Source organism: Schistocerca piceifrons, chromosome 4, assembly GCF_021461385.2.
Source record: "Schistocerca piceifrons isolate TAMUIC-IGC-003096 chromosome 4, iqSchPice1.1, whole genome shotgun sequence".
Classification (NCBI taxonomy): Eukaryota; Metazoa; Arthropoda; class Insecta; order Orthoptera; family Acrididae; genus Schistocerca; species Schistocerca piceifrons.
This window is the reverse complement of record NC_060141.1, coordinates 756399866-756688223: the sequence shown is the minus strand read 5'-3', so window position 1 is coordinate 756688223 and position 288358 is coordinate 756399866.

Here is a 288358-nt window from a genome sequence, read left to right as displayed (position 1 = left end):
ATCATCTACCTTCGTAGATAAATTAGTGACCTGATCCGAAAGTTCGGCTACTTTCTCCGATAGTGAACACATTTCCTCAGTGTGTTTTTTTGAACCAAGTTTCAGAGTGTCCATTTGTGTTGAAATCGAAACTACTGTGTCCTTTAAGTTTTCTTGAGTTTTTGCAAGTTGCGTAACCGAATCGGTAGATGCAACTGAGTCAATTTTAGCTTGCAAGGTGTCCCGATTTTCATGAACAATAGTTTGCAGTTCTTTTATGGCTGCTTCGTGATTCAGTAATGCATTTTCATGACGCGAAAAAATAGGTTGGAAATGCTCACAAATTTGTGTTTTTACATCATAACAGACTTTTTGACATTTGGATTCGATGTTATGTAACTCAGTAGTTAAATCTTCACGTGTGAGTTCAAGCGTGGTGTCTAACTTTTGAAGATTTTGTTCCATTGTGTCTAACTTTTTAAGATTTTGTTCCACTGTGTCTAACTTTTGAAGCTTTTGCTGTGTTTGTCTCTGATTTTGTTCCATTGTGTCTAACTTTTGAAGCTTTTGTTCCATTGTGTCTAATTTTTGTAGCCTTTGTCCCATTTGTTGCATTAACTGTAATAACAATGCACTGGTGTCTGAAACATGTTCCTCAGTGCTTTTCGGCAGTGAAGTTGCACCAGCAACATTCACATTTTGACAAGCAGAAAATGTTTCTTGACTCATTTGAGAAAACGGTGAGAACCCAAAACCTGAGTCTACAGTATTTGCAATATTGTGTTCTGTCATTCCCGATTCCTGAGGCGAGCTGTTGCCGATCGATCGATCGATAATGCTTCCCTGTTCACTAATTGTTTCACTGCCTACGCCATTGTTTGCCGCCCGCTCCATTTCCCTATGCACAATTACCAAGTTACTATGTTGAACATTCGTTAATTCATTACACAGTGTAGCTAACACACTGCTTTCGTCTTCGCTGTCATTTCTCAGTTTACTTTGGAGCCTAGTGTTACGTTTTTCACACGCCATTATTGTCACAATATTTCACACGACAACACAGAAAAACACCATTTCAAGAGCAAAATTAGGGGAACACAATAACATAGCACTGAAAATAATATCTAGTTAATGGCAAGCGCAGCTGCGAAATACTTCCTGCAAATCAACATGCATGCCACAACTGTTTTACTGTACAACAATGAAAGACTGCAACTACAAAGGAGATTCTCTCTACAATTACGCGCTAGCAATAAACAATAGCTACACTAATTACACAAACTACACGAAAAAAATCAGAAGATTCCAGTGAGGTATCCTCGGCTAAGGGTCGACATATGGAACGTCCCCTTTTGAACAATTATACAAGACTGTGCTTAAACTGACACACAATATTTTTAGCGCAACGCAATCTGACTTTCAAAAAATCCCTACGAGAGAATGGCCCTGACTAACATTAACCTATACCCTTCACAAATCACTTACCTCACAAAAATCTTCGTTACTGGAACTACTGCAATACAGCGAGCGCCACTACTGCCAGCTAAATAAAAGATTCAAACTACGGAAGGCACTAACTACTGATAGGCATAGTTAGCAAATGAAAGATTTTAATAGAGAACAAACAATGTATTTACCTTAATAGTCATAATATATATAGCAGTTCATGACAAATTACAAAACTCCGCCATATCTCTCCCCATATCCACCACTGCTGGCGGCTCACCTCCAACTGCACAACGCTACGCGCTGTTCACATCCAGATGCCCAACACTGCAATGGCAGACAACAATGAAAACTAGCCACAGACTGCACACAGCACAGTCAGTGATTTTCAGAGCGCTACGTGGCCTTACCAATATAAGAACCTAAACAACCCACTTACAATAGATACTGCACAAGCCACCGTATGTTGCGTGGCGGAGGGTACCCTGTACCACTACTCATTTCCTCTCCTGTTCCACTCGCAAACAGAGAGAGGGAAAAACGACTGTCTGTATGCTTCAGTATGAGCCCTAATTCCTCGTATCTCATGTTCGTTGTCCTTAAGCGAGGTGTATGTTAGCGGCAGTGGAATCGTTCTGCAGTCAGCTTCAAATGCCGATTCTCCAAATTTTCTCGACAGCGTTTCTCGAAAAGAACGTTGCCTTCCCTCCAGGGATTCCCACTAGTGTTCCCGAAGCATCAGCCTTGTTCGTACCTTCCAGTAACAAATGTAGCAGCCCGGCCCTGAATTGGTTCGATGTCTTCCTTCAAACCGACCTGGTACTGATCCCAAACACTCGAGCAGTACTCAGAAACAGGTCGCACCAGCGTCCTATATGCGGTCTCCTTTACAGTGAACCAATCTTCCTTAAAGTTCTCCCAATAAATCTATGTCGACCATTAGCCTTCCCTTCTCACATGCTCGTTCTACCTCACATCACTTTGCAACGTTAAGCCCAGATGTTTAAAAGACCTGACTGTGTCAAGCAGAACACTAGTAATTATCCAAATATTACAGTTTTGATCTTCCTACTCATCCACATTGACTTACCCTTTTCCCCATTTAGGCTTAGCTGCCATCCATCACACTAACTGAAAATTTTGTCTGCGTGTTCTTGCATTTTCGTAGTCACTCAACTTCGACACCTTACCGTAAACCACGGCATCATCAGTAAACAATCTCAGATTGCTGCCCACCCCGTCAGCCAAATCATTTGGGTATACTGAGAACAACAGCGGTCCTATCACATTTCCCTCGGGCTCTCCTGACGATATCCTTGCCTCTGATGAACACTCGTCGTCGAGGACAACATACTAGGTTCTATTATATAAGAAGTCTTCGTGCCACTTACATATCGGTGAATTTATTCCACATGCTTGTACCTTCGTTAACAGCTTGTAATGGGGCACCGTGTCAAATGCTTTACGGAGATCTAGAAATATGGAATCTACCTGTTGCCCTTCATCTTGTGAGAAAAGAGCAAGCTGTGTTTCGAACGATCAATGCTTTCTAAAACCATGCATAAGGTTCTCAGTCTTACGAAAGTTTGTTATATTCGAACTGAGAATACGTTCAAGGATTATGCAGCGAACAGCCGTTAGGGCTTTTGGCGTGTAATTTTGCGTGTCCGTTCTTTTACCCTTTTTATATACTGGAGTCACCTGCGCTTTTTTCCAGTTGCTTGGGACTTTGTGCTGGCGAGAGATTCGCAATAAATACAAGCTGGAAAAGGGGTCAGTGCCGTAGAATATTCTTTGAAAACTGGAACTGCGATTCCAGCCGGACATGGTAATTTATTTGCTTTCAAGTCTTTCAGTTGTTTCTCTACGCGAGGCACACTTATTACTCCGACGTCCATACAGGAGTCCGTCCGACCGTCAAATGATGGTATGTTTGTACGATTCTCCTGTGTGAACGATTTCTTGAACGTAAAATTTAAAACTTCGACTTTCGTTCTGCTATCTTCAACTGTCACAGCAGATTGGTCACACAATAAAATGTTAACAACACCTGCATAACTCTCACATTTTTTTCAGTCTTTCTTTTTTCTTAAATATTGATAGTCCATCCGCCTGAACTCTTGATAATGTTAATTACGCGTCACCACGACTTTATTTTCCACGTTTTCAGTGAGAGACTGCTGCGTCTTGATAAACTGTGCAGTCGTTATACTTTGTTAATTGGTATCTTGCTCTCTGCTTGTGAGAATGGCATCCGCCATCTTTGGTAGGGTATCAGTATATTTGCGTCGTCTTTAAAATCTTACGGGTCTACGAACGTTATGGGAATCGCTAAATGGACAGAAATCACATTTGAAATTACGCAAGTAACTCGTTTTTATGTAATAATCGAAAAAGAACATGTTTCCACCGGCAGTGTATTTGTGGAATGTTTGTTCATCAATATTCCGAATAGCTGAATAGTGTAGCGTAATCACGTTTCAATTATGCAGAAGTCCCTGTTTTACGAAGTCTCACAGTAGCTATTAATATAACAAAAATGTCTGTATACCTGTTATTGCACTACTATACATAGGCAAAAGGGTGAGGAATAATGTAGTATTTTACGAAAAGCCAGTAAACATCTCACAAAGTCATGTTTTTTTTTTTATTTTGAGTCGTAATCTTTGTAATATGAAATGCTGTAAACGCATAATTTTCCTGACGTTGGCAACGAGGTAGGAATGAAATCAGGGACAAGCTTCACCAACAAAAACACCTGCGCAATGGTTGAATTTTCCTGTTGACACTGTTGCCAACATCGTTTTTATATTTTCTGTGAAATTTGTTATTGCTGAAACACCTGAACTTGAGACATTACCGAAAACATTTTCTGACGCGTTAAATCAGTCTAAAATTTTGAACATCGGAGCAGTCAGTAACTATAGAATTGTGGGAATCGTACAGCCAACTAGTTGCAAGTCAAAAGTTGCTTAAAATACGATAATGGCAGATGTGTTCAAATGGTTCAAATGGCTCTGAGCACTATGGGACTTAACATCTCAGGTCATCAGTCCCCTAGAACTTAGAACTACTTAAACTTAACTAACCTAAGGACATCTATGCCCGAGGTAGGATTCGAACCTGCGACCGTAGCGTTTGCGTGGTTTCAGACTGAAGCGCCTAGAACCGCTCGGCCACCAGAGGCAGGCGGTAGATGTGTCTTTGAGAAAAGTAACATCTCAAGACATCGCGGTAACCCGATGCAGCTGCTCTGTCAATTTAATAACAGGGAGAAAGCCATCGAAAAAGTTTCTTTTTTTAAGCTGTAATTGATCACTAAGGATAAAGCCTCTATAAATGAAATTTTGCTCAAAAATCTGAAATTCCTCTACCCTATGCAAAGTAACCTTGTCATCCAATTCAAAAGGAGAGTGTGCACAGTGTATGAGATGCTCGACATAAGTAGAGACTTCCTTACCCAATAAACGTTCTTTGAATCTAACTTGGGCTGCTTTTCCTCTCTGGCCTGAGTAGAAACGGAGAAAATCACTACACCGTATTTTATTGACGGTATAATGAGAAAATAGTTCGTCATTACGCATTAAGGCAGAATTAAATTTTTCCCAAGACTGTTGTTACTTGAAAACTAAACTTTACAGCCATATTTCTTAGCAAGAAGGCGGTTTATCTCACATGAAATGTTTCCTAGAAACGGTACAGAAAAGAAATTCCCTTTCTCTTTACCGTCGTTTTCCAGTTTATAATTTCCTAGAATGGAATATTTTTAGCGGTTTTATCATCCAATATTCGGAGTAGTAATGACGGCTCGTAGTCGTTGTTACTGGCTATGGTTTTAATCAAATTTATCTCTTCCTGAAAATTCTCCGGGGATAGCGGGCTAACCAAAGCACGATGAATCTTAGAATGGGGGAAAGCCAATTTGTATGCTTCTGAGTGAGCCAAATCAACCGAGATACTGCCATTTGAAAAACGTGGCTTACGAAAAATTCTGAAGTCAGTTTTATTGTTTTTTACACCCAAAGTAAGATCAAGGAAATTCATCTCTGTATTTTCGATCTGTAGTTCTTTAGGGAACAGTATTTTCTCATGAAACTGACTGAAAGTATGAAACAGTTGATGTAATTCTCCTTGAGTGCATTCGAATACAAAAATTAAATCGCCAGTATACCAAGCATTGAAGGTTGACATTATTTTTTATCTCAGGACTGTCTTGATGAAATCTTCATCGCGGGAATTTATGAAAATGCCAGCCATAATGTCGGCTAGGACAACACCCAACGCCAAACCAAATGGCTGCGTACTTAATTCGTCGTTAAACACAAAGTAATTGTGTTTAACCACAATTGGAAGCAACTATATAAGTCCAGAAATTTCATGAACTGTTAACTTTTTGTGAAGAAATCAAATTATTTTATACAATTTTCAAAACAGTATCAAGCGGAAGATTGGCACATAAACTAGTGATATCAAAAAACGCTAGCTATGCCTGAGGAGAACATGTGATAGTTTTCAACTTGTTAATCAGATCAATTGAGTTTTTAGTGGGAAAACTATTTTCATTTGCATATATCATATTATTGTTGACTAAGCCCTATGACTTCATTTCTCTTATCACGCAATATGTGACCCGTCAGTTTATTTTATGTTTCCACTGAATATAATTTTTGTTGTTTCTTTTTGCTGCAGATATGAGTTCCATTTACTGGTTGTAATGTATCCCGCCGGCCGGTGTGGCCGAGCGGTTCTAGTCGCTTCAGTCCGGAACCACGCGACCGCTACGATCGCAGGTTCGAATCCTGCCTCGGGCATGGATGTGTGTGATGTCCTTAGGTTAGTTAGGTTTAAGTAGTTCTAAGTTCTAGGGTACTGATGACCACATATGTTAAGTCCCATAGTGCTCAGAGCCATTTGAACCATTTGTACTATATCCCGTTTTTGGATGTTGTTTGTTCCTCTGGGGAACACAGGTTTGTGTCTGTCGAAACCTAGGTAAGGTCTGACGTGCAACTGGTTGGCTGTATGATTCCCATTCACAGCTGGCTGAATAACTTTGTATGCTTATTACGAAAATTCTCAAAGTTTTTCTATTTCGTACAGTTTTTTCGTAGTCGAATAAAGTTTATTTCATTTTACAGTCGTAGGAATATTACTAGAAGAGAAGTTTGGGTACGCGATAATGCCATGTATTTTATTTGAGTGGAGTAGCCAATCAAAACAGAATACCTGGAGTGTAAAGTTTTGGAAAAGTCAATGACATCTTTTGCCAGGGACTAAAAAGAATTTGGTTGAAGTGCTTGTATAGCACAAAAAAGTGAAATATCTTCCACCACAATATATCAAACTGGACTTGACGAGCAAGTTTGTGAGAATTCTTCCTCAATACGGATGCTGCTTAAGTACCTATGTAGGAGATTTCTCTTCGTCAACAAGAAATATCGACAGGTCAAACGTTTTTGGTCTTCAGGTCCAGAAATTGATGAAGTATCGCCTATTTGAGAGTACAATGAATATTAGGGAAACAAATGCGTGGGCCTGTTACTGAAAACCTTATTTAGACTAAAATACAACAAAATTACGGAAAAAGTGTTCAAAACTATGTTAGAAAATTTCAAGTAGTTGGGTTCCACATGAGTGAAAAGTCAATTTCCTACAATCACATATTAACTACTTTCCTGAAAATCTGAGACACTGTAGTAAAGAGGAAGAAGAACGCATTCATCAGGACATTAAGAACAAGGAGGAAGAAGAGGTACCAGGGAAGTTGAAATAAAAATATAATCACTGATTGTTACTGGATGTTGAACAGTGACAATAAATATGAAGGTTCAGTGAGAGAATCAAGTTTGAAAATTAAACGTAACATTGTGGTGTCACCGCCAGACACCACACTTGCTAGGTGGTAGCTTAAATCGGCCGCGGTCCATTTAGTACATGTCGGACCCGCGTGTCGCCACTGTGTAATCGCAGACCTAGCGCCACCACCAAGGCAGGTCTCGTGATACGAGAGAGCACTCGCCCCAGTTGTACGAGAACCTAGCTACCGCCCAGTTGTACGAAGCCTTTCTCTCTCATTAGCCGAGAGACAGAATAGCCATCAGCTAAGTTAATGGCTATGAACTAGCAAGGCGCCATTGGTATCAGTGCCTATAGCTTACGAGTATTCAAGAGAGATGTATTCCAAGGACTAATAAAAAGATAAGTAATAAGCATCTACATACTTTTCTTCTTATTCATTTATAAGTTCTCATGTTCCAGACTTCACGCCCGTCTGCTTTAGCCGTGCGTGCACTATCGGCTACAGCGTTAGTCTAGAGTTCATTTTCAGCAATCTCAACTTCCCGGTGTCGGCCCAGCTACCGACACAACAAACATAATGTTGCTTTGTTTTGGCTATGCCCAATATATATAATTATAAAAATATAGAACTTGACTAAAATTGTATTTTAATATTTGTGCTTCAATTAAATCTTTAAAATATTTGACGTTATTTTCTGAAAAATATTGACATTACAGAACAAGCTGAAGATATTTTCCTGAATCAGCGTTGCAAATTTATTGTAGAACACGTGTTTTACTGAAACCGTGAGATTAAAAAAAAATTAGTTTCCCTTGTTTTTCCACTTGATGTCTGTTTTGGTTAAAAAAATTGCTCTGAGCACTATGAGACTTAACTTCTGAGGTCACCAGTCTCCTAGAACTTAGAACTACTTAAACCTAACTAACCTAAGGACATCACACACATCCATGCCCGAGCCAGGATTCGAACCTGCAACCGTAGCGGTCGCGCGGTTCCAGACTGTAGGGCCTAGAACCGCTCGGCCACTCTGGCCGGCTGGTGTCTGTTTTATCCTAGATAATGCAAGTAGTGTATTTTCTGCTCTCAGTCTGTGCAAGTTTGACGATTGTGAAACCTTGCAAACCCAAATATCATTCTAAACGGGATGCAAAAATTTAAACCTCATTGTGAGTTAGCTGTTGTATTTCACTTCTTATCTCCAGCCAGCGCTTTGTAATTAGGTAGTTGAGAGGTTAATACATTTCTGAAAACTAGTGAAACGTTGCAGTATTCAGTTGAGACGATACTGACAGATTTCGCCTGTCCTGCTTCATCAAGAGAAACTGCAGTTGGCACATAGTAACAGAAAAGTGTTTTCATTTTAAATCACTATCCGCGCGGGGTCATTGTGATAGAAAATTTGTTGATCGTAAGTTGCTTCTAATGAATCTCAAGACAGTTGGCAGAAGCACTAACGAGATGCTTTTCATCCGCATTCAGAGCATAATATAACCAAATTCTTGTTATTATTAACGACTGCTGACAACGCCGTACAGATATAAATGAAAGCTCCCCCATCAGATAATATTTATGTTTATAGCACGGCTTATCCCAGTGATTTGCGAAAAGTGAGAGGTCGAAGTATTTCTCATGTTGTCTTCTCTGTCTTAATTTATTTCCGCGCGCTCCCAACGGGTATTTGTCTACCACCATCATGTCAGCAATCATGATCATTTATTTTAGTTTTCCAAAAGTGTAATCTGGCAGTTGCCCTTGATCTCTGATTGATGTACTTAATTCTGACATTTATATTGCCATCTGCGGTATGTAAATGGACGAGTCTGATTAATCATCAGTCTTATATTCATGATTAAATGCAAAACGAAACTGATGCAAAGATTGTTTAGTTGAATGAACCTTCAGAATGCTACATTCAATGAATAAAACGGTATCATCCTGAATGTTGTTAGATATTCTGCTATATTTTGCATTTTATTTTCAGTTCCGTTTTTATTTCGAAACCTAAAACTGATGCAATAACATTGTTTACTTTAAAATATGCGAATAAATTAGACCGGAACTTGCATCGTTGGAAATGTTTGTTGTAGCTGGCCAGCAGTTTTACGTTACTGTATTTGCAAGAGCGCCTGTATTGATGTTTCTAGTATTAAAACTTCCTGGCAGATTAAAACTGTGTGCCAGACCGAGAATCAAACTCGGGACATGTGAGGACGGTGCGTGAGTCGTGCTTGGGTAGCTCAGTTGCTAGAGCATTTGCCCGCGAAAGGCAATGGTCCCGAATTCGAGTCTCGGTCCCGCACACAGTTTTAATCTGCCAGGAAGTTTCAGATCAGCGCATACTCCCGCTTTAGAGTGAAAATTTCATTCATTTTTAGTATTACTTTCTTCCGTCTACAAACAGGTTCCAAGTTTTAAAATATTTCTATCCAGTATTTCCTCACCACCCAGTTGAGTCTATAAACATAAGTTATTGTTTTTCACCGTAATTTGCAATGGATTTAAAAACTTTAAATAAGAGTGGCCACAGCTCTGAGTCCTAGCAAAATGGATCTGAGCACTATGCGACAACTTCTGAGGTCATCAGTCGCCTAGGACTTAGAACTAATGAAACCTAACTAACCTAAAGACATCACACAAATTCCATGCCCGAGGCAGGATTCGAACCTGCGACCGTAGCGGTCACGCGGTTCCAGACTGAAGTGCCTAGAACCACATGGCCACACCGGCCGGCTGAGTCTTAGCAAACTGAAAAGGAACATTGTACAGTTTTCCAAGCACCTGATGATTTCTAGTGTAGGTGGTAGCATGTACTGCAAAAGGTATCGAAATAATACACAAAAGCACCGTTCTTTACAAACACCACCAGGTTCTTCACGTATTTGGAGATTCACAATCGCACTCTCATAAGTACATCTAGTGCTAGCAAGTGGTTTTTTTTGTAGCATTTCGCGTAAACGCGTCACAAAATGGGCTATTTCCAGTTTTCAGCTGAGCCATCTTTGTAAGCAGTGATGCCAAGCGCTCTCTTGGAAAGATTAGTAAATTATATTGGTCTCTCCATTCTTTTGTTTTCTCTGTAGGAGTAATGTCACTGTCTGTTATTCTCTTGATGTTCCTCTGGTGCAACAGCGCCTCTGGCAAATGTTCACTTTAGTCACACATATATTCAAGATAGTTTTATTGGAAAAGTCTGTAAAGTAGCCCTTCTGTTCAAGCCACGTTTTAGTTCCCTATTTTCCAGTTTTACAGGCTTGTATCGCTTCTGCAGATATCATGTAGCATTCAGTTAATAAAACGCTACCGCAGAACGCGCATAGTCGGAAGTTCAGATTTCAGCTCCCACGCTGGCTGAAGGAGCCGGTGGACCATACGGCGTTGCCAGTGGATGGTGGTGTGAGGCGCGGTGGCTGGACATGAGAACGCGCATTACGTCAGCAGCGAGGTACGTACCAAAGTACAGTTATTCTCGCGTGGAGGAAATAGTCTTGCTTAATAAATATTTTCAAATAAAAATCGCTTTTTCCAATACATGTACTAGGAGAAGCCAACAGGTCCTAACTACTTACAACAATACTACAACGTCAGAAATCAATTATCTGAATAAATAAATGAATAATGACTAAGCTAACGAAAATGTACGAACAGCTACGAAATATCACGATTTAAGTATGAGGTGCAGGCTGTGCGCCATAATCGTCAGTCGCCGAAAGGACACCTTCCGATCTAATTCTGTCGTAAGGCCTATATTGTCTCTTTTGAAGTATTCAAGCCGATATATTTGAGGTAAATATTAAAAGGACTCTGAATAATATTATATGGACATAAACGACAAATTAATTATGAAAATGTATTAAATTAGCTTAAAAAAAGACTATATCGATTGCAATGTTATAAAAAGACATTATTTATATTAGATGAGATCGTAGTGCATAACGTTCTCGAAACTAACATTATTATCTTTGTCGTTATATATAAGAGAAAAAAGATATTTAAAATCACTTCGAGTCAGATCATTTCTTCTGCTGTACGTAAGGTACGATACGGGTAGCTTTTGCTCTCTTTGTTCTCATACGTAGCGAATAAATCAAGTGTGTATTCTGTGCTTTGTGGAAACATATTTACAAAAAGTGAGTGCATTGTCTTACTTAAAGAATCCATGAATCAATTCTTCCTGAATTAATAACTGCAAGAAATTATGTAGCATTTCTTCAGTTTCTGCGAAGCGAGCGGCGGTGATCTTTGACTGGCAACAATTAACCGCCATTACGCTGCGCATTTAATTTATTTTTTTGTGTAACATATCACCACAGCCGGAGCAGAATGAAACATTTCAAGTTATTCAATTAACTAAAGTGCAAAGCTTCACTAATTTTATATCGTCAAAAAATGCATACTTTCAAAGATACGATTTATTCTAGGTCAGTGAACTTAGCCTGCATTACATTTCGCCGAAAGCATTCGAAATAATTTGTAGGGAGCCTGGCGCTTATTTGAAACATTTATCTTTGCCCACCTACAAATCAATATATATACAGGGTGAGTCACCTAACGTTACCGCTGGATATATTTCGTAAACCACATGAAATACTGACGAACCGATTCCACAGACCGAACGTGAGGAGAGGGGCTAGTGTAATTGTTTAATACAAACCATACAAAAATGAACGGAAGTATGTTTTTTAACACAAACCTACGCTTTTTTAAATGGAACCCTGTTAGATTTGTTAGCACATCTGAACATATAAACAAATATGTAATCAGTGACGTTTGTTGCATTGTAAAATGTTAATTACATCCGGCGACATTGTAACCTAAAGTAGACGCTTGAAACCTCCAACGTTCAGTTGCGTGTTGTAACAAACACGGGCCACGGTCGACGAACAGCATCTGCAGGGACATGTTTACGATGACGACCATGTTTACGAGTGTGGCTGTAGTGCACTGTTGTGGTTTGGTCTAGCTGTTGCAGTGTCCGCATGTAGCGCTTGCTGCTATTGTTATTCTGCATTCGTCTCCGCACGCAGACCAACTGTAGTACACCGTGTTACCAGACGTCTGTGATAGTGTAGTGTTGTAGGAACTGTGACCATGGTGTATTCGAACTCTGAAAAGGCGGAGATGATACTCATCTATGGCTAGTGTCGACGAAATGCAGCTGAAGCCTGCAGGGTGTATGCAGAACGGTACCCGGACAGAGAGCATGCAACGTGCCGCACATTGCAAAACATCTACCGCCAACTGTATGCAACAGGTATGGTCGTAGCACGCAAACGGTTCCGTAACAGGCCCGTCACATGAGAAGCGGGTGCAGTTGGTGTGTTAACTGCTGTTGCCATCAACCCACACATGAGTACACGGGACATTGCGAGAGCCGGTGGACTGAGTCAAAGTAGTGTCATGCGCATACTGCACCGCTTTCACCCGTTTCTTGTGTCGCTACATCAGCAATTACATGATGATGACTTTAATCATCGAGTGCAATTCTGTCAATGGGCATTAACAGAGAATGCGTTGCAGTTCTACCTGTTTACCGATGAAGCGGGTTTCACAAACCACGGGGCAGTGAATCTATGGAACATGCATTACTGGTCCGTGGATAATCCTCGCTGGCTCAGACAGGTAGAGCGACAGCGACCGTGGACTGTAAATGTATGGTGCGGAATCATTGGCGACCACCTCATTGGTCCTCACTTCATTGCAGGGGCCCAAACAGCTGCAACATACATCGCGTTTCTACAGAATGATCTGCCAACGTTGCTCGAAAATGTCCGCGTCGACGTATGTGGTTTCATCATTATGATGCACCTGCACATTCCGCAATTAACACTAGGCTGACCCTTGACAGGATATTTGACGGACGTTTCATAGGACGAGGAAGACGCATAAATTGGTCAGCCCGTTCTACTGATCTTACACCTCTAGACTTCTTTCTGTGGGGTACGTTAAAGGAGAATGTGTACCGTGATGTGCCTACAACCCCAGAGGATATGAAACAACGTATTGTGGCAGGATGCGGCGACATTACACCAGATGTACTGCGGCGTGTACGACATTCATTGCGCCAGAGATTGCAATTGTGTGCAGCAAATGATGGCCACCACATTGAACATCTATTGGCCTGACATGTCGGGACACACTCTATTCCACTCCGTAATTGAAAACGGAAACCACGTGTGCACGTGTACCTCACCCCTCAAGGTAATGTACATGTGCGTCAGTGAAAAAGACCAACAAAAAGGGGTTAGCATATGAACGTAATGTGCTGTTCCAGTCTCTTCTGTACCTAAGGTCCATTACCGTTCCCTTTGGATCCCTACGTAATTCGGTGCTCTCCGATACACACGATCGAACAACGGAGGAGTGGTACTCAAGCGTCAACTTTAGGTTACAATATCTCCGGATGTAATTAACATTTTACAATGCAACAAACGGCACTGATTACGTATTTGTTTATATGTTTAGATGTGCTAACAAAACTAACGGGGTTCCATTAAAAAAACGTAGGTTTGTGTTAAAAAACATACTTCCGTGCATTTTTTAATGGTTTGTTTTAACCAATTACACTAGCCCCTCTCCTCACGTTAGGTCTGTGGAATCGATTCGTCAGTATTTGATGTGGTTTACGAAATGTATCCAGCGGTAATGTTAGGTGACTCACCCTCGAAATATATCCCGGCGGCGTTCTACTGCTTCTGCGAGACATGTAAATTTCGAGAGCGTCTCGACAAAACAGGTAGAAAGAATCCTACACTATGACTCTCTGAGATAGTCCTAGGACGGATTGTCTTGATCTCCGCAAAAACCGGATGGACCAGCACGGCCAGTCAAACTGTATGCTTCTTGTACCATCCTCTACGGCTCAACTGAGGCATTTCTAGAGGCTTGGTGCAAATCAGAGTCTCTTGCCGATAGCCACCGAGACTCTAATTTGGAAACAACTGAATGTTGCAAATGATACATGTGATATGACGGTAGTTAAAACATGAGTGCATTAATGTCTGTAAAGAGTTCTCATTCGTAACAAAAGTAGCACTCGGACAACTTAAAGTACATAATTCGAAATGTACGTCTGTCGTGATTACAATCATGTGTTGCTCCTATACTGAACATACAGCGTTTCCGAAACTTGGCTCTTCCACAACAGCTTACGATTACTCCATCAGAAAAAAGTCAAGCTTTCCTTGAAACGCTAAGCCAAAGTAGACACATCAGGAACTTGGGCTATCAGGAAGCAGTCGGAATTTGCGTCCTTCTTTGTGCAGACTACGCCGCTGAATTGACCAATCAGGTACGCTTCTCCCTCCGCCCCTGCCCACTCACGTCGTCCCCCCCTCCCCCCCCACCCCACCCCCCCACTCCCCTTGACCGAATAACTACCTACATCACTAATCGCATAGCTTAATCAATGTATATTACACAAGTAAGTGTACAACATGTGTGACGCTAAAATTCAGAGATGACACCGGTACGATCAAGGGAATTATATGGTGTGATAGCCGTCTATTCCCTATCCTTGAAGAAGGTTCCCGTTTTTACCTGAAGGGTGTGCTTTTGAAGATTATAAGGGCTGGGAAGTTTAGCGCTCTAGAAATTTCTAAAATATTCCAGAACTATCGAGAGTATTCGAGAACATTCCAGAATATTAGATAGTATTCGAGAGCATTCGACAACATTCCAGGATGTTGCGGAACATTGGATGTGGGACGTTCTGGAATGTTCGAGAATTGTCTGGAACATTCGAGAAGATTCCAGAATGTTTTGGGACTTCCCAGAACATCCCAGAGTATTGTGATTCGTTCCAGAATACTCTAGAACGATGTGGAACGTTCTGGAATATTATGGACCATTCGATGCCTTTTTGGTATGTTCTGGATGCACTCAGTCGCAAAAGTATTCGGACAGTGGGAAGTTTCACAATGAGTACTCGAGAAACACAAACATATTTATTAGCAATATATTTGCGTAACAACATTAATTACAAAAGAATTATTGTATTATTTCGTTTCCAAAACATAAATAAAAGAAAAATTAACAACAAAAATGAAACGTGCTGCACACTCTGCTGCTACAAAAGTATTCGGACACTGTCCAATAAATGTTCATAAGTTGTACGACGAAAATGTCAATACCTTGAGGGTCCACCTTTCATTTTCAATACCTTCTGCAATCTACTAGGCATACTTTCCACAATTTTTTTTGTGAAATCTGGGCCTATATTTACCCATTCTTGGCGCAGTTTCTCTTTCAAGGTCTCCTTCGTATAGATGTTGTCCGCGCGGAGGGTCCGTTTCAAATTATCCCACAAATGTTCGATTGGGTTAAGGTCTGGTGATTGGGGAGGGAGTGCAATACTTTCGGGCAATTGAAGAGCAACCACATTTGTACAATATACATTGTATGCTTGGGATCATTATTCTGATAAAAATGGGAGTTGTTCGCAATACCTAGATGTCGTGCACTCTGATTCAAATGTCCTCGCAGTGTATTCAAATACGCTTCCTTGTTCATCGTGTCATCAATGAACACTAAATCACCCACACCATTGCCGGACATGCATCCCCACACCATGATGCTCCCAACTTTACTGTTGGTTTGAGGTTCCTGGGATTCAGCTCTTCATTACTCTTTCGCCACACGTTTGCCTTTCCGTCGCTTTGCCATAATGTAAATTTACATTCGTCAGCAAATATCACCCGATTCCACCAAGCCTGATCGTATTCGGCGTATTCCCTCGCAAACTGCATACGTTTCTTCTGGTTCGCTGCATTTATGAATGGCTTTCGCCATGCCACTCGACCATGGTACTGCGTTCGTCGTAGTACTCTCCGCACGGTTTCGGGATGAACTTTTATACCAAGGTCTCCCTCCACCTCACTTGCAATTCGTGTGGCAGATATTTTCGTATTCTGTTGTACCTTTCACACAATCACACTTTAATATCTCTGTACTTTTCTTCATGTTCACTATTGCGACAATTTACCTGCAGGTTTTCCAATTCGCGTGATGATAAACGACAAGTTGCCTTTGCTCGAACGTAGAACACTTCCCTCTGCGTCCCATCGTCGACCTGCACAGGCTCGCGATACGTGTTTACTAATCATCGATATCGTGTCGCGGAAATGTCGGACACACTGCAGTTGCTTCACCCTCCGTGCGTCTCGGAATAAACTATTCTCTCACATTGTCCGCCTTGTCCGAATACTTTTGTTCCACCTTCCCATGCCGTTTTCAGAAAATATTACCTAACAGACACATGTCCAACAACAATTCTTCGTATTTGACGCGTGTTTCACGTTGCGACATCGTACCCAGAATCCCATATACATTACCAAGTGCAATTTCTGTATTTGTTCATGCGGCAAACTGCAAAATTATGCCCAAATATACAAAGTAAGTCCCGTTGTGGGTTAGAGAGTCAGTTTCTTTGTGGAAGGGAGGAACCGAAAGAGTAGAAGATGGCCGCTGCAACCGTGGCCGAAACGTTGTTTTTTCCTCCAGTAGCAGTAGTTTTATACATTATGACGCTGTACCATAACCAGAAAACTTTTATGTCGAAGATTAAACATGTCTCAACGTCTGGGAGAAGAGGGAAGAGGAGATAGACACAGGGAGAGGGGGGACACAAAATGGACGTAGGGAGGCAGAAGGAGGAGATGGACAAAGAGAACTGGGACGAGCAGATGGACGGGGGCAGGAGGAGAGAGAACGAGAGGAAGAGGTGACGGACTGAGTGGGTGGGGGCGGAATGAGGAGGAAATTGACCAAGAGGGGGTGAGGAGGAAATGTACAGAGAGATGTAGGAGAAAGAGATTAGAATGTCACCCAGTTCCCACACATATTCAGCAACTCCGAAGCATTGCCAGGTTCTCTAGTCGAAACAAAGTTTGAGGCCTAGTAACTGGATTTCGCCCTGCTTTGAAGTGCCTTCTAACAAAAAGTGTCAGCCATAAATTGGGCTTCAGTCTGCTAGGATTAAGTATAAACATGACCACAGCAACCTTATACCATTCTGTTTGTCCTGTTTAATTGCTCTTTCATCATTCACAACATTATACTGCCATCAATATTTACACTACTGGCCATTAAAATTGCTACACCAAGAAGTAATGCAGATGATAAACGGGTATTCATTGGACAAATACATTATACTAGAACTGACATGTGATTACATTTTCACGCAATTTGCGTGCATAGATCCTGAGAAATCAGTACCCAGAACAACCACCTCTGGCCATAATAACGGCCTTGATACGCCTAGACATTGAGTCAAATAGAGCTTCGATGGCGTGTACAGGTACGGCTGCCCAAGCAACTCGATACCACAGTTCATCAAGTGTAGTGGCTGCCGTATTGTGACCAGCCAGTTCCTGGGCCACCATTGACCAGACGTTTTCAATTGTCGAGAGATCTGGAGAATCTGCTGGCCAGGGCAGCAGTTGAACATTTTCTGCATCCAGAAAGGCCCATACAGGACCTGCAACATGTGGTCGTACATTATCCTGCTGAAATGTAGGGTTTCGCAGGGATCGAATGAAAGGTAGAGCCACGGATCGTAACACATCTGAAATATAACTTCCACTGTTCAAAGTGTCATCAATGCGAACAAGAGGTGACCTAGACGTGTAACCAATGGCACCCCATACCATCACGCCGGGAGATACGACAGTATGGCGTTGACGAATACACGCTTCCAATGTGCGTTCACCGCGACGTCGCCTAACACGCATGCGACCATCATGATGCTGTAAACAGAACCTGGATTCGCGCACCCAGGTTCGTCGTTGAGTACACCATCACAGGCGCTACTGTCTTTATGCAGAATCAAGGGAAACCGCAGACATGGTCCCCGAGCTGATAGTCCATGTTGCTGCAAACGTCGTCGAACTGTTCGTGCATATGGTTGTCTTGCAAACGTCCCCATGTGTTGACTCAGAGATCGAGACGTGGCTGCACGATCCGTTACAGCCATGCGGATAAGATGCCTGTCATCTCGACTGCTAGTCATACGAGGCCCATCGGGATCCAGCACGGCGTTCCGTTTTACCCTCCTGAACCCACCGATTCCATATTCTGCTAACAGTCACTGGGTCTCGACTAACGCGAGCAGCAATGTCGCGATACGATAAACCGCAATCGAGATAGGTTACAATCCGACCTTTATCAAAGTCGGAAACGTGATGGTACGCATTTCTCCTCCTTACACGAGGCATCACAACAACGTTTCACCAGGCAACGCCGGTCAACAGCTGTTTGTGTATGAGAAATCGGCTGGAAACTTTCCTCATATCAGCACGTTGTAGGTGTCGCCACCGGCGCCAACGTTGTGTGAATGCTCTGAAAAGCTAATCATTTGCATATCACAGAATCTTCTTCCTGTCGGTTACATTTCGCGTCTGTAGCACGTCATCTTCGTGGTGTATCAATTATAATAGCTAGTAGTGTATTTTCCAACGACTAAAGAGAATACTCCGAATCGATTATAGGTTCTGTCACCAATGGGTTAGGGACTGTTGTGATTAGTGGAGACTGCATTTCTCTGAACGTTGACACTGTCAGATGTTTTTAAATAATTTTTAATCAGTGGAAGCTAAAACCTGATGCAGTGAGCTGTATTGTTTATCATCGTAAATACAGTACACCCCGAAAGATAAGAAGGGATGTGGAAAGCCTCTATCCTGCGACGCCATTAGCAAAAACAGTGCTGCCATCGACGGAGCTGGAGACGCAGTTGTCCTAGCCGTTTCAGACATAGACAATGGCGGACGTTCTCTAAAATGCTGCTAATATGAGTCCACCATGAAAAATCTTCATTGGCAGATTGCTAATGAAGAACGATTTTGATCGTTTGCACAGAATTGCATACATTCATATTCAAGAAGAGCCCTGATAAGTATGCCGCAGAATGCCCTAAATATCATCATCGTCATCACTGTGGAATGGACCCCAGTCCTTGAGTGGTGGTACTGACCCTAACTTGGCATTCAATTTTTGGAATATAGTTCCAGCTCGTTAACAAGGTGATTAAAGTATGCAATGCTGACAAAACGTATGGAGTCGAAAGCTGAACTAGATCTTGCAAAAGGCTCCTGTGATTTCGACTTCTAAAAATTATGTATGTAAGTAGCAAGTGTTTCTCTCGACCACACCCAGTGGCAGAGCAATGAAATTATATACAATAAGATGTTTAGTTTCTAAATCAACTATTCCACTTAAACAATGTTCCAGAGTCCTTTTCGGACGTTCTATCATTTACTAAGTCATGAAACATTTGACTACCGATATTATTTAGTAGCCTATATGTGCTAAGACCAGTTTCAGTAATAGAGAATGAAAATATTTCTTCTACAAGTTTTGTGATTTGAGTTACTGGTATGCCTTCTGAAATACAGTTGATTGTTACAGCGAATTCCCAAAGGAATATACCTACAATGATAGTGCAGTTAAAATACAGAAGTCCCTAAACAACGTTCTACAAAATTACTTTGGTGAGTACCTCGTGTTACGCTTAAGACATGTTCAGCGAAAAGTTTCATTCTTTCTTGAATGAAAAATATAAAAATTTGATTTTCACTTATCCCAATTTTACAATAAGTCCAGTTGCTGAAGTTTCTGTACAGAAGCAGCAAGCGAAAGTTGTTTAAGAATCTCTGTATCTTTACTATATAAAGTCTCATCGAACACTGTACACTTTTGCTTCTCTATTACTTATTGATCCGGTTTAAATCTGTCATCTGTTTCGTAGCCAGTGGTGTCAAGCAGTAAATGTGTTAATACTCTACACATCAGTTCCAAAGTTTTACTGTCATATGAAAAACGATTACCTACTCAATAAGTGTCATATATAACATAATTTGAAATGAGGAACAGTGGGGGATCCAAGGCAGAATCTTGAGGAAATCCATTAGCTGTCTGTAGTGTGAGAAAAATTTTCTTACAATTTCTATTCTGTCTATAAAATATGAATGCCATCAATAAATGGATAATTAATTGTATACAAAAATAGATACAATATCAATTCCTTAACTAAACGGAATTTACACAATGAAATGAGTTGGCTAGTTCAGGAAAAGTACGAACTGTCTAAATCTTATCAAGTGACACCCTTAACACAATTCTGTTAAGTAAGCGAGAAAAAGATCCCTTTAGTTGAAGTAGCTCGTGATCATAAGGTGTAGACAGCACATCCATCACGCACATATGTTAAACTGTATTTTTCTTTAAAAAATAAATCATTAGGAGGATCAGTAGTTACAGTAATACGGAAGAATTCTTTCCGCTATTTATTCCTGTGTCGAACCGTAATGTGCGTTGTGACTTCCGTCTGGTCCGATGTTCCCCTCTGGGCTTAGCCTATTTTCGTACACGCTGCGGCGGTGTAACTTGGCATTTGCCGCAATATGGTGGCCGCAATTCCGCTACGGAAATAACCCGCAGTTGGGCGGAATGCAGCTCGCGGTTAATTACAGAATCTGACGCCAGGAGCGCTGCACTAGCCGGCATTAAAAATAAACCACTAAACGCAGATGTTACCCTTTTTTTAATTTATGTTTCCCTTCGTGTTTGTATTATATTGCCACACTGAGTCTCGGAAAAAAGCACAAATAATATTCGTTACGGAAATGGCATTTTAGCTGTACGTCTACCGCAACAGTAATTTACTAGTGCGAAAAAAGGGTCGCTGCGGGAATGTATTGATTTTGTGTACATTAGTCAATGCATTAAATGGTTTTGCTCAGAAACGTATTTTAGAGCTATTGAAAATGGTCCACCTCTCGGTCTTTATTACTTATTTGACTAAAGATGACGACGTTATAAAACCTATCGGTATTTATTACTTATTTGGTTAAGAATGACGTCGTTATAAAACAAGAGTCATGAAATATAGAGGGTGAACCGTAATAAAACTATAGAATACATACCTCTCTTACACCCTTTCTAAACCGAGCACTTCCTTCTTGTTCTCCCACTCTTGTTGTCCACCATTAGTTCTTGTACATGTTTACTCATCTTTCCCTGTAGCTTATCCTTATTTGTCTCATAAATTCAAACACCTTGCACCGTGTTACATTGTCGAAGGCTTTTTCGACAGAGTATATGTACGTGTCTTGATTTTTCTTCAGTCTTGCTATGATTATCAAATGCAACGTCGGAACTGTCTTTGTGGTACATGTACCTTTTCTAAAGCCAAACTTATTTTCATCTGACGGATCCCCGGTTTCCTCTTCCATTCTTCTGTGTGCTATTCTCTTCAGCAACTTGGATGCATGAGCTGTTAGGCTGATTATGCTATAATTCTCGTACATATCAGCCCTTGACATCTTCGGAATTGTAAGGATGATATTTTTTCAGTCTGAAGGTCAATCGCCGGTTTCATACATTCTACACGTCTTCCAGAATGTTTTTAAAAATTCCGATGAAATGTTTTCCATCCCTTCTCCCTTATTTGATCATAAGTCTCGAAAGCTTCCATAAATTCTGACTAAAATTAAAATCCACTATATCTTCCCTTTCGACTTGTGGTTCTTCTTTTGCTACGTTGTTAGACAATTCCTTCGCCTCATAGAGGCATTCAGTGTGCACTTTCCACCTATCTGCTCTCTCCTCTGCATCGAACAGTGGAATTACCATTGCGCTCTTAATGTTACTGGACTTACTTTTAATATTACCGGAGGATATTTTGACTTTCCGCTATGCTTATTCAGTCCTTCCGTTAATCAACTCTTATTTGATTTTTTTTCACCTATTTCGTGCAGCCATTTTGACTTACCTTCCCTGAACTCCCTATTTATCTTATTGTTGTGTGACTTGTATTTCTGTATTATTGAATTTTCCTGAGCGTTTCTGCACTTCCTTCTGTTGTCCATCAGCTCAAGTATTTATTCTGTTATTCATGGTTTCCTCGCAGTTACTTTCCTCGTACCTATGTTTTTCATTCCAACTTCTGTGACGGCCCTTCTTAGTGACGTGTATTCTTCTTCAACTGATTTGTCTAGTGAGCTGAGAACTTCAAGCGTACCTCTTCATTTCTTAGCATTTCCGTATCCCACTTCTTTGCACATTGTTTCTTACTGAGGTGTCTCTTAAACTTCAGCCTACTCTTCCTCATTACGAAATTGTGATCTTAGCCTGTATGTGCTTCTGGGTACTCCTTATAATCTAATATCTGATTTCGGAATCGCTGCCTGGCTATGATGTAATCTAACTGAAACCTTCCGACATCACCCGGCCTTTTCCAACTGTGCTTCGTTCTCTTGTGGTTCTTAAAGAGAGTACTTGCTGTTATTAGCTGAAATTTGTTGCAGAAATCAATTATTCTGTGTTGTTTTACTATCGACTCTGAAGAGAACAACCCTATCATTGAACTGTTCAAACTCACTCCCTGTCCTACCTTCCTATTAATAACGAATCCTACCTCCATTATACCACTTTCTACTGCTGTTCATATACGCTACAGTCATCTGACTAGAAATAGTCGTCTTCTTTTTATTTCACTTCACTGACCCCAGTATATCTAGATTATGGCTTTTCATTTCCATTTTCATATTTTATAGCTTTCCTGTCACGTTCATACTTGGTTATTCAAGCTTTTTGTCATCAATAGTTCCCGCTTGGCAGTCCCCTTCTGGATATCTGAATGACGGCTAGTCTGGAATCTTCTGTAGTTGGACTGATCGTCATGCCACTTTTTCAATTACATTCCACTTACGTCCTGTTTGATACAAGTTATGTGTCTTTAATGCAGTGATTCCCTTTGCCTTCTTCCACCTCATGGCCTTGATCACTGCTGATTCTTCCGCCTATTAGAGGCTGTTTCCCACTCATAGGTCAAGAGAGTGTCCCGAAGCTCTGCTCCTTCGCCTTCTTAGACAAGAGCAATGGTCAAGGATGGTGACTTTATTTCGGAAATCTTCGACTTCAGTTTCTGATTACTTTTATGCAAAATTTAAGCAGTGGCGATTGCATGTTATGTAATATTAAAGATTTTGTAATGATTCATTACAGTAGTTAGTAATACCTGTTACAACCAAGTGTGGCCTGCATCGAAATAAGCAATGTTTATACTATGAAAATTGAAACACAAAGATTATATTAACTGTAGGGCAAATATCATAACTGTTAGTTTTCTATAGAGTTTTACTACATTTTACTGTGCACAAAAGAAAGTTCCGTCATGAATTTCTGTTCAGGCAGCACTTACACATAAGTTCGTGGCACGGAACATCGACTTTGGCGATGGGGAACAGGAATCATTGTTTGTTTCTTATGTGTACGACGTCGTACACAGGTCATACACGACAGCAACAAGGAGGAGGCTCTCTGAACTAAAGTACGAACCGTGATGCTGGAGCCGCACTTTGGCATTGTGTACGTAACAACACATAGTAAAGAGGCTCCAGGTGCCAATGGGCTGATGGGCTGTTCGGCTGCCACCGCCCGTCCTGTACTGTGACGGCAGAGGACGCTCATTGTCCAGAGTCACTGGAGGTGTGGCTCAGTGGATGTGCTCCATTGGGTCCCCCGTATACCACATGACTGCTGTCGGCGTCTGTCACAAAATTACAATTCGATTGGCAAATTAGACGCCGGTGGGGTGGTATCGATTTGTGACACCACCGTTTGGTCATGGTTATAACAACAACAAAACATTAACCTGGCAGTCTGCTGAGCACATGGAAAGGATGTGTACCATTCTCCAGTAATTTAGTTTCCAGCAAGGAAGGCGTTGCTAATAGACAGCTTTCCAGAACATTGATGTCGTTGACCCAGTACTCAAAAGTTCATCACAAGTCTCGAAGTCATTGTGTGGAGATACAGGCATTGCTTAGGATGGGTTCATTGACACGCTGGACCATTCACTCTTTCGGATTACCTGTGTGAAAATGAAAAGGTACCGCTATTGTACATGCCTACCCTTTCCTGTCACAGCTGACCTGTTCGTGCATCCCACAGGTCATGTGGGTGTCGGTCGTGGGCCTCCTCAAAGCGACGACCATCGCATACAGTCTGGCACTGGTCGAGGGCAGAGCATAATCGGGCGTCTACTTACAGTGAACTGGAGACCAGTCTTTCCTGAGGCTGACCAGTCTCTCCTGAGGTGAACGCAAGTGGCCCAGCGTGTGGCGTAGTCGTTGGCAGGTGGGTGGAACCTCATCAAGCCGCTCCTCGGTCTAAAAGGGCTGCGTGTCTGGTCAACGACTCGCTTCTTACCACAGGAGCCAAAGTCCTTGTCTGAGTAGTTTTGTGCAGCTCTCGCCTCTACGATCGGGTGGCGGTAGACTGTCAATTTGTTGTCACCGTCTGCGGAAAGGCTGAGACTCCACCAGAGGATCCAGGTCATTAATCGTGCCTGGTGTGTCTGTTGTTGAGGTCCCGTGCCTCTTCGTTCGACGGGCTGCTTGTAACGCTCACGCTTCTGCACATATACTGAGCGAAGACATTATGACCACTGTCCACCGCGAAGTTGTAAGCTACCCAGTGGCTCTGAAGGCTCGTGAGACGGCAACAGAAGTATTTTAGCAGAGCAGATACGAATGGGGAGCGACTTTGTCAAAAGCCAGATTGTTGTGGACCAGTGTCTGGGAGCGAGCATGTGGGAGACGTTGAAGATAGTCGGCTGTTCTCTTGCTACTATCGCGAGCGTCTATAGAAAGTGGCTGAAGAATGGTAAAATCACGACTAGGCGACAAGAAGTTGGACATCGCGGGCACATGGGGATCATACGGTTACCCACTCTGTACGGCAGGATAGGTGGCGATCTGTGGCAGATCTACATCTACATCTACATTTATACTCCGCAAGCCACCCAACGGTGCGTGGCGGAGGGCACTTTACGTGCCACTGTCATTACCTCCCTTTCCTGTTCCAGTCGCGTATGGTTCGCGGGAAGAACGACTGCCCGAAATCCTCCGTGCGCGCTCCAATCTCTCTAATTTTACATTCGTGTTCTCCTCGGGAGGTATAAGCAGGGGGAGCAATACATTCGATACCTCAACCAGAAACGCACCCTCTCGAAACCTGGCGAGCAAGCTACACCACGATGCAGAGCGCCTCTCTTGCAGAGTCACCCACTTGAGTTTGCTAAACATCTCCGTAACGCAATTACGGTTACCAAATAACCCTGTGACGAAACGCGCTGCTCTTCTTTGGATCTTCTCTATCTCCTCCGTCAACCCGATCTGGTACGGATCCCACACTGATGAGCAATACTCAAGTATAGGTCGAACGAGTGTTTTGTAAGCCACCTCCTTTGTTGATGGACTACATTTTCTAACGACTCTCCCAATGAATCTCAACCTGGTACCCGCCTTACCAACAATTAATTTTATATGATCGTTCCACTTCAAATCGTTCCGCACGCATACTCCCAGATATTTTACAGAAGTAACTGCAACCAGTGTTTGTTCCGCTCACATATAATCATACAATAAAGGATCTTTCTTTCTATGTATTCGCAATACATTTCATTTGTCTATGTTAAGGATCAGACAGAGGACAGATGGTGCAGGCAAAAGCGTTTTGGAGCACAGTGTTCAGTCCACAGGGTTGACTATGGTGTTCCGCATCTGAGAACACCCTACATGTTCGCATGTTGGCCCAACAGCATCGTCGGTTATGGCTACAGTGGGCACGGGATCATAGAGACTGCAATCGTCTCGCTTGATCGGATGACTCGCGTTTATTGTTCAACCAGGTCGATGGTTGTGTCCAGATACTCCGTCATCCAGGATAGGGGTTTCGTGGGACCTGCGGTGGTAATCAGGCTCACAGTGACAACTGCGTACTCCACGAACATCATCAGGGACAAGCTGTAACATCTTAGGCTTGGTGTCTTCCCCAACAGCGACAGCATCTGCCAGCAGTACAGGGCTATTACAAATGATTGAAGCGATTTCATAAATTCACTGTAGCTCCATTCATTGACATATGGTCACGACACACTACAGATACGTAGAAAAACTCATAAAGTTTTGTTCGGCTGAAGCCGCACTTCAGGTTTCTGCCGCCAGAGCGCTCGAGAGCGCAGTGAGACAAAATGGCGACAGGAGCCGAGAAAGCGTATGTCGTGCTTGAAATGCACTCACATCAGTCAGTCATAAGAGTGCAACGACACTTCAGGATGAAGTTCAACAAAGATCCACCAACTGCTAACTCCATTCAGCGATGGTATGCGCAGTTTAAAGCTTCTGGATGGCTCTGTAAGGGGAAATCAACGGGTCGGCCTGCAGTGAGCGAAGAAACGGTTAACCGCGTGCGGGCAAGTTTCACGTATAGTGATGTGAAAGATTCAGTGTTTAAACCTCCTCTACGAAGAAACGTGCCAGAACTGCGAGCTCGCATCAACAATGCTTTCGAACTCATTGATGGGGACATGCTGCGCTGAGTGTGGAGGAACTTTATTGCCGGTTTGATGCCTGCCGAATCACTAAATCGGCCAATATCGAACATTTGTGAATGCCTAAAAAAACTTTTTGAGTTCTTGTATGTGTGTGCAAAGCATTGTGAAAATATCTCAAATAATAAAGTTATTGTAGGGCTGTGAAATCGCTTCAGTCATTTGTAATAACCCTGTATAATTGCCCGTGTCACAGTGCCAGAAACCTAGTGCAGTCGTTTGAGGAGCATTATAGTGAACTTACGTTAATGTCTTGGCTGTCAAATTTGGCTTATCTGAATCCGATGAAACACAACTGGAACTATATCGGATGCCAGCTCCTCGCCCACAGACTAACCGCCTGTAAATTACTGGAAGTGTGTGATGTGTGAGTAGGTATCTGGTGCCACAAACCGCAGGAAACCTATCAGGTACTGTCATGCACGCGGAACCACTGCTGAATTGCTTTTCAGAGATGGACCAATAGGCTTTAAGGGGAGACGGAAGGCAAGTGGATTTCAAAAATTCGATTTTTAGATTTCATCGTATTTGAAATGCTTGGTCTTTCCTGCTTGAAACAGTTTTTTTTATATAAAAACGACAATTTTTTCGTGAGAAAATGGTTTTCCTGATGCTCTGTGCAATCTGGCATTTAAATGCCACGCCTTCTTGTTTGCACCATGCAGAGATAATTCACAGCATTTAATTAAATTAAATGAAATTAAACCCATATTTAGAGACCTTTGTAAAGATACCTTGTTGAAGAAATGCCTTTATGGGAAAACCCAAAATTTAAATGAATGTGTGAATTCTGTAATTTGAAACCATATACAGAAAACTGTATTTCTTTAGCTTAAAACCCACAAATTTGGTGTTTATGATGCTATTTTCTGCTTCGGTGATGGTGTAATTAAAAAACTGAATGTTTTGGAATTATTGGGCATAAAATCTAGTGGAAATACTGCATAATTCTTGGTGCAAATAGATAAAGAGAGAATACGCAAAGCAGATATTGCTAATTTAAAATGCAGGAAAGGAGCCAGACAGAAAAGAAGGACCAAGAGAAGAAAAGAAGTTCTGTATGATTCAGATGATGCTCAGTATGGACTATGGTGCAGGAAGATATTTATGGTAAGTAATTCTCATCAATAACTATACTAGAATTGCAATATTAAACTTGAAATGGATTTTTCTCAAAGCAACATTTTTTTTTTTTTTTTTTTTTTTTTTTTTTTTTTACTTTCAGGTACCATTACTTGATAAACAAATGGGGTCAAAAAAATGGTTCAAATGGCTCTGAGCACTATGGGACTTAACATCAGAGGTCATCAGTCCCCTAGAACTTAGAACTACTTAAACCTAACTAACCTAAGGACATCACACACATCCATGCCCGAGGCAGGATTCGAACCTGCGACCGTAGCAGCCGCGCGGTTCCGGACTGCGCGCCTAGAACCCCGAGACCACCGCGGCCGGCCAAATGGGGTCAGAAACACGAAATTTGGTCAATTTGTACTGCAGATAGTAATAAGTTATTACAAGTAAATTGAGAACCACCAAGCAATCAGAAACTGTTTTATAATAAGTAATGCACAAAAAATTTTAATTGTACTAGTGAAAGAATAAATTTTTTTTTGATCAAAACCATGAGAGGCATTATGTTCATTTTACTTGTAAATTGAGGCATATATATGCAGCAAAAATTTCATTGTTTTATCACTTATAGTTATTTTGAAAAGAGTACCTATTCAAAGGGTAAAATAGCATTAGCTGAATAGGGATAAAAATTGTCTTCCGTCTCCTCTTAAAGTAGGTGGTCATAATGGAAAATTGTGGTAAGTTACTATGGGACCAAACTGCTGAGGTCTTCGGTCCCTAGGCTTACACACTACTTAATCTAACTTAAACTAACTTACACTAAGGACAATATACACACCCATGCCCGAGGGAGGACTCGAACTTCCCGACGGGGGGAGCCGCGCGAATCATGGAAAGGCGACTAAGACCGCACGGCTACCCTGCGCGGCCAAGGTCATAATGTTTTGGTTCAGCAGTGTAGTTATTTTACATAAGATATTAAAACATATTAACAGTCTAAGCATACACAGAAGTCGGCCTCTGGGACCGAGCGGTTCTAGGCGCTTCAGTCTGGAAGCGCGACCACTATGGTTGCAGGTTCGAATCCTGCCTCGGGCATGGATGTGTGTGATGTCCTTAGTTATGTTTGAGAGGTTCTAAGTTCTAGGCTACTGATGACCTCAGATGTTAAGTCCCATAGTGCTCAGAGCCATTTGAGCATACACAGATCAAATCTAATTCCATCTCTCCCTTTGTATATAAGGTATACAGACAGTTTCATAGTGTAGTAATCTAACATAAGAGGTTAAAACATATGTAAGTAGGCTGTTTATGTTTTCTTATTGGCAACGTTACGTAGCGCTCAATATGAAAATCACTGGCTGTGCTGTGTGCAGTCTGTGGCTAGTTTGCATTGTTGTCTGCCATTGTAGTGTTAGGCAGCTGGCTGTGAACAGCGCGTAGCGTTGCGCAGTTGGAGGTGAGCCGCCAGCAGTGGTGGATGTGGGGAGAGAGATGGCGGAGTTTGGTAATTTGTCATGAACTGATATATATATTATGACTTGTGATGATATTAAGGTAAATACATTATTTGCTCTCTATTAATATCTTTCATTTGCTAACTACCCCTATCAGTAGTTAGTGCCTTCAGTAGTTTGAATCTTTATTTAGCTGGCAGTAGTGGCGCTCGCTGTATTGCAGTAGCTTGAGCAGCGAAGATTTTTGTGAGGTAAGTGATTTGTGAAAGGTATAGTTTAATGTTTGTCAGGGCCATTCTTTAGTAGGGAATTTTGAAAGTCAGATTGCGTTGCGCTAAAAATATTGTGTGTCAGGTTAAGCACAGTCCTGTATAATCGTAATAAGGGGACGTTTCATATGTCGACACTTAGCCTAGGATACCTCACTGGAATCTTCTGATTTTTTCTTGTAGTTTGTGTATTTAGTGTAGCTTTTGTTTATTGCTAGCGCGTAATTGTAGAGAGAATTTCCTTTGTAGTTGCAGTCTTTCATTGTTGTATAGTAAAACAGTTGTGGCATGCATGTAGATTTGCACCAAGTATTTCGCAGCTGCGCTTGCAATTAACTAGATATTATTTTCAGTGCTATGTTAATGTGTTCTCTTATTTTTGATCTTCAAATTGTGTTTTTCTGTGTTGTCGTGTGAAATACTGTGACAATAATGGCGTGTGAAAAACGTAACACTAGGCTCCAAACTAAACTGAGAAATAATAGTGATGACGAGCGTAGCTTATCAGCGCCGCCGAGTAATGAAATTACTAATGTTCAAAGTAGTAATTTGGTAACTGTGCATAGGGAAATGGAGCGGGCGTCAAACAATGGCGTGGACAGTGAAACAATTAGTGAAGAGGGAAGCATTATCGATCGACCGGTCGGCAATAGCTCGCCTCAGGAAGCCGAAATGACACGACACGATCTCGCAAATACTGTAGATTCAGGTTTTGGATCTTCACCGTTTTCTCAAATAAGTCAAGACACATTTTCAGCTTGTCAAAATGTGAATGTTGCCGGTGCAAATGCACTGCCGAAAAGAGTAGAGGAACAGATTCCAGACACTAATGCATTGTTATTACAATTAATACAACAAATGGGACAGACACAGCAAAAGCTTCAAAAGTTAGACACAGTGGAACAAAATCTTAAAAAGTTAGACACAATGGAACAACACCAGAGACAAACACAGCAACAGTTAGACACAGTGGAACAAAATCTCAAAAAGTTAGACTCATTGGAACAAACTCTCGAACAAACACGTGAGGATTTAACTGCTGAGTTACATAACATTGAATCGAAATGTCAAAAAGTCTGTAATGACGTAAAAACTCAAATTTGTGAGCATTTTCAACCTATTTTTTCGCGTCATGAAAATGCATTACAGAATCACGAAGCAGCCATAAAAGAACTGCAAACTATTGTTCATGAAAATCACAACACCTTGCAAGCTAAAATTGACGCAGTTGCATCTACCGATTCGGTTACGCAACTTGCAAAAAGTCAAGAAAACTTAAAAGACACAGTAGATACGATTTCAACACAAATGGACACTCTGAAACTTGGTTCAGAAAAACACACTGAGGAAATAAGTACACTATCGGATAAAGTAGCCGAACTTTCAGATCAGTTCACTAACTTATCTACAAAGGTAGATGATGATCTGAATGACACAACACCTGTAGCCTTCACTGACACAGAAGAGTATGAACAAATTAGGAAATTCAAACAAAATCAGAATCGAATTAATACACAACACCAAGGAGAAATCCGGGAAGTACAAGATCAGCTGACACAGGTAATACAAGAATTACGTATTTCAGAGAACACTCGCGCTCCAACACGGGAAGAGGGACTTAGAAATACGGAACAACCACAAAATAATAACACAGGACACTTCGGAAGTTATGAAAGAAATTGGCAAGGTGCACCGAATTTTGAAATGGAACCGCCGAAACGACGTAACAATGACCGATATGCGACTCGCCGACATGATGACTTTGACTATAAGCTGTTCATTACTACACGTAAATTCAAAACATTTAAGAATTCTGGGAACGACATTCATCCACAAGCATGGCTCCATCAATTCTCTCATTGTTTTCCTCCCAACTGGTCGTTGGAACACAGATTAGAATTTATGTGTGGCTACTTAGAGAATGAACCAGCTGTAAGAATGCGATCGGTAATTCACGATTGCCACAGTGAAGGAGAGTTTTACCATGCCTTCCTCTCAGCATATTGGTCTCAAGCTACACAAGACCGTGTAAAACATAGCATCATGATGATGAAACACTTTGAACAATCTGAATTTTCCAGTCTTGTCAAATATTTTGAAGACATGTTGCATAAGAATCAATATCTTTCAAACCCATACAGCCCCTCAGAACTCATCCGCATTTGCTTACTCAAATTGCCTGAACATTTACGACATATTATTTTAGCAGGACGTTGCAAAGATGACATTGAAGCATTTCAGGGTCTGTTACAAGAATTGGAAATTGACACTGACAATCGGGGAACGCGGAAACAGGAGCACAACAATTACAGGTCACATCTGTCACAATTCCACGATGAAAGAAATAATAACTGGACACGACAAGGCTATTCTCACAACACATATCGTGACCAAAACAGACACCACCCGTATGACAACCGTTGGCAGAGTAGTAATAATTACAGGGAAAGATCACCTCTCCGTGGTAATGACTATCAGAGAGACAATCAGAGAAACAGACAATATGGGAACCAAAACAATTATTATCAAGGGAGACAGAATAACTTTAGACGCAACGGTCCAGCGCGCAGTTACGATTCAGGGAGAAATTCTCCACCACTTAACCGACAAGAAAGAAACTACAGGAGCTATCGACATGACGACAGACGATGTGATCGTAACGACAGACCTGAATTGCATCAGAACTGGCGGGATTCAAACAGAGCAGGGCCTTCTCGTCACGGTGAATTTGTAGAAGTTAGGTCTCCAAATCCCAATAACGACGCGCGCCAACAAAGAGACAGACAATGACTCGCACAGCAGGCAGCCGCGTGCGCCCGCTGGCTCCGAGAAAAATAACATAAGACGCTAGCCTGGAGAAAAATTTTAGCATTCTTTACCGATGTATACAACATGATAATTGCTTTGAAGTTGAAACTCTGTGCACTAGGAAGAGTAATGGTTTACACCACATTTCTCATGTAAAACCATTTATTGACAGATAATTTGCCTTTTAACTTTGTCTTTGCCATAAAACGTTTCACTTCACGTTACTAGTATGCTTTAGAAACTGTTACCATGCAACAATGTTTGAAGTTAAATATCCAGCCAAGAACCAAGAGAACTTATTTAAACAGAAATTACGAATGCATTGTTATTGTGAACAGGAGACACAGTGTTATTGTGTGTGTACATTCTTGCTTGTTAGTTGCACGATTATGTAACGACTATAAGGCTCACATACTTAGAACATACCAGCACTGCTAATGAAATTTTCATGCAACATTTTGGTTTGCTTGAGAGTGGATCCTGGATTTGAGGTGCTTTCTGTGAAATGCCAGATGACACAGTGGTTAGTTTATGTGACAGCTACACGATTTTATCACGACGCTGCTAATGCGTGACAATTTACAATGTTGCTTTTGCGGTGTATCTGTTTTATATCTGCACAGTTTTTTCTGAATTCTTCTATAAAGTGAGACATGTTTTAGTGGTGACTATTGTGATATAGCTACAAGGAAACAGCCTTTTCTGTAGCACAACAATACGTTACAGCACAGTACTTTCTTCATCACGGCAATAAGCGTAATAAGTATGATATCTATACGCAAAGCATTTCACTTTGTTTATCATGAGGTAAGTACATTGACTTCTGCAGAACTTAGCTTTCGGAGGACAATAACTACGACACTTCCCAGAGATTATCTTACAGCTAGACGCACATTTAGGGCTACAGGACATGTATTTGAGTGATTAATTTTGTACTTAAAACATTTATTTTTAGAGATTTTTGAATTACAAAGAAAGTTTTTTGTGATACATTTCATTCCATTGCTGTAATTTGTAATACCTGAGGGTACAATTACAATAATCCTCAGGGGGGTATACGCCTACTTTGTGTACCATGTGTTTGGCAAGCACAAGGAGCCCTAGCTAATATGGTATTTGCTTATACAACTTTACACATCGGTACCATATTTCTCTAACACATAAATTACACAGCTATCTGATCATTTAACTGAGAGAGACAAACCTTTTTACTACGTTAGTGACAGATGTTTACGCAATTACACAGTTGGGTAACTTCACACTTATGAAATTGTATTTTGTCTGTACTGTGTGAACTCTTCATATTTTTTCGGAACCATTGTGATACTATGAGAGCTTTGAATGATGTATTTGGTAAAGGGATTATGATTTTTAAAGTACGTTTGAGGCAGATGACACTTTTGACATGAGCAGAGAATTTTTTTAATTATTGGAGGAAGCTACGACGATTTTGAGATTTGACTGAGGTGTTATGATGTTATTTTTACGACGACGATGTGTATTATGCTGCTGAGGTATGTTTACGATTAATAGGCTGAGGCTACTATATGAGTTATTTGATTATGCTTCATATTTATAATGACGAAATATTGACGAGTGTCGATGGATACGTATATGTGTAATAAGGTAAGGAGTAATGAATAGTGGGTAGGGACTCTTGACTTGTGAAAAAGGATGTTGGAAACCAAGAATCGTACTTTAAGAGTTATGACATGTGTGAATCATGTGTGAATGTATCACAATGCCACTGAACATTTTTTTGGACACTGTTATATTCATAGGATTTTGTTTCTACAGATTTGCAACGCTAATTCTTGACCTGTGAAGTATTTTTAGGTGAGACTGTCACTTTAGCGAAAATTGCTGTCGTAAATATTTCCGTACGAAAGTTAAGTGACCACCTGCACGTAATGCGTCGCGGGCACCCAGTTGTGTCAGACGCCTGGAGAAAAAGTCATTAGCGCGTGCCTTTCAGAGCACAGGAAGAAAAAAAAAAAAAGGAAGGGAAGGCCATTATTCTGGCCATTGTCATTCCTTTAGAGAAAGCATCGCAAAAACGACACGGTCGAACTTGAAAACATATGATTACACTAGCTCTTAATTTACGATATTTACTGAAATGCCTAATAAAATGACAAGAAATATTTTTACATCTGCACACCTGATTATGACTAGCGTCTTTCTATGAGAGTTGAGAGAATTTCTACTAACTTACGAAATGTCACATGACTACTGAATGATATTTTTATGCTTTGCTTTTCATAGTTGCTTATTTCATTTGATATCTGGTTTCCAGCTGTGTTGCAGCATTGCTTTTATAAAATAAAATGCATTTGCTAATGTGAACACTTTCTGTCAACAGATCTATTAAATAATTATTTTATGATCCACATTCTTTAAAAAAGGAGCACTTGGAAAGGAAAGAACAATAAGAAGGAACTAGTAACTGCATACATAATATTCTTTTCAAGTACATGGTAATATTTCTTTTTACAATCAGTTGTTGTGGTGCACCACTTTAATTACATAGACATTAAGATGTGAATATACATTTCCCTTGTCTGCATTGTTGTTTAGTGTAATATTTTTTCTGCTTGCGCTATGTCATGTTTAGGTATAAGTTGCTGCTGTTTGCCAGGCATATTGTTATTGAATTTGACTTTTGCTCATTTATGCTGCTAGCTTTGCCAATTTGCATTTTTTTGCATTGCTGTTTGTGTTGATTTGTTATGTGATGCTGCATTGCCTCGTCCCTTAGTTTAGCATCTGAGCTCAGTAGATTTAAGTTAGCTTAAGAGGGGGTAGCCTCTAAGAGAATGAGTTGCGATGAGTTGGAAGAAATGCATTGAGAAAACAGGTTTAGGTAGGATTTTCTTGGAAATAAATGTTGAGGTAAGAAATGTGTGAACATATAAATACAGAAAGCATGCTTAGATAGAATTTTTTTTGGTGGAAACAAAGGATGAAATAAGAGGAAAGATATATGAAGTTTTGGGTTGGACTGCAGTACCAAATGTTACACTGAAAACGAACCCTGTCCTTTCCTATTGGTGTTATCCCACTATGTGTTTGTGTACCCTTGAGTATTTGTTTTCTTCCTGTCTCTGTGTACTGTTTCATAGAATTTTTTTCTCTTCTAATACTAAGCTGTATTCACTATGAGGAGGAATACTGTTATCCTCAAATATAAGTTGCATTAATAATATGTTATTTTCTTTGTAAAGTTGTTTACAATTCTGTTCTGTTTCAATGTTCATGTGTGAAATTAATGTTTCGAAAACTATTCTCATTATTTTATGTATGTACTTATGTCACTATTTTTGTAACACTGGTGTATTTGTTTATTTCTATTCTTTTGTAAAGCCTGTACTACAAATGTTATCTGTATTATTATGTTTTTAATGATATATTTTGTACCTTTTGTAATTGTATTCTCATGTTATAATATTGTAATTGACACCAGTTCATCAAATTAAGTAACTTGTAAGCATTCCTTTCACTGCACACGTTTCTGTTGGTCATAGTATATGGACAATATGTGAGAAGTAGGGACTGTTAGTGTTTGCACGTGTGTTAATAATTCAGCAAGGGACTGGATAACAGCATTGCTGGTTCTAAGGACAATTCCAAAAACTTTGTGAGTGCACAAGTGGTGGTTTATGGACTTGCTATATTCTCCGCAAGACTCTTCAATGGTGAATGTGCACCTGCACAATCGCAACAGATGGCTGCTGGCCATCTCTACAAGGACTACAGTGGGTCTGCACCTCTGGTGGCCCACCAATACCATACTCTCTACCAGGACTACAGTGGGTCCGCTCTGTGATGACTTACCTACCAATACTCTTCAAAACTTCGAATGACTCTGCTGTGGGTTTGCTCCATTGTGGCCCATTACCTGTCAGCATGTCAAGAGCCAGCACTGTCTTTCCGTTGGAAGGACAACACTACTTCTTCAAGAGCATGGAAATCCACTACTTCTGTGTGCAATTTCTTTTACTAATGAGACTTTGTGAAAAAAAACCTGTGATTACCGTAATGAATGATCAGGACTGTCTTTATAAACTGTGAGAAAATTTTAGCTTTTGACCAACATTGTATCAATAAGTGTGTGCATTTGATTTCTTTGTTATTGTAATTATGAAAAATTTTATCAAACCATTATTGGCCACTGCCCAAAAAAAATTTTGTAAAATTTTTTGTGAGGAGCATGGGGGCTATGTAAGTAGGCTGTTTATGTTTTCTTATTGGCAACGTTACGTAGCGCTCGATATGAAAATCACTGGCTGTGCTGTGTGCAGTCTGTGGCTAGTTTGCATTGTTGTCTGCCATTGTAGTGTTAGGCAGCTGGCTGTGAACAGCGCGTAGCGTTGCGCAGTTGGAGGTGAGCCGCCAGCAGTGGTGGATGTGGGGAGAGAGATGGCGGAGTTTTGTAATTTGTCATGAACTGATATATATATTATGACTTGTGATGATATTAAGGTAAATACATTGTTTGCTCTCTATTAATATCTTTCATTTGCTAACTACCCCTATCAGTAGTTAGTGCCTTCAGTAGTTGGAATCTTTATTTAGCTGGCAGTAGTGGCGCTCGCTGTATTGCAGTAACTTGAGCAGCGAAGATTTTTGTGAGGTAAGTGATTTGTGAAAGGTATAGTTTAATGTTTGTCAGGGCCATTCTTTAGTAGGGAATTTTGAAAGTCAGATTGCGTTGCGCTAAAAATATTGTGTGTCAGGTTAAGCACAGTCCTGTATAATCGTAATAAGGGGACGTTCCACATATTAACAGTATATGCATACACACTTCAAATCTAACCCTACCTCTGAGTTTACATCAAAGGTACATACAGTTTCATGGTCTGAGACGCGTCTGAACTTTACATCTCACCTGTTAAATCTGTCACATTGTCAAGAAAGTAATCTTAAAAAAATTATCATCTTGCGAATCGAGAATTTCAACTATGTTTGCCTGATCTCGCTATCGATACTGGCAAGATATTGATCCTGGGAATTCTAAGACCATATCAAAACTTTCACAGTAATTCCTCAGACTAGCCAGTAGTACAAAAACAAGTGAGTATGGGACTTCGGTTTACGTATGTAAACAGAGAAGTAATGTTCGTCTATCATCCTTTTGACGAATAATGAATGCAGCATACGTTCAAAAACCAAAAAGACATTTTTATGTAAAATAATCACAAATTAACACTTTTCGAAATTTTTCTTTTATTTATACCACGAAACGTTGCTTCTGGCCAAACGTTATGATTCCAGGTTAACGGGAGGCATCTATCGGTTTTAATGAATGATTTTTCGAGTATAGAAATATGTAACATAAATGGCCGTGTATTTTGACTGAAGTGACTTATAAGCTTAAAATCTTTACAGGGCCAAGGGGCCATGGTTCTTAACATGCGACATACATTTGCCAGTGATGCGTCTACCAGTTCCTGAGAAAAACGACTTTGAACAGTCTGGCAGACCGACTGAGAGCACAGCGATTGTATAAGAGGAGGGTCGGCAAGTAATTTTAGACGGTGTCCGGATACTTTTTTTACCGAGGTGCAGAAGAAAAACCTCACCTTTATTACTAATTTTTTATTTTAATTTTCACTCACACGATAATATGAAACACAACAGACCGGCATATGGGTATTTAAAAAATCAATGGGAATAATTGCATTTCCGCTCTTGAGCCAGTTTCTCAAAGTTAGATTCATGTGGGGAGCACCTTATGCGACTAGTGTCTTCGAGGTGTGAGGCCGTTAATCTTAAGTGACACTTGTTCTCCACTTTTGAAAATGAAATTTCCCAAATATGTGTGGAGGCAAATATAGCAGTCAGGTATATGGCTAATTTTTGCAATTTACATATTTTTCTGAGACATGTTCACTCCAAAATTCTTCAGCATTTCGTTTGGAACAAAGGCTTTGAAAGTCAGATAAACTTCCCAGCGACATTCGTCCATTCTGCCGCTGGAGGAACTTCAATAGGCGATTTTAAGAATCACGACAGGTTCTGTACCTCCGAAAAGAACTCTTGCTGCAAATTTCTTCTTAAGAGCTGACACAACATTTGAGAATATTGGAATGTCTGTTTCACAATTTTTTTATATCCAGAAATTGTTGGAAAGAGAAAAAGTTCTTTACTTGCAATGTCTTTTCCAAAGATATCCAGCTTGCGACGGAAAGAAGACACACTTCATACCAGACGACATAAAATTAATTTTCCATTTCCTTGTAGCTCGGTATTGAGCGTATCTGAATGTTTCAGAATGTTTTTCAAGAAAGCCAGTTAGCGGGTTGAGTTCGTTGACTAGAAACTCCAATTGGTTTCTCGCTTCTTCTGAAACTAGGTTTTTAATAAGGATATTACTTATTTTATTTGCCAAAACCGTTCAATCACTTGACCTTTACTTAGCCAACGAATATTGTTGCACTGCAGTGAGTCATAATGCGCCGAATCACACTCAGAAAGAAACTCTCTGAAATGTCTATGCTGAAGAGCAGAACGAAAATTCATAAAACAAATCAACTTATCAGAAAGTCCATTAGTTCTTTCAGAGTCACACTAAGTTTTCCACATAGGACTGCCTGGTGAATTAGCACTGGTAAGATAGTCGTCCAGCAGTCTTATCTTTGATTGTTTCTACTAGTGCTTTTTCTTTGCCTGTCATTACTAACTAACGGAAGAATTTCTCATGAGTCATCAAAAATCTTGACTAACTCTTCTCCGCGAGTCTTGCCTCTGAACGGCAATATTCTTAGCAATTCTTTGCTAAATTATTCACTTTCAATATCCGAAAATAGCACGAAAATGGACAATTGTTTTTCATCAACAACGTAGCATGATTCTTCTAGTGCTATGGCGTAGCAAGGTGCCTTCTTCAGAAATTTGAGCAAACTGCAGGATGGGGCCAATAAGCGTGGCCTGGACGAGTGGATACGATTGGAGGTGAATTTGTGGTAAGATTAACGGAGGAGGAAGAGGCCTACAGTTACTTCCAAGAGGATGGAGCACCTGCCCATACAACGGGATGAACCTTGGAGCACATTTACACAATCTTCACACCTGACAGAGCTGTTAGCAGGGGTCGGTCTGGTCTCGGCTCTAGCTGGCCACTCTGGCCACCCGGTCTTTGAGTGTACGATCACTTTGTGTGGGGAGCCGTGAAGTTATGGTTTACCGCAACAACAGGGCTTATCGCAACAACCCTCACAGTCTTCAAGAACCGCAGTAGATTTCGGGTGAGACTGCAAAAATTCCAGCTGTCAAGCTTCGATATGCGTTCAGCAAATAACTGATCAGGGCCCAAAAGTGAAATGGGATGGACGGTAGACACTTTGAACATCTGCTATAGTAAGGTTGCTAATGTATTTTCTTTCCTCTGCTGTGTTTCTTTGTACCACAGAACTCTGTTTTTCGGAAGACTTGTAATTTCCATCCTGTACTTTTATTGTCAGCAGCCAAAATTTCGGTTCTTCTTGTATTACTTCTTTCCGACAATGGAATACCCTGAACTGCGGCAACAACCACCTTTTTCTCTTCAAAAAGTGCCACGGCCACTTCCAACATACATTTGTTTTTACTATCTTAGAGTCTGAAAATGGATAAGCGTCCAATATACACGCTCCGCTGCTTCTGCAGATTTTTCTTGCTTGTTCATAATGGCAACTAGGAAGGCCGTACTTTTTTTGTAAGAAGCTAGATATGCCTGGAGTTGTTCTTGACGAGCTTCACTACGCACAGAAAATTTTTTATGGACCTGCTGATGCATTTTTTGGTAGTGTCGCTTTAAATTGGCACTTTCGACAAGAACGACACACCTGTTGCATATGAGGCAATCTGGAACAGCTCGAGGCCTATCAGGCAGCGTTAAACAATACTGTTCAGCCCACTCAGTTAAAAACTTCATATTTTCACTATCAACTTTACACTTTTTAGGATCGTTATCGGTGCAAAAGGAACGTTAATAACGAAATGCTCCGTACGACATCGCAACAAGTTCTGACGAAGCAGTGAAAAAATTTGTGTAGTTTATTTAGACATGTTCTTTATATAAAAAAAATACCGGCACCTAGCACACATCTCGTGGCGACGCACTGCAGAGAAGCCACTTGTGTGTCAAAGTGCGTGCTGCCGCACACCAAAGGAGTCGCACCGTGAAGGGGGCGTTTCGCTGTCAAAGATCGCCGCCGCCCAAAATTTCATAGAGTAGCTTTAAGCTGTTGTTCGAGTCACGAGCACAAAAATATTGTCTTTAAATGAACATGCCTTCTCCAATTTAATGGGTATTTCAAATGCTGCTAGACTGTGAAATCGAATTATAAAATTTTCTTGTCCATTAAATAAAAGTCTTGTGTTCCTCTTTGTGTGGAGAGCTTACATGTGGATCGACATGACACGCAGCGCCGGCCTTCCAGCTTGCTCCCTTCCGCCCCCGCTCTCCAGGCCACTGCCCTGCGCTGCACAGCATAGCAGCTGTGTATTTACTCTACCTGTAACTTACCATTAAGAATTGTAATTATTCAGCAGTTAATTTTACACTACCAGAAAAGGTAATAATGGTGTCGCTCAAACGATTTTTCGTCTACAAAAAAATAGCTTTTTATATAATTCGGGTACGTAATTTATACTTTCAAAATATTTTTTGACCTTCCGCAGTCCGGACGAGAACCGCGTCCAGCCAGTGGCCGACCGCTGGGGGTAAGAGTTACCGTTTTACAGACTGACTTGCAGAATCCTAGAACTCGTAACTGCTTTCTTCGTAATTTGTAACAAAGGTAATAAAGACTGTACTTATCACTGTCCATTATGAAAATATTAGCACTACCCATAACGCATCCCTTGTTACATCTCAAAGTTTTTATCCCTTACTCTTTTTTAGGGCAACAACTGCTCAAACTGTCCATTATTAATTTCTGCTTGCTTAGCTCCACCATAACCCTTCTCTGACAACGCAACATGCTCTAACGAAATACGAGAGAAGAGTAAAATAATTTTCATTATTTTGAGTAACTTCGTGTTACCGTACCATTTCTTAACTGTCTCCACATCTTCTCACGAGACATATAACTCAACAATACGTGAGTGATCATGGAATCAACTCCTTTCTGGGGTCTACTATGCAGAGTGAGGGAGATCTTTACAGGCAAAACATCATAAAGAGCAAAAGAAAAAAAAATTGCACCATTATCACTACCATTATTTGCAGGGGATTAAGGTCTAGTGAGAACAGAAGATTTTACCTTCTCCTGTCCACATGTTCCTCACCTTCTTGTCTTACAATTTTTTCGGGATTGTCTCATGCCTACCCATCGTTCTCTTCCGCGTGATTTCACAGCATACCCGAAATGCTTTCTGTTATATCGGTTAACATGCTTTCTGGCTCTGTTCTTCGTATTCTCAGCGTCGTCCTTGAAAGTAAGCAAGTGTTTAGGTTAAAAAGAAATGGCTCTGAGCACTATGGGACTTAACGTCTGAGGTCATCAGTCCCCTACAACTTAGAACTACTTAAACCTAACTAACCTAAGGACATCACACACATCCATGCCCGAGGCAGGATTCGAACCTGCGACCGTAGCAGTCGCGTGGTCCCGGACTGAAGCGCCTAGAACCGCTCGGCCACCACGGCCGGCGTTTAGGTTATTTACGTATTTTAATTGCCTTTGCAAATCAAAATAACTTCTTCCAGATCATCCTTATTAGGTTCTGGTCTCTCTAGTCTCCCTTTCAATTGACTCCTGAAACTTATAACAGTGTTTATAAACGCGATTAATCGCAAACGTGCAATAGCTACCGACAAAAATATCCCATACCCGACAATCCTAGTCCCTCAGTCGTAAGGTCAAAATATATACAAATCAACTCTATATAGCATCACTTAATTAGTATATTGAAAAAGACACAGGCTCACCCAAATAACCATACCTGTAATGTGTTAAAAATTAGCACACCTTCCATCTCATTCTTATAGGTTCATGGCCTTGACCAACTCCCAACTTGATCTTCTCACATATAGCCTCAGTCAAACTTTGGCCTGAAGCTAGCACAGTGATATGTGCAATACCAAAACAACAGGCAATTCAGTGTTTTAATGAAGGTACATTATCATCTAAACATCATTAAGGCAAAGACACACCAATATTCATGATAAGTTTATCCTCGAATTTCCGCTTACACGCAAAGCCTGACATGCTGGTTCACTAACTGTGCACACATTAGAATACTGCATCACTACAACGAGAGAAGGGTCATTCCAAGTTATTAAATTTAGTACTCACCATTTACATACTCTGAATTTTATGGAGCCAAAATATTAACTCAGCGATAAAGAAAATAAGACTTTCACATCTCATTCAGGTCCAGGTTCTTATGTCGGGGTTTCGTCATATTGCTGTTGTGCTTCTCCAAGCCAATGTTCGATATTTTCTGTGGTGGCTACACTTATCCTTCTACAAATTCCATTTCTGTTGCTCATATTTAAGACATCGTGACTACACTCTGGAAATTAAATCTGTTAGCTTTCTTACAAACTTACAGTTGTACATACTTTGATTAGTGGCGGAGCTTAAGTTGTAGAAATGGGTTATTTATTCTTTCTACAATGTATAATACTCTCTCTGCATCCGCCTCTTCATGTAAACGAATTTCCTCCTGTAAGCTCTCTCGTAATGAACCCACCATGGGCAAGAACTACAAACAACATCCATGGGCAAATACTACAACAACCTCCATTGGAAAATCTCTCAAAGCTTTCTTAAGGAACCAGGAAAAAAAAGAACTGGAGAAAACAACACCTACTCTCCCTTGGCGCCGGTTGAAATCCTACACATTGCTTGGAGATACTCATCACTCTCAACAAGAAGAGAGCCAAGCACCACATATTCCTAAAGATAGTCACCTAACATAAACCACAACAATACACATTACCTGACGCAACATTTGTCCTTGGTAAAACCAATAATCCTCTCAAATTCCTCGTTGACCTGCAACTCAACACATAAAACTACCCTTTATCAACCTCTGGATTGGAGGGAATTCATAACTATGCAAAACTCGCTTTAAATAAAGGCATAATCACAGTACTCAAGCACAGTCACAAACGAAGTTATCACATCATTTACCACAGAATCTTCGCACTTCTCACCACACTTTGGAGACATCATCAATCGCCTTTACTGGACAAAACCCAGCTCATGGTATCATTCACTAATATTCATTCCCTGATAACTACTAATGGTTCGCGATCTTCACCTCAAGGATTTTTACTTTTGTTATCTACACATACATTTTTATATACAAGGTATTCCTCAAAAGATAACATCAAGTCAATCAGCCTCAAAAACTTTATCATAAAATTTTCCTGGTTAACACAGAACTAATTCTATTTTCATCTCACATTGACTGTCATCCTCACAGGGAACTCACAATAATCTCGTCACATACTTCTTACGATATGCACAAAACAATTAGAAAAGCCAGAATTCATTCGACAAACAAGAATAACAGCCTCACTTCATCTAAATATCTGAAAAAACATTGATTAAGACTAATAAAACAGCAAACTTTACCTCATATGAGCCCATTTCCAATTAACCGTGCTGCGACAGCTCGACTCACGCTCCAGAGTTCCACAGATATTACTCTCGGGTGTATTCGCCGGGCTCCCCTGCCCTGCTGGGAGACCGAAAAGCAGCCCGCATCTCGTGGTCGCGCGGTAGCGTTCTCGCTTCCCACGCCCGGGTTCCCGGGTTCGATTCCCGGCGGGGTCAGGGATTTTCTCTGCCTCGTGATGGCTGGGTGTTGTGTGATGTCCTTAGGCTAGTTAGGTTTAAGTAGTTCTAAGTTCTAGGGGACTGATGACCATAGATGTTACGTCCCATAGTGCTCAGAGCTATTTGAACCAAGACCGAAGAGCGGGTCAGTTTGGGGTATTGCTTGCTCGCCTGAAGACGGTAGCGCCATGGTCCGAGTTCGCTTCTTCCAACTGTGTCCGAGGTTCGCTGTCCAAATTCTGCTAGGCGTGCGGAATTAGACGGCAGATTGCAGTTAGTTAGGTGGAGCAGTGAGGAGCTGACCACAAGGATAGTCCGTCTTTAACAGCCGAGGCAGGAGGCCACGAACGTGCGCCATGGGTTGGTGCTGAGCGTGGCCAATGGCACTGACGCGACCCCTGGAGCACATCAGATGGGCGAGACGCGGACAGGATGTAGTGTAGGCAGGGAACCATCGCCAGTGTCCGGCTGCTTAGCTGGGTGGTAACGTGTTTGCCTACTATCCAGGGGGTGCAGGTTCGATTCCCGACCGAGTCAGAGATTTTCTCCGCCTGTGGACTGGGTGTTTTGTTCTCCTTACCATCCTCATCGCCGACGTGCAAGTCGCCCAATGTGGCGTCACCTGTAATAAGACTTGCAATCCCGCAACCGACGTTCCCGGAATGAGGCATCCCGCCCATCAATGCCACACTATCACTTCATTTCATTTCCTTGGCAGTGAAGGCACTGCCACCAGATCCATGCCAGTCTTCTACCAGTGACAGGCTCCTGCGAAAAGATTAGACGGGGTGAGCGCGTTTTTGAACTCATTCACATCACGGGCGCTCAGCTGTTTTGTGTGACCCGGAATGAAGTAACTACAATTTGGTATTTCGTTTTGGTGGGCATGTTGTGAGACTGACAACAAGTCATTTTTTTAGAATTGTACCCATGCTTCAGCGACGTTAGCCTGCGGTTCTGTGTGTTGTTTGAATGCTTTAAAATCGATACAGGTTTATTCAAATGTTCATTCGTTTGGTGTAGAGTACAGATCAGATTCTCGTGATGAATGTTTGCTAACTAGTTTCGTTCTTGTTTTCAGTGTTAAATAATAGATTCGGAGGGTTATTTGAATAGTGATATCGTTTTACACCAAATATTAAGTGGATCTTCTTAATGACGTTATTTCTGGGTCAAGGCTAGTTCGAGTGTGATTAATAATCTGTTCTTCCGAATATATTTTACTGCTTGGTCATCAAATTGTGGCCAATTAGGAAGTTGTTGTTCAATTGTAAGTTTTCCAAGACATTATTGAACTGTTGGTGTTCATCCATTTAACTGTAAGGTTGAGGCGTTATATTACAAACTTGACACCTGCCTGTTACGTGAATTATACAGATTGCTGTCATTTTAAGGAAGAGCTTAGATTTTATTATATGTCATGACCTTAATACTGTGTTTTTGTTTTTCTTTTTGTAAAAAAATCTTGGTTGTTGTCCGTGCAATACTTGGAGTATTACGCTCACTGTTCCCAACGGACAGAGCCCCAACAGTTGTTAATTTTAACTTTACTCGCTAAAATCTCATTCACTATTTCTCGGTTTCTGACTAATTCCTCTTCAGAAACACACTGGCCAGATGTCAGCCCTGGCTACATATTTTGAACAGGTGATTCATGGTATATCGCACGTTCTACCAACTGATTTGAACGTCCAGTACTCACAATCACATTTACTTCAATGAAACATCTTCCTTCATTACTTTCCTGGCGCTCTTGAACAGCTGCATTTACTTAACTAATACACTGTCGTTCATTGTCTTCCTGACGCTTTTCTGATATGGTTCAAATGGCTCCGAGCGCTATGGGACTTAACATCTGAGGTCACCAGTCACCTAGAACTTAGAACTACTTAAACCTAACTAACCTAAGGACATCACACACATCCACAGCCGAGGCAGGATTCGAACCTGCGACCGCAGCAGTCGCGCGGTTCCGGACTGATGCGGCTGGAACCGCTCGGCCACCGAGGCCGGCTGCTTTTCAGATACATTTAAATTGTGTAACCCTCCAAAAACCTGTTACCTTCTGCTTCTCGTTTAGTTACTACCAAAGATTCTGACTTAAAATTTCGCTCTAGTACTTGGTAATGTGTACAGTGTGGGCTGTAGGTCCATTCACACGACACTGTAACTTCTAACTCACAATCATTGATTGGTATCTAGTCTTCTGAGCTTGCTAAATGCTAACAGTTTGCTGGTAGTGACTGGTTCAGCTTCTGTAACATCCTCCTTCACCACATTGCACTCACGAATTTGTTTACAACTTCCTCAGCAGCTGTGGAGTTCTCTTCTTTCATAATCTGCTCCTTACTTTTCTACTGTGTGACTGCTAACTTTTGCATAATACCTCACTTAGAATCTTGCTTCTCACTTCGTCGTTTTCACATTTCGACTCATCTTTGCCATTTGATCCTCCCCTAGGTCGAATCATCTGATTCTTCAACTCATCAAATTTCCTCGGTATCTCTTCAATTTTGTTCGCGAGTTCCTCTCCAGTTTCTCGATCATTTCTCCCCAACTCTTAGATTTTATTTCTAAGTTTTTGACACATACTCTGATTCTGTTTCTGCATTTCTCGCAATCCCTCCTTCTGCCTCTCATACTGTTTCTGCAGTTCCTGTAGCTGGTCACTTAAACCGGAAATTACACTGCGTATTCCCACCGTTATGGCCTCATGTTCAGTAGGCTTATCAACCTGCACGAACTGTTCACGCACTTGCGTCTCTATAGCAACGGAACCCTTACCCGGAAAGCCAAACAAATTATTTGCATTTTCGTTAACTGTCAGTGGAGTGGCTTGTGAGTTGCTTAAGTTTAGTACGTCACATACACTGGTGAAATCTGGTTCCGGGTTCCCAAACACTGACCCTTGGAGATCATTAGAATGACCTATTCGCTGTTCATTATGCAAGTATGACGGCCCCACTGTCCATTGTCTCAAATTCGACAGCAGATTCGTCCTCTCGCGTGTCTATTTGCGCATTCTCATTTCCAATTTAGCCCTTCTTGAGCTGGTCTTGGAGCGAGTACGACAAATCATATTGAACTTTATTGGTGCATAGAATCACGCTAACGAAATTACACTCAGAAAAATTAATAGAGAAAATGTTAACACCCAAAAGGAGCCTAATACTAGTTCACAGCAAACATACTTTTCATCAGCTGCATAAATGTTAAAGTTCTCCAATTACTGATGCGCTACACAAGGTCCCTAAAAAAAACACACAAAAACATAATTGGATTTGCACAGTTTGCCCTAAAATACAAGAAACATAAAGACTTAATTCAGCACATTTCAAGCAACGCTGCTGGACGCAAACGGAATTGTATAACTCCCTGGAATAAATTCATTAATTAGACATCCTACTGCGTCTGCCCACTTATCACAAAATCCCTACGATTAATGAAGCCCTATGCTATTTATAGCATTTTTTACTGTTTATTGATACTGGTGAACATGGGGAAGGGACATATGTATGTGAATAATCCTGCAAGGATTTTACAATTTCTATCGTCTTTAGGGAGGTCTGGATTATCTCAATACGTTATTATTTCTGAAATTTCTAGTGGAGATGTCGCTGAAACCATTTGCTTAAAAGGTAGGGGACTATAATATTTACGGAAAGTACACTAGTCGTTTATGTATTCATACATCTTAAGATTGAGCAATTAAGCAGGTGGGAGTGGCCGAGCGGTTCTAGGCGCTACAGTCTGGAACCGCGCGACCGCTACGGTCGCAGGTTCGAATCCCTGCCTCGGGCATGGATGTGTGTGATGTCCTTAGGTTAGTTAGGTTTAAGTAGTTCTAAGTTCGAGGGGACTGATGACCTCAGAAGTTAAGTCCCATAGTGCTCAGGGCCATTTTGAACAATTAAGATGTACAATATTACACAACGTTGGTACATAAATTATGGAACTACAATCATTAATTATCCTTTAAGGGATTTCCCGCACAAACCATCATCATCTCAGTTGTGTGACTCCAAAGGGGCAAGTGTGTGGGAAAAATTTAATGGTATCACCGCCATTAATCGTAGTCACAAGGCTGATACATATCGACAGGAGCAAATACAGCTCCTAGTTACAATAAAAGATTATTTATTTGTCACACGACCGGTTTCGGGCTTGTACCCGTGCTCAGGTATTTACGCATTCATGTACATGTTTATATTGCTGGAAACCACTGTATAAATACAAAGAAAATTATTTGTATTTGTTTAGCCACCAGCAAATAATAGGCTACGTTCTTTTCTCTTCATTGCAGGCTGTTTGACGCAGAGAACGTGACCTTCTTCTAAATTTAGAAACTTTGTTAAAATAACTGCCTATAAGGCAGCTGAGATTTTTAACGAAGCGTACTCAATAGTAGCTACTGTTTGTAAGGCCGCTAGCGGATTTGTAACAACAAGGATCCATCCTCTCAGTACAAGGACATTTAACAGATGACGACTTCTTGGTGTTTTTTTTCAAATGCCAGCTGACGTACAGTTGCAATTGATGATCCAGTAGGCCTAAACACAACGTCAGGTGACTCTCTGTCGAGTACAAGAGAACCAAATAGAAATGACCAGATCAGCGATTCACCTACGCCTGGGCCTTCTTAAAAAAATATTGAACAACGTGTGAGTCAGTAGGCCTAACGAAGAGTAGCATTGTAGTGGCAATAAAAGAAATTTCTCCGTTATCTGGTTGCAACACTCGGGCGGATAATTCGACTTCCGAGACACCGAGACAAATACAGCACTCAGAAATTGTCACCTCAAACCCAGTGAAGAACAAGCGTGAAGAGAAAAAGAAGGTTGTAATATAAGAAAAAAGCTATCCTGAAGAAGCCAAGTAATCCTCAAAATGTTGACTCCCACTGAAAAACTAAAAGGAGAAGGAATAATAGGCCTAGGAAACGATTGTGCGGTGAATTTTTCGACTCCGATGATCCTACAGACGGAAAAATTTTCTGTCTAGATGGCTCTGAAAATGATTAAAATTTCGGTGACAATGAAAAAGTTTGTTTTTATTGTGGGAGGATTTGAAATAGATCTTTGGTCTAGATGTACATTTTGTGGAATATGGGCTCATGTGGCATGTTCAGGACGGGATAGCTCTGATAGCGTGTGACTCCTGCAGAGAGTACAAGCAATGCGGCTTCTTTTTATCAATCACATTTTATGTATCATAGTATGAAAGCTTTCACGACCGGATGACATATCTTCTGGTAAACCTTCCGGGATATAAGGTCGTGGACCATGAAACTCTTCAGCTCCTAACGTTTCGTCCAGAGCTGCGCTGGACATCTTCAAAGGGGTGTTTCTCCTCCGGTAAGTCTTGCCGACTGACGGGTCGGACGTCTGAAAGCGACTTATATATCGTAGAAAGTGGGCGTGACCAGAGTTACACGTGATATGCAGGGATAAACTTTGTCAGAGATAAAACTTAACTATCGATCGTAATCACGTCAGGTATAAAACTGTCTAGCAATTCTGTAGTGCTACTGTCCAAATATCACTAAGTTTCTTCGGAAAGAAGGAGGAGAAGCACCCCTCTGAAGATGTCCAGCGCAGCTCTGGACGAAACGTTAGGAGCTGAAGAGTTTCATGGACCACGACCTTACATCCCGGAAGGTTTACCAGAAGATTTTATGTATCCTTTCAGTTTGATTTCTTCTAACACGAGCTCCACTGGACCCATGGATGCCCACGTGAATGTTCCCCAGAGCATAATGTAACAGCCGCCAGCTTGTCTCCTTCTCCCGGTAGAGGTGTCAAGCAACTGTTCCCCTAGAAGACGACGGATCCGCGCCGTCCTATCGGCATGCTGAAGGTATCGGTATTCATCAACGACGCAACGCTTTGCCACTGCTCCGACTTCCAGTGACGGTAGTAACATGTTCAGTTCAGTCATAGTTGTGCATGTGTCGTGTTAACTTTGAAACATGCGTGGGTCGTCGGCTTTTAAGGTCCATCGTTGGAGTGCTCGGTGCACTGTGTGTTTAGACACACGTACTCTGTCCAGCATTGAAGTCTGATGTTAGCTCCACCACAGTTCACCGCCTATTCTATTTTACCAGTCTCCCCAGCGTACGACGTCCGACATCTGTAATGAGGGGTAACCAACTAACTCGACCTGTGGACATGGTTTCACCCTGCTTTTTCCACGTGGTTGAAGACACACTGCACTGCTCGAATACCCGACAAGTCGAAAAGTTTCCGAAATGGTAGTGCCGGGCCTCCGGACCATCACAGCCTGCCCGCAGTCATTCCTCGCCGGGTGACGCTCTTATCGCTTTGACGGGTTTATATCGATATCATACCGGTGCTCATAATGTTCTTTCTGTTCAGTATAGACTTGTACAGTACAAAGTTCCTTAGGTGATCTCCGTTACCTCAGTCCCCCCTACTTTTAGCTATGCTTTATTCTCTTTATTGAGGGATTGGAATTGCTACTGCCTTCTGAAGTCTTCTGAAGCAGGATCTGATAATACATTTTTGCTTCTTTCCTGTTCCTCTTCCGACTAACTTGCATATTGTGTATTGAACCGGGGACCTTTGTTCCATTGTAGCCCTCAATGGGTCACAACCCCACAACATGCCATAGCAGTCCACCCACCTTACCCCCCCCAGTGGACCCCCCCCCCCCCCCTCCTCAGAAACGATTTGCGTGGTAGAGTAATTACGGTATACGCGTACGTGCAGACAGTCTTTGCGCAGCAATCGCCGACACAGTGTAACTGAGGTGCGGTAAGGAGTCCGGCACGCCTCATCGCTCGGGAAGCAGCGCGATACACCGCGTGGCTAGACGGGCGGGCAACTTGCACATAATCAGACATGTCTGATTACGAAGAACTTTTCCCTGCAACTGTACTGTGTGAAGACTGCGGTGCCATGCTCCGTAGTAAAGAGTCAGCAACGAGAACGCTCCCAGTGTGTATTTCGGAAGCCGATAGTCTGATAGGGTGACTGTCCGTACGTAATGAGGGGTGGGCTGGAGTCACCCTGCGCTCCCGACGAGTATGATCTCTGTGTCTTTTGCCTGCAGCAAAACAATAAATCATGTCAGTTTCTATGTCAAACAGATTTTACCACCTAAAATATAGCAGAGGCCCAAATTATTCTCTGTGTATTATTTTTGTCTCCCTTTTTTCAAAGACGGAGATAATGGCACAGAAGTTAGTTCTACTTCGCCATTGATAGCAATAACGTGCTTTTTGTCTACTAGTGGTCCACACGATCAGATACACACGATTACAAGAATGTATTAATGTAAGAGAAGAAAGGTACACACATCAAAAAAGTTCTGCATCAGCTCGGTTCAGAGAGTTCCGAAACCTGTACACAAAATTGTAATAGAGATCAACATAAAACGTCATCTCCGCCCTTTTTATCGGTCATGAAAACCACACATTGTATGTAGTAGCATCATATAGCGAGACCATCAGAGGTGGTGGTCCAGATTGCTGTTCACACCGGTATCTCTAATAGCCAGCAGCACGACCTTTTGCATTGCTGCATCGTGCCATACTATCCACAAGTTCATCAAGGCACTGTTGGTCCAGATTGTCCCACTCCTCCACGACGATTCGCTGTAGATCCCTCAGAGTGGTTACTGGATCACGTCGTCCACAAACAGCCATTTTCAGTCTATCCCAAGCATGTTCGATAGGTTTCAAGTCTGGAGAACATGCTGGCCCCTCTAGTCGAGCGATGTCGTTATCCTGAAGGAAGTCATTCACAAGATGTGCACGAAGGGGGCGCGAATTGTCATTCATGAAGACGAATGCCTCGCCAATATGTTGCCGATATGGTTGCATTATCGTTCGGAGGATGGCATGCACTTGTCGTACAGCCGTTACGGCGCCTTCCATGAGCACCAGCGGCGTACGTCGGCCCCACATAATGCCACCCCAAAATAGCAGAGACCCTCCACCTTGCTGCACTAGCCGGATAGTGTGTCTAAGGCCTTCAGCGTGACCGGGTTGTCTCCAAAGACGTCTTCATCGATTGTCTGATTGAAGGCATATCCGATACTTATCGGTGAAGAAAACGTGATGCCAATCCTAAGCGGTCCATTCGGCATGTAGTAGTCCTTGGGCGGCTTGAGTGACGCATGACATCGACAGTTCCTGTTTCTCTGTATCTCCACCATGTCCGAAGAGTATCTCTTTCGTTCACTTCGAGACGCCTGGACACTTCCCTTGTTGAGATGCCTTCTTAGCAGAAAATAACTATTCGGACGCGATCTAACCACGGTATTGACCGTCTAGGCATGGTTGAACTACAGAAAAAAATAGGCGTGTTCCTCCTTCTTGGTGGAATGATTGGAACTGATCGGCTGTCGGACCCCCTCCGTCTAATAGACGCTGCTCATGCGTGGTTGTATATATCTTTGGGCGGGTTTAGTGACATCTCTGAACAGTCAAAGCGACTGTGTCTGTGATACAATATCCACAGTCAATGTCTGTCTTCAGGAGTTCTGGGAATCGGGGTTATGGAAAACCTTTTGGATGTGTGTATTTAAGTGCAAGTGTATAGTAGGAATAATATTATGAAGCAGCGAAAGTAAAAGCATTAAGGTAATATTGAAAGCTGTTCCGTATCTTCTGTACGTTAGTAAGAATTTTATGTCTTTCAGAAATATATTCACAGAAAACCAAACGATGTATTTTACTTTTATGCTACGTCAGAGGCGACAAAGTACATAACCGTGTTGGGAATGGTCAGTATTCAGGTATATGATAGGAATAATCATCTGAAGCAAAAAACCTGATGCGCACATGCCCTATTAAGAATGGTTTCCAACACACACAGTCCAGGTACGCTACTGTGATCACCACCTACGTTCGACTTGAATGTGCAATAATCACAGGCTGCAGGACTACCGGTGGAGGGTGTATAATGCGTGTTGCAATGCGGAAACGGAGCAATTGATCTCACGTCTACAAGGCGTGACCATTTGCTTCCGGACTAAGGGCTGAAGCCGTTAGCGTGCAGCCATGCTTAAAGTATACTGTGCATGGCAGAATGACGCTATCTAATACCAGTGTCGAGGCAATTGCGAAGCACCACTGGCCGTAAATGGCAGGGCCTAACGACGGCTGAGGAGATGTGTGCGGACGAAGAGATGTGCAACTGTTGAGCACCTGACAGCTCAGAGGGGACACCAGCAGTTCACCTCAACGACAGTTCACTGAACGTCGCTGCTTGTGGGCCTCCGCAGCTGGCACGTGGTTCATGCATCCATGCTGTCTGCCCACTGCGATGATGGTTGGAGTCTGCACGCCAGTACCTCAAAAAATGGTTCAAATGGCTCTGAAGACTATGGGACCTAACTTCCGAGGTCATCAGTCCCCTAGAACGTACAAGTACTTAAACCTAACTAACCTAAGGACGTCACACATACCCATGCCCGAGGCAGAATTCAAACCTGCGACCGTAGCAGTCACGCGGTTCCAGACTGTAGCACCTAGAACCGCTCGGCCATCCCGGCCGGCGCCAGTACCTCAGCTGGACGTCCACTGAATGGGGAAGGTGCCCTTTTAAGATGAACCACGTTTCATGCTCCATCGGACGTATTACCCTTGACGTGTACGACGTGACGTTATGATCTGGGGATGTTTTCATGGCATTCCGTAAGTCATCTTATCATTCTCGATGACACAATGGATCAAGACAAGTAAAGCTCTACCGTGGGAGATCAAGCCCAGTTTGTTTTCCCTCGGCACGATGCCATCTACGAGCAGGAGAGTCCAACGCGTCACACAGCCCGCAGTGTTCGCACATGGTTTGAAGAGCACCAGAATGAGTTTACCGTACTCCCTTGGCCATTAAAGTCCCCCAATTTAAGCCCAGTAGAGACTCAATGAGACAGGCCGTTCGCATCATGGAACCTCAACAGAGAAACCTAGCGTATCTGGACACGGCACCGGAGCCGGCGCGACGCCACAGCCTTTTCGGTACCTTCAAGAAACTCACTGACTCTATCCGTTCACGTGTCACACCGTTCCCCGCTGTAAAATGTGGTTATTCAAGCTTTTGGCAGGTGGCCACACAAATGTGACTGAACAGCAGGATGTCCCTTATTTTTCATCTTCCTAAAAGTTTAGCTCCCACCCCCCCATTTTGTTCCAATCAGCCAAAATAAAAAAAAAAAAAAAACGATAGACTAAATGCAAAACTTTTGCTCAATCGGACAACTACAAGAGGATCCTCGTCGACCATGATGTTTCACATTTTTGCTGTATGAATTTTGTTACCCAATCTCTCATAATTATTATGCTGGCCGTTGTGGCCGAGCGGTTCTAGGCGCTTCAGTCCGGAACCGCGCAGCTGCTACTGTTGCAGGTTCGAATCCTGCCTCGGGCATGGATGTGTGTGATGTCCTTAGGTTAGTTAGGTTTAAATAGTTCTACGTCTAGGAGACTGATGACCTCAGATGTTAAGTCCCATAGTAGAGCCGTTTGAACCATTTTTGAACCATTTGATTATTATAATAGATACTTATTTTTACTAACCAGGTTTTACGATTTTAATCCAAATATTGTAATATAACGTAATACATATCTACATCTACATGAATGCTCTGCAAATCAAATTAAGGTGCCTGGCAGCGAGTTAATCAAACCACCTTCACAATTCTCTATTATTCCTATCTCGTACAGCGCCTGGAAAGAATGAACACCTGTATCTTTCCGTACGAGCTCTGATTTCCCTTATTTTATCTTGGTGATCGTTCCTCCCTATGTAGGTCGGTGTCAACAAAATATTTTCGCATTCGGAGGAGAAACTTGGTGATTGGAATTTCGTGAGAAGATGGGGTCGCAACGAAAAACGCCTTTCCTGTAATGATGTCCAGCCCAAATCCTGTATCATTTCTGTGACACTCTATCCCATATTTCGCGATAATACGAAACATGCTGCCTTTCTTTGGACATTTTCGATGTACTCCATCAGTCCTATTTGGTAAGGATCACACTCCGCGCAGCAGTGTTCTAGAAGAGGACGGACAAGCGTAGTGTAGGCAGTCTCCTTAGTAGGTCTGTTACATTTTCTTAGAGTCCTGCCAATAAAACGCACTCTTTGGTTAGCCTTCCCCACAAGATTTTCTATGTGTTCCTTCCAATTTAAGTTGTTCGTAATTGTAATACCTAGGTATTTAGTTGATTTTACGGCTTTTATATTAGACTGATTTATCGTGTAACCGAAGTTTAACGAGTTCCTTTTGGCACTCATTTGGATGACCTCACAAATGGTTCAAATGACTCTGAGAACTATGGGACTTAACTTTTGAGGTCATAAGTCCCCTAGAACTTAGAACTATTTAAACCTAACTAACCTAAGGACATCACACACATCCATGCCCGAGGCAGGCTTCGAACTTGCGACCGTAGCGGTCGCGCAGTTCCAGACTGCAGCTCCTAGAACCGCTTGGCCATCCCGGCCGGCAATGACCTCACATTCTTCGTTATCTAGGGTCACCTCAACTGCTACTTTTCGTACCAATAAGATACATTTGCTAAATCTTTTTGCAATTTGTTTTGATCTTCTGATGACTTTATTAGTCGATAAACGACAGCGTCATCTGCAAACAACCGAAGACGGCTGCTCACATTGTCTCCCAAATTGTTTATATAGATAAGGAACAGCAAAGGGCCTATAAGACTACCTTGGAGAATGCCAGAAATCGCTTCTGTTTTACTCGATTACTTTCAGTCAATTACTATGAACTGTGACCTCTCTGACAGGAAATTACAAGTTCAGCCACATAACTGAGACGATATTCCATGTCGTAATACTGCATAAATAGTGTAAGTATAGGTGGCTGCAGTAGCCAGCGGGGATGAAACTGACCTCTTCCTTTTACTGATTTGGAGAGTGATGCAGCTAGCGGCCAGCACAAAAGAAAAGCACAAAAGCTAACTATTATGCAAATCACCACAAGGAAAAGGACATATGAAAACGTAGAACAAAATTTTGCTACGAGATTTATTCGGCAAAATGTGGCTATTAAACATCAGGAAAGCAAGAAAGTGATAGTAGTGTCGCCAGCGAAAATCCCTATGTCGTGACTCAGCAAATACCATCAAGAGAAGAAACTGTAGCGGTAACAAAAACTCGATGAACTCTGCAGTTTCTCACTCTTCGTCTCTCTGAAGTGGTGCAAAATTAGTGATAGAATTTGCGTCTAGGTATTGGTGGTAGGTATTAGAGGCTGCTGCAGAAGTTTTCGGTGATGAAATTTAAAATCTGATTGTTACTCGAGCTTCTTTTTAAATTTAGAGAAGCGAGAAATGCAGAAATTCATCACAAATTTAACCTAAATGATTGCTAAGAATTTGTGTCGCGCTGGGATGCAAAGTTGTTGCCAGCACTCAGAGTTGAAAAAAGGGTAGATAGATTGGCAGCATTAATAACGTTTCAAGACAAGAAACAATTTTTGGGAGTCACTGGAATCCCTAATCTTCTGGATACGATGAAGTCATTGCTGTTTACAAGGCAGTAGACATGTCGGGGTGTAGCTGACAAAGTTCAGGTACTTTGCTGTGATACGACAACAAGCAATGCTGGTTGAGTAAATGACAGCTGTAGGAACATAGAAAAATTTTTCAGTCGTGACCTGTTATCCTCTAGCCGTAATCACGTTCTTGATTTGGTATAGAGGACCGGTTTCGACTCACTGATGGGGCAACTTCTGGCCAGACACGAAACTTTTCAAGAAATATAGAGTAACTTGGTCGAAACTCGATAAGAACGCTTACATAACTGGTAGCTGTAAAGTATCAGATGAAGCGCTGTCTATTATTCTCGGATTTAGAGGAAACCAACTTCCTACGCAGAAACAGTAGGGAGATGTTTACAGTGAACTGCTGGAGCTAACGGTGACTTTCTTCCTGGCATAACGAGTAGTGGGACATCGCTTCGTATCCCAAGAGCTGTAACTCGTTGGAGGTAGGTGGCAAGGGCCAGCTACGCATTCACCTTACACATGTTTCAAGATCAGTTTCACTTACCTGTTATAGAAACTCATTAACAAATATATGTTCTTTTCTTGCATGCCTTTTCATCTGAGCCTTTGTTCTGGCAACAGAAGCAATTAATGCACCTTACGGCAATTAGTAAGGCTGCTACAAGAAAATTTTCAGGTAATGCGTGGTACGTAGTTCTAGAAAACGTGGCTTTAGCTTTCTTTGATGACAGCATTCCAATAAAAGACAAGGCAAATACAGCTCAAATTGTTTTAGAATTAGGAAAAGGTGAGGAAGAGGAAAAAGAAAAAAATCAAATGAAAAGATATATTGTACACAAAAATTGTCTTTTTTATTTTACGAATATTGTCTTTTCATCTTTTATAACACCTTTTACGAAAACTTGCTTCACGAGATTTCCTCCCAGTAGCGATTTTCTCCACAAAGACCCTTCAACAATGAAAAATGACTCCCGCTGCAAAAGTGTAATCCAAAAACTTGAGATGTGGAGATGGCTGTTGTGAATGACGCTGAAAGAGGTGCCAAACTTGTTTAGGACCACAAAAACATTCTCACAAAAGAGGAAAGTGAGAAACAATCTGTTTGACAGAGTGTTCGTGAAGACCGTAAAAAATACCGAGGTACTAGTTTCAGCAAAGTTATATTGCCGATGTGTGTGGCTCATTGCCAACTAGCTATTGGAAACATGGAGGTAAGCTCACATCAAGACACTCCCTTGCAACAATAGCTGCATTAAAATAAAAGCCATAACTGCATCAGGAAGGCATAGAGGTGTCAAATACATAAGATAGAGCACATCTGCTCCGCCCACTACCTTTTCGGAAGCTTTTTTGCATTGATGTGGAGATGTCTCTCCTTCTGACAGGTCAGGTAAATACACCAATGTATAACGTTCAGTGCTCATTCAATCAAATTATCTTTTGGTTCTACAGAAATGAATGTTGTAAGACGATGCTCTCAATAAAATAGTTTCTCAAACTGAAAATGCGTGCATTAACGAAAATAAATTTGATATTTCTAATATTTCTTGTGTTGTTTTTCTGAATTCTTCGAATTAACTTTTCAGTAGTGAGTCAAAATTATTTCAAACAACTGCTGGGTTTGCTTGAATATGTGACATACATTACTGTCACAAACGACGAGGATGCAGTGGAGATAAGGAATTGTACAGTGCTTTATAACGGAAATAGATGCTGGTGATCCTATGCTCCAATTTCAAGGCGTTTGTGGGTTGTTTAGAATATGTTGGATTTAGATGAAAAGTTTCACCGGCTGGTTTCTGTCATTTGGAAGAAAAGTGGGAGGGGGCGAGGGAGAGAGAAGCAAAATTATAACTTCCATAAAATTACACATAGCTAAGAGCCACCCTATTGGGCAGTGGAGAACACATATAATGCCTTATTTTCGGTATTGTTCAGTACAGTGTCATTGTTTAAAACGTACCACAGTAGTGTCGGAGAAGTCGAGACGAACAATTTGATGCAGTACACTTGTGGTCTATCGATTCGGCAAACTACATTGATTGACCTACAAAACCTCCCTGCGTTACAGCGCATACGCATCTTTCGCGGTTTTCAGTGTATTCTTTCCCCCTTCGTGCCAATCAGTAGTCGTAGGGAAAAAATTAACAGGGATGTTTTTGTAGCAAATTTAATGTAGGTTAATTTTCCAGTATGACGTGTTTTCAATAGAGGCCGCCCCTTCTATTCCAGAAAAACGTACAAAAGTGACATTAAGTGTGTTCTATCACGGGAACCTTTAGGAGTAGGCCATATGTCCGTATGAACTTTTATGCTTCAAATGAGCCTTCATCTCATATTCCTGAATATTAATCATTCATCCTGCGACACCCTGTGTAATTTATGTGGGAAAATATTCATACGCAAAATATAAGGTAGCAAAAAGGAGAAAGAGAGAAAGTAATGAGTATCATATAGGAGTACACATGGAAAAACATATTCAGTACAGATTATTAAAAGCTGCTGGATATAATTCGTAATTAAAGACAAAAAAGTTAGTGCAGAATTGAAAGATATGGATAAAGATCTAGAAAATTAATTATTTGAAAATAATAATGTAGTGACTATAAATTAAAGAAGAAGTGAATGTTGAAGGGACAGACAACAGAGCAGAGAAATACAGGGTGATTGAAAAAGAATACCACAACTTTAGGAATTTAAAACTCTGCAACGACAAAAGGCAGAGATAAGCACTATTTGTCGGCGAATTAAGGGAGCTATAAAGTTTCATTTAGTTGTACATTTGTTCGCTTGAGGCGCTGTTGACTAGGCGTCAGCGTCAGTTGATGCTAAGATGGCGACCGCTCAACAGAAAGCTTTTTGTGTTATTGAGTACGGCAGAAGTGAATCGACGACAGTTGTTCAGCGTACATTTCGAACGAAGTATGGTGTTAAACCTCCTGATAGGTGGTGTATTAAACGTTGGTATAAACAGTTTACAGAGAATGGGTGTTTGTGCAAAGGGAAAAGTTCTGGACGGCCGAGAACGAGTGATGAAAATATAGCACGCATCCAGCAAGCATTTGTTCGCAGCCCAGGAAAATCGACTCGCAGAGCTAGCAGAGAGCTGCAAATTCCACAATCAACTGTATGGAGAGTCCATTTCAGCAGGATGGAGCGCCACCACATTGGCACTTATCTGTCCGCAACTACCTGAACGTCAACTACCCGAGGCGATGGATCGGCCGCCAGGCAGCCCGTGACAGAGCACTTCATCACTGGCCTCCAAGAAGCCCTGATCTTACCCTCTGCGATTTTTTCTTATGGGGGTATGTTAAGGATATGGTGTTTCGGCCACCTCTCCCAGCCATCATTGATGATTTGAAACGAGAAATAACAGCAGCTATCCAAACTGTTACGCCTGATATGCTACAGAGAGTGTGGAACGAGTTGGAGTATCGGGTTGATATTGCTCAAGTGTCTGGAGGGGGCCATATTGAACATCTCTGAACTTGTTTTTGAGTGAAAAAAACCTTTTTAAATACTCTTTGTAATGATATACAACAGAAGATTATATTGTGTTTCTTTCATTAAATACACATTTTTAAAGTTGTGGTATTCTTTTTGAATCACCCTGTATAGAAACAAGAAGGTACCTGTTGAGGTACAGTCAGAGGCAGACGAAATCTGTCATTCCTCAAATTGATATAAGCATAACAGTAACCTTGTTAGACGGAACAGGCAGGTAAAGCATATTTCTGAAAGAGCAGATGATGATGACTGAACTGGAAATTACGAGAGAATATGCAAGGACATTACAAGCTCAACACTTTAGCTCTACCTGTGGATCGGTACTAAGACAAACAGTTCCGAATATCAATGCGAATGTTCGGTGTTCCGAGTTTCACGTAAAAGGGCAAGGCTGTGGACGATACGAGACGGTCGTGCAGCAGTTTCACGGGTTGCCTCGTTCCGCCGTCACTGCGACAGCGGCCGCTTTCGGCGCCTCGCCTCCTTACAGAACGCGCCCACTGCCGGCAGCAGCAGTCGCTGGCCGAGCGGCCGTTTAATAATGCAGCCGGCACTCACCGCGCGCGCCATCGCTTTTCATCCCGGCAGCACGGGAGGCCGGCGGCGCAGCGAACTGCGTGTAGCACGGCGGAACGCGAATCTCTCTCGCTACTCGAGGGCCAACACCCAGCTAATATCAGAAGACGCGAGCTTACATCGAGAAAAGCAAAAAATAATGTGTGATACAGTGCAATTTAATTAAAGCGATCGATTGCAAAGCTATTGGATTAGGAAATGAGACACTGTAAGTAGCAATGAATTTTGGTTTTACTGCACCGGCAAGCGAAATACCTGAATATTAATAACTTGAATACAGCGTATTAATATTCCACAGTAATATTTATTAGTTCGTTACTAACCGGCTGTCTGCTTCTTAGGCCGTCGTCAGACAACTTAATGTTGAACAGATGGTCCACACAACGTCAGCGAAAATTCATAACTGTACAAAAAATGCTGTACCAAGATATGCGACATTTGATGAGTATACCGATACGAAACATATGCATGATGCTGTGCCTAAAGAGACACTGAACAAATAAATCTTACATTACTGTATATTCAAATATTAAAACTATGTGAGTATATAAAACAGAAGTGTTCTACAAATGAGTAATGGTACAGGCTACCTTGTCATGCAGGCAAACCAGTGAATGTGATGAACAGACCGAATAAAGGGTGGGGATAAAAGACGTTTATGGAATGTGGGTGTTTAACAGTTATAACAAGCTTATTAGCTAATGGTGAGAGGAATAATGACTCACTGTTACTTTAATAAGTGTGAGTAATGAAACTGAGTTTGGACACTAAGGATTAGGTCAAAAAAATGGTTCAAATGGCTCTGAGCACTATGTGACTTAACTTCTGGGGTCATCAGTCGCCTAGAACTTAGAACTAATTAAACCTAAGGACAGCACACACATCCATGCCCGAGGCAGGATTCGAACCTGCGACCGTAGGGGTCGATCGGCTTCAGACTGTAGCGCCTAGAACCGCACGGCCACCACGGCCGGCGATTAAGTCAGGATTCTTTGATTGGTATGTACTAACGGCCAGAATTTCAAGATAATTTTAGTTTTCTATCTTCAGTTCCTTTATGGAGAACATCACATTGCACAACATATGAATAACATTTATTCAGAGCATGTTCAGCACAGGTGGAATCTTTCTTTCTTTGTCTCCAACTCCTTTCATGCTCAGTCAGTCTAGTGGTTATAGCCCTACATGACTGGCCCACACATAATTTGGCACATAGATTGTTTAACATGATCTCAATAAATGTGATTCATATGCCGCGAAATGTGATGTCCTCCATAAACGAACTAAAGGGCGAAAACTGACATTACTTGAAATTCTGGCTAATAATAAACATCAATCAGAGAATCCTGACGTGGTCCTTAATGACCAAACACAGTTCTACTACTCACCATTATTAAACTAACAGACAGTTATTATTACTCTCTCCATTTGCTAATAAGCTTGTTACAACTGTTCCCACACCCACATTCCACAAACGTCTTTCTTCCTCTCCCTTTATTCGGTCTGTTCACTACTTTTACTAGTTTGTCCATATGACATAGTAGCCCGTGCCATTACTCACTTGGAGAACAATTCTGTTTTAATATTTGAATATACTGTAATGTAAGATTTATTTGTTCAGTGTCTCTTTAGGCACTAAATCATGCTTCTCTTTTGTATCGGCATGGCCGTAAAATATCACATATCTTTGTGCAGCATTCTTGGTACATCTCTGAATTCTCGCTGAAGTTGTATGGACTATTGTTCAGCATTAAGTTGACTGGCGATGGCCTAAGAAGCAGAAATCCTGTTGATAACGAACTAATAAATATTATTGTGGAACATTACACATTGTAATCACGTTATTAATATACACCCATGCTCATAAATTAAGGATAATGCTGATACATGGTGAAACAACGCTGTGGGCCGTTTGCGGGTTTAAATCCCGTCGGGGTATGGCCATGCGGTGCATTTGACCAGCGGTCGTCCCACGGCAGCGTGGCGACGGCAGCAGTCCACACACGCAGAGGTGAATTGGTGCATGTCAGAGTACGGTGCAGCGAGTAAGTGTGCAGACGTTTTAAGACGTGATAATGGTGACTGTGTGATGAAAATGGCTCAAAGAACACATATAGATGACGTTGTGAGGGGTAGAATACTAGGGTGACTGGAGGCTGGTCAAAGACAGCAGGTCGTAGAACGGGCCCTCCGTGTGCCACAGTGTGTGATCTCAAGATTATCGCAACGATTCCAGCAGACAGGTTACGTGCCCAAGCGCTACAGTACGAGACGTCCACAGTGCACAACACAACAAGACCATATCTCACCATCAGTGCCCGCAGACGGCCACGGAGTACTACAGGTAGCCTTGCTTGGGACCTTACCACAGCCACTGTAGCAGTTGTCTCCAGACACACAGTCTACAGACGACTGAACAGACATGGCTTATTCGCCCGGAGACCTCACTGACCCCTCATCACAGGAGAGCCCGTAAAGCCTGGTGTCAAGAACACAGTACATGGCCGTTGGAACAGTGGTCGCAGGTTATGTTCACGGACACGTCCAGGTAGAGTCTGAACAGTGATTCTCGCAGGGTTTTCATCTGGCGTGAACCAGGAACCAGGTACCATCCCCTTAATGTCCTTGAAAAGGACCTGTATGGAGGTCGTGGTTTGATGGTGTGGAGTGGGATTATGGTTGGTGCACGTACACCACTGCATGTCTTTGGCAGAGGAACTGTAACTGGTCAGGTGTATCGGGACGTCATTTTGCACCAGGCCGGCCGATATGACAGAGCGGTTCTAGGCCCCTCAGTCTGGAACCGCGCGACCGCTACGGCCGCAGGTTCAAATAACGCCTCGGGCATGGATGTGTGTGCTGTCCTTAGGTTAGTTACGTTTAAGTAGTTCTAAGTTCTAGGGGACTGATGACCTCAGATGTTAAGTCCCATAGTGCTCAGAGGCATTAGAACAGTTTTTGTTTTGTTTTTGCACCAGTATGTTCGCCTTTTCAGGGATGCAGTGGGTCCCACCTTCCTCCTGATGGATGATAACGCGCGGCCCCACCGAGCTGCCATCATGGAGGAGTACCTCGAAACAGAAGATATCAGGCGAATGTAGTGCTCTCCAGAACTAAACCCCGTCGCGCACGTCGGGGATGCTCTCGGTCGACATATTGCCGCACGTCTTCAAACCCACCACGACACTTCAGGAGCTCCGGCAGGCACTAGTGCAAGCATGGGGGGGCTATACCCCAGCAGCTGCTCGACCGCCTGATCCCTAGTATGCCAACCTGTTGCGCAGCCTGTGAGGTCGCTATCGGACAACAATGCGGTGGCGCTCGGCGTGGAGGTTCAAAAATGGTTCAAATGGCTCTGAGCACTATGGGACTTAACATCTTAGGTCATCAGTCCCCTAGAGCTTAGAACTACTTAAACCTAACTAACCTAGGGACATCATACACATCCATGCCCGAGGGGCGTGGAGGTACTCCACCTCGAATCCTAGTGGTGAACAAAATGTTGACTGCCAGTATTTGGCCGCTAAGGGGAGGGGAGACGGCGGCATCAGGTTCCGGATCACCAGTTTTCCTAACAACGTCCTGGTTTCAATTCCAAAACACTCTGCAGTATCTCATGAAGGGAGGCCATGTGACACTTTTGATTATCCATCCGTTGGATGGTGAGGTTTAGCTTTGTCGCCGTTTGGTGCTATTCGAGAGGAGAAAGCTACGTGTGTGCCATCTTTTTCCTCTCATCATCATCATCATCATCATCACCATCCAACATAAATATAACACTACATTATATACGTATCTGTTACACTCATCTACACTCCACAAGTACACATACTACGTAAGTTGGAGGGGAGAAAGGAAAGCTGCATCGGGACTTTATGTGGAATCAACAGTGATTGCTCACTAGGCGATTGCATTGACCGATGCGCCAACCGCACACAGTGTCTATCGCAGATGCGCGGAGTATCTCACTAGAATGCCTGGGCGACTCACATTTTCACCTAGGGTCGCCTGTCCCCAGTCTCCATCCATGTCCTCCACGGTTGTTAATTTTCGATTCTCGTTGGAGGTCGACGTAAATTGTGCATCCACACTGGAGGTTGTCGATTCACTGTCCATCAATCCATTATATGAATACATGGTGTCTGTTCACACGGTATCCAAAGCTGTGTACATATTATATAAACTGAAAGTGGAGGGGGGAGATAGGAACGGAAAGAGAATGAATGAAGGATATCAGCTGCAATGGGTCTTTACGCGGAATCAGCGCTGATGAGTGAAAATGTGTGCCAGATGGAGCTCGGGCCAAATGTCTCCTGTCTGCTAGGCTGCTTCATTAACCAAAGTACCTCCCGCACATAGTGTTTGTCGTAAAGGCGCGGACTGTGTCAACATGCTCCCCGGCTGACTCGCATTGGAACCTAGCGCCACTTGTCCATAATCCCCGTCCATGTCCTCCTTGCTTGCTAATTTTCAATTCCCACTGGAGGTCGAATGCAGATGTGCATCCGCATTGAAGGTTGTGGACTCATTGCACATCGAGGTGAGTCGAGTATATGTGCGGTGTCACCACCAGACACCAAACTTGTTAGGTGGCAGCCTTTAAACCGGCCGCGGTTCGTTAGTATACGTCGGACCAGCGTGTCGCCACTATCAGTGATTGCAGACCGAGCGCCGCCACACGGCAGGTCTAGTCTAGAGAGACTCCCTAGCACTCGTCCCAGTTGTACAGCCGACTTTGCTAGCGATGGTTCACTGTCTACATACGCTCTCATTTGCAGAGACGACAGTTTAGCATAGCCTTCAGTTACGTCATTCGCTACGGCCTAGCAAGGCGCCATATTCAGTTACTATAATTACTATCTTCAAGAATGTATTCTGAACGGATAATATTGTGAATCTTGTACCGTCAAGAGCGACGTTCATCATTAATGGATTATAGTTAAGTATCAAACTAATTACGTCTGCTTTCTGAATTCTCATTTCTTGTCATGTTCCAGACCTCACGTCAGTATAGTTCTCCCCTCCTCACGCCAGCCTGCGTGAGCTAAAACGCGTGCATTTCGGCCTCCACTCGTAACACGGTGTTGGCTCTTCTGCTAACACAAAAATATGCATCCGTGATATCTTCTTTTCGACATAATAAATATTCGGAGCTGGTACACCAAGTCCTTTCATCCGTACATGTAATTTTTCATCATTACTAACTTTACGACAGGAGTGGGTATACAATGTAAAAGGCATATTACTATATACATAACTAGGTCTAGATTGGGTCTTAGCATCTATTACACAATGCCAGGTCTTGTAAGCGATGACATCTCGGTCGGCGAATGATTCCAATCCAGGTAGAGAGGCATTCTCACATCGGCCGATAGCGAGAGTAAACCATCCACTTCCAGTACTCCCTGTGCCAACGTCCAGACTGAAATTAACTCGACATCCACGAAAAAAAAATCGGTCCATTCAATACGACACTTTGTGCTGTTCCATTAGTCCCAAGTTTGTTCTCCAGGCTTATTATGTGTTTGTAGGCTGGCATGCGATGGCGACGTTGACGATAAACACGTCGACGAGGCATAGTGCTTCAATGCTGTTGCAGATATAGCTCACAGCGGAATGATTCGGCTGGTTTTTTTAAATAGAGGTGGAGCCCCTCCACGCCCACACCGGCATGATGGCCAACACAAAAGGTGTACTGCCATCTCTGCATAAGGGTTAGTATTCACTAAAGTGAGGTGTCGCAGGATGTGGGTACTGCGATGTTTGCGTACGTCTGGTTAGGATTAACCATTAATACGTGCTCATCTGGAGATAGATTGGTCGAAATCTGACGAAGGGCAGCGGTTTGAAGGGCAGAGGAAAAAAGTGCCAAGGCAAGGGCCAAGGGAAAAAAAACCTCTGCGAAAGTTAGGTCGGGCGGCAAGAGCAGTAGCGGTTGTCTTGCTGCCTGCGATAGGTTGTGTAAGGATAGGCTTTGTTAGTAGTGGGTATCATGCATGTCGATACCTTGACGTTGTGCGTTTGTGCTGCTCGGCGACTGGCGCTGGGTGCTGGTACAGAGTCCTCGTTCAGCGTCAGCAACCTGCAACAGTTAGGTTTGTTATCGATCTTGTGTCCGATAGGTCATATACCGGAGGCACAGTGTGAGGGAATGTTGGCAGATTGTTTGTGCGTCTGTGGGCGAGATCGTCGGTGTCCCTGCTGTGGCCTGTTGGTCGGCACTAATAGCAGCTGGTAGTTGCCAGTCAGTGTTGCTGATATGCAGGGGCTTGCCGACGTTTGTCGCTGTTTGCGTATGTTAGTTAACCATAGGTGGCTATGCCCTAGCTAGCAGTGTCTTTGGCCGCTTGTGTTTCCACCTGTGGTTGTGAGTTTCGGCTGGTCTGCGTTGGCCGCTTTTATACTGAGCGCATGACCTTGATTGCATAAGAGCGCTGATAATGGACTTAGCCGCAGAGAGGGACGGCGCGGGAGCATTATCCCGTACACGTGCTGTAGTCATACTAGCAGCACGCCTACCCGCCGGCGAGCCGACCCAAGCGGGTTGCATCATGCACCCTCGCAGGCGTTCAGCGGCCAACGCGGCACTATGTTTCCGATTTTTTTTCCAATTGTTACATCCTTGAGCCCCCGTTCACCAGATGTACGTCTAGCGATTGGCGGCTGACGCTACAGATCAGACTTTATTAATAATTATATTTCAGGGTCACATCACAATGTGTGCTACGCTGCCGAACCGAAACAGTAGAATACGCCAGCCAACTATTTCATACGACTTCACACTTTTTACCATTTTAGTGACACTGAAGAAAGCGTCCAATCCGAACAGAAGAAGCTCCGGACAACTTTCTGTGTGAAGTGATATAGCAAGGAGAACGTACAGTGAGGAGTAAGATACAGTGGAGAGAAGACAGAGAAAGGAACAAATGAACTTCAACCTGCTGCTTGCTTACCTTATGTAAGAGGCGTGAGCGACCCTGTAGGCAGAAGGATTAAAGATATGTTGAACAACGGCTGCGGGATCAGAGGTCTGTTGAGGCCCACGAACGACTCCGTACTTGCTCTCCACACTGCAACTTCGATGGAATTCGGCGAACCTTACGTTGCTGTAAGTGGGACACCAGCGCTCCTCTGTTGGAGCTTGAACGCTGTGTGCGACGGGGACAACACAACAGATCAGCTGTAACTGAACGCCAACGGAGCTTGGACCTATCTTGTTCCAAAACCTCGTGTAGCTGCTCGAAAGCCGTGGATGCAGCAGTGAATAATAGCAGATGCTATCTAAATCACCTCGGTTCCGAGTTTTCCGAAACCTGTACAGAAAATTGGATAGAGATCAACATAAAACATAATTTCCGCCCTTTTCGTTGCTCATGAAAACCACACACTGCATGTTGTACCACAATACAGCGAGAGCTTCAGAGGCGGTGGTCCAGATTGCTGCACACATCGGTACCTCTAATACCCTCTTGCATAGAAGCATGCCTGTATTCGTCGTGGCATACTATCTACGAGTTCATCAAGGCACTGTTGGTCCAGATTGTCTCACTCCTCAACGGCGATTCGACTTAGATCCCTCAGAGTGGTGGTGGGTCACGTCGTCTATAAACAGCCCTTTTCAATTTATCCCAGGCATGTTCGATAGGATTCATGTCTGGAGAACATGCTGGCCACTCTGTTCGAGCGAAGTCGTTATCCTGAAGGAAGTCATTCAAAAGATGTTCGTGATGGGGGCTTGAATTGTCGTCCATGAAGAGGATTGCCTCGCCAATATGCTGCCGACGTGGTTGCACTATCGGTCGGAAGATGGCCTTCACTTATCGTACAGCCGTTACGGCGCCTTCCATGACCACCAGCGGCGTACGTCGGACTCACATAATCCCTCTCCAAAACGTCAGGGAACCTCCATCTTGTTGCACTCGCTGGATAGTATGTCTAAGGCTTTCAGCCTGACCAGGGTGCCTCCAACGACGTCTCCGACGGTTTTCTGGTTGAAGGCATAAACGATACTCATCGGAGAAGAAAACGTAGAAAACGTGATGCCAATCTTGAGCGGCCCATTCGGCATGTTATTGGGCCCATCTGTACCTGACTGCATGGCGTCGTGGTTGCAAAGATGGACCCCGCCATGGACGTCGGGAATGAAGTTGCGTATCACGCAGCCTATCGCGCACAGTTTGAGTCGTAAAACACGTCCTGTGCCTCACGATAAGCTTTATTCAACATGGTGGCGTTGCCGTCAGGATACCACCGAGCCATAATATGTAGGTAGCGGTCATCCACTTGGGCGGCCTGAGCGAGGAGTGTCATCTACAGTTTCCGTCTCACTGTATCTCCTCCATGTCCGAACAACATCGATTTGGTTCACTCCGAGACGCCTGGCCACTTCCCTTGTTGAGAGCCCTTCCTGGCACAAAGTAACAATGCGGACGCGATTGAACAGCGGTACTGACCGTCTAGGCATGGTTGAACTACAGACAACACGAGCCGTGTGCCGTGTACCTGCTTGCTGGTGGAATGACTGTAAATGATCGGCAGTCGGACCCTCTCCCTCTATTAGGCGCTGCTCATGCAGGATATATATGTGATGGAATGTTGAAATTTCACAAAGATGTAGTTTGTGCTATTTTCTTTTCATATGCAGATCTGGAGAGAGAATCTGAACCACCAAACTAACGTGGCTCGCATGTTACTGTCGTGAGGTAGTAGTTCGATATTTCTGGGCCAAATGGATAAACCGAGTGAAATTGACAGGGAGGTTTGTGGTGTGTATGAAGACGACTGTATGTACCGTAGCAACGTCTCCAGGTGATGTGCATACTTCCGAGAAGGACGAGAGAACCTCAATGATCCGCCATGCTCCGGGTGGCCGGTAACAGCTGCAAACGCCCAGAATGTCGGAGACATTGAGGCAGTAATTTTGAACGTCGTGTGCAACTGCGAACCTTATCAGAGCAGTGAATTATTTCCTATGTGCTGTCTGTGGTATTATTCATGACACGCTGAAATTTCGTATAGTTTGTGCTTGCTGGGTGCCTAAGAACCTGACAGACAACTACAAGGGCCAACGAATGATGACAAGATTGGATCACTTACCGCGTACCTCTGCAGAAGGGCACGACATTCTGGTAGAAAATGGCACTGGTGATGAGTCGTGGGAATATCACTACCCCCTGAAAACAAGCAGGCCTCTATGGAGCGGAAACATGCAGGTTTCCTAGTACGAAAATGAAAAAAAAAATGAAAGTGATTCTGTATGCCAGGAAATTGCTTTTGTCAGTATCCTGGGATATGCATGGTGCGCTTTCCTGAACACGGGACCAATGTGAACACTATTAAAACGTTGGTTAAGCTATGTCGTGCTCTTCGTGACAAACGCGACAACATTAATGCTAACGGTGTCAAACTTCTTCATGTCACTGCTCACCCTCATGCCGGTGCTCCCGTTCATAATGGTTCAAAAGGCTCTGAGCACTATGGGACTCAACTTCTGAGGTCATTACTCCCCTAGAACTTAGAACTAGTTAAACCTAACTAACCTAAGGACATCACACACATCCATGCCCGAGGCAGGATTCGAACCTGCAACCGTAGCGGTCTCGCGGTTTCAGACTGCAGCGCCCAGAACCGCATCCCGTTCGTAAGAAAACTGCCAGATTTCCATGGGAGGTGCTCCGGAGTCCACCATACAGTCCGGGCCTTGCACCGCCGGAGTTCCATCTGCTTCGTCCCATGAAGATATTCCTGACCTGCCAACACTTCGCAACAGGTGCTGAATTGAAGTCAGTGGTCTTCTACGAACAGGGAATATTAAACCTACTACCACGACGGGAGGAACGTGTTGAAAACGCCGGTGACTACGTAGAAAAGTAGGTAAAGTTGTAAGTTCATTTGTGATTTTTTTTGTTTAACTTTTTGGTGCTAATGTGGTGTCACCGCCAGACACCACACTTGCTAGGTGTTAGACTTAAATCGGCCGCGGTCCATTAATATACGCCGGACCCGCGTGTCGCCACTGTCAGTAGTTGCAGACCGAGCGCCACAACATGGCAGGTCTAGAGAGACGTCCTGGCACTCGCCCCAGTTGTACAGCCGACGTTCATAGCAATGGTACACTGACCGATACGCTCTCATTTGCCGAGACGATAATTAGCATAGCCTTCAGCTACATTTGCTACGACCTAGCAAGGCGCCGTATTCAATTGATAATTAATATTGAAGCATGTATCATCAAGAGCGATGTTCTACAAATGTGGATTAAAGTTAAGTATTCCAGGAGCTACGTACTTTTCTTTATAGCATTCATTACGTATCCTGTTTCAGACCTCACGCCAGCCTGCGTGAGTTTAAGCGCGTGCCTTTCGGCTTCCTCTCATTGTGTCTAGGCTGTCTTGTCTAGACACAACAGCTAAAATCACTGCGAGTTTCGTTCCGACGTCCCTCATAGATGTACTGCCGGAAAAAAAACAAAAAAATAAAATAAAATAGTGCACCTGGAAAGACGGCGTCGACTTTCATCCGATGGCAGCATAGGCTATTAGGCTATGTCACCTGGGGGATAGTAGATGTACTGATAATGGTATCAACGTTGTCCGCAAGTGGCATAATGCCATAGCTATCAGGGCGCCATCTGTGTCTAACCTTTAACAGGGAATACTGCCAGAAGGCTCAGTATGATGCAAACGTGGGAAGTAAACAGGCAGGCACGTCACGGAGATGCACTCGTGCTTCCTACAGCAATTGAGGGAGTTGGGTCTAATCGTGGCCTCCTAAGTGGCTGGTTGGTCGTTTCAGAGAACTGCTGCACAATTTAGAGTGCTGCGTCTGTTGTGCCACGATGCTGGTTCAAAAATGGCTCTGAGCACTATGGGACTTAACTGCTGTGGTCATAAGTCCCCTAGAACTTAGAACTACTTAAACCTAACTAACCCAAGGACATCACACACATCCATGCCCGAGGCAGGATTCGAACCTGCGACCATAGCGGTCGTGCAGTTCCAGACTGTAGCGCCTTTAACCGCTCGGCCACACCGGCCGGCACACGATGCTGGTATCAGCGGTCATGTGAACATCTTCACACCCTTAGACGCCGTTCCGGAGGTAAACACAGTACACACTCCCGTCAGGATCGTTGTATTTTGAGGGCAGCAGAGGCAGATAATACAGCTACAGCAGAACAGATAAGAGGGCTTGTGAGACTTCCTACTCCATTGCTTACTGGTTATTAGCAATGGGACTACAGCCACGGACACCTCTAGCCCGCCTTCTACTTACGCCACAGCATCGACGTGCACTGCTAGAGTGTCACCTGAGGATCGCTAGGAAGATGGTATGGCGCCACTTGGTCTTCAGCGATGAAAGCAGGTTTTGCCTGAATTCAAGTGACGGTCAGTTTTACGTACGACCACGACGTAGACCAGGTGAGTGCTCTCGTACAGTCCATTCGTCCAAGACACACTGGATACAGCCCAGGCCTTACAGTTTGGGGTGCGAGTAGCTACAGCTCTCGTTCACATTTGGTGTTTCTGGAGAGGATGCTAACCAGCGTTCGGCACGTGCAGAATGTTGTTAGCCCCGTTCTTTTGTTGTTCTTGATTGGCAAGATGATATGTTGGTCCAATAAAAAATGATCGCCAACACACTGCCTGTGAAGTTCAACATGCTCTGCAAGACGTACAGCAACTTCCGTGGCCAGCAGGGTCTCCAAACATGTCTCCAACTGAGCACATGTGGTGGGACATGATGGTGCGAGAAGTGACGAGTGCGACGTGTCAACCGACACCTGTTTCAGATCTACGAGAATAGGTCGAGCAGGTGTGGAATAACGTATCCCAGGACAGTATTCGCCATCTGTACGATTCTACTGGATGCCCAAGTCAGCGCCTCCATTGCCGCCCGTGTGGACTACACCACGTACTAACATGGGTATTTCAGCGTCTGTCGGTAATTGTTACCTCAGAAACGCTTGTACTATTGATCTGTACATGTAATCATTTCATTCACTGCATATACAGTGTTGCAACAATAAATCTTGAGTGAACTGGAAACCTGTAGAAGGATGTACCAGTTTTTCTTCGTGGCATATTTTGCACGCCCTTACGGGAACACCCTGATATATCGTGCAAAATTGTGACATAGAGAATGCTCCACTGAACATTTTGCGGTAGGAAACCTGGGGCCGGAGTAGCCAACTTAAGGACCAATAGAAGTAAACTTGTCTACCGCTTTGTCTAGCATTACAGTTTTCCATGTTATTTAAAACTAACATGGGTACAAGTTCACATGTACTGCGCTGTTTATTTACATGTGCATTCTTTACTTCCTACAAGGAAACAAAGAAGACGAGCCTTTTTACTAGGATGTCATGATGCAGGTTCTGTTTACTTTGCTTGTCCATAAGGTGGTTCTGTTGTATCGTATTTACATTTTACAGTGTCGTGAGAGGATGTGGATACAACATGACGGTGCACCGCCTCACTTTAGTGTGGATGTCCGCAACATCTCAATACTGTATTTCCTGGTCGCTGGATTCGAAGAAGGGCAGGTCCTATTCCACGGCCTGTGAGGACACCTGACCTGAATCCCATTGATTATTTCCTCTGGGGCTCTCTAAACTCACTTGTGCATGAGGCTCCATTGGATACGGAGGTGGAATTAGCTGCCAGAATTTTATCTGCCTGTGATGTGATTCGAAACACGCCAGGGATATTTGTCAGGGTGGTTCAAATGGTTCAAATGGCTCTGAGCACTATGGGACTTAACATCTGTGGTCATCAGTCCCCTAGAACTTAGAACTACTTAAACCTAACTAACCTAAGGACATTACACACATCCATGCCCGAGGCAGGATTCGAACCTGCGACCGTAGCGTTTGCGCGGCTCCGGACTGTAGCGCTTAGAACCGCTCGGCCACTCCGGCTGGTTGCGAATGAAGGTTTGGTACGGTGATACATGTTTGTCACAGCAGCAAGTCTACGAATGGAGTAGGAAGTTCGCAAATGGTGTGACTTCAGTGGTAGATGCTCCTCGTCTAGGTCAGGCACAACGAGTTGTGACTCCACAAAACAATGCAGCAGTTGAATCCACAGTGAAGGAAAACTGCCGGGTGACACTGAATGACATCGCAGCATGTTTACATATTAGTCGTGGGTCAGCACACCTCATTGTGCATGAAGTGCTTCAGTTTCACAAAGTGAAATGAGAGAACGACTTGCTGATGCTTGTGAAGAACTTCTTCGGCGCTTTGAACGAGAAGGTGACTGATTCCTTGCAAGAATCGTTACTGGGCACGAAACCGCGATTCACTTCCACCAACCGGAAACGAAGAGAGTGAGCAAGGAATGGTGCCATTCATCATCACCAAAACCAAAGAAGTTTCGAACAGAACCATTAGCAGGAAAGGTTATGCTGAGACTCTTAAGGAACGAAAAAGGCGTCATTTTGGAACATTACATGCGTAGAGGGACCACTGTCACCAGTGCATCATACAGAGACCTCCTAAAAAATCATCTGCGGCCTACAATCAAATCAAAGCGACGTGGATTGCTGTCAGCAGGTGTCCTTTTGCAACATGACAATGTAAGGCCCCACGCTGCCCGTGCAACAGTTGCAACAATCACAGACCAGCATTTTGAATGTCTTCCTTATCCACCATACTTAGCATACCTTGCCCCAAGTGATTTCCATATGTTTGGACCACTCAAAGACACAATGGGAGGAAAGAAGTTCCGTTCTGATGAAGAGGCGCGGTGCATGAGTGGTTGCGCGGACTACCAAAAGAATTTTTTTTCTAAATGAATTTATGCACTTTGTAAGCGCTGGAGGACTTGCATTGAACGCGGGGGAGATTATGTTGAAAAGTGTTACAGCCTTGTACCACTTCTGCACAATAAATAATATTTTAAAAAATATTCAAGGTTTTCATTTACTCACCCTCGTATGTCCTGTTACAGTTCTGCACGTTCTTACGGAAACAACCTGAATATACAGGGTGCGTCAAAAAAATGTATACACACTTGGAAGCGTCATAGAAAATTTATTTTCCGTTCTACAATGTTAAATTTCTGGAAATGGAAAGCTTAAAGTCCAATTGGAAAAATAAATGTACTTTGCAAATGTGATTAATGTTCAAACTGGTGGCCTTCAGCATCAATACATTTCTGAGTACGAGTCACCACTGATTCTGTACATCGTACCAAAGTGTCCTATGAGATTTCTGCGCACACCGCCTGAATATCATTCCAAAGTGTGTCCAGGTTACGTGGTTTACGTTTGTACACCTCATCTTTTACTGTACTCCATAAGAAGAAATCCAGCGGCGTGAGGTCTGGAGAACGTGCAGGAAACTGGATTGGTCCCCTGCGTCCTATCCACTGGCCTGGCACATTGTGATCCAGGTATGCTCGTACGTCCCTATGATAGTGCGGCGGGGCGCCATCTTGTTGGAAATAAAACTCATCATTACCGTATAATGCACGAATGGCAGGGAATATGGAGTCAGCAAGCATTGTTAGGTACGTTTCTCCAGTAACAGTGCCTTCAAGGCGGAAAGGCCCTTGCAGACAAGCCACACCACACATTTACACCAGGCAAATTCACAGCCTTTTCAACTGTAATGTGAGGATTATTTTCAGCCAAGTACACACAATTGTGCCTATTGACAGTTCCATTGAGTATGAATTGGGCTTCATCCGACCAAATTATGCTACCCATAAATCCCGGTTCACGTCTCACCATCTCCTGAACCCATTCACAAAATACTAACCTTCGATCTGGATCGTCGTCACTTAGCAGTTGCACCAGCCTTGGAATGTACACACGAAACTTGCCTTTCTTCAGAATGCGTAGCACACTACTAGCACTTACATTACCCTCACGTGCCGCTTGCCTTGAAGATTTTTGAGGCGAACGCTGAGACAGTTCCAAGACTGCAGTTGTGGAATCATCACTTGTAGCTGTACGAGGTCGCCCTGATCGACCTTTATGCACATCACACACTGTTCCATTAATTTCCAATTTGTCTCGTAGACTTGTAATTGTTAACCTTGAAGGTGGTTCTGTACCATACTCACTTCTGCACTGTCTTCGAACCGCAGCTACATTATCAAACTTCCAGTACCAATTATCGGCTTCCGTGCTTCAAAGCTCAAACGCACGTCCACCATGTTGCAGTTACTTCCTTTCCACTGCTGCCACCTGTTGAAGAAACACAACATTATTTTCTCACACATATTTAATCTTGTAGAAAGGGAATAAATTGTCTACGACAGTTCAAAGTGTGTATACATTTTTTTAACGCACCCTGTATACATTTTTTTGGAAGAACATGTTTCAAATGCTCTACTTCCCTGAATTATGTCTTCGTGTAGATTATTTAAATGTAATGCACTAAGCACGGAGGTGACTGTTGCTTTTATTATATTAAAACCTTAAACATATTTTGTTGTTCTAATCATTAAAATCCTGACACCGGTAGTACTGCAAAAATGAGCGTGACCACAAGTTATATGCGTGGGCAGTAGGCGAGAAGAAGAGCGAACATTGACCCCCTCAGAACGGAATTTGGGGCCCGCTCGTGAAGCGCTGAGGTTACCGTGGATTGAGGTCATGACGCGGTGTCCACCGCCCGGCCGCTGACCGCGAGGTGAGACACGCAGGCTGGGAGCGCGTTACCGGTGGCTGCGCTTTTAATCCGCCGTTTCCGCCTCTCCTTCCGCCGGACGGCTCCTCCACTCAGAGGAGCCGCTTTAATTACCGAACGGAAAGGAGAGCGGAGTCCACAGCGCGCGGGTGGAGGCGGCTTTTAATCCCGGGCGGGTCGCACTTCCTCCGGACGCTGCCCCGAGTCCTCCGCTACCTTGCTACTCTGCTACTCTGCCACTCTGCCGCTCGCCGCCCCCGGAAACGCTGCGGCGCTAATTAATGGGCCAGTAATTGCGTGGGCAGCTACCGTGCGCAACACGTCAGCTGCTGTCGCCCCCTGTGTGCAGGCGAGCCTCCGCTCCCGGCATACCACGCGACGACTGAGTGGCGTCCACGTGCCTCTTTCCACAATTACTATTCCCCAGCTTTCACTCGACGCATTGCTGCAAATAAAGAAAAGAACGGAGAGCTCTTATTATAAATGGCGTGTGCCAGGGATGCTACCACTTGCATCCTGGCGCGATGAGCTCGACACCCCGCCAGAGCGCATGGACGTAGACGACAGGCGCTAGGCGACGCTCCTGTACTACGTTCATCGTTAAGGTAATCCTGATGTACAAATTACGCCATTTATTCTCCCGCGTTGGCTTGAATCCCACTGGATTTTGTTTCGCGTGGAGCGGAAGCTAAGCTGTGTCCAGTACAGTCCAGTACGAACATAAAGATACGTTTCATGCTGTGTTTCACGCACATAGACTGAGCGACAAATGCGAGACAACAACTTTGCCAGTGCATTGACCCTGAACAGCACTGGCCAGCCAGCTGGTCTTACTAACCTGCGACGATGTGAGCGGTTGCAGTTCAGACATAGAAAGAGACGACCAGAGAAACAATATACACTACTGGCCTTTAAAATTACTACACCACGAAGATAACCTGCTACAGAGGCGAAATTTAAACGACAGGAAGAAGATGCTGTGATATTCAAATGATTAGCTTTCCACAGCATTCACACAAGGTTGGCGCCGCTGGCAACACCTACAACGTGCTGACATGAGGAAAGTTTCCAACATACACAAACAACAGCTGACCGGCGTTGCCTTGAGAAACGTTGTTGTGATGCCTCGTGTAAGGAGGAGAAATGCGTACCATCACGTTTCCGAGTTTGATAAAGGTCGAATTGTACCCTAACGCGATTTCGGTTTATCGTATCGTGACATTGCTGTTCGCGTTGGTCGAGATCCAATGACTGTTAGCAGAATATGGAATAGGTGGTTTCAGGAGGGTAATACGGAATGCTGTGTTGGATCCCAATTGCCTCGTATCACTAGCAGTCGAGATGAGAGGCATCTTATCCGCATGGCTGTAACGGATCGTGCAGCCACGTCTCGATCCCTGAGTCAACAGATGGGGACGTTCGCAAGACAACAACCATCTGCACGAACCGTTCTACGGCGATTGCAGCAGCATGAACCATCAGCTCGGAGACCATGGCTGCGGTTACCCTTGACGCTGCATCACAGAAAGGAGCGCCTGCGATGGTGTACTCAACAACGAACTGGGGTGCACGAATGGCAAAACGTCATTTTTTTCGCATGAATCCAGGTTCCGTTTACAGCATCATGATGGTCGCACCCGTGTTTGGCGACATCGCGGTGAACGCACATTGTAAGCGCGTATTTGTCATCGCCATACTGGCGAATCACCCGGCGTGATGGTATGGGGTGCCGTTGATTAGACGTCTCGGTCACCTCTTGTTCGTATTGACGGCACTTTGAACAGTGGACGTTACATTTTAGATGTGTTACGACCCGTGGCTCTACCCTTCATTCTATCCCTGCGAAATCCTAAATTTCAGCAGGATAATGCATGACCGCATGTTGCAGGTCCTGTACGGGCCTTTCTGGATACAGAAAATGTTCCACTGTTGCCCTGGCCAGCACATTCTCCAGATCTCTCACCAATTGAAAACGTCTGTTCAATGGTGGCCAAGCAACTGGCTTGTCACAATACGGCAGTCACTACTCTTGATGAACAGTGGTATTGTGTTGAAGCTGCATGGGCAGCTGTACCTGTACACGCCATCCAAGCTCTGTTTGACTCAATGTCCAGGCGTATCAAGGCCGTTATTACGGCCAGAGGTGGTTGTTCTGGGTACTGATTTCTCAGGATCTACGCGCCGAAATTGTGTGAAAATGTAATCACATGTCATTTCTAGTATAATATATTTGTCCAATGAATACCCGTTTATCATTTGCATTTCTTCTTGGTGTAGCAATTTTAATGGCCAGCAGTGTAAACTGAAGAGCCAAGAAAATTGGTACACCTGCCTAATGTCGTGTAAGGGCCTCGCGACCATGCAGAAGAGTCACAACACGACGTGGCGTGGATTCTACTAATGTCTGAAGAAGTGCTGGAGGAAACCAACACCTTGAATCCTGCAGGGCTGTTCATAAATCAGTAACAGTACGAGGGAGTGGAGCAGCACATTGCAAACCATCCCAGATATGCTCAATAATGTTCATGTCTGGGGAGTGGAAGTGTTCAAGCTTAGAAGAGTGTTTCTGGAACCACTCTGTAGAAATTCTGAAAGTGTGGGATGTCGTATTGTCCTGCTGGCATTGCCCAAGTCCGTCGGAATGGACGCGATTGGATACAGGTGATCAGAGAGGATGCTTGCTTATGTGTCACCTGTCAGAGACCATCTAGACGTATCAGGGGTGCCATATCACTCCATCTGCTAACGCCCCACACCGTTAGAGAGCTTCCACCGCCTTGTATAGTCCCTGCTGACATACAGGGACCAAGGATTAAGAGGTTGTCTCCATATCCATAAACCTTCTCTTTGATACAATTTGAAACGAGACTCGTCCGACTAGGCAACACCTTTCCAGTCTTCACCAGTCCTACGTCGGTATCGACGGGCCCAGGCGAGGGGTACATCTTTGTGTCGTGCGCTCTTGAAGGGTAAAAAAGCCCATATCTGTGTTGTTTCGTTGAACGGGTCGTTCGCTGACACTTGTTGATGACCCAGCATTGAAATCTGCAGCAGCTTCCGCAAGAGGTGCACTTGTGTCAGGTTGAACGATTCTCTTCAGTCGCCATTGGTCCCGCTCTTGCAGAATCCTTTTCCTGCCGCAGCGATGTCAGAGAGTTGATGTTTTACCAGATTCCTGATATTCACGGTTCAGTTGTGAAATGGTCGTAGGGGAAAGTCAATAATTCATCGGTACCTCGGAGATGGTGTGTCCTATCGCTCGTGCGCCGAGAATAACTCCACGTTGATTCTCACTTAAATCTCGATAACCTGCCATTGTAGGAGCAGTAACCGATAACAACTGCGCCAGACACTTGTTGTCTTATATAAGCCTTACCGACCGCAGCGCTGTATTCTGCCAGTTTATATATTTCTGAATTTAAATACAGATAGCTATACCAATTTCCTTGGGGCTTCAGTGTAGCTTCGATTGTCATTTAATTTAAAAAAAAAATGAAATAATATTCGGAAAAACTACAGCAATACCGCACGCGTCATAGGTGACGAGACGGAAAGTATAAAATGCTTTCATTCTCACCTGACGTAGTATTCTAATTAAAAACAAGAATAATGAAAATTTTGAACTTAAATACAGGGTGATTTTTCTGAGCGAGGTGTATGTGAAGCAAAAGCACACTGCAGGATTTCAGAGAATACTGAAGCCATTGATAGTATTAATTACAGTCAGTCGTTTGGTAACCTCTTAGCTCCTTCCTTATCCGAATTCGAGAAACACATTTCAGTTCTCCAGCTGCCATCTGCTACGTCGATAACGAGTCGATCAACAACGGAATCCACTACGTCCCCCAGGCGCCACATTTTCTCCTCTTCTTTTACGACGTGCCGTTCTATATCTCGCCAGCGTTCGGCAGTGACATATGAAAGAGCTGCGTGCGTTAGTTCCAGTACGTCTGGCAGCTTAACAATCTTGTTATTTCTCGGACTGAAAGTCCATATCAGTTCTGTTGGGTTCATACAGTAATGTAAAAATGCAGCATATGTATGGTGTGCTCGATGGTGTGAAAATGATTCTTTTTCATTTTTCTGTGACACTTACCACTCTGGTTCATGTGCGGTATAAAACACTGGACATAATCCAAACAAAGAGTAGTTGCTTTTTCATTTTTGTCCTAAAAATTTAATATTTTGTTTTCTTAATTTAAGCAGCCTTTATTAACAATGTTTCATAAAGTATCGAAGATTAAGAATTTATATTTGAAATGAAAACAGGAATTTCGTGTCCAATATGTAATTAGAACCAAGCAGACTTGCGTTATTCACAAAAAAATGATGATGAATTCTATAGTTACGAGATGTAGGTGTTACAAATTGAACAAATAATCCCTGAACTGCTGTAGGTTATTCATCTAGTACGCTATTGATTCCGCTAAACGTCCAACGCGTGTTATATCTCAACTGTACTAAATACAGGCCATCAGAAAACTTCAAAGCGGATTTTTTCTGTAAATATACGAGAAAAGTTAACAACGATCTATTTCTTGGCACTTTTCAACCGTGTTCCACACGCGTGTTTCACTACGGAGCAGGAAGCAGCCTGTTATTTTTACACTGCGTGTTAACAGCACGACAATGAGAGCACAATAGTACATAGACTGTGATTGTGCACGATTTTTGGGATAAGAACTACATAGCTAAAGCGTGATTAAGAAAAACTGGTTGTTAATGCATTACTATATCTTAAAGTTCCATTTAACGTAACTGAGTAATAAGATATTTAATGCATAAGTGGGACCTACTAACAAGATCGTAACAACACCAGTGTACGACCAATCATCGCGATTGTGTCTGCTTATATCAGATTTATTCCTATGATGAATGGGGTATAGTATTTGCGAGCGCTCCTGTCACCTCCGCCCGCCCCCCGCGAAGCGCATGGGTCCGGACTTCAGTCGTATTCCCACTGCGCTCTCGTACTGTTCAAATGGTTAAAATGGCTCTGAGCACTATGGGACTTAACTTCAGAGGTCATCAGTCCCCTAGAACTACTTAAACCTAACTAACCTAAGGACATTCACACACATACATTCCCGAGGCAGGATTCGAACCTGCGACCGTAGCGGTCGCGCAGTTCCAGACTGTAGCGCCTAAAAGCGCTCGGCCACACCGGCCGGCGCTCTCGTACTGTACATTGTACTCAGCATTGCCTGGATGTTGATGTTGCTATGTCTAGGAACTCAATTAGGTTCACTCTCCAGACTTATCATTCTGTCGTGTTTATCTCTGTTGTTCGTTCTTCACTCTTTTTGATTGTCTGGTTTTCGGTGACCCACTGTCGACACCGTCGGCCACCATCTCCTGGTCGTGTTCTGTTCCAGTTGCCGTACAGTATTTCGCTCCTACTGTTCGGTCTACACATCGAACAAGCAATCTTCTTCTTCCTGCCCTTATCCCACATCACCGAGTGAGGTGGCGCAGTGGTTAGCACACTGGACCCGCAATCGGGAGGACGACGGTTCAATCCCACGCCCGGTCATCCTGATTTAGGTTTTCCGTGGTTTCCCTAAATCGCTCCAGGCAAATGCCGGGATGGTTCTTTTGAAAGGGTATGGCCGGTTCCCTAATCTGATGAGACCGATGACACGTCGCTGTTTGGTCTCTTCCCCCAAACAACCCCCCACCCCTCTAACCCCGTGCCTTATCTCACATCTTCACGAAGTCGGCATGTTAATTTAATCTGAATTTGCCGATGTCTGTAGCAGAATGTGGTCTGATGCTCTCTCTCTCTCTCCCACTCCTTTTCTATCACTCCCTCTTCACCTCCCCCTATCATGGACGGAATTTGTATACCCTGTGAGTCGTAGTTGTGTTCGGCTCTTCGAAAAGCGCACCAGGTGCTTTCGCTTCGCGTCTAGCGTTTGCGGTGGCGCTTTCGGTTTGGCGCGCTGTTTGGATCGCTACCGCCCTCTGGCGGGAGGCGGAGCAAGTAAACGGTCGCGTGACGATCGAAGAGTACGTATTGGGCGGTGACCGAGGGAGGTGGTGGCGCGAGCGGGGCCCTGCTGTTGGGGGTCGTCAACTGCTCGCCACGTGCTTTGGCCGACCTCTTGGCTGTCAGGGGCTGAGTCTGCCTTACCCGTATGTAGGTGGCTTATGAAGCTTAGAAGCCGTGGTGTAGGAGATCAGCGCGGGGACCGTATGTCTTCTTATCGGCCGTTGAAACCACTGGCAGCGGTTGGTTCTGACGAGCATTAGGAAGTGCGACGTGTTCCCGGCGCTGGGGTGGAGTGTTAGAAGTTGAGTACTGTTTTTATGTAACAGAGTTAGTTATATATATAACAGAAAGTTTTCAAGTTCTAGTGAAGTGTATGAGTTTCTTCACCAGTGGTTTTGTTGGCGTCGTCCTACCACAGTTTTCGTTTCCCTGTTCGCGGGAATGTGGTAATTGCTTCTTGGTCGGGCCGTTTTCATTTAAACCTCGATTGGGTGATTTAGGGTCTCTGTGGTTCGGAGTCTGTACAGGCACCGCCCTTGCTACAGCTTCTGGTTTTGAGTAACTCGGGGAGGTGGCGGCTTTTGGAAGTTTTGGGGCTGAATTGCTGTGGCCCTGTAGACCACCAGAAACTATTCCACCTATTGTGATTTGGGCTCCTTGTCACGTGTCACTCCCTCACCGAGCTACGGATTTTTTTTTTTTTTTTTTTTTTTTTTTTTTTTTTTTTTTTTTTTTTTTTTTTTTTTTTTTTTTTTTTTTTTGGGAACTGCCTTTAATGTGAAAGTTTGTGTGCTGGCTTATTCACATTTACCTTGTAACAAATATAAGTTATGTAACAGGCGAGAGAACTATTTTTGCTTAGTACAAGCTAGCTACTTAAAGTTTTTTCTGGAATTGTTCCCTTATTGATGTAACAAGTTTAAAATCTTCTTATTGTTAACGTCAAACCTTGCAATATCCTTTACATAGAGCTATTTTTAAAAGAGTTTTTTTTAACTGTTATATATGTGTGTGTGGGTGTGTCAAGTTAAAATCTCATTATTAAGAAGTTGTTAATGTCATACCGGCTAATCTCCTTTTCATAATCAAAATTTTCAAGCTATTTGAAATTGTTTAGAATTTTTTTTTATGAAATGCCAGACTTAAAAATTTTTATTGAGAAAGTTAAAATGAAAAGTTATCTTTAGTAGTGTGTTTTATTTCACCAACACCTCCTGGCCCCTATTTCCACGATAACGTTTTGGAATAACACTTGTACTTGAGTTGTTGTTTGTGAACCGCCCTAATTGATGGTTCACCCTACACTTGTCTGCGTCTAACGTTTACCTCTCTGAAAGTATGAGAGCATTTTCGAAATGTTTCCAAATCTTGTAACAGAGGCAACACATCTCTACCAGCCCACTATTCACCTAGTCGGATGTGGGAAACCGCCTAAAAACCACATCCCATCTGACTGGTACAACGTCCCTCGTCGTTAATCTGCTGGATTACTTCGATATGGGGCCTCGCTTCCCCTGACTCAGGAAGTGGCGCTCTACAGCACGCAGCTCTCTGTTCACGAAAACATCGAAGAAGAAGGGAAGCAAATAAAGGAAGCGTGCAACCGTGGGATTAAACAGCGTTCAAATAGCTCTGAGCACTATGGGACTTAACATCTGAGGTCATCAGTCGTATAGGCTTAGAACTACTTAAAGCGAACTGACCTAAGGACAGCCCACACATCCATACCAGAGGCTGGATTCGAACCTGCGACCTTAGCAGCAGCGCGGTTCCGGACTGAAGCGCCTAGAACCTCTCGGCCACAAAGGCCGACTTAAACAGCGTGAAAGACTGTCGATGACTAGATTTGCTGATTACACTCCTATCGTTAGAGAAAGTGAGAGTAAATGTAAGGACCTGTTGAATGTAATAAACAGTCTATTATGCATAGGCTATCAATTGAGAGTAAACAGACGAAAGACGAAAGAGTTGAAGAACGTCACAAACGAGGCAAGCGACAATCTTACCATCAAAACTGAGGACCACGGAATAGACCAAGTGAAGATGTTGTGCTACCTCACAGACAAATCGACGGAGCAAAGACGACACGAAAAATACATCAAAAAAGGCGAAGAAGCCCTTCCTGGCCAAGAGAAGCCTACTAGTATCATACATTGGCCTTAATCTGAGGAAGTGATTTCAGAGTAAGTATTTGTGGAGCACAACACTGTCTACAACCGAATCGTGCACTGTGGGAAGCAGGACGAGAAGAGAATCAAAGCGTTTGAAGTCTTCTGTAGAAGCGTTTTTGAAAATTAGGCGAACCTCTAACATAAGAAATGAGTTTATCCGCCGAATCGATGAGGAGAGGAACATAAGTAAAACTTTAAAAAGAAGAAGGGACAGGATGATAGGACACATATTAAGACATAACCGAGTAACTCCAAGGTATCAGAGGGAACTATAGAGGGCAAAAACTGCATTAGAAGACAAAATGTTCAAATGTGTGTGACATCTTATGGGACTTAACTGCTAAGGTCATCAGTCCCTAAGCATAAACACTACTTAACCTAAATTATCCTAAGGACAAACACACACACCCATGCCCGAGGGAGGACTCGAACCTCCGCCGGGACCACAGTATAAGACAAATATTGGAGCATATCCAACCAGCACTTGTACATGTTGGTTCCAAGCGCTACTCTGAGATGAAGAGATTGCTCGGAAGAGGAATTACTTTTATTCCGCATGAAACCCAACAGAATACTGGTGACCTAGAAAGAACCCAACTGTAAGGAAACCATGAGAAAAAGAAAGGAAAGCTGTCTTCTCCGCTGCTGTTCAAGTTGCACGTCAAACAAACCACGTTGGGAGTAAAAGGAAAACAGATGATGAAAACTGAGGCTGAAACGACATCGGTGATGAGATTCACTAAATACATTACATCATCAGTGATAGTAAGGAAAATTGCTTAGACCATTTAACGTAACAAACAGTCTACTAAGCACAGAATATGAACTGCGGTTAAGCGAGAGACAGACGAGAGCAGTGAGGGATGGCAGAAAAGAGATAAACAATGAACTTAACGTAAAGATAGGTGAACAAAATGGTTCAAATGGCTCTGATCACTATGGAACTTAACTGCTGAGGTCATTAGTCCCCTAGATCTTAGAACTACTTAAACATAACTAACCTAAGGACATCACACACATCCATGCCCGAGGCAGGACTCGAACCTGCTACCGTAGCAGTCGCGGGTTCCAGACTGTAGAGCCTAGAACCGCTCGGTCACCCCGGCCGGCATAGGTGAACGTTTCCGTAACAATAGAAGGATTTCTGCTACGTTCGAAGCAAAACAACGCCTGGCAGACAAAGACATGAGGCCGGCCGGTGTGGCCGAGCGGTTCTAGGTGCTTCAGTCTGGAACCGCGCGACAGCTATGATCGTAGGTTCGTATCCTGCCTCTGGCATGGATGTGTGTGATGTCCTTAGGTTAGTTAGTTTTAACTAGTTCGAAGTTCGAGGGAACTGGTGACCTCAGATGTTAAGTCCCATAGTGCTCAGAGACAATTGAACCATTTGAACAAAGAAATGAGGTTGTAAGAAGCAGATTAGCAACAACAAAGACGACATTCTTCGTTAAAGAAGTGAAACTAGAGTGAAAATTAGGTCTGAATTTTCAGAAGCAATTGTTGAGGATCAGCTTTTAGAGCACAGACTTCTATGTAAGTGAATCATGAACTGTAGGGAAATGGAAAAAGAAGAGGATTCAACGTTTGAAATGTTGTGTTAAACAACTATCTTGGGAGTCAAGTGGACTGTTAGATAAAAAATGAGGAGGTCACGCAGAGGAAGGTAAGTAACATCTGTAAAACCGTTAACTCAGAGAAAAGACAGTATATGACGCACGTGTTAAAGAGATCAGTGAGTAATTTCCATAGCATTTGAGGGAGCGGCAGACGACAAAAATGTAGTTCGTGAGAGAACCTGGAGAACATCCCACAAATAATTAACGACGTTAGGTTAAGTGCTACAGAGAGATGAAGAGGTTGTCAGGGGTACAGATGACGACGTGGGTCGTATCTAAGCAATCAGAAGAACAATAATAAAAAAAATTCATCTAGTCCATTTCAAAATCATAGAGCCAGGTGATAAATTCTCTGTCTGTTTGCAAAATACTACAGTTTCTGTCGAAAGTGAACTTACTTTTCGAAGTGTTCCCTTTTAGGAAAGAGCATTTTGCCCGACGACTTTCACTGTGATACATGTTATCATTTGTACCTTCCTGGGTAGGAGCATGGAACGAAATTAAACCCGTTTCATACAATAAGTCAAAAAATAGCACTGTTTCTCACATAAATTCTAAATCAACTTGCTAAGTATTTTATTTGAATTCCAAGTAAGATCCCGCAACATGAAACAATGTTTTTTTTTCTGTGAACTGCTTAGGTATACATAAACTGTCAGAACAAAGGTACCGAGCAAACTTATGTAATGAAGAATTAACGACTATATCGGACGACAAGCGGATCCGCCGTGTAAACGGAGGCGGGAAGCAGTGACAGCAGAATGGTGCTGCCAGGAAAGCACTCTACCTTCTAGCATGGACTAATCTTTGGATATCACCTAAATAACAGAGTCAGTAGGGGCATTTAAACGCTTCTAGACCTGCCCAGTTCGACTGTTGGTCGTGTGATTGTGAAGCGGAAAAGTGGAAAATACAACCAAAGCCAAAAAAGACAGACATCATATACTGACGGAACTGTCGAGCATTATGTAAGATGGCAGCAAATAAGGAAGGAATCACCCGTGAGTTTCAAACTGCTGCCAGCAGGTCAGCGTCAGCTAACATAACGACTGTGTGTAAGAAATAAACAAATAAATAAAGTGGTACAACGATCGAGCAGCTTCTAGTAACCCACACATTTCTCTACTCAGTGCTAAATGACGCTTGATATGGTGTAAAGAGCATCATAACTGGATGATGGATGAACAGAAAAGGGTGATCTGGATCGAGGAATCACCCTGTACCCTGTAGCAATGAGTTCTGAGTTTGCGATGGTCTGGAGAACTTTACCAGCCGTCATGAGTAATACAATTAGTGAGGTATGGAGGTATTGTTTTTATGTTATAAGTGTTTTTATTACTGCTAGGTATGGTCCTCTTATTGTGCTTAGGAAAATACTAACTGCAGAAGGATAAGAAACACAGTGCAGCATAGTGCGCAGTAGAGTAACAGTTCGGAGACTACAGTTGTTTTCATCAGTATGACAATGCATTCTGTCAAAAAGCAGCATCTTTGAGGCAATGGTTTGTTGACAGGAACCTTCCTTAAATATCTGGCTGCCCAGAATCCCTTCCTGAACTCACTGTAACATCTTAGAGATGAGTTAGAACGTCGAATACGTTGCAGACCCCTGCGTCCAGCATCACTATCTTCTCCGGTATCAGCTCTTCAGGAAAAATGAGTTGCCATTCCTCCACAGACACTCAGAGACCTCATAAAAGGCGTATCCAGTAGTGTTGAAGCGGTCATAAAACGAAGGCTAAAGTCATATCACATATTAATGTCCTCTAATAGGTGTCCAGGTATTTTGTATCAGGCTGTGTACTGCAGACACTGTTGAAGCTAACTCTCATTTCAAGGGAGGGTAGTTCATTTACCTAGAAATGAATTCCTGACCTCGGATTCCAGAAAATGCTTGACAGTTTCGATCATTAGGTTCAGATTGGAAGTGGCTGCGAACGATCTTGTTTAACAGGAACCTCCTTTGCTCACTAGATGCTAAATCAAACGTGCCCCATCTCTACATGAAATAACGCTCAAAGCATGCCACAGAACGGACGAAGTGGAGACGTTGGTTACTTTAAGCTCTCTGCTGTGTTGGGGTGAGTCATTTGCAGCACTAATGGTAGCGATGAGGGCTTGCAGTTTGACACGGCATGCGTTGATCAACAATTTCTCAAAGCGTTGTTTTATGAGCGGCTGATCGATAAATACGAAGCTTTGTGCGTCTTCCTGTATAAACATGTACGCGGCCACCAGTGTGCCGTGCTATTATTAATTAGCAGGTCATTATGTGTAACGGTTAAAACAATTTGCATTTCGCAAACACATTAATGCACGGATGTGCCAGACAGCTATGCACCATGTGGAAATTTTCCAAAGAATTTTTTGCACAACTTGAACGTTTCCTCAAAAGGACACATGTATTCTTGAGAGTGATAGTTGCCAGTACTTAAGCTTATGTCAACACAGCCCTTAACTGCGTAGTCAGTTCCTCTTACTGTTTCTTTATTCATTACCTTCATTTAAAACGCTCTTTAGTAGAATGAAGTATTACTTTGTACAGGGTGTTTCCGTAAGACTGTACAAAAATGTAACAGGACATAGAGAATGCTCCATTAAAGAATTTGAGCTCGAGAACATGGGGTCTGAGAAACCAGCTTAAGGAGATATTGAAATAAACATGCTTACCGCTTTGTCTAGCGTTGCTGTTTTCCAGCTTATTTACAACTAACATGCATACAAGTTTACACGTATTGTGCCATTTGTTTACATGCATATTCTTTTATTTCCTGAGAGGAAACAAGGAAGACGAGCCTGATTACTAGGAAACCTACGTAGCCATCTGAATGAACACACGTACTTGAGGTTCGTGCAACATATTCTACCTGAGTTGTTGGAGAATGTACCCTTGGCTGTTCGTGAGAGGATGTGGATTCAACATGGCGGTGAACTGCAGCCATCTCAAAGCTGTATTTCCCGGTAGCTGCATTGGAAGGGGAGGTACTATTCCATGGCCTGCGAGTTCACCTGAGCTAAATCCGTTTGATTATTTCCTGTAGGGACACCTAAAGTCACTTGTGTACGAGACCCCAGTGGATACTGCGATGGAATTAGTTGCCAGAATTGTATCTACCTGTGATGTGGTTCGAAACACACCAGAGATATTTGTCAGGGTGCGTCATAATCTTGTTCGCCCATGCCACACTTCCTCCGGTCTCGTTGTGCAGACACATTGGGTGGCGCTGGTCGGTCGGTGGGCACATCCAGGTAGGATGACTAGGGCCGAGGAGTCATTGAGGTTGATGGTCGTCAGTTATTGTGCATTTTGTAACATATAGTACAAACAGCACGTTCATTGTGTCAGTGATTGTGTTTGCAGTTAACTGTAGCTAATGTAAATAAATTGAACGTAGGAGCATCCTCTCTGTCCTGTTAAATTCCTGCACGCTCTTACAGAAACACCTTGTATGTTATCTGCCAATAAATCGATCACATAAAAATGACCCCCAAAGTCGATATAAGGCTCCTGTTGATACATTATGAGCCTCCGCAGCTTTCTGGTTTGCTTTCGACTTCGTCACAAAATCCAGGTGGTTTAAGGAGCGTACTAGTGACCTCTGATTGATGTCTTGGCCACCAAAGACAACATCTGCACCCGATGGAACGCAGTAGGTACGCTATTGGGCGCCAGTTTCACACCCACAGACAGCCGGACCGTAATTAAAGTGAATACGTGGCCGGTGCATAGACACGTGGCGCCAGATACCTTCGAAAATCCACCAAGAGATTCTCGAATCCATGTCTTGCAGAATCGCTGCTGCGTTGCGTTCAGAAACTGGACCAACATGCTTTAAGGGGACATTGTACGGAAAAAATTCGTTGAAAATTGAAATTTTCTGTTTTCTACTCGATAATGTACTTTGGACAGTCCTGAACATTTTGATATATAATGCAGTAAAATCAGATAATTGTGAGACCTTTAAATAATATTTTGAATGTTGATGTGTGAATGTCAAATTTTGCAGCTATGCATACACTGCCACAGTTAAGCAGTCATGTCGTGGGAACTACATAGTCTAGAAGGCTGTGAACTGCTTTGTTTGTGCCTACTTCTACATCTCAGACGTTGGCATTACGAATAAACTAATAAATCGTTTGTTTCTGATACGTTTTCGTTGAAAGTAGTGTGATTACCGGCTATTTTTGTAGAAAACTAACTTCTATAGCTTTTTATACGTAAATAAAAAATGCGACAATTAAAGAAGATGAAAAGGGCTGTGTGGATGAAGAGCCATATCATGATTTGTGTCCACTTCCACCAAACACTTGGTGTAAATATATGCAAATTGAATTTTCTGGCACCCTGCATTAATTTACACATAAACATTCTCTTCCTTTGGCAGTAATAGAGGCAATCAAACCTATTTACAGAGATCTGGCAAATCCTGAGCTACTAAAGAAGTGTTTACACGGGAAGACCCCGAATGTGAATGAGTCCTTCAGTAGTGTTGTGTGGTGGCGTTTGCCTAAAAATGTATTTGTTGGCCTTATGACTCTAAAGTTAGCTGTGTCTGATGCTGTAGTAACTTTTAATGGTGGGAACAATGAAAGACGTAAGGTTCTGGAGAAGTTATGGGTAATATCTGGACAGAACACAGATAAAGGACTGCAGGAACTGGATGAGTTTCGTGTATGTGAAGCAGAGTTAGCTGCTCAGCAAATGACAAAAGGAGCAAGAAAGAAAAGGACGAGGAAAGCACTGGAATGTTGTGACACTGAAGAAGACACAGACTTTGGGCCACGGCAAATCTAGTACATAAAAGAGGCAGAAATGCAAGTCTGAATAAGAATTTGTAATAAAAAATTTTAAACTTCTCTGAACTACATTTTATTCAAAAAATGAACCATTTTCTAAAAAAGTACTGACGGTAGAGATATGAAATTTTCACAACATTCCAAGTGTGAGATTCAACACACATTGAACTAGAATAATTAAAATATTCTGAGTTGTATTGTTTTTATGTTCATTTATTTACGAAATTCTGTCAAAAAGTTGAGTGTTTGGAAAAAAAAGATGACATGCCCCATAATACGATTTTAGTAATAATTCTATTTCAGTGTATCTAGAAAGGTGCATTCAATGATTATGGAAAATTGTAAGTTGGTGTCTTAAAAAGTTTCCAAGATAATGGATCACAAAATTGGATAAATTAACATTGGCGGCATAGGGCATACCATATCCCCTTAAGATGGTCATAATGTATACGTGCTTGTGTGTGTGTGTGTGTGAGTGTGCAATAAACAGTGATCTGGGTATATCGTAGGTCTGGGAAGAAATCAGTATCAAACTTGTACTTACAATTAGGTTTGATTACACTCTTCTGGTGGGTTGAGTACGCACCAGTTGCAACCTGATGATACAATCCGCTAAAATACTTCGTTGATATAGAAGAACTTAAATTATCTTCTGAAGATATTAAGGATATTGATAGTTGAATCAAACGTTTGTGCAGACTAGGATATTAGCACATGAGCAGTAGTTCATTTTAGTTCATTTAATTTCTGGTTGCTTGTTGATTACTCACTGTTTACAATGATTTTAGTAATGAAGAATTACATATATTGCATTGTACTGTGATATGGAGAATGCTTAAGGAGCAACTGAAGTCAACAATAACAGCTACTCTTTAATCACAGGACCACAAGTTTCATTTGAAACCACGTTTTTGATATCTGCATTTTGGTGCTCAACAAGGCTATGATAACACGTTTCTTCATGAATCCATAGTGACCATACGGCGAAATAAAAACAGATTAAAAATATCTTAACCATTACAGATGTAAATATACGCCGAATTTGAGGAAGGAGCGCTAACCCAAGATCACTTGGGCCTGTTGTTTCAGATTACCCCGTCACCTATACAACCGGATCACCTCAGAGGACATAATTGAAATGTAATGCAATGTGTATTATATGAGTGCGTGGTGTCTTTTGTTTCGGACATGTCCCAGAATTCGCAGCTGTTAAACATTATGCGTAAGCTGAAAGTGGAGAGGGGAAGAATGGAAAGGAAAGGGAAGAGATCCCTGCTGTCAGCTGCATCGGGACGTTACGTGGAATCAGCAGCGACAAGCGAAAACGTGTTCCTCATCGGGATTCGAAGCCGGGTCCCCTGCTTGTTACCCACTGCACCATCCGTGACACAGCGTCATCGTAAGTGGGTGGACTATTTCGGCACGGCTCACGGCTGATCCACATCCCCATCGAGCGTCCATGTCGATTTTCTCCACGTTCGCTCTTTGATTTCCACACGAGGTCGGACATATATGTGCATCTCCACTGAAAATGGCGGACTCATGGCCCAGCTAGGCCAATCAAACTGTATGGTGGCGCTCGATGGGAATGTGAATTGGTCGCGAGGCGTGCCGACATAGTCCACGCAGTTACGCTAACGCTGTGTCCCGGATGTTCCAGTGCGTAACGCATCTGCCTAGTAAGCAGGATATACCGGGTTCGAATCCCAGTCCGGTGCACATTTACCACTCGCCGCCGCTGATTCCGCGTAGTGTCCAGATGCAGTTGACACCAGTGATCCCCTCTCTTTCCTTTCCCTTCTTCCTCTCTCCTCCTTCAACTACACGCAGTTTTCATTCACAGAGAAACCACTCAGTGACTAGCTCTATGTTTGTGGATCAGTTTAAGGCCGAATTCCATCGCCCCAGCGACAGTATACCTTTCCAACTCGCGAAGCGTTCTTCAGAGGATAACATTCATAAAAAGTTGAAGTATGTAAACGGCGCAGCCGGTTGCGCTTACACGAAAACAGGACAAGTCCCTTACTACCGCCGCGCGGAGAAGGCAACGGTTTGCCCGGCTTCCCCCGTTGGAGGTTCCAGTCCTCCCTCGGGCATGGGTGCGTGTCTGTTGTTCTTAGCGTTAGTTAGTTTAAGTTAGATTAAGTAGTGTGTAAGCCTATGGAACGCTGACCACAGCAGTTTGGTCCCATAGGAACTTATCACCATTACTACTAGTGACTTACTGTGTAAGACCACAGACTCCTCGTCGCTCGCCATTAAACAAACGAGCATCGGACGACTTTCCAACGTAGCAACTCAGTATTAACGAAATGGTACACCATTCAAATTTTCATAAAACTGGGCCTGCAGTTACACAGAAGTTGCACGGCATCGCAGGAAACTTTGCAGATTACGTGTTTCATGGCAGAGTATACGCTACCTGACGAAAAGTATGCGGATTCCTTTTAGCTGAACTGAAACCAGAGAGAGGACGGCGATGTTGGATGTTGTGGTCTCATTCTCATGACGTTCCATCAAGTTCACGTAGGAACTATGGGCACGCTAGTGCATTTCGGCAATGTTGTTATACCTCACAGTTTCTGGTTTATGGCAGGCTGCTCTTTCATACCAATAAAAATAAACAACGCCTCTATACTCTTCTACCATACGAAGTACACAATGGTGTAAAAAGTGTTCCTACCCCTCCGTATTTAGTGTTTCATTAAGCGGAGTACAGAGGCCACACCGCAACCAAGCAAAATACGCCCATACCGTAACACCACATACTCCTTACTGAACTGGTGGTACTAAATGAAGTGTTGGCAGAAGAGCCAACACCGTGTTGCTAGAGGAGGCCGAAATGCACGCTTTTAAGCTCACGCAGATTGGCGTGAGGTCTGGAACAAGGTAAAGTAATTATCCTATAAAGAAAAGAACGTAGTTCTTGGAATACTTAACTTTAATCCACAATTGGAGAACATCGCTCTTGTTTAGACATTATTATAATATAAACTGGTAATGGCGCCTTGCTAGGTCGTAGCAAATGACGTAGCTGAAGGCTATGCTAACTATCGTCTCGGCAAATGAGAGCGTATTTGTCAGTGAACCATTCCTAGCAATGTCGGCTGTACAACTGGAGCGAGTGCTAGTACGTCTCTCTAGACCTGCCGTGTGGCGGCGCTCTGTTTGCAATCACTGACAGTGACGACACGCGGGTCCGATGTATACTAACGGACCGCGGCCGATTTAAAGGCTACCACCTAGCAAGTGTGGTGTCTGGCGGTGACACCATACTAAACATGATGGCGGGTAACGATTTCCAGACATTCGCCAAACCCAAACTCTTCCATCGCATTGCCCAGCATATAGTGTGACTTTTGATTCCAAATCACTAGTTTCCGGTCATCCCCTGTCCAGTGGCGTCGCTTAGCACAGCCGGCCGGTGTGGCCGAGCGGTTCAGCCGGCACGATAGCTCCGCGTGTTCGGTCAGAGGGCTGCTCGCCCTCTGTAATAAAAAAACTGAGTAAAGGAATCAACGATCAACTTAAACGGATACCTTGCGTCGTCCGCCTGGACCAAATGCAACGAACAATACCGAATAAAATGTAAAAAAAAAAGCGTTTCTAGGCGCTACAGTCAGGAACCACGAGACCGCTACGGTCGCAGGTTCGAATCCTGCCTCGGGCATGGATGTGTGCGATGTCCTTAGGTTAGTTGGGTTTAAGTAGTTCTGTTCTAGGAGACTGATGACCTCAGAAGTTAACTCCATAGTGCTCAGAGCCATTTGAACCATTTTCTTCGCTTAGCACTGATTACAGAAAATGTGGCTTATAAGGAGCTATTCCAGCATTGTACCTTGCGAGCTAACATCCCAAATGATGTTCGGACTCACATGTCGTGGCTCAAACTCGTCTAGGGGTTGAACTACAAGTGTAGCATTACACCCCCAGAATTAGACACTTGTGACATACACTCCTGGAAATTGAAATAAGAACACCGTGAATTCATTGTCCCAGGAAGGGGAAACTTTATTGACACATTCCTGGGGTCAGACACATCACATGATCACACTGACAGAACCACAGGCACATAGACAGAGGCAACAGAGCATGCACAATGTCGGCACTAGTACAGTGTATATCCACCTTTCGCAGCAATGCAGGCTGCTATTCTCCCATGGACACGATCGTAGGGATGCTGGATGTAGTCCTGTGGAACGGCTTGCCATGCCATTTCCACCTGGCGCCTCAGTTGGACCAGCGTTCGTGCTGGACGTGCAGACCGCGTGAGACGACGCTTCATCCAGTCCCAAACATGCTCAATGGGGGACAGATCCGGAGATCTTGCTGTCCAGGGTAGTTGACTTACACCTTCTAGAGCACGTTGGGTGGCACGGGATACATGCGGACATGCATTGTCCTGCTGGAACAGCAAGTTCCCTTGCCGGTCTAGGAATGGTAGAACGATGGGTTCAATGACGGTTTGGATGTACCGTGCACTATTCAGTGTCCCCTCGACGATCACCAGTGGTGTACGGCCAGTGTAGGAGATCGCTCCCCACACCATGATGCCGGGTGTTGGTCCTGTGTGCCTCGGTCGTATGCAGTCCTGATTGTGGCGCTCACCTGCACGGCGCCAAACACGCATACGACCATCATTGGCACCAAGGCAGAAGCGACTCTCATCGCTGAAGACGACACGTCTCCATTCGTCCCTCCATTCACGCCTGTCGCGACACCACTGGAGGCGGGCTGCACGATGTTGGGGCGTGAGCGGAAGACGGCCTAACGGTGTGCGGGACCGTAGCCCAGCTTCATGGAGATGGTTGCGAATGGTCCTCGCCGATACCCCAGGAGCAACAGTGTCCCTAATTTGCTGGGAAGTGGCGGTGCGGTCCCCTACGGCACTGCGTAGGATCCTACGGTCTTGGCGTGCATCCGTGCGTCGCTGCGGTCCGGTCCCAGGTCGACGGGCACGTGCACCTTCCGCCGACCACTGGCGACAACATCGATGTACTGTGGAGACCTCACGCCCCACGTGTTGAGCAATTCGGCGGTACGTCCACCCGGCCCCCGCATGCCCACTATACGCCCTCGCTCAAAGTCCGTCAACTGCACATACGGTTCACGTCCACGCTGTCGCGGCATGCTACCAGTGTTAAAGACTGCGATGGAGCTCCGTATGCCACGGCAAACTGGCTGACACTGACGGCGGCGGTGCACAAATGCTGCGCAGCTAGCGCCATTCGACGGCCAACACCGCGGTTCCTGGTGTGTCCGCTGTGCCGTGCGTGTGATCATTGCTTGTACAGCCCTCTCGCAGTGTCCGGAGCAAGTATGGTGGGTCTGACACACCGGTGTCAATGTGTTCTTTTTTCCATTTCCAGGAGTGTATAATAACAGTAATAATAATATCGGGAACTAAATGAACGACCCATAAATGATGTGGGCCACACAGTTGCGATTTGGTAGAATAATGTTTATTCACAATCTCATCGCGAATTTCAAGTTCGATACGCCACTTCGTTAACTATGCGAAAAGTTAGAGTTCACACCAGGCGCGTGGCTGATCACCGCTCAGAGACTAAGTCCCGCGATACCACACAACGCGATTGTTCTAAGTCGTTTAACTTCCTAGCTGCCTACAGATCGGCTGTCCGCTTTCGCGTCTCAATCCGAACTGTACCCTTTGGTGTCTCCAGCCAAACTGTCTTATTTCGCGTCTGCGCGAGCACTCTCCTTTGCCCATCTCCGACCGCGTTTCTCGCGCACCGAACATCTTCGCTCAACTGACTAGCGCAGTTCCTTTCCTGAAGCCCCTGAAGCCGTCCATCTGATTGGCTACAGCTTTTTCTACATTACATTATATTTTAACATATTTAAATAATCAAAGCTTGACCACTTTGACGTTCTAAATAAAGTAACAATAATATCCGTTACATAACAGACGTTAAATTCTTTTACATGAAACCAATTCAATTTCCTTCTTAACTTTGAATGTCACAGCCAGTAGCCTTGCACCAATGTGCTTTCTGGTAAATAAATAAAGAACAAAGTAAGTAATATGCACTAAACTTGACAAGAAATATTCTATTACCTAATGATTCAATAAGGTGTCATGCTGTCATCGTTCATTGTGTTTTGTGTGGAGCAAATGATGATCTGATGCTTAACTGTAAATACTGATAATTTAAATTTGCTATATCTTTTACACAAATAAAGTTACAGATTTGATATTGACATCGTTTGTCATTTTAATGATGCGCTTCCATATGAAATGTCGATCGTTAAGATCTACCAAAGCGTTCAGACTTTAGCACTCAGGTCTTTGTTACAAAACTTGTTAATTTAACTTTAGCAGTAAATCCTAAACTATTATAGATATGATCAATATTCAAGTTTTATTGGGATCACCATGAAAATTTATGGAGGATAGCAGATTAAAATTGCTGTCGCTTCATTCCCTGCACTACTTGATCACGATGAAAATTTATAGAGGGTGGCAGATTAAAATTACTGTGGCTTCATTCACTGCACTACTACAGAATTAGTTTTCATAAATGTTTCCCTTTATGGCCGATCTTAGGTCCTCCATATTTAACACTGCTGCGTCTCCTTGGCCACAAAAGCCTTCCACTGGATTTTTCTACGAAGTAGGTTCTCGTCTGTCTCACTCGCACCCTACAGTGCTTAGGCCTCAATAGGCCTGTGAGTTTCCCCATCTCGTGGTGGATCTGCGCTCTTTGTGGCATCTGGTCCTGGACGACAGGGTTCGTTTCACTGTTCGTGAAGGCTGAGTCTTCCGGCAATATACTTAAATGAGAGCGAAATGTTCGTTAACTCACAGCCTCATTCTTTTTTAATCTCTGTTGCTCCATCGTGGATAGGTTAAGTAATTGTCAATGGCAATAAAATTCATTTACTGGCTGAAAATGGCATAATGAAATGCCAAAACTGGTAGCCTTCAGTATAAAATAAGGTAACATCAAGCACACGGCTGTTGTTGAATTTTATTGACACTGACGATTCATTCTTTTTTAGTGCTTACGCACAGTCGTTGTGTTAGTTATAGTGCTGGTAGTACTTCGGAACACACGAGTGATTCCTTAGGCCGATTTGAAGCTAACTGTTACAAGCACCTTGTTAATGCTCTACGGTCCCTGTACGTCAGTACTTAAGGTTTGCCTGGTCGAAGTTTAACTTTAGTTGTATTCAAATTTTTGTTTAGTCTCAGTTACAAAGTGGTTCATTACTTCTTGTATGTATGTCGCGAAGATATGGCGAGCGATGACTACTCTGCGACGTAAACGGTGTTACAGTGAAACAACTGAATCATTAACGAATGTAGCGTCTGTCTTTATTTTTGGTCGCCCTCGAATGAAATTCTTTTTCACGGAATGAGTTTATTTATTACGTGGCCAAACACTATACCTCGCTAGTGGAAATACAAGAAATTAAAATGTTTTATGAAAAATATAAATGATTTACGAGACAATCTGAGCAGTCGTCTTAAATTGTTTGCAGGTGATGCTGTCGTTTATCGTCTAGTTAAGTCATCAGAAGATCAAAACAGATTGCAAAATGATTAGAAAAGATATCTATATAGTGTGAAATTTGGCAATTGACCATAAATAACGAAAAGTGTGAGGTCATTCACTTGAGTGCTAAAAGGAATCCATTAAACTTCGGTTACACGATAAATCAGTCAAATCTAAAGGCCGTAAATTCAACTAAATACCTAATAATTACAATGACGATCAACTTAAGCTGGAAAGAAAACATGAAGAATGCTGTGGGGAAGATGAACCAAAGACTACGTTTTATTGGCAGAACACTTACAATATGTAACAGGTCTACTAAGGAGAATGTCTACACTACGCTTGTCCGCCTCTTTTGCAGTACTGCTGCGTGGTCTGGGATCCTTACAGATGGCATTATCAGAGTACAGCGAGAAAGCTCAAAGGAGAACAGCACGTTTTGTATTGTTGCGAAGTAGGGGAGAGTGTGTCACTGACGTGATATGGGGCGGACATCACTAAAACAAAGGCGCTTTTCATTGAGGCGAAATCTTGTCACGAAAGTTCTGTCACCAAATTTCTCCTCCGAATGCGAAAGTATTTCGCTGACGCCGATTAACGTAGGAAGGAAAAATCATCATAATAAAATACGGGAAATCAGAGCTCGTGCGGAAAGATATAGGTGTTCGTATTTTCCACTCGCTGTTCCAGATGGGAATGACAGAGAATTATTGTGAAGCTGGTTCGATGAACTCTCAGACACTTGAATGTGATTTCAGAGTATCCATGTAGATGTAGGCCAACGGCATTGCCGCAGTGGTAACACCAGTTCCCATCAGATCATCCAAGATAAGCGCGGTCGGGCTGGGCTAGCAATAGGATGGGTGACCATCCGGTCTGCCTAGCGCAGTTGGCAAGCGGGTTGCACTCTGCCCTTGTGAGGTAAACAGAGGATCTACTTGATGGAGAAGTAGCGGCTACGGTCTCGTACACTTACATACGACCGGAAAGTGGCGTGTTGACCACGTGCTCCTCCATATCCGCATGCAGTGACGCCTGTGGGCTGAGAAAGATACGGCGGCCGGTCAGTACCGTTGGGACTTCCAAGGACTGTTCGGACGGAAAAATGGTTCAAATGGCTCTGAGCACTATGGGACTTAACATCTGAGGTCATCAGTCTCCTAGAACTACTTAAACCTAACTAACCTAAGGACATCACACACATCCACGCCCGAGGATTCGAACCTGCGACCCTAGCGGTCGCACGGTTCCAGATTGAAGCGCCAAGAACCGCTCGGACGCACCGGCCGGCTGCTCGGACGGAGTTAGTTAGTTTCTTAAGTAGATGTAGATGTGGAAACATAACTAATATTCATTATATGATGCATTCTACTTTAGACACCAAAGATGAAGTTTTATAGTTGTACCTAATATGGAAGAATGATCTGTTATGCAAGTCTCCAGGCTTTCGTGGGCGTTGTCACTGAAGTTAAAATCTTCTGGGTTATTAGGCCGCGTCATGTTTCTTCTAAAATGTTCGACGTTTCGACCCCTCTGCTTGGATTTTCCTCAGGAACTTTTGGAGTCCACTACTGCTAGAACACTCTCAGAGATGAGTGTCACGTCCACTTATAAAGGGGATATTTCTGGCGTTCGTGCTGGAGAAGTGATAGTATAGGTTAAAGTTCATATAGCTACCATTGGTGGGCCATAGTCATAGGCTATATTCCCGCTCTGATGCAGAAGAAGGGGCGTTGGTAGCTCATCTCCTGTGGACATCATTCGCGGGCCATCGTCATTGGATAGAAAGGCACTATTCCACACTTATGCTGGAGAACGGTTATTGGTTGAAATGCCTGCTACTGCTATTTGTTGGTCGTCATCAGTGGCTAGATTCGAAACGGACAGAGCAAGAGAGGGGGAATGCCTACCTAAAATATTATTGTCCGCCGTGGTGACTTACAACCTGTTGTTTATGCCGCTCATATACTGCTGATGCGTATTTACTTCCTTGATGGCGGGGAGCCACGATGCCGGAAGGCTATAGCCGTCCTCTCCATTCAAATGAGATGGATTCTTAGAAATTTCAACCGCTTCTCGGAAATTTCTTCTGTAAATGTTTGTTTCTTTAGTCAGTACACGTACGTTATTCAAATCGATGTCAGAGCCACAGTTCTCGTAATTTTCCGCTACTGCCGATTTTGCACTTTGGTTTAGCCGCATGTGCCGTTCGTGTTCCTCAATGCGTTATTTAACAGTTCTTCCCGTTTCGCCTATATACACTTTGCCGTAGCCACATGACACTTGATAGACGCCTGCATTGTTAAGGTAATCAGGTGCATCCGTTTTCCGTCAAAAAAGTCTTTTATTTTGTTTTGACTAAAGAAATATGTCTGAATACCATTTTACTTTAAAATTCTGCTTATGCGGTCAGTGACCCCAGAAAAGAACGGTAACGTGACGGAGTGAGAAGGCGGTTCCTCGTCATTCTTATTAGCGGTATAAATATTCAGCCTAATAGCCCTGTCGATTGAATAACTATTATAACCATTTGCCTTCAATGACCTCTTTAAAAAATTCAACTCCGATTCCAAGCTGTCGTCATAGCTGAAGGCACGTGAAGACAGAGTGTTGAGTACAAATTGCTTCTGTGCTGGGTGGTGGTGCGAAGTGTCATCTAAGTACATGTTTGTGTTAGTCGACTTTCTGTACACTCTGTGACCTATAGTGTTATCAGATCTTCTGTATACCAACACATCTAGGAACGGGAGACCGACCTCACTGTCAACCCTCAATGTGAAATTGATTTTGGGGTGAATTCCATTTAAGAAACTGTGGAACGCACGAAGTTCTTCTTCGCCGTGTGGCCATACGACAAATGTATCGTCCACATAGCGGAGCCAGCAAGAAGGCTTCAAAGGAACACTACTTAACACTTGTTGCTCAAAATGTTCCATAAAAACGTCAGCTGCAACTGGCGAAATGGGTGAGCCCGTAGCAAGGCCGTGAGCCCGTTCATAGAATTCACCATTATATTTAAAACAGCTCGAACGAAGACATAATTCAATTAAGACACAAACATCTGGAGCAACATTCTCTCTTATGATCTCCATTGTATCTGATACTGGGACGTTAGTAAATAACGATGTCACATCGAAGCTAACAAGAATGTCACCTACAGATACCCTCAGTGTGCGTATAATTTCTAAAAAATGTATCGAATCTTTTATATAAGTATTTGTTTTACCAACTAGATGTCTCAGTTTGCCAGATAAATGACGCGCTAAAAAATAAGTCGGCGAGTTAATCCCACCGACTATAGGCCTCAAAGGAACCGATTCTTTATGTATTTTCGGTAGTACGTACATTCTGGGTGAGACAGGTATTCGAGGTGTTAGATTCTTTGTAATAGAGCTGTCCAGTCTGGAGACTGATATCAGGTTTTTCACTTTCTGAACGATTCTGTTAGTCGAATCACTTTTTAATTTGCGATACACAGGATCAGCTAGTAGTTGTTCCATCTTCCTGTGAAAATCCACAGCGTCCAAAACAACAGTAGCATTCCCCTTATCCGATTTTGTTACAACGGTGTTTTCGTTTCTCATGAGTTCAATAAGAGATTTCCTTTTCTGCTCCGATATGTTGCTTTTCGGAGGTTTCGATTTCTGTAGAACTCTCGACACATCTTGTCTTACATCTTCGGCCTGCACCTTCGGAAGACGAAACAATGATGCTTCGACGGCACATACGATTTCTCCAACAGGTATTCTCTTCGTTGTAGTTGCGAAATTCGGACCTTTTCCTAGAACTGAAACAGCTGCTTCATCGAGTACTTCTGACGGGAGATTCACCACTACTCGCTTCGGAGTAGCACCTTCCTTCTGAACTTTAACCGCTAGCTTCTCGAACTCCTCTTTTTGTTTCATAGCACTGAAATCCGAAAACCTTGTTGAATGATCAAACGTTATTCTGTCCACTTTATCCCAGTCCTGGCGTGAGAGAGTTGCCGCCAGTGAAAAGTTGTGTTTCCCAAGATCGATATTCTCTGACTCTGTATTGGCCGATTGTAAATAAATCGTTTTCTTCGATGTAATTCAAAATGTTTAAACACAGTATTTGTTCCAAAACCTTACTGCAAACTGAAGTTAGCGATATGGATATGTGATTTAGGTGGATCACTATTCTCATTCTTGGGTACTGGCGTAACATGTGCAACTTACTAGTCTTTAGGTGCGGATCTTTCGACGAGGGAGTTGGCGATGCACAATGAAAAGACACGTGAAAGGCGACTTTGACCGTCACGCCACCTTCAAAAACAAAAACAAATTAGTCAGCTTCAGTAGGTCCACTCGCAAATACATTATGCCTGAAGAAATAAAAAGCTTTGTTTTATTTTTTTAACTGAATTGAACTGCCGACAGCTTGGTACAAATGTTTGAAGAATGATTTAAAATTATTTTTCAACATCCACTTACAGAGGGTCGACACCAAATCCGGCCGCGGTGGCCGTGCGGTTCTGGCGCTGCAGTCCGGAACCGCGGGACTGCTACGGTCGCAGGTTCGAATCCTGCCTCTGGCATGGGTGTGTGTGATGTCCTTAGGTTAGTTAGGTTTAAGTAGTTCTAAGTTCTAGGGGACTTATGACCTAAGATGTTGAGTCCCATAGTGCTCAGAGCCATTTGAACCATTTTTTTAGAAACACCAAAAACAAAACACATTACCATGTGAAATATGGTGTAGGAAAACCTTTGCCATTCAATACCGCTACCAGTCGTCTCTGAATTGATAAATAAAGATTCTGCGTGATTTTTAAGCGAATCTTGTACCATTCATCTCGCAAAATGGTGGCATGTTCAGGTAATGATGGTAGTAGGGCAAAGCTGATAAGAGTGCATTGTTGCCAAATTTTATCCCCTTCCCCCCAGCCTGGTGAGGATTGGTGTGATACATGTGGCAATGCCACAATTTAGTTACACAGATTAATCAATTTAATTACACAAATTATACTCCTCCTGCCTCCTCACCTTCCCCCCCCCCCCCCCCCCCACCACGCCACCACCCCTAATGGCAGGAATTTCGAATTCAAAAATTGACAGGAATTTAAAAAATGGGTTGAATGTATTTGTCCCAAGGCTGTGCTGACATTACAACCCCCACCCCCACTGGGGAACTGGAGAAAGAATGTTAGCTTCACTCCAGTAAATATAATTTTGAATTTGATTTTAAGGATGTTTTGTTTATAGTTAGACATATAAATAGTGGATGTCATTGAGTGGCAGCTAATTCAAAATAGGATCGCCCTTTCCAGGACTAAAACCCCAGTCCATCTGGGCAGAATGCCCAAGTCCACCCCTGTACACAGAGAAATGGTCATTCAAAAATAGCTCTGAGCACTATGGGACTTAACGTCTGTGGTCATCAGTCCCCTAGAACTTAGAACTACTTAAACCTAACTAACCTAAGGACATCATACACATCCATGCTCGAGGCAGGATTCGAACCTGCGACCGTAGCGGTCACGCGGTTCCAGACTGTAGCGCCTAGAACCGCACGGCCACACCGGCCGGCAATGGTCAGTCCCTGTCCAAATGCAGGAGAGGAACATTTATTTATTTTGGATAGGGAAACATAGTAAATATTGGTCCTAATTACATAATTAATCATAAAGATCGCTCCTAATTACATATTTATATACATATCTCTTCACAAGGAACTCCTAAAATCGCAATAGATCTCAGAAACTAATGATGCCATAGTACTGGTGTTATCCCACTTGGAAAAAATCGACAATATCACTCGAAACTAGTAGGAGATATACTCAAAAATAAACAGTAACTCTACATATGATGATCAGAGTGTTGGACGGAATGCTCGTGCTGCATTGTTGTATGCCCTGATCGACAAGCACCCTGCAACCCTGGTCGTTGGAATTCAAATAATCAGTGCTGTCTTTATTTCTCGACACCTTTGTCCTATTCCACTGCCCCCGAGAGGTTACCTTGGTATAGCTGCTGAGTAACTTCTATACTGATACACAGTAGAGCAGCAAACCATCAATAAAGTGTGGAAAGGCAAATATATGCTAGCAGAACTGATGGAAAACGCTTCATTCGTCTCGGGAAAGAATAATATAATTCAGCATTAACGCTTCAAATACACACACACACACAAACACACACACACACACAGACGTGCGGCTACACAATCCACGGTAAATGCTTAAGTGCTCTTATAAGAAAAAGACATCGAAATTAATGTGAAACAAATCACAACCCACCCTCTTCTAATCGTAAGACCGCCAGCCGCTGTGGACGAGTGAATCTAGGCGCTTCAGTCCGGAATCGCGCTGCTGCTACGGTCGCAGGTTCGAATCCTGTCTCAGGCATGGCTGTGTGTGATGTCCTTAGGTTAGTTAGATTTAAGTAGTTCTAAGTCTAGGGGACTGATGACAGATGTTAAGTTCCATAGTGCTTAGAGCCATTTGAACCATTTGAACCACTCGTAAGCAGTAAACCATATTGCAGCATACATCGGAAATTAATGAAAAAGCATTTTAATGTAGTCACTTAGCTATGGAGAGAAATTCCCTGGCCACCATAATTATTTGACCTCCTTAGCGTATGTTAGCAGACAAAGAATGCAATTTTCAACCCCTGGGGCAACAAAGAAATTCCAGAGAACTCTTCAAAACGCTTTTTCAAATGCAGCTGGTCACAGAAGCCACAAAGACTGGCCGCGGTCGGACGCAGGTTCTCCAGCGAAGCAGGTGGCCTGGATAATCAGTAATACTGATGCAGACAGAGCTAAACATACACAACAGTCCGTACCTCTATCAGGCTACAGAAAAAAGCGAAGTAAATGACGGGTATCTGAACAAAGAGAACCACAGCAGCGACCGCCTGAGACAGCCTGGTATAGTTTGAGAGCACTCCTCATGCACGAGGGCATTACACTCATTTCAGATGACTGAATTATCAGTATAGAACAGCTTCTATTGAGTCATTTTTGTTTGACTGGAGAACACAATTCACCTCTCTCTCTCTCTCTCTCTCTCTCTCTATCGGTCTCTCTCTCTCCCTCCCACTCTCTCTATCTGTCTCCACCTCCCATTATTCTATGCCATCCAACGACGAAAAAGAAACTACAGACTTGCTGCCAATTACAGATGAGCAATTTCCAGACGTCGGAGCTCCACAGCGATACGCCTGAGAGATGTATTAACTTATCTTCTATATGTGTCCACCCTGAGTAAAAAAATCGAAAATCTTTCACTGTTTTGCTGTGAAATCTACCAATCAATTTTCAATGTTCTTGTTATTTCGAAACTTTCATCAGATAAAAGAGAAATTGAGAATTTAGACGCCAAAGAAAGTCGAATGTAACATATATGTTAACCGATGTCTTTCAGTTTGATGAAAAAAATTACACGGCTTGAGAGCCTCCATGATATTCAGATCGGTGTTTTTAAATAAATTGTCATGGATGTGGGTATTACAAACATTTCAGATATGTGAAATAAACTTACAGAATACAGCCTTTCATGCTATCTGTTGACATGTCGTAAAACCGATTATTTTACATTCGGCAACAAGAAGCTACAATTCAAGAGGAAGTTGATGTTTCGTACACTGTGGCAGGCTTTACATATGGAATGGTGAATCGTGATGGCGTTTGCGAAATGTGAAATAATGAAACAACATATGTCGTGAGAACACCCCTTGTAATACAACTAGGAGAGAGCCCTGTAAGATTTCATAGATACGTCGAAAACAAATATCGCCTGTGTGCTGGCATCTGACGTATTTGCTCCATAAGTCGCCTCTACCGACCTGGTGTAAAGTTTCTGTCGCCCATACTTGAAGACAGCACAAAAAAGTTCATCATTTGCAATAGAAGCAGATTTTCGTGTTGCAGTTTCGCAATCAATTTGGTCTACATCTGCATCTACATAGATACTCAAGCAACAGTATCTTATCTCCGTGGTCGTTATGCACAGCGTCTGTTGGTGGCAGTAGAATCGTTCAGCAGTCACCTACAAATGATGGTTCTCTAAATTTTCTGAATAGTGTTTCCCGAAAACAATGTCGCCTTCCGTCCAGGGCTTCCCATTTGAGTTCCCAAAGCATCTCAGTAACACTTAACATGTTGTTTTAACCTACCAGTAACAAATATAGCAACCTGTCCCTGAATTACTTCAGTTTCTTCCTTCAATCCGACCTGGTACAGATCCCAAACACTGGAGTAGCATTCAAGAATAATGTCCTATATGTGGTCTCATTTATAGGTGCACCACTGTTTCCTAAAATGTTCCCAAGAGACCGAAGTCGACCATTCGCCTTTGCTACCACAGTTCTCACGTGCTAGTTCCACCTCAAATCACTTTGAAACGTTACGCCCAGACATTTGAATGACGTGAGTATTGCAAGCAGGACCCTAGTAATACTGTGTCTGAAACAAATAACGTCTGTGATCTTCCTACTCATGACCATCAAATTACATCTTTCCACATTTAGGGGCAGCTGGCATTCATCACACCAACCGGATATTTTGTCTAAGTCATCTTGCATCTTGTTACTGTCACTCATATTCGACACCTGATCGCTGAAAACAACAGCGATTCTATCAAGCCGGCCGAAGTGGCCGTGCGGTTAAAGACGCTGCACTCTGGAACCGCAGGACCGCTACGGTCGCAGGTTCGAATCCTGCCTCGGGCATGGATGTTTATGATGTCCTTAGGTTCATTAGATTTAAGTAGTTCTAAGTTCCAGGGGACTAATGACCTCAGCAGTTGAGTCCCATAGTGCTCAGAGCCATTTGAACCATTTGATTCTATCAAACTTCCCTGTGGCACTCCTGACGATACCCTTGTCTCTGTTGAACACTCGCCATCGAGGACAACACACTGTGTTCTAATACTTAATAAGTCTTTCAGCCACTGACATATCTGTGAAATTATTCCATACGCTTGTACCTTAGTTAGCGGCCTGCTGTGGGCCACCCGTGTCAATTGCTTTTTGGAAATCTATAAATATCAAATCAGCCTGTTGCCTTCATCCATAGTTAGTAGTGTATCATCTGAGAAAAGCGCAAGCAGAGTTTCACAAGAGCGATGCTTTCTAAAACCATGCTGATTCGTGGACATAAACTTCACAGTATCTAGAAACTTTATTATAATCGAACTGAGAATATGTTCAAGGGTTCCGCAGCAAACAGAAGTTAAGGACATTGGTTGTAATTTTGCGTGTCCGTTCATTTACCCTTCTTGTGTACTGGAGTCACCTGCGCTTTTTTCCAGCCGTTTGGGGCTTTGTGACGGGGGAGAGATTCACGATAAATACAAGCTAGGTAAGGGGCCAATGCCGTAGAGTACTCTTTGTAAAATCGAACTGGGATTCCATCCGGACCGGGTGATTTATTTTCTTTCAAACCTTGCAGTTTTTTTCTCAACACCAAGGATGCTTATTACTATGTCGTCCATATTGGAGTCTGTCTGATGGTCAAATGACTGTATGTTTGTCCTATTCTGTGCGAACGATTTCTTGAATGTGAAATTTAAAACTTCAGCTTTCGTTTTGTTATCTTCAGCTGCCACACCAGACTGGTCAATAAGGGACGTAGATCCGTTTAGCCGTTTTACACAGCACGACAATTTTCTCGGGTTTTCTGCCCGACCTTTTGCTAAGGTGTGACGACGGCAGTAGTCGTACGCTTCGCGCATAGATCTTTTCACATACACACAAATCTCAACTAACGTTCGCTTGTCGTCATTTGTGCGTTTCTTTTTGAACCGATAGTGCAATAGCCGTAGTTTCCTCAGCATCACACGAAAGTCGTTGTTAAAGCATGGTGAGTCGTTACCATCCTTTATCCACATACAAGGCACATAGCTCTCCAGACCACGATTTACAATCTGCTTAAACTTTGCTCACAGTTCCTCTACATCCATCTTACTGGAATTAAATGAGGCCGATTCACTGTCTAAATGAGATGATAATAACTGCTTATCTGCTCTGTCTAGCAGAAACACTCTCCGAGCTTTCTTGACTGATTTGTCAACTTTCCTAATCATACTTGCTAAAATGACATCATTGAGCCGTGGCGGGAGTGGTGCCAGGGCTATCTTTGGTTAGGCACTATAGATTCCCTCTGGCAGAAGTTTGTCTTTGGAGCCTGGGCCAGCAGAGCGTGGTTTCGATCCACGGACGTCTGGGTTATGGGCCCAGCACGCTTCCACTTTTGGAACGTTATTTCTGTTTTGAACTGCAATTTCCTTAACCTTTACTATAAAGGGAGTGGAAGGACTTGACCCATACAGTGACCATTTCATTTCAACATATTTATTTGCATCATAGATAAATCATTAAAAGAATTACAATCATAAATCAGATAATAATTTCTTTAAGAAACGCCATTCAGGCAAACTTTACAAACTGCTTGTTACATAAAACCACAAATGAATTAATCTCTTTAAAAACATTTAAAAACCCGCCACTCAGGCCAATTTCACAAACTGCTTGTAATATGAAACCACAAGCGAATTAATCTCTTTGCAAACATTTTAAAAGAAACCGCCACTCGGGCCAAGTAAATCATTTAAAATAAACTTTACATCAAATAACCAGGAAATCAATTATTATTTCCACATAGATTGAAAACCGCTCCGCCCGGGCAAGATATTACCAGACAACTTTACAAGGTTATAGACGGTTTGATCAATAATAACCTAGTCATTTCCCCATCAAAATTAACATACGCCACTAAGGCTGAATTGCACCGCAATTTTAGAAAACGGTTTCAATTAAGACACATTCTTCTAGAAATCCCTCAAAATTATTAAGACAAATATTTGAAACATTTAACCCGGGCAAACTTGCAGGGCCACCACAAATTTTATAAAAATGCAGCTTGTACAATAACTGAGGCCCGAGATTGTGAGGGCGCGACTTGGCCACGAACGGTGTAGGCGAATGAGTACTTATTTTCGAATTAAGACGTGGACTCCGTTTGTAGTTCCACCCCGTTCGGAAAACCGAAATCGGAACCAAACATAACACGCGAGCTCAGGCGAAGTCCACCGCCCGTACGCCCGCTAGTAATTGAAAAGGGGAGGCTCTGCACTTCGATGGCCCACTGCATCTGATCTCTGAAACACAAATCAGAAGCGACAGCAGGGAACCAAACAACCCTTCCATCACCTTAATACTCAAAGTTATACAGAAAACTACTTCGATAAAATTGACAAAAACTGATTTCATTCCTTTAAGCACAACCACGTACACGAATGATGCATTCGGAACTGGCTCATTAAAACCCAAGCATCACATGGAGCACCTTATGTGGCCCTGTAAGGCACCACACGGCAATCTTTAGACTGTAAGAGGTGACGTATGCGCTATATGCGCTGCCTGCAATAGGCAAGACTTAGGAGAGTCTCTGACCAGATAGCTGTATGTCGTTAGTTGTTGCTTGTCGCGAGTCTGCGCTTGTCTGCGCGTGTCGACAGTAGTCTTGGGTTGTCTGCGTGAGTCGGCGGGAGTCGGCGCGTGTCGGCTGTGTGCTCTGCTCGGGACTCTCGTCAGGACTCTGGAGGATGAGTATGATTGTAGAAGGTAAAGAAGCAGCCTTGCGCATATCTAGTAATGTATATTAACTGTCATTTAATTTCTTTCAAAAAAAATGCCCCAATTATAATTTTTATAATACAAAGTAATTTTTTACTATGCTATCTCCGTCTGTTATACTGAAAAATGTTGAACCACCTAACAAAATTAAAGAATTATTAACTTTTCCTACATCTCGTCGACTACGACACCATGAAATAATTGACATTGCGCTGAACAACATCAAACGTGCCGCAGAGCGCCGGAGAAGACAGCAAAAACGGGTTTGTACACGCCGTGACTTTCACATTGGACAGAAGATATTAGTACGCACACATTATTTATCTAATAGAGGAAAAGGTAGGTGTAGTAAACCTGAGCTTCTATGTGCACGTCCATATGGAATTCGCAGCATTCCTCACCCCAATGTAGTACACGTCGAAACTTTGAGAACCAGAAAAACCAAAGGGACCACCACGTCTCCAACGTCAAACCTTTTATTGAATGAATATACTTTATGATTTATCACGCTGTAATGCCATTTCCAGATTTTTTTATGAGCACTTATGCAATTATATTCACATAAACACTTACTGATGATTATCATATTTTTTCTTGGCAAGTGCCCGGCAAGGTAAGGTTAGCAGGTCACTTTTCTTGTCGTTACACATTAGACCGTGCACATTTTTCCAAATAAACTTACACATTTTATGACCACTTATGCAATTATATTTATGTGATTACTTACTGATGATTATCGTATTTTTTCTTGGCAGGTGCCCGGCAAGGTAAGGTTAGCAGGTCGCTCTTCTTGTCGTTACCCATCAGACCGTGCACATTTTCCATTTTTCATGTATGTATGATTGTTTTCCTGTTTTGTTTGTATGCGCTATGAAATATTTAAGATATAACAAACACCAGTTGACTTTGACATTTTGCCTTATGATATCTCAACATCGTGACTATTTTTACATTTATTTTGCTGCTACATTGCGATAATCTGTGTACATTTTTGCATCTGAACACTGTCTATATTTCTTGACATATTACGTTTTCTGTCATGCTACCCTGTATGCTCAATTATATCACTAGAAACCAGCTTTTATTTAATGGGTATATGATTTAAATGCAAGACATTAATCATTGTTCATTATTTTCAGAAAGAAATAACGTGTAAAAGAAATACATTAAACAGAAATGGGAATTTCACCTTCGGAATAACCGAAAGAAGATACAATACCTCGTCACGAAGAGTAAATGGATCAGAATTAACAATCATTAACAAGAATATACTATACACATCGTATGATTGCAGTCTTAACTAATTTTTTCTTTCAGAATACGAGGCGATTGATGCAGGCTGTCAGACAGAACTACACATCTTAGTTTTAGTGATGAAATATGCTAGAAATAAGGCATTCTATACTATGAATAGTTGTATAATGAATAATGAAGTGACATTTTTGCAAATGATAATGATTGATGATGCATAGTGATGCAGAATATTCTAATATGGATAATGAAGTTTTTCTTTGCAGGTGATCATAGTAATGATAATGAAGTTTTTCTTTGCAGATGAAAATAATGATGAAGTTTATGTATTTACTATTAGTTGAGAAATGCTATGTAGTTATTTAGGTATTTGTTGCAGTTCGTTTTGACAGTATGTCTTATGTCGCATGGTATAATGACTGGAGGTTTTGGAAAGGACAGCTGGAGAACATATATATTTTTTTATACATTTCATTACCTGTTAATTCGAAGTTCAGCATAATATGCGTTTCTTCTTTCAGTTTAATAATCCATTTTGTATTTTTTCCAGGAGAAGCTATAAGCAGTTAGTCATTAAACCTGTTCTAATACTTGCAATTTTTTTTTACCCATTTGTGTGTATCATTCATGAATGTGATCACATATACTCTGCTTGTTTCATAACCTTACTACAGCTGACTCATGACGAATGACGTTATTAATCCTTATTTCCAGCAATAAGTCAAAAGGAAAAATATTTTCATGCCCCAGCAATTTATTATCGATCCCAACACAATACATTGCTAACAAATAAAAAAAAATTATTACCAGTCCCAACTATTATCAGTATACAACCAAATAATGCTACCAGTTTAAGATATATTTCTAGTTCTAAATATAATACGAATTTCTCTGTTGTATTGAATCCATTATGTCTATGTATTAGTCCACTACAGACCTTGAGTAATAGTTACAGTGTGTTTCATGTTAAATATGTCCTACGTCACTTGAATGATGAGTTCTGAGTAATACTGAATGATGACTTATGCATTAATGCTATTTCAATAATTAACTCCTGTTTTGAATGATGACTTCTGAATAATACTAAATAATGTTTTGTAAAACTATATGAATACTTTGTAAATGGCCAATGGGTGCCAATAATTACTGCAATCAGATGAGTTATGAATAGTGTTTTGTAATATTCAATACTTGCTATATGTTTAGTAACTGGCCAATCATCATCATCTTGGACAGTTTCCAGCCACTGGCTGGGTCTGTCGGGAACACAAGCCTCTCCATCGTGTTCTGTCTTTCCACCATTCCCCCTCTTCCACCTTCGTCCAGTTCTCTCCTCTTCTCATCACACATTCCTTTACTCCCTTCACCCATCTATCTCTTGGTCTTCCTCTGGGTCTCTTCCCCTCCAGTTGCAGATCAAACATCCTCTTTGGAATTCTTCCCTCATCCATTCTCTTCATGTGTCCATACCACTGCAGTCTTGATTTTTCTATCCTGTCCTGTACTGGTTCCTCCTTTAGTCTTTCCCTCACATACAAAATTCGCAATCTGTCTCGTCTTGTTACACCCAACCTGCTCCTCTGGAACTTCATTTCACTAGCCTGTATTCTACTTTTGTCGCTTTTGTGCATTACCCATGTCTCACTTCCGTATGTCAATATGGGGACAAAGTAGGTTCGGTATATAATTCCCTTGGATTTCTGTGACACCTCCTTGCTCCAAATAAGCCCCCTAATGCATTTGTAGAACTGCCCTGCTTTTCTGCACTTTTCATTTATTTCCATTGCGTTTCCCCCCTTACTTTCAATCACGCTTCCCAGGTACTTGAAGTTCTCTACCACTTGTAGTTTTTCCCCTCCACAAGTTATATCCACATTTGGCCTATTCTTCTTCCTTGTTGTGACGATTATTTCTTTGCAGAGAAATGCATTCCATATTGTGCTGCCGTTGCCTCCCATGCATCTAACTGCTCTTGCACCTCCTTCACGCAATTTCCCCATAACATCAGGTCATCGGCAAAAAGCACTGCTTTCATTTTATGATCTCCAATTGCATCTGATACTTGCTGTAGGATTTCATCCATAACAATAATAAACAATAAAGGCGAAAGTGCACTTCCCTGTCGCAGCCCATTTTCCAGCTTGAACCATGCAGTACGTTCCCTCCCCACTTTCACACAACTCTCACTTCCCTCATACATTTTTCTGACTTTTCGTGTTATCTCTTCATCTATCCCTTTTGCGTTCAGCATATCCCAGAGCTTGTCCCTACAGATACTGTCATACGCCTTCTCAATATCCAAAAAGGCCATGATTAAGTCCTTCCCGTACTCATAGTGCCTTTCCTGCAGTTGCCTTACCGCAAATATGAGGTCCGTTGTTGATCTTCCCGGTCTGAAACCGTACTGCTCCTCTTGCAGTCTACTTTCAATACTGCTTCTTATTCCCTTCTCCAGCATCTTTTCATAGATTTTTCCACAGTGGCATAGCAGGGTGATTCCTCTGTAGTTCTCACATCTCCTTTTATCTACTTTCTTGAAGATCGGGACTATAATTCCTTTCTTCCAATCCTCAGGAATTCTGTTCTCCTTCCACACCACCCTCAGCACTCTGTATAGCCACTGGGTTCCTACTTCTCCTGCTGCTCGTATCATATCCACTGTTACTTCGTCCAAATCTGGTGCCTTGCCCCCTTTCATCCTCTTTATGGCTTCTTCCACTTCATTCCAAGTTAGATCATCAATTTCCCCACTATTATAATCATCTGCTGCCTTAGGCTCTCCATCGCTGTTAGTTACCCACTTGGCGGCATTCAACAGATCTTCAAAGTACTCCTTCCAAATCTTTTTGAGCTCATGCATTTCCTCCACAACTCTTCCATTATTATCCATAATCCTCAGGCACTCGCTTCTGTCGTTCCTCTTATTTCTTACCATGGTGTAAAGTACTTTTTTGTTCCCTTCACTGTCCTCTTCTAACATTCTTGTCCATTTTTCCATCCACTTCTTCTTCCCCGCCCTTACTATGGTCTGTGCCGCTTTCTTGCTTTCCTTATATTTTACCCTAGCTTCCTCTGTTCGGGTCTGGAACCATTCTCTGAAGGCTTTGTTCTTCCGAAGTACTGCCTCTTTACATATGTTGTTCCACCATGGGGTTTCCCTACTTCTCCTCTTTGTGCTAGTTCTTCCGCACACAGTCTCAGCTGCCTCAACTGGAGCCCTCTTAAAATCGCCCCATTCTTCTTCCACTGTTCTCTGATCTTCCTTTGGCAGCTTCTTCCCGATCAGTGTCTGGTACTGGGTCCTCCGTTCATCCTCTTTCAGCATCCATGTCTTCAACCTTTTCTCCTGTATATCTGTTGCCCTCCTATCTTTTTTCTCTCTCAGGGTGGCTACCAACAGCCGATGGTCACTGTCTAAGGCCTCAGATGGTATGACCTTAACATCTGTGAGGCTGCTCATCATCTGCCTATCCACTAGTACAAAGTCTACTACTGAAGTTTGGGACCAGTCCCCACTGTACCAAGTTATTTTGTGACTACTCCTCTTCTTGTAAGTAACTGGCCAATGAATGCCAATAATTATTTTTAAATATGTCATATGTCGCTTGAATGATGAAAAATGTTTTGTAATATTCAATACTTGCTATATGTTTAGTAACTGGCCAATGAGTGCCAATAATTATTTTTAAGTAACTGGCCAATGAGTGCCAATAATTATTTTTAAATATGTCATATGTCACTTGACTGATGAAAAATGTTTTGTAATACCAACGAATGCCACTGTTTCTTATACTTTAAATTTATATTATGTCACTTTCATGCTATATATATGAATTAACTCCTGTTTAGAATGATGACTTGTGATGATTTGTATCTGGCCAATGAGTGCCAATGTTCTCTGTAAACAGATAACTTATGAACATTATTCTGTAATACTTCATACATGGTACAGAAATGTTCAGTAACTGGGCGATGAGTGCCACGAATTACTTAAAAATCAGTTAATAGACTAGTGTAATTATCAATTATGTCTGGCATAAGATTTAATGTCCTTCACCTTCTGATCTAATTACCAGAAATTACTGCAATATCCATTTGTCCTGTCTATCCTCATGCTCATGGAGCACTATATTTGGTTTTTGCACTAATTCTACGTTGGTGTACCTTACAAGAACGTGGTGTTGACACGACATGCTGTCCACCACCTTGAGCGATGGAGATGTTATTATGGTTCCACTGTTTGGTGTACCTAATGTACTACCAATATTAATACGACGTTTCAGTGTCTTGGCTACACTGATTAATACTTCAGGGAAAAGAACTTCAGATTGTCTCACTTGGTGTTGTGCTTCTGTAGAAATTATGCAATTATATTCGCATGAACACTTACTGATGATTGTCGTATTTTTTCTTGGCAAGTGCCCAGCAAGGTAAGGTTAGCAGGTCGCTTTTCTTGTCGTTACACATCAGACTGTGCACATTTTTCCAGATGAACTTACACATTTTATGACCAGTTATACGATTCTATCTAGTGACATATTTTTTTATCAAATTCTTTCTCCATTAAAGTTTTCAACCCTCGCTCTATCAACTACACAACAAACAAGCTGAACAAAGAGAGGCATTTCTTGTTGTTGCACATCAGACCGTGCACATTTTCCATTTTTTATGTATGTATGATTGTTTTACTGTTTTGTTTGTATGCACTATGTAATCTTTAAGACATAACAAACACCAGTTGACTTTGATATTTTGCCTTATGATATCTCAACATCGTGACTATTTTTACATTTATTTTGCTGCTACATTGCGATAATCTGTGTACATTTTTGCATCTGAACACTGTCTATATTTTTTGACATATTACGTTTTCTGTCATGCTACCCTGTATGCTCAATTATGTCACTAGAAACCAGCTTTTATTTAATGGGTATATGATTTAAATGCAAGACATTATCCATTGTTCATTATTTTCAGAAAGAAATAACGTGTAAAAGAAATACATTAAACAGAAATGGGAATTTCACCTTCGGAATAACCGAAAGAAGATACAATACCTCGTCACGAAGAGTAAATGGATCAGAATTAACAAGTGTTAACAAGAATATACTATACACATCGTATGATAGCGGTCTTAACTAATTTTTTCTCTATCAGAATACGGGGCGATTGATGCAGACTGTCAGACAGAACTACACATCTTAGTTTTAGTGATGAAATATGGTAGAAATAAGACATTCTATACCATGAATAGTTGTATAATGAATAACGAAGTGACTTTTTTGTAGATGATAATGAATGGTGATGAATAATGATGCAGAATATGCTAATATGGATAATGAAGTTTTTCTTTACAGGTGATGATAATAATGGAATTATGGTGATATGGATAATTAAGTTTTTTTTTGCAGATGAAAATAATGATGAAGTTTATATATTTACTGTTAGTTAAGAAATGCTATGTAGTTATTTAGGTATTTGTTGTAGTTCGTTTTGACAGTATGTCTTATGTCGCATGGTATGATGACTGAAGGTTTTGGAAAGGACAGCTAGAGAACATATATATATATATATATATATATATATATATATATATATATATATATATATCTTTTACACATTTCATTACCTGTTAATTCGAAGTTCACTACTTTTCAGCATAACATGCATTTCTTCTTTCAGCTCAATAATCCACTATGTATTTTTTCCAGGAGAAGCTTTTCATGATACTTACGAAACCTGTTACTTATTAAACCTGTTCTAATACTTGCATTTTTTTTACCCATTTGTGTGTATCATTCATGAATGTGATCACATATACTCTACTTGTTTCATAACCTTGCTACAGCTGACTCATGACGAATGACGTTATTAGTCCTTATTTCCAGCAATAAGTCATAAGGAAAAATATTTTCATGCCCCAGCAATTTATTATCGATCCCAACACAATACATTGCTTGCAAAAATAAAAAAAAAGAAAATTATTACCACTCCCATTACCACTATACAACCAAATAATGCTACCAGTTTAAAATATATTTCTAGTTCTAAATATAATGCAAATTTCTCTGTTGTATTGAATCCATTATGTCTATGTATTAGTCGACTACGGACCTTGAGTAATAGTTACAATGTGTTAAATTTTAAATATGTCCTATGTCACTTGAATGATGAGTTCTGAGTAATACTGAATGATGACTTATGCATTAATGCTATTCCAATAATTAACTCCTGTTTTGAATAATGACTTCTGAATAATACTGAATAATGTTTTGTAAATCATTATATTTCACTAATCGTTGGAGGATCTGAATTACTTAACTTGATGCCAGCTGCTGGATCGATGTGGCAAAGACGCCAGACGTTGCTTAGTCCGATAGTAACAGCGTGTTCCTTCACGGAAGCGAGCACCTGCATAGCTTCACGAGGCTGCCAAGAAGCCACAGCGCCGGCCCGCTGTTACTGACCCCAGTACGATCAGGCGCTGACTGCCGCCCATACCCTGGCACACCGCGCTCGCTGTCGTCTCTCCGTCTCGCTAACACGCGCACTTCCGCGTGCCGTGCCCAACCTTGTTCCCCCTTTCCACTCCGTACTGGCAGCTATATCCTGACCCGGCCCGGGCTTCAAAGACAAACTTCTGCCAGAGTAAATCGATAGTGCCTAACCAAAGATAGCCCTGGCACCAGTCCCGCCACGGTTCAATCATGATCGCTAATCCCCGTTATTATACTGACACTGTCGATAAGGTCTAGCCAGTTTGTAGCTGCAGGATGTAAGATATTTCTGTGGCGTGTGGGCTACCGAGCTAGCTGCTCAAGACAGTTTCCAGAAAAGGTGTTCAAAAGTATTTCTCATGACTGTCTGTCTGTATCTCCGGCAATGAATCCGTAGACATCCCAGTCTATACTCGGTAGGTGAGGGTCACACCCAACTGCTACTGCATGAGCTGGGTAGTTACAGGCTATTGACCGTAGGCTTTCTTTGAAGGACTCTAGAACTGTCATAGCAGAATCGGGTGGCCAGCAAAAACATCCAACAATTAACTGGGTTTCATCTACATTGTTATATGCGACCAGATTACTTCACTGTCACACTCCGATCTCAAAACGGAGAATATTTTTGTCCACTGCAATGAATACTCCCCCTACCATGGCCACTAATCTGTCTTTCCGATATACGTTCCACGACTCACTAAATATCTCACAGTCATCCAATTCAGGTTTCAGCTAGCACTTGGTCACAAGGAAAATTTGCGCTCAAGAACTTTCCTGGAGGACAATAAATTAGGGAACTTCATTATGAATACTTCAAAAGTTTACTGATAAAATTACAACAGTCGAATGGTCTTTTACTGAAAGCCGTTTGACTTCGCTTGCTGCGTATCGAATAGTGAATGTTCGTTAGGGCATCTCCAACTACTGCCTAGCCTAAAACACCCTCATGTTCACGCCACAAGAACCCTGCTATCCAAGTAACTGCTTCCTTAACGTGATGCACACCTGACCTGTCAAGGGGAGTGGTACAAATCCGCCCACAATAACGCAGGTCTAGAAATCTGCAGCGAGACCATCACAGAGTGAATGAATCCTTTGGTTTAGGTCCTCCACTCGGTTCCAAACCAAAGGACCCCGATCAATGCTGGGAGCGATGCTGCAAATTGCGAGTTATGCTTGCATCCCGTGCACAAGGCCTGCAGTCTTCACCACCTCCGTCAGTCAGCCGCCTGTACGAACCGAGGATCACCATTGGTGCCGACATGAACCACAACATGCAGACGACTGCACCCTGCACGCTCGATAGCCACTGGCAAAGCAGCCTCCACATCTGGTGTGTGGAGCATGATGAAGAAGTTCGAATCAGCTGGAGAACTGGTCCATGGAGTTCTTCTATTACTAACGTTTCGTCCAATATCACGTTGGACATCTTCAGAGGTATGGCTCGTCCTGCTGAGTCCTGCCGACTGACTCAGCAGGACGGCCGATGTGGCCGTGCGGTTCTAGACGCTACAGTCTGGAACCGTGTGACAGCTACGGTCGCAGGTTCGAATCCTGCCTCGGGCATGGATGTGTGTGACGTCCTTAGGTTAGTTAGGTTTAAGTAGTTCTAAGTTCCAGGGGACTGATGACCACAGAAGTTAAGTCCCATAGTGCTCAGAGCCATTTGAACCATTTGACTCAGCAGGACCAGCCATACCTCTGAAGATGTCCAACGTAGTTTTGGACGAAATGTTAGGAATAGAAGAATTCCATGGACCACGGCCAAGTAACCCGGACGAATTATCAACAACAGCACCACAGGTGGTTGACGAAATCGCTGTTGCTATGGCAGGCAACGTTGCGCGCAGTTCCCGATCGTCGGGCGTGCGCGTGTTGTGTCACGACAGTTGAAAATCGCTTGATCCACTGTACGGAAAGTGCTTCGAACCACCTGAAATGATATCCATACAAGATCCATATGGTACAGAAGCTTGCACCACAGGATTCACAAAGAGGTGTTGACTTCGCTCTCCACTCTCTCACAAGGATTGAAGTTGACGAGGACTGACCCTGGACTATCCTATGGGCAGATGAAGTTTTCCTCTGATGGGTGAGGTGAACACACAGAATATCCGAGCATGGGGATTTTCACGTATAGTAGTCACTGTGCATGAAGTTTCTCTGTATGGTGAACGTGTCACCGTATGGTGTGGCTTCACGGCTATGTTCATTACTGGCCCATTGTTTTTGAACAGGTTGGCACTCAAGAACGTAAGACGTGCAATGTGATTGGCAAGCGCTACTGCGATATGCTTCGCCAGCATCTCATACCTGCCCTACAGGAAAAAAGACGCATTGAGCTTAACAGTTTTCATGCCAGATGGGGCCTCACCGCACATCGCTTGTGAAGTTCACCTGCTTCTCCGAAACACATTTGGACACGATCGAATTGTCATCCGATCGTTTCCCAATGGTTGGCCGACATAATTACCTGACCTCACTCCCTGGGATTTCTGGTTGTCTGAAGGTAAGGGTTTACCTGAGGAACATTCACACATGTGCTGACCTGAAGCGCAGCGTATCAAGAGAGGAAGTCAGCATGCCTATAGATATGCTTCATTCTGCAGTGCAGAATGGAATCGTGCGCTTTCAGACTCTTCTGGACACTGAAGGGAGCCATGGCTCTAAATGGCTCTGAGCACTATGGGACTCAACTTCTCAGGTCATTAGTGCCCTAGAACTTAGAACTAATTAAACCTAACTAACCTAAGGACATCACACACATCCATGCCCGAGGCAGGATTCGAACCTGCGACCGTAGCAGTCTCGAGATTCCAGACTGCAGCGCCTAGAACCGCACGGCCACTTCGGCCGGCTGAAGGGAGCCTATTGAGCCCCTTTTGTAGCAGTAATGGTACCGGTATGTAATGGTAAGATATACAGTAGCAGCATATTAAAAGTGTTTTAGCTGAATTGATTTCTCTTCCCCATGTCCTTTACATTAATGCTACCAAATTTGGTCCTCATACAGTACTTAGTTTCCGTACCATAACTTATTAAATGGGGAAAGTGTGATTATAACCAACATCAGACATGCAACCACCCCGCAAGTTTTCTGCCCCTGTCACAACGATCACTTTTTCTACATTATTCTGGTGTCTTAGGATGTGACCGAGATGTTCCTCAATACTAAGGTATCAGGGATGTATATCCGCCGCTCGAACTGCTGATAAACGAAGTAGAACGAAGTCGGGAGACAGCTGTTATGTATCCTAGGAAATTGACCCAGTTTATGGATCTTTTTTAAGTCTTCCACGTAAGTGCCCTCTGTCACATTTCCCGCGTCAGTCATGCGTATTTGCAGTAGTAGCGGTTTTGACGGATGCGGCCGTGCCTCACTAGGAAGTGGAACGAAGAAAAACTAAATGAATACATTGCTTAGTTGATACATTGAGTTACCACAGGTTTCTCAGTACCAAGAAGCAAATGTCCATGTTCCACCAAGGTTCTGTCCATTTAAAACCAGTGTTGTCAGTCAATCACTATATACTAATCAACAGCGGACCAGTGAACAGATGCTGTGAAAAAGTCAGTGCTGATATACGACGATGTACTGTAATAAGCACCACAGTTGATAGCGCGATCAATTTTAGCAATTTTTCCAGTTTCTCCGTAATTTCAACGCCAGCCAGTGGCACAGCAGAATTCTTCCCAATAACATCATCATCTCTAACACCCCCCCTACCACCGCCATTACTTCGCAGTACCATATATACTAGACTGCGAAAGTAGTTAGATGACTATGCAGTACATCCACTTGGACATATGCACCAAAGTATACCAGAGACCGTCATATACCGATGTGGTAAGTGACCTACTTATTTCCAGCGCACTGAACATAGTGTGGAGTAAGCACCATGGTCAGCAGCCAAGGGAGATGTAACTGTTTTATTAATGTTTACAGAAGCATTATCACGGCCCCGGTAGCCTTCCTCTTGCACAATGAAATCATAGTCTGATGTTCGGCAGTTTCGCTCAGGTGTAGGATAATATATCCATTTCGTCCAAACATCACGTCTCTCGTGTACCCGCTAATTACACTACTATGGCCCCGGTAGCTGAGTGGTCAGCGTGACAGACTGTCAATCCTAAGGGCCCGGGTTCGATTCCCGGCTGGGTCGGAGATTTTCTCCGCTCAAGGGACTGGGTGTTGTGTTGTCCTAATCATCATCATTTCATTCCCATCGACGCGCAGGTCGCCGAAGAGGCGTCAAATCGAAAGACCTGCACCAGGCGAACGGTCTACCCGACGGGAGGCCCTAGCCACACGACATTTCCATTTATACTATGGCATATACATATGGCATCAGTCCACTCTCCTACAGAAAACGCTAGAAAATGGCTAAAGTCCGTTAAACTCACTAAACAAACTGATTCTTGGTTCAAAAATGGTTCAAATGGCTCTGAGCACTATGGGACTTAACTTCTGCGGTCATCAGTCCCCTAGAACTTAGAACTACTTAAACTTAATTAACCTAAGAACATCACACACACACCCATGCCCGAGGCAAGATTCGAACCTGCGACCGTAGCGGTCGCGCTTTTCCAGACTGTAGCGCCTAGAACCGCTCGGCCATCCCGGCCGGCAGCTGATTCTTCTCCTTAATATTATGGATAACATAGCTTGTGAGAACCACCCCTAATTCGGTAATATCTATATTCTACTGCGTTTTCGAGAACTCTGCCCTGGATTGGGATACCCGTGTTTCGCCTGCTTTAATATAGCGCTTCTGTATAATACTTATATCGTCTTTGTTGAAGTATGTGTTACGAACAGCCACATAACTTACAGTCAGAGGGGGGAATTAAAATTGAATGCAGACAGAGCGTAATTTTTAAGCTTTTCTCGGTCTTGAGTGCCCAGGTAACACCAGGCAGCCTCAGTTACCACATTTTACGTTTTTTTCACGTTTTATGTATTCTCAATCAATTTACGTAATTCTGAAAGGTTTTCTGTGATTTTACGTTTTACCATCAATTTACGTTCCTATTAATTTGTCATAGTTATATTAGGTTTTCTTAGAATTTTATCAATTTTATGTCATTTTTTCATGCTTTTTTCTATAACTTTTGCATATGTATATGGTCATATTGCTGTTGTTTCATTTTATGCAAGGATATTTGCGTGTCTTATACACCATACTATTAAAAAATCAGAAGAATTCCTCACTTCCCGATGATCTAAATGCATGCAATTTGGATATGACCCTCGTGAAATGCATAGTAACACACGCTCCATACCTAGATCAGGCTCAACGAGAGGTGCAGATGATTGATGCATCGGAAACTCGAAGTCTGGAAAAATTTCCGTGTGATGCTAAGATGCATCAGAGAGCTTGTCTGCAGGTTCCTGTAGCGATGCACTTGACGGAAACTCAAATTTGCAAACACTTCTACCCGTCTGACTTCCACTCCATCGTGTAGGAATCTGCAACAGGGAGTTGACATGTGAACAGAGTTGATTTATGTTGCTGCTCAGATATTTTCACTAAAGTATATGCTCTTATTTCTTATCAGATGTGCTTCGCTACTTTTGTTTATACCGTGCAGCTATGGTATGTACTCCCAACCCTGAGGGGCCATCTACAAACCTTAGGTTTCGGGTACTTTTTTAACCCTAGTAAAAAGTTATTCGTTACTTGTCAATGTGTTGACTGCATACAGCATCCTGGCCATAAGAGTTTCCCTTTTCCCTACCTACCTTCAGAATGCTTCTCCCCTGCAGCGTCATTTATAGATGATCAGTTATTATCTTATGCATTCGAACTGCACCTGTCCGCCGCTGACTGCTCTACGTACAGACACTGCATGAATATTACCGATCGCCCAGACTCAATTTCAAACACTTTTATGTTATTTTCGACAGTGCTACAGCCCTGAAAACAGCGAAAAACTCTTACCAAAACGGTTCTGTATGGGATGCAAGCACATTTAAGTTCATCCTGCTAAAGAGCAGGAAAGTTATATTATCAGCATTTGTAACAAGATTGTCAAAATTCTCCAGTAATAACAAAAAAAGGTATCCTGCTGCTCCCGTCACACCTCCTTTTACACTATTAAAGATCCACGATGATGGTGCATGATCATCCCAGTTCCGCTGTTTTGTATATTAAATGCCCGTTAGATGGAGGGAGACAGACCTTCGTGAGTATTATTCTAATGTATGAGACAGAACAGCATATTACTCGGATGGTATACACTACTCGCCCTTAAAATTTCTACACCAAGAAGAATTGAAGATGATAAACGGGTATTCATTGGACAAATATATTATACTAGAACTGGCATGTGATTACATTTTCACGCAATTTGGGTGCATAGATCCTGAGAAATCAGTACCCAGAACAACCACATCTGGCCGTAATAACGGCCTTGATACGCCTGGGCACTGAGTCAAACAGAGCATGAATGGCTTGTACAGGTACAGATGCCCATGCAACTGCAACACGACACCACAGTTCATCAAGAGTAGTTCCCGGCGTATTGTGACGAGCCAGTTGCTCGGGCATCATTGACCAGACGTTTTCAATTGGTGAGAGATCTGGAGAATGTGCTGGCCAGAGCAGCAGTCGAACATTTTCTGTATCCAGAAAGGCCCGTACAAGACCTACAACATGCGGTCGTGCATTATCCTCCTGAAATGTAGGGTTTCGCAGGGATGGAATCAAGGGTAGAGCCATGGGTCGTAACACATCTGAAATGTAACGTCCACTGTTCAAAGTGCCGTCAATGCGAACAAGAGGAGACCGAGACGTGTAACCAATGGCACCCATACCATGACGCCGGGTGATACGCCAGTATTGTGATGACAAATACACGCTTCCAATGTGTGTTCACCGCGATGTCGCCAAACACGGATGCGACCATCATGATGCTGTAAACAGATCCTGGATTCATCCGAGAAAATGACGTTTCGCTATTCGTGCACCCCGGTTCGTCGTTGAGTACACCATCGCTGCCGCTCCTGTCTGTGATGCAGCGTCAAGGGTAACCGCAGCCACGGTCTCTGAGCTGATACTCCATGCTGCTGCAAACGTCGTCGAACTGTTCGTGCAGATGGTTGTTGTCTTGGAAGCGTCCCCATCTGTTGACTCAGGGATCGAGACGTGGCTGCACGATCCGTTACAGCCATGCGGATAAGATGCCTGTCATCTCGACTGCTAGTGATACAAGGCCATTGGGATCCAGCACGGCGTTCCGTATTACCCTCCTGAACCCACCGATTCCATATTCTTTAGCAGTCATTGGATCTCGACCAATGTCGCGATACGATAAACCGCAATCGCGATAGGCTACATTCCTACCTTTATGAATGTCGGAAACGTGATGGTACGCATTTCTCCTCCTTACACATCACAAAAACGTTTCACTAGGCAACGCCGATCAACTGCTGTTTCTGTAAGAGAAATCGGTTGGAAACTTTCCTCATGTCAGCACGTTGTAGGTGTCGCCTCCGGCGCCAACTTTGTGTGAATGCTCTGAAAAGTTAATCATTTGCATATCAAAGCATCTTCTTCCTGTCGGTTAAACTTCGCGTCTGTAGCACGTCAGTGTAGAATTTTTAATGGCCAGTAGTGTAGTATTGCACTATACTGGAATGCATCCAGTCACTTACACCCACATATTATACAGATACAGAGCGTTTCTTTTACATTCTGTATAGCTAAGTCTGTGATTGTCTTGTGGAGGCTCCCATCAACAGTCCTCTAACTGGTGGATCCACCTTAGAACCCTACCTCGGACGTAGCCCACTGTGGATGTTGCTCTAGACACTGTTCCATGTATAATGCATGGAGAATCCATCCCCTCCCTTCCCAGAACTTTCCTGGTACCGACTCCAGTGATGATAGCACAGTTGATCTACGTACACTGTTGAAACTCCAACCGTCTGGAGCTCCATCACGCCTAAGCTACACACCCGTTCTTAACCATACGTTACCTCACCCACCACAAGAATCTCATATCTACATCACAGAGATAAGGGGTGCTAAGTTCCTCGCCATGCGCGCATATGGAGAGATCCTGTGCACTTGGATGGGCGCCATAAGTCAGACTGGTGGGGAACAGTGTCCGCTGAACAGCAGTTGCAGACTCAGCTCGATATGTTCCTTCATGAGACGTGGAATGCAGCGGGGTATGGCATCCCCCTACTGCTGGTCAGTCGCAAATTAAATCGGCGACAGTGTTGCAAGGAGGAGCTCTTTCAGTCTCTGACAGTATCCTATGAATATGAGAATGCTCTGTGACTGCCATACACATAGGGGAAGACAGGCAGTCGTAATCGTAAATTCCACACTATGTGCTGGAAATATGTAGATCACCTACTAGCATCGGTATATGACGCTCTATGGTATACTTTGGTGTATATATCGAAATGGATGTAGTGCATAGTCATCTATATATATTTGCAGTCTAGTGTATATGGTACTGCAAGTAAAGGGGAGGGGGGGCGGGCGAGGTTATTGGTGATGTTACAGATATTGGGTAGCATTCTGCTGTGCCACTGGCTGGTTTTGAAATTACGGAGAAACTGGTAAAATTGCTAAAATTGATCGCGCTATCAACTGTAGTGCTTATTACTGTACATCGTCACATATCAACAGTGACATTTTCACACCATCTGTTCACTGGTTCGGTGTTGATTAGTATATAATAATTGACTGACACCACTTGTTTCAAATGGACAGAACGTTGGTGGAACATGGACATTTGCCTCTTGGTACTATGAAACATGGGATTAAATGTGATATTCCTTTAAACACAGGTTGGCTGAGGCAAGTTATGGAGGTAATATATTATATGACTGCAAGCAGACGGAATTTGTTTTCGGCATGTTGGTGAAATCATACATGGGCGTCTGCTTGCTGAAGTTGTTAGGTTCTGTTACAAGACATTATCTCATGAACATTTTACATTTTATAAACGTTCTTTCGCATGTCTGAAGTGGTTGTAATACCAATGTTCATGACAATTTATTTACAATCACTGATTTGTACGACAGGGACGCTCTCAAACCATGTAATTTTGTCCATCAACCTGAAAGAAACCGGTTAACATATACACTCCTGGAAATGGAAAAAAGAACACATTGACACCGGTGTGTCAGACCCACCATACTTGCTCCGGACACTGCGAGAGGGCTGTACAAGCAATGATCACACGCACGGCACAGCGGACACACCAGGAACCGCGGTGTTGGCCGTCGAATGCCGCTAGCTGCGCAGCATTTGTGCACCGCCGCCGTCAGTGTCAGCCAGTTTGCCGTGGCATACGGAGCTCCATCGCAGTCTTTAACACTGGTAGCATGCCGCGACAGCGTGGACGTGAACCGTATGTGCAGTTGACGGACTTTGAGCGAGGGCGTATAGTGGGCATGCGGGAGGCCGGGTGGACGTACCGCCGAATTGCTCAACACGTGGGGCGTGAGGTCTCCACAGTACATCGATGTTGTCGCCAGTGGTCGGCGGAAGGTGCACGTGCCCGTCGACCTGGGACCGGACCGCAGCGACGCACGGATGCACGCCAAGACAGTAGGATCCTACGCAGTGCCGTAGGGGACCGCACCGCCACTTCCCAGCAAATTAGGGACACTGTTGCTCCTGGGGTATCGGCGACGACCATTCGCAACCGTCTCCATGAAGCTGGGCTACGGTCCCGCACACCGTTAGGCCGTCTTCCGCTCACGCCCCAACATCGTGCAGCCCGCCTCCAGTGGTGTCGCGACAGGCGTGAATGGAGGGACGAATGGAGACGTGTCGTCTTCAGCGATGAGAGTCGCTTCTGCCTTGGTGCCAATGATGGTCGTATGCGTGTTTGGCGCCGTGCAGGTGAGCGCCACAATCAGGACTGCATACGACCGAGGCACACAGGGCCAACACCCGGCATCATGGTGTGGGGAGCGATCTCCTACACTGGCCGTACACCACTGGTGATCGTCGAGGGGACACTGAATAGTGCACGGTACATCCAAACCGTCATCGAACCCATCGTTCTACCATTCCTAGACCGGCAAGGGAACTTGCTGTTCCAACAGGACAATGCACGTCCGCATGTATCCCGTGCCACCCAACGTGCTCTAGAAGGTGTACGTCAACTACTCTGGCCAGCAAGATCTCCGGATCTGTCCCCCATTGAGCATGTTTGGGACTGGATGAAGCGTCGTCTCACGCGGTCTGCACGTCCAGCACGAACGCTGGTCCAACTGAGGCGCCAGGTGGAAATGGCATGGCAAACCGTTCCACAGGACTACATCCAGCATCTCTACGATCGTCTCCATGGGAGAATAGCAGCCTGCATTGCTGCGAAAGGTGGATATACACTGTACTAGTGCCGACATTGTGCATGCTCTGTTGCCTGTGTCTATGTACCTGTGGTTCTGTCAGTGTGATCATGTGATGTATCTGACCCCAGGAATGTGTCAATAAAGTCTCCCCTTCCTGGGACAATGAATTCACGGTGTTCTTATTTCAATTTCCAGGAGTGTATATTTCGTTCGACTGTGTTTTTCTTCGATATTTAAATCGGAAAATTTGGAAATTTGTGGTAAGTTCGTATGGGACCAAACTGCTGAGGTCATCGGTACCTATGCTTGCGCACTACTTAATCTGACTTAAATTAACGTACGCTACGGACAACACACATCGATTCCCGAGGGAGGACTCGAACCTCCGACGAGGAGAGCCGTGCGAACTGTGTCACGGCTCCCAAGACCGTGTAGCTACCCCGCGCGGTGGTACTTAAATTCTCAGTTTTTCTTTACTCCAATGAAATTTCCGAAATAACGAGGGATTTCAACAGTGATCGGTAGTTTTCACAGCAAAATAGTGCAAGTTTTTTCAGTTTTCTTATGCCGGGTGGATATGTATAGGAGATGCGAGATAACTTAATATACCGGGTGATCAAAAAGTCAGTATAAATTTGAAAACTTAATAAACCACGGAATAACGTAGATAGAGAGGTAAAAACTGACACACATGCTTGGAATGACATGGGGTTTTATTAGAACAGAGAAACGTATTGCTAGATGCGTGAAAGATCTCTTGCGCGCGTCGTTTGGTGATGATCGTGTGCTCAGCCGCCACTTTCGTCATGCTTGGCCTCCCAGGTCCCCAGACCTCAGTCCGTGCGATTATTGGCTTTGGGGTTACCTGAAGTTGCAAGTGTATCGTGATCGACCGACATCTCTAGGGATGCTGAAAGACAACATCCGACGCCAATGCCTCACCATAACTCCAGACAGTGCTGTTCACAACATTATTCCTTGATTACAGGTATTGTTGAGGTATGATGGTGGACATATTGAGCATTTCCTGTAAAGAACGTCATCTTTGCTTTGTCTTACTTTGTTATGCTAATTATTGCTATTCTGATCAGGTGAAGCGCCATCTGTCGGACATTTATTGAACTTTTGTATTTTTTTTTTTTGGTTCTAATAAAGCCCCATGTCGTTCCAAGAATGTGTGTCAATTTGTACCTCTCTTTCTACATTATTCCGTGATTTATTCAGTTTTGAAATTTATACTGACTTTTTGATCATCCGGTATCTGTCAGCTGTATCGCTGCGCAGCACCTGCCTCTGCATTTTGCTCATCTCCTAGCGCAACTGGCAGCAGTGCAGCAGTTTTTCTAATGTAATTGGATGTCACAAAATAACAGGGGAATGGGGCGAGGGGGGAGGGGTAGACAGCTATAGAGAGAGAGAGAGAGAGAGAGAGAGAGAGGGAGACAAGGAAGTAGAGAGATGTAAATTGTATCCTGGTGTCGAACATAAAATTGACTGTACAGGTGCCGTTCTATTTCGATAATACAATCGTCTGAAATGAGTGTAATGTCCTCGTGCACGAGGAATGCTCTCAAACTATACCGAACAATCTCAGGCGGTAGCTGCTGCACTTTCCGACAAAGAACACGTGATCGTCTTTGTTCAGAGAGCCGTCATTTATGTCATTTTGTTCCACAGCCCGCACCAGTTGTGGCCTATTGTGTACGTGTAGCTTTGTCTGCATCGACAGAACTGACCACCCACGCCGCCTGCTCCACTTCAGACGAAGCTACCGACCGCAGCCGGCCTCTGTGTCCGCTTGAAGCTACAGCAGTCGGTGGTGGCAGCAGCAGCCCGTTCCCGCGACCAGTGTGGACGTTATAAAAAGCGTTGTGGAGAGCTTTCCGGAATTTCTTTGTTATTCCAGGGTCTGAAAATAGCATTCACTGAACAAAGCATTCCATCTAAGGGCGGTGGAACTCTTTGTGCACCACTGGCGACAAATTCTAAGAACAGACCAGAAAACGACTTCTACCTCTGCGAAGGCTGGGGTAGGCGAGGGATGGAGGACGGGTAAGAGAAGGAAGGTAGAGTAGGTTCTTGCGTTCTTTGTCTGCTAACACGCTGAGGATATCACAAAGCTATGGTGGCGAGGGATTTTTTTCGATAGCTATATGACAATATTACAATTTCCGATGTATTCTGGATTATGGTTTGTTGTTTACAAGTGGAGGAGGGTCGGGTGTGATCTGTTTCACGTTAATTTCGATGTCTTTTTCTTATAAAACAGTTAAGCAAGCATTTACCATGATCTGTGTATGCGCACCTGTGTTTGTGTGTGCGTTTGTATGTGTGTGTACGTATTTGAAGCATCAAGGGTGCTTTATTTCGAGTGGTGTTTAATTGCTGGATTCTACGATTTTTTTCCGAGAGAAGTGAAGCGTTTTCACCATTTCTGGTAGCTTGTATTGGCCTTCCTTCACTTTACTGATGGTCTATCGCCCTATCCCTTCTTACTATGTATCAGTGTACATTTTACTCAGCAACTATACTATGGTGACTTCTTGAGGCAGTGGAATAGGACAAAGTTGTCGAAATATAAAGAGTGCACCATTTATTTGAGCACCAGGGCTGCAGATTGTTTGACGAGGAGGGCGTACAGCAATGCAGTGAGCTCCAACGTCAGACAACGAGACACACAAGCGATCGGTAAAAAGAGACTGCGGTGGGCACGTGAAGTTCTCTCCTGCACTGTTGAATGACCAGCCACTTCAGAAACGTGAACAACTCTAGCACAGGCAATAATCTCTATGAGTTGTGAAATGCAACCTCAGTCCGTCCTGCTGTATCACCATTAATTTATGCAAAGAATTTTCCCTCTGCTCAACCATTACCTCCTCCTTCCATCCTCATGTGGTCCTCAGCTGTAGGCTTATAGGTAATACACTTATTAAACACCTCTCTGTCCAGCCACAGTATCTTGTTACTTGAACACATTTATCGATAAAAATAAAGATAGCACCTTCCACTCCAACCTTTTTCTTGCCAATTCACAATTGGAGCAGAGATTTCTTTCGACTTATAGGTAAAGGGATCACCCTATGTATAAGTTACTATTTAATTTGAGTTCATCAGCTAATAGTTTCGAATGGTTCTGAGAACTTTTTTCCAGCTGGATAACGTCACTTGTATGACATCATCAGTTTTAGATCTGTATTGCGATTTTAGACGCTGTTTGTGTAACGCTACATATATACGCTTAATAGGGATGGATCATGTCATTACGTAATTAGGACTGATCTTTACTTCATTTCCTCACAGAAAGTAAATAAAATACACTAATCTAACCTTCCGGTCCTACTGCTGGACAGAGAATGACGGTTTCGCTATGTAATGGGGTGAACCTGGGCTTTCTGCCCAAAAGCAATGGGTTTCGAGTCTAAGACAGGATAAACCTCCGTTTTTATTTTCCTGTCAATTCCCGGGTGGGGGTTGGGGACGTTATGTCAGCACAACCTTGGGACAAAGAAACTCCCACCATTTTTAAATTTTAATCTTGTTTTGAATTTCCCGCCAAAATTCGAAATTCCCGCCAATAGCGCTCGTTTGTTTTGTTGTTTTGTTTTAAGCCGCAAAGGCAATTAGGGTCATATACGCCCATGTCAAAACTGTAGAACACGAATAGAGGAGTTGAAACGACTACGCGTCAATCCCAAACAAGGGAAGAGAAGACAGCTAAAAACAGGGATGTGGAGAAAGGTTTGCAAAATACGCCACAGAGCAACGGAGGTCCAGAACTAAAAATTATATGGCCTTCACTATATTGCTACGACGGATAAAAAGTGAAACGTGGTAGACAGCCCGCTCGTCGTTCGCTAAATCGGACAATAACTCAGTCGGAAAATGCAAACAGGAACGTAAGCAGTTAAAAAAGGGGATTCTGTCAGGAAACGGCGGACAGTCGAAAGTTGGGCGCAATGGGTACAAAGCTGTGAGGAGCACCAATTAAAAATGGCTGTGGCTAAAGAGACAGTAGCCAATACACAACCTAGTTAAAATGATTTCCTCGCATCGAGAGGGCCGACAGGTCATCCAAGCCGCTGGGACAGGCTTAATAGCTCGGAGCTTGTCCCCATGAAGGGAGGATCAGTGGTGATGCCAAAGTGACATCACCTTCTGACAGACGGCAACACAGAGATCATCGGAGGGAATGTAAGAACTAGTGGGCTGAGGTACGAGGATTACAGCCTTTGCAGCAGCGTCAGCGGCCTCCTTTCCTGTCAGTCCCACATAACCAGGAACCCTCATAAACATCACTGTGGCTCCATCAAGAGTGAGCAGGTGACAGCTTTCCTGGACCCCTTGCACTAAGGGTTGGACGGTGTGCAGCACACAGACGCTTGGAAGGGCACTGAGAGAGTTGGAGCAGATGACGCAATTGAAAAGCCTGTGTCGTCGGAAGTGCTGTGTGGCCTGATACAGGCTGTAGAGCTCTGTTGTAAATACCTAGCAGTGCCTGGAAGCCAATACCAGAAAACGTCAGTGCCAATGTCGTGGGTATACCCAATATCACAGTCAGTCTGAGAGCCATCAGTGTACAGAAAGATACTATCGCGAAATTCCATGCGATTGGCATGAAACTGTGAGTGACAGAGCAAGGCTGGAGTGATGTCCTTAGGAAGCGCATGAAGCCAAGGTGAATATGGGCCACCGCACGAAGTCAGGGTTGTAAAGGGTTCACACCCACTGGCGAAGATGTAGGTAGCCTGAAGTTAAGCTACATGAGCAAGGGTCGATAGTGAACTACAGCAGGTAACAGAAGAGAGGGACGCGCCCCGTACTCACGATCAAAGTAGTCATCGAAGGAGGAGGCATGGGTTGCCACTCATGGCAGTCAAACGGAATGCATAGCTGCTGCGGAGAAAGTCGTGGCGATAGGTCAGTGGTAGTTCGGCAGCTTCTGCATACAGACTCTCAAACAGGCTAGTGTAAAAGGTGCCAGTGGCGAAACGGATGCAACCATGATGGATAGTATGGGAGACGGCGTAGGAGGGACGGACGTGCAGATGTATCAATGAAGCACCCATAGACTAGTTTCGAGTAGACAAGGGACCGGTACAAACAGAGGAGGGTGGGTAGACCTGCAACCCCCAGAAAGTACCACTGAGGACATGTAGGACACTGAGGTACTGCATACAGCAGGCTGCCAGGTAAGACACTTTGGAGGACCAATAGAGTGTCCAATCGAACATGAGCCTCAGGAATTCCGTAGTTTCAATGAATGGAAGAGCAACAGGCACAAGTTGTAAAGATAGTGGGAGACACCAATTCATACAAACGAATTTCTCAGTGGAAAAACGAAACCCATTCATCTACATCTACATTCGCAAGGCCCCCAACGGTGTGTGGCGGAGGGCACTTTACGTGCCACTGTCATTACCTCCCTTTTCTGTTCCAGTTGCGTATAGTTCGCGGGAAAAACGACTGTCTGAAAGTCTCCGTCCGCGCTCGAATCTCTCTAATTTTACATTCGTGATCTCCTCGGGAGGTATAAGTAGGGGGAAGCAATATATTCGATACCTCATCCAGAAACACACCCTCTCGAAACCGGGCGAGCAAGCTACACCGCGATGCAGAGCGCCTCTCTTGCAGAGTCTGCCACTTGAGTTTGCTAAACATCTCCGTAACGCAATTACGGTTACCAAATAACCCTGTGACGAAACGCGCCGCTCTTCTTTGGATCTTCTCTATCTCCTACGTCAACCCGATCTGGTACGGATCCCACACTGATGAGCAATACTCAAGTATAGGTCGAACGAGTGTTTTGTAAGCCACCTCCTTTGTTGATGGACTACATTTTCTAAGGACCCTCCCAATGAATCTCAACCTGGCACCCGCCTTACCAACAATTAATTTAATATGATCAGTCCACTTCAAATCGTTCCGCACGCATGCTCCCAGATATTTTACAGAAGTAACTGCTACCAGTGTTTGTTCCGCTATCATTTAATCATACAATAAAGGATCTTTCTTTCTATGTATTCGCAATACATTATATTTGTCTATGTTAAGGGTCAGTTGCCACTCCCTGGTTCAAATTTCTCTGAGCACTATGGGACTTAACATCTGTGGTCATAAGTCCCCTAGAACTTAGAACTACTTAAACCTAACTAACCTAAGGACATCACACACATCCATGCCCGAGGCAGGATTCGAACCTGCGACCGTAGCGGTCACGCGGTTCCAGACTGAAGCGCCTAGAACCGCTAGGCCACACCGGCCGGCCGCCACTCCCTGCACCAAGTGCCTATCCGCTGCAGATCTTCCTGCATTTCGCTACCATTTTCTAATGCTGCAACTTCTCTGTATACTACAGCATCATCCGCGAAAAGCCGCATGGAACTTCCGACACTATCTACTAGGTCATTTATATATATTGTGAAAAGCAATGGTCCCATAACACTCCCCTGTGGCACGCCAGAGGTTACTTTAAAGTATGTAGACGTCTCTCCATTGATAACAACATACTGTGTTCTGTTTTTTAAAAACTCTTCAATCCAGTCACACAGCTGGTCTGATATTCCGTAGGCTCTTACTTTGTTTATCAGGCGACAGTGCGGAACTGTATCGAACGCCTTCTGGAAGCCAAGGAAAATAGCATCTACCTGGGAGCCTGTATCTAATATTTTCTGGGTCTCATGAACAAATAGAGCGAGTTGGGTCTCACACGATCGCTGTTTCCGGATTCCATGTTGATTCCTACAGAGTAGATTCTGGGTTTCCAGAAACGACATGATACGCGAGCAAAAAACATGTTCTAAAATTCTACAACAGATCGACGTCAGAGATATAGGTCTATAGTTTTGCGCATCTGCTCGACAACCCTTCTTGAAGACTGGGACTACCTGTGGTCTTTTCCAATCATTTGGAACCTTCCGTTCCTCTAGAGACTTGCGGTACACGGCTATTAGAAGGGGGGCAAGTTCTTTCACGTACTCTGTGTAGAATCGAATTGGTATCCCGTCAGGTCCAGCGGACTTTCCTCTGTTGAGTGATTCCAGTTGCTTTTCTATTCCTTGGACACTTATTTCGATGTCAGCCATTTTTCGTTTGTGCGAGGATTTATAGAAGGAACTGCAGTGCGGTCTTCCTCTGTGAAACAGCTTTGGAAAAAGGTGTTTAGTATTTCAGCTTTACGCGCGTCATCCTCTGTTTCAATGCCATCATCATCCCGGAGTATCTGGATATGCTGTTTCCAGCCACGTGTAAAACGATCGAGACATCGCTGAAAACGCTGCTCAAAGAGACAGGTCTGTGGGGAACTGCAATAGACGGCAAAGTCGTCAATGAAAAGGCAGCCGGAAATGCCCAGTGGGGGACAGGCCACTGTAGGATTAATGTCGGTAGCAAAGAAGACAACACTCAGGACGGAACCATGAAGCACACCGTATTCCTAAATTAAAGTGTCTGACAAGGCAGAACCCACACATACCTTGAAAGATAATGTTTGTAAGATATTCCATCTGATTATCACAGCTGGGGAAATGTTATTCGTCGAAGCTCGCCAGAGAGGAGTAAATCCTCCAGTCAGCCCGAGTAAGCTGCCATTAGGGTGTGCACATAGATGGGGTGGGAGTCAGCAAATGGACAGCATATTGTAAATGATCACTCGAATATGTGTCCAAGAGAATGGACCACTCGAGACGATGGCCAAGCTGGGCTGTGCGGAAGAATAGTTCCAAATGGAATAGGTGTGTGTGGAGTCTGAAAGGAATGTGAGTGCTCCTGTGTTAAGGCAGAGGAGGTTATGCTGATTGGGGAGGTCAGCCAAGATGTTACTTTTCTGACAGATTCTTGGAGAAACCCAAAGAATATGGTGCGTATTAAGGACATCGAGCAGCAGAAAAGCGTGAGATAGCTCCCAATAAGCTGGATGTAGTCTACCCTTGCGATACTGAATAACAGAGGTATGTAAACAGTTCGAAGGGAAAAGAGTGAGGAAGTGAAAGGCAATCTGCAGTAGCTTGAAGAAGGTTAGTCAGTTTGATAGGTTGACTATGAACATCATCCCCTATGAGCAGCGTGACGCCTCCATGAGATGGAATGCCGACCTCAGGGGGAAGGTCAAAACAGACGGGAAGAAATGTGAGAGCTCAAAGAGGTCGTGAGGACGCAATTTCGTTTCCTGAAGGCAGAGAACAAGTGGATGCTGCAAATCTAAGAGCAGCCATAAATCCTCTTTGTTGGATCGAAGGCCATGAACGTTCCATTGGATGAGAGTGATGACGAGGAATAAATGATGGGGTGTCACGTTGGCAGCTTTTGAGTGGCAACCTTTAAAGATCGGCTGCTGCACAGGCACAGAGACAGGTGGATACTGCTCCATGTGGTTTACAGGAGCTTCAGCATTCTTTCATTGTCGGTCTGCGGAGTCCAGTATAGGAAAACGGTTGGTGTACACACTAGTGTCATGGAGGTCGGCCAGGTGAGGGTATCACGTGGCTACAGCATCAAAGAGGAGCTTCGAGTCAGCAAAGGAGAAGACTGTTTGCCTTTGTTTGACTTCTTCTAGTCTTTGCGGTAAGTAAGGGAAGTTTCAGATTGTGGGAGGCTGGAGGGATGTAGGAAGTCTTCACGAGAGTATTCCTTATGTTTTCTAGGGCCTCCTGATGTGTAGCTAGTGACTTCGCCCAATGAGGCGAAAGTTTGGTGGTGGGTTGCACAGCTGGAGGAGTTGACTGGGACGCTACCATGAGGCTCACAACTGTGGTGCTAAATTTGAGGTCGCCTGTCTGTGTGGCCATGGCCATCGTGGAGCGAGAGGTAGCAAGAACAGCTCTGTAGATGACAGATGGTAGAATGCAGGGTTACCAACTAGCCCAACACTTGCAAGCGACTGGAAAGGCATTTTTTCCTTAACCCGGATCTCCTAGACAGCTGGCTCATCGAGGTACATGGGACATTCACCGGGGGGAGTCAACATGGTCACCATTGTAGTTGATGCAGCGGGGAGAAGGAGACAGGTAATCGCCGGCATGAGCATCTCTGACTCATGTTACACATTTGGCTGCGTGTCAACAGGACTCTCGAATGTGGCTGTAATTATGACACTGATAGCACTTCATTGGGTTTAGAAAATACAGTCTGACTGAGCCAACTTCGTAAGCTTCTTTGATGGAAGAACCACTCTATCAAAAGTGAGAAAGAGATTTTGTGTGGGCACTAAAGAGGCATCTACTTTCTTCATCACCTGATGGATGGCAACGACACCCTGATCAGAGAGGTACATCTGGAAATTCTTCCAGTCCATATGTGGCATAACAGCAAACCAGTGCTTAACAGTATTGGTTAAAAACACTATTAGTTTCCATTTTAGTTTTTTATTTTTCTACGAACGTTTCGCCTTATTTAGGCATCTTCAGGTTATGTACATAGAAAACAGAGAACAAATACATCTATTTAAGAATCGCGATCTCGTTGTGCAGACTTGGATAACCTATAAGCATGTATAAACAGATCACCTATTGAAAATATAAACAGATCACCTATTGAAAGAGCAAATACCTCAATTTGGTATTTCTTAAGAATCCTTTAGTCAGTGTAGCCAAAGGGCATCGTCGAATATTACATTTCTTTGCCATTTATGGGCAATTTTAGTTATGAACTGCCAAACCTTTCCGGGGAGTGGGCTCTCGTATAGCATTTTCCGTGGCTACCAATCTCCAGTTTATGTACATACATAATGAATCACCTAAAAAAAAAAAAACCTTTTGGCATCGGGGGTATATCTGCTGGAGTGTCGCGATTGTAACGCAGAATATGTTGGACAAACAGGCAGAACCTTCAAAATTAGATTGCAAGAACATCTTCTTAATAGACAGGGACAGGTAAAACAGAGCTCTGCCTTTGCCCAACACCTTAAAGCCAGTGGCCACAGTCCTCCGCAAGTACAAAATCTTAAGATTTTGCATTTTCCGCAAAGGGGTAAGAAGTTAAACATTTTGGAAGAAATTGAAATATTTAGGTATATGGAAAATAAAGGTTTGTCTCTCCTTAACGGCCAAATATTTGTCGGCAATCAGGCCATTTTAGAAGTTATGAAATCGGTGTTATTAATGTAATCCTGGAGCTCTCGTAGTTCTGCCTAAATATGAGCTCTGTTCCTCTCTGGTCTTATGTCGTCTTCTTAGCAAAGCCTTTAGGTTTTTTTTTTTTGAGTCAAATAGGATACTTGCGAGTTTGTCACTTTAAATTATGACGCATTTTACACATTTCAATGTAGCTATAAAAAAAAGGGGGGGGAGTTTACCTGCATAACGTCCGTCTTCCACGTTGGTGTCTATTTTTTAAGCCTAATAATTTTACTTGTATTTTATAAAAAAAAAGTTTTCTTGCTAGACGTTCTAGCGCCGAATGACACATTATTGAGTGTTATATGGGCGGCCTCCTTATTTGAAATTACGGTCCTGTGTTTAAATGTTCTCGTTCTAGTGGTATATGATATCAAAAATCTGTTTATGTACTGTATCTGTGTGTTGTATTATACACTTTGTTTTATCATTTTAAATTTACCACCTTCACTTATATTTTACTTCGGCAAAATTTTAGGATAAGTTAAGCACAGGTGTTGCCCTTAGTAATTCCATCTTATCAATGTTTTATGTGCATTACATTTATAAACTTTTAGTGGGTATGTATATCCAGTTTACGATCTCTTACATTAATCGCTGCTGCGTCGCAGCGCCACCTCTTGAGGTGATTCTGTATCAGGCTTCAGTACTGGCACACGACGCTGTGGCGCATTATGCTTACTACCTGAGCCCCCATCTTACTGTTACTCGCTCCTGTGAACGGGAACGCGTTACGCAGATCATGGTGCCTCTGGCGTCCATCGAGAAAAGGTAATGATTTTACTATGTTATATTTCTAGTTTTTACTGAGTTTAACGAAGGTGGTGTAGGCCTGATATATTCACGATGCTCTTTGGCTACACTGACTAAAGGATACTTAAGATTCTAGGCGCTACAGTCTGGAACCGAGCGACCGCTACGGTCGCAGGTTCGAATCCTGCCTCGGGCATGGATGTGTGTGATGTCCTTAGGTTAGTTAGGTTTAATTAGTTCTAAGTTCTAGGTGACTGGTGACCTCAGATGTTAAGTCGCATAGTGCTCAGAGCCACTTGAACCATTTGATTCTTAAGAAATACCAAATTAAGTTATTTGCTCTTTCAATAGGTGATCTGTTTATATTTTCAATAGGTGATCTGTTTATACATGCTTATAGGTTATCCAAGTCTGCAAAACGCGATAGCGATTCTTAAATAGATGTATTTGTTCTCTGTTTTCTATGTAGATAACCTGAAGATGCCTAAATAAGGCGAAGCGTTCGCAGAAAAATAAAAAAAAAAAATAAAATTGCAACCAAGACTGTTTTTACCCAATAAGGTACATTTGGATTTCTGCTTCTATCAGACTATCAAGCAGCCTAGTGTAAATAACACCATGGGAAGAATTCAGATTTTTATGTGCCTCGAGATGAACAAGGTAGCCTTGGAGGAGCGAAGCTGCAAGCAGTTGTTATGCTTGAGAATCTGAAGTAATCTCCAAAAGTAAAGTGCCGTTCCGTAAATGTTGCGACGGACTGACAGCCTTTAGAATGCGAAACTACAACGAACTTTGGTGCCGCAGGTAGAGCCTTTGAACCGTTAGCTTCATTTTGTTTACGTTTCATATCCCTTGACTGTGCTGATGATGGGCTCATTGTGACAAAATCACCCACGACTGCCAGTGTCTCCAATGGTTCACTCCTTCCAACTGGGAGCCCCCTTCAGAAGAGGTGTGCTCGCCTTAGGTGATCGTTCACACTTCAGCTTACACCTCTTCTACACCTGACAAGGGACCAATCCGCAATTTGGGAAGGTAGCAGCTCAGGTAATCACGACTCCCTGGGCCTGGCCTGTATCAGGGAGTGCGGGCGAACCCTACCTGTCGACCTGGGGCTGGGAATTGTGCAGTCACGTTTTATGCTTCAGGCATGTGAGACAGGCTTCAGGAATGCACAGGAAGGAAGAAGAAAAAGAGGAACCTCAAATATTGAAGCAGAGCAAGGATACGAGAAGGTGAATGAAGAAAGAAAAAGGAACAAAGGAACAGTGGTGAGACTGTTTCGTTGTCAGCCACTAAGATGCGGAACACATTCTGAAAAACGCGCCAGACATGTTCCCTATGGGATGGGAAAAACATCAAGAGGATAGACATGCAGCACAGAAGGGAAAAGATGCTTCAAAGGCTGGGGACCCATGGTAGTCAAGCACAAACCCACTAAAGACGGGTGAGGCGAGGGCAACGGTGAGGGCGACGGATAATTTCCATTGTTGAACTGAGTGATTTGTATAATTAAATCGTGATGTTGCCACATCTCCAACCCTGTACCCATCTGAGGGAGGAAGAAGATATTTGGCAACAATGTAGACATTTCTTATATCGGCTTGGCCATTCTACTAACGACGATGGTGGTGGACAGCGATTTAGCAACCTTCTCTCTGAATTGGACAACAAAGGCTCAGTGACATTGAGCTCTGGTGATTGTGGCAGCCAGGGGAGATGGGATAATTCATTCTTGGCCGCACAAAACCAATTGTGGACTATGTGAGCTGTGTGAACAGATGCCCTGTCGTCTTGGAACACAGTATCGCCGTTGGGAAACAAACATTGTTCCACGGGATGGACTTTATCTACCAATATGGGTGGATAATCACTGGCGATATTGCGACGTTGGAGAGTAACCATCGACCCCAAGGAATATCACGATATTGCTGCCCAAATCATCATCGTCTTGCCGCCCTATATCACTCTTGGGACGTAAGCACGTCCAGATGTTGGAGTGAGCAAGAAGGCTCATCTGACTTTGCTGTTACGGGCATTTGAGTCACTGATGAGTGGGTTTGGGATTCCAGCTCACCCTGGAATTCCCTTCTCCTGGAGCTTACTTCGTGTTGTTTTGGTGTTGACAACGTACGCGAGTACGATATTCAGTTCTGCAACTACTTTTGCAGCTGTCGTCCTGTTATTTTTGTCACAGTCTTCTTCAGTGAAAGTCCACCAATATCAATCAACGTACAGTTACGTTTGCGTTGTGGCTTAGCGGTTGATGTTTATCCGCTTTCCCCGTATGCAGTATAAATCTTTGACACGGTGCCTCTTCGAATACCAAACACTTCTGCAACCTCGATTACGGAAGCACTCGCCGTAAAAGCGCCAACAGTTTCCGCAGTTTCGAATTTATTTATCTCTGACGCAATGTATTCACAACTGCATAGAAACTGTTCCAAAGGCGATTGAGACTTTTAATGTTTTGAGGCCGTTGCAGGGGTGCCGTTCTTCATCAAATACACTAGCATTATTGTCCAAGCATGCATTTCTCGTAGTGTTTGTACATTTTTGTTCAACCCCTATAAAGCCGGCCACTGTGGACGAGCGGTTCTAGGCGCTTCAGTCTGGAACCACGCGACTGATACTGTCACAGGTTCGAATCCTGCCTCGGGCATGGATGTGTGTGATGCCCTTACGTCAGTTAGGTTTAAGTAGTTCTAAGTTCTAGGGGACTGATGACCTCAGATGTTACATCCCACAATGCTCAGAGCCATTTGAACCAACCCTTGTAGGGATAATACATACTACTCATGAAAATTAACTAAAGGCAAAATTGAAAACAAAAAGCACTTAACAAATATTGAGAAACACACAGCTGAGGATTTCAGTGTTTATGCAAGTATAGTCAGAAAGACAAATTTCGTAAACACGCACGTTCCAATCTCGTAGGAAAAAGAAAAGGGATTTTGTATATTTGAGAACGTTCATGACACATTAAAACACGAGCACTTGCCGGAAGAAGCAACTTCATATTCTCAGAGTTTTGCTGTTTGCGGTTTTGGTGCGCTTCGAAGAAACTTAATAAATGGATGGATGCCGGAAATGGTTTGTATAACTCAGTGCGTGGCTACTTAGCCGCTCTTTACACGAATCTGCTTCTGCCCGTTGCCTCGTCCCGGAACCAGCAGACCGTGCTAACTAAAGTGCCGGCACTCTGCTTCTGCGGTCGCTGGAAATCGTGACGTCAGACGGCGTGAGGACCCTGGGCAGAATAGTGTCATGCAGAGCGCTCCCGAGAGAGCCGTATTTAGAATCTGTACAGCCCTAGGACGAACTTGTGGTACACACCCTACTAGGAAAAGTTTTGTGTTAATGGGCACATAGAAATAGGATTTCAAAGCAAGTTTGGAATTAAAGGGTAGGGCGCAGGCACAAGTTCCTTACAGCGCTATGTGGACGCCGCTGCTGCTTGTTGCACGCAACCAAAGGCAACCTACATCCGTGCGTAGAAGCCTGTCTCACGATGTACGAATGTTGCTGCCAGAAGTCGAAGCGTTCGTTCAAATGAAGAAGACTAAAATTTGGCAGTTTGCGAGAAATTTCATTAACTCTTGACCCACAATGGCCTCTACTTACTTTTGCCAGAAGCATGTATTAGATTCTTGACCTCTCGAAGCTGGCTAAAAAAAAATTGTAACATAACTTTATTCGCTAACGAGATATCGCGGGAAACATCTGAACATCCACCGCGTGTGACATATCTTACTGACTCGTGACACCACAGCATGTTAAACAAATTGTCTAATAATAAACTAATGTATTTCTTTAAAAAATATGTTTTCGTCGTAATACATATACTAACTACAGTTGGAAACAGCATCCATATTACACCATCATGCTTCATTCTAGTGCAATACACAAAGCTGTGGTGGCTTTCCCCGTAGTTATAAGCCAATAATAACGTAGAGCCAAAGTTAGTCTCTCATTGTAATAAAAGCTTGTTTTTTGTTTGTTTCTTTTTTCACTGTAATATATTATGGAGGCCTGTATAATAAGAACTGAGAGTGGTTTAGCGGCGAGATGCAAGTTTCCCTGTTGGACAACAATTCGGAGACTTGCGAGTCCTGTCCGACCCCACTTATCCAACCGGGGAAGGTAGATGTTCAGTTTAGCGCGGAATCGGAGCCATGTCTCGTTTCTGGTGACTCCTCACAACGCTGAGGGGTGAATGTTAGGTTAAAACGCAGATCGAAGAATCCGTGGCCCCACCTGGATTCGATCGACCTTCAAGTTCGAGGCGAGCACGTAACCACTTTCTTTTTTTATTTTACGGAAAATAACTTTGTTGACAAATACCTATGACGCTATAATCTACGAAGATCTACAGTTCTCGTTTGACATACATTATTAATACAACACACAGCACATCTTTAAATCACAATAGTAATACGTCACATTATAATTTACATAGTTTATGTGTATCAACAGTATTGGTTTTCATGCTGACCAAACGACTGTGGGCTCATCCCATCTCGGTTTGAGTTCCAGACTAGGATTCTGTCATCTTTTGAGTCTTTGCCTTTATATTTCTACAGTACTGTATTGACATTTTGCTCGATTCTGTTTCCACGCTGTCCGCTACTCGTGAATATCTCGGCGTATGGATGTGTCGGAGGGTGTTGAGCGATGTCGGAATCCATCCGTTCGTGAGTCGCTTCTTGTGTCTGCGTCGCAGAGGTATTTTCCTCCGCAAAATACCTGCTTCCTTTTTCCCTTCCGTTTCCTGCTTGTGTGATGTACTAAGTTTTTCATCTGCATCCACATCTACATGGATACTCTACAAATCTCTTGCAGAGGATTCATCGAACCACCATCAGAATAATTCTCGATTATTCCAACCCCGAACAGCTCGCGTCAAAAAACGAACTCCTGTATCTTTCCATGCGAGTTGTGATTTTCCTTATTTTGTTGCGATTATCGTTTCTCGCTATGTAGGTCGGCGTCAACGAAATATTTTCGCGTTCAGAGGAGAAAGCTGGTGACTGAAATTTCGTGAGAAGATTCCGTCGCAAAGAAAAAGTCTTTGTTTTAATCGTGTTCTCCCCAAATCATGTAGTATATCAGGAAATTCCCTCCCCTACTTCACGATAATACTGTTCCTCTTTGAACTTTCTCGATGTATTCCGTTAAACCTCTTTTCAGTAGATCTGTAACATTTTCTAAGTGTTCTGCGAATAAAACACAGCCTTTCGCTTAGCCCTCCCCGCAACATTTTCTGTAGGTTCTTTCCAATTTAAATTGTCCGTAATTGTAATTCTATCTATTTAGTTGAATTTACAGCCTTTAGATTTGACTGATTTATCTTGTAACGGAAGTTTAAGGCATTCCTTTTGGCACACATGTGGATCACCTCACACTTTTCATTATTTAGGTCAAATGCCAATTTTCGCACCATTCAGATGTCTTTCATAAATCATTTTGCAATTTGTTTTTATCTTCTGATGACTTGACTAGACGATAAACGACAGCATCATCTACATATAACCTTATACTGCTGCTCATATCGTCTCCTAAATCGTTCATATAGCAAGGAACACCAAAGGTCCTGCAACACTACCTTGTTGAACGCCAGAAATCACTTCTGTTTTACTACGAACTGTAACGCCTCTGACAGGAAATCAATAATCCAATCACATAACTGAGACTATATTCCATTAGCACGCAATTTCACTACAATCTGGTTGTGTGATACAGTGTCAAAAACGAAATCAATTTCAAATCCCTTGTCAATAGCACTCAACACTTCGTTTGTGCTTAGAACTAGTTGTGTTCGACAAGAACGATGTTTTCTAAATTCATGTTGACTGTATGTCAATAGACCGTTGTCTTCGAGGTAATTCATAATGTTGGAACACAATATACTGTGTACTCCAAAATCCTGCTGCATATCGTCGTTAATGATGTGGGCCTGTAATTTAGTGGTTACTCCTACTACCCTTCTTGAATATTAGTGTGACCAGTGCAACCTTCCAGTGTTTGGGTACGTGTCTTTCATCGAGCGAGCGTTTCTATATGAGTGTCAAGTATGGAGTATTGCATCACATACTCTGAAAGGAACCTAATTCTGTATATCAATCTGAATCAGAAAACTTGCTTCTATTAAGTGATTTAAGTTGCTTTCCTACTCCAGCGATAACTACTTCTAAGTTACTCATGCTGGCAACTGTTCTTGTTTCGAATTTAACTCGCCCTTATTGTTGAAGGAATTTCGAAAGGCCGAGTTTAGTAAGTCAGATTTTGCCGCACTGCCGTCGATAGTATTTCCATTCTTATTCCGCATGGTAGGCATTGACTGTGTCTGGCCGCCAGCGTACTTTGTACACGACCAGAGTCTCTTTGGTTTTTGTGCCAGTTTTCATCGTATATGTTCTGGGTTTCTGTGCAAGCTCTCCTTCTTTTGCTTATCAAGATTTCACACTTCCAGTTGTGCCTTCTTTGTTTTGGTGACTCGCTGCTTCACGTCCGGCATCAAATTGGTCCCTCCTGCCAGTTGCTGTACTCTTTTAAATGTTCATTTCCTGTGGCAGTCCACACCACCTGCTGCAAAATGGATACGTCTTCGTGCGGTCTGCTTCAATCAAACGTTGAACGCCAGACCACCAGGCCCGATACTAATCCATCTAAAAAAAATTAAAAAAATAGTTAAAGGCAAAAAGTCTGCAGTTATGCACTTCATAGCATCCACTTCGCGCAGACAAAACTTACTTCGGGAAACAATAACGTTGAAATATGGCTACTTCATGGAAACAATACATGAATATTTTAAGTGAATAATATGAACTGAAGCCGCGTCAGTTTGACATCAGAGGTAAAGATTAGCACTACAGGAAGAAATATGATATAGCATCAACGATAGAAATTAAAAAGAAAATAAAAACTCTGTCTTTGATATACGGCCAAATTATCACTGATGTGTCACTGGGACCTCAGAAATGATTTTTACCAAACAAAAGTACGGTTTTGTGACAGACTTCGATTTATCAGTGGCATGGTATCTTATAGTACGTAGCTGATAACCTATCGGAAGAAGAAACTACCTTTACTATCACAGTGACCAGTTTATTGAATTTCAGTGGCATAAGGTGCAATGAGAGTCAACAATTATGCTCGCCGATCCTCAGTTAACTTCGAAACGAATGTCTGTCCTCTAAAATGAGTTGTTTTAGAAGAAATGGCGTCACCCCTCCTCCCGACAGCTCATCCACTTTCTGATCAATAATGGCAAAGCTCTTCTATTCGTGCTGTTCCGTGTCACGGTATAGAATATGCACCTGCCCCTGACGCAATAATAGCTTCTTCTCTCTCTCTCTCTCTGTCTCTCCCAGCATCTACCGATGCGTGCTTTGTGGCGCATCTGACCACTCGATATTTTCCTCGCTCGCTTTAACCAGGGCTTTCTTGTGCGGTTTAAGGAACTTGTAAATTAGTTCGAAGGTTTATTATCCTGTTGTACGAAATTCAACTGTACAAATATGTGATCTGATAAGATAAAACGGGAGGAACTACGCCTGGAACTTTCGCCTTTAATATAATTTACTATCAAGGAACTAGTTTGTAATCTATGGCAGTTCGTAGTAACAGAGTACACAGAAAATATCGAACTTGTCTCACTACAGTAGTAGCCTGATTTCGCAGTTACATTATTATTCACCAAATACATTTGTTTCCTTTCAACGGCTTTATTTATTTAACTACCGAATTCCTTGCTTACACGATCGCAGCGTCACAAGACAGTAAGCTGTCTCACACATGTGCACGCAAGACGTCATTGTACATTTACTTCAATATCTCGCTTTCTAGAAAAGGTATCTTAAAATGGGTTTCGCCAACTCCTCCAAGAGGTCGAAAATTCACGTCGGTCGGAAAAAATAAAAATAATTGTGTGCGTTTGTGTCCTGGTTTGGATGGAATGAGGGTAGGCAAGAGATCGATTTCCCGAGAAACTTATAAAAACTGCCAAAAGTCCGTTAACCTTTCGTTTAGGAATGTTAACGAGTGCGGCAAATGATTTGCCATGCGTTGACCAGTCACCACTGAATCTGACGAGAAGGAGCGCGAGGTCAGAGATGTGAGTGCAGACTTCGTTTGTATCCCCTGGAAAGTTCATCAGAATAAGCCCGTACAAAATAACTACGTCTATACCTTCTGGAATGCAAGGGGGTGCATACCACTGTTCTAAATCGAAGGCTTTCTTTATTTTAAATATTTGTAGCTACAGGCTAGACAGTCTGCTCGTGAGAGGCGTCCACCAGCAACATTACTATCGCTACTAACGCGAGTGACTGTTCTTAGTGCAAGATATTACTACCGTACAGTGTGAACTAGCGTGACGTCATTAAAGATACAGTCTGGAAACGACCAACGACAGCGACTGGTATTGTAACGGCTCGTATACGGATGTAGCAACTCGGTTACATACGTTTTTTCTTCTTTTTCGCCCCCGAAATATTAATTTCAAATGTAAGGATTGCAATTAACACCTAACTGCTGCTGAGTGATGGGAGAAGAGCAAAAGTTGGGGAAAAATTCTTCTGTTAATTATTTTTGGAAAAAGCCTGAAAGTTCTTGCGCCTTTGTTAATGAAAAGAGCTTGTAGTAATACAAGATGAGAGAGTGCAATGTTCAAAAATCAAATGGCTCTGAGCACTATGGGACTTAACATCTATGGTCATCAGTCCCCTAGAACTTAGAACTACTTAAACCTAACTAACCTAAGGACAGCACACAACACCCAGCCATCACGAGGCAGAGAAAATCCCTGACCCCGCCGGGAATCGAACCCGGGAACCCGGACGTGGGAAGCGAGAACGCTACCGCACGACCACGAGATGCGGGCGTGCAATGTTCGTTGCTGTCAGAAGGTACCACGTAAAACAAAATCGTACTGATACGAGAACGAGGGAGTACAATGCTCCCTGGGTGAGGTGGGTGGTTGTGGTTCCGTGTGTGCATACCCCTGAATGGAAGACTGAAGTGCCCGTGTTAAGAAAATGGAGTGAAAATCCCTATGCAGTCACGCGAATTTACTTCCAACAGGTTATGTTCGTCTGCTTGGCTGATCGGTAACGTGATTACCTGCCTTACAGCGGCCCTGGGTTCGATTTCCGACCGGGTTGGATACTTTCTCCGTTCGTGGACTGGGTGTTGTGCGTGGAATGGGTGCTGTGTTGTCATCATCATCATCATCATCATCATCATCATCACCATCACCGACACGCAAGTCGCCCAAATTGGCGTCACCTGAAATAAGACGTGCAACTCGGCAGACGAACTTCCCCTGATGAGGCCTTCCAGCGAACAATGGTAGATGATTATTTCCTTTTTTTTAACAGGTAATGAAACAAGTCCCGCGACGGATGACGTTATATTTAAGCTGAATTTAATACGGGCTACGCCCAACTTTAAAAATTGAGAATCATGTCTGAAACGCGCTGGTCAGCAACCACATGACACAACGTTTTAGTAAAGGATGACATAAATATTAAATAAAAGTGAAGCGTTAAAATGGTGCTGTTTGCTTCCCTTATCAGCGCTGGTACAGAAATAGGACTACTAACACAGTAATAATGAAAGCAAGGTAAGAGACAATTATGTCTAATTCCTAGCTTGATGCCAGTTTGGGATCGCGTAAAGAAAATTGCCAATAGTCAAGAGAAGAGAATATCAGAAAGTGCTACTGAAAAGATAACTGGAAAGGACAAAGACCTTACGACGATGCAATATGTCCCACGAATCAGTCAACTAGCTGTGTTCATCAGTTAATGAAACGAATTACTCCTGAGCCATTCCACGTAGAATTACTGCTGACCGATTCATACGAAAGAAGCTTTTAGTACTTCGACACTGTGCTCGCCGGCTGAGAGCCGCTGTTAATTGTGTGCTGCCCCATCAGCGTGTGTGCAACTGACAAGGGAAACTGCCTATCGGACTCGATATTCTTGCGGTAAAACGGTCCAGTGGATATCCAGCGAAAAAAACACAGGTCAAGCATGAAAACAGGAAGAAGGCGTACAGAACCGTGAAAAGAAAAGTAAAATATGAACAGTGAATGCTTCAACCTCAATATATGCAACATCGAGCGGTTCGCCAGAACCATGCCGTCGTGGCCCTGTGGTCGTGCTGTTGGATTGCTAAGTGGGAGATCCTTGTTCAGATCTCATTCTCACTCTTTTTTTCACAGAATTTTGAACTTTCCGTCTGGTCATTGACCTCTTGTTCTCCTTGCGCAGTCTTGGCGATTGCCATACTATACACTGGTTACAGAATATGAGACATGTGGTGAGAAAATATTACCGTTATGAATTGAAAGAGCAGGCGACATCCCGCACAGACCTCTCATAGAAATGAAAACAACAAATAAACGGCTGTGAACTGTGCTACGACAAACGAATTCGAGAATCGAAATTTCCAAAACGGAACAGGTGGTATATGTGTGGGACAAATATGAGGTACAAAGGTCTCTAGGTCCCTTCCTTGCATCTCTCATTTGCAAACGGACGTTACACCACGACACACACAAATCTGAATACGGCAAACAGGTATGTCAGTGACAGGATGGGAAGTTTATAATCCTGTAAGAAAAAATAAAAATGGGACACGATGGAGATTTGAACCCGAATCTCCTCCTTTGGGAGTTCAACACTGTGACCACAGAACGACCAAACCGTGGCAGCTCAAACTCGCTCGATGTTGCACGCCTTCAGCTCAGTTCCGCATACCTTCTTCCTGTTTTCGTGCTTGATCTGTGTTCAGCTTTCGCCGCTTATCCACTGGACCATCTCACCACTGAATCTGAAGAGGGTGCGATGGGGAGTTTCGTATACATCTACACTGATACTCTGCAAATCACATTTAAGTGCCTGGCAGAGGGTTCATCGAACCACCTTCACAATTCTCTATTATTCCAATCTCGCATGGCGCGCGGAAAGAATGAACACCTATATCTTTCCATACGTCCTCTGATTTCCCTTATTTTACCGTGGTGATCGTTCCGCCCTATGTAGGTCGGTGTCCAAAAAATATTTTCGCATTCGGAGGAGAAAGTTGGTGATTGGAATTTCGTGAGAAGATTACGTCGTAACGAGAAACGCCTTTCTTTTAATTATTTCCAGCCCAAGTCCTGTATCATTTCTGTGATACTCTCTCCCATATTTCGTGATAATACAAAACGTGCTGCCTTTCTTTGAACTTTTTCGATGTACTCCTACCTGGTAAGGATCCCACACCGCGCAGGCAGTCTCCTTAGTAGGTCTGTTATATTATCTAAGTGTCCTGCCAATAAAACGCAGCCTTTGGTTAGCTTTCCCCACAACATTTTCTATGTGTTCTTTCCAATTTAAGTTGTTCGTAATTCTAATACCTAGGAATTTAGTTGAGTTTACGGCCTTTATGTTAAACTGATTTATCGTGTATCCGAAGTTTAACGAGTTCCTTTTCCCACTCTTTTCAGTAGATCTGTAACAAGTGTTCTGCCTCCCGGCAACACTTTCTATAGGTTCTTTCCAATTTAAGTTGTTCGTAACTGTAATTCTATGTATTTACATGAATTTACGGCCTTTAGATGCGACTGATTTATCTTGTAACCAAAGTTTTAACGCATTCCTTTTAGTACTCATGTGGATGACCTCGCACTTTTCGTTATTTAGGGTCAACTGTCACTTCTCGCACCATTCAGATATTTTTTATAAATCTGTTTGCAGTTTGTTTTGATCTTCTGATGACTTTATTAGTTGATAAACGACAGCGTCATCTGCAAACAACCGACGACGGCTGATCAGATTGTCTCCCAAATCGTTTATATACGAGGGTTGCCCAGTAAATAATGCCCCTTTTTTTTTCTCCGAAATAAAAAATATTAGAAATGTGACACTTTAGGTGCGAGTTATTTGAAGTTTCCCGCGTGTGTACGCAAAGTTTCAATTTCCTCCGACAGAGAGCGGTGGTGTAGGAATGTTCTAAAATGGCGTCTGCAGGTGACATCCGTCATAAACAACGTGCAGTGATTGAATTTCTCGTAGCAGAGGAAGAAACCGTGGACAATATTCATAAACGCTTGTGCAAAGTCTACGGAACATCTGCAGTCGATAGGAGTACTGTTGGTCGCTGGGCACAGAGAGTGAAAGCATCAGAGGGCGGTGCTGCGGAGCTCCGAGATTTGCCGCGGTCGGGAAGGCCTCCCACGGCTGTCACGCCTGACATGTTGCAGCGGGCTGATGTTCTCATTCGACGGGATCGACGCATTACGACTCGACAGAGGCTTATGTCAAAACATTAGACAAACTTAAACAGCGCTTCCGGCGCCTTGGGCGTCATGTTAACCCACAGGATGTTTTGATTCAGCATGATAACGCTCGTCCTCACACAAGTTTGAGGACTTGTGAACACATCGCGAAACTGGGTTGGATAGTGTTACCCCATCCACCCTACAGCCCCGATTTGGCTCCTTCAGACTTTCACTTGTTTGGGCCAATGAAGAATTTCATTCGTGGAAGACGTTTTGCCGATGACGAAGAAGTGATTCACGAAGTGACAACCTGGCTCCGTAGGCAGAGTACAGATTTTTACCGGCAGGGAATACACGCTCTTGTGTCTCGCTGGAAAAAGGCCGTCGAACTTGAAGGAGATTATGTGGAAAAATAAAGCAAGTAGACAAAACATCAGTCTTTCACATATGTAATTTTGATTGTTGTGGAATAAATACTTCTGGAGAAAAAAATATGGGGCATTATTTACTGGGCAACCCTCGTAGATAAGGAACAGCAAAGGACCTATAACACTACCTTGGGGAACACCTGAAATCACTTCTGTTTTACTCCATGACTTTCCGTCAGTTACTACGATCTGTGACGTCTCTGACAGGAAATCGCAAATCCAGTCACATAACTGAGACGACATTCCATAATCACGCAATTTTACTGCGGGCCGCTTGTGTGGTACAGTGTCAAAAGCCTCCCGGAAATCGAGGAATACGTAATGGATCTGAAATCCCTTGTCAATAGCACTCAGCACCTAATGTGAATAAAGATCTAGTTGTGGTTTACAGGAACGATGTTTTCTAAACCCATGTTGACTGTTTGTCAATAGACCGTTTCCTTCGCTGTAATTCATCGCGTTCGAACACAATATGCGTTCTAAAATCTTTCTGCATATCGACGTTAACGATATGGACCTATAATTTAGTGGGTTACTCTTTCTTCCTTTCTTGCATATTGGTGTGACCTGTGCAACTTTCCAGTCTTTGGGTACGGATCTTGTGGTGTCACCGCCAGACAGCACACTTGCTAGGTGGTAGCCTTTAAATCGGCCGCGGTACGTTAGTATACGCCGTCCCGCGTGTCGCCACTATCAGTGATTGCAGACCGAGATCCGCCGCACGGCAGGTCTAGAGACATTTCCTAGCACTCGTCCCAGTTGTACAACCGACTTTGCTAGCGATGGTTCGCTGACAAAATACGTTCTCATTTGCCGAGACGATAGCATAGCCTTCAGCTACGTCATTTGCTACGACCTAGCAAGGCGCCATTATCAGTTGCTATTGATATTGTAAAGAATATACAGACAAAAGCTACGTTCAACATTAATGGATTAAAGTTAAGTATTCCACCAGTTACATCATTTTTTTCTAGTCTAACTACCTTGTCCTGTTCCAGACCTCACGCCAGCCTGCGTGAGCTTAAACACGTGCCTTTCGGCTTCCTCTAAACCCCGTGGGTTGGCTCCTGCCAATCCACAACAGATCTTTCGTCGAGCGGTTGTATATGATTGTTAAGTATGGAGGTAATGCATCAGCATACTCCGAAAGGAACCTAATTGGTTTATAGTCTGGACCAGAAGACTTGCTTTTATTAAGTGATATGAGTTGCATCACGTTACTCATGTTGGCAGCTGTTCTCGATTCGAATTCTGGAATATTTACTTCGGCTTCTTTTGTGAAGGCATTTCGGAAGGCTGTGTTTAGTAAATCTGCTTTGGCAGCACTGTCTTCGATAGTATCTCCATTGTTATCGCGCAGAGAAGGCATTGATTGTTTCTTGCCGCTAAAATATTTCACATACGACCAGAATCACTTTGGATTTTCTGCCCGGTTTCGAGCCAAAGTTTCGTTGTGGAAACTGTTGTAGGCGTCTCGCATTGAACTCCGCGCTAAGTTTCGAGCTTCTGTAAGGGATCGCCAATATTGGGGATTTTGTATCTGTTTAAATTTGGCATGTTTGTTTCGTTGTTTCTGCAGCAGTGTTCTGACCCGTTTCCCTTGTGAGAAGCGCTGCAAGACCATCGCTTGAGCAGGCACAAGGCACAGTCCTCTTTTCTAAAATCTTCTCTGTCTAGTTTTCGAAACGCTCCAAGTCATCCACCAATGATGATTGATGATTCCGAGTTCCATCCAATCTCTGGCTGACTTTACCCAAGTTTATGACTACCGCACCAGTGAAATTTCCGGATATTTGCAGAGGATCAGCAGGAGTGGAGGTTTTTGTTTGTTTTGTTGACGGAGACACGGGCAGCAGTGACACAGACTTTCTAGCTGCGTTACTCTCCCCCCGTTAAGACTCTGTCTCCTGCATTTCCCGCAGAGAATTGCCAACCTCAGGTTTTTTACGGAAATGAAGAAATTCCCCAGGGCATCTCGCCTCAGTGCTTTCTAAACTCACTATCGTATCACCTCCCTCTGCGGTACGTGCAAGCGCCGACTTGGGGAGAACTCGGCGGTGAGACCCCTTCAGTCCTGTACACTTAACGCGACAGCTTTATGTCCGTGCCGAAGGCTGGCTGCTTGCGGCCGTCCGCCGTTCCACTCTCTGCTAGTCTGCAGGGCCAAGTCGGAAAAATACTGCTTCTCACAAACCGAACTTAGCAGCTGAATACACTTCCTTGTTTGACCGTAGGCAACATTGTGGTTTTAATACGAATTATAGCGACACCTTAGTAATTCAGTGAATAGACCTGGGTGGTACTAATTAGAAAATAAAATGTGAATAAATCATGTAAGGTGGTCAACATGTGTAATTAAGGTATCTCACATTTGTTTTCACAAAATAATAAGTAAATTACATTTGTCGTTGGTCACTGTGAGCGAGGCAACCCGGAGATGGTGAAGTGAACCATTTGGGTATATTATTTATTAATATTAATTCCTTTAACTCCTTATGTGGAGCATAGGAATGTAAGAAAGGATCGCCATCTTGTTCTGTCTTTTGCTAGTATTTTCACTTCTTCCCATCCTATTCCTTGCTGTTGACCTTTGGCTTCAACTGATCGTCTCCATGTCATTCTGGGACTCCCTTTTCTCGGTCGTCCCTGCGGGACCCAATAAAGTGCTTCCTTCGCAATGTGTTCATTTGGTCTCCTAAGTGTATGTCTAACCGCTTCCTGAGTCCTATTTGCAGCTCAATTGGCTTCTGGCCGGTTCTTTGCCAGAGAGTTTCATTAGAGACGACATTTGGCCACCATATCCCCAGTATGTTCCTTGACATCTGTTGTTGAATCTGGAGCTTATGGATCAGCTGCCTTGTCACTTCCCATGTTTCACATCCATATACGAGGGTCACTCCAAAAGAAATGCACACTATTTTTGTAAAAATACAGTTTTCTTTCTGCATATGTGAAAGTTTTACAGTGTGTAGATACATCCTCCCCGCTTGTTTTCAAACTTAGTTCAACCTGTTCCCGTGAGTGGCGCCGTCACAGCATGTCTTCAAGGTGGGTGCTACACTTGACGATCGTCAGAAGCAACGTGCTGTCACAGAATTCCTGTGCTGTGAAAACGAGACAGTGGGAAACATCCACAAGAGGTTGAAAGAGGTGTATGGAGATGCTGCTGTCGATCGCAGTACAGTTAGTCGGTGGGCAAGCAGGTTACGTGATGAAAGCGGGCACAGCAATATTAAGGATTGTTCTCGCAGCGGCAGGCCTCGTACTGCACACACTCCAGACAATGTGCAGAGAGTTAACGAATTGGTGACTGCTGACAGACGCATCACAGTGAACGAATTGTCACGATACGTTGGGGTAGGGGAAGGAAGTGTTTGCAGAATACTGAAAGTGTTGGCGCTAAAAAAGGTTTTTGCCAGGTGGGTTCCCAGGATGTTGACAGTGGCTCACAAAGAAACAAGAAAAACGGTATGCAGCTAACTTTTGGAACAGTATGCGAATGGTGGAGATGAATTTCTTTGAAAAATTGTGACAGGTGATGAAACATAGCTCCATCATTTTTCACCAGAGACGAAGAGGCAATCAGTGGAGTGACATCATGCAAATTCACCCAAGAAAAAAAAAATTCAAAACCACACCTTCTGCTGGAAAAGTTATGGCTACGGTTTTTTCGATTCCGAAGGACTCTTGGTTGTGGACATAATGCCAAGTGGAACCGCCATAAATTCTGATGCATATGTGACGACACTGAAGAAACTTCAAGCTCGACTGAGTCGTGTTTGACCATTATCGGCAAAAGCACGGCCACATGTCAGTCAAAAAACCATGGAAGCCATCACAAAACTCGGATGAACAACACTGAAACACCTGCCTTACAGTCCTGACCTGGCTCCATGTGACTATCATCTCTTTGGGAAACTGATAAACTCTCTTCGTGGAACAAGGTTTGAAGATGATGACTCCCTTGTGCACGCTGCCAACCAGAGGCTCCCAACAGGTCGTTGTGCGCTAAGTCCGCGGCTGGCGCGCTGCCAAGATGACGTCAGGTGGCCTTATCGGCGCGGGATCAAAGGTCAAATGCTCAGTGTGCTGACGTGACATGCTGTTACATACTCTATGCCTACAGTTCCTAGATGTACCCTTGTCCGGTTCTCAGCTACGCTACAGATCACTTTATTTGTGAAAATAAAAAGTACAGTCACCAACAAATTTTACATATTCACATACACCTTTTCCTTTAATCCAAACAAATACAGATTCATTTACAGATATTTTCCTTCTGTTACGAGTATACAATGTTAGTGCAGAAGTTGACATATATGCTGATTTTCCAAAGTCTTTATTAGCCAATTCAGCCATATGATAGGTACGGTAGGCAATAATGTCTCTGTCTACAAAACTTTCAAGGCCAGGAACATTAGGTACTCCTGTACCACCTCGTACAATAGCTACAGTAAGCCAACCATTACCATAGCGCTATCGACGTCGTGTTAAACAAACAGTATATAAAACAATTGAAAACATAGAACTGACTACATCCGCCGCTGACAAGAAGAGGAATGCCGTGAAGAACATTGCTGCTAATGCCCTCGTCGACGGTCCCTGTGTATTTGTTGGATGTAGAATTAATTTTAGCATAGACCTTAATGATACATTCAGTCATGGTAATGGTTGGCTTACTGTAGCTATTGTACGAGGTGGTACAGGAGTACCTAATGTTCCTGGCCTTGAAAGTTTTGTAGACAGAGACATTATTGCCTACCGTACCTATCATATGGCTGAATTGTCTAATAAAGACTTTGGAAAATCAGCATATATGTCAACTTCTGCACTAACATTGTATACTGGTAACAGAAGGAAAATATCTGTAAATGAATCTGTATTTGTTTGGATTAAAGGAAAAGATGCGGGTATACAGGCGCTGGTTCCAAGATGGCGTACAGCAGTTGAGAGGGATGGAAATTATGTGGAGAAATGAAAATATTGTTCCTAAAGGATGTATCTACACACTGTAAACATTCAAACATGTAGAATAAAAGATGGATTTTTAAAAAAATAATGTTCATTTCTTTTGGAGTGAGCCTCGTAGAAGCACAGATTTTGCATTACTTTCAAATATCCGCAGTTTGGTCCTCAATGTCATTTCCTTCAACCTCCAGATAGAGCGGAGAGTTGTAAAAGCGACTTTGGCTATGTTGATGCGGCTGTTAATGTCCTCTGTTGCGCCACCATATGGTGTAATCATGCTTCCAAGATAGCAATACTTAAGCATCCTTTTAATTAACTGGTTCCCAAGCTTAAGCTCTGCGATGTTGTTATCATTTGCCCTTATGTCTTTTGCTTTCGCGCATTAATTTTCAAATCGATTTTCCTCGCCGCAGATTTCAGATCTACTTTCTCTGTCATGTTGTTGAGACTGTGGGATAGAAGGCGAAGGTCATCTCCAAAATCTAGGTCTTCTAGATGTGTTCCATTAGTCCATTTTATTTCTCACACGTTATCCATTGCTTGCGCCATTACAAGATTCAGTGTGACGTTTAACGGTATCGGTGAGAGCATGCAGCTTTGCTAAACTCCTGTTTTCACTGGTATTGGATCTGAATGGAGCCCTTGATGTTGAAACTGGCACTTTTAGTTTTCATACTTGCACTTGATACCAGCAGTTATTTTCTTGGGAATTCCAAGTTTGAAGTGAGCTCCATATTTTTTTCTAACTATAATGTCAACAGCTGTTTCAAAGTCTACAAACAGCATGTAAAGCGGTGGCTTGTATTCGTACGAATGTGCAGCTATTATTCTCAACGCGTTTATCTGGTCAATGCAAGAGCGACCCTTCCTGAATTCTGATTGTTCTGTTCTTATTTTCTTGGCTATATATGTTCTTATCCTGTTTAGGATTATTCGCGACAGGTTCTTGCTTGGGACAGCAGGCTGATGGCTCTCCAATTATTACAAACCTATAGGTCTCCTTTCTGGTGGAGCTTGTGGAGCAACAATCAGTCGTCCTTTTTTTAGATTTTATAACGCAAATCCAGATTTCGGCTAGTGGCTAGCCATTCTCAAAGCACTATTTTCTATTCTCGATGCATGTAAGTCCCTATTGTTGGGGCGTTAGTCAAATTTCTTTGAATACTTCTTTGATTATTATTCAAAGAAATGTGACTGACGTCCGAACAACAGGGACTTATATGCATCGAGAATAGAAAATAGTGCATTGAGAACGGCTAGCCACTAGCCGAAATCTGGATTTGCGTAATAAAATCTAAAAAAAGTTCGACTGACTGCTGCGCTCTATAAGTTATAATCCACATAACAGTCGCCGAGTGCACCCACTTTCCGAATGGAAAGTAACCTGATGTATTGATGAGCAAGCCTTTGTTCCAATGACTTGGTACCTGGTCATTCATCAATATGGTGTCAGGAGCGGATGTAAAATATCTGCTGTTATAGAGAGATCTACTTTAAGTAAATCTGGACTGATGTTATCCAGGCCTGAAGCTTTTCCATTTTTTATTTGTTGGAATGCCTTAGCGATTTCTTCTTTGGATGGCGGTTCTACGTTAATTAACATATGTTGCACGAGTCCTTCCCCATTCATATTCAGTTGAGTTACACTGTCATCTGCAGTTTCACGGTGCAGAACGTTCTCAAAACGTTGTTTCCACCTCTGTACTTGGTCTTCTCGATTTGTGAGTAGTTTTCCTTGCTTCTCCTTCATTGGCATATAACCCCCAAATTTCTTATTTGACAGTTTCCTTGTGATGTTATATTGTGTCTTGTTATCGCCTCCGTTACCTCCTGCCTCCGCCTTAGCTGCGAAATTCTTGATAAAGGTTCTCTTATCTTTTCTGAAACTCCTCTTCACCATCCTATCTAATATCCGGAGTTCCTGTTCTATTTCTTCTAACATCCCTCGTCTGTGCGCAATTTAGCCGGAGTTTTACCGTCCGCCTCTACTTATTGCATCCCATGTTTGGTCAGAGATCCAGTCTTGTCTGCAGTGGTCCATTGTTCGAAGAATTCCTTGAGCAGTCTGTGAATAGGTCGTTTTCGCTACATGCCATTGACACTCGATGTTATTCTCTTCGATTTCTCTGTTAAAGACTTCAAAACGATTTCTCAGTTGGATCGAGAACTCCTCTCGGAGTTTTGTATTGTCAGACTTTCAAAATTAAACTTAATCCTCTTCTGGCCGCAACGTCTCTTGTGTGCAGCTACTTTTAGGTGGACTGTTGCCAGCATAAGGTGGTGGTCGCTATCGACATCTGCTCCTCTTTTATTCTTCACATCTAGGAGTGATTTGTGCCGGTTTCTGCTAATTGCAAAGTGGTCTATCTGGTTCTGTGTTCTGCCGTCTGATGAAAACCACGACACTTTGTGACATTGTTTATGGAGGTAAATGGAACCTCCAGTGATCAGGTTAAACAAGCCGCCCAAGTCTATGAGACGTTCTCCTGTGTCATATTGCCCGATAATCTGCTCTATTCCATGGTTGTCATTCATAGTTTTTGCATTAAATTCACCCATCAGAGGGAGCATATCTCATTTTCGACACTTTCGCAGTGCTTCTTGAAGTTGCTGTAAAAATTGTCTTTCTCGTCATCCTCAAACACTTCTGTTGGTGTGTAACATTGTACAATGGTCACTGGCCTTACCCTCGTTACAAAGCGAGCGACTGTGATCCTCTATGCAATTGGGTGCCACTCTATCAACGAATGCTTTGCTTTCCGGTGTAGTATTAATACCACTCCTTCACTATGGGTTTCATCCTTTCTTCCAGAGTAGACGAGGATATGTCCTTCCTTTATTCTTCTTTCTCCAGATCCAGTTATTCTTGTTTCACTTAATCCAAATATTTCTGACCTGTTATGAAATTCATGGAAAAGCATGCAAAAGAACATGTAAATTCGCTCCTTTTGCGTAAACGACGCACATTTTTTGGTAATGGGGCGAAGCACTGTGTTCAACACGGTCAACCCTACACGGCAAGAACACTTTCCAGAGCGACACGGTTCTATTAGGTGAACCAAATCTTTAGAGCGAACCCAGCTGATCCTCCCACGCAGGACGGATGGTAACTCGCTGAGCTGTTTTGGGCGGAGGGGGCTGTGGGACAACATTCAATGGCCGCAGGGAGAGTCACTACCTAATATCCGTATCCCCGTAGAAGACCCGCCTCATTTATTATTATTCACAGACTGCCTTGCTCCCCCCCCCCCCCCCCCAAAAAAAAAAAAAAAATAAAAGTCTGAGTTATTTCCGACATCACACCACCCTGTTTGGCGACCACATGGCTACCTTTTCGACCACTGCTCCAATGTTCTCACTAAAACAAATGCGAAATAACGACAGAAAACGAAATAATATCGCTTAGCAGTTTGCGACAGTAATGTTGCATATTTTTGGCAGTAACGTCACGAGTTATTGTAGTAATCTAAGAATTCCCGAACCACCGCCTATCTTTGAGCTCGGGGAATGCCGTACCTCGAAAACTGCAGTGGAGTCGCATAACAATGCTTCAATCTGTGTGGAGTCCACAACATGCAGTTCCAGTGCAGAAATTATAAAAGGTAAGAAATAATACTGTCTGTCTCTGCTGCGTGTCCATTTTGGATTGGCAAGGTTATCTTTCCACCAGGTCGAGCTGATGTGGTCAATACATTTATGGCTTAATAGAAAGTCAGAAAATTTAATTACGGCGAGGCGCAGTGAACGTAATTCTCGTTCTAGAATATATCATTTGTTCTTAATTGAGTAATCATTCGTATCCTGTACGAAGCGAACTTAATTGAAAACACTCAAATTTTTTCCAGTAATTGAATGCAGTGTGCAGCTTCCTTTCATTATTAATGGCTGTGTGAAGCCGGAACCATTTTCTAACTCTTAGTTTTGCCGTTTAGCATTCTGTAGAGCTTAGTTAACCTCTGAGCAGCGGAACATTATTAATGCTCGTCAGATGCATATTCCACGTCTCCAGTCATAATTTCCGTACTGGAGAATTAATTTTTTTGAGGTATTTTTATTTTAGGCCCCTTACAGGAATTGCTCATCCGAGACAGACTTTGGAAACTTAATTTATCTGAACTGTAGAGCTCAGGTTGCGGTTCATATTCGTCGGAAAAGGAATCGACCACAATACGATCATCACCAAAGCAACTACCATACAGCCGTATGTTTTCAGACGTTATTTTATTCAAATAACCAGTTTGGCCATGTCGTTAATGGCCTCTTTACCCCCATTTCCTCTTCATGTATAGACGATCAGGTACAACGATGTATGTATAACTGGAACTATCAATATCGGGATTGCATGAATTTTTTGTGGAGTGTGTGCTCGGAAGACTTGACAGCAACTGAGAGAATAAAATAACTTCTGAAAGCGTACGGCTGTTTGGCGATTTTTCTTTGGTAAATTTCTGGCTGCCAGCTTCCCCGTATTCACGATAGGTATCCACAGAAGCACAACATGATCACGTCGTCGTCTGCACACAGGGAAATATTGACTCACAGAAACGTACTTTTACTACATGGATGAACGTTGTGGCTAATGGATACTCACATTTTATTACAATCATTCTCCAGTAATATTTTCCATTTGACAAACAGTATAATTAATTTTGTTGTGAATCGTTTTTGTTTAGACACTGTATTATCACCTGCTTTATCAGCAGTAGCAATACGCAAGTAAAGAAAGCAGATACTCTACTGGTCATTAAAATTGCTACACCACGAATATGACGTACTACTGACGCGAAATTTAACCGACCGGAGGAAGATGCTGTGATATGCAAATGATTAGCTTTGCAGAGCATTCACACAAGGTTGGCGTCGGTGGCGACACCTACAACGTGCTGACATGAGGAAAGTTTCCAGCCGATTTCTCATACACAAACAGCAGTTGACCGGTGCTGCTGGCCGGAGTGGCCGAACGGTTTTAGGCACTTCAGTCTGGAATCGCGCGACCGCTACGGCCGCAGGTTCGAATCCTGCCTCGTGCATGGATATGTGTGATGTCCTTAGATTAGTTAGGTTTAAGTAGTTCTAGGTTCTAGGGTACTGATGACCTCAGATGTTAAGTCCCATACTGCTCAGAGCCATATGCACCATTTGACCGGCGTTGCCTGGTGAAACGTTGTTGTGATGCCTCGTGTAAGGAGGAGAACTGCGTACCATCACGTTTCCGACTTTGATAAAGGTCGGATTGTAGCCTATCGCGATTGCGGTTTATCGTATCGGGACATTGCTGCTCGCGTTGGTCGAGATCCAATGACTGTTGGCAGAATATGGAATCGATGGAATCAGGAGGGTAATACGCAACGCCGTGCTGGATCCCAAAGGCCACGTATCACTAACAGTCGAGATGTCAGGCATCATGGCTGTAACGGATCGTGCAATCTCGTCTCGATCCCTGACTCAACAGATGGGGACGTTTGCAAGACAACAACCATCTGCACGAACAGTTCGACGACGTTTGCAGCAGCATGGACTATCAGCTCGGAGACCATGGCTGCGGTTACCCTTGACGCTGAATCACAGACAGGAGCGCCAGCGATGGTTTACTCAACGACGCACCTGGGTGCACGAATGGCAAAACGTCATTTTTTCGGATGAATCTAGGTTCTGTTTACAGCTTCATGATGGCTGCATCCGTGTTTGGCGACATCGCGGTGAACGCACATTGGAAGCGTGTATTCGTCATCGCCATACTGGCGTATCACCCGGCGTGATAGTATGGGGTACCATTGGTTACACGTCTCGGTCACCTCTTGTTCGCATTGACGGCACATTGAACAATGGACGTTACATTTCAGTTGTGTTACGACCCGTGGCTCTACCCTTCATTCGATCCCTGCGAAACCCTACATTTCAGCAGGATAATGCACGACCGCATGTTGCAGGTCCTGTACGGGCCTTTCTGGATACAGAAAATGTTCGACTGCTGCCCTGCGCAGCACATTCTCCAGATCTCTCACCAACTAAAAACGTCTGGTTAATGGTGGCCAAGCAACTGGCTCGTCACAATACGGCAGCGACTTCCCTTAATGAACTGTGGTATCGTGTTGAAGCTGCATAGGCAGCTGTACCTGTACACGTCATCGAAGCTCTGACTCAATGCCCAGGCACATCAAGGCCGTTATTACGGCCAGAGGTGGATGTTCTCGGTACTGATTTCTCAGGATCTATGCACCTAAATTTCGTGAAAATGTTATCACATGTCAGTTCTAGTATAATATATTTGTCTGCATTTCTCCTTGGTGTAGCAATTTTAATGGCCAGTAGTATATGTTTCCTAGTACAGTGAGAAATAACATTGCTTCGGACTCGGGGGAAAATATGTCACTCTCTATTCAGTCCCATCGCTGCATTATGAACGGCTGAAGGGAAAAAGTTGTCGCGCCTGGAGACATACAGGATATACCGTAGCAGCTACCTTCATTTATTGCTGTATTATGGGTGCTTCCCTCATTTCACAAGCATCTCCAAGATCTTCTAAGCATCAGGGTAAGGATGTGTTAGTTCAAAAGTTGGTGAAGAAATAAAAAAAAACGGCAAGAGCTTATCCGCAAATCGATCGCTGTGCCATGTTTCGAGAAATGCGAGAGTCGCTTTCGTCTGTTGCTGCTGATAACAGACAGTACAGCGCCTTACAAAGGGCGCAAGACAGAAATAGCTCTTTCCTAGCACTTGTCCCGTCGTACATTATGTGTCAGATTTGTTTGATTTTAATTTTATGTCCGGATGTTTCCGCTGTCGCTACAGTTATCAACCTTACCTTCTTTTCCCCTTTCACCTACCATAATCATGATCTCAGAGTATCACTTGCAGTTTACGTCTGTGCTGACGGACGCCTTCGCCACCACACCGGTCGGCACTAGGAAACATTGTATAACAGGCGCTGAACTAGTCGTCCCTATGACAAGAGAAGAGCAAGACACGGCCCCAGGCTACCAGGCTATTCGTCAATAACTCTCCCTGGACAGCGTGCATATAGGCCGCCGCCGATGACCGAGCTGTCTCAAATTGTCAATCTCAGCACCTCAGTACGTCGCATCGGGACTCAATTCTCATTGCATCTCAATGCGTCGCACTGTGCTTTAGTCTCCCACAGTGATAATCGTCGCCTCACACCTGTGAGGGAACGTTAGTCATTGTGTGTAGTCGTGATATGTACACGGACAATATTCAAAAATTGATACACGTTATTTGATTGCTGTTAACCACAGAACTTAATATTCCACATCACTCAAGTTAGTCAATTGGTCCCTGTAGTAAAGTGTATTTTAACCATGTGTGCATTTGTGTTGTAGTGAGGGGAAACCGACCACCCACCTATTATACCACCCTCTCCTCATCCAGCCACAAACCACAAGTCATTACAAGAGTGCACAAGCACCACAACGTTCTAAGTTATTTGCTCAATGTATTCCAGTCTCTATCTCCCTCTACAGTTCTTACGCTCTACAGGTCCCCTTGCTACTATAGAAACTGTTCCCTGATGTCTTAACAGATGTTCTGTCATACTGCCTCATCTGCCTGTTTGTGTTTCTCGTATTTTCCTTTCCTCGCCGATTATGCCGAGAACCACCTTATTCTTTATTAGTCCACTTAATTTTCAACATTCGTTTTAAACACCAAATTTGAACTGCTTCGAATCTCTTCTGCTCCTGTTTTCCAACAGTACATGGTTCCACTACCAAACAATTATGTGCTCCGAACGCACATTATTTGGAATTAGTTCCAAAGATTAAGACAATTGTTTCATACTAGTAGACTTCTCTTGTCCAGGAACGGCCTCTTTTGTTGTCTTAATTGGCTTTTTATGTCCTCCTTGCTTCGCCCGCCATGTGTTATTTTGCTGTCTAGGTAGCAGATTTTCTCCACTTCCTCTACTTTGTCGTCCAAATTTTTAAGTTAAATTATCATTAAACTCATTTCTGCTACTACTCATTACTTTCGTATTTCTTCACACTGCTGTTCATATTGTGTTATTATCAGACTGTCATTCTATTTACCGTCTCGTGTAGCCCTTCTTCACTCTCACTCAGGATAATCATGACAGCAGCGGATCTTAACGTTAATATCTCTCCACCCAGAATTTTAATCCCACTCTTGAACCTTTCTTTCACTTCCGTCATCGCTCTTATGGATTGAATAGTTGGTACGAAACACTCCATCCCAGTCCAACATTCTTTATAGTCCGATCTTCCGTTCTCGTTGTTCAAAAACGGTTCAAATGGCTCTGAGAAGTATGGGACTTAAAATCTGAGGCCATCAGTCCTCTAGAACTTGTTGTTGTTGTTGTTGTTGTCTTCAGTCCTGAGTGGTTTGATGCAGCTCTCCATGCTATTCTATCCTGTGCAAGCTTCTTCATCTCCCAGTACTTACTGCAGCCTACATCCTTCTGAATCTGCCTAGTGAATTCATCTCTTGGTCTCCCTCTACCATTTTTACCCTCCACACAGCCCTCCAATGCTACATTTGTGATCCCTTGATGCCTCAGAACATGTCCTACCAACCGGTCCCTTCTTCTTGTCAAGTTGTGCCACAAACTCATCTTCTCCCCAATTCTATTCAATACCTCCTCATTTTTTATGTGATCTACCCATCTAATCTTCAGCATTCTTCTGTAGCACCACATTTCGAAAGCTTCTATTTTCTTCTTGTCCAAACTATTTATCGTCCATGTTTCACTTCCATACATGGCTACACTCCATACAAATACTTTCAGAAACGACTTCCTGACACTTAAACCTATACTCGATGTTAACAAATTTCTCTTCTTCAGAAACGCTTTCCTTGCCATTGCCAGTCTACATTTTATATCCTCTCTAATTCGACCATCATCAGTTATTTTGTTCCCCAAATAGCAAGACTCCTTTACCACTTTAAGTGTCTCATTTCCTAATCTAATTCCCTCAGCATCACCCGACTTAATTCGACTACATTCCATTATCCTCGTTTTGCTTTTGTTGATGTTCGTCTTATATCCTCCTTTCAAGACACTGTCCTCTAGAAGTTAGAACTACTTAAACCTAAATAACCTAAGGACATCACACACATCCATGCCCGAGGCAGCATTCGAACCTGCGACCGTACCTGTCACGCGGTTGCAGACTGTAGAAACGCTCGGCTACTCCGGCCGCCGTTCTCGTTGTTTCCCCTTGGTTCTTGTACATACTATATATTATCCTTCTCTACAGCTTCCTCCTACGTCTCTCAGAACTTCAAATATCTTGCACTATTTAACGTTCTCCTACGCTTTTCACAGGTAGACAAACTCTATGCACGTGTCTATTTTTATATGATGCTGTTTCCACTGTCAAGTGCAACTTGAGAACTGCGTTTCTGGAGCCTGTACCTTTGATAAAGCCAAACTGAACATCATCTAGCATTATTCTCAGTTTCGTTTTCCATGTCGCTATCGAAAGAAGGAAATTTAGTGTGATCTTAATGAGCTTAGTATCTCGGACATCCTCTGTTTCGATGTTAGTACAAGAAATAATGACTGAAGAGATAACTTTGATCTACTGCCTGAATTTACTCCAACTCAAATTTCTTAAAACTTTTCGGCGAATCGATAAATTGTTCCTTTGATTGTACCATAAGCTCGTCTTGGCGTATTCAGCTTTTATTTCCCAGGAGAATTTGGTTTCACATGTATTTCCAATGGCGCTCTTTCGTGTTATAGTAACATTCCTTCTCTGATTTCCATTCTAGGAACATACTTTCAATACGACACTGCCTTTAACAGTGCATACTTATTTTTAACATAGGTCCAAGGACGTTCTTGACTTTGTGACGCAACCTTTCACACTTTCTCTCTACGACTGAGCCTTATGTCTGGGTAACATTGGTTGCTAAAAGTCTGTTTCTGTCACGCTAACAAACCTTATATATTTTTTCTGTTGGCATACTCATTTCGAATTTAAAAGCGGAATTGTGACCACTACTGTTTTGTTCTGCGTACAGTAAATGGGAAACACTAGTTAAGTAAGAATCTCGAGGGATATGTGCAACTAATCAAAATAAGAGCTTGCAAATTTTATGTATTATGCCTCCCAGACTATTTCCAAAGGTTTCATCCTTTTTAATACCTGACGCATGTGGCTAAAATAATGACTACTCTTTTTGACCCATCAGTGGGGCAAGTCTTTATCCACGTTACTTCACGAAGGTAAGTAATAAATGTCTTTATACAACTGACACCTTTAGTTCCAAAATTTTCCAGATTGCACCGTGTTAACCTTACCATCTATGTTGCTACTGTTCAATTTTCTCGAAATGGAAAATGTCGCAGCGACATATTTCAACGACATATTACCTGGACATTCCTGCCGTTGATAAATGAAAGTAATTCTCTGACGCCGCTATTGGGCATTGCCAGAAGCGGCGCAGACCCCGCTGAAATAACTCAGTGGAATGTGTAATGTGTCGCATTTGATGCTCCACGTGCATAATTTAACCCCTCGAGCTGTGTTTCCTGGCAAGTGGTGAATAATACACGGTTGTAAATTCAGAACGGCAGCTTTAATTAGCTGCCGATTCACATGTGTGTATGGGTGATTAATCAGTGTATTGTCACGTGTAACTGTTACGTTATATTCCGGCAATTCCGATCGGTTTCACTGATGCAAAACAGAACAATCCGAAAGTTCTGGTGAAATGCTGTATCCCTCCCTCCCTGGAGCAATCAATACATTCATACATGTTCGAAGGACAGTGGAAGGAGCTGTAATAGAAGGAATTTGTGATTTGCAATTATTACAGAATGTGTTTACGTAAGTGACAGGCACGAGACGAGTGATCATGTGAGAATCTCAAAGCTGAATTGTAGCACAGTGTAGTCGTTACATTCTCGGTGTTAGTGAGGAGAACAGAAGCCGTGTCACGGCAGCAGCCTAAGTGAAAAACAACTTCTATTTTGATCATATTTGTCAAAAATGGTTGAAATGGCTCTGAGCACTATGGGACCTAACTTCAGAGGTCATCAGTCTCCTAGACTTAGAACTATTTGAACCTAACTAACCTAAGGACATCAAACATATCCATGCCCGAGGCAGGATTCGAACCTGCGACCGTAGCGGTCGCGCGGTTCCAGACTGTAGCGCCTAGAACCGCTCGGCCACTCCGGCCGGCCGTACTTGTCATTTTGTTTTCACAGAACGCCTGTGACCTCATTAAACTTGGTTATAGAATTGGTCAGTTGAGCCTCACATAAATTTTGTTCATTGTCTATACTGGTTTTCAGTAACCCGTAATGCTTCTTAACAGGCGTTTGCGTCACAACGCAGTAGAACTAAGTGTCTCCTTAAAGCCGTCGGTGCCCGCATCTCGTGGTCGTGCGGTAGCGTTCTCGTTTCCCACGCCCGGGTTCCCGGGTTCGATTCCCGGCGGGGTCAGGGATTTTCCCTGCCTCGTGATGGCTGGGTGTTGTGTGATGTCCTTAGGTTAGTTAGGTTTAAGTAGTTCTAAGTTCTAGGGGACTGATGACCATAGAAGTTAAGTCCCATAGTGCTCAGAGCCATTAGCCAAAGCCGTCGGCACACGGACCGTGCTGTCGAACGTTAACGTTGAGCGTGCCAAGTTCAACTTGCTGCTGAACGCTCAGGAAGGATGCGACTTGTGCATACGGTACGTGGGCCCCAATGTGGTATACGCGATCGCAACGCACTCCAGCGGCAGTAGAGGGATGTTTATAGTTCGTAAATCACACTGTTTACTCAACGGGCGCGCGTAAAATTACCACGTTAGCTCTATTAAAATGCACATTTCCTCCATCGTCCTCGAAAAGGAAAGTATCATGTCCAATCAATATGGACACAAGTTTATAAAAGTTCCATTACAAACAGTGCGGTACAAATTTGGAATACTCCTCCGCATAAGAATAATAAGTAATGTTTATTATTTCATAATTCCCAATTTTAAGTAAAACCCCAAGGTCAGTCTTACTTGATCGCTGTTCCTACCCAGTAGCAGAATCTTTGCAACATGTGAATTACCAAGCGTAAAAGAAAAGGGAGCAAAATAATTTTATACTAGTAGCGCAAGCAAAAAAAGGTGAACTTATATTTACATAACATCAAATATTATAGTATATACTTATATTAAACCAATAATAAAGTATCAGAATCTAATAAAGACGCGAATGTTAGGAAGAAAAATTTTAAAGTGTCAAGATGCGAACTACCGTCCCGAGAAAGCAGCCACTACAAAACAGTGATTTTACTCATTACGCTACACCAACAACACACAGCCGGCATCTAAGTACAGTATGTTACACGTTGCTGAAAACATTAATCGTAGATATGTTACTAATCGAAATTTAATTATAACAAATTGTATCAAGAAAAATGCGTTTTGGGTGGATCTTTAGTGTGTTGCTGCCTTCAAATATTCTACTCTCATAATACGCAAGTTACAATAATTATTTTGCCACGAATATGATGTTTCTCATTATTTTATTGGAACGAATCACACAATTAACAACGGGTTTTCCAGTGATTCTCAATTTGCTGGTGCCCAGAAACGGAATATATACATATAGGCTTGAAATGAATGCCAATATGGCGCGTCAAACATCTGTACTGAAGAGAGACGGCGTGCGTGTGACGTTGGTGGTGTTGTGCCATTTCATTGGTCAACGCTCAGACGCACGCTCAGAATATCTGACTTGCCAGATATTGCTCTGCACGTTCGGGAAGACTCCCGAACGTGCTATTCCACGCTACTACGTCAGAAACTCGGCACGCTCAACGCTCAACGTTCGGATGCACGGTCCGTGTGCCGACGGCTTAAGGCTACTCCTACAGGAGTCACTGAATATGTTCCGTGAGTCACTTCTTACATTCCTGGCTTGACGAGCACTATCGCAGCCGAACATTCTCCGACTGGTCCGGTGAATCATCTGATTTTCATCTCTTCTCAGTACCTAAAAACTGAAATCGCTTGCTCGTTGTCATCTTTATGTGCAGGCTAATGTCAGGAACTGCTGTAGAGATTTTGATCTAGTTTTCATTAATAGATACACTGATTAACGAGGTAGGATTTGTATACAGGGTGATTTTGTTACACCGTGTACAAACTCTAGATATTGTTCGATGAGAGGATACGGCACAAAAAAGGTCTAATGAAGTTTTATCCGGAAATGCATGGTTTCCATGCCAGAGATTATTCAGTCATACATTGTTACAGGGACTATGGGCTAATATGGATTGTACCATGCAGCCACAGTTACAGTACGTGTTGGAATGGTTTCCATGTGCCTCAACCCATGCGTGTACGAGCCGTAGCATGTTCTCTCTCACACGTTCACGTCGGCTATGCTACATCTGACCTGTGTCAAAGGCAGTATGAATACGCTGCTCCAGTGTCTCCACATCTGGAACGGGCTCTGCATACACGATACTGTTGACATAGCCCTACAACCAGAAATCGCATGGGTTGAGATCCGGTGAACGAGCAGGTCACGAAGCTGGGCCCCCTCATTCGATGCATCGACCAGTGAAGACACGATTAAGATGCGTCCGGAAGTTAACGTCGAAATGGGCTGCAGCACCATCGTGTAGCAGCCACATGACCCTTCGAATCATCAATGGCCCTTCTTCCATCAGGGTAGGCAAAGTCAGCCGCAAGAAACGCCGATAGTACCGGCCTGTTAGGCGACGTGGGAGGATGACTGATCCCAAAATACGATCGCCAATAATCCCAGCCCAAACATTCTTGCTGCACCGATGCTTATGACTCGCTGCCACCATACCATGGGGGTTCTGCGTATTATCCTACAGATGACTGCTCTGAAAGTAAAAGATGCCATTCCACATAAATGTGGCCACAAATCCCAGAATCGTGCATGTCTGGTGAAGAAAGCACTGACGAAACTGCCCTCCATGTAGAAAACCTTTCGCTAATAAATCCTTCACACGATGCAAATGATGAGGTTAGTAACCACTGTCACGGAGAATCTTCCGCACGATCGTCTGGATTACACTGTACTGGCGGGCCAACTGCCTGGTACTGACACGGCGGTCGCCTTACACGGTGTTAATCACATTTTCCTCGAAGCCTCGTGTCCGAACTTTTCCGCTACATCGTTTGTGATCTCTTGCTTCCTGAAACGAACCTGTCTCAGAGAAACGTCGAAACACTGTTGCAAACATTCAATGCTGTGGTGATAGTTGGTGGGGATAGGTCTCCTGATACAATCTTGCTGACAGCCGCCCGCTGCCATTTGCCTTTCCGTAAGTAAACACTATGTCGGCAAGCTCTCAATTCGAATATGGAACCGGTGTGCACAACGTTGAATCACATCCACTACAAGGTCAGTCGGCAAGAGAAGTGAATCAGACATAACATTACCAATTACTATGGTAGGAGAGGACGTTAGGGCATGACGTATGAGGAACAGTACCATCCTCTAGGAGGAAACTATGTGTACTGCAACTGTGGCTGTAGCTGCATTGTACAGCGCATATTAGTCCGCAGTCTCTGTAACAATGTATAACTGAATAAATGGTATCTTGCATGAAGAAACAATGTATTTCCAGAAATAAGTTCAATATACCTTTTTTTTGTTCCGTATCCTCGATCAATCCATAGAGTTTGTACATAGTGGAAAAAAAATCACCCTGTGTACTGTATACGTATTTGGCACAAATTGCCTGAAGAATAACAAATTAAAGTTAAGTTTTGAATACTATGCCACTGTCACTTAGTACAACACTTGCATAACTCGAGAGAGCAGCAGAGGCTCGAGAACACAGCAAGCGGAACCAAACTAACAAGTGGTGCAGTGGTCTGGTGGAAGTGGGGCTTCACACGCCGAGCAGGAATGTTGTTAGTTTTCCGCCTCACCGCAGTCTTGCGCGCTCCTGGGCAGCTTTTCCTCAGAGTTGTTTGTGTCTTCGTGTGTGTCACATAGTCGTCAGGTCCGTAGCGTTAGTTTTGTGTGTCCGTAGGTAGCGACGTAGTCCGCTTCATAATGTCAACCACGGTTTCCAAGTGTGTTCTGACAAAAGGCACAGTATGCCAGTTCAATTGATTTTTCACGAGTCTTCAGGACATAGTCTCCGATCTTGAACCAGGCAAACTTCAGGTTCCTAATGTGCCTTTTAGATCTTTGTTCTGCTTTCTGCTTTGTTTTTTCTGTTACCAATTCTTTCTTATGGGCTAGTCATAGATCTGTACACGGTTTTTCCTCAATTATACATTTGCCCTTATTATTGAGCAGGATTTCCACAGGTGTGAACGGAGTAGATTAATGAGGGAAGGTATACATTACACTCTCAAAATCGGATACAAATTTGCCCCATGCTCGATGGTTATGGTGGCAATAGATCCTACATAACTTTCCTATTTCCCTCATATACCGTTCAACAGAGTTACTGGACGGTTGGCTACACCATTCTGCTCCATGCCACCTTTCCAAATTTTGGAATTGAATTGGGTCTGACCCCCATCAACCATGGACCTTGCCGTTGGTGGTGAGTGTTTGGTGCCTCAGAGTTACAATAGCCGTACCGCAAGTGCAACCGCAACGGAGGGGTACCTGTTGAGACGCCAGACAAACGTGTGACTCCTGAAGAGAGGCAGCAGCCTTTTCAGTAGTTGCAGGGGCAACAGTCTGGATGATTGACTGATCTCGCGTCGTAACATTAACCAAAACGGCCTTGCTGTGATGATACTGCGAATAGCTAAAAGCAAGGGGAAACTACGGCTTTGAGTTTTCCCGAGGGCATGCAGCTTTACTGTATGGTTAAGTGATGATGGCGTCCTCTTGGGTAAAATATTCCACACGTAAAATAGTCTCCCATTCGGATCTCTGGCCGGGGCCTACTCAGGAAGACGTCTTTTTCAGGAGAAACAAAACTGGTGTTTTACGGATAGGAGCTTGGCAGGTAGGTTAGAAAATTGAAAAAGGGAAATGGATAGGTTAAAGTCTGATATAGTGGACTCTGACCACAGCCTGTTAGTTATGAGCTGTCGGTTAAAACTGAAGAAACTGCGAAAAGATGGGAATTTAAGGAGATGTGACCTGCATAACCTGAAAGAACCAGCTCACGCCATTACCCTCGCAGCACGATCCTGAAATTGTTGTTGCCATGCTGGCAGTGTCAGCAGTGCAACATGAGAAACGTCGTATCCAGTATGGTGAGGAGTCTGATACGTCCACTCGTCACCCACTCCTGCCTAAAGTAACTTTGTCGGTAGATCTGTCTTGTAATTCTGCGTTTAGCACTCCTGATGAGGGTGGTGGTGAGAAAACAGCTACTGACAAGGAAGATCAAAGAGTGTCTTGGATCAGCAAAGGAGAAAAGAGACCCACTTGCCATGTCAGGAATATACCGTATACCATACACATGCGGAAAAACTTGTGTCTGAACGTCTGGACGATAAAAGAACATAAGCGACATTGCAGGTTGGGCAGGTGGAGAAATCGACCGTGGCAGAGCACGCACTGGGTGAGACCGACCACGTAATAAAATTCGCTGACACTGAAGTTCTGGCTGTAGAGAAGCACTATCACACCCGCTTGTTTAGAGAAGCTGTAGAAACACAAAAACACGCGAACAGTTTCAACAAGTAAGAGGAAAGCCTTACGGTAAACGGATCCTGGCTTCCCGTACTGCAGCGAACGACCGTCGCAGGTAGCAAGAGGAGAACCGCACCGGAAATGACCGCGGAAAAGCCCTCGGACGTTGGCGCGCCAGGTACATATAGTCTGCGGCCGCGAGCCCGGCTCCAGTTCACCACCGGCAGTGGAGGGTGAAGCTCTGACAATGCTGGCGAAACGTCAGTAAAATCATTTGAACCTGAGACAGAAGCCAATCGGCAGTTTGTTTAGTGATTATGTTTTTGTACTCTTACCAGTGATTTAAGATCTGTTTCCTTTAGGCAACCCTTTGTGAGTAATATTTGCTAGCTTATTTTATGATGCAATTTTTGGGCTTATAGCCGTGATCTCCTAAGAAGATGCCGATTGTCGCTCATGTAATTTGTATTTCTCTGGGCTATATCTCCTCCATATAGTGTTTGTTAGCAGCGTCTTTAGTCTTGTGAAGCACGAGCCCGACATTTCGGCTGTGGCTACAGTGGAAATGGTCACTTTGGAGGCCTGTCTTCTGCAAGTTAAGTTTAGTCTTTCCTTTCTTAAATCTCTCATATACTTGCAGTAATATTGCGCCTGAAAGCTCATGTGTGAGCCATGTTGTAATTAAATTTTCAGGTAGTTCCTCTGCCCGTTCAAACATTTGCGCTTATTCTTGGTGTGCTGAGGGAAATTTAACGTAATTCTCGTTCTGATCGTCATCTCCTGAGATTTCTATTTTTAATTATAGCTCACTGTTCTTTGGTGGAGCTGAATTTGTCACAGTATCCGTTCTATGGATGTAAGAAAATTTGTTAGATCTGCCATGCTTGGGTGTTTTTTTTTCTAAATTACCTGCTCTTAACTTAATAATAGTAACTCTTTAAGAAGATTGTTCGAGAGTTATCTTTTACTTATATATTGCTTAAGAGGAGTATTGTTATGACGTATTTTTTTATTTTTTGCTGACACTAACTACGTTGGATTAGCAAGAATTGGAAGTTCAGTTATGTAAATCTGTGGTTAAAATTTGAAAACACGTATTTTCATTTAACAGAATATTGTGTTCAGAGATATTATTGTATTTTGTTTGGTGCTATCATGATCATGGTAAATAAATGTGATCATTCAAAGGACAAATGCTGCTAGAATTATGGACCCACTCTTCCATGTGACTCTTTTCCTATCCAAACTTATGTCTCATCGATCAGTTACAAGACTGAACACACTTGGGCGAGGCGATCTCGGTGCACACATATACGGACGATATGTCCTCCTGCTGAGATGCTGTTGCTCTAAGCTACGTTGGATACCTTTAACCTCGTGTGCTGAATACCTCGTATTTGGTATCTGCATCAAAAAAGGCAAATAACAAATCATTAAATTACAGAGTTGAAAACGTTGTCGTTCTGGGTGAGACTGGTCGATACACATAAATCTTTACGAGATACAATTGATCGTCCTCCTCTCCAAATGGCTACACCTAATTGGAAATTGGTTACAGAGAAGATAGAAGGCGCTCTCCTGGAATATGAACAACGTTTGATTCACCTGCTTCAGAGCTGGCACCGGTTTAAAAAACAATTAGCGTTTCTAACTCGACCTCCTGAGACTGCTGTTCCGGCTAATACCCTGTTGCGTCCAGATTCTTCACACTTTCCGAGGACAGAGTCAAATACAACTCTGCATGGCTGTTTGGCCTTTATGTTCATCATATTGTAGATGGAGCAGGCAGTGCAGTCCCACTCGCCTTCCACCATATTTTCGATTCGCATGTTTTATCGCTGTGCAATTGTTATCAAACGAATGCTCGGTAACTAGTGGTTAAAAATATTTGATTCTTTAAACCTGTAAGCCCCACATCACAGACTGATGATGGGGTAGTTTTCCTTCCGTTATTGACCATATTTATTACGATACTTCAAAGCTGAGTAACTCAATGTCCATTGTTCGAAGAATTTACAGTGAATAAAGCGTGCGAATTTCAGTTGCTAATCTGAGGGAAGCAGAAATTGGAGGTCTGAAATTGTCATCGAGAGGTTAAAAGGCATAGTGAAAAAAAGTGACCCATTCAGGCTTCGATTCCTCATCCTTTAGATTTCCAGCCGGACGCTCAACTACATTTTGTTTCTCAGCATACATAACTTTAGCAGACACTCGAAATGTTCTTTAAAAAAATTAGGCCTCGAGGAGAATCGAACTCGCAGACTTTTTATCTGCATTGCGTGACGCTTACCGCTTTTTCTTCTTTTACATTTGCTACTCAAAAAAGAATAAAACATAACTTCGAGTTAATTCTACTTGGCACCACCAAGTCAATAACGGAAAGAAAACTACCCCATCATCAGTCTGTGATGTGGGGCTTACAGGTTTAAAGAATCAAATATTTTTAACCAGTAGTTACCGAGCATTCGTTTGATAACAATTGCACAGCGATAAAACATGCGAATCGAAAATATATGGTTTCTAATTTTTTTATGTTCCCAGTAAAACTTTTTCCGAAAAAACTACTTCCTTAATTTCAGCAACTTAGCTCAGTTACTTACAGTACATTCTTTTAGCAGCAAAGCAGACGATTCAACTTTAAGCTTTCTACTTTCTTCGAATCGAACCTATATGTGCAAATGATTCTTTTAGTGACGGCCATAAGGAGTCTACAACGAAGAATTGCGGAAGTGGGTTTCAACAATGCATCACAGCTTCACAAAAGAAGTGCTATAACATGAACTAAACAGAGAGATTTTGAGAGTTATTTTTTATTTTTTCATGTGTGCCACGTCAGTTAGCTTCTGATAGATGCTGAGTCACTCACACAGATATACTCCCATAATTTTCACACCGTATTTACACTGGTTGTAAGCTTACAATACTTTGTGCTCGTATCATTGCCGTGAGATTTAACTCCAAACACCAATTCAGAATGGAACATTTAACATACGTGCCTCCAGACAACTTCCTTGCCATGCACGGCTTACTCTACGTAAGTTAAATGAAACTGATGGTGTTCAGTAAGTTCACGTTTTCCCCGAAATTTACTTATAACTCTACACAGTGGCCCGCCAATAGGATACGTCACACGACACAAGTCGTCTGGTCGTAGTAGATACGTAATGCTAGCCGTGAGGATCCGGCCTGGATCGCTAGTCCTGCACAAAACCGCATGGAACTGTTTTGAAGAACTCTCAGTCGGCATACAGAGCAGTTTGGTAACTCTGCGAGATGCAGTCGTTAATGAGTATCTTAGCCAATATGGGTATACCTGCATTATCCCCCGAACTATTTTAGTAGCAGTACTTAGGCATGGAGGTGACAATTTTGTACGTTATGCTTATTTGGCGTGAATGAACAATGCTTTTGTATCAAGGGAGGGAGACAAATCTCATGGATTTTCCTGCAGACACGGAGTATTCAAGAGATAATTGTTTGAAAATAATTCCCTATAACCATAAATTGCATGAAACAGGACAGTGAGAATGAAACGCTACACACAGTATTCACAAGCCATGGAAATATTTCTCACTCAGTCATTTGCCCGTGTCCCTTACCCACCCTCCCTGACAAACACACAAAAGGTGTGCGACATATTCTCTCTCTCTCTCTCTCTCTCTCTCTCTCTCTCTCTCTCTCTCGCTCGTTCCTGCCTCTTTGATCACGTGCAAAAATAACGCATTGGCTGCAGCGACGCGGCGGTCTCGTACAGTGATTACGCAGCTGCGCAGTGTTTCCCGATAATTACAGCCCGCAGAGGCAATACAGAAGCACATTCCCCGGCGCTGTGGCTCTCCCCTGGACCTACCTCACCAGACACAGCTGCTCCACGAGCTAACTAGGGACATAATCAGTGGCTTAGGGCAGGCGAATCTAGACTGAGCTGCGAATAGCTGTAAAAACTGCTAGGCGGGGACTGTCGGAATATTGAATGATTGAAGCATCGTTGAATTGAATTTTTCCGGTACAGCCCACCCCTTTGGTGACGACATCTGAAAGCTATTTATAGAGAAAACATTCCTCTCCCGGCTTCTCGTTCCTTAGTTGTGAATAATAAATGATTTCCCTTGCTACAGGCTACCGAACTGTAGACAGTGTATCTATGTGGTATGGCTGCTACCTTTAGGTGTCCTAGCAGACCTAATAACAGCAGCAAATGGAAATGGGCACCCTATACGAGTAAGTTATGTAGACTGATATGAAATAATATAGTAGAAGCGTGACACAACTGTTGTTGTTGTTGTTGTGATCCTCAGTCCTGAGAGTGGTTTGATGCAGCTCTCCATGCTACTCTATCCTGTGCAAGCTTCTTCATATCCCAGTACCTACTGCAATCTACAGCCTTCTGAATCTGTTTAGTGTATTTCTTTCTTGGTCTCCCTTTACGATTTTTACCCTCCACGCTGCCCTCCAATATTAAATTGGTGATCCCTTGATGCCTCAGAATATGCCCTACCAACCGATCCCTTCTTCTAGTCAAGTTGTGCCACAAACTCCTCTTCTTCCCAATTCTATTCAATAGCTCCTCATTAGTTATGTGATCTACCCATCTACTCTTCAGCATTCTTCTGTAGCACCACATTTCGAAAGCTTCTATTCTCTTCTTGTCTAAACTATTTATCGTCCACGTTTCGCTTCCATACATGGCTACACTCCATACAAATAGTTCAGAAAAGACTTACTCACACTTAAATGCATACTCGATGTTAATAAATTTCTCTTCTTCAGAAACACTTTCCTTGCCATTGCCAGTCTACATTTTATATCCTCTCTACTTCGACCATCATCAGTTATTTTGCTCCCCAAATAGCAAAACTCCTTTACTACTTTAAGTGTCTCATTTCCTCATCTAATTCCCTCAGCATCACCCGACTTAATTCGACTACATTCCATGATCCTCGTTTTGCTTTCGTTGATGTTCATCTTATATCCTCCTTTCAAGACAGAAGCAGTGGTTGGGAAGGGAGTGAGACAGGGTTGTAGCCTATCACCGATGTTATTGAGTCTGTATATTGAGCAAGCAGTAAAGGAAACAAAAGAAAAATTCGGAGTAGGTATTAAAATCCATGGAGAAGAAATAAAAACTTTAAGATTCACCGATGACATTGTAATTCTGTCAGAGACAGCAAAGGACTTGGGAGAGCAGTTGAATGGAATTGACAGTGTCTTGAAAGGAGACTTAGCAATGGGCCCATAATATAATCCACAAAAGGAAACTAAAGTTCTGGCCTTTTGTGGAAAAGAATTTAGAGCTAAAATCATAATCGAAAATAACGTATTGCAACATGTTACTTCTTTAGCTACTTTATGCTTATGATACCGATCCTAAAACAAACTGTAAAGGAAATAAACAGGTTACATACGATTTAGAGCACGCTCCTGGATAAAACTTCCAAAGACACACAAGAGCACAGTGTTGTACCTACAGTATAGTACACCCAGGAGCACAAGATACCTAGGTTGGTGGTTTAGGGGTAGTGTCTTTGACTAATAATCAACACGTTCCAGGTTCCAACAGCGCCACCACTTAAATTTTGAACAAAAATCATCAGCAATGGTGCCCGAATACAACAGGGATAAGAAGTCACCTTCGTTCTGCCGACAGCTTTGTGACAGAGGGCGGGGGAGCGGACAGAGGTTCAGGGCACTCTCTTGCCCTTGGGGTAGAAAAATGACTATATAAAGTGGAAGGCTCAGCAATGATCAACGGCATGAGTACGCACAAAGCAATTGAAACCACTGCAATAAAGACACACACAATGTGTATCCTTAGGACATGCGGCCTGTAATTGAAAGATTATCGTGACGGTCTCTCTGTTGGCGAAAGATTCTGCATAATTCACCCCTTCGCATCGCCGGTACGGTATTGCCAAGGAGGAGGTGACCATGACAAAAAAACTGAATAATCAACGAAAGTCAGAATTTTGAACGTGGTATGGTACCTAGAAAACTTGGAAAGCGACGTGCTGAGGTTCAGTCTACATAGTGTATGTCAGTGAAATGCGTAATTGGACAGCTCACCAGGGACGACATGCTGATAGGGTTATCCTGGCGGTTTAAATCCCTTTTCCAGGAGGTAAAAGCTGCTATAGACGCCCTGTATCCAGTAGGACTTGACATTTTTGAAAATATCGTGGAATATGATATATCAATATTTAAAAAATATCAATATCAGGCCTCGATACATCGACAAACTCAACCAGCCTTTAAAAATATCGGCAGCACATTGGAAATATACTGCCGGTTTTAAGAGTTGCCTATTTAAGTATTGAATCATTACGTCAACAAGCTAGCAGCCTCCTTACAGCAAGAACTGAAAGAAAAACGTTCACACTTGACGATAATCACTTTGTTAACGATGGTAAGTGCACGTAAGTGGCATAATATGTCCGATGGGTCCGTCGTCCGGTTGCGTCACGTATCTTCATGTCGCCTTTTTTTTTATTTGTGCAAACGCCAGCGAACTAGCAACTATAGTTTCAAAATTTCACGATGAAGCTAAACGTTGCAGTTTCTGTTGGTAGTGCCGAACGCCGATTACGCCAGCATTTCCTCCCACAAGTCTCCGGTCATTTAGATTTTAGTTCATGTTTTTCAGCTACTATGTGCTATGAAGAAATAGCACACTAGTTGCGTTGAAAATTGTTTTCTCATGCAATGGTGTGCTATTTCTTCATACTGGAAATCTTGTTATTCCATTCACACCGCCACCCACCGGTGCAGTCTGACTCCTTTGTGCCACATATACCTGCTTCACACAGTCAAAGAGGAAGACTGGACGAGATGAAAGCTCAAAGAGTATTAGGACTCCTTCATAGAGTGAAACTAGAAGTATGTTGTTCTACAGTTTCGAAAGAACAATTTCAAATAGTTACCGGAAATTGCAAAAAAAAGTATATATATATATATATATATATATATATATATATATATATATATATATATATATATAAAATACAAATAATGGTGCTCGATATTGCCATTTAGATACCGATATATCGGTAAAGCGGTTCAAGAGACGTCGCCGGTATGCATCGATACATTGTTGAGAAGATATCGATATTTTATCGAAAGCTCCAGTATCGAGGCCGCATCGAAGCAAAGTCGATGGCCTGGTGTTCGGGAGACCGTACGGAGCCAGTCCGCATGCAGAAGCGCCGGCTGCGTAAGCCATGTCTACTGACACAGCTGAGGTGGCAGGGCCAGCCGCGGTGGCCGAGCGGTTCTAGGAGCTTCAGTCCGGCACCGCACGAATGCTACGGTCGCAGATTGAAATCTTGCCTTGGGCATGGATGTGTTGATAAAGAGTAAGTATAGTTTAAAATGAAACTTCCTGGCAGATTAAAACTGTGTGCCGGACCGAGACTCGAACTCAGGACCTTTGCCTTTCGCGGGCAAGTGCTCTACCATCTGAGCTACCGAAGCACGACTCACGCCCGGTCCTCACAGCTTTACTTCTGCCAGTATCTCGTCTGCTACCTTCCAAACTAGTTCTGCAAGGTTCACAGGAGAGCTTCTGTAAAGTTTGGAAGGTAGGAGACGAGATACTGGCAGAAGTAAAGCTGTGAGGACCGGGCGTGAGTCGTGCTTCGGTAGCTCAGATGTTAGAGCACTTGCCCGCCAAAGGCAAAGGTCCCGAGTTCGAGTCTCGGTCGGGCACACAGTTTTAATCTGCCAGGAAGTTTCATATCAGCGCACACTCCGCTGCAGAGTGAAAATCTCATTCTGGAAAAAAGCTGATAATTATAACAGATGGGATAAGATCACGCACTGCCGAGTTTTACCCCATTCGCGGCTCGAAACGTCCTGTACTACGAGACTGCAGCTTTCGTCTGCACATGGAAATACTTTGTAGGAATGTCGGTGTGGTAATATACTGCAGACTGACAATACAGCGTAGTACACAATGGAATAAAGATAAAATTCGTTATTATTGCCTGAGTTATAACTTATTTCCGTAACATATTTTTTTATGAAATTAATGTAAAACAGTTGTTACTGCATTACGCAGCCGTTAACACCAGGGCAACAACCGAAGTACGGCAACCACATAGAGGCTATTTCATGCCCTGGAGAGTAGCAAACTGCTGGATTCTAAGAACTGAGATAGAAGCATTGCGCAGTCTTACCCCCTCCCCCTCGCAGACTTACCCCACTCTGCAACGTTAATGTAATAGGATCCCCTTCTCTGTGGCACCTGCGAAAATTTTCAGTTGATTGAGTGACACGACACAGAAGCCATTTCACATCAAACCACGGTTCAAATAACGTCCAAGTTTCACGTTATGCTTACGTATTGTTTCATCAGTGACCAACTGGTTAAAGTCACATGCACAGACGAAAACTGTCGTAGTTTTCCATGAATGTAAGCGCGGTTCACACTTACTCAGCGAGTCACTGTCTCGCTGCAGTTCACATCGCATGTGGAACATTTTGAATTAAATGTTTTATTCATGTCCTCACACCCGAAAGTCTCCCCTACAATCAGCTCCTCTCCTCAAACAAACATTTATTTCTTAATTTACTTTGTTTTGTCTGCCGATATGAAGCTGATGATTGCTGCTGAATTCGTACTGCGATCAATTAGCAGGTGTACACAAATATTATTTACGTACAGAAATGGTACATTCTTACTAATATTCTTCTTGACTTACTACATGTTTCAACAGAAGTATTGTAACTTATTATTCATTAACAAGGGGACCGGGTTTACTTGTCATCACCGATTTAGTTCAGATTTATGGTGTATGCTGGGCTTGTCCAGGTAAGAAAATTACGGAAGCGAGTACTTTAGAGTTACAGACATTTAGAGGAAGTAGGAAGTAGCATCTTTGGCGCGGGTCGGGCAGTGGGTGAGTCAATTAGGGTAACTTACGTCTCATGTATCTACTGGCGCAGCGAAAAGCATACAGAACGGAAATTGGAGGTTCGAGTGTTCGAGTCCCTTTCGGGAAACTGCTTTTAATTTCAAGTTTTATGTCACTTGCACTCCGAATAAGCCAAAGTAATGCACAATGTATTTACTAATATTTTCATAAAAGGCATCAAAACGAAAGGCAACCGAAAATCAGGGTTGCAAAAAAATTTATAGGAACTGACTCTAAGCGGTACACAAGAACCTCGTACATAAAATTACTTTTAATATTTTACAGCTGACGATTTACGTTTTCGGGTATGGCATTCATCGTAAAACGAGCGGAAGCAATAACTTTTTACAATTGCATGGTTCTTTGAAGCTTTTGTAGAAAAACAGTATTCTCAACACGTTCTTGCAATATTCTCGAAAAATTCATGTAACTCGGTAGATTGCCAGGAAGCGAATGAACCCAGCAGCCAAGCAAGAATTACTTGACATGTAATGGCACAATGTCTATGCTGGCATTTCACGTTATAAAATGTTCTTTCAGACAGTCATACATCTCTGGAGGAAGACACTGCGTGACGATCCACATATCCTCATTAAAAAATTCGATTTGCAAATTGTGAATCTACATTGACTTCAGCTGTACAATCCGTCGGTGAGATGAAAATTTGTGCCGGACCGAGAATCGAACCCGGATTTCCCACTTTACGCAAGCGGTCACATCAATCGTCTTTTTGTCCGTTGAAGACTTTTATAAATAGCTTGTACGACAGTCATAACCAACAAGAATATATATATATATATATATATATATATATATATATATATATATATATATAATGATCAACTATAATAATCAACTATACATTATACAGGCTATAGAGAAAGCAATACTGACCTTACGACTTATCTTAGAAGAAAGATTAAGGAAAGGCAAACCTACGTTTCTAGCATTTGTAGACTTAGAGAAAGCTTTTGACAATGTTGACTGGAGTACTCTCTTTCAATTTCTAAAGGTGGCAGGCGTAAAATACAGGGAGCGAAAGGCTATTTGCAATTTGTTCAGAAACCAGATGGTAGTTATAAGAGTCGAGGGACATGAAAGGGAAGCAGTGGTTGGGAAGGGAGTAAGACAGGGTTCTAGCCTCTCCCCGATGTTATTCAATCTGTATATTGAGCAAGCAGTAAAGGAAACAAAAGAAAAATTCGGAGTAGGTATTAAAATCCATGGAGAAGAAATTAAACTTTGAGGTTCGCCGATGACATTGTAATTCTGTCAGAGACAGCAAAGGACTTGGGACAGCAGTTGAATGGAATGGACAGTGTCTTGAAAGGAGGATATAAGATGAACGTCAACAAAAGCAAAACGAGGATAATGGAATGTAGTCGAATTAAGTCGGGTGATGCTGAAAGAATTAGATTAGGAAATGAGACACTTAAAGTAGTAAAGGAGTTTTGCTATTTCGGGAGCAAAATAACTGATGATGGTCGAAGTAGAGAGGATACATAAAATGTAGACTGGCAAAGACAAAGAAAGCGTTTCTGAAGAAGAGAAATTTGTTTACATCGAGTATAGATTTAAGTGTCAGGAAGTCATTTCTGAAAGTATTTGTATGGAGTGTAGCCATGTATGGAAGCGAAACATGGACGATAAATATTTTGGACAAGAAGAGAATAGAAGCTTTCGAAATGTGGTGCTATAGAAGAATGCTGAAAATTAGACGGGTAGATCACATAACTAATGAGGAAGTATTGAATAAGATTGGGGAGAAGAGAAGTTTGTGGCACAACTTGACCAGAAGAAGGGATCGGTTGGTAGGACATGTTCTGAGGCATCAAGGGATCACCAATTTAGTATTGGAGGGCAGCGTAGAGGGTAAAGTTCGTAGAGGGAGACCAAGAGATGAATACACTAAGCAGATTCAGAAGGATGTAGGTTGCAGTAGGTACTGGGAGATGAAGAAGCTTGCACAGGATAGAGTAGCATGGAGAGCAGCATCAAACCAGTCTCAGGACCGAAGACCACAACAACAACAGAGAAGACGAAGAAGATCAAACTTAAAGAAGCGGGTTACTGAGATGTTGTACTATAACAGAGTCTTTTTACTTCCCTTATTATTCTTTCTTTAAATTTTAATTTCGTTGTTAGCTATGTAAAAAAAATAACGGAAAAGTCGCTAAAGCAAAAGCAAAACATTTTCGGCGACCGCAGTACAGTGTGTATCAAGAGGAATCATCCGATTTAAAAAATCGTGACTTACGTTATTTGAGATATGTGCGTGAACAACGTACATTTCGAAACAGCAAACTCTCGAGTTTTACATGGTTCCTACTAGGTAGCAGCAGTGGTCGCCAACTTCAGTTCGAGTGGAAATGGTGTCACTGTAGCAGAAAGCCTGCGTTCTACGTTTTGCGCAGTGCGGGTCAGTAATAACGGCTCAGCAAGACTTTAGCACTAGGTATCGCGTGCATCCTCCTACAGCACAGAGCATCAGACGATGGCATGAATAATTCCGAGAAACGGGGCCGTAATTTGTAAATTTGGTATAAGATCTTATTGAACCAAACTGCTTAGGTCATCGGTCCCTAAGCTCACACACTACTTAATCTAACTTAAAGTAACTTACGCTATGGACGACACACACGCCCATGCCCTAGGGAGGACTCGAGCCTCCGACGGGGGGAGCCGCGCGAACCGTGACAAGATGCCATAGACCGCGCTGTTACCCCGCGCGGCCGCTGGGCCGTCCTCGAGTGTCTGACACAGTGTCTTTGCCGAGAACACTGTTACATGTGCATCTCAAGGGGGCCATATTGAACGCCTACGAAAAGATATGATAAAAAAAAACTGAGTTTCCTATTCATCAAAACACAATATAATTAAGAAATATAGACGTGCCAAATCGGATGAGTATTTTTGATACACCCTGTATGGTATAATGGAAAGAATAAGCTAGTAGTTGATCCTCAACGCACTGCTGGTGGGTGGATGGGCACTTGTTATCGTCAAATATATTCAAGGTGTCGTGTTCCATGTCAGGGTCCGTAAAAAGAGTAGCATCATATCATCTCGTGCCAAGTACGTACCAACTGATAGGGGGGGGGGGGGGGGGAAATCTGCGAAAGTACTACCGTAATAATTTATGGCATATCCGAAAATATTATATTGATCTTTCATCCAAGTCAGAGCGTGGGCCTCCCGGGCAGTATAACATCCGTGGCTCGACCGCGTGTGGCGCATTTCGAAGACAAAAGACGAAGATCCTCCGTAGTAGCAGCCACACATCTACTGAGCGTTCACACATTAGGCGATGTTCGAACAAAAACGATCAGGTGACACTGTGAGCAGGTGGGGAGTCAACGATACCAATACTGGGCAGTCGAATTTGCATCTCGTGTACCTCACTAACCAAAAGGTACCAGCATGCGCGCATCGCATAACAAGGAAGTCACGGTGAAGGTTCACCAAACCAAGGGCAAAGATTATATATGTCCCTTGCCGTTGGTGCTCTGGTGTTGGAGAGTCAGTATACATAGGCTGTATTTAAGGAAAATGGTCTTGATATATGAACTCTCACATGGTGCGATGTGTGCAACAGTAATGGCCGGAAAGCCAGTGGCAGGTGTCAGTGCTCCATCACGACACCAGTGACGTTGCTGTGGTGATGAGTCCGCAGCTTATGCATTGTGCTCACGTACAGCACCGCTACCCTCCCAATGGCTGACAAGCCCCAGCCCACCCTCCCATGTCGGGAGAGTGACAGTTTCATTCCGTATCTTGAGGATAAGTAAAGCGCTGACGAAATAACCAGATGCATCCACTAGTCGTTGTGCCAGCACGGCCGTAATCGGGAAAATATGAGCCAGGTGAGGTATTCTGGGACCCGTGTGGGTGTTGATGAAGTTGTCTTTTTGGTCCATATCCAATGTTCATAAAAAGAGACTCCTGACACTCTTTCGGACTGCCTGTAGAAGACGAGAAAAGAGAATGCTCAGGCATTTAAGCGTGTCCGTTGATCATGGAGACTTCTAGCAATTTTCATCGTCCAAGACTTGTTCACGTTCACACAACCACTCACCATCATCCTGTATCACTCGATTCATTCCGGCAATGATTTCACTTCATTACCCAATTAGACCAGAAAGACCAGATCATCCACGTGTAGCCTGCAATGAAATGTCCGCCCTCGCAGCGTTCTCCCTGACAGACCACACTTCATTTGCAGTTAATAGTCCAAGAGCAACTGCATAAAATATCCAGTGTAGGCAACTGTGAGGGACTGAAGCCATATGGGCCAAAACTGCTGCAGGGAAATCATGGCCCATCCTGTCAAAAGCAAATCAGGGCACCTCGTAGGCAAAAGCCACTGTGAGGGCTGTCACATCCCAATAGTCACTGCCGGCCGCGGTGGTCTAGCGGTTCTAGGCGCTCAGTCCGGAACCGCGCGACTGCTACGGTCGCAGGTTCGAATCCTGCCTCGGGCATGGACGTGTGTGATGTCCTTAGGTTAGTTGGGTTCTAGGGGACTGATGACCATAGATGTTAAGTCCCATAGTGCTCAGAGCCATTTGAACCAATAGTCACTAAATGCTGACTGCATATTACTAGCTCCTCCTCTCGACCTTCCATGGAGATTACTTCGGTCGAGACCCTCTTAAGGTGAGCCGACATAATTCTTGTGGTGGTCTTAAAGCCGCTGTTGAGCAGACAGCTGGCGATAATGCTCAGTGTGTCGTTCCCATGATGGCTCAGGGATCGGGATAGTCAGGCCAACAAAGGACGGAGAAAGTGCGACAGATCTTGAAAGGCCCAATGGAACTCCAAACTAGGACTGGAGATACAGGGGACTTATTGCTTGCATCCTTTTGCTATGGCTTCCTTGACGTCTGGAAGGCTAATTGGTGTCAGAAGAGATTCTGCTGCTGGACGGTCAGCGGTACACAATACAGTCTGTGGCGCTTCAGCAGAAGCTGTACCCTCACAATGCTCCTCATTGTCGCTAATCGTCAACGAATGCATTCACAAATTCGGCTTGTTTAATCAAACAGTGACTATCTGGCATGTCAAATACACGGTCCATCGTACGTCGTTGCTGTTGCTGTTCATGAAGAGTGCGATGCATAGGCCGCCACTGACTCGACCTTGGCAAGGCTCTTGCACAACGATAGCTTCGAGGTGACACTGAGTATGTTGAGTGACCGTCGGTTCCAGCGTGTTTTTAAGAGGACTGTGTGCCTTAGGCCACGGCGCTTTCATTTCGGAAGAAATGATCTTCCCGAGAATTTCGAGAGGCCGAGTAGAGAAACTAGCTGCGAGAGGTCGGAGTTGCGGCTCAAACGGGGAGTCGCGTACGGACGGCGGTCGCGGCAGGGAGCTTGGAGCAGTGCTGCTGCCTTGGTCGGCTACGATGGTCTTTCGCTGAGGTGGTCCGTGGTGCTGTGAAGTCGTGGCCTCGTGTCTATTGGTACCACTACGTAAGCTGTCTGATGGGACTAATCTCGGCAGTTGAGACGGTGAACTTTGCTAAGCTTCGGATAATCTGAGTGTATCGAATGTTCGTAAAGTGGCGAATTGGGTCACAAGCCGGTTGTGAATGTTTATCATGAATCGAGCTTAATGCTTGGAACTGTGTACGTTGGTTAAAGTTTTTACAGGTGTACCACGCTCAAGCACACTTTCTCATGTGACTTAGTGGTATAGCTTGGTCAGCTGAATTACATGGTATAGTCTGTTAAGATTTACGACTTTAAACACTATGTCTTGTTTCAGGTAATTACACTCCTGGAAATTGAAATAAGAACACCGTGAATTCATTGTCCCAGGCAGGGGAAACTTTATTGACATATTCCTGGGGTCAGATACATCACATGATCACACTGACAGAACCACAGGCACATAGACACAGGCAACAGAGCATGCACAATGTCGGCACTAGTACAGTGTATATCCACCTTTCGCAGCAATGCAGGCTGCTATTCTCCCATGGAGACGATCGTAGAGATGCTGGATGTAGTCCTGTGGAACGGCTTGCCATGCCATTTCCACCTGGCGCCTAAGTTGGACCAGCGTTCGTGCTGGACGTGCAGACCGCGTGAGACGACGCTTCATCCAGTCCCAAACATGCTCAATGGGGGACAGATCTGGAGATGTTGCTGGCCAGGGTAGTTGACTTACACCTTCTAGAGCACGTTGGGTGGCACGGGATACATGCGGACGTGCATTGTCCTGTTGGAACAGCAAGTTCCCTTGCCGGTCTAGGAATGGTAGAACGATGGGTTCGATGACGGTTTCGATGTACCGTGCACTATTCAGTGTCCCCTCGACGATCACCAGTGGTGTACGGCCAGTGTAGGAGATCGCTCCCCACACCATGATGCCGGGTGTTGGCCCTGTGTGCCTCGGTCGTATGCAGTCCTGATTGTGGCGCTCACCTGCACGGCGCCAAACATGCATATGACCATCATTGGCACCAAGGCAGAAGCGACTCTCATCGCTGAAGACGACTCGTCTCCATTCGTCCCTCCATTCACGCCTGTCGCGACACCACTGGAGGCGGGCTGCACGATGTTGGGGCGTGAGCGGAAGACGGCCTAACGGTGTGCGGGACCGTAGCCCAGCTTCATGGAGACGGTTGCGAATGGTCCTCGCCGATACCCCAGGAGCAACAGTGTCCCTAATTTGCTGGGAAGTGGCGGTGCGGTCCCCTACGGCACTGCGTAGGATCCTACGGTCTTGGCGTGCATCCGCGCGACGCTGCGGTCCGGTCCCAGGTCGACGGGCACGTGCACCTTCCGCCGACCACTGGCGACAACATCGATGTACTGTGGAGACCTCACGCCCCACGTGTTGAGCAATTCGGCGGTACGTCCACCCGGCCTCCCGCATGCCCACTATACGCCCTCGCTCAAAGTCCGTCAACTGCACATACGGTTCACGTCCACGCTGTCGCGGCATGCTACCAGTGTTAAAGACTACGATGGAGCTCCGTATGCCACGGCAAACTGGCTGACACTGACGGCGGCGGTGCACAAATGCTGCGCAGCTAGCGCCATTCGACGGCCAACGCCACGGTTCCTGGTGTGTCCGCTGTGCCGTGCGTGTGATCATTGCTTGTACAGCCCTCTCGCAGTGTCCGGAGCAAGTATGGTGGGTCTGACACACCGGTGTCAATGTGTTCTTTTTTCCATTTCCAGGAGTGTATATACATTGGAACATGTTAGTGGAGACTGGCAGTAACTTGGTACGTTCAGGTTTCATTCTTGTCAGACAACGCAGTTTAACATTGTGTCGGTGCTCATACGCGAAGCGCCCCTTTAAACGATATAAGGTTTCGGTGTGGTCGACTATTGTTCCTTCGAATATTATAAACTTAGTTTGTTTTAGTGCACTACTCGTCGGGTGCTGTAATTGGCCACCTTCCCCTCCATGATGCTGAGCGAGCAATTCAGGTTGTTTATGGCAGTCCAAATGGTCTGAGCCAACCAGTTCATGGAGGATGGAAACTGCCCTGTGCGGTAACTGTATTTGTGATATTGTTGTGACAAAGAAGAACGGTTTGGCGCCCTGGCCTTGGGTTATAGACTAAGTTGTGTTAATGTTATTATGTTTAAAGGTTTCTGTTAAAGTGTCTCGCTTAATTTGCTTACCACTTGACAACTGAACCATATTTAATGGTGTGGCTAGCAGTATTTTCTTACGTTCTGTACCAGTGCACAAATTTCATTTAATCAAGTTGTTATCTTTGTAAATTATTACTAACGAGTTACTGAATGTTGGTTTTACTATTCCAGCCAGCTGTGTGTCTCGAGAAATAATTGTTTCTGAAATGAAATGACTAACAGTCTTATTTCTGTTGGTATTCTTGATCTTATAAATTTAATCAGTCATTTTCTTAATTTCAGTATTTGTTAGACTCAAGTTTTTGGATGAATTCAGGGAGCTGTTAGTAGTTAAGGATGTTGATTGCGTTAATAAGTACTAAATATGTAAAGCAAACATCTTACTTAAAATACCATTATTCTTATTTTCTTGGGATTTGCTAAACTTATTTATTATAAAATGTTTCAAGAACTTTTTACCTTGTTTAAGGACATCACATTTTCACATTTTTTTAAAGAGATCATTATTTTATACATATGTGAGACTGTTCAAGCTCAGTGAGATCTGAAAAATTTGTACTTAAAATTTCATTTGTATAAATACATGCAATTAGTTAATGTTGTTATATCACATTGAGCCTGCCATTTGTTAAATAAATTTTCTGTTCATTCTCTTGCTCATGCCAGTCTAAGCTGGTCGTAGGCTGTGTTCCAAAAATGAACAGCATAGAGACAGCAGTGATGACACTTTCTGAAGGACCTGGTCATCATTTTGCAGGACAATGCTCAAGCACGTAAAGTGCAAGCTGTTACTGATTTGTTTGACTGATGGGGTTGTTAAGTGCTATTCCACCTACGGCACTCCCCTAACGTAAAGCCGCGCAACTCGATTTCTCAACTAAAGGAAACACTTCATGGCATTAGCTTCAGAACTGATACAAATTAGTTTGGCAATAGACCGTGCAGCTCGAACCGTCAACACAACTGGCACTGCTAAGAGGATCCTACGATTTCAGCATCGCTGGCAGCGGGCTATACACAATGCTGGTGACTACTTCGAAGGCCAGTAAAACTTTGAAACACGTATCTATTTTGTACGAGCTTGTAAATAAACAGTTGCCACTATTAAAGTTGCAACCTTCTATTTGCTTGTACACAGTTGTACGTGTTCACGACGTGTAGTCTGTTGAACGCCATACTGCCCGAATAAAGAAATGTCATTTCGTGAGTAGCTGACCATCCTCGAACATTTACAAATAACAGAATTATTTTATATTGTTGAGTTTGCGAGGTAAAAGGGTCGTACAACAAAAAGTTTCAAATAGACCAGCGTGTAAAGAGAAGGAATGCAGAAGAAAGGACCACGACAACAACTTCTGACAACAGAAAGTTGCAGTAGCAGGGATTATTTCAAACATAACCAAAAAGTCTGTATAATATGGATTTAGCTTCACAAACTTACAAACTTTATCCTCAATGTCTTCCTGCACAAATACTGCTTAAATCAAAATATACCAGATGAATCAACATTGCGTAGAAGTTACATACTGACAATTTACGTAAATGTTCTGGAAGAAATACGCAGTGAACTGAAGGACAGAATTATCTGGATATCAGTTGACGGAACTACAGACACTTGTGGCCATTACACTGCAAACTTAATTGTTGCTGCTTTAAAAGAAGAGCCTTCTTCTTCTTACCTAGTGGCCTGCAAAGAACTTGAAAAAGTAAATCATTCTACTATCGCCAGAATTGTGAATGAGAGTATTAGAAAAATATTTCCAGGACCTTCTGCAGACGAGAGGGTGTTTGTCTTTATTTCAGATACTGATCCCAACATGATCGAAGCAGGAAAAAACCCCCCGAGTACATTATCCCAGTTTGATTCATGTGACAGGCTTTGCTCATGGAGTACATTGCCTTACTGAAGAAGTACGTTCCACGTTTGTCAACGTAAATTAACTGATTTCATCCACAAAGAACGTGTTTCTAAACGCTCCTGCTCGCATCGAGACCTATAAAGAAAAACTACCAAATATGCCTTTATCTCCCGAACCAATGGTAACTCGTTGGGGTACCTGGTCCAAGCTGTGTTGTCTTACAATGAACATTTCGAGGCCATTAGAGGGATAGTACATCTTTTAATGATTCCGGTATTAAAAAAGGCATTGCTGTGATTAGCACTCATTTTTCCCATATACCCGGTAGTATTACAAAGCTTTGAACTCAAGGATTGGCGTTGAATGAATCTATTTAGTTAATGAATAAAATAATTGTAATGAACTCCTCATTGCCGGAGGTATTAGCAAGAAAACTTTAAGAAAAGTTTGAAAAAATTTGTGCCAAATTGATAGTTCCATTAAAGGGATAGGTGAACTTTTATCAGAAACAATAAGTGCCAACATAGCACCCACATTCAAATACTGCCCAGTTGCCCCAGTGAATGTAGAATGGTCCTTTTCTGCTTATAAAATATTTTTAGTGATCTTACTACCGAACATTTGAAACAGTACTTGATAGTTTATGTGTACAACAGTACAAAAATGTAAAGCAAATTCTAAATCAGGCTTTGTTCCAATACTATTAATTAAAAGTTAATGCTGTTAAAAATCATGATTGTATGTTGTTTTTTAAATAAAATATTTCTCTAAGTTGATCTTGTACATATCGATTGTTTCACTGCCACTTACTCGTATCGCATCCGCTTGTTGCCGACAACAATAGCAAAGAAGGAACAATTCTTGAAACACGGTATGCGTCCCCATTTTTCAAATTTTAGAAAATACTCCCAGAAGGACGCCTTCCAGAACTCTACCAGAAAGAATTCAGAAAATGATACAAGCGTTCTCACTGTATAAGTTTTTCGCGTGGCCGGTGCTCTTCCTCGTTACTGATTTGCACAGGTTCGAATTTGAGATATAATGCACGCAGTAACTACCATTCTTGTGTATTATTTGATCTTGCATATTTCGACACTTTTAATTCATTTTAAGCACTTTTCATGGATATTTACATGCATGTTTTAAGGTTTTTATGATGCGTGGTCTTGGAGTAGCGTCTTTAATTCATAATCGAAACGTCGTGGTCCCGGGTTCGAATCCCGCCACTCCTTAAATTTATATTATTAATCAGTATTGGCAACCGAAGACTTTGGGCATAAGAAGTCAGCCTCATTCTGCCAACGGCCTTGTCGAAGAGGGCGGAAGAGTGGACAGAGGTTCAGGGGACTCTCTTGTCCTAGGAGTTGGAAACTACCCCTGAAGGCGGAAGAATCAACAAAGGTCAACGGCATGATTATGCAGAAGGCAATGGAAACCACTACATTAAAGCCACGTAACGTGTATCTCCAGGACATGTGGCACGTAATTGAAGAAGTGTCATGATGATCTCTCCTTTAGCAAAAGATTCCAGAATAGTCCCCCATTCGGATCTCTGGGAGGGGACTGCCAAGGGAGAGGTTACCATGAGAAAAAGATTGAACAATCAAAGAAATAATAACATTCTACGAGTCGGGACGTGGAATGTCACAAGCTTGAACGTGGTAGAGAAACTAGAAAATCCGAAAAGGGAAATGCAAAGGCCCAATCAAGATACAGTAGGCGTCAGTGAAGTGAAGTGGAAAGAAGACAAGGACTTCTGGTCAGATGAGTACAGCAGCAGAAATTGGTATAACAGGAGTAGGATTCGTTATGAATAGGAAGTTAGAGCAGAGAGTGTGTTACTGTGAACAGTTCAGTGATAGGGTTATTCTTATCAGAATCGACAGCAACCCAACACCGACAACAATAGTTCAGGTATACATGCCGACGTAGCAAGCTGAAGAAGAAGACATAGAGAATGTTTATGAAGATATTGAAAGGGCAATACAGTATGTAAAGGGATACGAAAATCTAATAGTCATGAGGGAATTGATTGCAGTTGTAGAGGAAGGAGTAGAGTAAAAGGTTACAGGAGAATATGTGCTTGGGACAATAAACGAGAGAGGAGAAAGACTAAGTCAGTTCTGCAATAAATATCAGCTAGTAATAGCGAATACTCTGTTCAAAAATCACAAGAGGAGGAGGTATACTTGGAGAAGACCAGGTTTACGGAAGATTTCAGTTACATTACATCACGGTCGGACAGAGATTCCAAAATCAGATACTGGATTGTAAGGCGTACCCAGGAGCAGATATAGACTCAGATCACAATATAGTAGTGATGAAGAGTAGGCTGAAGTTCAAGACATTAGTCAGGAAGAATCAATACGCAAAGAAGTGGGATACGGAAGTACTAAGGAATGACGAGATACGCTTGAAGTTCTCTAAGGCTATAGATGCAGCAATAAGGAATAGCTCAGTAGGCAGTACAGTTGAAGAGGAATCGACATTCCTAAAAAGGGCGATAACAGAAGTTTCTAAAATCGTTGGGAGAAGCGGCAAGAAAACGACTATTCACGTTGGTGAGTAGAATGTATGAGTCTGGGGACATACCATTTGACTTTCGGAAAAACATCATCCACACAATTCCGAAGACGGCAAGAGCTGGAAAGTGCGAGAATTATCGCACAATCAGCTTAACAGCTCATGTATCCAAGTTGCTGACAGGAATAATATACAGAAGAATGGAAAGGGAAATTGAGGATGCGCTAGATGACGACCAGTTTGGCTTTGGGAAAGGTAAAGGCAAGAGAGACTCAATTCTGACGTCGCAGTTAATAATGGAAGCAAGACTAAAGAAACATCAGAACATGTTCATAGGATTGGTCGACCTGGAAAAGCGTTCGACAATGTAAAATGGTGCAATTTGTTCTAAATTCTGAGAAAAATGGGAGTAAGCAATACGGAGGGACGGGTCATACACAATATGTACAAGAGCCAAGACAGAATAGTAAGAATGGCCGACCAAGAACGAAACGCTCGGATTAAAAAAGGGTGTAAGGCAGGGATGTAGTCTTTCGCCCATACTATTCAATCTGTACATCGAAGAAGCAATGATGGAAATAAAAGAAAGGTCCAGGAGTGGAATTAAAATTCAAGGTGAAAAGATATCAATGATACGACTCGCTGAAGACATTGCTATCCTAAGTGTAACTGAAGAAGATGTTCTGCTGAATGGAATGAAGAGTCTAATGAGTACACAGCTTGAACTGAGAGTTAATCGAAGGAATATGAAGGTAATGAGAAGTAGTAGGATGTGAACAGCGAGAAACTTAATATCAGGATCGATGGTCACGAAGTAGTTGAAGTTAAGGAGTTCTGCTACCTAGGCAGTAAAATAACGAGTGAAGAACGGAGCAAGGAGGACATCAAAAACAAACTACCAATGGCAAATAGAACATTCCGGGTCAAGAGAAGTCTACTAATATCAAATGTAGGCCTTAACTTGAGGAAGAAATTTCTGTGAATATATGCCTGGAGTACAGCATTGCATGGAAGTGAAACATGGATTGTGGGAAAACCGGAACAGAAGAGAAACGAAGCATTTGAGATGTTGTGCTACAGACGAATGTTGAAAATCAGGTGGTTTGATAAGGTAAGGAATGAGGTGGTTCTGTGCAGAATCGGAGAGAGAAGGAGTACGTGGAAAACAGTGATAAGGAGAAGGGACAGGATGAAGGACATCTGATAAGCCTTGAGGGAATGACTTCCATGGTACTAGAGGGAGCTGTAGAGTGCAAAAACTGTAGAGGAAGACAGAGATTGGAATGCATCCAGCAAATAACAGAGGATGTAGGCTGCAAATGGTACTCTGAGATTAAGAGGTTACCACAGGAGAGGAATTCGTGGCCGGCCGCATTACACCAGTCAGAAGACTGATCCCCTCCCCCCCGCCAACCCCCCCCCCCCCCAAAAAAAAATCATGCATATAATCCTGTCTCTAGTAACAACATTTGAAGGTCATCTCTGAAAACCAGCATTAGTACAATAATCAAGTTTTTGGGAAACGAGATGAAACTGTCCACCACCATAATGCAGCGATATACATGGAATTTGATATTGCATAGGTATACGTTTACACTGCCATAAACATAATATACATTTGCAAATACGTAAAATGTTATATTTCAATCATGAGAACAATACCTACAATGGACGTATGTCACTTACGTTTGATAGTTACAGATATCATAAATACATTTCTTTTTGCTACAATGTATTCAAAAGTATAACAGTGTACCAGTGACACACAAAAATGATATTACAGTTAGAGTGCTTATTATACAGTATATAACCCTCTGTGACACAATTAGACCGCACACCCTTAATCAAGGGTACTTTAATAATATTTCGGTGAACTGAACCTACATTACACGCAATTTACATTCGTAGAACAGCTGCTGTCAGCTGCTCATGCATTACACCCACTGCCGTTGTTGTCACAGTCAATGTCAGCATCTTCATCGTTGTCTTCAGGCGCCATGCAAAGTTTGTTATAAGATGCTGTGGTTCCGTTCTTGCTCAAATATTGCATCAAGTTTTGCAGGTCCGCAATCTTGGCTGGTGGTATTGGTAATCGCGCACTTTGTGCTGGTGTTTGTTCAATTTCATTATTGCGAATGACGCTAGTTTTCCACGGACTTCAATATGTATCCCAGAGTCTTACAGCTGGACGCCTTTGCTCTATCATTCTCACAGTTTTAATTTGCGTTGGAGGCTTGTGACGATTCAGGAAGTATGGGTCCAAAGTTGCTCTAAAATCAATGACATCGCTATATTGCATTTCTTGTACATTAAATGGTGATGGATTTTGTCGTTATCTTGATATTGTTTCCATACAGTTATTAGGAGATTCTGCTGAGTTCAGTTTTCTTATCTTTCTGTGAGGGAAAAGTCTTGATTATTTGGGAGGTAGCTGTTTTCCCGCACTGGAAATAAATTCGTTATTCTAAGAAACATTTTCAAAGCACGCGCTAGAAAATAGAAGGAATACACCATTACAAGTTTTCTGTACCGACCAGATGCACCATCACTTATTAGAACTGTGTGTTCTAAATCGTAATTCAAATGTTTTAGGGAAGTAAATAGCATTGCTGTAATATCATTGGCTCGCTTTTTCCCGTCGGCTTCGTGATAAGTAAACATAGTAATTCTGTCACCAGCTACGTTCACCAGAAATATAATACCAGACCTGCTCAGGATAAAAGACAGCATTGGATGTGTGGCAGCGGAAGGTTTTGCATATGATCAGTAGTAATGCATGTCGCTTCATTGGTTTTAGATTTTGCCTTGAACATTCTCTTTTGCTGTCTGAATGCTTCTGCTTTGAGCAAGTGAAGCTCCTTCCCTGTTCTCGTCTTTGTCTTGCACGGCCAACTCGGGATTGCTCTACGTCTGTTGCAGCGAATCACAAAACGTGCATGTGTCCGACCGATGAAAAACAGAACTTAATGTTATGGTTGGAGAAGACGTCCCACTGCAGTTTGCAAGCAATATTCAGTTCACACTGTGCTAGAAACATTCTGTGGAACCTTTCCACTGACATGTCTTCCGGTGGATATTTCACACTGGGATTGTTTCGGAGCGAACGACGAGGCCGCCGGATAGGAAATGATTAGATGCGGAACGTGATAACATCTCTCACTACTGACGGTTATGCATTAGTCCAGTTGTCATGCTTGCCACCCATGTCTTTGGTGGACATGCAATGAACCACCAAAACATTTGAATTCTGCACACACGCGCATGCATTATGCCATGAAGGCTTAGAAATGCTTTCAGATAAATTAGCAAATCCGTATCATGCAAACTTGCAAGCAGCACAGTGATCTTTGCCACTGGATTATGCAGCACAGGATCATCATCGAAATACTTAACACAAATTAATCACTCTAGCTAAGAGAGAATGTTGATGGTTTTTTTTTTTTTTTGCAGTGCATTAAAAGTTTGAAGAATATGTTCTCTTTCTTCACCTCCCATCTTCAGAAAACTGTGAAAGCGCGCACTGCTGAAAAAGAAGTCACATTCAATGTGATACTAATACTACTGCATAGTACAACACAACAAACACATTTTCCAAAATAAATCAGTATGCAGAGAGAAACAATAGGACGTAAATTGCACAATAAACGCGTAGGAAATCGTCTTATTTCTTACCTGCAGTCACCTCCTCTTACTCAGCTTGGTACTACATGGTCGAAATGTTTTATATGTTGCATCCCAGCCACTTTCTTCTTACATATCAGCTCTCTGGTATGTATCTTCCTCTTCTTACGTAAAGGCCAGTCATAACATTCTGGTTCTCCATCCGCATTCATGAATACAATGTAACTTAGAAGGGCAGCACGTCTTCACGGAAACACAACGTCTCTGTCGACAAGATTAGTTTAATGGCCTGCCATTTTATTGCAGCACCATGCGCCGCTGTTTCGTGCAAAAAAGCAGCTGTTGTGCATTCTAGTGCTGTTTTTCCCCGGAATCACGTCGGAGTAATGCCGTCCTTCCGAGAATCCCTTCATTTATTACCAAGCTTATCAATAAAATAAAGAAGGAAATATGAGTATAAGCTCCCCAGAGCCATACCTTTACAGTGCTCGAAGACTGTATCGTGAAAACAGCAGAATATACCATACCGATGTGTTCCAGGTAACTGTGGTTCTATTTCATTTAGTATACAGTCCCGGGGTCAGTAGTACACATAATGGATAAGAATAATCTATACGATTAAACAGCTAACGCGCTCACCCAAATCAAACTGCAGGTTGACTATATAATGGCTTATGGGGGCCACAAGAAATCTGATTCTCAAAAGTTCACGTACTTACTGACCAAATTGAATCTGCTGGATAAGAGGTATAATTTATGTGAAAGCTTTAACACGACAAGGATAATGTTACTGTAAGATAATGGTTGTTTCTCCTGAGGCAGTGGAATTCATGGCCTTCAGGTTACCCAGATTACATTCCTCAAATGTTCGGTAGTGCTAGCGCTAGGCCTCTTCCAATAAATTTTACACATCATGTGAAACGTTTTCCAAACTTTTCCTCGTTTACAGCCCAATAAAAATAATAAAAGGAAAACGGTTTATTGATTACAAAATGTTCGTTGCAGTCCCCCTCTTTACCTGAGTGGTCAGAGTGCCTGAGTCCCACACAGCGGGGTGCTTGGGTTCGATTCCCAGCCGGGTCGGAGACTATCGCCGCTCGAGGTTTGGATATCGCGTTGTACTTATCATCATTTCGTCATCACGCGATTGGATCAGTGAGGCGTCAACTGAAAACAGTTGCAAGTACGAAGCCAAATTTTTCCAGATGTAGATTCCCAGCCATCAATGTCACACGATCTCCTTCGTTTTAGCTGTTGTACAAGCGGTTCAAATTTCAGCAACAAGCATCGCGTATTAATTTATTACTTCATAACTACTAACTTTATAAGCTACCTACACTGCAGACGGTAGCCATATACGTTGAACCGCCAAAGAAACTGGTATATGGATGCGTATTCAAATACATGAATATGTAAACAGGCAGAATACGGCGCTGCGGTCGGCAACGCCTATACAAGACAGTAAGTGTCTGGCGCAGATTTTAGATCGGCTACTGCTGCTAAAATGGCAGTTTATCAGCATTTAAGTAAGTTTGAACGTCGTGTTATAGTCTGCACGCGAGCGATGGAACACAGCATCACCGAGGTAGCGATGAAGTGGGGATTTCCACGTACAACCATTTCACGAGTGTGCCGTGAATATCAGGAATCTGGTAAAACATCAGATCTCCGACATCGCTCCGGCCGAAAAAGATCCTGCAAGACCGGGACCAACAACGACTGAAGAGAATCGTTCAATGTTGCAGAAGTGCAATCCTTCCGCAAATTGCTGCAGATTTCAATTGTGGGCCATCAACAAGTGTGAGCTTGCGAAACATTCAACGAAATGTCATCGGTATGGGGTTTCGGAGCCCAAGGCCCGCTCGTGCACCATTGATGATTGCACGGCACAGAGCTTTACGCCTCGCCTGGGCTCATCACCACTGGAATGTTGATTACTGGAAATATGTTGCCTGGTCGGACTAGCCTCTTTTCAAGCTGCATCGAGCGAATGGACGTGTACGGGTATGGGGACAGCCTCATGAAACCATGGACCGTGTATATCAGCAGGAGACTATTGAAGCTGGTGGAGGCTCTGTAATGATGTGGGACGTGTGCAGTTGGAGTGATATGGGACTTCTGGTAATTCTAGCTACGACTCTGACAGGTGACACGCACGGTGCATCCTGTCTGATCACCTGCATCTGTTCATGTCCTTTGTGCATTCAGAAGAATTTGGGAAATTCCAGCAGGACAATGCGACACTCCAAACGTCCAGAATTGTTACAGAGCGGTCTTCTGAGTTTATAAATTTGCGCTGGCCACCAAACTTCCCAGACATGAACTTTATTGAACATATGTGGTATGCCTTGCAACGTGCTGTTCAGAAGAGATCTCCACTCCCTCGTACACTTACGGATTTACGGACAGCGCTGCAGAATTCATGGTATCAATTACCTCCAGCACTACTTCATACATTATTCGAGTCCACGCAATGTCGTGTTTCGGCACTTCTGCGTGCTCTCAGGAGCCCTACACGATGTTAGGCGGTGTACCAGCTTCTTTGGCTCTTCAGTATAATTAACTGAAACATCTATAAAATTATGTCACTGAACGACACACTGTTTAGGATAAATAATAGCTTTTCAGAAAAGTTGCAAATTTTGGTATTGACTTTTTCATTAGTATATGTGTAACTAAGATGGAACTATTGAAACAAACGTAATCAGGGTTTTGCGTATTTACTCATAAAGGCTTTATACGCTTAACGTTAACATTTAATACCTTAACTCGTTGTAAAGTGATAAGAATTTAGAGGTGGTTCATACATGTGATATCGGTTTTTTAAACAGAGCCGCGGGGGATAGTCGTTAAGTAAAATATAAATGTATACGGCGACACAGAGTTTCAAACGCCCAGAGCGGTTGAGATACGGGGTACATGCAAAATAGGAAGTGAAATGAGTACTTCGATAACTAAATATTTCCCAGAATTTCATGACGTGAACCGCATGGCAGAGACATAAAATTTTATCGCAGACTGTCTCAGCTGCGTAGGTTTCAGATTTTTTATAATCGCTTTTTTTTTAACCCAACACCTGTCGCGCCGTTATATTTTGTACAGCTCCTGGTTTATTTTAGCCCCCTCCCCATGCTTCGGCTCAGCTTCCCAGAATTCTGGCGCCAGCTATTTCTGGCCACAGTGCTATTATCACCGCCAGCCTCTAGCCACTCATTTGTTGCAGCTACTTTTCTGTTCATAAACAATTTGGTCAGAGCGTGATTGGCTGTCATGTGAAATGCAACACAAGACCGCTCTCGTTCTGAATTCTCCATCAGAATGTTGTTACATAATGTAAATAAAATTCCTTTCTGTTTTTCTTATTTTTAATGCTAATGACTAGAATAGAACGCATTCGGAATGTCTTCATTCAGTGGTGCCTGTTAATACTTGAAGACGTTCCTAAAAATCTGCAAGAACTGAAAGTAGAAGAAAATGAAAGAATATCTCGAATTAGATCAGCTCGAAATTATAACGAAATGACATAAACAAAACGATAAGCTTATTGAAATATTCAGAAATTAAGACAGAAAATTTAGTAATAATTTTTCCTGGATCAGACTGAATAGTAAGAGATTCCATACCTCCAGTTAATATAATTTCGAAACTGATGTAAACATGACTAATGAAATTCTAAGAAACACTGATTGAAAAATGGAAAAATTACGCTCAATGTATTCGCGCTGTGGGCTTGCACTGACTTGGAGCAGAGGTAAAGTATTCGCCACAACGTTATCCTTATTCAAATCGGCTTTAAAAACGAACGAGTGATAAATGTGGAGGAATTGGGGGGAAATAACTGACTGGAATGGCGTTTCTGAAAGCCACGTACAGTCCTTGTGGGTTTCTACTAATTTTGATGAGCTTCCGATTTGATGGCGGCACAACCCGGCAGAAAAGATAGAGGCTTGACTAACTTATTGTTATAAGATATACTTTTCAGAGCTTTGTTTAGAACGTCAGAAAATCTCGTAGCATGTGTGAACTTGTTACTTTTGATGAATGTACACTGAAGAGCCAAAGAAACTGGTACACCTACCTAATATCATGTAGGGCTCCCGTGAGCACGCAGAACCACCGCAACACGACGTGCCATGGACTCGACTAATGTCTGCAGTAGTGCTGGAGGGAATTGGCACCATGAATCCTGCAGGACAGTTCATAAATCTGTAAGAGTGCGAGGGAGTTGAGACCTCTTCTGAACAGCTCGTTGCAAGGCATCGCAGATAAGCTCAATAATGTTTATGTCGGGGGAGTTTGGTGGCCAGCGTAAGTGTTTAAACTAATAACAATGTTTCTGGAGCCACTCTGAAGCAATCCTGTATGTGTGGGGTGTCGCATTGTCCTGCTGGAATTGCCAAAGTTCGTCGGAATGCACAATGGACATGAATGGATGCAGGTGATCAGACAGGAAGTTTACGTACGTGTCACCTGTCAGAGTCGTATCTAGACGTATCAGGGGTCCCATATCACTCCAACTCCATACGCCCCATACCATCACAGAGCCTCCACCAGCTTGAAGAATCCCATGCTGACATGCAGAGTCCATGGATTCATGAGGTTGTCTACAAACCCGTACATGTCCAGTCGCTCGAAATGTTCAAATGTGTGTGAGTTCTTAAGGGACCAGACTGCAGAGGGAATCGGTCCCTAGACTGCCACAACACTTAAAAGAACTTTAACTTATGCTAAGAACAACACACGCACACACACCCATGCCCGAGGGAGGACTCGAACGTCTGGCGGGAGGGGCCGCGCAAACAGTGACATGGCGCCTTTAACCGCGCGGCCACTCCACACGGCTCCATCCGCTCGATACAATTTGAAACGAGACTCGTCCAACCATGCAACATGTTTCCAGTCATCAATAGTCCAATGTCAGGGTTGAAAGCCCCTTTCGAGACGTAAAGTTCTTTGTCGTGCTGTCATCAAGGGTACAGGAGTGGGCCTTCGGCTCCAAAAGGCCCTGTCGATGATGTTTCGTTGAATAGTTCGCGTGCTGATAGTTGTTGATGATCCAGCATTGAAATCTGCAGCAATTTGCGAAAGGATTGCACTTCTGTCACGTTGAACGACTCTCTGCAGTCGTCATTGGTCCCGTTCTTGGAGGATCTTCTTCCGAACGCAGCGATGTCGAAAATTTGATGTTTTACCGGATTCCTGATATTGACGGTACACTTATGAAATGGTCGTACGAGAAAATCCCCACTTCATCGCTACCTTGGAGATGCTTTCCCGTCGCTCGTGCGTCGACTATCGCCCGACGTTCAAGCTGACTTAAATCGTGATAACCTGACACTGTAGCAGCAGTACCCGATCTAACAACTGAGCCACACAATTGTTCTCTTATAAAGGCGTTGCCGACCGCAGCGTCGTATTCTGCCTGTTTACATGTTTCTGTATTTGAATACGCAAGCCTATACCAGTTCGTTTGGCGCCTCAGTGTAATATCAAAGTGTATGCAATGACACATGCAAAGACACTTTTAATGTGCAAATTGGAGGTATATGTCGGTAAACAACCACTAGGGGCATATTCTGTTTCAAACTCGCCAGAAGAAGTTGTAAAGCGTCTTGCTGGGAGACCAGCCAATACAAACAGAAATTTAACTACCGGTAATTTGAATAATTCTAATCTGCTGGCTGCATGTCACATCACACAGTATCTCGCTTTTAGGAACCATAAAAAGATACAAAGGCGCCTTTCGTCCAAAATGTTTACCTAATAAGAAAAGAGTTCTAGGTTCTTCAATATTTGGTTGCCATAAAAACCGATCTCTCATGTTATATATAGGCTGTTATTTTGTGGTCTACGATGTATGATAGTTGCGGCCAAGACTTGGGAAGTGGAGAGCTAGAGACCGCTCTGGATTACTGGATTATAATAAGACCTATGTTGGAGTGGACACACTGGACAAGTCATGAGCTACATATGGTGTGGCTGGAACAGCAAGAAGGTGGCCCTTATCAATTTCTTCTTCCTGATAAATAGAGTAAGAATGAATACATGGGTGATGCATGTTATGATGAAACGAAATGAAAGACTCTTTGTTTGTATAAATTCTTTGAAAACTTTATTCCTTGAATTAATGAAGGAACAGTGTAAAACATGATGAACATGAGAGCCCCAAAAGTAGCTGTAGTAAGTTTATATATATATATATATATATATATATATATATATATATATATATGGTGTATTTTACACGATAGCTCTGTTTCATCTTATTGCCATTATCAGGAAGTGACTAGTTGGAAGTGACGACCATATTGCATCTATAGTAATTTTCGTCTGTCAAGTCTTCGTAAGAGTGATGTTTTGTTGCTACAAAACGTAAAAATACGTTTTTGACACATATTTTGTGAGTTCATTAGTTTGACAGTTCTTTTTTATGTATGTATAAAATATTGACAACAGCGTCATATGAAATAAAGACGTTCGTAAACAAAAAACATAGTGGTAAACAACTGACAAAAAGTGAGCTGTCAAAATATCTGCTAAAAACATATCTTTACGGTTCGTATCTACAGAATATTACACATACCGAATCTTGACGAGAAAAATGTGCTATAATAATTTCGTTTGCGTGACTATCATCCGCAGCAAGCACAGAAATATTTCTTTTGTATATAAAAACCGACTTCCCTTGCTGCAAAGAAAGGCAGTTTTTATTCTCAAAACGACAATTTACTATAAATGCAATATGTCTTGTATACTACGCTGTGGCCTAATGTAACGTAAAATAATGAAGAAACATAAGAATTCGATAAATAAAATTGTCTGCCTCCCAACACAACTCAAGGCATTTATTCAGCTCCAGTATACACATCCTTCAACTTCATCTCAAGAAAAAAAGATGAGTAGGACATGCACACTCTGCGGGAAGTCGAAGAAACAGCTCTGCACCAATGGTGTGTAGTATGTGCAGTCACTTTGTAACTAAAACTCGTCCAGAAGTTAGTTGCAGTAATTGTCAATAACAATAATTTAGAATTGCAAGTAATTAGATTTAATTGTAATACAAAGAACAATAAATGTCCCTTATCTTAAAATTCTTTTTGGTTTTTTTACATCATAAAAAACTTAATATGACTGTATTCTGAAGAACACATTATATTTTGAACATAAACTGGTTATTATGTTTTACTTAATACATTTAATGAGAAATAAGAGTAATAACTAAAGCAAAACAGCGTTTTGTAACGTCTACAATGTGCAACCACTCATGTGCAGCTAGTGGCGTGGCTCCACTTCCGCTTGTATGTAACTGCATGCGTAAAATATTCATCTTGAGGCTGAAGCTTCTTAGTCCGTGTTTGCTTTAACAATACGTATGTTTTTGGATGTGTTCCGCCATAGCAAAACACAGTTTTGTTTCTTATCCCAAACATGTTTCACTGCGGTTGCAGCATCGTCGGTGGGCTTCTATTTTATGGCTTTTTACAACATGGTAACAGTGAAAAGTGACTGTGTCAATTCAATACACGGAACTTCACAGTGAAGAAGATGGGGAAAAAAGAAAACGTGACAAACTGTGGAAGGAAATAGGTCCTATAAAAACATAATACCTCAGGAAGACCACAACATGTGGTAAAAAGCTATAAAATAAAAGCCCACTAATGATGCTACAACTGTAGTAAAACATATTGTGTTTTGCTAAACGCGGACCCTATCCAAAAACATACGTACCGTAAAATATTGTTTATGTTCATAACCTTTTCATGCGTAATATACAGCTGGGAATGATCCTATACCTGTATCCTTTTGGTAACTGTCAATGCTACTTTTTTTATACTTGACCACAGTTTCCACGGTTGTGGAAACTCACGATATAATGAGATGAATTACAATAAAACTGCTTTTCACCAAACATATGCGGCGAAACATCGTCACAAATAGCGTCCGAAATCTTGTCAAACTTTCCAAAATTACTGGCAAACACGTCAAACACGATCTACGCTGGACAAACACGTCAAACAGTAACGAACACGGTCAAATACTTGAAAAGCATACAGTCATGGAAATAAGTATTCATACAGTAGGTGGTGACAAACTACGACCACCCACAGCGCTGATACGAATAAGTACAATGATGTAGCGTCAGATAACCATGTTCTTGGTAATGAAGCTTCCCGTATGCCATGAATCTATTCTGGGAAAATAAAATATGTTACATTCCGCACGGTCTACAACAGGGCAAAATGTATTCATACAGCGGACTACTTTCAACCAAACGAACGGCTGACGCAGCCCCGGAGTGCATGCCACACTTGTGTTGTCGTATGGCGGCAGTGAAGCAACAGCACGTCGGATGTGGGTACCGTGGAACAGCAGAATGGGCCGCAAGGGGAAGGAAACGACCATTGAGGACTGAAACATTGTTGTCGCCCAATATCTTCAACAGAAGTCGTATGCCGAAATTGCGAACATCATAGGACGTAGCCGAGCGACTGTGCCATCTATCATTAAGCCATATAAAGACAGACATGTAGTAATAAACAGTGAACGACACGGTCGTCCACAGAAGCTTACAACAAGAGAGGCTAGAACGCTACTAAGAATGATCAAGAAAAACCCGAAAACGACAGCGTCGGCACTATCCGAATATGTACAAGACCACTTCCGAGAGGACATGACTCCAAGGGCACTTCGTACCATTCTCAATCTTTCGGGCTACAGAGCCAGGGTGCCTAGACGAAAGCCCTACATCAGCAAAAAGAACAGGAAGTGGCAGATGGAATTCGCGAAACAGCATGTATCCAAGACAGCAGACTTCTGGGATACTGTACTGTTTAGTGATGAAAGCAAATTTGATAACGTGCATAATGATGGTAGGATCTTTGTCTGGAGAAGGCCGAATACAGACCTCGACCGAAACCACATTCAACCCACAGTGAAGCACGGAGGTGTTGGAGTGATGTATGTCGGCCTCCAGTGTGGGAAAATTAGTGTTTTTGGATGGTACCATGGATAGATTTGTGTATATGAGCATTCTCAAACAGAACTTACAACAGAGTGTTGACGCCTTGGGTCTTCCTAGAAATTATTACTTCCAGCAGGACAATGATCCCAAACATACGGTGCAAATTGTCCGGCTGTGGTTGCTCTACAACACTCCACACAGTCTTAAAACACCAGCTCAGAGTCCGAACCTGAATCCCATGTGGTGTGAGCTAGAAACACGAGTGAGAAAACACGACATCCGTAGTAAGGCCTGTTTGAAATAGGCTCTCCTTCGAGAATGGGAAGGTATCACATCGGAAACTACAAGAAAATTGGTCCATTCCATGCCACGGAGGTTGCGAGTACATCGAAAGGGTATGCATACGAAGTATTAAACATGTTCTGGCTTTGTTAGAAGTGTCATTTTCTGTTGGTGTATGAATACTTAATTCCCAGCGCAGTAGAGAACTTGGCAGAAGTTTTTGTATTTTGTGTTGTAAAGGCTTGTTCATTCTCGTTCTATATACCAGCATAGCTGCATTGGCGACTGGCCAATGTGTATAGTGCAAATCCAATTAGCGTTTTTGGTTTCGTATAGTCAATAAAGGCAGTTTACGTTTCCACGCTGTAGTGTTTGAATACTTATTTCCATTACTGTAGTTAAGTCTGACGAAATGTTTGATCAGTGGGAGCCTTAAGAGACATGTCGCTCGCGTACCTTCGTAGGCTACGAGGTAGGATGAGGTCAGACGCAGAAGCCACCGCCCCCATGGTGTCACGTTTCAGCCACCCTGCGTTGCCTTGGCCTTACCTGCTCACGCGCTAAGTGACGGTTGCTGGCTTTGCCTTGGCCGGTGCCTACTTCCGCGGACACTCTCTCTCTCTCTCTCTCTCTCTCTCTCTCTCTCTCTCTCCAGCTGCAGCTTGTGTGGCCTGCCGCACTCGACTCTGTCACGTCACAGGCTGCCAACTGAGAATCGAATGCGATTGAACAGACGCAGGACGCCCTCAGTCTAGCTCCCTACGCACACATACCATTAAAAGCTGCTTCCAGGGAATCTGTACCCGCAGTATTTTAAAGTAGTACCGCATCAATTAAAACGTGATCAGTCACAAGCTTCTTTAATATCCGCCACACGAAACGATTCTGTCACATCGGAACAAGGACTGTTGAGATTTTTAAAAATATAGGGAATCCGATGTATCAATATTTGAAATATTACAATTCAGGCTCTCGATATATCGAAGAAAAGTATCGATATGTCGATATATATACAGGAAAAATATCATCGTTCCTGTGTATAAAAATATCGGCTGCACATTGTAATTATACTGCAGGTAGTAGAGCTGTGCAATTAAGTATTGATTTATTGTTAGATATTCTGTACATCAACAAGCTATCAGCCTGCCTATCCCCCTTAGAGCAGGAATTGAAAGGAAAACAAACGATGAACGTTCACGCTTGGCAATAACCATTGTGCAAACTGCATAAAAGGTGTCCGATGGGTCCGTCGTTCGGTTTCGTCACATATCAGATCCGTCCGGAACACTTCATGTCGACTGCCCCGTTTCTTCATTTCTGTCAACGCCAGCGACCTGGCAGTTGCAGTGTCAAAACTGCGTGGCGGAGCTAAACGTTGCAGTTTCTGTAGGCAGCACCGAGCGACGATTGCGTCACCATTTTCACTCACAAGTCTCCGCCCACCGCAAAGAACAAATTTGTCATTTAGATTTTTCTTCATCACTTTCTCAACTCTCTTTGAAGAACGACGATGTGAAGAAATAGCACAGTATTTGCGGTAAAAATCGTCCTATAACGCAACTGGTGTGCCATTTCTTCACATCGGAATATTCCATTGACACCGCCACCCGCCCTGTACAATCGGACTTCTTCTTTTATGCCACATATACTTGCTTCACGAAGTCAAAGAAAAATGAAAGCTTAAAAAGTAGTAAGACTCCTTCACACAGTGAAAGAAAAATTGTGGTCTACTACAGTTTCAAAAGGAGAACTTCACATATTAAATGAAAATTGAGAAAAAAAGTATAATATAAAATGAAAATATCAGCACTCGATTTTGCCATTTCGATATCGATATATTTAGGTAAATGTATCGCTGATACATAGCGATAATTTCTTGGAAAAAATATCGATATATCATATTTTATCAACAGAATATTAATATCTGCATTGCTCTGAACCACGGATTTCTCCTCCAGATTTCGCGGATAACGTTCACAGATACGTCAACTTGGAGAACCTGTTGTGCATAGATTGAAGAAGAGTGCCACCTGTTTAGGCACACCAGGGCTCAAAAGAACACTGCCTAACTAGAAAGAGGAAGCACGAAGGAGAAGGGGGCCAATCGAAATTTCATGGGATGAGAGAGTCTGTGATGTTATTTCAGTGACTACAGAATAGGACAACTTTACAAAGAACTTACCAGTATGAGACCACTTACCAGAATGACGGTGCACCCTCTCTGGCCGGGTTGTATGCAATATTTAGGCTGGGAAGAGCGTCAAAAAGGCGTTGTTTCCTCTCCTGAGCCAATCTGTCCTGAAAAAGATTGAATAATCAACAAAAGGATAACGTTCTACGAGTCGGGGCGTGGAATGTTAGAAGCTTGAACGTGGTAGGGAAACTAGAAAATCTGAAAAGGGAAATGCAAAGGCTCAATCTAGATACAGTAGGGGTCAGTGAAGTGAAGTGGAAGGAAGACAAGGATTTCTGGTCAGATGAGTATCGGGTAATATCAACAGCAGCAGAAAATGGTATACCAGGTATAGGGTTATAAATACGAACGTAGGGAAGAGAGTGTGTTACTGTGAACAGTTCACTGACCGGGTTGTTCTAATCAGAATCGACAGCAGACCAACACCGACAACGATAGTTCAGGTATACATGCCGACGTCACAAGCTGAAGATGAAGAGATAGAGAAAGTGTATGAGGATATTGAAAGGGTAATGCAGTATGTAAAGGGGGACGAAAATCTAATAGTCATGGGCGACTGGAATGCAGTTGTGGGGGAAGAAGTAGAAGAAAAGGTTACAGGAGAATATGGGCTTGGGACAAGGAATTAAAGAGGACAAAGACTAATTGAGTTCTGTAACAAGTTTCAGCTAGTAATAGCGAATACCCTGTTCAAGAATCACAAGAGGAGTTGGAAAAGGCCGGGAGATACGGGAAGATTTCAATTAGATTACATCATGGTCAGACAGAGATTCCGAAATCAGATACTGGATTGTAAGGCGTACCCAGGAGCAGATATAGACTCAGATCACAATATAGTAGTGATGAAGAGTAGGCTGAAGTTCAAGACATTAGTCAGGAAGAATCAATACGCAAAGAAGTGGGATACGGAAGTACTATGGAATGACGAGATACGTTTGAAGTTCTCTAACGCTATAGATACAGCCATAAGGAATAGCGCAGTAGGCAGTACAGTTGAAGAGGAATGGACATCTCTAAAAAGGGCCATCACAGAAGTTGGGAAGGAAAACATAGGTACAAAGAAGGTAGCTGCGAAGAAACCATGGGTAACAGATGAAATACTTCAGTTGATTGATGAAAGGAGGAAGTACAAACATGTTCCGGGAAAATCAGGAATACAGAAATACAAATCGCTGAGGAATGAAATAAATAGCAAGTGCAGGGAAGCTAAGACGAAATGGCTGCAGGAAAAATGTGAAGACATCAAAAAAGATATGATTGTCGGAAGGACAGATTCAGTATACAGGAAAGTCAAAACAACCCTTGGTGACATCAAAACAACGGTGGTAACATTAAGAGCGCAACGGGAATTCCACTGTTAAATGCAGAGGAGAGAGCAGATAGGTGGAAAGAATACATTGAAAGCCTCTATGAGGGTGAAGATTTGTCTGATGTAATGGAAGAAGAAACAGGAGTCGATTTAGAAGAGATAGGGGATCCAGTATTAGAATCGGAATTTAAAAGAGCTTTGGAGGACTTACGGTCAAATAAGGCAGAAGGGATGGATAACATTCCATCAGAATTTCTAAAATCATTGGGGAAAGTGGCAACAAAACGACTATTTACGTTGGTGTGTAGAATATATGAGTCTGGCGATATACCATCTGACTCTCGGAAAAGCATCATCCACACAATTCCGAAGACTGCAGGAGCTGACAAGTGCGAGAATTATCCCACAATTAGCTTAATAGCTCATGAATCGAAGCTGCTTACAAGAATAATATACAGAAGAATGGAAAAGAAAATTGAGAATGCGCTAGGTGACGATCAGTTTGGCTTTAGGAAAAGTAAAGGGACGAGAGAGGCAAATCTGACGTTACGGCTAATAATGGAAGCAAAGCCAAAGAAAAATCAAGACACTTTCATAGGATTTGTCGAGCTGGAAAAAGCGTTCGACAATATAAAATGGTGCAAGCTGTTCCAGATTCTGAAAAAAGTAGGGGTAAGCTATAGGGAGAGACGGGTCATATACAATATGTACAACAACCAAGAGGGAATAATAAGAGTGGACGATCAAGAACGAAGAGCTCGTATTTAGAAAGGTGTAAGACAAGGCTGTAGTCTTTCGCCCCTACTCTTCAATCTGTACATCGAGGAAGCAATGATGGAAATAAAAGAAAGGTTCTGGAGTGGAATTAAAATAGAAGGTGAAAGGATATCAATGATACGATTCACTGATGACATTGCTATCCTGAGTGAAAGTGAAGAAGAATTAAATGATTTGCTGAACGGAATGAACAGTCTAATGAGTACACAGTATGGTTTGAGAGTAAACTGGAGAAAGACGAAGGTAGTGGGAAGTAGTAGAAATGAGAACAGCATGAATCTTAATATCAGGATTGATGGTCACGAACTCAATGAAGTTAAGGAATTCTGCTACCTGGGCAGTAAAATAACCAATGACGGACGGTGCAAGGAGGTCATCAAAAGCAGACTCACTATGGCAAAAAAGGCATTTCTGGCCAAGAGAAGTCTACTAATATCAAATACCGGCATTAATTTGAGGAAGAAATTTCTGAGGATGTACGTCTGGAGTACAGCATTGTATGGCAGTGAAACATGGACTGTGGGAAAATCGGAACAGAAGAGAATCGAAGCGTTTGAGATGTGGTGCTATAGACGAATGTTGAAAATTAGGTGGACTGATAAGGTAAGGAATGAGGAGGTTCTACGCAGAATCGGAGAGGAAAGGAATATGTGGGAAACACTGATAAGGAGAAGGGACAGGATGATGATAGGACATCTGCTAAGACATGAGGGAATGACTTCCTTGGTACTAGAGGGAGCTGTAGAGGGCAAAAACTGTAGAGGAAGACAGAGATTGGAATACGTCAAGCAAATAATTGAGGACGTTGGTTGCAAGTGCTACTCGGAGATGAAGAGGTTAGCACAGGAAAGGAATTCGTGGCGGGCCGCATCAAACCAGTCAGTAGACTGATGACAAAAAAACCTGGTCTTTTGATATTCTGGCTAGAAACACTAGGACGGAGCTGATGTCCGAGATGATCCCATCGATGTTGTGTGGAGAACAAATCCGGGGATCTTGTTCGTGACGCGACTACCTCAGCTTTACCAGACAGCTCACCGAGATATGTAGTATGTGTGGACGAACGTTGTCGTGTTGAAAAATAGCACCACAGTACTGTCCATTGAGAGGTAACAGAAAAGGTCGCACGGTGTCCGTGACGTACCGTTGTGTCGTGAGATGTCTATCAACTGTAAAAAGCCTGGTTTCAAGTCATACCTGATGACTCCCCACGCCATGACATCATGAGTAACACCGCTGTGTCTCTGCAAAACATTGGAAGAACGGGAACTCTACGCAGGTCAACGCCATTCACTCCACGACGGCGAGTTTCGATAGTGCAGGACACTTGTTTATTGCTGAACACAAAGCGAGGTCACTCATCAAAATATCATGCTTCTACATATACATCTACATAGATACTCCGCCAGCCACCGTACTGTGCGCAGCTGAGGGTACCTTGTATCACTACTAGTCATTTCCTTTCCTCTTACACTAGCAAATAGAGCGAGGAAAAAACCGCTATCTATATGCCACCGTATGAGCCCTAATTCCCCTTACGCGCAGTGTATGTCGGCGGAAGTAGAATCGTTCGGCAGTCTCTACATTTTCTCAACAGTGTTTCTCGAAAAGAACGACGCCTTCTCTCCAGGAATTCCCATTTGGGTTCCCGAAGCATCTCAGTAACACTTACATGTTGTTCAAACCTATTGGTAACAAATCTAGCAGCCCGCCTCTGGATTGCTTCGATGTCTGCCTTCAGTCCGACCTGGTACTGATCCCAAACACTCAAGTGGTACTGAAGAATAGGTCGCACCAGCGTCCTATACGCGGTCTGCTTTAAATGTGAACTACACTTTCCTAAAATTCTCCAAATAAAATGAAGCCGACCATTCACCTTCCCAAACACAGTTCCATTTCATATCACATTGCAACGTTACGTCCAGATATTTAAACGACTTGACTGTGTCAAGCAGAACATTACTAATATTGCATCCGAACATTACAGGTTTGTTCTTCCTAGTCATTCACATTAACTTACATTTTTCCACATTTAGGGCTAGCTACCATTCATCACACAACTTGGTAATTTTGCCCGAGTTTTCCTGTATCTTCCTACAGTAGCTCACCTTCGACACCTCACCCTACACCACTGCATCATCAGCAAACAACCATAGATTACTGTCCATCTAGTTCGCCAAATCATTTATGTATATAGAGATCAACAGTGATCCTATCACAATTCCCTAAGGCACTCATGACGATGCCCTTGTCGCTGATGAACACTTCTCATTGAGGATAACGTCCTGGTGAAGATGATGCTTGGTTTGTGGAACGCTCAGCTACGCGGTCAACAGCGCTCGTACAATCCAGTCTAGCCACTGTCACGAAAGATGATGATGATGAAATGCTGAAGACAACACTAACACTCAGTCCCAGGGCAGAGAAACCCTCAACCAGGTCGGGAATCGAACCCGGGACCCTGGGATCCAGAGGCAGCAACGCTAGCCACTAGAGCACGAGCTGTGGACACAACGTATTTGATTCTATTATTTACGAAGTCTTCGAGCCACTCACATATTTGTAAACTTATTCCATATGTTCCTACCTACCTTCACTAACAGCCAGCAATGTGGCACTTAGTCAAATGCTTTTCCGAAATGTAGAACGACGGAATCTGTATGTTGCCCTGCTTCCCGTTTGAGCCAGATCGCTGGTCGATCGTCAGCGATCGGCTTGTTATCTTTGGCGCGTCCCCGGTCATGAGCATCTTTTCGTTTTCGGCTGGGGCGTGCGGGACGGCGAGAGGCAGTCGCTTTGGGGTGGCCGGTGAGACTGGCGGAGTTGTGGCACATGTGGAATGTCTGTTACGCTGGGGCTGTTTACTAATCGTGAAACTCCTGCGGCGGTTACTGGTTGCCTGGAAGGCATTTCATATAAACTGTGCCAAGCCTAGCAGTGAGAGGAGAGTCCGGAGTTGGTGTTGGCCTACATGTCTGTACGAACTGAGGTGTCTGTGTGAGAAGCACGGCGTGGGCCTGTTGGTTGCTACGTCCTTCTGGCAGCCACCGCAAGCGTATGTTCGGCCGGAATGTCTACAGTTTGTGGTGAGCACAGTGTGAACAAGTTTTCGTAGGATGTGCTCCCAACCTGACTCTTAGCCTGTGTTATTTGTGGGTGTCGACCCCTTGTCTGTAACTGCTTCCGTGTGTCCGGTAAGATTTCACAGCAACACTGTGGTTTGTGGCATTCTCTGTTTCTGGCTCAGCCTTCGCCTAGATAGGGGAAAGATTTGTGCCTCAACTGAAAGGGGGGGGGGGGGTCGATTAGACATCTTTTGGAATTCCTTAATGCTGTAATTTAACCATATATATAAAAAAAATGTTCTTTCAGAATAAGCGCCTGTTTCTTTGGGACATTGCAGTTCAAACAGGAGTGGCGTAATGATAATGAGTATTTGTTATTCGTCAAATGAAGTGTATTTAATGTCTTGCAGTTTTCTGGGGCACGCAGCTGTGTTATTGAACTCATTTTGAAGTGTTCTGTCGGGTGAATGACTGCTCCCCACTTCAGTGTATTCTTTTGAGTAGCATTGTAAGGTTTTTTGGATATTTGTCAGTGGGGTGTAGTGATTCAATTTTGTGTTTCTCTTTCTTTTGAATTACGGAGAATTGCTTAGTTTATCTGCTTATTGGCTTAACTCGCGCTTCACGCTCTAAATCAGCTGATATTGAATTTTTTTTTATTTCTGTTTAATGTCAGACGGATTCAGATGTAACTTCATATATGTTATTTGAAATAAATGTGTTGGATTGACCTTAATGAATTATGTGCAATCGAAGTAAGGGACCCAGTCCTTCATTGGTGCTTAACAGTGGCGTGTGGTTCGGGTTGTGAGCCCCGTGCTTGGACCACCGCTTAAGGTGCCATTTCACTCTTTCGGCTGCTGCTACGCTCGAACCAGTGGTGCGGAATGACGGAGTGTTTCAGGGAGTCCATTACTCATTCTCGGATCGACTGGAATCTCAACGGCGATTATGCGTGCGCTCACTTTCCCGTGTGGTTCGACATCGCGCCACTGTCACATCCGAATGCCCCACGAATCTCGATATTGCACGGTGCGAGGCTGCATTCAAATTCTGTCAGGTGCTGACAACGCTGTCTCACACGATTACGGGGCATCTCCGTGTCGTTCACAGTGATCACTTAACACCTGATGAAGTTCACGCTCCTTCTATTACTTATCAGGTGTTTTGAATGTTTGATGTGGCGCTCCACAAATTCCTTCCTGTGTCAACCTATTTCATCGCAGAGTAGTCGTTGCAAACTGCGTCCTCAGTTGGTTGTTGGATGTATTCCAGTCTCTTGTTTCTTTAACAGTTTGTACCCTCTACAGCTTCCTCTAGCACCATGGAAGATATTCCATGATGTCTTAACTGACATCCTACCATTCTGTCGCTTCTTCTTGACGGTGTTTTACCAATGAGGAGCCAAAGAAACTGGTACACATGACAAATATTGTGTAGGGCTCCCCCGAGCACGCAGAAGTGCAGCAACACGACGTGGCATGGGCTCGACTAATGTTTCAAGTAGTACTATGGAGATTTGACAAAATGAATGCTGCAGGACTGTTCATAAATAAGTAAGAGTGCGAGGGGTTGGAGATCTCTTCTGAACAGCACGTTGCATGACATCCCAGATATGCTCAATAATGTTCATACCTGGGACGTTTGGTGGCCAGCAGAAATGTTTAAACTCCGAACAGTGTTCCTGGAGCCACTCTGTAGCAATTCTGGGTGTGTGGCGTGTCGCATTGTCCTGCTGGAATTGCCCACGTCCTTAGTAATGCGCAATGAACGCGTATGGATGCAGGTGATCAGACTGGATGCTTACGTACGTGGCACCTGTCAGACTCGTATCTAGACTTAACTGGGGTCCCAAATCACTCCAACTCAATACGCCCCACACCACCACAGAACCTCCACCAAATTGAACAGTAACCTGCTGACATGCAGTGTCCATGGATTCATGAGGTTGTCTCCATACCCGTACACATACATCTGCTCGATGCAATTTGAAGCTAGACTCGTCTGACCAGACAACATGTTTCCAGTCATCAACAGTCCAATGTCGGTGTTGACGGGCCCAGGCGAGGCGTAAAGCTGCGTGTCGTGCAGTCATCAAGGGTACACGAGTGGGTCGTCGTCTCCATAAACCCATATCGATGATACTCGTTGATGGCCCAACACTGACATTTGTAGCAATTTGCGGAAAGGTTGCACTTCCGTCACGTTGAACGATTATCTTCAGTCGTCGTTGATCCGATTCTTGCAGGGTCCTTTTCCGGTCGCAGAGATGTCGGAGATTTGATGTTTTACCACATTCCTGATATTCACGGTTCACTCTTGAAATGATCGTACGGAAAATTCCTCACATCATCCCTACCTCGGAAATGTTATGTCCCATCACTCGTGCACCTACAATAACACCAAGTTCAAAGTCACTTAAATCTTGATATCCTACCTTTGTAGCGGCGGTAAGTAATCCACCAACTGCGACAGATGCTTGTCTTATATAGGCGTTGCCAACAGCGGCGCCGTATTGTGCCTGTTTACATTTCTGTGCATTTGAATATTCATGCCTGTGCTGGTTTCTTTGACGCTTCAGTGTATATTCCTCTCTTCGCCAATTTTGTGGAGAACCTGCTCATTCCTTACCTTATGTGGCCTCCTAATTTTCAACGTAATTCTGTAGCACAACGCGTCATTCGCTTCGATTCTCTTCTTTTCCTGTTTTCCCACAGTCCATGTTTACTGTCCATGTTTCACTACCATACAGTGCTGAGCGCCAAATTACATTCTCAGAAATCTGTTTCAGAAATTTGTTTGATACTAGTAGACTTCTTTTGTTGAGGAATGCCATTTTGACAGTGCTAGTCTGCTTTTTATGTCCTCCTTAGTCCGACCGTCATGGGTTATTTTACTGCCTAGGTAGTAGGAAGCCTTAGCTTCATCTTCTTCAGACTCAACAATCTTGATCTTACGTTTGTCGCTGCCCTCATTCGTGTTACTTCTCATTACTTTCGTCTTTCTGCGATTTACTCTCAATACTTATTGTGTACTCATTAGACTGTTCATTCCATTCACTTTCGCTGGAGATAGCAATGTCATCAGCGAATTTTATCAATGATGTCCTTTCGCCTTGAATTTTAATTTCACTCTTGAACCTTTCATTTCATCATTGCTTCTTCAATGTATAAAGTGAGCAATAGGTACTAAAGACAACATCCCTGTGTACAGTTTTTAATCTGAGAATTTCGTTCTAGGTTTTCAGCTCTTATTGTTCCCTCTTAGTTCTTGTGCATATTGTGTATTACTCCTCTTTCCCTACAGCTTCGCCTTAAACTTTAACTTCTCTGATGTGCTCTGGCAGCTTTCCTAGCTGTCACACAGAATTGTAGCACCTGTTGCTGGTGTGTGCGTGTAGAAAGGTACTTTGATGTCCAACCATCTCTTCTGAATGCTTCGCTTTTATGTAAGGCAACGTATACGAAAAATTGACGAGTTAAGTAGTCCTGAAAGCAAGAGCAATGAAAAGGGAACAGCTTTTGAGACGACAAGAAAGATTTACGACGAAAACTGCTTTCTCACATACAAAGAAATTATTCATTAGAACTCTGCCACAAACACAATGTGTCTGACGCAACTGTTTTGTTAGATCCTGGGAATGTTTACTGGTGGGATTAAAAAGAAAAAAAAGAGTTATTACACAACAGACTAAGACAAAATGAACAAAACGGAATCTACGTGAACAAAATCACCGTAAACAGTTATTATACGGCGACGGTGTCAGTTTCAGAAAAACGCCTCTGGGTGTCTGTGACTGCACGGCGTGCAACAAAACTGCCAACATTTCGGATGCTGTTGGACACAGCCTCCATTACTGTGACTATTGTGGCCATTGGTTGTTGCTGCGTACTTATTACTTTGAAATGGGCAAGCGTTGGCCATGCAGTATCTACATTGGTAAACAAGATCGATGGGGAGGGATATCAGATGCTATTACTGGGAAATGTGAACTGATTTTTTGATTGCTTTTCGCCGGGGAATACGGCCGCAGCAATCGTCGTGACGTGGTGCTGCTGACGTACTATCAGGTGGCGCCTGAGGCCCTTCAGCGAGTGCTCGATATCTCCTGCAGTGTGGTGCAAGTTTACATCACGCGGTGGTGGAGCTCCGCTGTCAGGTTACACCTGATAGCAGGTAAATGTCAAAAGGAAAAGGAGAAAAAATTGACAATGTGCAAACGGAAGGTTCGCTGTTTAGGCCACACAGGAAGAACAAGTGGTTCCAAGTGAACGAAACGAAATTTCTCTCGAATCGAAAACCAGGATACCGTCGCACATGATCGACAAATAAGATGTAGAGAGAATGGGTGTACAAGGACTGCAGTGACGTTTGTAAAATGTTGCCAAACGGTTAACAGAAAGCCGTGCTAGACTCAGTGCACTGATGAAACAATTCTCGCTTAAAGAAGAAAACAAAAACTGAGATCGCAATTAGAACACCTGTTGAGAGTTTCCCAGTTCATTCAATACTTTTAGCGACACAAATCATGCGGAGTATACGGAATGATAACATTTACATATCAGTAGTGAGTATGGACCCATGCTGAAACACACATAGTAGTATGCAGGCAGTAGTTGCTCGGGTAGCAACGCAAACTCTGGCATGCAGTCTGTCATAAAGGGACGAATGGTATCTTGGAACACGTTATACTTCACCAGCTGTTTACGTGGCACTGTAAGACGAGTCACAAGAGTCATTTGTCGTCTCCTCATATCCCACACGTGCTCGGTTGAAGACATGTTCGGCGATCGTCTCGCCCAGGGAAGCTGTTGTGTGCCTTGCAGGCGACGTGCTGGCGAGCATTATCCTATTGTAACAGCACATCTACTTTCTCTTGTAAGAACGGCAGAGGAACTGGTGAAACTACACTGAAGCGCAAAAAAAAAAAGACATGTAAACAGGCAGAATACGGTTCTGCGTGCGGCAACGCCTATATAAGACAACGAGTATTTGGCGCAGTTGTTAGATCGGTTACTGCTACTACAAAGGCAGGTGCACAGGACTGAAGTGAATTTGAACTTGGTGTTATGGTCGCGCACGAGCGATGGTGACACAGCAACATTGAGGTAGCGATGAAGTCGGGATTTTCCCGTACGACCATTTCCCATTCGATCATTTGGAGAGTGTACCGTAAAAATCAGTAATCCGGTAAAACATCAAATCTGCTACGTCGCTGCGGCTGGAAAAGACCCTGCAAGAACGGGGCCAACGACGACTGAACAGAATCGCTCAACGTGACGGAAGTGCAACTCTTCCGCAAATTGATGTAGATTTCAGTGCTGGGCTATCAACAAGTGTCAGCGTGCAAACCATTCAACTAAACACCATCGATATGGGCTTTCGGAGCCGAAGGCCCACAAGTGTACCCTTGATAACTGCACAACAGAGAGCTTTACGCCTCGCCTGGGCCCGCCAACACCAACCCAGGACTGTTGATGACTGGAAATATTTTGTCTGGTCAGACAAGTCTCGTTTCATATTGTAACATGCGGATGGACGAGTAAGAGTATGGAGGCAACGTCATGAATCTATGGACCCTGCATGTGAGATAGGGACTATTCTAACTGGTGGAGGCTCTGTAATGCTGTCAGGCTTGTGCATTTGGAGTGAGATGGAGCCCTTAATACTTCTAGATACGATGTAATTAAGCATCCTGTCAGATCACTTGCATCCATTCGTGTCCATTGTATATTCCGACGGACTTTCAGGACAATGCGACACCCCACGCGTCCAGAATTGGTACAGAGTTGCTCCAGCAACACTCTTCTAAGTTTAAACACTTCCACTAGCCACCAAGCTCCCCAGACATGAACATTATTCAGCATACCTGGGATGCCTTGCAACATGTGGTTCAGGAAAGATCTCCACCCGCTGCTACTCTTGCGGATTTACGGACAGCCCTGCCGATTCATCGTGTCAGTTCCCACCAGCACTACTTCAGACATTTGTTGAATCCATGCCACGTTGTGTTGCGGCACTTCTGCGTGGCGTGCTCACGGGGGCGCTGCACGGCATTAGGCACATGTACCAGTTTCTTTCGCTCTTCAGTACATATTCTGCACGCGTCGAGTGGTCGTCAGCATTTTCTCCACACACACCAAATGTGAACGAGAGATGCAGCTCATGAGCATGTCAGATCGTCCATCGAACCAATGCGCTGTTCGAGTAGTGCCCACCAGGTCTACATCATACATTCGATCGATCGTCATTTGCATGCAGACCACGGAGGGCCATTCCACCCTCCGGTGATCTTCTGACGGCACTAGTTGAGCCGTGTACGTCGATGCTGTGACGTGGACTAGAGGTGTTCGCAACGGTTCGTGTGGGCACTGGTGGTGTCACATTTGCCATTACTATACGACGGACTTGGTTGGTGTCTGTTCTTGTGAGCGATGAGGATTTCATTTGCGTGTGTGAGTGTGCCCACGTGCATCGCTGCTCAACTGACGTGGCACTTGTGTAGCAGTGCTCTGAAGCGACCATGGTGCCACTCGAAAGGCCACAGTTTCACCCCTTTCGAACTCACTCAGTTGACTGTAGGAAGCACGAGTGTGTCTCCGTGGCATGGTTGCGTGCTTACTTCACACGTGTGCAACACTGTGAGTCTTATGGTCGTGGTCATTCTCTTTTAAACGCTAGACGTATATGGCGTTATGGTGGTTATACAGTAGTAGACAGACACAATTATAGCAACTAAAGGATGGATTTGTGTTTAAGTAGGTGACTATATGCTTTTTACTTACAGGCAGTTTAAAATATCTAACTAGAGACTCCAGATATTCGAACAAATATTCCTCATGTAGAAAAACGTCCAGTGAAAGAGCAGGCACTATAATTAACAAAATATTAGTCACAGGAATAAATAAACCACTGATAACTAGGTTAACTGGATATGTTCTTGGTTTTAGGTGTTCCAGCTGGTTCGAATCCTGCCTCGGGCATGGATGTGTGTTATGTCCTTAGGTTAGTTAGGTTTAAGTAGTTCTAAGTCTGGGGGAATTATGACCTCAGATGTGAAGTCCCATAGTGCTTAGAGTCTTTTGAGCCATTTGTTCCAGCTCCAGACATTACTTTATGTGTAAGCTGCAAATGCAGTTCCATGTAATTTAGAGGCAGTGAAACGTTTGTTGGTAGGTACAAAGCACAGTAGAATGTTGCAGCTCTAAGATTTGAGGTAATATAGATATTTCATAGCTTCTCACCCTTAGCAGTCTAATCGAATGTTTGTACCGAAGCTGTTAATTGAAATAAATCTGAGTGCTGTTTTTTTCCGCTGTAGTGAGTGACGGATCGTTTTAACGTGTTATATTTATAGCTTCAGGAATTATATAAAGTGTGAATAACAAGATGCAGCCACAATCCCTTATGTATATGCATAAAACGGCAGAATCTACCGGGTGAATCATAATTAACAGCGAACACTATCACCCTTGGAAGAAGTACGGTGAGGTGACAGAAGACATGGGATAGCGATATACACGCATGCAGATGGCGATAGTATCGCGTACACAAGATGTAGGACAGTGTATTGGGCAGGCTGTCCTTTGAACACAGGTGGTTCATGTGAAAAGATTTCCGACGTTGTTATGGCCGCACGGGGTGATTAACAGACTCTGAACATCAATAATAATTGGAGGTAGAGGTACGCGATATTCCACTTCGGAAACTGTTAGGGAATTCAATATTTCGAGATTCACTGTGGCTCTGAGCACTATGGGACTTAACATCTATGTTCATCAGTCCCCTAGAACTTAGAACTACTTAAACCTAACTAACCTAAGGACATCACACAAAACCCAGTCATCACGAGGCAGAAAAAACCCCTGACCCCGCCGGGAATCGAACCCGGGAACCCGGGCGGTGGAAGCGAGAACGCTACCGCACGACCAAGATTCACTGTGTCAAGAGTGTGCAAAGAATAATACATTTCAGGCATTACCTCTCACAACGGACAACGCAGTGACCGACGGCCTCCACTTAACGATTGAGAGCAGCAGCGTTTGTGTACAGTGGTCAGTGCTAATACACGAGCAAACTGCGTGAAATAAGCGCTGAAATGGATGTGCGACGTACGATGTACGACGACCGCATCCGTCAGGACAGTGCGGAGATATCTGGCGTAAATCGGCTGTGGCAGCAGACGACCGACGTGAGTGCCTATGCTAAAAGCGCGACATCGCATCCTGTTTCTCCTGGGTTCGTGACCATATCGGTTGGACCCTAGATGAGTGGAAAACCCTGGCCCAGTTTTAGCTGGTAGAGCTGATGGTAGGCTTCGAGAGTGGCGCAGACCCCACGAAGCCATGGACACAAGTTGTCAACAAGGCACTGTGCAAGTTGGTGGTGGCCCCATAGTCCTGTGGGCTTTATCTACATGGAATGGACTCGGTACTCTGCTCAAACTAAAGCGATCATTGACTAGAAATGGTTATGTTCGGCTAGTTGGAAACCATTTGCAACCATTCATGGTCTTCATGTTTCCAAAAAACGATGTAATTTTTATGAATGACAATGCGCTTTGTCACCGGTCGAAATTGATCGCGATTGGTTTGAAACAAATTCTGGACAATCAGAGCGATGGTTTAATCGCCAGATCGGCCGAGAGAAATACCATCGAATATTTATGGGACATAATCGAGGGGTCAGTTCGTGGACAAAATCCCGCACCAGTAACGTTTTTGCAACTATGGACGGTTATAGAGGCAGCGTAGCTCAATATTTCTGAAGGGGACTCCCAACGGCTTGTTGACTTCATGCCGCGACGACTTGCTGCACTATGCCTGGCAAATAGTGGTCCCACATGATATTAGGAGCTATCTGATGACCTTTGCCACCTGAATTTAGCTAGTAAAAAGAGCAATAACTATCCAATAAACAACGGTCCAAAAAGAACAGTCTGCGCAACAATAAGGCGAACCTGTAGTTACGAAACAAAACCGACTTCAGTGACGAATATTGTTGTAGTCAGGAAAAATGTATTTGAAATGTAAACATTTCGATTAATCCCCTGTCTAATTGAGCTCGTATTTCACCCGCGGTCACTGTTATATGATAAGACCATTTCAGAATTGTTGTTTATGTAAGGTATTGATACTGTCCAAGATGGTCTGGTGGAGCAGGTTCGGTACCTTGGCCTGCAATATAATCCGACCTCACACTTGCGGCTTTTCCGTTCTGTGGTCACCTCACAAGTGATCTATACAGCGCTCCCATCGTCACGTTTGAAGAACTGGAGCAGAGAACTGTCGAATTTACGCGACTCTCCGCGGCTATTTGAAAGAATTCGTAACTCAGTATTGCATCCAAATACGTGGGAAACGTGTGCGAAATCTCCTTTAGAAGATACGAGTGGGTACCACCTAACGTGACGAAGTAGTATTTCTTGTTGAGGTAGGCCATTGGTGATATTTGACTCCAATTATAGGGGAAAGATCGATTCATTTCTCTTAACTCGGTCGGTATTTCATACTGAACTTAATGACCGCTTGTTATAACAAGTTAGCAGTTAATAGAAAGTGTGGGAATAGTGCGCTCTTAGACAAAAAATATTGTATTGTCACATTCATAACAAATGAACTAAAATAAACTAGAACTGTAGTATATCTAGTTTCACTACACTGTATCACTTAAATCGAAAACATACGGTACAGTGAAGTTAAACTGCAAATATCTCAAAAATGCGACTGCGCAAGATTCCCCGTCCCATGGGAAAGTACACTTCAGAAGGGACGCTTGGTTGGTAGGTTGATTTGGGGGATGGCAGCAAAGAGCGAGGTCATCGGTCCCATCGAATCAGGGAAAGGTGGGGAAGGAATTCGGCGGTGCTCTTTCAAAGGATTCACTCTGGCATTTGCCTGAAGTGATTTGGGGAAATCACTGAAAAGCTAAAACAGGATGGCCAGACGCGAGTTTGAGCCGTCATCCTCCCGCATGCTAATCCAGTGTGCTAAACACTGCGTCACATCGCTTGGTCAGAACGTACGCTTATATTGTATCTACTTAGATGATCTGCCAGTTTTTGTTAGTAAATGACAGTACTGAAATGTATTTAACAGTAACTTTGATTTCCCCATATACACTGTGAGACGCTCTGCTTAAACCGCAGCACAGGGCAGATAGAATAAAATGTGGGAAGGGGTCAAAATAAGTTGCTGTCAGTTACACTGGAACATAAAACTTTATTATTTGATCAAACATTACAAGAGCACAAAATTTTAAACACACAGCTTTAATCCTTGGGACTTTATTACCGGTTGAAAGCCAATGCAATTTAAAAACGGCTGAAGGACAATAACTTAAAACGCAAGCATAATCAGAAATTAAAAGGCAAGCCTTATCTTAAAACAGTTCTTTAGTTCGGCTGAAGTAAACAAGTTAAATTCAAATCGGCTGAAAGCCGAACACTTAAAACTCCAAAACATTTTTTTTTTTTAATGCCAAAGTCCTTACGTGAAATAGTTCTTTAATTTAGGCTGGAGGCCTTAAGAACGAACAACTGAAACTCAAACCGGCTGAAGGCCGAAGACTTAAAAATTCAATAGGTTGAAGTAAACAAGTTACATCTACATCTACATTTATACTCCGCAAGCCACCCAACGGTGTGTGGTGGAGGGCACTTTACGTGCCACTGTCATTACCTCCCTTTCCTGTTCCAGTTGCGTATGGTTCGGGGGAAGAACGACTGTCTGAAAGCCTCCGTGCGCGCTCTACTCTCTCTAATTTTACATTCGTGATCTCCTCGGGAGGTATAAGTAGGGGGAAGCAATATATTCGATACCTCATCCAGAAACGCACCCTCTCGAAACCTGGACAGCAAGCTACACCGCGATGCAGAGCGCCTCTCTTGCAGAGTCTGCCACTTGAGTTTATTAAACATCTCCGTAACGCTATCACGGTTACCAAATAACCCTGTGACGAAACGCGCCGCTCTTCTTTGGATCTTCCCTATCTCCTCCGTCAGACCGATCTGGTACGGATCCCACACTGATGAGCAATACTCAAGTATAGTTCGAACGAGTGTTTTGTAAGCCACCTCCTTAGTTGATGGACTACATTTTCTAAGCACTCTCCCAATGAATCTCAACCTGGTACCCGCCTTACCAACAATTAATTTTATATGATCATTCCACTTCAAATCGTTCCGCACGCATACTCCCAGATATTTTACAAGACTTAAAAAATCTTTTTTTTTTAATACCAAAGGGCTTACGTGAAACAGGACTTTAAACTAGGCTGAAGGCCTGGAGAGTAAACAACACAAACCGGCTAGAAGCCATACAAGTACCAACAACAAGAACAAATTAAAATTATAAGGCAGTACACACAAGTGCGCCCAGATGTTCGAGCGTCGGCCAGTAATTCAAACACTAACGTTCGCTTAGGTGAGACAGGCAGTCGGGCCAACCATTCACGACCCGACGGAAACCAAACCGACCGACAGTCAGCGGACCCACCGACAAGGTAACCCCCACTTCACCCAACCAGGGCACAACAGGGAGTTCAACGGAACAACGTAGAAGATATTGGCGCCCACAACCAATCATACACGGAGCTGTCAAACTACGCGCTGTGCTGGGCAGCAACAGCACGGTGAGGAAACCACACTGGCTGTAATTTACGTCAACGCCCAGGGCAGGTAGTAGTAACGTTAACGGCCACAAAGCAGAAGATTCCGCTGCTGCACTTCAATTCAAATAATCAAATACAGTGAAACTCCACCGGAGGGTGGCTGCAATTTTCCAACTTGAAAAACACGTTATTGCTCGCTGGAATATCCCAACAGCCGACAACGAACTCCAGACGACACAATGTTAACAGTCTTGACTTTCTGGTCGGTTAAATCAAAATTCAACTTTCGTGTCCAGGGTCGGTGAGCCATGAACCTCCTAGCAATGAGAACAGCGCCACACTCTCCGACACTGCGTAGAGACCGCCAGCGGACCCCGGCCAAACTATGCCCCGCCGAGAATTCCTAACTGCTCCACGGCAGCCGACCGACTCCTCAGAGCCAGTACGCCGACAACATTTAAAATAACTTGCCAGTCAAAATCACACAAACTACACACAGTTTTACGAACACTTGCACGTAGAACTAGACAATGCCAACGGCAGTCACTGTACAATGACAGGGACGAATCACGCGTCGGCACCCACAGCGAGCCCATAAGCGATCGCCGGCCAAATACACGTCGTCCGGCAAGACGACCGACCGACGACCAACCAAAGTCGTCCCCACTCCAATCATGTGTGTCGGCAGAGTCATGGCGGTCCTGACCTCACTGCCGCGCTCCGACTGTACTTGTGCCACGTGCCAACACTTCCAGGTCCGAGCTAACAACACACGACGACCGGGAAGTAACAGCAGTCCAGCAAAGATAATACGGCAGGGCATATATCGGTAAGCGCTGCTGCTGCCGCTCACGGGCAGGCGGGACAGCATCTCAGTGACACCAGTAATTGAAAATTAACATAAGGAGGTGGCAGTATGGTAAAACAAGATGTAAAATAAGAAATGGTAAGAACACGAGTCACGCACGGCTCACACTGAAGAGCCAAAGAAACTGGTACACTCGCCTAATATTGTGTAGGGCCCTCTGGAGCTCGCAGAAATGCCGCAACACGACGTGGTATGGGCTCGACTAATGTCTGAAGTAGTGCTGGAGGGAATTAACACCACGAATCCTGTAGGGCTCTCCATAAATCCGTGATCTCTTCTGAACAGCACGCTGCAAGGCATCACGGATACGCTTAATAGTGTTCATGTCTATGGAGCGACTCTGTAGCGATTCTGGACGTTTGGTGCTGGAATTGCCCAAGTCCGCCGGAATACGTAACCGGCATGAATGGATGGACGTGATGTTACAGGATGCTTACGTACATGTCAAATGTTACAGTCATACCTAGACGTATCAGGCGTCCCATACCACCCCAACTACACACGCCCGACACCATTACAGAGCCTCCACCAGCATCAGCAATGCCCAGCTGACATGTAGAGCCCATGGATTAATGAGGACAAGTGGTTCAAATGGCTCTGAGCACTATAGGACTTAACTTCTGAGGTCATCAGTTCCCTAGAACTTAGTTCTACTTAAACCTAACTAACCTAAGGACATCACGCACATCTATGCCCGAGGCAGGATTCGAACCTGTGACTGTAGCGCCTAGAACCGCTCGGCCACAGATTAATGAGGACATCTATACACTCGTACACGTCCATCAGCTTTATACAATGTGAAACGAGACTCGTTCGATGAGGCAACTTGTTTCGAGTCAACAGTCCAATGTCGGTGTTGACGGGCACAGGCGAGGCGTAAAGCTTTTTGTCATGGAGTCATCAGGGGTACGTGAGTGGCCTATATCGATGATATTTCGTTGAATGATTCGCACGCTGACACTTGTTGATGGCCCAGCATTGAAATATGCAGCAATCTGCGGAAGAATTGTACTTCTGACACGTTGAACGGTTCTCTTCAGTCGGTCGCGTTCTTGCAGAATCTTTTTCCGGCAGTAGCGATGTCGGAGATGTGATGTTTTATCGGATTCCTGAAATTCAGGGTACACTCGTGAAATAGTCCTACGAGAAAATCCCCACTTCATTGCTACCTCGGCAATGGTGTGACCCATCTGTCGTGCGCCAAGTATAACACCACGTTCAAAGGTACTTAAATCTTGATAATCTTCCATCGTGGTAGCAGTAACCGATCTAACAACTGCGCCAGACACTTGTTGTCTTATATAGGTGTTGCCGGTCGCAGCGCCATATTCTGCCTGTTTACATATCTCTGTATTAGAATACGCACGCCTATACCAGTTTCTTTGGCGCTCCGGTGAAAACTGTTGTTAGAAATTTATATTTGGTCGGTGTAAACAGTTGTTAGAATATTTATATTTGGTGACGAACTACAGTTTCCAATACTGAATTTTATTCCTGAAATCCAACTTAACTGTTATAGGTACAGATGTACTACCTACCGTGACATATGAGAATACGAGCCGGACCGGTACTCGAACCCCGATTCTGCTCTTATTTAGGCATTCGTCGCAATAAGCGGGGAATAAGCGTTCGAGGCCCGGTGTGCTGTGTCGTTTAGTAGAACGCACATTTTCTTTCTTATTAAAAGTGATATCGTGATACGATTTAAAACCCAGGAAATTTTGATAGGAACGTAAAATTGTTTGTTTCGTAATAATTTTGTAGATGTCATGACGTCCGACTGCAACATGGGCTTCCGGTGCCTTGTTGCTGTGCGTGAAATACTGTCTACCTCTGCAATCCAGGCAGACTGCATCCCATCACAGGTGTAGCTGGCCGCTGAGGGTGCAGGCGACAGCCTTCGCCAATAACATCGCAATTGTTAAAACAGACAGTGGCGCCATACATTTGTTCGAAATTCAATTGTTCCAATCATTTTGCATTCAGTAGGCACTACCATATATAAGGTTCGTGTTGAGAAGGGCATAGTCCAGGATAAACGAATTGTCGGTGCGCGAACTAATGTGTGCGGTCAGTGTAAGACACCACTGGATATACATAGTGATACTCTAGGGACTGGCGGATGAGAGGATACAGAACTAGAAAGGCCTAATGAACTTATGTCCGCAAATGCGTGGTTTCCGTGCTAGAGACCGTTAATTCAATCACACATCGTCACAGGCTGCGTTGCAATATGCACCGTGCCTTGCAGCCACAGTTAAAATATGCATGGTTTCCTCCTAGAGGGCCGGCTGGAGTGGCCGAGCGGTTCTAGGCGCTACAATCTGGAAGCCCGCGACCGCTATGGTCGCAGGTTCGAATCCTGCTTCGGGCATGGATGTGTGTGATGTCCTTGCGTTAGTTAGGTTTACGTAGTTCTAAGTTCTAGGGGACTGATGACCTCACCAGTTAAGTCCCATAGTGCTCAGAGCCATCTGAAGCATTTGAACCTCCTAGAGGGTGGTACTGCTCCTCATGGCCGCGTGGAATGGCCGCGCGGTTAGAGGCGCCATGTAACGGATTGCGCGGCCCCTCCCGCCGCAGGTTCGAGTCCTCCCTCGGGCATGCGTGTGTGTGTTGTTCTTAGCATAAGTTAGTTTCAGTTAGTTCAGGTAGTGTGTAAGTCTAGGGACCGACTACCTCAGCAGTTTGGTCCCTCGCACACATTTGTTCCTCATGCGTCATGTCGTAGCGTTCTCTCCTGGTAATGTTGTGTCCGATTCGCTTCTCTTGCTGAGTCACCTCCTAGTGGACGTAATACTGCGTTGTACAAAATGGTTCCGTATTCGAATCGAGAACTTTCCGACGTGTGTTTACTAAGGGAAAGGCAACTGGCAACGGACGGCGGGCAGCAAGGTTGTGGCAGGAGACCTATCCCCGCCGACAACAACCACAGTATTCAATGTCTGCAACAGTGCTTCGCCGTTTGTCTAAGATAGGGTCGTTTTAGGAAGGAGGAAATCATGAAGGACGTACCCGAAATTTTCGGACACCAGACTTAAAGATAATCTGATTAATACTGTGAAAGGCGACCACCCTGTCAGAACCAGATTGGCCCACCATTATACGGTAAACCAGACGACAGTGTGGAACATTCTCCATGACAGTCGTTACTACCCTTATCACGTACACCGTGTGCAGGGCTTACTAGCGACAGACTTTCCATATAGACAGCAGTTTTGTCACTGGTTTCTTCACTAGGCAACCACGATTCCAGCATTTGTCTCATCCATCCTGTTCACAGATTAGGCCACCGTTATGCGGAGTGATATCTTCAACTTTCATGACAGTCATTTTTGGGATAGTATGCAGAACCTCCGTGCTATGGTGACAGCGAATCATCAGCATCGGTGCAGCTGGACTGTGTCGGCCGGGATAATTAGCGACCATATTTTGGGACCAGTTTTGCTTCCACGTCGCCTAACAGAATGGACCCATCGGCGATTCTTTCTTGGATAATTCGAAGGATTTTATGGCTGCTGTATGATGGTGCTACAGCCCGCTTCGCCATTAATGTCCGGACCAGCTACCATCGTCTCAGCAGTATCAACGATATAGTGGTCCCAGGCTACAGGAGACCCGACATGTGTTAGCAAAAATTCGTAAAATTTTTCCACAAACTCACTCAAGGTGAACACTTAATTTTTAGACCTTACCCTAAACGGCCAATAACCAGGCGTCCAAATGATGGCAGCAGTGAACGTCTCAGATTTTCCGTGGCGCACGTCAACAGACAACAATGATCATAGTATTCTCTTTTTCAGTTGAGTGAGAACAATCTATACGCGTTTATTTCAATGTGTGCACGCGGTTCATGACGTTCAGATATTGTAAAACTAGTGATTATCTGTTCGTTAATAAGTATAATTCGGAAAGAAATGAGAGAGAGAGATTACGCCAGTGGAGCTATGAAAAGAAAAAGAAATAAACAGTTGAAAGAGTAAGTTATATTTTACTATAAAAATACAGCGACCAGCCACTTTTTTTAATGCGTTTTATTTATGCCAATATGCATTTCGGCTTTGCACCTATCTTCAGCTGGCAAATTACATGTATCTTCAGTTTCTACAGTGGTAGAATATCGACAGCAGTTTGGATGCTGCAGCTGGCCTTCTCCTCTCCTTGTTTTTTCTTGGCTTTTCTTATTTTTTGTAACAGCACAAACACTTCTTGTCACGTATCTTACACTGGCGCACGGCCATGTTGTCGATTTAAATCAGCCAAATTTTTTTCATTCTTTCAGCAATCCGATTCTGTGAGTGATTTACTTTGCAATGGTATGTACGAGAAACTTACGTGTATCCATAGAAAAAATAATTCTGGTTTACAACTGACATCACGTTATGTAGCTTTCTATACTGTGTAACGTAGGACTGAAAAGGATGATAAAAACTTCATTGCGAAAGTGTACAACATACATAATTTTATTTGAATTATGGTAACTAACCATAGAGTTAGATTAAGGATGCGCATGCGATACATGTCGCTCGAGAGCAGCGGCGTGTGAAGAGTTGCATCTAGGTCAACCGTCTAATCGAACTAATTGCGGTCGGTAAACACATGCGAGCAGCGCATTCGCTAGATTTGCACACACGTTGTACACACCTTTATAAGAAGATACATTCCATAATTTTATATACACAAGTTTTCCCGCATTAGGCGTGCGTACATGGATGTTTACTTTTACGCACTTCGTGCAGATTGTATTAATTAAATAAATTTTTAATTCTACCCAGTTAACAAGATAGTGATACATTAAATTTGTTTTCAACAGTGAAATTATATCAGAAAGAGATCTCTTCCACCCAACACATCTGTTCTTGGCAGGGCGATGATAAATAAAGTCAGTCACTGTAGATTTTATTAGGTACACATTTAATAAAATAAAGTTTTCAGCTATATAGAAAGGCATTACTGTTTAATCTCATTAGCATGAAATCGCTCAAGACGAACTCGTGGTTAACGCGAAAAAAAAAAATTGGTCCAGGCAGGAATACATTAATTCTAATAGTAAATTTTATCGGTTAACATGAATTTCGGTTAAGGTGAATTACGAATTCTTTTTTTCAGTCCCAAGAGTAATAAAATTTAGTTTGAACACAAACTTCCAGTGTTACCGTAATGTAGCTACAGGGCTAACTACCCATTGTTGACTCGTTTCTAACGTATTGTACGTCGGAAGCCGCGATTATCAGCGTGTACAGGACATTTAACCAATGATTATAAAATATTTCTTACGGATATTTGTGCTTTGTCACGTGTAATGAAAACAAAATAAAAGCTGATACCTCCAAGAGCAAAGAACTAGATCCTTGGGAGAATTGATCGGATGGAAAAATCCTTATAAGGAAGGACACTAATCGAATGTTTGGAGTAAGATCGAAAAATTTTTGGATTATAGACTAGACGAAAACGCCTGAATTAGCGATATAAACTCCAGGATGATATGTTCGATGCATTGACTTTGCTGGTTACATATTCCCCAACACCATTAATTTCGTCTTAGAGCTGCTACAAATATTTGTTTCTAATCTTGATGCGCCTTAGAAAACATCATATGTCAATATGCTTACATAGTATTTATTACAATATTCATTTTCCGCGAATGGAGAGTGTGAAAAAATAGCTCACCGAAGAAAGGCACATTTTATATCGAAAAACAACAGGAACGCTACATTATACGTACAAAAGTAACACTTTGCAGAAGTTTAGCATGAACAAACAGAGATATATCTCGACGTACACCAAACTCGCACAGGATTAATAATGAAAAAGGTACAAATACAGAGAAATCAGTCTACGCACATTGCAGTTTGCAGCTATTACAGGTTGCTATTCGTGTGAAGAGTCGTTTGGGAACAAACTGCTAACTCTCCTTCGTAACACACAAACCAATCACTGTTACATTCACTGGTGCCTGCGCAGCGGCGAATTTCACATTACATTATGTTTTAAAAATAAATATACTACTTTCAATCTCTAGTGCGAATTTGGTCCACTCTGTTCCAAAAAAATATTCATTCGGAGGTGCCGAAACGCCGTTCAGGCTTGTTCCGGCCCAAATTAAGCTTTTTACTCCACTATTTTACTCAAATTTTTACGATCAGCCTATGTTTTGAAGAAATCTCGCCAGTGATGCTTAGAACTTTTAGTGCTGCTTTGAAACATCAGCCAATCTATGCAGTGATCGTTTGTGTTGCGCTGCAGTATCAGTTACGCCGTTTATGTTTTATTGTCATTGTTATCGCTTTGTTGAGCGCTCAGTTAAACTAGATGGTTGAGGAAAGTTTCCCTGGCACATTATCTATTACTTTTTCAACACCTCAAGGGAACGTAATAGGATCGTATAACTTTTTAACCGTTAGTGTTCTCTTAGTTTAATGTCACATTCTTTGGTAGAATAATCTATCACATACGAATATCAATGACTCTTCAAAGAAATTGCTTCCACGAAATATAACTTGTATTCGTCGAATCTCCACCATAGCAGTCGTGCAGCACGACAGGAAAGTGGTGTGTGTGTGTGTGTGTGTGTGTGTGTGTGTGTGTGTGTTTTCGCCGCATCGTTGTTCATCCGCCTTCCACACCTCACACCCTCCACACCGCAGCGATCTAAGACTGAGCAACGTATAAAACATGGCCCGCTTTGACGTTGCACTTCATCAAGGAGGCTCGTGAAACAATTGGGTTCGCACCGGCCGGTGTGGCCATGCGGTTCTAGGCGCTTCAGTCTGGAACCGCGTGACCGCGACGGTCGCAGGTTCGAATCCTGCCTCGGGCATGGATGTGTGTGATGTCCTTAGGTTAGTTAGGTTTAATTAGTTCTAAGTTCTAGGCGGCTGATAACCTCAGAAGTTAAGTCGCATAGTGCTCAGAGCCAATTGGATTCGCCGGGCCTGGTTTAAATATTAATTAATAATTAAAGATTGATTTAATTAACATTGTTAACCGTACAGTTTTTAATTATTTGCACAAACTCACAGTATTAATTGTTCAGATTCGTATGGAACACATTGGCTGCCGGAGGTTCAAAAAACAGAAGAAACCCATACTGAAGATCTTAATAGATCTGTGGAATTTCGTAACATATCTTCCTCGGATAGAGGAAGTTTTGTTGACAGCGTTACTGAATGCGAACGAAAAATAATTTTTAAATCGAGCCCATTTAAAGCACAAGGACCGTTTCCAAAGAACCCAGAAACAAAGTCATGTTTTTCAGCCTATCATTACTCATATTTCAATAAGGCTAACATAAAAATTTCAAGGGCATGGCTATGTTTTTCTAATATTTTAAACAAACCGTATTGTCATTTCTGTTGGTTGTTTGCTGAAGGCCAAAGAAAACCATACTCCGCTGAATGTATTAACGGTATTTCAGTTAGAAGCAATTTAACACAATGTATATTTGACCATGAAAACTGAAAGTAGCATATTAACGCGGCTCTATACCAATGATACTTTACTGCTATGTGAAATCAATAGCCGGCCGGTGTGGCCGTGCGGTTAAAGGTGCTTCAGTCTGGAACCGCGTGACCGCTACGGTCGCAGGTTCGAATCCTGCCTCGGGCATGGATGTGTGTGATGTCCTTAGGTTAGTTAAGTTTAATTAGTTCTAAGTTCTAGGCGACTGATGACCTCAGAACTTAAGTCGCATAGTGCTCAGAGCCATTTGAACCATTTTTTTGAAATCAATAGTAAAATTACTTTCTGGAGAGATATATTCGATGGTGTTATTAATGTCGTAATTACTTTGGTTTCATGCAATTTGCCTTTGAAAGGCCAAAATTCGTAATCTGAAATTTTCATGTCAATTTTACGTTTACTATAGAATTATGATACTATTTTATTAGAACTTTTATTGGCAAAAGATGAAATAAATCACTTAAGCCCCACGATTCAAAATGAGATTGTTAATTTACTTGCTACCTCAGCTAGAGAAAATATTAATTTAGAAATTAAGAAAAGCATCATTTCTGGCGATTATTTTGGATGCAACTCAAGACCTGTCAAGACTGACCGACTTTCTGTTGTTTTTCGATACATCTCGATTGCAGAAAATGATGATCGTGTGCCTAAACAAATAAAAATCTGCGAGTCCATTTTGAGATTAGTATCAGTAGCTGACTGCAGTGCAGAAGGGCTTACAACTGAAATTCTCAATATCATGAAATAATATGGAATTGATTTGTCCAATTGTAGAGGCCAGGGTTACGATGGAGCAAACGATATTTCGGGTGTGTATGCTCCAAACGCCAATTATATTCATTGTACGGCGCACGCATCAATTTTAATTTCAAGCGATGCTGTGAAGCGTGTGCCTGAAGCGTCAACAGTTTTTCGACAATTTGGAAAAAAATATATACCTTTTTTGGATCAGTATAAAACGCTGGTCAGTGCTGAGTAACGATAAATATTTAAAATATAAATTTACCCTTAAGAAGGTATATCCTGCTAGATGGTCTTCAAGGCACGACACTCTATCGGCTATAAAGAAAAATTAATCACTAATAATGAAAACATTGTAGCAGATAAATTTAATTTCCACTAAAAAAGGCGAACGTGACGAATATAAAATTGTAATTAATACTTTACAGAACTACGATTTTATAGTGCTTGTCGCCTTACTTGAATCATTAATCCTCTTTCTAAGACTCTATGGCGAGGCAATTTCTATGTCCCAGTAAAATTTGTGATGGAGAGACTGTTACAGTAAGCTAGATGCTTTGGCTCGGAGACAGATTATTGGAGACGCAGAAGAGGGTCCACGATGAGACCCTAATTGCCAGCAATATCAGCGACGGAGGGCACTTGCAGAAATACACTTGCTGTAGGCCAGCAACCGTGACGTGGAGAGGCGATAACATAACGGTGGCGGGAGTGTCATATTGAAACGTCTCCAGAATGACTATTCTATTGCAAAGGAGCAAAAATTACTTTATGCCAGTACCAAGGTGATGGGGAGAGAGTTACAGAAAGCTATCAGCTTTGTTTCCCACAAAGACTGCTGGAAACCCGGAAGACGTTCCGTGGTGAGACCCTAGTAGGATGCCAGAAACAGTCTCGGAGAAACGCTTCCAGAATGACTCCAGCAGTGTCATAGAGACACTTGCTGTAGTCCATCGTGAGATGGACAGACCGTACCTGAAGGGAAGCCATAACGTAATGGTGAGGCGTCCGCAGAATGCCTGTAATGGTCTGATGCTAAAGCAACTTCTATGTCCCAGGGTGAAGGTGAGGGAGTGAGGGTTACAGTAACCCAGCAGCTGCGCCTCGGTCAGAAAATGCTGGACAACCAGATGTGATTCGACGGCGAGAACGTAGCGGAGTAATAGGAACCCTAGTCGAGATGAGTTGTGTGATGGATTGACATTTGCAGTTGACCTGAAATGGTGCGATGGAGAAGCACTTCTACAACGGCCTCAGGAGTGCCACAATGCCTATAGTAGTGCAAAGACGAAGCAGTTTTAGTGTCCCAGCAACAGTAAGATGACGAGAGTTGCAGTAAGCAATTGCGCCTTGGAGTCAGACTATTGGACGCGCAGAAGAGGTTCCGTGGGAGACCAGTGCCAAATTCCAGCAGAATTCTCATAGAAACGCACTCGCAGAAATACTCCAACGTTGTCGGTGAGATATTTGCAGTAGGCCAGCAGCTGTGTTACGGAGAGGCATACCTGAGCGCCAGTCAGTGTCATATTAAGGCGTCTGCAGAATGCCTGTTGTATTGCAATGGCGAACCGATTGCTGTGTAACAGGAGCAGTGCGATGGGGAATTACAGAATGCCATTAGCTTTGTGTCGCAGAGAGAGTACTTGACACACTAGAAGAGGTTCCATGGCGAGACCGTTCCCAGTTGCCAGTAGCATTAGCATAGTAGGGCACATGCAGAAGTACTCCAACAGACTCTTGTAGTAGGCCAGCAGCCATGTCATGGAGAGCCAAAAACGCAACGGTAGCAGGAGTGTCATACTGAAGCTCCAAGATGTAGGGGAGAGAGCTACAGCAAGCCATCAGTTTTGTCTTGCAGATAGACTGCTGCACACGCAGAAGACGATTCATGGTGAGGCCCTATCAGGCTGTCAGTAGCCGTCTCGGAGAAATGCACTTGCAGAACCTCGTAGAGACACTTGCAGTAGGCCACCAAACGTGAGATGCATAGGCCATTCGTGAAGGGCAGCCATCGTGTGATGGTGAAGCGTCTGCAGAATGCCTGTAGTAGTCTGATGGCGAAGCAAGTTCTGTGTTCCAGCGTCAGTGTGAAGGGGCGCATGAGCTGCAAACTACTGAACACCCATAGATCGTTTGGTGCTGACAACGTTGTGGAATGATAGGGGCCGTCGCAGATTTCAGCAGTGTAATGGATTGACAATTGCAGCTGCTCAGAATCGGTGACGTGGAGAACCATTTCTAGAACGGCCTCAGGAGTGTCATTGAGAGGCATCTGCACAATAACTGTGCAAAGGCGACGCAATTTTAGTATTAATTATGAGGGTTGGAACTTAAATAGTGACAACTATTTATTCACAACCGATACAAATGAGTTACATGTTTGCATGTGTTACTGTCCTCCAAAGTAGTCACTAGCGTTGTGTAGAACCCGTTGTCAGTGGTGTGGAGGGCGTAGTATACCAGAACCTGTTCTGTTGAAAGTGCGAATGGAGTGGTCTAAAGTTATGGAGATTCTTGTGTACAACTGAGTTGGTGTTATCCTAAAGCGTTACGTTCCTCCACGGCAGACCATCAATGCACAGTATTACTGTCGTTTTTGGAGCATCACCTCCGACCAGCTTTGCGAAAGAAGAGGCGACACTTTCTGCCCAACCTACCAATCATTTTGCACGACAGTGCTCGGGCGCATACAGCTCAAGCTGGGCTGCTCTGTTCGGTGGGTCTGGTAATTACTGTATCATCCGCCATACTCCCCGGACTTGGGTCCTTCTGACTTTGATTTGATTTCGAAGATTGGAGGAACCACTCCGTGGCATTCGCTTCAGAAGTGTTCCAGAGACTCGGTAGACCGCTCCAATGGCATCATCTACAGAACAGGCTCTGCTAACGGTATACTACGCCTTCCATGTCGCAGGCAACGGGTTCAGCATAACGCTGGTGGCTACTTTGAAGGACAGTAACAGGTGCAAACATGTAACTCTTTTGCATCGGTTGTGAGTAAATAGTTGCCTCCTTTCAAGTTGCATCCTTCGTATAATATGAAACAAGAGTTGCAGTAAGTTGGAAGCAGTAACTCGGAGACATTATTGGACACCCAGGGAGACCAGTGTTAAGTTCCAACAGAATTCTCATTGAAAGGAACTCGTAGAAATACTCCAACAATGTCGACGAGACGCTTGCACTAGGCCAGCAGCCGTGTTATAGAGAGACGTAATTGAGCGCCAGCACAGGGGTTCGTATTAAGGTGTCTGCAGAATTCCTATAGTGTTGCAATGGTGTAGCGATTACCGTGTCCCAGTGGCAATGCGTTGTGGAGAGAATTACAGAAATTCGTCAGCTTTGTGTCGCAGAGAGAGTTCCTGACACTCAGAAGAGGTTCCATGGCGAGACCCCAGCCTAATACCAGCAGCAGTATAGTAGAAGCAGGCCGTTGTGGCCGAGCGGCTCTAGGCAGATAAACTCCAGCAGTGTGTGAGAGAGACTTGCAGTAGGCAAGCAGCCGTATGATGGAGAGGCAATTCCTGAGGGGCAACGTCAGTGTCATGGTGAGGCGTCTGCAGAAGCCTGTAGTAGAGCGTTGGTGAAGCAAATTCTTTTTCCTAGATTCATTCAGAAGGTGCGAGGGTCACAGTAAGCTAGCAACTATGCCTCGGTTCCAAGCTATTGGTCAACGAGAAGAGGTTACATGGCGGGACCGTAGTCGAATGCCAGTGGCAGTATCATACACTAGGAGAATGACTCCGACAGTGTCGTGGAGATATATGTAATAGGGTAGTGCCAGTCTCAAGGAGACGTGATTACTGACGGGCAGCATTAGTTTCATAGTGGCTCATCTGTAGAATGCCTATAGCAGTGCAAAGGCGAAGTAATTTTTGTGTCCTTGTAACAAAAAGATGAAGCGAGATTATAGTAAGATAGCAACTGTACCTCGGAGACAGTTTAATGGACAACCACGAAAGGTTCCATGGTGAGACCAAATTTAAATTCCAGCAGCAGTTTTATAGAATGGCACTCGCAGAAATACTCTAACAATGTTGACGAGACACTTTCAGTACTCCAGCAGCCAGCCGCCGGGTTATGGTGAGGCATAACTGAGCGCCATCACGAGTGTCATGTTAAGGCGGTCTGCAGAATGCCTATTGTATTGCAATGGCGAAGCGATTACTGTGTCCTATGAGAAAAAAAAACGCAGTTAAATGCAATTATGCGCCTAATAATACGATTATCTGCTTCATAATACGGTCCGCAGCTCATTAGAGTAAATTGCATCTATTTACAAAACTTAGACCAGTTTAAAACTAATGGAAATGTGAGTTGTCTATCGCATGCTTGTACTAATGAATCATACTATCTATAGAATCTCATCCCCTTCAATAATAATATTGGATTGTATACAGTAATTAAAGCCTTTCACTCTGACATGGTGTGTCAGTTTCAATAGTAAAGTACATAATTTTCCATTTTTGAACATGCCTGTTATTCAACAACAGTATATTAGTTTCTATAAAAGATTAAACAGCCAACCGGTTACTGATGTTCCCAGCTGGATACATGTAGCAAAAGCTATAAGCTTATGTTCTGACTTGATCTGAGATGCTTAAAATTTATGATTATTGCTTTTTAGCAATGTAATTGTACGATCTACCAACTGTTCATTTTGTTGAAGACACCCCTAGTAGGTGTCAAAACTTAGGTCAACGTCCCTAAGTTTTTTTCTGGAACCGGTTAGCTGTTTAATCTTATATTGAAGTTTACGTAATCTTGTTATGTACAAAAAAAAAAAAAATAAGAATTGCGCTATATTGTTCTTTCAATTCGTTACTTACGAATGATTACTTTGCAATCAAGGCCAGCGATGTAATTTGTCATTTATACCGGCTTTCTTTTATTTTTCTGTTGCGATCATAGAATCTTAACTTTTTTGAACTTCTTTGTATCTTTTCCTTTAAGAAATCTGTTTATAATACATAAATGATTCGAATAGAATGTCTGAAGCTTGTCAATTAATTTCTGTTAAGAATGATAGTTTTTTGCCTTTCCAGAAACAATCGTAACTTCATTAAATTCTTTATCAGAACTTCAGCGCATTTACGACTACCTGGCAAATATTGATTATCTCTGCCCTTTTTAATAGGACTTTTCCAAAATTGTATATTCATAAGGCCTTTCGTGTTTGTTTGAGAGATAGTCTGTCCTGAATTATAAGTCGAGAACTAATTTTTTTGGGTAACGTAGCTTTATTTCTGCTTTTATTCCTACAAAAAGCCAAAATCGTCGTCGTGTGCGCATGCCAGCAAAAATCTACACAGAAAAGCACCTACGAGCCACCACACTTATAACCATACAATTACTCATGTGTTCAAAGCTACCAGCCTCTTCAGGTGTTCCCGTAACCCGTTCGTTTACGACTCTTAAGCTGATAATAATGTGTGATACATTTTCCGTACATTTGCTCATTTTAATGGTTCAGTCAGTTTTCGTGGTCTGTCTCTAACAATGCTAGGGCAGATATTTAGTAAAACACGCAGCAGAACATGACAAACTTCCGTGCATATACGCCAGCGTCTATCACAATAAGTCTTGAGTTACTATGCTCAAAGCCCACCATCAACAAAATAGCCACAATTCTATTACCTCATAGTGTGGCACAGAACAAACCATCCACACCTCAATTACGTTTGACTGTGGCTACCGAATCACAAGTCACAGCACGGAAGCATGGGGATCCCAGTTCGCTATTCTCAAACCAAACCTCACAATCTTTTATGTTCTGTTCCTTGCAGTTCATCAAGTACTTCCCCAACAATAAATAATTGCAAATAATTGAGGCCTGGCGCGCTATAGATCATAGTCACATATCTACCAGCACAACAGTGCTTATTAACTGCCTTACGTAACGCGTCAACCACGAAACCAGTGAACTAAACCCTACCATAATTTATCGTGGCAGGAAACTCGGTAACACATATACAGGGTGATTTTTTCCAACTGGTACAGTGACTGATCGATGAACAAAAGGGTGTGATGAACTTATGTCCAGAAATGCATGGTTTCTGTGGTGTCACCGCCAGACACCACACTTGCTAGGTGGTAGCCTTTAAATCGGCCGCGGTCCGTTAGTATATGTCGGACCCGCGTGTCGCCACTATCAGTGATTGCAGACCGAGCGCCGCCACACGGCAGGTCTAGAGAGACTTCCTAGCACTCGCCCCAGTTGTACAGCCGACTTTGCTAGCGATGGTTCACTGACAAACTACGCTCTCATTTGCCGAGACGATAGTTAGCATAGCCTTCAGCTACGTCATTTGCTACGACCTAGCAAGGCGCCATTATCATTTGCTATTTATCTTGTGATGCATGTACCGTCAGACCGATGTTCACCAATTATGGATTAAAGTTAAGTATTCCAGAAGCTACGTACTTTTTTTACTAGACTCAACTCCTTTAGCTGTTCTAGACCTCACGCCAGCCTGCGTGAGCTTAAACGCTTGCCTTTCGGCTACCACATAGTGGCTGGGCTGTCTTGCCAAGTCAGAACAGTTTCCATGGTAGAGACCATTTATTCATTCACACATACATTCATACATTCTTCCCGAGACTGCGGTCTAATACGTGCTCTACCATGCAGCCACAGTTACAGTAAGTGTTGAAAATGGTTTCCATGTGGCTCAACGCATGGATGTACTGGCCGTAACATGTTCTGTCTCACAAGTTCACTTCGGCCAGGCTGCATCCAAACAATGTCAAAGGAATCATTAATGCGCTGCTCCACTGTCTCCACATCTGGAATGGGCCCTGCATACGCAATGCTTTTGAGGTCACCCCATAACCAGAAACTGCATGAGCTGAGATCCTGTGAACGAGCAGGTCATGCAACTGGACCCCCTCGTCCGATCCATTGACCAGGGAAGACACGATTGAGATGCGTTCTGAACAGCTTGCCTTAGACGGGCGCTGTATCAAAATTTGTCACGGCGCCCTTTTACCCGATTGTGGCGAAGCTCAAATGGAGGGTACATATTTTTCACAAAATAAACAAAAACCCTCATTTTGAATAAAATGAATGTTTATTGATCATGTGTAGCTTACATAGGTAAATAGTTATTTACAATTAATGCTCCTAGCAGCCAAGTCAGCCAAACAATTCAAATATATACTTTTCTCGCCTTTTTCTGGCAAACTTACTTATTAAATCATCAATAGCTGAAGATGATTTTTCGAGATATTCTACCTCTATAGACAGCACTGACAAGTCTGAAAGCCGTTCATGGCTCATAGAAGTCCTAAGATAGTTTTTAATCAGTTTTAACTTCGAAAAACTGCTTTCAGCTGTTGCAGTTGTTACAGGAAGCGTCAAAAATAGGGAACATTCTGTTATTACTTCCAGAAAACTAAATGCAAGGCTGTTAATAATTCCGTGTTTTCCTTAATGGAATGAATTTTCTGAATTTCAGCGTTCCATCGAATTCAGATCAGGCGAATTTGGTGGCCAAGACGCTTGTCAGTTTACTATAACGTCTCTCAAACCACTCTATCACGCTTATGGCCTCGTGAGGCGGGCAGTTATACTGCTGGCAGATGCCGTCACCGTCTGGGAAAATATGAAGCACCCCAAGCGATACAGATGGTCCGCAACAGCGCTCGTACACTGAGGGGACAAAAGCCATAGGATACCTCCTAATAACGTGTCGAAAGTCCTTTCTTCCGGCATAGTGTAGCAACTCGGCATGGAAGCCATACGCAAAAGTATGGAGTCATATTGCCTCTATAGCCTTCCGTAATTGCGAAAGTGTTGCCGATGCAGGATTTTATGCACGAAGTGACTTTTCTATTTTGTCTCATAAATATTCGATGGGATTCATGAAGAGCGATCTGGATGACCAAATCATTCGCTCGAATTGCCCACAATGTTCTTCAAACCAAACGCGAACAACTGTGTTCTGGTGACAAAATGCGTTGTCATTCATAAAAATTCTGTCGTTGTTTGCTTGTACGAAGTCCATGAATTGTTGAAAATGGTCTCCAAGTACCCTAACAGAACCGTTTCCAGTCAATGATCGGTTCGGCCGTACCCAGTCCATCCCATGTACGCAGCCCACACCATCATGGAGCCATCATCAGCTTGCACAGTGCCTTGTTGACAACTAGGGTCCATGGCTTGCAGAGGTCTGCGCCACGCTTGAACCCTACCATCAGCTCTTACCAACTAAAACTGGGAGTGATCTGGTCAGGCCAGGGTTTCCCAGTCGTCCAGTGTCCAACCGATACGGTCACGAACCCAGGAGAGTCACAGAAGGCGACGTCGTGCTGTTAGCAAAGGCGGTGTCATCGGTCGCCTGCTGCTATAGCCCATTGACGCCAGATTTAGACGCACTGTTCTCAGGATACGTTCATCGTACTTGCCCTCATTGATTTCTGCCACTGTTTCACGCAGTGTTGCTTGTCTGTAAGCACTGACAAATATATGCAAACACTGCTGTTCTCGGTCGTTAAGTGAAGGCCGACGGCCACTGTGCTGTCCGTTGTGAGAGGTAATACCTGAAATTTGTTATGCTCAGAACACTCCTGGAATACTGAATTCCCTAACAATTTTCTAAATTGTATGTCCCATGCATCTAGGTCCAGCTATCACTTCAGTAGCTGAATCCCGTCGTGCTGCCGTAATTCCTTCGGAAGCATTTTCATTTGAATCACCTATGTATAAATGACACCTTCGCCAATGCACTGCCCATTTATACCTTGTGTACGCGATACCACCATTTTTAAACGTCCATATCGCTATCCCATAACTTTTGTCACCGCAGTATACTGTTTCGGCTCATTGGTGTATGTACACTCTGCACTGCTGAACGAGGAGACAAATCCCTTTAATAGGTGCAGTAGAGCGAATTGTGATATGCATAAATGTAATTTGTATTAAGATCGAGCATTATACATTTCGACAAACAGGTAATTGTTCATCGTAAGGCAGTAATTCGCCCACTAAGGTAGTGGAGTGTGCTTGTTTGAGAACTTCGGGTTTATGCACAGTGCTAAGGCCTTATCATTAATTTTCGAGTTACAGCTATGTTTGGCGCAGTTGGTAAGCGGCTTAGAGGCCCCTCCGTGTCTTCCCTGGGCTCCCTGGCAATACCTGCGTCTGTGGTCGCTGGCGAGGCGTGGCGTTCCTCTGTTGCCGCCTGTGAGGCAACGCCAACGCAGCAGGCGAGCGTCATCAGGGGATGCTCATCCAAGTAACCGAGGACCAAAAGTTTAAATGCCATTACACAGACCACAAACAATGCAACACCGACCCAGAACCTCACACCCAGCGATTTTGATGAGTGAATATACGAGACGTTGATGCTGTGATATCTAATTCAGGTGTCAGTTGGAAAATACAGCTTCCCACAGCTCCTTGTTGACTGTTTACTGCATAAGATGAAAGAAGGGCCGTTTCAGTACTTCTCACAGTTTTTGACGATGCAGACTTGGTATAAGTCATGTGAATGGACAGCACATTACAAGTAGCGGGTGGAGAGATGGAACAGCCAGGTGAACACTACGCGGATACCATCCAGAAGTAACACAAAAGAAGAGTACGTTTCTTTGCTTAGTAGCAGTTCTAAATGGCGTCATTTCTTTAAGTTTCTTGTATCTGAAGTCTTGAAAGAATTGACCTCTTTACCTGAGGGCTATAGAATATTTTGCAGTTGATTTCTGAACAAGCTGGACAAAGACGAGACGTTTTCTTCCGAAATTCTCATCATCTGTGGTATTCCTCCAATGTGTTGCAGAGAGATCTCTTTGTTATTTGCAACGTAGTATTAACTACAGTAGTAACAGTGGTAGGTTTTTAATTGGAAGCTAAGTTACAAAGCACTACTGCATCTTTTTTTTGTGTACTAAAAGGTATCGACGTATTTCCCAAAATGGTTCAAATGGCTCTGAGCACTATGGGACTTAACATCGGAGCTCACACACATCCGTGCCCGAGGCAGGATTCGAACATGCGACCGTAGCAGCCACGTGATTCCGATGTTTAGGTCTTATAAAATAAGCATGCGTCTGTCGCCGAGGTCTAGTGCATATTTCGCACAGCTTTTCAAAGACTGACAATAGGCGGAATAGGGAATTGCCGTCCGGCGCGTAGGCTGACGTTAACACTGTAAAACAAATGGCTGCGTTTGGAGCGGTTCCGTAACCAGGGGGCGTGGACTGCTCATGAACGTCGACCCATTGTGTTCAGAGATGATTCGCTATTCTACCACGGATGATCACCGTGGCTCAATATGTTGGTTATCTGTGGAGAGTTCCAATTGTTTCGATATTTTGGAGAGGCACAGAGCCGTTCATCCTGGCGTCACGGTGATGGAAGCCATTGGCTATAATTTCAGTTCGCGGGTGATAGTTACAGAGGGAACTCCGACTGCTAAACGCTACGTCACGGTCGTCCTGCATTCTCATGTGTTACGTCTTTTTTTGAGTCACTAGTTTCTGACTGGTTTGATGCGGTCCGACACGAATTCCTCCTCTGTGCCAACCTCCTCATCTCAGACTAGCACTTGTCACCAACTTCCTCATTTATTTTCTGGATGTATTCCAATCTGTGTCTTCCTCTACAGCTTTTGTCCTCCACAGGTCCCTGGGAGTCATTCCCTGAAGTCTTAACAGATGTGCTATCACCCTGGCCCTTTTCCTTGTCAGTGTTTTCCACATTTATCCTCTCCGATTCAGCGCAGAACCTCCTCATTCCTTAACTTATCAGTCCACCTAATTTTCAACATTCGTCTATAGTACCACATCTCAAATGCTTCGATTCTCTTCTGTTCAGGTTTTCCCACAGTCCGTGTTTCAGTACCATACAAGGCTGTGCTCCAAACGTACATTCTCAGAAATTTCTTCCTCAGATTAAGGCGTATGTTTGACACTAGTACACATCTCTTGACCGGGAATGCCCTATTAGTCAGTGCTAGACTGCTTTTGAGGTCCTCCTTGCTCCGTCCGTCATTGGTTATTTTGCTGCTTAGGTAGTATATATTCTCATTCTGCTCCTTCTCATTACCTTCGTCTTTCTTCGATTTACTCTCAGTCCACATTCTGTACTCATTAGATTGTTCATTCCATTCAACACATACTGTAATTTTTCACTTTCGCTAAGGATAGCAATGTCATCACCGAATCGTATCATAGGTATCCTTTCGTCTTGAATTTTAATTGCATTCCTGAAGCTTCCTTTTCCTCATCATTGCTTCTTTGACGTACATATTGAACAGTAGGGGCAAAAGACTACATCCCTGTCTTATACCTCTTCAATCCGAGCACATCGTTCTTGGTCGTCTACTCCTATTATTCCCTCTTGGCTGTTTTTTATATTGTATATTACCAGTCTCTACCTATAGCGTACCCCTATTATTCTCAAAATTTGGAACGACTTGCACCATTTTCCATTGTCGAACGCTTTTTCTTGGTCGAAAAATCCGATGAACGTGTCTTCATTTTTCTTTATTCTTGCTTCCGTTACCAACCGCAACGTCAGAATTACCTCTTTCGTGCCTTTACGTTACCTAAAGCTAAACTGATTGTCAGTAAATACATTCTCAATTTTGTTTTTCATTCTTCTGCATATTATTTGTGTCAGCAACTTGTATGCATGAGCGGTTAAGCTGATTGAGAGATAAATCTCGCACTTCTCAGCTCTTCCAGTCTTAGGAATTCTGTCGATGATATTTTCGCCAGAGTCAAATGGTATATGCGAGACTCATGCATTCTACACACCCACGTGAATAGTTGTTTTGTAGCCACCTCCCTAAAGATTCTGATGGAATGTAATCAATCCCTTCTGCCTTATTTGATCTCCAGTCCTCCAAAGCTCTCTTAAATTCTAATACTGGATCCCCTATCTCTTCTGAATCGACTCCTGTTTCATCTTCTAACATATCAGACAAAGTTTCCCCCTCACAGACGTCTTAATATACTCTTTCCACCTATCCGCTCAATACTGTGCATTTAACGGTGGGATTACCATTGCATTCTTAATGTTATCACCCTTTCTTTTAACTTCACCCAAGGTTATCTTGCTTTTCCTATATGCTTAGTCAGTCCTTCAGAAAATCATTAGTATTTCGAATTCCTCACATTTTTCTTGCAGCTATTTCTTTTTAGCTTCCCTGCACTTCCTATTTATTTCATTTATCTGAGACTTGTATTTCTGTATTCCTGAATTTCCCTGATCATTTTTGTACTTCCTTCTTTCATCGACCAACTGTAGTATTTATCCGCCACTCATCTTTTCTTCGCAGTTACCTTCTTTCCACGTGTGTTTTTCCTTCCAACTCCTGTGATTGTTCTTTCCAGAGATGTCTATTCCTCTTCAACTGTACTGCCTACTGAGCGATTCTTTATTGCTGTATCTATAGCCTTACAGAATTTCGAAGGTATCTCCTCATTCAATATCCCACTTCCTTGCGTATTGATTATTGGTAACTAATACCTTACACTTCAGCCTACTCTCCATTACTACCACATTGTGATCTGAGTCTACATCTACTTCTGGGTACACCTTACAATCCAGTATCTGACTTCGTAATCTGTGTCTGACCATGACATAATCTAACTGAAATCTTCCCGTATCACCTGGCCTTTTCCAAGTATACCTCCTCCTCTTGTGATTCTTGAACAGAGTATTCGCTATTACTAGCTGAAATTTATTGCAGTACTGACTTAGTCTTTCTCCTCTCTCACTGATTATCCCAAGCCCATATTCTCGTGTAACCTTTTCCTCTACTCCTTCCTCCTACAACTACATACCCTCATGACTATTAGATTTTCGTATCCCTTTGCATACTGTTTTACCCTTTTAATATATTTATATATTTTCTCTATCTCAACTTGCGACGTCAGAATTTATACCTGAACCATTGTTGTTGTTATTAGTTCATTGTTGATTCTGGTAACAACAATCCTATCACTTAAATCTTCACAGCTGGCCGACGTGGCCGAGCGGTTCTAGGCGCTTCAGTCTGGAACCGCGCGACCGCTACGGTCGCAGATTCGAATCCTGCCTCGGGTATGGATGTGTGTGATGTCCTTAGGTAAGTTAGGTTTAAGTAGTTCTGAGTACTAGGGGACTGATGACCTCAGCTGTTAAGTGCCATAGTGCTCAGATCCATTTGAACCATTTTGAACTGTTCACAGTAACGCACTCTCTGTTCTACCTTCGTATTCATAACGAATCCTACGCCCGTTATACCATTTTCAGGTGCTGTTGATATTACCCTGTAGTCATCTGATCAGAAATTCTTATCTTCTTACCGTTTCACTTCACTGACCCCTACTACATCTAGATTGAGCCTTTGCGTTTCCCTCTTCAGACTTTCTAGCTTCCTACCACGTTCAAGCTTCTGTCATTCCACGCCCCCGACTTTCGCTGGTTATTCAATCTTTTTCTCGTAGTCACCTACCGTTTGGCGGTCCCCTCATGGAGGTACGAATGGAATATTTTCAAAGAGAGAGATCATCATGACACTTTTTCCACTACAGGCCACATGTCCTGTGGATACACATTACGTGTCTTTAATGCAGTGATTTTCATGTGTCCATCAGCGGCCACGCCATGCGCTGGTGTCCGCTCGGGCCCTGCGACTGACTGACCGGTTGTCACGCTAATCCCCAAACAAAAGCACCTGCGAAACTTCGGTCGAAATACGTGCCCCTGCAGAATACCGACACACGTGAGAACTCTTTCCACGGTAAATTTCTGACTGAGAATGGATTCCGCCATGTGCTGTAAACTGTCGTCTATGCTGGAGAGAAAGTATCTCACGACAAAAAATTCAGTTTTATATATCATAACAGATAGTGATTATTTATAAAATATAATTTTCAGGGGCTGGATCTCACTTCTATTTGTTGGGAAAGTTCACTTCCAGCAACTACATACACTCCCTGAAATGGAAAAAAGAACACATTGACACCGGTGTGTCAGACCCACCATACTTGCTCCGGACACTGCGAGAGGGCTGTACAAGCAATGATCACACGCACGGCACAGCGGACACACCAGGAACCGCGGTGTTGGCCGTCGAATGGCGCTAGCTGCGCAGCATTTGTGCACCGCCGCCGTCAGTGTCAGCCAGTTTGCCGTGGCATACGGAGCTCCATCGCAGTCTTTAACACTGGTAGTATGCCGCGACAGCGTGGACGTGAACCGTATGTGCAGTTGACGGACTTTGAGCGAGGGCGTATAGTGGGCATGCGGGAGGCCGGGTGGACGTACCGCCGAATTGCTCAACACGTGGGGCGTGACGTCTCCACAGTACATCGATGTTGTCGCCAGTGGTCGGCGGAAGGTGCACGTGCCCGTCGACCTGGGACCGAACCGCAGCGACGCACGGATGCACGCCAAGACCGTAGGATCCTACGCAGTGCCGTAGGGGACCGCACCGCCACTTCCCAGCAAATTAGGGACACTGTTGCTCCTGGGGTATCGGCGAGGACCATTCGCAACCGTCTCCATGAAGGTGGGCTACGGTCCCGCACACCGTTAGGCCGTCTTCCGCTCACGCCCCAACATCGTGCAGCCCGCCTCCAGTGGTGTCGCGACAGGCGTGAATGGAGGGACGAATGGAGACGTGTCGTCTTCAGCGATGAGAGTCGCTTCTGCCTTGGTGCCAATGATGGTCGTATGCGTGTTTGGCGCCGTGCAGGTGAGCGCCACAATCAGGACTGCATACGACCGAGGCACACAGGGACAACACCCGGCATCATGGTGTGGGGAACGATCTCTTACACTGGCCGTACACCACTGGTGATCGTCGAGGGGACACTGAATAGTGCACGGTACATCCAAACCGTCATCGAACCCATCGTTCTACCATTCCTAGACCGGCAAGGGAACTTGCTGTTCCAACAGGACAATGCACGTCCGCATGTATCCCGTGCCATCCAACGTGCTCTAGAAGGTGTAAGTGAACTACCCTGGCCAGCAAGATCTCCGGATCTGTCCCCCATTGAGCATATTTGGGACTGGATGAAGCGTCGTCTCACGCGGTCTGCACGTCCAGCACGAACGCTGGTCCAACTGAGGCGCCAGGTGGAAATGGCATGGCAAGCCGTTCCACAGGACTACATCCAGCATCTCTACGATCGTCTCCATGGGAGAATAGCAGCCTGCATTGCTGCGAAAGGTGGATATACACTGTACTAGTGCCGACGTTGTGCATGCTCTGTTGCCTGTGTCTATGTGCCTGTGGTTCTGTCAGTGTGATCATGTGATGTATCTGACCCCAGGAATGTGTCAATAAAGTTTCCCCTTCCTGGGACAATGAATTCACGGTGTTCTTATTTCAATTTCCAGGAGTGTATTATTACCACCAACTTTCAGATCGCGCAGTGACCACCATTCAAAGATAAGAGAAATTAGAGCTCGTGTTGAGGCGTTCAGACAGTGGTTTTTCCCTCGCGGTATCCGCGAGTGGAACAGAGGAGGGGGAATATGACTTTGGTGCGAATTGTGCCCTCCACCACACGCTGCTTGGTGGCTAGCGGAGTCTATATGCAGAAAAGAACGTCGTCTTCCCTCCAGGGATTTCCATTTTAACTACCCGGTGAATGTAATTTGTCTACTGAAAAAGAGAATTTAGTAGCCATGCAAAGTCTCTCATGATGGTTTTAAGTAATTAGTGTATCACTTGGATATCAATGACATGCCACCTGGCGGGTGTAGGCGATGAATAAGGCACCATGGATATGATTATTCTTTTGGTGTTTCCTTTGTGTGGTGATATCTTTTAACGATATTTCAGTTGTCGACCCTTACATAGAGAGACAACCATCATGATAAAATCGTATGTGTTACCGAATTTATAAAGTGATACATAGTATAAAACTTATATTTAGAACTTCTCTGTGCTGTAACCTTAAGAGGCTTCATATGTGGCGAGACATTTAGATATCTTAACAGTGAGTTCGAATGTGAGGGGGCGTCCTGTGACAGAGGTAGGGCTTAGGACGCCGTCATGTTCTAAAAATGAATTTAGTATTCTAGATAGACCTGTGATGCATGACGACGCAGATGAGGAAGGATATTTACCTACCTAATGAATGAATACTACGTACAGGATTTTCACAACAAGTAACGATACTGTGGCAGTAATAGCTGAAATCCCTGGGCGAGCAAAATGGTTCAAATGGCTCTGAACACTATGGGACTTAACATCTGAGGTTATCAGTCCCCTATAACCTAGAACTACTTAAACCTAACTAACCGAAGGACATCATACACACATCCATGCCCGAGGCAGGATTCGAACCTGCGACCGTAGCGGTCGCGCGGTTCCAGACTGATGCGCCTGGAACCGCTCGGCCACAACGGCCGGCCCCAGGGATAGCAGGACAGAGCGGATGCGGTTATATTTGTGGAAAGGGGCCAAAATAAGTTACTGGCTGTCGCACTCAACATATATTTATTTCTTAAAACACACTATCGCCGGCCGGGGTGGCCAAGCGGTTAAAGGCGCTACAGTCTGGAACCGCGCGACCGCTACGGTCGCAGGTTCGAATCCTGCCTCGGGCATGGATGTGTGTGATGTCCTTAGGTTAGTTAGGTTTAAGTAGTTCTAAGTTCTAGGGGACTGATGACCTTCGAAGTTAAGTCCCATAGTGCTCAGAGCCATTTGAACCAAAACACAATATCACACAAGCAAGTATCAAAACTCTCAAGGTTTTAACGAAAGATCTCCTTTGATTTAATTTAGATCGGCTGAAGGCCACATCGAGAATCCAAGGCACAAAGCCTAAGCAAGAAATAGAGTTACAAGAGTTCTTGTGGAGGTTTCAGTTCTTTAGAAAAAAAATTATGTCTTCAACATAAATAGGCTGAAAGCCTTAGCTTAAATTTTTCCCATAGAACTCTGCTGAAGGCCACACATTAATCAAGAACAGTGATACGGCTTAAGGCTGAGACAAAGATTTTCAAAGTTTAATCAAAATGGCCTGAAAACAAGGCCGATGGTCGAATATACACAAAACAATTTGACGGCTTAGGGACTAGGAAGAAGAGCTTTCAATTTGAAAAGGATGAACGCCTTATCTTAAAATATTTCGTGTAAAACTTGGCTGAAGGCCTCATGCTAAAGAATAACAACCTTATGACTCAAGGGCAAGACAAGGATTTTGAGTTTTTAATGTAAGAGAGATTAAAACTCGGCTGAAGGCCACACCATGCAGTAAAGGGAAGAGCTTCTAAATTTCAACTAAAATAGGCTAAAGGCTTTAACCTAAAAGACTTCACATAAAACTCGACTGAAGGCCACATACCACCTTGGAACAAATTTACGGCTTAAGGCCTAGGAGCAAGGAATTTTCAATTTTAGTTTTGAAAGGCTGAGACTCGGCTGAAGGACACATACCAAATAAGAAACAATTTTTTTTACGTCTTAAGGCCTAAGAAGAAAAGCCTTCCAATTTTAGTAACCTAAAACTCGGCTGAAGCCCACACAGAGTACTTAAGGCTAAAAAGGAAATCACCATGTAAAACACAAGGAGCGGCGTTCAGAAGGTTCCAAGGATTGGCCTGGGAAGGTAACACTAACACATGTTTAGGTGAGACAGGCAGACAAACCGACAACCTCTTAATCTGAAGGCAACCCAACCGAAAGCCAGCCGATGAACCAACCAACAAGATCAGTTCTGCTCCACCCGACCAGCAAAACGACAACAAGAGGTCAATAGCACAACGTTATGGATACTCGTGCACAATCCAACCAAGTCAGTATAAACGCCCAAAACTACCGACAACACCTCACCTGTCGAACTACACGCCGTGCTGGACAGCATCAACACGACGAGGAAAATACACTGCCGAAAACTACGTCAACGACCAGGGAAGGTAACCGGAACGTCAACGGCCACAAGGCAGAAGATACCGCTGGTACACTTCATTAATGAAGGAATGAATTAAATTAAGTTAAACACCGCAAAGGGAGATGGCTGGAATTCTAGCCGACTTCAATGCACACACATTGTTGCTCGCGGCAATCTCCCAGAAAGCGACAACGAGGATCCAACGAAGAGGAGTAATAGCAGTCGAGGCTTGATAATAGGCTAAGTGAGCACTCAACTTTAGTATCCAGGATCGGTGGGAGACGGACTTCGTAACCCTCGCAAGAAGCGCCTCACAACTCCAGCGGGTCCGACTCGACTACGCGCCACGGAGACTTCCTCGCTGCTCTGCCGCAGTCGACCGACTGCCTACACCCAGAAACTCTCAAAAGACCAAACACAAGTCGGCGGATGAGACGACCGACTGAACGACCTACCAACGGTCGTTCCGGCTCCAGTCTCCTTCCATTGGATAGTTCAAGTGTGCCGCCAGCGGTCAGTGAGCACTGGCTGTCCGCGCCTCACAGGCGCACCTTCCCCGACTTCACTGCTGCTGCGCCCCGACCGAACTCCAGACACACGGCGACCTGGAAATACTATCGGTCGCTGCAGAGATGGTACGACAGTGCACTTATCGATAAGCGCTGCTGCTGCCACTCATGGCAAGTAAGAAAGGAAGTTAGTGACGCCAGTAAATGGAATAAGAAACCGTGAAAGAAGATGACAAACAATAAACTGCATAAACACAAGCTATTATACCATAGATGAATTTTTGAATAGGAATCAATAAATCTATTAATATAGTATATGCATAGTGTGCCATTTAATGGAATAGGAAAAATAATAGAAATATTAATCTTAACACCATATATATATATATATATATATATATATATATATATATATATATATATATATATTATTATTCGTTACAGTCAACTTTGGACTACGCTAAGCATCAGTCATTTCTTGTGCTTTTTCTTGCGTTCTTCCCAGTACTTCTTCATTTTTTCTGAGTGGGCTTCTTTACGTTCTTGCGACCAGGTTGTTCCCGTCTTCTTTGATTGCGTTCGGTCTTTGAATCCCTGTATTTTGTTGATAGCATTCCTATATTCCATTCTGTTGTAAACTGTCTCTGGTATAATGTTCATTTCTGCAATGTCTTCTTTTACTTCTTTCAGCCAGTTAATTTGTGTTTCTGCTTTCCATGTATTCCAGGATTTTCTTTGCCGTTCTTTCTGGTGCCATTCTTTTGACATGCCCATAGAAACTCAGTCTTCTCTTTTTTATATATATCAATAAATCTATTAATATAGTATATGCATAGTGTGCCATTTAATAGAATAGGATAAATAATAGAAATATTAATCTTAACACCATATATATATATATATATATATATATATATCAATAAATCTATTAATATAGTATATGCATAGTGTGCCATTTAATAGAATAGGATAAATAATAGAAATATTAATCTTAACACCATATATATATATATATATACATATATATATATATATATATATATATATCAGATGATCAAAAAGTCGGCATAAATTTGAAAACTGAATAAATCACGGAATCATGCAGATAATAGAGAGGTACAAATTGACACACATGCTTGGAATAACATGGGGTTTCATTAGAACAAAAAAAAAAAAAAAACAGTTAGAGATGTTGGCCACTGATGCATTGTGTATATGAATGATGTTAATCCCATCAGCATCTGCTGAGGCCTGAAGATGGTGCACTGAAGCACAGAAACTGGTAGCCATATGATGAATAATATCATATGGATGGCTGTAGGTGTTTCGTTTTATTACATAAGTGAATGGCCGATGTCCCGCAGACCTCCACACACAAGGATAGGCACACCAAAACAAAACAAAATTACTTGTAACCCAACACGGAAATTTCTTTCAGTACGACGTAGTGAGGTCATTCATTAATTTTATTTTACAACAGTTTCACGTAACTGACAACGCTCAATTCACTGAGACAACATTGAGGAATAAACAAGGAACACGTAGCTGAAACTTCCTGCCTACTGTTCTGATCGACGACGTTGCTGTCATCAACCCGGTAGTCACCTACAGAAATGAACCATTCCGAAAGCTCAGCACTCCATGTACTTTGACCCTTATCGTTAGAAAAAAGAAAGGAGGCTATAAATGCTGAACTGTTACCACCTAGAGTACCATGTTATAGTAACACTCTACCAATTACAGTTGCGATCGAACCATCAGTACTCACCTTGATTAAAGAATGTATAATATTTATCGTACACAGCAAATTAATAACAATAACATGAACTTTGAAGAATCAGCTGGTGAAAGACTACATCGATCTTAGTAAATAGTACATTATGACAAGTGGTCAATTTAAGAAATGTACTGTGCAGTCATTAAATCTCAAAAGTAAACCATGTTTTTTTTTTCGTTCATTCAGTGACGGAAAATATATATCATTTTAAAATGTTAACATCTGAAGGCCACATCACAGTTTTCTCATCTTTGGTGTCGTCCGCGCCCAGATGGGGGAGGGTAAATATTTAATTAAATAGTCCTGAGCTCATTCAAAATTCCAGGAATTAACACCAACACCTGACATTTAACATTGTGTTACCATAGGATCGAATAATCCATTGTGATTCACAGCTTATTTAAAATGTCATGATAAACGAAACGCACTTATTGATGTGTGCAACCAGCAAGAAATTGAAACTCCTTAAAAACATGTAAAGAACCCATTTGTTGAAGATGTAAATATATCAAAAACTATCTTGTCAGAAACCTAAACTGGGCAAAACTGTGTTATTGTTGTATTTTATACTAATCTGACATGTCATTATTGTGTTATTTTTTATTCTACAATTCGTGAAAATACTCAGCCCCTATATGAATTACGATTGAATGACGAAAACAAATTGTTGTCAATTGTCATTCAAAGGGGCATTATAACGAATCACCGTGGTCGTAATGTCACTGACCAGATTGTTTTGAATTCAAAGCAGAAATTATATGTGTGGAAATTAATGCATTAATGTTTCATTTTCATTTATCCTATGTTTTACAAAAACAGTATAATGCGTTAAGTCTTCTTCTTGTTGCCCATTTGTCTCCAGGGTGTCAGCCTGAAAGGTATGAGTGGTTATACGTAATTTGCTGTTAAGAACAATCATAATGAACTAAAACATATTTTCATTTATGGAGAAAATAGTCCATTCCTTTTTCTGGCAATATATGAAAACAGTATCTGAATGTTACAGCTAATTAAAGCATTGAAAGTGAAAGGTTTGGTGGCGTGAAAATCGTGTGCCTCCAGTGCCCTGTGCGATGTCTATTTCCGTCTTGTGTATGTTGAAGCTTCAGTCTGATTTTTCGTTTATGATGTCTGATTGTTATTACTTTTGTCATGCAAATAATTTTTTACATTCCAATTTACTGTGATCGTGGATGTAAGACACTAAGCTACACCATTCACTAACGACGATTTCTGCACCTGGCTTTCACCAGAATAAGAGAGTTCAGGTAATCATTTGTACCTGATGTGGCAGGAAGTTAGTTTCAATCATTAACATAACAATTTTACAGTTTCCTTCATGCACAAGGCCAGATGCGGTGATTTCGGAATTCCGGGAACGACAAAAAGTGTTTTCGAACAGAATCTGCAGTGATCCTCTACTTGTTGTCTGATCAGAAGTATCTGTACATCTACTAGCGGAGCGCCTTTGTGACTGTGTGAACATTGCTGGGGACTCGTTCAGTGAGGAATCTGAATTTATGTGGAGGAATGTCAGCCCATTATTATTCAAGAGCTGATACCAAGAAGGTAGGGATACTAGATGCTGTCATCTGCAGTCAAAGCAGCATTCTGACACGACCGAAAGCTTCCCCATTGTGTTCAGGTCACGGCTCCAGACTAGACCAATTCAGGAATGCTATTGTCCAGAAATCATTGGCTCATAGGTTCTGCTTCAAGACATGGCGCAGTTACCATGCTGATACAAACCATCACACACTACTGGCCATTAAAACTACTACACCAATAAGAAATGCAGATGATAAACGGGTATTCATTGGACAAATATATTATACTATAACTGACATGTGAATACACTTTCACTCAATTTGTTTGCATAGATCCTGAGAAATCAGCACCCAGAACAACCACCTCTGGCCGTAATAACGGCCTTGATACGCCTGGGCATTGAGTCAAACAGAGCTTGGATGGCATGTACTGGTGCAGCTTCGCATGCAGCTTCAACACGATACCACAGTTCATCAAGAGTAGTGACTGGCGTTTTATGGCGATCCAGTTGCTTGGCCACCATTGACCAGACGTTTTCAATTGGTGAGACATCTGGAGAATGTGCTGGCCAGGGCAGCAGTGGAACATTTTCTGTATCCAGAAATGCCCGTACAGGACCTGCAACATGCGGTCGTGCATTATCCTGCTGAAATGTAGAGTTTCGCAGAGATCGAGTGAAGGGTCGAGCCACGGGTCGTAACATATCTCAAATGTTAAGTCCACTGTTCAAAGTGCCGTCAGTGCGAACAAATGGTGACCGAGACGTGTAACCAATGGCACAAGCATACCAACACGCCGGGTCATACCCCATTATGGCGATGGCGAATACAAGCTTCCAATGTGCGTTCACCGCGATGTCACCAAACATGGATGCGACCATCATGATGCTGTAAACAGAACCTGGATTCATCCGAAAAAAGACGTTTTGCCATTCCTGCACCCGGGTTCGTCGTAGAGTACACCATCGCAGGCGCTCCTGTCTGTGATGCAGCGTCAAGGGTAAACGCAGCCATGGTCTCCGAGTTGATAGTCCATGCTGCTGCAAACATTGTCACATTGTCGCACTGTTCGTGCAGTTGGTTCTTGTGTTGCAAACGTGCCCATCTGTTGACTCAGGGATCGAGATGTGGCTGCGCGATGCGTTACAGCCGTGCGGATAAGATGCCTGACACCTCGACTGCTAGTGATACGAGGCCTTTGGGATCCAGCACGGCGTTCCGTATTACCCTCCTGAACCCCCCCCCCCCACCCCGATTCAATATTCTGGTAACAGTCATTGGATCTCGACCAACGGGAGCAGTAATGTCGCGATACAATAAACCACAATCGCAATAGGCTGCAATCCGACCTTTATGAAAGTCGGAAACGTGATGGTACGCATTTCTCCTCCTTACACGAGGCATCACAACAACGTTTCACCAGGCAACGCCGGTCACCTGCTATTTTTGTATGAGAAATCGGTTGGAAGCTTTCCTCATGTCGGCACGTTGTAGGTGTCGCCACCGGCGCCAGCCTTGTGTGAATGCTCTGAAAAGCTAATCATTTGCATATCACACCATCTTCTTCCTGTCGGTTAAATTTCGCGTCTGTAGCATGTCATATTCGTGGTGTAGCAATTTTAATGGCCAGTAGTGTAGTTTCGAACTGTTCCTCTACCACTCTACAGTCGCTGTCTGTCATTGCATGAGGTATGCCAGACCTTGGTTTTTCTGTAGTTGTTCCTGCCGGTTTCCACTTCACATCACGAACAGTTACTTGGGGAGCCTTAGAAGGACTGAAATCTCTTTGATGGACTTGTCGTTCTGGTGATATCAACATAGCTACTCCACATTGGAAGACACTGACCTCTCCTTATCGACCTGTTATCCTGGCGCTGCTTTTCTACCGATAACGTCCACAACTCCTGCTCTAGTGGCTAGCATTGCTGCCTCTGGATCACGAAGTCCCGGGTTTGATTCCAGGCCGGGTCGGGGATTTTCTCTGCCGATGGACTGGGTGCTTATGTTGCCCTCATCATTTCGTCATCATTCGTGAAAGTGGAGGGATTGGACTGTGTGAAGATTGGCACTGATAACCGCTTTGTTGAGCGCCCCACAAACCAAAGATCGTCTACTGATAACACAGTACTTTCGGCCTCCTTTTATAATGGCGGATCCGCCTCTCATGATATCTGGTAGCCCGCTCCCCGTCACATAGGGGCGTCTGGATAGTGTGGATCAGATAGTGCATTTTACGTCGCCCAGACCTCTTCCAATACTGAAACGTCACCTGAGGCTATAGAGCGGGTGGAGCCAGTTACCGCACAGATGCAGCCACAGCATCGCCGGCTTGCCCCCCTCCTCTGCTCGCCCCCTCCTCCTCCGCTCTCTCTGCCGCTAGGCAGGCCATCCATCACGCCGCTGGCGTGGGGGCGGCTGCGGAGGCGGCGCTGATGGAAAGCCTGTCGATGACTTCCTGTTGCGTCACACCAAGTGGACGGCGCAGCCCCCACCACCCCAGCCCAGCGCGCAATTATGAATACAGCCGGCTCATCGCGACGAATGCCAGTCTCCCACTCTAGAAAAATAGCGTTACGCGAGTAGCCGAGGGGCGGAGGAATGCCGATGCTTTCAACATATACTCATGTATTATACGTAGCAGTTGGTGCATCACAGATAGCAGATACTAGTCAGAATTCTTCAACGAAAGCCTTTCTTAGTGAACCAGTTTCGATTTTTGCTTATCATCATCAGGCAGAAGATGTTTTTAAATTACAGTGTCAGTAGGAACGTCATGTACGCACGAGGTGTGTGAGGAAGACTAACAACACTGCGTGGAATCTGGGAAATTTATGTTGTTGTACTTGTGTAGGCTGGTGTTTTCATCCCTTCCTGATGCTCCGTCCGAGTTCCAGCTCTCTGCAGCCATCACGTGATTTATGAGAGTTACATCAGTAATGTGATGTTACGAAAATAGAGCTGCGGAATTTAGAGCAATTTTATGCCGTCAAGTTTTCTGTTAAACGTGGGGAATTAGCGAGTTTGACGTTTGAAATGTTTGAACAAGCCTTTGGGGAACATTCCTTGTCAAGAGCACAAGTTTCTCTCTGGCACAGACCAATTTTGGAAGCCCGAAAACAACTTGTAAACGAACGTCGTTCAGGTAGGCCTACAACTTTAAATATCGACGAAAACTTCGAACTCGTGTGTGCTCTTGTGAGAACAGACCGAGGTTTGAGGACAGAGATGTTGGGTGACAAAATGATGTCCTTGAAAGGCTGAAGAAAAGGGTGGACCGAGTGAGACCGGCCATTGCAGACAAGGGAATGGTGCATCGTGACAACGCCCCATGTTACACGACCACTTCCACCACGGAATTTTTGACCTCGAAAAGCATTCCTGTTGTTACGCAGTTCCACTGTTCACCTGTTCTGAGTTGTTGTGACTTTCTTATATTCTCGAAATTAAAAGTATCTTAAAGGGGCGTCATTTTGGAACAACGGGGACCATTCAGAAAAGTGCGACCGACATGTCACAAAGGCACTACCAGTTGAAGGTTTCCAGCGCTGCTACCATGACTGGGATCAACACACAGGTACCGAAAGGAACTACTTTGAACGGGGCAGTATTGTTGTTTGGAAAAAGTAAAAATCTTGGTAGATAAGCAATCAGTCGCATTACTTTTCTCACACTCCTCATATACACACGTACAGTAACTGAAAACCTTCTTCTGCCTGATAATGATCATGGTGGAGTCCAAAATCTGTTTCTCAAAGAGTGCGCTGCAGCACTGGTCCCTTACTTAGCTTGCATTTATTGTTTATCTCTCGCCCAGCGCGAAGCTCCAAGGGACTTGAAAGCAGCACATCTGACTCCTTTGTACATGGTGATTTTTTCCTCCGTGTACGAACTCTACGGATACGTCGACAAGAGGATGCGGAACAAAAAAGTTCTAACGAACGAATGTCCAGAAATTCGTGGTTTCCATGATAGAGACCATTTATTAAATCATACATTGTTCCAGAGACTGCGGTCTAATACATACTGTACCATGCAGCCACAGTTACAGCACGCGCTGAAAATAATTTCCATGTGCTTCAGTACATGCGTAGTTACCAACCGTGCACAGGCAGTGTGACGACTCCAGCGAGCGACAAAATGCTGTAAATCGCCCTGAAGATGAACCCACCGCGGATTGAAACCGGTTGGCGGCAAAATAAATAATGCGATTGTGACTGTCATTTTGAATAATTGATTATTAGTGGCTTTTCCCTTGCTGCTGTTGTTAAACGAATGTTTAGATTAGCAGAGGTGCAAAGTACCCTTCACCATGCACCGTTTGTTGCCCTGCGGAGTCTAGATGACCAGTAAAATCTAAAGTGGCAGCAATAATAGAGGTGTTTCGTAGCCGCTAATGATAGTACAACTTACTTTTCGACAAGTTCTTTCCAATATGGAAACGTATACAAACAGACCAAGCGTGCCTCACTGATTTATGCTTTGAATCCAGCCTATGAATGACAAAAACCTGGTCCGGAAAGTCCGTCTCCCTCTGTGGCGAAGTGACTTCTGAAATATTTAACTAAACCAGGGACCTATAATAAATTATGTGTCTCATTGGAAGTCAGGTCTGGACGCTGGAGAGATCTGGAGAGATTGAGTATCTCTGACCGTTATTTCCACCAACCTGTTGTCTTCTAAAGTTGTTTCCCCAGCGCAGGAGACAGCTCGTCGGTCGTGGGATCTTCTTCGGCGGAGGCTGCGACGCTGTCAGTTCGAACCAGCGATTCTGCCGTTCGTGAGATGCCACTAGCTCAGGTTAGTCTCTGTACCTGCAGAGGGCAAGATGTGTAGTACTGTCAATGATGGTAGGAAGCACTTCTCATTAATGTATCTTGTTTGGTTATTATTCAAATATTCACACATTTACAGTGTCTTTTGCAACACTCTACATAGTTTTCTTAATTGTGTGTAACTTTTCCATCCAACTTCAGAAATATGATACACGTGTCCAGCTCTCCAGTACGCACTAGACAGAGTGAGTATTACATTTTCACAACTAAGTTACGCCCGATGTAGACTACAACACGTCCGCCTCTGAAGAACAGCCGAAACAGGGTGACTATTACAAATTCACATCTAAGTAACGCACGATACTGAGGTACGTGTCCGGCCCTCCAGAACACCTCAAACAGAATGACCAGCAGCCGGACTTTTCGTCTCCCCAGGCACGCCAAAGTGACCCTAATGTGTCCGAAGCAGATCGGTGGCACTATCGTTACTCTTATGTTTCTCAAAACTCGTGAAATTTAATAAAAAAAACCATAGGCTCGTAGGATAACCATGAGAGACTGTCATACTAATAACTGGGTTAAATACAATGAAAATTAAGCAAATAATTAATAAGAGTAGGAGTTTTGGCGCCTCTCACCCGAACGTCCCGATCAGTTAGAAGCAGTTCAGTACAAATGGCGCATTCTCCCACGGGACTGTTACATACTGTACCATCTGTCGCTTGTACATCACTCCACGTTTATATCATATCCCACTTCACGTGTATCAAGTTACATCAAGGCGAGCTTCTAGCAAACTAAAATACTGGTGACCATAGCCAGGCATATCACACTATTTACGCACATGTTATCATAGCGGCAACTCAGGGACTCGATAAAGAAAAATACAGAAAAGTCCATGTTTCAATAATCATGACTCCTAATGCGGCTGGTCCCGGCGGAGGTTCGAGTCCTCCCTCGGGCATAGGTGTGTGTGTTTGTCCTTAGGATAATTTAGGTTAAGTAGTGTGTAATCTTATGGACTGATGACCTTAGCAGGTAAGTCCCATAAGATTTCACACACATTTGAACATTTGATTTGAACTCCTAATGGTAATTATTCTGTGCTGGCTCATTTGGATGGGTTTCTCAGTGGACAGCTGATGTGAATAAAGTCAGTATTCACATCTTTAAACTTGCTCTCTGTAGCATCAAACTGTCGATGACACCCAGTCGTGCGACTCGTGTTTCAGTTGGCAAAATCACCAAAACCTTTGCCTGAATGCTTAATGGAATTCGGGAATTTTGCGGTGAATTCCACTGTGCACGAAGTCGATTTCTTCCATATCTCATCTCATGCAACACAGAACTCATGAAAGTCAAAGATGGTTTCCCTAGTATCGAGATCGGACCAAGAATATATCTGTTATGTATGACTGGAAACTAGCTTAGAACCTCCATGACAGCAAACAGGCTCAATGCTTTGGCTCAGCTCAGTATCAAGAGCGATATTTTTAGACAGTTGGGACAGTTTTCGACGCGGATATGTACTTAAAATTTATGTTCCTGTTTAAATACTTGTTCACATCCAATGTTAATTAATCGTGTTGAATACCTTAATAATTTCAACTCTTTTCATTTTTTTAATCTCATCAGAGCGTTACAGCATAAATTCTACAGTAAAAATTTATACAACTAAATAATAAATGTTAAATGCTTCGTTATAGGCTTTTACTTCGAAAATTGGACTCAAGTGTCGTTTTTGAGGGTTAATCATCACAAAACTTCCCCACGCATTGGGGCGCAACAACAAATTTAGCATACTGCTTACAAATCCCGTATACAGCCAATAACTAATACAAGCAGTGCCCCGAATTCGGCGTAGAACGAGCCGTCTAAGGTACTACTGTGTCTACAAGGCTCGGTAGTAAGTAGTTTTATAATTCAGTTATCAGTGTAATCGAAAATTAGGAAGTAAATCACTTTACTGAAATCTGTGGAATACAGTGGACACAAATAATACATATATCGCTGCACATTTGATACGGCACTGATTGATGGTGTTGTCAGTTCATACAACACAATTACATGGCGTCATCGCCTTATTTTCTGGCGGACGTAAAGAACAGAAATACCTTTAGTCACAGAAACGTATCAACACATTAATAATGCATTAAGACACATGCACATAACGAAAATGATTTACACAAGTTGTTTACTGCAATGCAGTTGAAGGTCGTCTGTTGTTAGAACATTTTCAATCACGTAATTATGCGTATCGATGAATATTTGGCTGCATCAAAGGACCTGTATTCATCTAGCTGTCCGTAGGGATTGTATATCGCTGATTAGAAACTGTGAATTAGGTCTGAGGAAGTCATCTGAGCTTTGGCATGAGTCTGCCAGTAGGCGAGCTTGGCGGCAGAATCAGTTTGTATGACCGCGTGGGCTGCAGAGAAAGGCTCACTTTATCCCGGTCATTCTCTTCCTCCCCTTGCTACCGAGATGACGTGCCGATCTCTTCAGTATAGGCGCTTTGTCTAAACGAAGATGTTACTGATATGAGAACAGTAAAGTGATTTCGTTCTGGATGATAATGAGACGGTTGCTGGATTGGAAGCTTGTGCTGCATTTAAGGAACTGTATGTCACGTAAATCTTCAAATTAGGGAATATTCCATTTCTCTACGCGAGGTACTTTGGAGTTGTGTCTAGCTTGGGCGATGTTAGCGTTCCATTCGAGTTCACACCTTCCTTAGAAGGCGTAGGAGTCATCACCGAATTTTTATTGAGTCATTAGAGCTAGCAAGTTGCAATACCTGTACAGAGTCCGCTGGACAAGAATTATGTATGAAACATGTATTCAATCACTGAGCAATACATAAAAAGTGAATATAATTTTTGACCCTAACGATATTATTTGGGAATCTCTTTGGTCTTTTTCGGGTTAATTTTCCACGTGCTCCATATCTGCACATATATTCTCTTAAGAACTACATTCTGGAATATACCACATTAGCTTTAGCGGCAGTTAAAGCTGAGAGGGAATAAGCTGTCTTCAGTGCTGATGAAATTTTTATTTTAAATTAAATTTTCTGCTGTATAGGTAAATTCTCGTTGCTGATGAACTTCAAGACTTATGCTTAGGGAGACGGAGGATTCGAGATAACATTATGTTACCAGAACGGGCTAGATCACTACAATTTATAACGTCTTGTAGGATACAGAGTGCAAAATTATTTGTGTCGTACGAAATTTATCTTTCAGGTACAGTTCACACACATGTATAGGGAGTAGCTGCAAACCGTCTCTTGTAAGAGTTGTGGTTTCAATTTTGGCTGACCTTTTGAAACCTCCCTTTAATTATTCCACTGCGCTCTTGGAAACGTCGACACTTAAAAACAATGTTAGTCAGATTTTGTTTACTCACTTATCGGCCACATTTTATGTAAAGGAAGCCTGCTGCGTCAGGGCATTAAAGCCGGGGTCATAGTATCTTATCTACGTAACGATCAAAGAATAAAAGCGTGAAAACATGGAAGTTAATTACCCGACACATAGGAATAGATCGAAACGATTAAACTGAACATTTAGGTTCAACCAAACGTCACCTCTATTTCGTCATATCGAGTGGTTTATGTTTACAAAAACGGTAAACTCCGAAAGAAGATCCAAAAGAAAACGGTTAACTCTGAAACAAGATGCAAAAGACAATGCTGACGTGTTACAACTATCACGGGGTTGCAGCAGTCGCATATTTACTGGGAACTCAGAGCACTTTTAAACACGATGGATGTTATCCTGTTGTGGCTGGAACATCCTGAACAGACCAGTGAACGACTCCTTCTGGTCCATTCATTGATGACTGCTCTGGGTTGTTTGCCTCCTTTACCAACTTGAGATACTGCTTAATTATTGCGCATCCTGCTTGCAGCGAAGACGCACTTCCAGTTTTCCGGCTGAAACTTTGTCCTTTTACTCCAAAGGCGCCACTTGTCTCTCATCGCCTGTCCCGGATGAGCCGCTTTCGATAATGTAACTAAAGGCAGATGACAGAGCAGCGGCCGTAGTCAAACTGCGACTCGCATGACTTCTTCTTGCGGCCCGCGATTGTTTCATAAATACTGGTCTTATCGTTTGGAGTTATTTCAGTTTCGCACCAAAACTGGAATGCGAGTAATAATGACGACCAAACAAAACGCCAGCTGCGACGACTACTGCCGCCCCTGAACCTCCGTCGCCGGCCGATCGAACGTAACGAGTTAGCCGTGCATCACTGTACGAAAGGAGCAACTACTGTATAATGTTTTGAATTTCAGTAAATGTGAGTGTTCTTTTATTAGGGACACTTGAGTTCACAAATCGTGCATGCAACCTAATAATCCTTCTTCTGTTGCAGTATTTACTCTCAGTTGTAAGCTTAATAACTTTCGCAGCGTCCATACATATTCTAACAGCTATTGCTTCGTCGACGCAAACTCCCTCTTATGTAATTGCATATTCCTTATTTGTTCCATGTGACTGTCGCATCCTGTCCTCTGCTTAGTGTCGTCGTAGGCCGTCGTTTTCCGTTCTTTCCCAGCACTTTCCCTTCAAGAATTTTAATGATGAAGGTGTTATGCTTGATGACAAGTCCAGTAAGTTTTATGTCCTGTTTTCCATTACGTTTAATATTCTTTTTTCTTCGTTGACGTCCTCTGGAATAGAGGTTAGTTTTCCTTTACGTCCAATTCGTTCTTGCCATTTTCCGCCATATCCACATTTCAGCAGCTTCAAGTCGATTCCTTTCCAGTTTACCCACAGTCCAATTTTCACTTCCACCCAGCAGTGTACTCCATACAAATGATTCTGTAAAGAATGTTCTAACATCTGTATTCATATTTTTGCTGGTTAAAATATCTTTCTTAGTCATAAATGCCGGCTTTGCTGTCTTCCTCTTCACTTTCATTAGGTATCTATTGTCCTCTGTGATTATACTATCGAATAACAAAATTGTTTCACCTACTTAGTTCTGACGCCTTCAATTTTTGTATTGGTTTTAATTTTTGGCATGCATTTCCGTACTAGCATTACTCTTATTTTGCGTTTGTTCACTTAGGTCACTTTTAATTTTCGTAGTTTAAGAGTGGCTGACAGGATTTTCAACATTAATTTTTTTCGAGGTCTGCAATTATCACGACATCGTCAGCAAATCTTATACAAAGTATCCTTTCATCAGTGGCGTTTCTTCAATTCGTTTTCTCCTTCGTCTGAACAGCTTCCTCAATTAACACCATAAATAAATACGGGAATGGGGGACATTCTTTTGTAACTTCTTTTCTATAGTTGCCCTTCCTTTACCTTATTGACTTTTATTTTTGTGATTTGCTACTGATGCAGTTGAATTACAGTCACGTCGTGTTCTTTTTCATAATTGTAAAGAGTAGCTCCCACTTCACACCGTCAAGAAAGTAAGTCCTATTTATATCCGTCCTTCTCTCCAATAGCATTCGCCAGGCCAAAATTGCTTCTCTCGTTCCTCTGCCTCTGCCTCCACTAAATCGCTTTTAACTGTATTTTAGAGCCATGTGATAACACTGATAGTGTTCTGTAATTGGTAAAGTTAAATGCCTTTCCTGTTTTATTTGCGATAACGGTACCACATTGTGTGAAATCTTCTGGAGTGTTTCCTCTTTGTATTATTCATTTACTCTGAATAACTGATGACATCTCCTGTAGAACAGCTGGAAACTGTAGGTAGCAACTTTCAATGTTTTAAAAAAGGACAAAAAAAGATATCAAAGGAAGAAAATACTGTTTAACGATGCATGAACACATTTATACTTTCTGTTTACGCTTAAGGAACAGACCTGTACCTAACATGTTAAAAAACTCGACGTATGTGGTTCATATCAAGGCTGCACAACAGGATTGCCACAATCGGTCACATTGAGTTACAATTTCAGCGGTTCATACTTCGCATACAAGCCTCATTCATTCCCTGATCCACTCAGACCACATAACAGACCAAAAAAGCAGTATCAAGGAAATTGAAAATAATGGGTTTTCTAAGCTTTTAACAGTATGTAACTTATGCTGTTAAACAAACCAGTGTTTAATGAACTACTTTGGCTACTTAATATTGAATTTATGTCATCATATGACTTTTTTTTCTGTATTGTGATTTTAAACACCTTATACAAAGGCGGGCTGTCAGCAGCATAGTACGCCGCTCTTTAGCCTTGAGTTTCACAATGAGTATTACATATAGGTGGCACGGAGAATTCAATCAAAACGGCGGGCAAAAAATGTAGACACTAAAAAACAAAAAAACATGGAGCCCCTCACGCTGGACGAGAAACATCACGAACACTAGTTGACACGGCGCACATAACACGGATGATGGCGACGGTACACGTGAACAGTGGTGGCGTGACGGCAAACAACCACTAAACACAATCGAAGTCACACACACAAGACACTGATGGCGATGATCTCCGGCGCACGAATGTTCACTAACCGTGTACGAGTCCGGGGACCTGCCAAGAGAGGAGGAGGGGGTTGGAGAGGGAGAGGGGAGAGCAGAGATGCCATGGGCAGCGGAGATAGGGGGAAGGGAGGAAGGGTAAGGGGAAGCCCGAGGGAAGTGGGGTGGAGGAAGGGGACGGGGGAAAGGAAAGAGAAGGGAGGGAGGGTGCCTAAAGGAAAGGACACAGGAAGTGGGGGGGGGATCAAAGTTAATAGGAGGGGTAGATGGAGTGGAGGAGGACATCATCAGGGAGGGGGAGCTGGTGGAAGCCACCTTGGGAGAGGGTAAGGAGGGTGGAGAGATGGAGACCGGGTGGGACGTGGGAATACAGGCGCGGCAGCAGGTGGGGGTGGGAGAGGGTGGGTGAGACAAGCGGGTGAGAAGGATCGAGTTTGCGGGTGGTGTACAGGATCCGTATCCTTTCAAGGAAAAGGAGGAGGTGGGGGAAGGGGATGAGATCATACAGGATCCGCGTGGGGGAGGGGAGACGGATGCGATAGGCGAGGCAGAGAGTATGGCGTTCAAGGATTTGGAGGGATTTATAAAAGGTAGGGGGGGGGGGCGGAGATCCATGCTGGAGGGGCGTAAAAAAGGATAGGGCAGACGAGGGATTTACATATGACTTATTTCTGACGCCGTATTAAAGTGTCAGGATGTTGACTGTAGTAATAAGTTATAAAGTCTGTCTTTTAAGTAATTTTTGAAAAACCCACAATTACTTCACATATGAAACAGAGATCCTTAAAATACTTTACTATTGTTGTTTTCAAATTCGCTAGAAAATTTCCTATCGAGTAGTGTATGGCAAAAGTCTTTATTAATTCTTTGGTTGATGTGTAATTTATCGACAAAGCGCCGGCCGAAGTGGCCGTGCGGTTAAAGGCGCTGCAGTCTGGAACCGCAAGACCGCTACGGTCGCAGGTTCGAATCCTGCCTCGGGCATGGATGTTTGTGATGTCCTTAGGTTAGTTTGGTTTAACTAGTTCTAAGTTCTAGGGGACTAATGACCACAGGAGTTGAGTCCCATAGTGCTCAGAGCCATTTGAACCATTTTTATCGACAAAGCATACAAGCGACGCTGTACCTAGGAAAGCAAGCAAAGCACGGAACGACAGATGGCGCGCACACAGGGTGACGGCGCGTTCGGCGGGGCAGCAAAGCTTATGCTGCATCCACGAGACGCATTTTTTACTGTTCATCTTCGTGCATGCGCTTACATTTCCAACAGCAAAAGTACTCATGACCATTTGTGCATGCGTAATTTCCCCGAAACCAAGGCTGTACTAGAAGCGCATTTCTTCCCGCCTTTCGTAGCACACTTATTAGCAGACGGCAGTTACCTGCAATCAGCTGTTGTTCATGGGCGTGTCCTTGTACTCTGCTTTCTTATTGTGTCGCAGGCCACTAACTGGCGGCACTGATATCTTTTGCCTCAACAGAGTGCACTCTCGAATTCAAGAAGACCAGCCGAGAACCCGCCGTTGCCCGGGTATGTATTTATTCTGATCCTCTCTTCGTCCATCTCCATTTATCCCCCTCTCTGACCATCTTCTAAACCCCCCTTCTCTGTCCATATCCTCCTCTTCCCTCACTGTCCATCCCGTCCTGTCCCTCTCTCCGTCAATCTCCTGCCCTTTGCCTCCTGTGTCCAACTTCTCTCCCAGTCCACCTCCTCGATTGTCCTTCCTCCGTCCTTCATTAGCAAAAGCTTGGCACCGGAACTTACAGTATACGCCACGTAAACTGGATGACGTGGAATTGCTTCATGAAGCGAGTAAGGGTTACAAACTGGACGTGCTCGAAGAATTAGAGATCTTCAAGTATCTGTCTCAAAAAGATGTTTTTGATCTTAATGAACAGGTGCAGTTTAGAAACAAAAATATTTTAGGTAGTTTTAAACCCCTCCTTGCTCTAATGTAAGATATTTTTTCCTTTATTGAGTTTCGATTTCCCCCGAAGGGGGCGGGCTGGCAGCAGCTTAGTATGCCGCTCTTCAGCCTACAGACTTTGTTAGAAAGATGAAGAGAATAACTGATAAAAAATGCGATAAAATCGGAGACTTAAATGGTAACATGCCGGAAAATCGTGGAACTTAAAACATAGAACAAAGGGTTGATGTTGTTAATAAAATATATATGAAGCAGACAGGTAAAATAATAGACAGATAATTAGAAAAACACGGCGACAGTCTGGTTTCCGTTCGCAAGAGGTATAAAATTCACACCCAGCGACAGCATGATTTCTGTTCGTTAACACTTTGGAAATACGAACAACACTTATCATTGAACACTGCACAAAAAAATTGGCACAAATATGATATACCACAGCCGAGGGCAGATGGGGGGAACCCGGACAGATGATGGGAAAGGGGGAGGGGGAGGGGGGAGATGTAACATTTTTTTTTTTCCTTTATTGTTATTTTAATACCTGAACAATCAGGTAGGCTGTTAGCGGCGTGCTACGCCGCACTTCAGCCATAGTGGTAACAATAACAGTACACAGAATGGAGAATTAGAAAGAACATAGTGACAGGCAAAAAATAGTGGTCACAGATACACAAAAAACACGGAGCCGTTCACACTCGACGATAACGACACTGAAAACACGTTGACATGGCGCACATAACACTGATGATTCCGACGGCACAAGTGATCGTAGAAGCGTGACGGCGGACACTAAAAACACAAAACGACGTCACACACACGAGACACTGATGGCGATGATCTCCGCCGCGCGAAAGTCCACGTAGCGTGTGCGAGTCGGAGATGTAACATATTTTTTTTTCTTTATTGATTTTCAATTACTACGCTGCTCTACAGCCTACAGACTTTTTTTTAAAATAAGGAAGAAAAAAGAAACAAGAAAAAACAGGCGATAAAATGGTGATTTAAAGTGGAAAATGGCGTAAAAATGCGGAAAGTTAAAACAGAAAGCAAAAGGGGATGGCAATGTTGATAAAATACACAGGAATCAGACAAGTAACATAGTAGACACACAATTAAAAAACATGGCGACAGTCTGGTTTCTGAAACTTCCTGGCAGATTAAAACTGTGTGCCCGACCGAGACTCGAACTCGGGACCTTTGCCTTTCGCGGGCAAGTGCTCTACCAACTGAGCTACCGAAGCACGACTCACGCCCGGTACTCACAGCTTTACTTCTGCCAGTACCTCGTCTCCTACCTTCCAAACTTTACAGAAGCTCTCCTGCGAACCTGCAGAACTAGCGCTCCTGAAAGGATATTGCGGCAAGGTAGGAGACGAGGTACTGGCAGAAGTAAAGCTGTGAGTACTGGGCGTGAGTCGTGCTTCGGTAGCTCAGTTGGTAGAGCACTTGCCCGCGAAAGGCAAAGGTCCCGAGTTCGAGTCTCGGTCGGGCACACAGTTTTAATCTGCCAGGAAGTTTCATATCAGCGCACACTCCGCTGCAGAGTGAAAATCTCATTCCAGTCTGGTTTCTGTTCGCAAGTGATAAAAAAAAGCACACCCAGCGACAGTATGATGGCTGTTCAGTACACTTCCCAAAAGACACAACACGGAGCACGCTCTGGAAAACCACACTGTAAAACACTGCGCGAAAAAGGCGGCACAAAGATGGCACTCCTGATCCAAGGCAGATGGGGGAGGGGACATGGAGTAGGGGGAAATACAAGGAGGGAGGAGAAGAATAAACGAAAAGGGGGGGGGGAACCAAGGAGGGAGAGGACTAATAAAGGGGGAGAAGGGCAGACGTGAGACGGAATGAGAGGATGGAGAGGAGGGAAATGTAAAAGGACTCGGGGGTGAGAAGGGGGCAAAGAGAGGGGAGGTGTGGAAGAAAGAGGATGGAGGGGGAGTGGGAGCCTGGGAAAAGGACAGAGGAAAGGAGGGGGAGGGATAAATGGAGGGAGAGAGGGCATCATCCGGGAGGGGGAGTTGATGGAAGCCACCTTGGGAAAGGAGATGTAGGGTGTAGAGATGGAGGGTAGGGGGGACACAACAGTGAAGATGTGGCAGGGGGTGGGGATCAGAGAGGAGAGGAGCAACCAGGGGCTGAGGGGGTTCAAGACGGCGGGAGGTGTAGAGGATGCGGATATGTTTGAGGAATAGGAGCAGATGGGGGAAAGGAATGAGATCATAGAGGATCCGCATGGAGGACGGGAGGCGAATACGGAAGGCGAGGCGGAGTGCATGATGCTCAAGGAACTGGGGGGACTTACAGAATTTGGGGGGGGCAGATATCCAGGCAGGACTAGCATAACATAGGATGGGACGGATTAAGGATTTGTAGGTGTGGAGGATGGTAGAGGGGTGCAGCCCCCATGTCCGGCCAGAGAGGAGTTTGAGGAGTCGGAGGCGGTTGTGGGCTTTGGATTGGATGGAGCGGAGATGAGGGATCCAGGTGAGGTGACGGTCAATGGTGAGGCCAAGGTAGGTGAAGGTGGGGGTAAGGCGGACAGGACGGGCGCAGACAGTAAGGAAGAAATCGAGGAGCCGGAAGGAGCGAGTGGTACGACCTACGATGACGGCCTGCGTCTTGGAAGGGTTGAGTTTCAGGAGCCACTGGTTACAACATGCAGCAAAAAGGTCAAGGTGTTTCTGGAGAAGGCGTTGGGACTGGTGGAGGGCAGGAGCGAGGGCGAGGAACGCGGTGTCATCAGCATATTGCAGTAGGTGTACTGGAGGGGGGGTTGGGGCATATCTGCTGTGTACAGGAGGTAGAGGAGAGGGGAGAGGACAGAGCCCTGGGGCACACTGCAGAGGGGTAGAAGGTGTGGGAATTGGCATTATGGATGGTAACATAGGAGGGGCGGTGGGAGAGGAAGGAGGCCATCAGACGGATGTAGTTGATAGGAAGGGTAATGGTTTGGAGTTGAAACAGGAGATCGGGATGCCAGACATGGTTGTAGGACTTTTCGAGGTCAAGGGAGACAAAAATGGCGGAGCAACAGGAGTTAAGCTGGAGGGAGAGGAGATGAGTGAGGTGGAGGAGTTGGTCATCAGCAGAGAAGGAAGGTCGAAAGCCACATTGGGTGTTTGGGAGGAGGTGGTTTTGGTGGAGGTGGTGATGGATGTGCCGGGAAAGGATGGATTCCAAGAGCTTGCTGAACACCTATGTGAGACAGATAGGACGATAGGAAGAGGCATCAGATGGAGGCTTGTTGGGTTTGGAGAACATCAGGATATGGGAGGTTTTCCACAGGTCGGGATAGAAGCTAGTGGCAAGGATGACATTGTAGAGTGTGGCAAGGATTGAAAGGAAGGATGGAGGGCAGTGTTTGAGGTAGCAGTAGGTAACGCAGTCGTGTCCAGGAGCAGTGTTTCGTTTAGTGTGGAGTGTGAGGTTGATGTCCTGTGTAGTGATGGGAGTGTTAAGTGCAGATGGTGGGGTGTCTCCCAAGTATTGGAAGCTAGGAGCGAGGGGACGAACAGAGGTATTCGTACGGTCCATGACATCAGGAAAGAGGGAATAATCAAAGTGGGGATCATCTGGGATGGAAAAAACATCAGAGAGGTGGGAGGCAAAGTGGTTGGACTTACTGAGGTTGTCGGGAAAGGGACGGTCATTATGGAGGAGAGGGTACTGGGGGGTGGGGCGGTTCCCAGTAAGGCGGTGGAAAGTAGACCAATACTTGCAAGAGTTTATGAGGAGCGTGGTGTTGAGTTGTGTACATGTCTGGCGCCAGGCATGGCATTTCTTCGCAGTAAGCAGGTTGCGGATGTCCCGTTGTAATTGCCGGTGGCGGGTAATTGTATCCCGGTCACGAGTGCGGAGAAAAGAGCGGTAGAGGCGGCGGGACTCTCGAAGGAGAAGGACAGCCTGTGGAGGCAGGGCGGGGCGGTGAGGGTGGATGGCTTTGGTGGGGATATGGGTGGCGACGGCGTCAGACAAGGTCTGGTGCAGGAAGGCAGCAGTGCGAGAGATGTCATCAGGAGATTGGAGGGTAAGGTCGTGGCTGTCAACCAGGGTGTGAATGGAGTCCCGGTAGGCATCCCAGTTGGCACGGGATTAATCATGGACAAGTTTAGGAGGGACGTCAGGGCGAGGAGCGTTGTGGGGATGGCGACCATTAGGGATAGTGAGTAGAACAGGAGCATGGTCACTGCCAATGAGGTCAAGGACATATGCGGTGATGCGCCCAAGGAGGTTGGGAGAGGCCAGGACCACATCAGGAGTGGTGTTGGATTTGGGTCGGGTGTGCTGAGGCAGGGGAACCAGGTCTCCCTGGAGAGTGGTGAGAAACTGATGCCACCGCTGGAGGTCGGCAGGATCACGGCTGTGGATATTGAGGTCGGCGGCAATCACGTAGGTGGAGAAGGTGCGGTCAATGTGGGCCAGGAAATCGTATGGGGTGGGGGTGCAAGGGCGGACATAATTGGTGGCACAGGTGATGGTAAGGGTGGGGAAGAAGAGGCTGAGGGTGAGATGCTCAGCAGGTTTGTTAAGGAGAGGTTGGGGCTGGACAGGGAGGTGCTTGAGGTGGCCTACAGCAACTCCGACATGTGCCAGAGGGTACGGATTATCGGTGCGGTGTAGGGTGTAAGGAGCTGTGGAGACGGAGATACGGGGTTGAATGAAGGTTTCATTTAGGACGAAGGCATCCACGCGGTGCTGACGGAGGGCATGGAGGAAGAGGAGTTTGTGGGTGGGCAGGGAGCGAATGTTGTGGTACAGTATACAGTAGGGTTGTTGTACCATGGGAGGGGAGAGTTAGAGGAGGGTGGTGAGGGGGGTGAAGGTGAAGTGGGCCTGGTTGTGGGAGTATGTGGCATAGGTGGTAAGATGGAAGATGGAACGGGCAGCGAGGGCGATTTGGGAAACAGTGTGCGAGTGCTGGAAGGGGTGGATGTTTTGGAGCACAATGGTGGTGAAACAGATGACGTCCTCGGCAGTAGGGGGAGGGCGGAGCGAGTTGTTGGGGTGGATGGGGTCATCAACAGGATGGACAGGGTCGGTGAGCTCAGGGGTGACTGGTGAAGGTTTCGCTTTACACTTCGAGGAGTAGGTAGGATGTGGTTCGTTGTAAGTGTTGCAGGAGGGGGAGAGGTGAGGTTGGGGCAATTCTTGAGGAAGTGTGAAGCTTTGCAGTGGGGACAAGTAGGGGGGTTCTTGCAGGCATAGTTAACGTGGTCGTTGTAGGTGAGACAGCGTTGGCAGCGGTAGGATTGGACTGGGGAACGGGAGGGGTCCACCTTATGGCGCTGATTGTAGATGAGGGCTCCCTCGGTGAGGAGGCAGCCAATGGAGGAGGAGGATTCGGTGAATATCCGCATGAGAAAAGTCGGCCCGGCATCATTGAAGATGCGACAGGCTGAGCGGATTTCAATGTTGGGCTGGGAGTTGAGTTCTGCCAACACCTCAGCCTCCATGATCATGGGGCTAAGCTTCGTGATCACAGCGGTGGAGGTTGGCGGATGTCGGGGAGGTTGAGGCTGATGGGGAGAGGACGGGGTGTGGTAGGGGGTGAGGGTTGCACATTGGCCAAATTGGATACAGGGGATGCGGGAGAGGAGATCGGTGTGGAATGAAGAATTGGGGGATTTAATGAGGACCGAGTCCTTGCGAGGAATCAGAAGGGAGATGGGGGCATTGGGGTAGTATTTCCGGATGGCGAGGGTGAGGGAGCAGGCATCAAGGAATTGAGGGTCAGGATTGGAGAGGACAAAGGTGTGGGTGGCAGGTGTGGCGGGGGCGGAGGTCGGGGCCACGTCCATGGGGGTGGGTGGGTCACTGGGATTGGGGTTTTTTTTGGAGGAGACTTCGGGGGAAGGGTCGACATTCGGGTGCTTTGAAGGTCTCGTGGTCACGACTGGGTGGAGAGGGGGCAGGGGGACGGGTTGCAGGGGGAGATGGCGGGGGGCAGGACCACCCTAAGCAGCGGATGACGCAGACGGAGCGGGCGTAGGCGTCACAGAGACTGTGGAACGTCGAGCCGAGATCCATGCTGGCTTGGAGCCCGTCGGAGGCGATGCAGGGAGCGGCGGAAAGTCAGTAGCTGTCGATGGGGCGACAGTGATAGTGGAGGAGGAGTTGGGGGTGGTTACAGCCGAAAGTGGCCCAGGGGTGGGGTAGACAGGGAGAGAAGGAAGGACGGGAAGAAGGGTGGAGGATGAGCTCCATGTGATGGTGGTTGGAGCAGCGGAGGGAGAGGTGAAAATGATAGTGGTGGTGGGTTGGGACATGGTGGCGGCGTGCGAGAAGGGCGGCGGCGGCGACCAGATGGCGGCGGAGGCGGGCACCGGCAGGCGGCCGTGGCGGCGGCGGCGGTGGCGGCGGCGAGCACCGGTAGGCGGCGAGGACCGGCAGGCGGCGACCCGTCGGCGGCGGCGGCGGCAGGCAGCGACCAGGCGGCGGCGGTGGCGGCGGCGGCGGCGGCGCCGAGGAGGACCGGAAGGCGAGCAGTAGTGACGGCGAGCAGACGACACGGCAAGGAAATGGTGGGGATCTTCCACGTCGAAGATACACCCTGAGAGTAGCCCAGACAGTGAAAGTCTTCGATTAAGAAGTGAGGGAATCTAACCCTCAAATGATGTAACATACTCTGGTTCTTGCCTGTTGATGCGGTGAGATGTGCTTTTCCTGTCTTGTTGAGATTTTACGTACTTTTGGTGTTTGCTGTTTGTGGCTTTCGATATGTGTGTGTGGTTAAATGACTCTGTTATATTTTATTTCACAACGACAGATGGTTTCGTTTTACTTTATGTGTGGTTAAATGACTCTGTTATATTTTATTTCACAACGACAGATGGTTTCGTTTTACTTTATCATTTTGGTTGTTTTCGCTAGTATGTATTTTACCTTTTAAGTTACGCGAGATTCTCGCGCATACCACTAGTGCCCTCTCTTGTTAGATGTGTTCCATAGCGCAAGCTTCATCTGATTGACAATAGGACACAGGTATATTGGCTTCATATTTCCTATTTTAGGTAGATGTTTTTAAATGGTTCTGATATGTTGTATTTATTTACACAGAAGGTTTGAATTAGCACAACTTTTAATAATTTTGATGCACATGAGTATGTATCCACTGGTTTTAATGTGCGCGAGCATATAGCACATGCCAGAAGTGCCCTCTCTTGGTGAAACTGTCTGCCCAAGGGCTTTCACACACTCTTCACACTAGTTCACAGGCGAAGTACTGATGCTATGCTGTGTTCGAATCGACCCTCCGTCCATAATTATATTGTATAAATGGAGATGATCTTTAAACTACTGACGACGCCTTTGGCACGATTGTTTAATGTATCTCCACTGCAGGATGTGATTTTAGTAAGTGACTAAAAGTTTTTGTGCTTGTAATACTCTGGTAATTTTACAATTACTTAAGCTATAGTGTTATTTCTTTCTCATTCTTCCCCTTTTTTTAAAAAAAAGTCTGTAGGCTGTAGAGCAACGTAGTAAGCTGCTGCCAGCCCGCCCCCTTCGGGGGGAATTGAAAATCAATAAAGAAAAAAAAAATCTTTCTCATGCCAGCAGCCAGCGCCCAGCAGCGGTCCCAGCCAGCGTCCAACCGCCAGCAGTGGTTCCTGCCAGCGTCCAGCGTCCAGCTTCGGTTCCTGCCAGCATCCAGCAGCGGTTCCTCCCAGCGTCCAGCTGCGGTCCCAGCCAGTGTCCAGCGGCAGCAGCAGCGACAGCGGCAGCAGCAGCAGCAGCAATAGCGTCCCCACTGGCCTGCCAGCCGGCCAGCTCGCCTCTCCTGCCAGCAGCAGCAGAGTGGGGCTTCGGCCCCAGTCTCCTTCATAGTTTCTCTGTCCCGTCTACTCTGTGTTTCTCGTCGCCTTCTTTGTCCTGTCCTGTCCTGTGCTTTTCCCCTTCTCGTTATGTCGACCCCCACCACCGCCACTACTGCCACCACCACTGCCATCATATACACCTCCCCCTCTGCCGCCGCCACAACTATCACGTGGTGTGCCGCATCACTCCCCCCTCAGGCAATCCCCCCACTCCTCACTCTCTCATCTCCCTCCCTATTTGTAACCCCATCACCAGTTCCTCCCACCCGCGCCTCCTCTGATCCCTTCCCTCCACTCATTCCCTTTGCTCCTCCCGTTTCTGCGACCCCCGCTAGGGTGGTCGCCAGGAGGGCTACGGCCCATGCTCCACTCTCCCCTTCGCCTTCATCATCGTCGTCTTCACCGTCGCCTTCGGCATCGCCCTCACTATCTCCGGCGCCGCCTTCAGCACCGAGACCTGCCACTCCCCGCCACATTCCAGTCACTCCCATCCCCCACACCTCCTCCGCCGCCGTCAAGCGCCCCAGTGGCACCCCTCCCTCCTCTACTCCCAAAAAGACTCCGCCTCGTCCCCCTTCCCCCTCCCTTGATGCCATGGATGTCTCTCCGCCCGTCCCTGCCCCCTCCTCCTCCTCCTCTACCCCCTCCTCCTACCGCTACCTCCTCTCCCCTCCTGATCCCTCCCTTCTTGAAGCCCAGAACCTCACCCTCTTCCTTCACCAGAATTTTCCTGGTGCCCCCATCTCCCTCCTCACTCCTCGCCATGATTCGGTGCTCATCTCCTCCCCCAGCCCTACCCTCCACACAAACCTTCTTTGCCATATCCCTGTCACCCGCTTTGGCCCTCATGCCTCGCTCACCCCTGCTCCTTCCCCGCCCCCCTCCCGCCAACCCCAACCCCCGCCGCCCGCTGACCCTCACCGCCGTGATCATTCGGCTTAGTCCAATGATCACGGAGGAGGAGGTGTTGGTAGAGCTTCAAGCCCATCCCCATCTGGAGGTGCGTGTGGTTCGTTGCATCCACAACGCTGCCGGCCCCACCCGCCTTATGTGGTTTTTTTCCGAGCACGCCCCCTCCATAGACCATCTCCTGAAGGAGGGTGCCCTCCTTTTTAACGAACATTATGAAGTTGACTGTTCCCGTTCCCCTCCTCAATCCCTCCGCTGCCAAAGGTGCTTGCGGTATAATGCACACCCAACATCTGAGTGCCGCAAGGCCCCCACCTGCCCGCATTGTAGGCAAGCCCACTTTCTATGGCAGTGCCCCAATCTCCAGTCCTCCCCCCTCCTGTAATACCTGTAACCTCCCTCATCCTACCTACTCCCAGAAGTGTAAGGCCCGACCCCCTCCTACCACTCCTGAACTCACCGTTCCTGTCTGCCCTCTGGATGCCCCCACCCCTCCTGGTAACTCCCTTCGCCCACCCCCTACCGCTGAGGACATCATCAGATTCCTCACCATCGTCCTTCAGAATGTTCATCCTTTTCAGCGCCCGCACACCCTCCAACAGATCTCCCTCGCCGCCCGTTCCGTTTTCCAACTCAAAATGTACACCACCTACTCCAACAACCAGGCCCATTCCACCTTCTCCCGTCTTGACACCCTCGTTTAAATCCCTGTCATGGCACGACAGCACCGTATCCTTTTCAACAACATCCGCTCCCTTCCCGCCAACGAGAACCTCTTTCTCCACACCCTTGCCACCCACCACGTGGAAGCCTTCCTCCTCAATGAAACCTTCCTCCAACCCCACCACACCGTCCACACTTCGCCCTACCTCCTCCACCGCTCCAGTAATCCCCTCCCGATTGCGTGTGGCGGAGTTGCCATTGGGCACCACCGCCAGATCCTCGTTCGGCTCCAGCCTTCCTTCCCGACCCCACCGAACACCTGATCCTTAGTCTCTTCTTCCCTGGGCTTACCGTTACCTGCGCCACCATCTATGTCCACCCTAACACCCCTATTCCCTTCGAGTTCCTCTCCCACATTGACTGTACCTTCTCCTCGTACGTGATCTCCGCCGACCTCAACATCCATAGTCGTTCCGCCGCCCAGTTACGGCGGTGGCATCGGTTCCTCTCCCCCCTTCAAGGCGACCTCATCCCCATACCCCAGCACACCCGTCCCGAATCCCATCCGCTTCGAGCGAGTAAGTTGTCCTAGTTCCTCGTAGCACCGCATGTCGTCCTTGTTTTTTGTTCAGTGTCGTGTGGGTTCCTGTGTGTGCCGCGATGCTTTTTGTTGTCTAGTGTGTGGTGTTTGCACAGCCCTTCTTGACACGGCGTTGTATCACGCCGTGATTTCCACCACGCGTCGCGCCGTTATTCGAGGTAGAGGTACCGTCGGCTGCAGTTTCGATAAATTCAAGCAGCATGCAGCTCGGCTTTTTGGAGATAGGTGATTGGTGTGTACTTTGATTCGGAATTACATGTGTTTTCTCGTTAAATTTCTTGAACCGATTCAGGGTGGCCGGATATTACTACGTCACGGTTCTCAGGTCACCTTTACTCGTCCACTAGCATGTAGTTCTTTTGGTGAATGCAGAAGTGATTTATACAAATGTTTTTTAATCTTCTACTCGTTATAGCTGACAGTTTTCAGAGGTCCAGCATGCTCTCTTATTGGGATAAATGACATTTTCGAAGAGAACGTTGGTCTCTTCAGCACCGGGTATTCAGAGCGGCCACCTTCACACAAACTGCCCATGTCGTGTGGTTTGATTAATACCCGCTGATGAACAACGTATAAAAAGAATTTAGCAGATCTTCTCCCACGGGAATTTGCAGCTGAGACAGCCACAGTTATTTGACGGATGTTGTTGTGGTCTTCAGTCCTGAGACTGGTTTGATGCAGCTCTCCATGCTACTCTATCCATTGCAAGCTTCTTCATCTCCCAGTTCCTACTGCAACCAACATCCTTCTGAATCTGCTTAGTGTACTCATCTCTTGGTCTCCCTCTACAATTTTTACCTTCCACGCTGCCCTCCAATGCTAAATTTGTGATCTCTTGATGCCTCAGAACATGTCCTACCAACCGGTCCCTTCTTCTAGTCAAGTTGTCCCACAAACTCCTCTTCTCCCCAATCCTATTCAATACCTCCTCATTAGTTATGTGATCTACCCATCTAATCTTCAGCATTCTTCTGTAGCACCACATTTTGAATTTTTCTTTTGTTTCCTTTACTGCTTGCTCAATATACAGATTGAATAACATCAGGTAGAGGCTACAACCCTGTCTCACTCCCATCCCAACCACTACTTTCCTTTCATGTCCCTCAACTGTATAACTGCCGTCTGGTTTTGTGCACAAATTGTAAATAGCCTTTCGCTCCCTGTATTTTACCCCTGCCACCTTTAGAATTTGAAAGAGAGTATTCCAGTCAACATTGTCAAAAGCTTTCTCTAAGTCTACAAGTGCTAGAAACGTAGGTTTGCCTTTCCTTAATCTCTCTTCTAAGATAAGTCGTAAGGTCAATATTGCCTCACGTGTTCCAACATTTCTACGGAACCCAAATTTATCTTCCTCGAGGTCGAATTCTGCCAGTTTTTTCCATTCGTCTGAAAAGAATACGCATTAGTATTTTGCAGCTGTGACTTATTAAACTGATAGTTCGGTAATTTTCACATCTGTCAACACCTGCATTCTTTGGGATTGAAATTATTATATTCTTCTTGAAGTCTGAGGCTATTTCGCCTGTCTCATACATCTTGCTCCCCAGATGGTGGAGTTTTGTCAGGACTGGCTCTCCCAAGGCCGTCATTAGTTGTACTGGAATGTTGTTTACTCCCGGGCCCTTGTTTCGACTAAGGTCTTTCAGTGCTCTGTCAAACTCTTCACGCAGTATCGTATCTCCCATTTCATCTTCTTCTACATCCTATTCCATTTCCGTAGTATTGTCCTCAAGTACATCGCCCTTGTATAGACCCTCTGTATACTCCTTCCACCTTTTTGCTTTCCCTTCTTTGCTTAGAACTGGGTTTCCATCTGAGCTCTTGATATTCATACGTTTTCTTTTCTCCAAAGGTCTCTTTAATTTTCCTGTAGGCAGTATTTACCTTACCCATAGTGAGATAAGCCTCTACATCCTTACATTTGTCCTCTAACCATCCCTGCTTAGCCATTTTGCACTTCCTGTCTATCTCATTTTTGAGATGTTTGTATTCATTTTTGCCTGCTTCATTTACTGCATTTTTATATTTTCTCCTTTCATCAATTAAATTCAATATTTCTTCTGTTACCTAAGGAGTTCTACAAGCCTTCGTCTTTTTACCTACTTGATCCTATGCTCACTTCACTACTTCATCCCTCAGAGTTACCCATTATTCTTCTACTGTATTTCTTTCCCCATTCCTGTCAATTGTTCCCTTATGCTCTCCCTGAAACTCTGTACAACCTCTGGTTTAGTCAGTTTATCCAAGTCCCACCTCCTTAAATTCCCACCTTTTTGCAGTTTCTTCAATTTTAAAATACAGTTCGTAACCAATAGATTGTGGTCAGAGTCCACATCTGCCCCTGGAAATGTCTTACAATTTAAAACCTGGTCCCTAAATCTCTGTCTCACCATTATATATATATATATATATATATATATATATATATATATATATATATATATATATATATATATATAATGATCGTTATTTTGCCCCGCTGGTCACACGTAGGGGACATTAACGCCATCACTTCCACGATGCCAGTCCTCGTTATTCAAGAAGAGCGTCGCAGAACATTGGACAGTGACGCAGCTGATGTGCCTCCATTGAAGGACCCTCTTCTCCGGCCTGATTTTATAGACGAGGACGGCATGAGTGCTTCTGCACGAGATCAGTCGGTTTCTGATAATTCACCCAACATAGACGCCGCCCCTTCAGAGCCTGTTGTTACGGAATCTGTTTCAGGACCCCACTTGTCTCCCCTGGCTCTATCGGATACCTCTCCTACTGTCTCAACTTCCCAAACTACTCTGTCCCGGCCTGTGTCAACAGCCTCTTGATGTCCATAACCTGATTAATTTACAAGGGCAGGAGGATACCATCGTTGCTAAACAACTTCTCCTTACGCGAAACCCTGTCCGCCGACGAGTGGGGTGTGAAGATCTCTCCATCACCATCTGAAACGGACTTTCTGCACGACCCACTCACACAACCGCATGAAGGAGCACCAGTTCCGAGGAGCCGGAATAAACAAGTTATCCAGCATGAGAGATACACATTACGGAAGAAGAAAAACCAGTTGGAAGACTGGGGAAAAGTTCACATTTCTTCTTTCTCCATTTTTTCCACTGATTTTGCCATAGGTACTGCTATACAGCTCCGTCAGATGGTTGTTTTGTAATTTCGTGGTCTTTGTTTTGATTTCTCACTTTGAACATTAACGGAATTTGTTCTAAACTCCGACTCGCAGCTTTGTGACAGTTAATGTATGACTGTGATGCAGACTTTTTTTTTAACATGAAGTATTGTTTGATAATTTTTCAATTCCTGTCTTCTTGAGCATTTTTAATGTGGCTTCCGAACATGATGTTTTATAAGGAAGGAATTCCATTACGAGATTTCGAAACTCTCGATGATGGTAGGAATGCACTTATTGTGATCCCACTTTTCTTCTTTTCTACGCTCATTCTGGCTTTGATGGATCTGTGGAATATTCGCGTTTCTACAGAGAGGAAGTGATTTAAATATTTCGTAAATCCCTCAAAGAGATTGCATTTCATAAGCCGTATTGCGTCAACTTTAGGATAACGCTAGGCAAGCTCCTCTATGGATTATGGATGTACGGCGAATTACAGCCAGATTGCTACAACTAGAATAATTTCAAGTGGAGGGATCTCTGACGAGATCTCAACCGCGTTCGTTTTTACAAGATGGGCTGACGTCACTACATCCTCTTATTCATTTGCGAGCGCGCAGGAACCGTGTTTGCATTGCATCCCTCGTTAACGCCGATGGTCGATTGTCAGCGTCCCACTGCGACATTTTCAATTTCAGTTTTGACTAATCTAATGAACTGTATGATGCTCATGTTCCGACTGAAAATTTTTCTGACGACTTTTCCGCTTTTCTGGATTGTGTCGTCACCCGTGAATCAAATTACAGTTTCTTGAGTGATTTACGCAGAGTCGATATATATCATGTTATCACCAGGTGTCAGCCGCACAAATCACCTGGATTGGATACCAAAACAACGTCGATGGTCAACGAAGTGATAAGGGTTGTCTCGCGTACTCCTCCTTTCGAGGAACGGAAAATGGCCTTTGCTCCGAAAACCACTGGTCAGTATGATATTGACTCACTTCGTCCGATTGCTCTCCTACATTTCGACTATAAAATTGTCGCTCGAGCTCTAAAGACCCGTCTCTGTATGGTTCTTACTTCGATAGTTGCGGCCACTAATATCTCGCCATCCTTGCTTTTTCCGACTTCCACAAGGCATATGGCCGAGTCAGCCAATTTTTATAGTGAGTGTGTTAATCAAATGGTTCAAATGGCTCTGAGCACTATGGGACTTAACTTCTGAGGTCATCAGTCCCCTAGAACTTAGAACTACTTAAACCTAACTAACCTAAAGACATGACACACATCCATTTCCGAGGCAGGATTCGAACCTGCGACCGTAACGGTGGCGCGGTTCCAGACTGTAGCGCCTAGAACCGCTCGGCCACTATGGCCGGCTGTGTTAATCGTTTTGAGTTTTACTCACGACACATGCCAGGTACAAGCCAATCTTTTCACTGGTATCCGTGCCTTAGTGTTTGTGAATAGTTCAATGGGTTCTACCCCAGGAAGCCGCTTGTCCGTATCACTCTTTTGTTCTTGGAACCCTTGCTTCACCGTACTGCCATGCAATTACATGGCTCACTATATTGGAGGAACGATTTTCGGTCAGCACGTACTCCTACGACGTCATGGTTTTAGTATGAAATGTAGACATTTACAGGCTCAAAGATACTAGGAATTTCTTTTGTTGCTGGGGCCCCACATTAACGATCCGAAATGCACGCTGCTGTACTTTAAGCAAGTGGTAATACCTTAAGCGATGGTGATCGATCGTCGCAGGACTTTATGCATCGTAGTGGATCGCAATGGTACGAAAACGGCGGCGCATGACTTGTAAGGGGTTACGATTCGCGCTCGGGGAACGATTCCTAAACACTAACGCCGTTCGCTTAGCTTCCTTCACCAAGTGCGGGTCTTAGACACCTATATGTTCAGTAAAGTGAATTTAATGGCACATATACTCCCGCTTCCCGCGATATTGGCACGGAGACTCAAAACAACTGTCCAGTTGATTGCTGTGGTGGCGCTACATCTTTCGAATTCGGTGTGAAGTGGTCGCCAAGCCCCCAGGCTGGGAGAATTAGGTCTTCCCGACGTTAAAGTGAAGGCGTCTGTCTTGTTTGTACGACACAATATCTTAACATGTATAAAGGCGCCATATTCCATTACATCTCTTTTTATTTTCCTGTCTCCAACCGCTCAGTCTGACTCCACCCGACGTTGTTGAACGGATTAAACGCGAATTGTGTCATTTCCACGAATATTTTATCATTGTCAGTTTGTTAGGTTCATTTATTCTCCCACCAGTTCACAATTTAGACAAGAAAATGCTGCACAGGATGGCAGCCAGTCAAGGAATATTTTAGGGAATTTGTTTAAGAAATTTATTTCAAAGGCCCAGTGGAATCTTTACAAGTTTTCTCCCAGAGTAATTCACGCCGTGTCTACATGGCACAAGTCGCTCGCCTTTCAAAACCGAGGCGGTTCAGTCCAGTTAAAGCTGCTGGCAGGAGACGCCCTGAGCCCTCTGCTGAAACTGCTACCGAATTCACGCCATTGATTTTAGCCAATAGCGTGCGCAGGATACCGACCACATACACTCCTGGAAATGGAAAAAAGAACACATTGACACCGGTGTGTCAGACCCACCATACTTGCTCCGGACACTGCGAGAGGGCTGTACAAGCAATGATCACACGCACGGCACAGCGGACACACCAGCAACCGCGGTGTTGGCCGTCGAATGGCGCCAGCTGCGCAGCATTTGTGCACCGCCGCCGTCAGTGTCAGCCAGTTTGCCGTGGCATACGGAGCTCCATCGCAGTCTTTAACACTGGTAGCATGCCGCGACAGCGTGGACGTGAACCGTATGTGCAGTTGACGGACTTTGAGCGAGGGCGTATAGTGGGCATGCGGGAGGCCGGGTGGACATACCGCCGAATTGCTCAACACGTGGGGCGTGAGGTCTCCACAGTACATCGATGTTGTCGCCAGTGGTCGGCGGAAGGTGCACGTGCCTGTCGACCTGGGACCGGACCGCAGCGACGCACGGATGCACGCCAAGACCGTAGGATCCTACGCAGTGCCGTAGGGGACCGCACCGCCACTTCCCAGCAAATTAGGGACACTGTTGCTCCTGGGGTATCGGCGAGGACCATTCGCAACCGTCTCCATGAAGCTGGGCTACGGTCCCGCACACCGTTAGGCCGTCTTCCGCTCATGCCCCAACATCGTGCAGCCCGCCTCCGGTGGTGTCGCGACAGGCGTGAATGGAGGGACGAATGGAGACGTGTCGTCTTCAGCGATGAGAGTCGCTTCTGCCTTGGTGCCAATGATGGTCGTATGCGTGTTTGGCGCCGTGCAGGTGAGCGCCACAATCAGGACTGCATACGACCGAGGCACACAGGGCCAACACCCGGCATCATGGTGTGGGGAGCGATCTCCTACACTGACCGTACACCACTGGTGATCGTCGAGGGGACACTGAATAGTGCACGGTACATCCAAACCGTCATCGAACCCATCGTTCTACCATTCCTAGACCGGCAAGGGAACATGCTGTTCCAACAGGACAATGCACGTCCGCATGTATCCCGTGCCACCCAACGTGCTCTAGAAGGTGTAAGTCAACTACCCTGGCCAGCAAGATCTCCGGATCTGTCCCCCATTGAGCATGTTTGGGACTGGATGAAGCGTCGTCTCACGCGGTCTGCACGTCCAGCACGAACGCTGGTCCAACTGAGGCGCCAGGTGGAAATGGCATGGCAAGCCGTTCCACAGGACTACATCCAGCATCTCTACGATCGTCTCCATGGGAGAATAGCAGCCTGCATTGCTGCGAAAGGTGGATATACACTGTACTAGTGCCGACATTGTGCATGCTCTGTTGCCTGTGTCTATGTGCCTGTGGTTCTGTCAGTGTGATCATGTGATGTATCTGACCCCAGGAATGTGTCAATAAAGTTTCCCCTTCCTGGGACAATGAATTCACGGTGTTCTTATTTCAATTTCCAGGAGTGTATATATTAACATCGGTTGGAAAAGTCCCTCGTAACCTTCCCCTAACTTTACAATGCTTAATTCTCAATTATATTTCATAAACCCATCCTGTTGCAAAATCTCGATAAGGCAGCCTGTGTCAACGCAGATCTGTTAATCTGACGTGGGAGAAAACTGTAAATAATTCATAAAAGTGCAGACTGATCGTCATGAAATGAGTTCGTAAAGTACAGAGCTGCTGAAGGCAACACGTAGATTTACGAAAGATAGTATTCCACATCTGTTATAGAAAAGTAAACGTTTGGTGATTGGTAACGCAAGTCGTCTGAGTGAAGCTGTAAGTAGTAACTGATTTGAATTACCCTATCACATGCAGAAGCAGCTCGGTCTTACCATATTACAGCTTTTGGCGTAGGAATGCCGCGACCTCAATATGCGGTAGCACCAGCGATCTTCCGTCTACGATGGCGTCAAAAGGAGAAGTTCTGCGAGACAACCAGGAGGAGAGAAGAATCACTGAATTCCCTGTATCCTGTGAAACGCCGTCCATCAAGGAAGCCTCGCTTCACAGCATTTCGCGTTGTGAGCTAGCCTTGGTTGGCTGGATGTTTATTCTGCGAGCTCCGACCACTAAGAAGGGGTCCTTAAAGAGCAGATCGCCTTCCCTCCACTATGTTTAACTTTGTTGCCCAGTGAAATTCTTCCTAACAATTTCCTCAGAAAAAAAGTCGTTCCTCACTCTTTCTGTCTCATTCTTCAGCCAATCAGGGAGCTTCTTTTCAGCGACGCTGTGGTCTCAGTCACTCTGGGACGAGTTCCATAAGAACCTACGTCCACCCTTTTCATTTTCTTAAACAAAGATTTTGTGTAGGAGCTGTAAGCATTAGGAACTTTCTTTTTACTTACCCAATAGCAACATCCGGTGTCCGTCCTAACAGTTGTATCTGCGTGTGGCAATTAATAGCGTTTTCTGCTATTGTTCCTCTTCACTTCAACTCACAAAACATTTTCGCACGTAGTCGCTACAGGAAGCCCTCCCTGTTGCGGAATTCGGCAGGCGCCGCCGCACGGGGTCAGAGGAGATCCTTCCAGACACTCAGCCACTGTGTGTCGCCCAGTGTTCGATTCACTGACTGGGTCCTCCACTTTGCTTCCAAACATTTCCGAACTCCTCAACAAAATGCAAAACTATTTTTATACTACTCCAAGTAGCAATCAATCGCTTGTTTAAGATCGATTAATGATGCAGATCGAGGCTGGGTCTCAAATTTCAGGCACAATCAAGAAGAATATTTTGAGGGTTTTACTGATAAAAGTGGCGCATCTCGTGTTGTTCGTATACCTTAGGGAGAGACACGACATAGGATGATGTCTCGTCAGAACAAGCCAAGGACGGCGCTATTGATATGTTTACCTGTCGTTTAAGTCCTCAAATCGAAGGTGAGATTAAAGGGACGTCCCATTTCTGTTTAGCTGAGGTAGTTCGCCTCGCACCATTGTTTGAGAAAGCTAGAAGATTCATTTAGTGTCCTTCATATAATAATGTCCC